A 288,358-nucleotide genomic window follows, 5' to 3' on the forward strand; every position below is an offset into this window, starting at 1 on the left:
AAAGAGCCTGGGGCCTGTTTTCCTGTCTGCTGCCGTCCGAGGCAGACTGGGCCCCACAGCACAAGCTGGCTTGTTTATCTTGGCCGGGGCCAGCAGCGAGCACAGAATGCATTTCCTGCAAACTGAAAAGAGCCAATTACACAGGCAATCGAGGCTCCTGCAAACATTTGACCGGATAATATCAGGAGCGTATATCTGGGCCTGGCTTGTTTTTAAAAAGAAAATGTTCCCCCGCCCCCGTCAGGAGAGCGAAGATGATTTTCGTTGGCCGCAGGCAACTATCGCCTGTAGCCGCCAACATCCCAGGAACAAATATTAAAACAATGACTCGGTAAACGGGCACAGGGCAGCACAGTGGATACGTTACTGGATGAGTTAATCCACAGGACTAATGATCCAGAGACAAGTTCAAAACCCACCACAGCAGCTGGGGGAATTTAAAGTAAGTTAATTAAATTCAAAAATCTGGAATAAAAAGCTAGTATCAGTCACGGTGACCATGAAACTATCGGATTGTCGTAAAAACCCATCTGGTTCACTAATGTCCCTTTAGGGAAGGAAATCTGCCGCCCTTAGCCGGTCTGGCCGATATGTGATTCCAGACCCACAGCAATGTGGTTGACTCTTAACTGCCCTCTGAAATGGCAGCTCACCACCAACTTCTCAAGGGAAGGGCAATTGGGGATGGGCAATAAATGCTGGCCTTGCCAGCAACGCCCACATCCCAGGAATTAATAATAATTTTAAAATGGGGACTTACATAAGAACATAAGAAATAGGAGCAGGAGTAGGCCATACGGCCCCTCGAGCCTGCTCCGCCATTCAATAAGATCATGGCTGATCTGATCATGGACTCAGCTCCACTTCCCCACCCGCTCCCCATAACCCCTTATCGATTAAAAAACCGTCTATTTCTGTCTTAAATTTATTCAATGTCCCAGCTTCCACAGCTCTCTGAGGCAACGATTTCCATAAATTCACAACCCTCTGAGAGAAGAAATTTCTCCTCATCTCTGTTTTAAATGGGCGGCCCCTTATTCTAAGATCATGCCCCCTAGTTCTAGTCTCTCCCATCAGTGGAAACATCCTCTCTGCATCCACCTTCTCAAGCCCCCTCACAATCTTATACGTCTCGATAAGATCACCTCTCATTCTTCTGAATTCCAATGAGCAGAGGCCCAACCTACTCAACCTTTCCTGATAAGTCAACCCCCTCATCCCCGGAATCAACCGAGTGAACCTTCTCTGAACTGCCTCCAAAGCAAGTATATCCTTTCGTAAATATGGAAACCAAAACTGCACGCAGTATTCCAGGTGTGGTCTCACCAATACCCTGTATAGCTGTAGCAAGACTTCCCTGCTTTTATACTCCATCCCCTTTGCAATAAAGGCCAAGATACCATTGGCCTTCCTGATCACTTGCTGTACCTGCATACTATCCTTAGTTGTTACCTATGACTGGATAAAAGGAACAAGGCATAAAGATCTGAGTAAAATATTTATATATAATGGGGCGCCTTTTATCCCAGTGTAATATCCTAAATCTTACAGCGCATTATTGGTGATGTCCGACATATTGGAAACGTTACGCTAAACAGCTTCTGGTTGGAGGGTTGCAAACTCTGGTTGGGCGTATTCCTGGAGGTTTTATCACATGACCTCCCACCTCCAAACGCCTCGCCTGGTCAAACAGCATTTTCTCCGCCCATCGGCAATATTTTTTAACTAATAAACAAAAATGTTCAAAGGAAATACAAAAAGTTTTAACATTTTAAAAACATATTCATTCATGGGAGTGGGCGTCGCTGGCAAGGCCTGCATTTATTGCCCATCCCTAATTGCCCCTTGAGTAGGTGGTGGTGAGCCACCTTCTTGGACCACTGCAGTCCATGTGGTGAAGGTACTCTCACAGTGCTGACTTTGTCATAGCGGCTTGGTACAACTGAGTGGCTCGCTGGGCCAGTCCAGAGGGGCAGTTAAGAGTCAACCACATTGCTGTGGGTCTGGAGCCACATATCGGCCAGACCGGGTAAGGGCAGCAGATTTCCTTCCCTGAAGGACATTAGTGAACCAGTTGGGTTTTTACAACAATCTGATAGTTTCATGGTCACCATTACTGATGCTAGCGTTATTTTTTAATTCCAGGTTTATTTAATTAGCTGAATTTAATTTCCACACTGCAGTGGTGGGATTTGAACTCACATCTCCGGATTATTAGTCCAGGCCTCTGGATTACTGGTCCAGTAACGTAACCACTACGCCACCGTACCCCAAATGTCACAATTCTTCTTAATACGTGTTGAGGATTGACCTCTACCTCTACCTAGAAGGACAAGGACAGCAGGTGCATGGGAACACCACCACCTCCACGTTCTCCTCCAAGTCACACACCATTCTTACTCGGCCGTTCCTTCATCGTCGCTGGGTCAAAATCCAGGAACTCCCTCCCTAACAGCACTGTGGGAGCACCTTCACCACACGGGACTGCAGCGGTTCAAGAAGGCGGCTCACCACCACCTTCTCAAGGGGCAATTAGGGATGGGCAATAAATGCCGGCCTTGCCAGCGATGCCCACCCCATTATTAAAGGAAGAGAAATAGGGTGTGGTTTTGGGGTGATCTACTACTGCCCATTTTGCGCAGCCTCCGAGGTTGAATTTTAGCCCCTTAGCATCATCGGGCAACTATTGGCTGTGTCACCAACAACCCAAGAACAAATATTAAAACTATGACTAGCTAAAGGGGACTTGTGACAAATGACTGGATAAAGGGAACTTTGCACATGTTTTCCTCAGTAACTAAGCTGAGCTTCTGATGGCCACATCCTCTCTGTCACCAATACCGTTTACTTCCACCTCCGTAACATCGCCCGTCTCCACCCTTGCCTCAGCTCATCCGCTGCTGAAACCCTCTTCCATGCCTTTGTTACCTCTAAACCCGACTGTTCCAATGCACTCCTGGCTGGCTGCCCATCATCCACGCTCCATGAACTTGAACATATCCAAAACTCGGCAGCCCGTGTCCTAACTCGCACCAAGTCCCGCTCACCCAACCCCCACCTGTTTTCGCTGACCTACATCGGCTCCCAATTAAGCAACACCTCGATTTTAAAATTCTCAACCTTATTTTCAAATCCTCCCCCCGCCCCTCTGTAATCTCCTCCAGCCCCACAACTCCCCGAGATGTCTGCGCTCCTCCAATTCTGGCCTCTTGAGCATCGCTCAACCATTGGCGGCCGTGCCTCCAGTTGGCTGGATCCTAAGTTCTGGAACTCCCTCCCTAAATCTCCCCGCCTCTCCATCTCCTTTAAGACGCTCCTTAAAACCTCCCTCTTTGACCATTTTTGATCAGCAGTCCTAATATCTCCTTAAATGGCTCGTTGTCAAATTTTGGTTGATAACGCCCTTGGGACGTTTTAATATGTTAAAGGCTCTATATAAATGCAAGTTGTTGTTGCTACAAAGTCACTTCAATTGCACTGCATTGTACAACAGCATAGCTTAAAGGGAACAGGAGTCATTTTATGGCAAAATGACATTAGAGGAAAAGTATTTCACTGGGTTTACATGTTCGTCAGTCACATCGTTCAACTTCAAAGACTAACAATTGCCACATGAAGGGAAAAGAGTTAGGGGAGGAGGGATGGCGGAGGGAGAGTATGAAAATAAATTAAAAACAGGCAGGACCGTGGGAGGGTTTTTTAAAAATTTCTGTAACAGCACTCCATGTTCTTGACCGAGAAATGTCACCTTGAGAGGTTTTGAGACGTGTACTGTGCGATTCCCACAGCGCACTAACCAAAGACTGCTCCTGCTGATGGGCTCGAAGGAAATGACCCCTTTTTTAAAGGGCGACAGACTCTCAGAGAGAGAGAGAGAGTGTGTCAAAATCATCAGGGGTCTGGACAGAGTGGATGGAGAGAAACTGCTCCCATTGGTGGAAGGGTGGAGAACCAGAGGACACAGATTTAAGGCAATTGGCAGAAGCACCAAAGGCGACATGAGGAAAAACCTTTTTTACGCAGCGAATGGTTAGGATCTGGAATGCGCTGCCTGAGAGGGTGGTGGAGGCAGATTCAATTGTGGCTTTCAAAAGGGAGTTGGATAAGTACCTGAAGGTTAAAAAAAAGTTTTCAGGGCCACGGAGAAAGGGCGGGGGAGTGGGACTAGGGCTGTTGATGCTGAGTCTCTGAATATATTCAAGGCTGAGATAGATAGATTTTTGGCATCTAGGGGAATCAAGGGATGTGGAGATCGGGCGGGAAAGTGGCATTAAGGTCGAAGATCAGCCATGGTCTTACTGAATGGCAGAGCAGGCTTTAGGGGCCGTATGGCCGACTTCTGCTCCTATTGCTTATGTTCTTATGACTAACTGAGAGTTGGCACGAGATCCATGTTGTAATCATTCTATGTGTCAGGTGTGGTTCAGTGGGTGGCAGTCCCTCTCGCCTCTGAGTCAGAAGGTTGTGGGTTCAAATCCCACTCCAGGGACTTGAGTACAATCAATCTAAGTTGACACCACACCACCTCCAGTGTGCCAGCACAGCCTTCGGCCACCTGAGGAACAGAGTGTTTGAAGATCAGACCCTCAAATTTGCCACGAAGCTCATGGTTTACAGGGCTGTAGTGATACCCGCCCTCCTATATGGCTCAGAGACATGGACCATATACAGTAGACACCTCAAATCTTTGGAGAAATACCACCAACGATGTCTCTGCAAGATCTTGCAAATCCCCTGGGAGGACAGACGCACCAACGTTAGCGTCTTCGACCAGGCCAACATCCCCAGCATCGTAGCACTGACCACACTCGACCAGCTCCGTTGGACGGGCCACATTGTTTGCATGCCTGACACAACACTCCAAAAGCAAGTGCTCTACTCAGAACTCCTACACGGCAAGCGAGTCCCAGGTGGGCAGTGGAAACGCTTCAAGGACACCCTCAAAGCCTCCTTGATAAAGTGCAACATCCCCATCGACACCTGGGAGTCCCTGGCCAAAGACCGCCCTAAATGGAGGAAGAGCATCCGGGAGGGCGCGGAAACATAGAAACATAGAAAATAGGAGCAGGAGTAGGCCATTCGGCCCTTCGAGCCTGCACCGCCATTCAATAATGAGCACCTCGAATCTCGTCGCCGAGAGCATGCAGAAATCAAGCGCAGGCAGCAGAAGGAACGTGCGACAAACCAGTCCCACCCACCCTTTCCTTCAACCACTGTCTGTCCCACCTGTGACAGAGACTGTAATTCCCGTATTGGACTGTACAGTCATCTGAGAACTCACCTTTAGAGTGGAAGCAAGTCTCCCCATGATGATGATGATGATGATGTACTGCCGGAGGTGCCGTCTTTCAGATTAGACGTTAAACCGATGCCCGGTCTGCCCTCACAAATGTATGTAAAATATCCCATGGCACTATTTCGAAGAAGGGCCGAATGGCCTACTCCTGCACCTATTTTTTATGTTTCTAAGAGCAGGGGAGTTATCTCCAATGTCCTGGCCAATATTTATCCCTCAATCAACATAACAAAAAAACAGATTATCCGGTCATTATCACATTGCTGTTTCTGGGAGCTTGCTGTGCGCATTGTGGATGCTGCGTTTCCCACATTACAACAGCGACTACACTCAAAAAGTACTTCATTGGCTGTAAAGCACTTTGAGACATCTGGTGGTCAGTGAAAGGTGCTTTTTAAATGCAAGTCTTTCTTTCTTTATGATTCTAAATTGGCCGGGGAAATTATGATATCGGACTCTAAGCCCATATTGTTTTCTTACAGTTGAAGATGCCATGACTTGGTACTGACCTGCATTTGTTGGGATGGGGGAATGGGGTGTGGGGAGCGGTTTGGGGAGTGGATAAAGAAGGGACACTTCAAACGGGAGCTTTGCTTCTACAATGGAAATGTTGTTTCTGAATCCACAGTGTGCACTGCTGTTCCTTCACTGGCATTCAGTGCCAGTTGGTGCAGCAACTAATCCGCTTCCCACTTTTATAACCTTTTCATGGTGAAATACTAATCCAACTTCCTGCGGCACTGTTTCTTAAAAATCTTAAAAGGGCAATTTCTCCACATGTGTTTTGGCAAACCAGTTGTCGTCTGTTTACACGTGCGATGGATGCCAAAATATGTCTTTGTTTGTCAACCTCAAATGTTTTTTTTAATTGCCCAATATCGCCCCCTCCCCATGAGTACAGCCAGCATAGGCACGATGGGCTGAATGGCCTCCTCCTGTGCTACATTCTATGATTAGTCCAGGTGACCAAAAGCTTGGTCGTAGGTTTTAACAACAACTTTCATTTCTATAGCGCCGTTAACGTCCCAAGGCGCTTCACAGGAGCGATTATCAAACAAAATTTGACACCGAGCCACATAGGGAGATATGCAGACAGGTGACAAAAAGCTTGGTCAAAGAGGGAGGTTTTAAGGAGCGTCTTCAGAGAGAGGTAGAGAGAGAGGTAGAGAGAGAGGTCGAGAAGCTTAGGGAGAGAATTGCAGAGGCTGCAGGCGAGACAGCAGAAGGCACGGCCATCAATCGTGGGGCGAAGGAAGTCAGGGTGCACAAGAGGCCAGAATTGGAGGAGCACAGATATCTCGGAGGCTTGTAGGACTGGAGGATGTTAGGGAGGAGGCGAGGCCATGAAGGCATTTGAACATGAGGAGGAGAATTTTAAAATTGAGGCGTTTCTGGTAACAGAGAGGGTTGATGAGGGCAATGCAGTTGACGTGTTGTACATGGATTTCCAAAATGCGTTCGACAAAGTGTCACATAATCGGCTTGCCAGCAAAGTTGAAGCCCATGGAATAAAAGGAACAATGGCAGCATGGATATGAAATTGGCGAAGTGACAGGAACCAGAAAGTAGTGGTTAGTGCCTGTTTTTCGGACCGGAGGAAGGTATACAGTGCTGTTCCCCGGGGGTCGGTACGAGTACCACTGCTTTTCTTGACATATATATTAATGACTTGGATGTCATAATGACTTGGATGACATAAAACTTTGAAATACAGTGAACAGTGAGGAGGATAGTAATAGACTTTAAGAAGACATAGACAGACTGGTAAAACTGGCGAACATGTGGCAGATGAAATTTAACAGAGAAAAGTGTGAAGTGATACATTTTGGTAGAAAGAATGAAGAGAGAAAATATAAACTAAAGGATACAATCCTAACAGGGGTGCATGAAGAGAGAGACCTGGGGATATATGTGCACAAATCATTGAAGGTGGCAAGGCAGGTTGAGAAAGTGGTTAAAAAAGTCACGGGATCCTGGGTTTCATGAACAGAGGCATAGAGTACAAAGTGTGAAAATTATAATGAACCTGTATAAAACACTGGTTCGGCCTCAACTGGAGTATTGTGTCCAATTCAGGGCACCGCACTTTAGGAAGGATGTGAAGACCTTAGAGAGGGTGCAGGAAAGATAAAGGAGACTGTTTCCAGGGATGAGAGACTTGCAGAAAGCTGGCATGGGCTCCACAGGCTGAATGGCCGTCTTCCATGCTGTAACCGTTCTATAATTCTACAGGGACGAAAAATTACCCCTTTTTTTGCACCCATTAGCGGCGGCGGGAGGAGCTAACGAGGCGCAATTGCCTTTACACCCGGGGGGGGGAGCAGGTGGTGGTTATGTCTGGGGCAAAATTGGCCCCGAGATTTTGGGGACGATTTTAAGTTAGCGCCGCGCCCCACAATTAGCGCCCGGGGCCGGCGATGACATCATCGCCCTGCGCCGACCACTTTGCGCCCTGGGGGGCTGGGGGGAGTGGGGGGAATTGTCCCACGAGACGCAATGCTGCCGCGGGGTTGTTGTCCGCACCCGCTTTGTAGGGCACTGACATCGCCCGGGGAGCCCCTTCAAGGGGAGGCCATGTGTGTCCCGGGCCGCCATTTTGTTTTGTCGGAGGACTCTTCCCTCAGCCCGACAGTGGCGGCCCTCGCCCTGACCATCGGGAAGCCCGGCGCTCCTCTTTGGATGCTGGGCCGTTGGCCGGGTCGAGATTGTCCCTGGTGGCCTAGTGGTGGCCACCGAAGGGCCTCCAGAGTCCACAGCGGCCCTCCCACTTAACGGAAGGGGAGGGGTGTTGTGGCGCATCAGCATTGCGCAGGGCTGGGCTCAGTGCGGCACTGTCGCCTCGGGAGCGCCCCTCCAACGAAGTGGAGCGCCTGAGACACCGCCCCTTCTCGTTCGAGTGGCGCCCGCCCCAATTCCATGCCGGGGGTGGGACTTCCAGCGTTTTTAATGATAACTGACCTGAGCCCGGAAGGTTACCGACCCCGGTCTGGCGCGCAGGCCAATTTCGGCCCCTATGACTCTAGCGTGGGAAGGTGGAGTTGAGGTCAAAGATCAGCCATGATCTCATTGAATGTCAAGAGCAGGCTCAAGGAGCCAAATGGCCTACTCCTGCTCCTATTTCATATGTTCTTACGTACTAAAGCAAAAGTAGATTGTATCTGCACAGAGGCAAGGTGACAGGCTCGGCAGGATGAAAATGCGCACAATGTTCCAAAGACTGTGAATAATTAATAAGAACACTGTACCTTGGCATCCTTTTAAACCTAATTAGTTATCTGCTGGCCTGCAAGGTCAGTAGCCTTGAGTTGTTTGAACACTTTTATCAGGGTTCCAACTTCTGGCAAAGTTCCCTGAAATTTATTTTGGGGAGATACTGCGGAAATTATGTTAACTCTCTGACCAAGTGGGGTCAACAGGCATTCTCTTTCTTTGATATTTTGCCACCTCCCCAGTTTCAGTTAGTCCTCCTCTGAAAAAGAATCATTTACTTGTTTATCAGGAGGGCTTACTTCTTGATCAGAAAATGACGGTTTCGTAAATAGCCGTGCATGAACTCCTGTAGATTCACTCGTACATTTGCAATTGCTGTCAGGGTTGCTAACAGTCGTAAAATTTTAACCCATCCGCCCCCGCCCCCATCCCCACCACCCCCCCCCCCCCGCCCCCCACAAATGCTCCAAGTCTTAGGGATAGAAATTCGGCTGTTTAGCGCCACCATTAGCGCCAGAGAGGGGTGCTAAGGTGCAGCTAAGCCCCTCCCACTCAAGCGCCGCGCTGTCGGCTCCTGCCTGAGAACTTCAGTGAAGGGTCGGCGGCGGCGTTGACAGATTGCGCTGCGCTCGCTAGCCCCGCCCATTCGGTGATGTCACTGAGCGTGTTTTGCTAAATTTACTTTTCTGCCTGCAGTAGCGCCTGGCGCTGAGACCGGCCAGGGAAAGCAGTTGGTCCAGCAACGATCCCGGGGCGATATTGTCATGAACTCATTGAATGGCGGTGCAGGCTCGAAGGGCCGAATGGCCTACTCCTGCATCTATTTTCTATGTTTCTATGGAATGCAAGGTAAGTGGTGAAATGTCACTTTTTTAACTTCTATTTACTTGTTGCAGCAGTGGGGAAGTGTAGGTGAGGTTCATTGAAATTTTCAGCGGGATTTTATCTTTCATCTTCAGACGATGGGATGCTGGCATCTTGGTGGCAAAAGATTGAGTCGGCCCCCTGCGCTATCGCTCCGTTAGCGCCTGAAGCACAGTGTGGAACGCTTCCCTTAGTTCTCCACTCTCCTCTTGCGGCGATACAACTGAATATCGCACTTTGAGGCGGTAGACATCGCCCGACGTTAAAGGTAGCGCCCCGACACCATCACCACCTCCAAGCGGGCGGTACCCAATTCCGGCCTCTTAATCAACCTGCTGTATCCTGATTTTCAGACTTACCTCCTCAGATTACTTTTCCATTTTCTTGCCCCTAAGTGCGCAAATGACGCACAGGAAAAGACCAACTGGTCCATCAAGCCTGCCCCACGCTCATCTTTACGACACTCTTCCTAACCCCCCTCCCTCAGGTAGGCAATCTCCTGGGAGAGGCAAAAAAAAGAAGCGGAAAAGCCCAGGGCCAATAAGGGGTGGAAGAGAAATGTGAGAAGTTCCTCTCTGACCCCCTCAGGTGATCAAACCTTCATCTGACACATTGTTCAGTGGGCGCCATCAGAAGCAGGGACATGAGTTGATTGCCCCACCCCTATCTTATCCCAGGGAGCTTAGATTTGTAGAAGATGATAATAATACCTGGAGGGCGAGAAATTCATCTCGGATAGTGGCTCAAACCAGGTGGTATCAGATTGGCGGCCCGTTATAGTGTCAGCTGTGGCTCAGTGAGCAGCATGCTCACCTCTGAGTCAGAAGGTTGTGGGTTCAAGTCCCACTCCAGCAACTTGAGCACGAATAAAATCTAGGCCTGCATTGCTGAGGGAGTGCTGCACCGTCGGAGGTGCAGTCTTTCAGATGAGATGTTAAATCGAGGCCCTGTCTGCTCTCTCGGGTGGAAGTAAAAGATCCCGTGGCACTATTTTGAAGAAGAGCAGGGGGAGTTATCCCCGGTGTCCTGGGGCTAATATTTATCCTTCAATCAACATAACAAAAACAGATTATCTGGTCATTATCACATTGCTGTTTGTGGGAGCTTGCTGTGCGCAAATTGGCTGCTGCGTTTTCCACATTACAACAGTGACTACACTCCAAAAGTATTTCATTGGCTGTAAAGCGCTTTGAGACATCCAGTGGTCGTGAAAGGCGCTATATAAATGCAAGTTTGTCTTTCTTATACGCAGCGCCTGATTATTTAGTTTCTTTGCAGTCTTGCTCATCCAAATAGGGCAATACATTTATCATATGATCCATTCGAAGAGTTGTCTTCACTATTTATAATATAACACAAGTCTCGGGTATAGGACACACTTCCTGTAAATGTCGCGTTTACTTCCTGTGACACTTTTCCCGCCGCGCACTTTTCTGACTCACCATGTGAAGCACCACAGGAAGTCTGTTCGTTTTTTAACTAAAAAATAAGATTCTACTTTCTTGTCCTTGTATGAAGAAGAAAGAAAGACTTGCATTTATATAGCGCCTTTCACAACCTCAGGACGTCCCAAAGCGCTTTACAACTAAAGTAGAACTTTCTGCGGCCAATTGCGCACAGCAAGCTCCCACAAACCGCAATGTGATAATGACCAGATAATCTGTTTTTGTTATGTTGATTGAGGGATAAATATTGGCCCCAGGACACCGGGGATAACTCCCCTGCTCGTTATTAGCCGAGGCATAGAATACAAGAGCAGGGAGGTTATGCTTGAACTGCATACAACACTAGTTAGGCCGCAGCTGGAGTACTGCGTGCAGTTCTGGTCACCACATTACAGGAAAGATGTGATTGCACAAGAAAGGGTGCACAGGAGATTTATGAGGATGTTGCCAGGACTGGAGAATTTTAGCAACGAGGAAAGATTGGATAGGCTGGGGTTGTTTTCTTTGGAACAGAGGAGGCTGAGAGGAGATTTATTTGAGGTGTATAAAATTATGAGAGGCCTCGATAGAATGGATAGGAAGGCGCTATATCCCTCAGCAGAGGGGGCATTGATTTAAAGTAGTTGGGAGAAGGATTAGAGGGGAGATGAGGAAACATTTCCTGGAGTCTGGAATTCACCACCTGAAAGGGTAGTAGAGGCAGAAATCCTCATCACATTTAAAAGGTACTTGGATGCGCACTTAAAGAGCCATAACCTATAGGGCTACGGACCTAGAGTTGAAGGTGGGATTAGGCTAGATAACTCTTTTCGACCTGCACAGACACGATGGCCTCCTTCTGTGTCGTAATTTTCTATGGTTCTTCTTCGAAATAGTGCCACAGGATATTTTACATCCACTTGAGAAAGCAGACGGAGCCTCAGTTGAATGTCTCATCCAAAAGACAGCACCTCCAACAGTGCAGCACTCCTTCAGCACTGCACTGGGAGTGTCAGCCTAGATTTATATGCTCCAGTCCCTGGAGCGGGACTTGAACCCACAGTCTTCAGACTCAGAGGCGACAGAGTGCTGCCCACTGAGCCACGGCTGACATCATGCTACTCGAACCATTCTATTCTATTCTATTTTAAAGTCTTTCTTTTCAGCCACAACTGAGTTTCCATTCGCTCATCAGTGATGCTTGTAGCCAAATAAACTCGCCTGTACAACTTGAAGGGTTGAAAGTGATTTCTTTCACCTCCGAGTCCTCGGTTCAACCTCAGCCCAGAGTGCACTTGACTTATATTTTCGGAAATCTGCTTTAGGTGTTTGCACAACAGAAGGGCCTCTGGCTAGTCAGAGGAATATGGTGATTTCCAACGTAAGGTTGAAAATATGTTCCACATGGTTCAGTGTTTTGTCAGGAAGTGGGTTCCCAGGAATGTCACTGCACTGACCACAGACTGAAAGGCTCTTTGTCAGACTTCAGATCCCAAAGTCAACAAGAAAACAACTGAAAATAAAAAGGTCCGGCAGACTCCTTCCAAATAAAAATAATTAACTTAGTGCCTGCAGCAAAATAGAAAGAAAGACTTGAATTTCTATAGCGCCTTTTACAACCACCAGATGTCTCAAAACACTTTACAGCCAATAGAAGTGCTTTTGAAATGTAGTCACTGTTGTAATGTGGGAAACACAGCAGCCAATTGGTGCACAGCAAGCTCCCACAAACAGCTAATCTGTGTTTAGTGATGTGAATTAAGGGATGAATATTGGCTCCTTGAAATATTGCTCTTCCTTGAAATAGTGCTGTGGGATCTTTTGCACCAACCCTGAGAGAACATCCACCTGAGAGAGCAGACAGAGGCTCAGTTTAATGTCTTACCTGAACAACACCACCTCCAACAGTTCAGCACTCCCTCAGCACAGCACTGAAGTGTCAGCCTAGATTTTGTGCTTAAGTCTCTGGAGTGGGGATTTGAACCCACAACCTTCTGACTTCAAGGCTACAGTGCTGCCCACTGAGCCACAGCTAACACTGCTGTCATCGGTGTTCTACATTATGTGTCTTAACTCTGAACCTAGATTTTTCAATTAAAAAAAAATCTACAGTAAATACAATGAGCATGACAAATCAACATTGCTTGCAGGAGATTTAGACACTTGTGAGGTTCCATAATGACCTTTTGCGTTTGATGTCAGACTCTATGTTGCCGGAGATGGGAGTGGAAGGCTTGCATGAATGTTACATGCTGTATAAAACATTAGTTAGGCCACAACTCGAGTACTGCGTGCAGTTCTGGTCACCACATTACAGGAAGGACGTGATTGCACTGGAGAGGGTACAGAGGAGATTTATGAGGATGTTGCCGGGAGTGGAGAATCTTAGCTATGAGAACAGATTGAATAGTCTGGATTTGTTTTCCTTGGAACCGAGGAGGCTGAGGGGAGACCCCATTGAGGTGTATAAAATTATGAGGGGCCTAGATATAGTGGATAGGAAGGGCCTATTTTCCTTAGCAGAGGGGTCAACAACCAGGGGCCACAAATTTAAAGTAATTGGTAGAAGGTTTAGAGGGGATTTGAGGAGAAATTTCTTCATGTAGAGGGTCGTGGGGGTCTGGAACTCACTGCTTGAAAGGGTGGTAGAGGCAGAAACCCTCATCACATTTAAAAGGAACTTGGATGTGCACCTGAAGTGCCATAAACTACAGGGCTACGGACCTAGAGTTGGAGGGTGGGATTAGGTAGGATAGCTCTTTGTCGGCCGGCACAGACACAATGGGCCGAAATAGCCTCCTTCCGTGCTGTAAATCTCTATGATTCTATGTTGCATTTGGAATTTTCATGGCAAGAAATGGTATTATTCTGTGACAAGGATTATCACTTTCTACTGTACAAATTTGCTGATTCTACATAACTGAGTGCCAAAAAAATGAGGGATTAAATGTATAAAATTGAACCAACTTTGGTTTGAAGTATGATATTCCATTTGCAGAACCCAATGAAAATGAGAGAGATTTAAAGAATCCTTGTGGTTTTTTGATGATGAGTGAGTCAGTAAAAAATGATTTGAAATTCATTCTCATGTTGTGGGCATCACTGGCAAGGCCGGCATTTATTGCCCATCCCTAGTTGCCCTTGACAAAGTGGTGGTGAGCCACCTTCTTGAAATGCTGATAGAACTGAGAATCTTGCTAGGCCACCTCAGACAGTAGCCTAAGAGTCAACTGCATTGGTATGGGACTGAAGCCACGTCGAGGCCCAGGGCAAGTAAGAATGGTATTAGTGAACCATTTGAGTTTTAAATGTTAATCTGACAGCTTGCCAGTCACTTTTACAGATGCGAGCTTTTTATTCAAACTGAATTCAAAATATCACAAACTGCTATTGGTAGGGCACGGTAACATAGTGGTTATGTTACAGGATTTAATGATCCAGAAACACGAGTTCCAATCCCACCACGGCAGCTGGGGAATTTAAATTCAGCTAATTAAATAAATCTGGAATAAAAAGTGAGTATCAATAATGAGGAAACTACTGAATTGTTGTAAAAACCCATGTGGTTCACTAATGTCCTTTATGGAAGGAAATCTGCTGCCCTTAACTGGTCTGGCCTATATATGACTTCAGACCTATGGCAATGTGGTTGACTCTTAACTTCCCTCTGTGGTTTAAGATGGGCAATAAATGCCAGTGATGCCCACATCCAATGGATATAAAAAAAATCTCTAGATTGCTAGTCAAGTCTCATAACCGCCATGTCCAATTTTGTTCCTGCGCTCTCGAATTCCACCCGTTAAGAACTAGATTGAGACTGCTCTCAACAGGCTTTACGTAAACGCCTTGCTAGGATGAGAGGGCCAAGGCTTGCGTTCCATCAGTCTGGGCTGCATTAGAGCCCAAATTCCAAAGGTGAAAGGTCAGTTTGCTGAACCATTCTCGAATGAATAATTCCAACTCCCCGCTGAACACTTTCAAAGTACTGGTTAGTCAATACGTAGCAGCTTCTTCTGATCTTGAATCATAGAAACATAGAAACATAGAAAATAGTTGCTGGAGTAGGCCATTCTGCCCTTCGAGCCTGCACTGCCATTCAATAAGATCATGGCTGATCATTCCCTCAGTACCACTCATTCTCTCAGTACCCCATTTTATCTGACCTGGGTTTATGACGATGGTAACGGATCAAACAATAACAGATGAAAGTTATGTTTGTGTCTGTGTAAGTGATGCTAATCTACTCAAACAGAAAAAGGCAGACGTTACTCATAGACTTTGGTCTCTATTAAACATGAGATACCATGATTGTGGTGCCGATCCCTGTATCCATTGACAGTCAGGAGATACCCTGGCTGCAGTGGGATGCCTTCAATCTGTTCATTTTGACAGTGTCAGCTGTGGCTTAGTGGGTCGCACTCTCGCTTCTCAGCCACTCCAAGAACTTGAGCGCAAAAAAAGTAATCTAGGCTGACACTCCTAGTGCAGTGCTGAGAGAGCGCTGCACTATCAGAGGTGCCATCTTTCAGATGAAACCTTAAACCGAGGCCCCAACTGCCCTTTCAAGTGAATGTAAAAGATCCCACGGCACTATTTCAAAGAAGAGCAGGGGAGTTCTCCCCGGTGTCCTCGCCAATATTTATGCCTCATTCAACATAACAAAAAAACAGATTTCTGGTCATTATAACTGTTGTGTATCTGTAAAGCATGCACTCCCATGTTCCGCCACCAGGGAGCTCATCCCCTGAAGTCCCAAGGGATCCCAGCATCCCTTGGGAGCACTGTATATAAGCCAGCCCCTAAGGCCTGTTCCTCACTCTGGAGTGTCTCTAAAAAGACTGAGGTCACTGTTACTTTAACCTCCCTGTGTGCAGCCTCATCTGTGTTAGGAATACAATAAATGGCAACAAGAATACGAATCCAACGCAAAGATGCAGCAAACTGTGGGCATCCTGGAGAAGTTCTCGGAGGGTGAGGACTGGGAAGCCTATGTCAAATGGCTAGACCAGTACTTTGTAGCCAATGAGCTGGACGGAGAAGGAAGCGCTGTAAAAAGGAGAGCGGTCCTCCTCACAGTCTGCGGGGCACCGACCTACAGCCTCATGAAGAATCTTCTGGCTCCAGTGAAACCCACAGATAAGTCGTATGAGGAGCTGTGTACACTGGTTCGGGAGCACCTTCACCCGAGGGAGAGCGTGCTGATGGCGGGGTATCGGTTCTACATGTGCCAGCAATCTGAAGGTCAGGAAGTGGCGAGCTACGTCGCCAAGCTAAGGCGACTTGCAGGACAATGTGAATTTGATGGCTACCTGGAGCAAATGCTCAAAGACTTTTTTCTACTAGGCATTGGTCACGAGACCATCCTATGAAAACTTTTGACTGTAGAGACAACGACCCTCAGTAAGGCCATTGCGATAACACAGGCGTTTATGTCCACCAGTGATAACACCAAACAAATCTCTCAGCACACAAGTGCTAGCAATGTTTATAAATTAACTGGAACTGTGTTTGCGAGCAGAAATGTACAGTGCAGAAACCACGAGTCTGCAACTGTCAGCAGGCTTCAAATGACCCAGATGACTCAGAGTCCCCAACAAAGGATGAATGCGAGGCAATTCACACCTTGTTGGCGTTGTGGAGGCTTCCATTCAGCCTATTCATGCCGCTTCAAAGTGTATGTTTGCAAGAGCTGTGGAAAAATGGGGCACCTCCAACGAGCTTGCAGATGAGCGGCAAGCTCTGCAAAACCTGCTAACCACCACATGGCAGAGAAAGATCGGTCCATGGTGGATCAAAGCAATTTCGAGCCTCAGAGAGAGGAGGCAGATGCTGAAGTACACGGGGTGCTCACATTTTTGACAAAATGTCCATCTATAATGCTAAACGTAAAATTGAATGGCTTACCCGTAGCCATGGAACTGGACACTGGCGCTAGCCAATCCATCATGAGTAAAAAGATGTTTGAGAGACTGTGGTGCAACAAGGCACTCAGACCAGCCCTGAGCCCCATCCACACGAAACTGAGAACATACAGCAAAGAGCTTATCACTGTCCTGGGCAGCGCCATGGTCAAGGTCACCTACAAGGGCACGGTGCATGAACTGCCACTCTGGACTGTCCCAGGCAATGGCCCCACACTGCTTGGAAGGAGCTGGCTGGGCAAAATCCGCTGGAACTGGGATGACATCCAAGCGCTATCACATGTCGATGAGGCCTCATGTACCCAGGTTATTAACAAATTTCCTTCCCTTTTTGAGCCAGGCATTGGAAATGTTTCCGGGGCGAAGGTGCGGATCCACTTGGTCCCAGAGGCACGACCCATTCGCCACAAGGCGCGAGCGGTACCTCACATGATGAGGGAGAGAGTGAAAATCGAGCTGGACAGGCTACAACGCAAGGGCATCATCTCCCCAGTGGAATTCAGCGAATGGGCCAGCCCAATTGTTCCAGTACTCAAAAGTGATGGCACGGTCAGGATTTGCGGCGATTATAAAGTAACTATTAATTGTTTCTCACTACAGGACCAATACCCGCTATCTAAGGCAGACGACCTATTTGCGATGCTGGTAGGAGGCAAGATGTTCACCAAGCTTGACCTGACTTCGGCTTACATGACGCAGGAGCGAGAGGAGTCTTCGAAGGGCCTCACCTGCATCAACACGCACAAGGGACTGTTCATCTACAACAGATATCCGTTTGGAATTCAGTCGGCTGCAGCGATCTTCCAGAGAAACATGGAGCGTCTACTCAAGTCGGTACCACACACGGTGGTCTTTCAGGACAACATATTGGTCATGGGTCGGGACACCGTCGAGCATCTACAAAACTTGGAGGAGGTCCTCCAGCGATTGGATCGCGTAGGGCTGCGGCTGAAGAGGTCGAAATGCATCTTCATGGCAACAGAAGTGGAGTTTTTGGGGAGAAAGATCGCGTCCACAGACGCCAAGACAGAGGCTATTAGGAACGCACCCAGGCCACAGAACATCACGGAGCTGCGGTCGTTCCTGGGACTCCTCAACTATTTTGGTAACTTCCTACCGGGGTTACGTACCCTTTTAGAGCCCCTACATGTGTTGTTGCACATAGGTGAGAACTGGGTATGGGGAAAAAAACAAGTAATTGCTTTTGAGAAAGCCAGAAACATTTTATACTCCAACAAGCTGCTTGTATTGTATAATCTGTGTAAAAGACTTGTGCTAGCATGTGATGCGTCGTCGTACGGAGTCGGGTGTGTATTACAACAAGCTAACATTGCGGGGAAGTTGAAACCTGTCGCCTATGCTTCCAGGAGCTTGTCTAAGGCCGAGAGGGCCTACAGCATGATTGAGAAAGAGGCATTAGCTTGTGTGTTCGGGGTAAAGAAAATGCATCAGTACATGTTTGGCTTCAAATTTGAGCTGGAAGCCGATCACACGCCCCTCACATCCCTGTTCACTGAAAACAAGGGGATAAATATTAATGCCTCAGCCCACATATAAACGTGGGCACTCGCGCAATCAGCGTATAACTATACCATCTGCACCGAGAACTGTGTGGATGCTCTCAGTCGGCTACATTTCCCACCATAGGGGTGGAAATGGCGCAGCCTGCAAACTTCTTGATGGTGGCGCAGGCCGCAGACTTGTTGATGGTCATAAAGCATTTGAAAATGATAAAACACCTGTCACAGCCTGCCAGATTAGGACTTGGACCAGCCAAGATCCTCTGCTGTCCCTAGTAAAAAACTGTGTACTGCATGGGAGCTGGGCCAGCATCCCCGTTGAAATGCAAGAGCCAATCGAGCTGTTCCAGCGGCGAAAGGACGAGCTGTCCATTCAGGCAGACTGCCTATTGTGGGGTAACCGCGTAGTGCTACCAAAGAAGGGCAGGGAGACGTTCATCTCGGATCTCCACAGCACACACCCGGGTATAGTAATGATGAAAGCGATAGCCAGATCCCACGTGTGGTGGCCCGGTATCTACTCTGACTTAGAGTCCTGTGTATGGCAATGCAGCGTATGTGCTCAGTTGAGCAACGCGCCCTGAGAGGCACCACTAAGTTTGTGGTCCTGGCCCTCCAGACCATGGTCGAGGATCCATGTCGACTATGCGGGCCCGTTTCTCGGTAAAATGTTCCTGGTGGTGGTGGATGCTTTTTTAAAATGGATTGAATGTGAAATAATGTCGGGAAGCACCACCACTGCCACCATTGGAAGCCTGAGGGCCATGTTTGCCACCCACGGCCTGCCTGACATACTGGTCAGTGACAACGGGCCATGTTTCACCAGTGCCGAATTTAAAGAATTCATGACCTGCAATGGGATCAAACATGTCACCTCGGCCCCGTTTAAACCAGACTCCAATGGGCAGGCAGAGCGGGCAGTACAAACCATCAGAGCCTTAAACGAGTCACAGAAGGCTCACTCCAAACCCGCCTGTCCTGGGTACTGCTCAGCTACCGCACAAGACCTCACTCGCTCACAGGAGTGCCCCCAGCTGAGCTACTCACGAAAAGGACACTTAAAACCAGACTCTCGCTGGTTCACCCCAACCTGCATGATCAGGTAAAGAGTGGGCGGCAGCAACGAAATGTAAACGATGGTCGCGCCATTGTGTCACGGGAAATTGATCTGAATGACCCTGTGTATGTGCTAAACTATGGACATGGTCCCAAGTGAATCGTGGGCACGGTGATAGCTAAAGAAAGGAATAGGGTGTTTGTAGTCAAACTAGACAATGGACAAATTTGCAGAAAGCACCTGGACCAAACGAGGCTGCGGTTCACAGACTGTCCTGAACAACCCACAGCAGACACCACCTTTTTCGAGCCCACAACACACACCCAAAGGATCAACGACACCACGCCAGACCAGGGAATCGAACCCATCACGCCCAACAGCCCAGCAAGGCCAGGCTCACCCAGCAGCCCTGCAGGGCCAACAACACGCCAGCCCAGCGAGGGCACAGCCAACACAGCAGAACAGACATTTGTACCGAGGCAGTCCACCAGGGAAAGAAAGGCTCCCGACCGCCTCACCTTGTAAATAGTTTTCACTTTTACTTTGGGGGGGTGGGGGGAGTGATGTTGTGTATCTGTAAAGCATGCACTCCCATGTTCCGCCACCAGGGAGCTCATCCCCTGAAGTCCCAAGGGATCCCAGCATCCCTTGGGAGCACTGTATATAAGCCAGCCCCTAAGGCCTGTTCCTCACTCTGGAGTTTCTCTGGAAAGACTGAGGTCACTGTTACTTTAACCTCCCTGTGTGCAGGCTCATCTGTGTTAGGAACACAATAATAACATTGTTGTTTGTAGGAGCTTTCTGTGCGATTGTCTGTCGTGCTTCCCACATTGCAGCAGTGACTACACTTCAAAAGTACTTCATTGGCTGTAAAGTGCTTTGGGACGTCTGGTGGTCGTGAAAGGTTCTATATAAATGCAAGTCTTTTTTTCTATTCTCCTGCTGTCCTCATCACAAACTAAGGCCTGCTCTTCATTTTATCCGCTTCGGAATGATGGAGGGCCGAGTGAACTGTGCTGAGATTTAAACCCGAGGCCTTCTCGATTAGGTCCAAGGTTCAATAAAGGAGCTATGGCCGAGAAATTCGCAGGTAATAAGTCAATATTCAATAATTACAGTCAGTGAAGTACTTTTGAAGTGTAGTCACTGTGGTAATGTAGGAGTCAGGCACTCGTATTATAGCCCGCCTGGTTTTACTCTCCATTGCCGCTGTGAGTTGGGTTAAATTAAGTTAGGTTAGCTCCAAAATCCAGCTTGGAGTGAGCTTCTAAGGCATTGCGCCTTAATATTTTGACCTCTCCCCGCATCTGTGTGACCAACAGCTACCGGGCGCAAAACCATTGTTGGTTGATCCTCCAAGTTTTGATGTCCTTTTTCCTCCTTCCCTGGTAGGTAGCTCGTTCCTGGTAGAAATCTCCCTTGAAGGCCTGGCCAAGAACCAGGAAGGATGCCCATTCCGCATTTGTCTGAATGGCAATAGAGGGCTTAAGAAGGGTTTTAATAGGGTCGACATAGAGAAGATGTTTCCATTTGTTGGGGCTACCAAAACTAGGGGCCATGAATATAAGATGGACGCGATTGCTGCCAACGACATAAAGTCATTGCACATGCGCAGTTCCAATGGTTGTTCTTGCCAGACTGTGTTGTCAGCAGCCATATACAGTAGACACCTCAAATCACTGGAGAAATACCACCAATGATGTCTCTGCAAGATCCTGCAAATCCCCTTGGAGGACTGATGCACCAATGTTAGCGTACTCGATCAGGCCAACATCCCCAGCATCGAAGCACTGACCACACTCAACCAGCTCCGTTGGTCAGGCCACATTGTCCGCATGCCTGACACAAGACTTCGAAAGCAAGCGCTCTACTCGGAACTCCTACACGGCAAGCGAACCCAAGATGGGCAGAGAAAATGTTTCAAGGACAACCTCAAAGCCTCCTTTATAAAATGCAACATCCCCACCGACACCTGGGAATCCCTAGCCAAAGACCGCCCTAAGTGGAGGAAGTGCATCCGGGAGGGCGCTGAGCACCTCGAGTCTTGTCGCCGAGAGCATGCAGAAATCAAGCGCAGGCAGCGGAAGGAGCGTGCGGCAAACCTGTCCCACCCACCCTTTCCCTCAACCACTGTCTGTCCCACCTGTGACAGGGACTGTGGTTCCCGTATTGGACTGTACAACCACCTAAGAACTTACTTTTAGAGTGGAAGGAAGTCTTCCTCGATTTCGAGGGACTGTCTATGATGATGATGATAGAATGGAGATTGTGCCGGTCACTAGATTGACTCAGCCCTGCTTCTCAAATGTATCCTAATGCGTGTAAAATGCCAAAGACCACGATTCGATGTCAATATTTGGGCGGGAAGACTTTTGCCGGTTTAACAGCGAGGTTGAGCGCGGGCCCTGCTTAGATGACAGGAAAGATCTTTGTAAAAAGAAAAGACAAACATATAAATCTTGAGATGAAGTTGAGCCTGGAGCTTTGGGCCGAGGAATCTCGGCTGTTTTCAATGTGGAACCATCTCTAATTCAAAAAGGCAGTCGGGCAGAAAAGGCTGTGGGCATTATCTTGTTAGTTACGTGTTTATAAATCGAATCGCTAATGAGAAAATGATGGGCGCTTTTAATTTTATTTGCATTTCTTTATAATGAGATTATTTCCAACAAGGGGAAAAAACCCGCGACTAGAGTTGGCATTTACACAGTCCTCCATCTGTTGTGGGGAACATTATTTTCTAAATGTGGGACCTGACAGCTAAGCGCAGAACGCTTCTGCACAGCTTCTGGTTCGTTGGCAGGAGTCACTCCGATATAAGAGCGGAGTAACTATTTGCACTAACCGCTTTCTGCACATGCGTTCTCCCGACTCCACCCACATCCTCCCCCACAGCCCCACCCCTAAACTGGAAGTGGGACCCCGAACACGTTCCTTCTGAACTGACCACGTAGTCCGACTGTACCACAAGCCGCCGAGCCCCAAGCCTCCGACTGGGCCACGAGCCTCCCGCTGAGATAGTCGCTGCAGAATGCTCAGCCACTGACCCGCTCCAATAGCCACGGCATTCATGTGGCTGGTCCAGTGGAGGTTTACACTGTAAATTGACAGTGTATGATTGCTCCTGCTTACTTTTCCATTTAGTGTTTAATAAATCAGGAAGCTTATAACCTAAGTCGGTCAATAGAATGTTTATTCTACCACCTTCCACAGTCTCCTCGGAGCCTGTAACATAACAAGTAGCCAAAATAAAGTAACAAGGGTTTTCTGTTCGATCCTTGGTCTCGCTATTAATTGCCCAGATTTAAGGCAGGCAAAAAGTAGACCTCAGGTTAAAGGGAGGAAGGATTAAGGTACGCACCGGCTCTAAGATGGCCAAACCTGAGAAAAGTATCTGCGGTAAAACCCTTAATAACGTAATGCAAGCACGTTAAGTGTTCAAAACAAAACCGGTTGGAAATATACCATATTATTTCAAATATCCATCCAGGTTTCGTTCCCGGTTGTATCCGCAGCATAACTAAGACCGCCTTTTTCCACTTCTGTAACATCGCCCATCTCTGCCCCTTGCCTCAGCTCATCCGTTGCTGAAGCCCTCATCCATGCCTTTGTTACCTCCAGACTTGACTATTCCAATGCACTCCTGGCTGGCCTTCCACATTCTACCCTACGTAAACTAGAGGTGATCCAAAACTCGACTGTCTGTGTCCTAACTCACACCAAATCCCGTTCACCCATCACCCCCTGTGCTCGCTCACCAACATTTGCTCCCGGTTAAGCAACACTTCGATTTCAAAATTCTCATCCTTATTTTCAAATCCCTCCATGGCCCTCGCCCCTCCCTATCTCTGTAATCTCCTCCAGCTCCACAAACCCCCCGAGATGTCTGCGCTCCTCTAATTCTGCCCTCTTGAGCATCCCTGATTATAATCGCTCCACCATCGGTGGCCGTGCCTTCTGTTACCTGGGCCCCAAGGTCTGGAGCTCCCTCCCTAAACCTCTCCGCCTCTCTACCTCTCTTTCCTCCTTCAAGACGCTCCTTAAAATCTACCTCTTTGACCAAGCTTTTGGTCACTTGCGCTAATTTCTACTTATGCAGCTCGATGTCAAATGTTTTTAATCTCATAATACTCCTATAAAATGCCTTGGGACATTTCACTACGTTAAAGGTGCTATATAAATACAAGTTGTTGTTGTTGTTGTGTTGGGGTAACTGATCGCAGCTGAGGTAACCAGTGAAGATGAGACAATTGGCCTCAGTGACACTGCATTTTTTCTTGTTATTCTCGTGATGTGGGCGTCGCTGGCAAGGCCGGCATTTATTGCCCATCCCTAATTGCCCTTGAGAAGGTGGTGATGAGCCGCCTTCTTGAACCGCTGCAGTCCCTGTGGTGAAGGTACTCCTAAGCAACTCCCCAAGGCTTCTTCAATAGCTCCTCCCAAACCTCTACCTCTACCACCTAGGACAGCAGGCACATGGCAACACCCTCAGCTCCACGTTACCCTCCAAGTCACACACCATCCTGACTTGGAAATTGATTGGCTATTCCTTCATCGTCGCATTGCTTTTGGGTAGGGACTTCCAGAAGTTTGACCCAGCGACGATAAATGAGAAAATTGGTCAGAGTCTCTTTTTCCCATTGCTGTCCCAATGCACGGGTGTGACCACCCCGGGAAATCAGCAGTGGGTTTGGCTGAGATGTACCCACGGTGTATTATTCTGAAAACTTATAAAGAACCCTGTCAGACCGCACTAGGAAGTACTGTGCACAGTATCTACGCTATATATAACAAAAAGACTTGCCTTCCACAACCACCAGATGTCTTAAAGCGCTTTACAGCCAATGAAATCGAGACGTTGCTTAACCGGAAGCCAATGTTGGTCAGCGAGCACAGGGGTGATGGGTGAACGGGATTTGGTGTGAGTTAAGACATGGACAGTCAAGTGTAGTCACTGTTGTAATGTGAGAAACGCGGCAACCAACTTACACACAGCAAGCTCCCACAAACAGCTGTGATAATGACCAGATAATCTGTATTTATTATGTTGATTGAGAGATAAATATCGGCCAGGACACCAAGGATAACTCTCCTGCTCTTCTTCAAAATAGTGGCCATGGGATCTTTTACATCCACTTGAGAGAGCAGGCCTCAGTTTAAAGTTTCATCTGAAAGACGGCACCTCCAACAGAGCAGCACTCCCTCAGCACTGCACTGGGAGTATCAGCTAAGATTTGTGTGCTCAAGTTGCCATAAAAAGAACACAGAAGCACTGGTGGAAGTGCATGGTACCAGAACTGAGAGATTACTGCTAGTGAGAAAGATTGAGCAGCTTAGGTCTAGAGGTGACCTGAGTGAAGTCTTTAACATGGTGAACGGGTTGGACAATGTAGATGGGGAGAGAATGTTTCCACTTGTGGGAGAATCTAAAGGTAGGGGCCATAGACACAAGATAGTTATTAATTATAATATATTCTGACGAAGAGTCATTGACCCAAAACGTTAACTCTGCTTCCTCTCCACAGATGCTGCCTGACCTGCTGAGATTTCCAGCATTTTCTGCTTTTATTCCAGATTCCAGCATCGGCAGTATTTTGCTTTTGTATTAGTTATTAATGAATTCAATAGGAAAATAAGGAAAAATGTCATTACTCAGAGAGTGGTTAGAATGTGGAACTCGCTGGCACAGGAAGTGGTTAAGGCAAATAGTTTAGATGCTTTTAAAAGAAAACTAGAGGAGTATATGAGAGAAAAGGGAATAGAGAGATATGCTGACATGAAACAGATGGAATGGGATGGGGATCGTGTGGAGTATAAACTCCAGCACAGACTCGTTGGGCCGAATGGCCTGTTTCTGTGCCATATATTCTATGTAATGCTATTTAATGGCCACTTGGGTCGGGAACCAGAGGATCCCGTGGAATCGTGGCCCCCGCATGAGTCACCCCATCAAGGGAGGAGGGAGGGCCAAAAAACATTTCTCACGAAATAAAGTTTTACTCTTTGGTATCAGCTGTGGCTCAGTGGGTTGCATCCTTGCCTCTGAGTCAGAAGGTTGTGAGCTTAAGTCCCAGCCAGGGACTTGAGCACATAAATCTAGACTGACACTCCCAGTGCAGTGCCGAGGGAGTGCTGCACTGTGGGAGGTGCCGTCTTTCGGATGAGACGTTAAACCGAGGCCCTGCCTGCTCTCTCGGGTGGACGTAAAAAAATCCCATGGCACTATTTCGAAGAAGAGCAGAGGAGTTAGCTCCGTTGCCCTGACCAATATTTATCCCTCAATCAGCATAGCAACAACAAATGATCTGGTCATTATCACATTGCTGTTTTTGGGAGCTTGCTGTGCACAAGTTGGCTGCCGCGTTTCCCACATTACAACAGTGACTACATTCCAAAAAGTACTTCATTGGCTATAAAGCGCTTTGAGACGTCCAGTGGTCGTGAAAGGCACTATATAAATCCAAGTCTTTCTTTTAAAAAAAAATTAATTCCCTCTCAGCAGCATTAGATTTAAAGAGCAACTATCCCTGGGAACGGAGTGAACTTTTGTCTGTATTTATATTAATAAAAAAAAGCCTGGCAGCTGATAGCAGTGGAAGAGACGTGAGCCGCAGGAATGCAAGTCATGACTGGAGTCCATCAGCATTGTTTTATTAATAAACACAGGGCAGGATTTAGTGGCCCAGTATTTATATGGGTCATCTACTGGGATCTTCCGCTAATCTTCTGGGACTTATCAGTAACAGTCAGGCTGGAGGAGAGGTTACGAGTTAAACATTCTTGAGGTCAGTCTGACCTTGGTTCTGTGGATGAAACCAAATTAAAGTTGACTCTCCCTATCTTCAGGAACCCTGGGCGGAAATAGGCATTTTATGGAAAATGCTGTTTGCAAATTAATTTGTATCCTTTCCCATTTATTTCCTCACCAGGCCTGAAGGTACTCAAGGGAGACCTTATTGAGGTGTATAAAATTATGAGGGGCTTAGATGGAGTGGATAGGAAGAACCTGTTTCCCTTTAGCAGAGGGGTCAACAACCAGGGGGCATAGATTTAAAGTAATTTGTAGGAGTTTTAGAGGAGATTTGAGGGGAGATTTCTTCACCCAGAGGGTGGTGGGGGGTCTGGAACTCACTACCTGAAAGGGTGGTAGAGGCAGAAAGCCTCAGCACATTTAAAAAGTACTTGGATGTGCACTTGAACTGCCGTAACCTACAGGGCTACGGACCAAGAGCTAGAAAGTGGGATTAGGCTGGGTAGCTCTTTGTCGGCCGGCGCGGACATGATGGGCCGAAATGGCCTCCTTCCGTGCTGTAAATTTCTATGATTCTATGATGTTGGACACCCTCTCTCGTACCTCATCCAAGTGGGCCCTTCATCAGGTGTGGGCCTAGACAGTGAGAGTGAACATGCTATTGACTTCGGGTTGCCAACTCTGATTGGACAGATTGCTGGAGGTTTCATCACATGACCCCCCCCCGCCTACAACCGCCCCGTCCTCACACTCCCGCCATTGGTCACCTGACACGTCCATACCTGTTATGTATGAATAAAGAATCTGACTGAATACTGTGAGTTCAAAGTGAAATGTGACCTTAGTCTTTTATTGCAGGTCTCCAGGGTGCCTCTCCAGCCTGTGAGGCCTCCTCAAGTACCTGTGTTCCCAAGGGATTATGGACTCTTCATCAGCCGACTGGATGATTCCTGACTGTCGGTCTTAACAACCTTTTATTCCCCCATCTCCAATATTGTTATAACCAGCAAACTAAACAGTTGACAGAAAATGAAAAATATATATTTTTTTATTGACATTGTAATATTTCCCCTGGGTTTGATCGCAGCAGTGTCCTGGTGCTTAATTTCTGGAGACTTCAGGGAAACCCGGGAGCCCCATCTGACATCCACACCAAGCATTTTTCAGTAGGGCTCTTTGGAGAGTGATCAAGAATAAGAAATAGGAGCAGGAGTAGGCCATTTGGCCCCTCGAGCCTGCTCTGCCATTCAGTGAGATCTTGGCTGTTCTTCTACCTCAACTCCACTTTCCTGCACTGTCCCCATAATCCCACGATTCCCTCAAAGACTGAGCCTCCACAGCCCTCTGTGGTAGAGAATTCCAAAGGTTCACCACCCTCTGAGTGAGGAAATTTCTCTTCATCTCGGTCCTAAATGGCCGATCCCTTATTCTGAGACTGTGACCCCTGGTTCAAGACTCCCCAGCCTCCCTACATCTACCCTGTCAAGCCCTGTAAGAATTTTGTACGTTTCAAAATGGGACCAGAATGGGAACTCTGGTTGACTTTTTCCACTTCTTGCCTGAGGAATTCTGCCACTAATTAATGCCGCTCTGTTGCCATCTTGAATTAACTCAGGTGGGACTGAGGACCGTAACTGGGACCCCTCTGGTCCTTTTGATTAGGGTGGACTTGGAGTTTGATGGGGGGGGAACGCGACTGATGCCAACGAAATTAATTGATTACGCATGTGCGGTCTCAGTGTTTGTTTTTGGTGGTTCCGATTGAACAAAAAAAACGCTTGGTTGAACACACTTAGGGGCCGAAATTCAGGGTCAGTATGATGCCTGTTTCCGCCGTTTTACGGGGTGGCCATGCGGTGGAATCGAGTGGCCGCCGCGTTGCAGTCCATTGGCCGCCCCGACCCAAATTCAGCTCGGGGATTTTTCGGCCTGTCCCCACTTCCTGCCCCGCTGCTGCCGACTGCCGCAAGCGCATCATCAAAGCGCGCACCACCGCTCTCCCGCACCTCCATCGCAATCCTCCCCAAATTTACCTCCAAAAATCTTTGCTCCGCCATGCGGCGCCCTCGACAGTTTCTGTCGGCGCACATTGTTTTGTGTGTGTGTGAGCCACAGCAGTGCGGCAGCCCTTCAAGGGGAGGGCGCACTGCCGCGGTTTTTTTTGCCAGCTGACTTCCCAATCTGCCAGCCAATTATGGCCCCGGGTTCAGCCGGGCCGCCGACATACAGCCTGGCACCCCTTCTTGGTCCAGTGGCCGAACCTAAAAAATCGCCGATTCTCTCTCTTTTCAATGAAGGGAGCGACGTGGTGACGCACATGCGCACTGAGGTCACCACCGCTCCGCCGCTGAGTGACAGTGGCGGAGACTCGGTCCCGCCCGAGCCTCCGCCCCTCAGCATGACTTACTGCCGCACTGCCGCCCTCATTATGACCGACTTCTGGTCCGATGTGAAAGAAAGTTCAAAGTGGAGAAAATCGTCCGGAAGCCCGCCTCATTGCATCGCCGGTAAAAACAGATTAAAAAAAATCATAGGTGTGCCAGCTTTCTGGCGGGCCTGTATTTCAGCCCCTTAGAGCGCTGCATACAGTTCTGGTCGCCATTTTATAAAATGGATATAGAGGTACAGGAGAGGCTGCAGAGAAGATTTACAAAGATGATACTACAAATGCGAGGGTGCACCTATCAGGAAAGGATGAACAGGCTGGGTCTCTTTCCTCTTGAAAAGAGTAGGCTGAGGGATGACCTAATAGAGGTCTTTAAAATTATGAAAGGTTTTGATAGAGTGGATACAGAGAGAATGTTTCCATTTGTTGCCAAGAGCATAACTAGGGGCCATCAATATAAGATAGTCACCAACAAATCCAATAGGGAATTCAATAACAACAACAACTTGTATTTATATAGCGCCTTTAACGTAGTGAAACGTCCCTAGGCACTTCACAGGAGTTGTATGAGAAAATAAATTTGACACCGAGCCGCGTATGTAGAAATTAGCGCAGGTGACCAAAAGCTTGGTCAAAGAGGTAAACAAAGATGAGAATTTTGAAATCGAGGCGTTGCTTAACCGGGAGCCAATGTAGGTCAGTGAGCACAGGGGGTGATGGGTGAGTGGGACGTGGTGCGAGTTAGGACACGGGGCAGCCGAGTTTTGGATCACCTCAAGTTTACCTGGGGTAGAATGTGGGAGGCCAGCCTGGAGTGCGTTGGAATAGTCAATAACAAAGGCATGGATGAGGGCTTCAGCAGTGGATGAGCTGAGGCAAAGGCGGAGGTGGAAATAGGCGGTCTTAGTTATGCTGGGGATATGTGGCCGAAAGCTCATTTCAGGGTCAAATATAACACCAAGGTTGGGAACAGTCTGGTTCAGCCCAAGACAGAAGTTGAGGAGAGAGTTGGAATCAGTGGCTAGGGAACAGAGTTTGTGGTGGGGACCAAAAACAATGGCTTTGGTCTTCCCAATATTCAATTGGAGAAAATGTCTGCTCATCCAGACGGACAAGCAGTCTGACAATTTAGAGACCGTGGAGGGTTCAAGAGAAGTGGTAGTGAGGTGGAGCTGGGTGTCATCAGTGTATATGTGGAAACTGACGCTGTGTTTTCGGAATTCAGAAGAACCTTCTTTACCCAAAGAATGGTGAGAATGGGGAACTCGCTGCCATAGTGGTTGAAGCGAATAGTTATAGATGCATTTAAGGGGAGGCTAGACAAGCATATGAGGGAGTAGGGAATAGAGGGTTATGCTGATAGGTTTAGATGAGGAAACACGGGAGGAGGCTCGAGTTAAGCATAAACGTTGGCATGGACTGGTTGGGCCGAATGGTCTGTTTCTGTGCTGTACATTCTATGTAATATTATTCTCTGTTCATTGTTTCAATGGAGACATTGCCCCATTTAAAATGAAGGGGTTACGGCTGGTGTTACAATAGCACAGAGAGGACTGTTGGGATGAACATGTTAAACATTTGTCTCCGTCAGTAATTTCTGGGCTTAGGGCTTTAGGAGCAAAGGCTAAACTCAATGAAAGGGATATTTAGCCCACGGCCAAGTGTACTTACAATTCATAAACGTTTTTATTCTGTTCCAGAGACTTTGCCATTAACCTTCAGCTGCTTAAATTAACTTAAGCATAGTTTATATGTGTGTGTACAGCGCCCATAATGACCCTGAAAGCGAAGACTGTAGTTTTTTAATAATACACTTTAACAAGATTTATCAGGGAGGCTGTTTAGGCTGCTCTGTTAATGGTGAGAAATTGCAACTCCCCAGGGCTGGAGCAGGCCTTAAATCACTTTAATTGTAAATAGTGTGACAAAATCCAGAGTCTGCTCTCCACGTAGTGGTCTGTTTATGGGGCCTGTTTCTCTCTCTCCGTGGGAACTGGGGATCTTTTGCCAGCCAAACACCAGGCCCGCAGCTCCCGCCCTGTTTACAACGCAGCTGCAAATTCGCAGCCGATTTGCGGTACATCTCCTGACTGGAGTTGCTGTGGGGCGACGCACTCCGATCATATTCCAGTGGTAGCCGCAAGAAGGACTTGCATTTATATACCGCCTTTCACGACTACCGGATGTCTCACGGCGCTTTACAGCCAATGAAGCACTTTTTGGAGTGTGGTCACTGTTGTAATGTGGGAAATGCGGCAGCCAATTTGCGCACAGCAAGCTCCCACAAACAGCATAGTGATAATGACCAGATAATCTGTTTTAGTGATATTGATTGAGAACATAAGAAATAGGAGCAGGAGTAGGCCATACGGCCCCTCGAGCCTGCTCCACCATTCAATGAGATCATGGCTGATCTTCGACCTCAACTCCACTTGCCCGCCCGATTTCCATATCCCTTGATTCCCCTAGACTCCAAAAATCTATCTATCTCAGCCTCGAATATATTCAGGTATTTATATCCACAGCCCTCTGGGGCAGAGAATTCCAAAGATTCACAACCCTTTGAGTGAAGAAATTCCTCCTCATCTTGGTCTTAAATGGCCGACCCCTTATCCTGAGACCGTGCTCCCTAGACACTCCAGCCAAGGGGAAATAACCTCTCAACATCCAGGCTGTCAATCCCCTTCAGAATTGAGGGATAAATATTGGCCAGGACACCGGGGGTAACTCCCCCTGCTCTTCTTCAAAATAGTGCCGTGGGATCTTTTACATCCACCCGAGAGAGCAGATGGGGCCTCGGTTTGACATCTCATTCGAAAAACAGCACCTCTGACAGTGCAGCACTCTCTGAGCACTGCACTGGAGTGTCAAGCCTAGATTTATGTGCTTAAGTCTCTGGAGTGGGACTTGAACCCACGATCTTCTGACGCAGAGGCGAGCATGCTACCCACTGAGCCACAGCTGACACAGAATCATCATCATCATCATCATAGGCAGTCCCTTGGAATCGAGGAAGACTTGTTTCCACTCTTAAAATGTGTTCTTAGGTAGCTGAACAGTTCAATACGAAAACCACAGTCACTGTCACAGGTGGGGCAGATAGTGGGTTGAAGGAAGAGGTGGGTGGGACTGATTTGCTGCACGCTACTTCCGCTGCCTGCGCTTGATTTCTGCATGCTCTCGGCGACGAGACTCGAGGTGCTCAGCGCCCTCCCGATGCACATCCTCCACTTAGGGCGGTCTTTGGCCACGGACTCCCAGGTGTCAGTGGGGATGCTGCACTTTATCAGGGAGGCTTTGAGAATCGTACAGCGCAGAAGGAAGCTATTCGGCCCGTCGTGTCTCTGCCGCCTCTTTGAAAGAGCCATCCTCCCTCCTGCTCCTTCCCCCTGGCCCTGTAAAAAATAAATCCCCTTCCAGTATTTACCCCTTTTGAAAATTACTGTTGAATCTGCCTCCACCGCCCTTTCACACAGCTCATCCCAGATCACAACAACTCACTGCATTTCCTCATGTCGCTTCTGGTTCTGGCACCAGTGATCTCGGAGAAGGACAATCACTGAGGCAAATGTACAGTTTTTGAAACATTCACAGCTCTGGAGGCTGAGTGTAAATTAGTCGCAGCCCACACATCTGAATAAATTATGCAGATGAGAGTCAGCAGAGTAACATAAATGTATTCAACTGTCTGCACCCCCGCATGATGTGCAAGAAACAAAGGCATTCATTTTAAGAAAGAACTTGCATTTATATAGCGCCTTTCACGACCTCAGGACGTCCCAAAGCGCTTTGTAGCCAATTAAGTACTTTTTGAATTGTAGTCACTGCTGTTTTTTTCTTTTACTAGTTCACAGGATGTGGGCATCGCTGCTAAGGTCGGCATTTATTGCCCATCCCTAATTGTCCTTGAGAAGGTGGTGGTGAGCCGCCTTCTTGAACTGCTGCATTCCCGTGTGGTGAAGGTGCTCACACAGTGCGACTTTGTCGTATAGGTTTTGGTACAACTGAGTGTCTCGCTGGGCCAGTTCAAGGGGGGCAGTTAAGAGTCAACCACATTGCAAATGGTCCTTTCGCCGGTCGGCAGTAACCGGATGCCCCCCGCTCCGCTGGCGATGATCACTGTGCACAGGGACCTGTTTTCGCCCCGGAGCTAAAATCCAGTAGTGCCCCCCCTGAAGCTGCCATGGGCGATGCCAGCGACAGCTTTGGGGAGCGCGTAACAGGCTGTAGGCCGCTCGTGGGGCGATAATTAAAGGGGAGGTGGGGAATGTAAAGAAAATGGCCGAAAATCGCAGCCTTCTTGCTCCTCGATCGCGGGGTCTGTGCCGCGATCTTACAGCCCCGGCGCTCCGCTTGTGGGGCCGGGCTGCTGCCACGACACCCCGCTCCCTGGTGGCCCAGCGATGGCCCCGTTTCCCGCCCACAGAGTCGGCAGCTTGACCCTGGCCTTTAATAAAGGGGAGGGCCCTGTCTGCACAGCAGCGCGATGCGTCCTACCGTGTAACACTGTGAACTTCGTGGAAACTTTCCGCCATGCTCCCGCCTCGCGCTCCACTCGCTCTTGGGGGCGGTAACCCGAATATAGGTCGCGGGGCGGGACTGTTGCGCCTGGCGCAGGAACTCCCGACTCATGGCGGTTACCATTGAATTGCTCCCCCTAATTCTCTGTTCCTGAGAACCTTTCACATAACTACAAGTACCAGTTTGGCTCAATTGGAAGCGCTGGGGAGTGGGACTAATTGTATCAACACGATAGTTTGAAACAATCCCTTGGGGACAGGCTGGGCGGGAAAGGTCAGGACTGGCAGGGAGAAGGTCATTAAATAGCTCCACCAAAGAGCCAGAACAGGCACGATGGACTGAATGGCCTCCTTCTGTACGGTATGATTCTATGGGTTGGATTTTCCATTGCTGGCCACCTCTGAAAGCGGGCGGTCTGAGCTGTAGCCCAATCCTTGCAGACAGGTAAACAATGCCCACCTCAGGTAAATGTGATTGTTTTTTCTTTAATGTGATTTATGTTGTTGTGGCATGGGTTATGGATTGGGAATATTTTTGGTGTTTTTTTTTTCCTCCATCAGAGCGCTCCCAGGCTGGCTGTTTAGCTCGGGATTTTTGCTTGTTCAGCCGTCCCTTGGAGAGGTGTGCAACGCCTGCCTTAGCGCTCTGCTCCACACTCAGGGCCCAGCTGCCCAATCTTGCTGACTGAGGTGCAAACTGTTCCCTGGGCGCAAACTTTACCGCCCCGTTGCCATTACTGCCCAAAATGAGCAGAACCGAAAATTCCGCCCAGACTTTATGATCTGTCTCTTATTGAGGATGGAAGATGGTGGGTGGAAGCCTATGTTGCAGGGCACCAACATGATTCAGAAAGTTGGAAGAGAAGGCAGAGTAAACCGTGTTGAGTTGGCAGCAAGCTTCGGTTCTGAAAGCTGATAGATGGCCAGAGGAAGGGGAGATTGAAGGAGGTGAGGAGCTTTACCGGTCCGGGTAAAGAAGGAATTAGAGTCAGACATGGTGCGTTGAGAGACCCCGTCTCAACACTGGATAAAGGGAGGTGGGAGAGTGCGGAGGATAGAATATTTGGATTTTAGAAGGAACAATAGAGATTATTTCTGAGGGCCAGAAATCATTACCGTATCAATAAGATAAGAAGGGTTAAGACTGAGAGTTACAAGCCTGAATAAATTACACAAATTTATTCAGTAATTAGCATTCCACACATTGGAGTAATTACATTTCTTAAATGAGTATTTCAGAAGTAGTGAGAGTGTATATGTCCCCATCAGCAAGAATAAAGGCAGTGTGCCAGCACTGATCACATTTGTTTGTGTTCTTGTAAATACTTAAGAGAGCTCAAAAAAAAGACGTGGAACAGGAACTTGAATTAGGCTCTGAAACGGTACTTAAAAATTTCTTGTATTTCATGTTTATGAGCTGTTGGTAGAATAGGATTATGATGGCTGCCATGGCTCAGTGGGTAGCACTCAAGCCTCCTGGGTCATGATGGTTGTGAGTTCAAGTCCCACTTCAGTGACCTGCGTGCAAAATCTAGACTGACACTTCCAGTGTGTTGCTGAGGGAGCACCGCGCTGTCTTTCAGATGAGATGTTAAACCGAGGCCTCAAGTGGATGTAAAAGATCCCATGTAATTATTTTGAAGAAGAGCAGGGAAATTATCCCCGGTGCCCTGGCCAATATTTATCCCTCAGTCAACATCACTAAAAACAGATTATTTGGTCATTATCACATTACTGTTTGGGAGCTTGCTGTGTGCAAATTGGCTGCTGCATTTCACACATTACAACAGTGACTACACTCCAAAAAAAAGTACTAAATTAGCTGTAGAGCACTTTGGGATGTCTTGAGTTCTCCCCGGTCCGCGGCATAACTAAGAAACACCTATTTTCACCTCTGTAACATCGCCCGTCTCGCCCCTGCCTCAGCTCATCCGCTGCTGAAGCCCTTATCCATGCCTTTGTTACCTTTAGACTTGACTATTCCAACGCACTCCTGACTGGCCTCCCACATTCTACCCTACGTAAACTTGAGGTCATCCAAAATTTGGCAGCTCGTGTCCTAACTCGCACCGAGTCCCTTCACCCTGCACCCCTGTGCTCGCTGAACGACATTGGCTCCCGGTTAAGCAACGCATTCGATTTCTAAATTCTCAACCTTGTTTTCAAATCCGTCCATGGCCTCGCCCCTCCCTATCTCTGTAATCTCCTCCAGCCCCACAACCCCCCCAGAGATATCTGCGCTCCAAAAATCTGCGTTCTTGAACATCCCTGATTATAATCGCTGAACCTTGGTGGCTGTGCCTTCAGCTGGCTGGGCCCCAACTCGAACTCCCTGCCGAAACCGCTCCACCTCTCTTTTCTCCTTTAAGACTCTCCTTAAAAAATACCTCTTTGATCCAGCTTTTGGTCATCTGCCCTCATTTCGTATGTGGCCCAGTGTCCTGTGAAGTGCCTTGGGACATTTCACTATGTTAAGGCGCTGTATAAATACAAGTTGTTGTTGCTTTCCGTCTGCTCTTCTCTACATACTTGACACAGGAACCTTTCCACCGTCCTGGCAGCATCATATTTGGATGGCTTTCAACTGTAGCATCTGTCAAAAAATGAGGACTCGTCTCCAGCTAACAACCTAAACTGTTTCGAGATTTCCTCGGTAAATATTATTAGTGCTGTAAGGTATACATCTCGTAAAACATTCAATATTAGTCACATAAAACGCAAAGGAAAACCACTGCTCATGTTTAGCGAGCACAGCACAGGAGAAGCTTCTGTAAGGCTCCGAGTCGTTGCCTCTTTTTGGACAGGTTTTCACTGGCTCTTTGGAGAGCGAATTTCACAGTTATCGGGTTACCACGGTAGCCAGAAGGCCCAATCCTTTCATCATTGTTGCCGAGGTTCAGTGTTACTGAAAGGGGCTGGAATCCCAAGGCAGGAAACATGCAGGAGGTTATAACTAGGTTCCAGGGTATTCCTGAACAAAGATCAAACTGACTGATAGCCTTTGGAGAGCATGACCTGCCCTGTGGAGTGAGAGGCATCTTCTAGCCGCTCCTTTGCAGGGACCAAGTGTCCAACCCTGTCTTTGTCCTACTTGAGTACCTGGAGGCAGCATCATAAACAAAGAAAGAATTGAAAGACTTGCATTTATATAGCGCCTTTCACGACCACTGGACGTCTCCAAGCGGTTTACGGCCAATGAAGTACTTTCTTTGAGTGGAGTCACTGTTGTAATGTGGGAAACGCGGCAGCCAATTTGTGCACAGCAAGCTCCCACAAACAGCAATGTGATAATGACCAGATAATCTGTTTTATTGTTCACTGTTTACTGCTCAGCCACCTAAGGACTCATCCTAAGAGTGGAAGCAAGTCTTTCTCAATTCCGAGGGACTGCCTATGATGAGATGATGTTTTATTGTTATTTTGATTGAGGGATAAATATTAGCCAGGACACCGGGGATAACTCCGCTGCTCTTCTTCTAAATAGTGCCATGGGATCTTTTACATCCAATTGAAAGAGCATATAGGGCCTTGGTTTAACGTCTTATCCAAAGGACAACATCTCCAACAGTGCAGCACTGGAGCATCAGCCTAGATTTTTTGGGGGCTTAAGTCCCTGTAGTGGGACTTGAAGTCACAACCTTCTGACTCAGAAGGTGAGCATGCTGCCCACTGAGCCACAGCTGACACAGAAGGAGAGAGTACAAAAGCAAGGAAGTTTTTCATGATTTGGACTTAGAGGTGTATAGGGCACTATTTCAAAATTTGCACATCACACAAAACTTGAAAGTACAGTGAACAGTGAGGAGGATAGTGATAGATTTCAAGAGGACATAGACAGACTGATGGAAAGGGCGGACACTTGACAGATGACATTTAACGCAGAAAAGTGCAAAGTGATACATTTTGGTAGAAAGATCAAGGAGACGCAACATAAACTAAAGGATTCAATTGTAAAGGGGGTGCATGAACAGAGAGACCTGGGGGTATATGTGCACAAATCGCTGAAGGTAGCAGGGCAGGTTAAGAAAGCGGTTAAAAGAGCATACGGGATCCTGGGCTTGATAAAGAGAGGCATAGAGAACAAAACTAAGAAAGTTATGATGAACCTGTATAAAACATTGGTCCGGCCTCAACTGGCGTATTGTGTCCAATTCTGGGCCCTGCACGTTAGGAAGGATGTGAAGGCCTTAGATGGGATGCAGAAAAGATTTACGAAAATGGTTCCAGGGATGATGGACTTCAGTTACGTGGAGAGGCTGGAGAAGCTGGGGTTGTTCTCCTTTAAGAAGGTTGAGAGGAGATTTTATTGGGGTTCAAAATCATGAGGGATCTGGACAGACTGGAGAGAGAGAAACTGATCCCATTGACGGCAGGGTGGAGAACCAGAGGATGCAGATTTAAAGTGATTGGCAGAAGAACCAAAGGCAACATGGGCAAAAACTTTTTGACGCAGCAAGTGGTTAGGATCAGTAATGTACCGCCTGATAGGCAGATTCAATCATGGCTTTCAAAAGGGAGTTGGCTAAGTGAAGGAAAATAAATTGCAGGGCTACGGGGAAAGGGCGGGTGAGTGGGACTGGCTGAAGTGCTCTTGCAGAGAGCCGGCACGGGCTCGATGGGCCGCATGGCCTCCTTTTGTGCTGTAACCGTTCTATGATTCTATCATCTCAGTTCTGCCTCTTCCCTGAACAGATAGCCCACATACCATAATAAAGGTTCTTGTCTGACGGCCCCATTGTTTATTCAGGGTGGATCTCTGACTAATTTCCCTCAATAGAGTTAATTAATTAATTACATTCAACGGAATTGCCATATAATGTTGATAATTCATAAAAGGAGAGAGACCTGTGCATTTACCGGTTTCTCAATCCTGCCCTGTTCCTTTATTCTTCACAACTATTGGTCAAAGATTGGGAGCAGACATTGGGTTTCTCTAAGTGGAAGCCAAAATTGGCACAAGAGCTAAGCCCATGATAGAAGAATTAGGCATGGCCTCTGGTTGGAGCGAGACTGATGAGACAAATAAGCAGTTACTTGCCCCGAATTTTCTGATGTTTAATGACATTATGAATGCCTTCCTGAGCATCCCTGATTATAAACGCTCAACCATTGGTGGCCGTGTCTTCTATTGCCTGGGCCCCAAGCTCTGGAACTCCCTCCCTAAACCTCTCCACTTCTCTACCTCTCTTTCCTCCTTCAAGACGCTCTTTGAGCAAGCTTTTGGTCACCTGCGCTAATTTCTAATTATGCGACTTGGTGTCAATTTTTAAAAACTCATAACACTGCTGTGAAGCATCTTGGGCGTTTCGCTATGTTAAAGGCGTTATATAATACAAGTTGTTGTCGTTGAGGGAATAAAAAGCCTCAGAATTGAATCCCTTTCCACCCCGGTATCATTCTGACGCCGCTGCGCTGCACTCCCTCCAAGACCAACAACATATCTTTCCTGACAACCGCGCATGATTTTGGGGAAACAAGGGGTGTAAATTGAGGAAAAGTTACCTCTTTTTTGAAGGCTTACCTTAAGTACAGAGAGCGTGACCTCGATCGGATTATGCGGGACTCGGGCGAGAATAAAGGTGAGGGTGTCATTGTTGAGTCAATGACATAGCAATCGGGGCATGTAATCTTTAGCAAACCACAGTGTTTTTCCAAACCACACTGCAGCACAGGCGTGAGGAGGCCAGCGGTCTCTACTGACGATAAATGACCTGCCTGCCTTCGACCGAGGCTGCTCTTTGACACGGGAACTCACTGTACAAACAAAGGGCCTCTGTGTATGTGCAGAAGAGAAATATTTCAAACCGATTTGTCACCCGACAGCAATGCAAATGTGTTTTTGACGTTTTTTTAACCCCCACCCTCTCTTGGGTGTTTACCCCGACACATCCAGTAGACCCAGGCTCATTCCAAGTCTACTGTGAATGTATAATAATAATAACATTTAGCTTAAAGGCTCTTTGCCTTTTTTAGAGACATAGTCTATGGATTTTTGGTTGGAGGCTTTTTAGGCGGTAATGGCGTCGAGGTGGTAAAGTTTGCGCCGGGAAATGATTTGCGTCTGCAGTCACAAAATTCATCAGCTGGGCCATGAGTGTGGGGCGGAGCGCTAAGGGGGGCGTTCCACACCTCCTTTAGGGCGTTAGGCCGGCTGAGCAAGAGAAAATCCGTTGCTAAAGAGCCGGCCTCAGAGCGCCCCAAGTGAGGCTTCCCTGCGGGAAAAAAATCAGGATGCAAAAACACAGAAAACATTCGCAATATATTACTGACCCCAAATAAAGATAAATCTCGAAAAGAAAACTAAAAAAAAAGCCAATTGCATTTACCTCATGCAGTCATTCCTTCCCACCCCGGCGCTGGATCAGCTCGGACCGCCTGCTTTCCCAGGCGGTCCCACTAGGGGGCGCTACGGGGTGCCGCACCAAACAAAAATCACAAATCTGTCGCAACCGGGGACGGTGCATACCGGCGTGATGGTCCCAGGTGGTACTGCTCAGCGTCTCCGCAAAACCGGTACCAAATGTCCCGGCGGGCGCTGGAAGCTGGCGGCACAGGTGGTAACCATTTCCAGAGCCTCTCTGGGGTACTAACATAGGCGCAATCACAACGAAAATCCAGTCCATAGACTCAAAGAGTCATCACTGCAAAGAAGGAGGCCAGTCAGCCCATCGAGTACATGCCGGCTCTCTGTAGAGCAATCCAGTCAGTCCCATTGCCCCACTCTATCCCCGTGGCCCTGCAAATTTATTTCCCTCAAGTGCCCATCCAATTTCCTTTCGAAATCATTGATCGTTTCCACTTCCACCACCCTCGTCAGCAGCGAGTTCCCGGTCATTACCGCTTGCTGCGTAAAAACAGTTCCTCCTCGCATCCTCTCCTGTGTCTCCTGCCCAAAACCTTAAGTCTGTGTCTCTTAGTCCTTGTACCATCAGTTCATGGGAACAGCCTTTCTCTGTCTATTTTATTGACATTCTTCTCAATCTTTCCTTCCCTCTCTCCTGATGGAACTGATTTATACTGCACAAGGTTCCCAACTCTAATTGGTTGTATTCCTGGAGATTTCATCACACGACAGCACCCCTGAATGGTTGAGCTCTAGTTTTAAGGTTAATGCCACCTTTGTCTTCACTGTTAACCGTGGGTCAGTGGGTAGTACCCTCGCCTCTGAGTCAGAAAGCTGTGGGTTCAAGCATAAATCTCGGCTGACACTCCCAGTGCAGTGCTGAGGGAGTGCCGCATTGTCGGAGGTGCCGTCTTTTGGATGAGATGCCCCGTCTGCCTTCTCAGGTGGACGTAAAAGATCCCACAGACACTATTTCGAAGAAGAGCAGGGGAATTATTCCCCAGTGTCCTGGGCCAATATTTATTCCTCAATCAATATCACTAAAACAGATTATCTGGTCATTATCACATCAATGTTTGTGGGAGCTTGTGTACAAATTGGCTGCCGCGTTTCCCACATTACAACAGTGACTACACTCCAAGGACATTGTAATGTATTTGCTTCATGGGTCTATGCTTAAGAATTCATAGCAATACATTGCTATTAAGAACTAGTTCATTTATTAGCAAAAGGTTTAACAATCACACTATTCATTACAAATTCATCCACCAGGCTCACAACCACCTGCCTTATCCTGGACCCCCTGAACCCAACTGGCTGGGGTTTTATTGAGTCTTGTGAACATCGCGTGACTGGCTAAGCCACTCCCAACTCAACAGCTCCACAAACCTGTGAGTATACTCACAGATGCATGTATTACAGCTGTAAAGCGCTTTGAGATGTCCGGGGTCGTGAAAGGCGCTCTATTAATGCAAGTCTTTCTTTCTATGACCTCCAATTGCCCCGCCCCTGCACTCCCGCCATTGGTTACCCATCATGTCCATCGTCACTGTGCCCCATCTTCCCCGGCCAATAGGAAAGCGAATAGACTCTTCGAGATCCGATTGGATGATTCTTAACTATCAGTCAATCAGGCATTTTCCCATATCCGATGTTGTTATTGTGAACAAACAAAACTGTTCAAACAGTTAAAAAAAAAAACAATTTATTGTATTGCCCCTATGATTTCTCTCCTGGGTGTTGTTCACAGCAGTGACCTGGAGATTAGTCTTTAATTCCTGGAGATTCCAGGGCAATCCTGGAGGGTTGGCAACCCTAGATGTTTAGGCAGGTCCTCCAGCACCTTGTCCAAGCACCCCATTGTCCCTGAGTGAGTCTAGACTGTTAACGTCAGCAACCTGATCGACCATCACAGTCATGCTCTGATCCCAACTTCACTGGATCGCCACACATACACGGCATGTGGCCAGAAGCAGAGTTGTAACTTCTCTAATCCATGAGTGCTGGAACCAATTATAGTTCCCGAATTGGGATGTATTAACCCAGCACATAAGAACATAAGAATTAGGAAGAGGAATAGGCCATTCAGCCCCTCTAGTCTGCTCCGCCATTCAACAAGGTCATGGATGATCGTCGACCTCAACTCCACTTTCCCGCCTGATCCTCACATCCCTTGGTCCCTTAATATTCAAAAATCTATCGATCTCAGTCTTGAATATACTCAACGACTGAGCCTCCACAGCCCTCTGGGGTAGAGAATTCCAAAGATTCACCACCCTCTGAGTGTAGAAGTTTCTCCTCATCTCAGTCCTAAATGGCCGATGCCTTATTCTGAGACTGTGACCCCTGGTTCTAGACTCCCCAGCCCAGGGGGAAGCATCCTTCCTGCATCTACCCTGTCGAGCCCTGTAAGAATTGTGTATGTTTCAATGAGATCACCTCTCATTCTTCTAAACGCTAGAGAATATCGGCCTAGTCTGCTCAATCTCTCCTCATTGCACAGACCAGGAGTTCAGGTCTGGGACCTTTCTGCTCTGTATCTGTCTCCATAGTCCATTGAAGGTGCCCCTACCCATCGGAGGAAGCTTATGATTTGCCTTACTCTGTGCCACCTCCAAGCTTTTGCTGATTGAACAGGGCTGTCTGACCCCCGACCTCCTCCATAGAGCTTTGAGTTCACCAAAGGCAACAACAACAACAACTTGCATTTATATAGTGCTATTAACGTAGTAAAATGTCCCAAGGCGCTTCACAGGAGTGTTGTCAAACATAATTTGACAATGAGCCACATAAGGAGATATTAGGAGATATAAAAGCTTCGTCAAAGAAGTGGGTTTTAAGCAGTGCCCCAAAGCGCTTTACGGCCAATGAAGTACTGTTTGAAGAGTCGTCACTGTTGTAATGTGGGAAAGACGGTAATCAATTGCAGCACAGCAAGATCCCAGAAACAGCAATTAAATAAATGATCAGGTCATCTGTTTTAGGTGCTGGTTGAGGGATAAATGTTGGCCAGGACACTGGGGAGAAAATTTATAGGGCTATGGGGAAAGAATGCAATTATATAAATCTACCAAAGAGCCGTGACAGGCACGATGGGCCATGGTCTCCTTCTGTGCTGCTTCATTGTATGAAATCCCCTGCTCTTCTTTGAGTAGTACTGTGGGATCTTTTACACCCACCTGAGAGGGCTTACGGGGCCTCGGTTTAATGCTTCACCCAAAAGGCGGCGCCCCCGACAATACGGCACTCCCTCAGCGCTGCACTGAAATGTCAGCCCAGATTACGTAGGCAGGTCTCTGGAGTGGGACTTGAAATCCCAACCTTGGTCAAGCTTGTTCAAAGAGGCAGGTTGTTAGGACTATCATAAAGGAGGCGACAGCGAGGTGGAGAGATTTAGGGAGGGAATTCCAGAGCTTAGGGCCTCACCAGCTGAAGGCACGGCCGCCGATGGTGGAGCAATGAAAATCAGGGATGCATAAGAGGTCAGAATTGGAGCAGCGCAGAGATCGCGGAGTGTTCTAGGGTTGGAGGAGATTGCAGAGATGGTGGGGGGGGGAGGGGGGGGGCGGAGGGCGAGGCCATGGAGGGATTTGAATGAGAGTTTTAACATCGAGGCGTTGCCGGACCGGGAGCCAATGTAGATCAGCAAGCACAGCGGGTGATGGGTGAGCGGGACTCGGTGTGAGTACCGTGAAGAATTTATGCCAAAGGAAAATTGAAAGGGGCCCCACCAGGAGATCCATCGCCCGATGACATCACATTACAAGCCAACATCCTTAAACCAACAGAGTCTTAGCTGAGAACTCGCACCAGCGAAACAGTTCTCTCAAACAACGGGGCCTTAATTGGCAGAAAGTATTTCAACTATTTTTCTCCAGCCGAGGCCTGGCCCCATGGGATCGCATGTAGATCTGTTTCTAATGATGCCAGGCTGGAAATGTCTCCAAAGAGTGATGGCCCTGGGCTGAGTGCATATTGTTGTGGCTGAGAACTCTGACTGTTCCCAGACTAAAGCAGTTTGCTTTCTTCATCCGAGGGGACTGGAGTCTGTTTTTTAACGTTCGAAAATGTTTCGCCTAACCTGTGTTATGTGGTTCGTTTCTGATTTGTCCGCTCTGTCTGCAACCTGTTTTTGCGACTATAAATTTGGGACTTGTGCTTCCACCAACAGGAAGGTCGGTAACCAGAGGACACAGATTTAAGATCGTTGGCCAAACGAACCGGGGTGACGATGAGGAGACTTTTATTTTATTAATGCAAAGAGTTGTTACAATCTGGAATGCACTGCCTGAAAGAGTGGCGGAAGCGGATTCAATAGTAACTTTCATTTATATAGCACCTTTCACGACCACCGGACGTCCCGAAGCTCTTTACAGCCAATGAAGTACTTTTGGAGTATGGTCACTGTTGTAATGTGCGAAACACGGCAGCCAATTTGAGCACAGCAAGCTCCCACAAACAGCAAGGTGATAACGACCAGATAATCTGCTTTAGTGATGCTGATTGAGGGACAAATATTGGCCCCAGGAGAAAACGCCCCTGCTCTTCTCCGCAATAGTGCCGTGGGATCTTTTATGTCCATCTGAGAGAGCAGACGGGGCCTCAGTTTATCATCTCATCTGAAAGACGGCACTTCCGACAGTGCAGCATGTTATGTATGTAAACATTACCAATGTATAAGACTTGCCACCAGGGAGCGCACCTGTGGGAGACCCACGGGTCACCTGCACACCCTGGGCAAGCAGGTATAAAAGGCAGTCTACCATGCTGCCTCCTCCCTCTGGAGTTACAATAAAGAGACCAAGGTCACAACAGTTTGAGTTTAAGATATACAGTCTTGTAGAGTTATTCTAAACGTAACAATTGGCGACGAGTAACAGATCACGAACTTTCATACAGTTATAGCTGCTGTTGGTATTCTTGAGAGATTTGTTGAGGGTGATGATTGGGAAGCCTTCATTGAGCGCCTTGACCAGTACTTCGTGGCCAACGAGCTGGAAAAGGCAGAAACCGCAATCAAGCACAGGGTGATTCTCCTCACCGTTTGCAGGTCCACGATATATGGCCTCATCAAAAATCTGATAGCACCAACGAAACCAACGGACAAGACATATGAAGAGTTGTGCACGCTGGTTTGGGAACACCTCAAGTCGAAGGAGAGCATCTTGATGGCCAGGTATCCCTTTTATACGCACCATCGCTCCGAGGGCCAGGACGTGGCGAGCTATGTCGCCGACCTAAGACGCCTTGTAGGATCGTGCGTATTTGCTGGATTTTGGGGGGAAGTGTTGCGGGACTTTTTTGTGCGTGAAATCGGCCACGAGATCATTCTTCGCAAACTGCTGTCTGCCGAATCCCTAGATCTGAGCAAGGCCATCACGATAGCCCAGGCTTTTATGTCCACGAACGATAACACTAAACAGATATCATTGCAGCATCAGAACTCACCGGCAAGTACTGTGCATAAAATAACGCCTTCAGCAGGCAGAACTGTACATGGCAGGGCCTACACGCTCGCAGAGACCAGGTGGCAGAGTCGGCAGAAGATGACCGATCTGGCGCGGATCATGCTGAACGAGTAAGAGAGGCAACTCAACCCGAGACTGAAGAGGAAGTGTATGGGGTACACACCTTCCCCACCAAAAGCCCTCCGATAATGTTAAAAGTCAAATTAAATGGCATTCCAGTTTCCATGGAATTGGACATGGGGGCGAGTCAGTCAATTATGAGCCAGAAGGCTTTTGAGAAACTGTGGGGCAGCAAGGCCCAAAGGCCAAAACTAAGTCCGATCCCAAGCTGCGCACTTACACCAAAGAGCTCATACCAGTCATTGGCAGTGCGGCAGTGAAGGTATCGTACGATGGGATTGTGCATTATTTACCACTATGGATTGTACCAGGCGATGGCCCAATGCTGTTCAGTAGAAGCTGCCTAGGAAAGATCCGATGACTTCGGAGGATGACGCCTCGTGCGCCCAAGTGCTAAACAAATTCCCGTCGTTATTCGAGCCAGGTATCGGCAACTTCACATGCGCCAAAGTGCAGATCCATCTAGTCGCTGATGCACGACCCGTTCACCACAAGGCCCGAGCGGTTCCATACATGATGCGAGAGAAAGTTGGGATTGAGCTGGACAGACTTCAACGAAAGGGGATCATATCGCCAGTCGAGTTCAACGACTGGGCCAGTCCAATTGTTCCGGTGTCGAAGAGCGATGGGACGGTCAGAATCTGCGGGGACTACAAGGTAACGATCAGCCGAGTTGCGTTACAGGAACAGTACCCACTCCCCAAAGCGGATGACCTGTTTGCAATGCTAGCAGAAGGGAAGTCGTTCACCAGGTTGGATCTAACCTCTGCTAACATGACACAGGAGCTGGTTGAACCTTCAAAATAATTGACGTGCATCAACACGCGCAGAGGACTGTTCATATACCACAGATGCCCCTTTGGGATTTGTTAGATGCAGAAAGAATGTTCCCGATGTTGGGTAAGTCCAGAACCAGGGGTCACAGTGTAAGGATAAGGGGTAAGCCATTTAGGACCGAGATGAGGAGAAACTTCTTCCCTCAGAGAGTGGTGAACCTGTGGAATTCTCTATCACAGAAAGTTGTTGAGGCCAGTTTGTTAGATATATTCAAAAGGGAGTTAGATGTGGCCCTTACGACTAAAGGGATCAAGGGATATGGAGAGAAAACAGGAATGGGGTACTAAAGTTGCATGATCAGCCATGATCATATTGAATGGTGGTGCAGGCTCGAAGGGCCGAATGGCCTACTCCTGCACCTATTTTCTATGTTTCTATGTTCGGCGGCGGCCATCTTCCAGAGGAACATGGAGAGTCTGCTGAAATCGGTTCCGCGCACCTTGGTGTTCCATGACAACATCTTGATCACTGGCCGCAACACCACCGAACACTTGCACAACATGGAAGAGGTTCTCAAGCGACTGGACAGAGTGGGACTCAGGCTGAAACGCTCCAAGTGTGTTTTCCTGGCGCCAAAGGTCGAATTTCTAGGGAGAAAGATTGTGGCGGACGGCATCAGACCCACGGACTCCAAGACGGAGGCCATCAAGAATGCACCCAGACCACAGAATGTGATGGAGCTGCATTTGTTCCTGGGACTCCTCAACTAGTTTGGTAACATTCTACCGGGGTTGAGCACTTTGCTGGAACCATTGCATTTATTGCTACGCAAAGGTGATGACTGAGTTTGGGGTAAAGCTCAAGATGCAGTCTTTAACAAGGCCAGAAACCTACTATGTTCCAACAAGTTACTTGTATTGCATGACCCATGTAAATGTTTAGTACTAGTTTGTGATGTATCTTCGTACGGGTCGGTTGTGTGTTACAGCAAGCCAATGGGTCAGGCAAACTGCAACCGGTTGCATATGCGTCCAGAGGCTTATCTAAGGCTGAAAGAGCCTACAGTATGGTTGAAAAAGAAGCATTAGCATGTGTATACGGGATTAAGAAAATGCACCAATATCTATTTGGGCTCTGGTTCGAGCGCGACTGACTACAAGCCGCTCATTTTGTTGTTCTCAGAAAGCAAAGGTATTAACACCAATGCTTCGTCACGCATCCAAAGATGGGCACTAACGTTACCTGCGTATGACTAGGTAATCCGCCACAGACCAGGCATGGAGAACTGTGCTGATGCCCTCAGTCGGCTACCATTGCCCACCACCAGGGTGAAAATGGCGCAACCAGCGGACTTGCTCCTTGTAATGGATGCTTTTGAGAGTGAGGGGTCACACATCACGCCTCGTCAGATCAGGACCTGGACTAGCCAGGACCCTTAAACTAGTAAAAAAACTGTGTTCTCAATGGGAGCTGGTCGGCGGTCTCTGGAGAAATGCAAGACGAAATTAAGTTGTTCCTCCGACGCAAGGATGAAATGTCCATCCATTCGGACTGCCTCCTATGGGGGAATCATGTAATTTTGCCAAAAAAAGGCAGGGAAACGTTTATACGAACCTTCAGAGTACCCACCCAGGCATAGTCATGATGAAGGCTATCGCCAAGTCGCACGTTTTGTAGCCCGCCATTGACTCAGAATTGGAGTCATGCATACATCAATGCAACACTTGCTTACAGTTGAGTAATGCACCAAGGGAGGCCCCACTGAGTCCATGGTCATGGCCCTCCAAATCGTGGTCAAGGGTCCACGTAGATTTCGCTGGCTCCTTTCTCTGAAAGGTGTTCCTAGTAGCAGTGGACACTTACTCTAAATGTATTGAATGTACAATAATATCAATATGTACATCCACTGCCACCATTGAATGCTTCCTGGTCATGTTCGCCACCCATGGTTTGCCCGACGTCCTTGTTAGTGACAATGGACTATGCTTCACCAGCTCGGAATTCAACGAGTTCATGACCCACAATGGCATCAAGCTTGTCAGGACTGCGCTGTTTAAGCCAGCATCCAATGGTCAAGCGGAACGCGCAGTCAAAACCATCAAACAGAGCTTAAAACGCATGACTGGCGGTTCTCTGCAAACCCAGCTATCTCGGATTCTGCTCAGCTACGTCACGCGACCCCACTCGCTTACCGGGGTTCCCCCTGCAGAATTGCTAATGAAGAGAGCACTCAAAACCAGGCCCTCCTTCGTCCACTCGGATCTCAATGATCATGTAGAAACCCGACGTCACCGGCATAATGTGTACCACGATCGCGCGGCTTATCGCATGACATTGAGGTTAATGACCCTGTGTTTGTTCTTAATTACAGTCATGGTCCCAAATGGGTTGCTGGCACTGTGTTAGCCAAGGAGAGGAATAGAGTGTTTGTCGTCAAACTTTTGAACGGACAAACATGCAGAAAGCACTTGGCTCAGACCAAACTGCGGTTCACTGACAACCAAGAACAGTTTGAAGACATTACCATCATTGATCCACCCACACACACCCAACCAGCAATCGACCTCGCGGTCAACCACTAGGATGAACCCACCATGCCCGACAGTCCAATCAGACCAGCCACACCGCAGTGCAGCAATGATCTGACCGACTCACCCATGCCAGGACTTCAACTCAGGCGATCAACCTGGCAAAGCAGAGCCCCGGATCGCCTCAACTGTAAATAACTTGTATGTAAGATTTTGGGGGGAATGATGCTATGTATGTAAACATTACCAATGTGTAAGACTTGCCACTAGGGGGCGCACCTGTGGGAGACCCAAGGGTCACCTGCACACCCTGGGCAAGCAGATATAAAAGGCAGTCTACCATTCTGCCTCCTCACTCTGGAGTTACAATAAAGAGACCAAGGTCACAACAGTTTGAGCTTCAGATATACAGTCTTGTAGAGTTATTCTAAACATAACACAGCACTCCCTCAGGAGTGTCAGCCTAGATTTTTTGTGCTCAAGTCTATGGAGTGGGGACTTGAACCCACAACCTTCTGACACAGAGACGAGTGGGCTCCCCATCAAGCCATGGCTGACACTGGGTGGGGGCCATTCGGTATTTGAAAGGGTTAAAAGCATAAGCAAAAGAATGACAGCCCGTGACATAGAGTGCCGGCACAGAGGATAAAATAAGCTGAAACAGGCCGTGACTGGGTCAGGGCCTGTCACAGGGTGACTGTTGAAAATAATTTAATACGTTCCGCAAGACTCCCAAGTATCTCCATAAAATTCCATCGGCATTCCCATAAAAGCTCGAGAGCTCCGTGGGATGAAGTGTTACTTCCTGCGACTTGCAATGAATAAGCGAGTGGTGCGAATCAGGACTGGTCTGGCACCACAATTCTCTGGATGCCTCTTACAGTGCATAATCAAAGAGGGGAGACATTTAAAAGCCCCAGTCCCCCCCATGCGTTCCTGCGTGCTGCTGGGCTATTATTGCAGTGGTGCTGTGCAGTAAAGGACCTCACAAGAATCGCCCGGGTGGTGAGACCCACGCTGATCCGATTGGCAATTTGTTGCTGTTGTTGCGCCACCTGTGATAGCTGCCCCTAAACGTTATCCTATCCGGAGATATTGACGTTGGAAAACTGAGGTAATAGTACGACCTGGCAGAGGTCAGTGGCTGGTCAGTCGACGTCTGAAAGGGGAACGATGTTTAATGCTTCAGCTGCATTCCGTTAAAGATTCCCATTGAAAGCTTAACTTTTAAATAATGGAGGTTCCTCCCTCACACCTCCTCCCTCTGAACTCCTCCGTCTTCCTTCACACCTCCTCCTTCTGACCTCCTCCTGCCGACCTCCTCTCTCTGAACTCCTCCCTCCTCCTTCTGACCTCCTCCCTCCGACCTCCTCCCTCTGAACTCCTCCCTCACACCTCCTCCCTCAGACCTCCTCGCTCGTGCCTCCTCCATCAGACCTCCACCCTGACCTCCAGCCTCACACCTCCTCCCTCATAACCCTCCCTCACTTCCTCCCTCAGAGCTCCCTCGCACACACATCCTCCCGCAGGCCGATTCCCTCACACCTCCTCCCTCACACCTCCTCCTTCATACCTCCTCGCTCACACCTACTCCCTCACATCTCCTCGCTCACACCTCCTCCCTCACGCTGCCTCCCTCCGACCTCCTCCTTCTGAGCGCCTCCCTCGGGTCTCCTCCCTCACACCTCCTCCACCATGCCTCCTCCCTCAGATATCCTCCATCAGACTTCCAATAACTTGCATTTATTTAGCACCTTTAATTTAGTAAAACATTCCAAGGGACTTCACAGGAATGTAATGAGACAAACATTGACACAGAACCAAAGAAGAACACATTAGGCCAGGTGACCAAAAGCTTGGTCAGAAGAAGGTTATAAGAAGTGTGTTAAAGGAGGAAAGAGAGGTTGAGAGGCAGAGAGGTTGAGGGAGCGAATTCCAGAGCTTAGGGCCAAGGCAGCTGAAGGCACGGCCACCAATGATGGGTCAAAGGAAGTCAGAGATGTGCAAGAGGGCAGAATTGGAGGGTTGTGGGGCTGCAGGGGGCTTCCTCCTCAGACCTCCTCACATCGAGGGGCTTTTAAAGCCCAAATGACACCTAACCACTACTTCTCAATTTTGTCTTCTGCTCTGCTTGAAATAAGATGATGTAGTCACTCCACCTTGTCTCTCCATCTGAGTTATTCAAGAGCGAATGGATTGTATGAGTTCTGCAGTCCAACATACCCGTTCCTGCCAGAGGCCCCCATGAGGACAGGGACCCGTTTCCCTATGGATGAGGACATCTCTTTGTGTGATTTTTTTCCCCCTCCCCTTCCCCTTTTATAGCCCACACTCTGTGCCATACAGTAAGCCCGGCCTATTGATCTTCTGTCTGTCTGCTTTTGACTCTTTTTATATAGTCTGTGTGACTGTGAGAAGGAAGAAAGAAAGACGTGTATTTATGTATGACATCAGAACATCCCAAAGCACTTTACAGTCAGTGAAGTACTTTTTTGAATTATAGTCAATATACTTAAGGCGGAGATAGACTGATTTTTGAACGATAAGGGAGTCAGGGTTATGGGGAGTGGGCGAGGGGAAGTGAAGTTGAGGCCAAGATCAAATCAGCCATGATCATATTGAATGGCGGAGCAGGCTCGAAGGGTCAAATGGCCTACTCCTGCTCTTATTTCTTATGTTACTGTTATACTGTAGGAAATGCAGCAGCCAATTTGCACACAGTAAGCTCCCACAAACAGCAAGGTGATAATGACCGGATAATCTTTTTTTTTCCTGATGATTGAGGGATAAATATTGGCCAGGACATTAGGGAAAACTTCCCTGCTCGTCTTCAAAATAGTGCCATGGAATCTTTTACATCCACTTGAGCAAGCAGACAGGGCATCAGTTTAATATCTCATCTGAAAGATAGCACCTCCAACAGTGCAGCGCTCCCTCAGCACTGCACTGGAGTGTCAGCCTAAATTTGTGTGCTCAAGTCTCTGGGTTGGGACATGAACTCACAACCTTCTGACTCAAAGGCAAGAGTGCTGCCCACTGAGCCATGGCTGACACTATGGGCTAGAAATTGCATAACATCCCCTTTGGGGCGATAACTTTTCAGGGAGCGCAAGAGCGGAAACGATTTGCTGTTCCCGGGAACTTCAGCTTTAGCACTCCAAGAGGGAAGTGGAGTGCTAAATCAAGCGCTAACCACTTCCCTTAGAGCACTAAAGTGTGTGAGTGGGGCGGTGTCGGCAAAGTGCTAAACAATGTTCTGTGCAGTGCTGCCGTCTGTGGAGGATTCTTACCTCGCTTAAAGGGAAGAGCCAATTTAGTTTGAATCTATCTGCATACTCTCTCTGTGGGGCCACGGGACCTGTGCGACTTGCATTAAAGCCCCAGGCACTCTAAGAGAGTGGAGGGCTGAGGAATCGCGCAGAGCTCATTGATCAAAATCAATCAGAAGGCACCAGACTGGTGCCAGTAATAATGTTTGCCCTACCTGACCACCTTTAAATATCGCTCCCCAAGCAGGAGGCCGAAGTGACCACGCCTCCTGCAATCTGCCGTTGTTGACGCCTGTGGGGGGGTGGGAGCGAATATCACATCCGGGGCGGTAACGGGGTGCTAAACACCGGATGACATCACGATCTACGGGGCGCAAGAGAGCAAGGCGGTGAGTGTTAGCACCGGCGCAAAACCGCCAAGGAAGTTCGTGGGCATCGATGAATTTGCCGAGCCCAGTCAGTGACCCCTCAGCGCCCCATTACCACCCCCCACAGGCGCTAACGGAAGGCGCAGGGCAGACCGATTTCTCCCCCTATGTGTGCCTGTATAGGTCTCCTGTAGTCTGAGCCTGGACTCTAACTTTTTCTGTTCCTTTCTGTCTTGAGCTTTCTGTGTCCCTTTTTCAATCTGTTTTTCTTTGTCTCTTTCCCTTTCTCATTGTTTCTCAGTCTCTCCCTCTGTATTTGTCTCTTTCTCTCTGTCTCTGTATCTATCTCTGTATCTACTTTCCTCATTGTCTACCTCTCCCTTTCTTTCTCCTTCGCTCCATTTTTGACGATCTGCAATAAGGCAGAGTTGTATTCTCAGCCATGGCTCAGTGGGTAGCACTCTCGGGCTGTCTCCGAAGGTTGTGGGTTCAAGCCTCACTCAAATTTATGAGCACATAAATCTAGGCTGACACTCTCAGTGCAGTACTGAGGGTGTGCTGCTCTGTCAGAGATGCTGCCTTTCGGATGAGACATTAAACCGAGGCCCTGTCTGCTTTCTCGGGTGTAAAAGATCCCATGGCACTATTTCAAAGAAGAGCAGGGGGAGTTATCCTTGCTGTCCTGTATCAATATTTATCCCTCAATCGACATAACTAAAACAGATTATCTGGTCATTATCACAGTGCTGTTTGTGGGAGCTTGCTATGTGCAAATTGGCTGCTGCATTAACTACATTACAACAGTGACTACACTTCAAAAAAAGTACTTCATAAAGCACTTTGAGATGTCTGGTGGTCATGAAAGACGTGATATAAATGCAAGTCTTTCTTTCTTTTGTTAAGGTCAGAGTAGGAGGGAAGTGTAATGTATGCTCGCAGCTCAATGTAGAATGTTAGCTGTGGCTCAGTGGGTAGCAAGCTTGCTTTTGAGTCAGAAGGTTGTGGGTTCAAGTCCTCATTCCAGGGACTTGAACACAAAAAATCTAGGCTGATGCCCCAGTGCTTCACTGTTGGATGTGCTGTTTATTGGATAAGCTGAGGCCCTATCTGCTCTTTTAATTGGATGTAAAAGATCCCATGGCACTATTTTGGGGTCGCTCAGTTGAAGAGATAACAATGGCAATGAAGATGGGATAATTGGGGAAAAAAAGCTGCAATTTTTGTTGGAGGAGGATTCAGCCAACCGACAGAGAGACTTTGAGAGCTTCTCTGTTTTGATTAACAGCTACAAATCCAAGATAAATTACAAGCACACCTGTCTGAACTGCCAGAGTCCAGATGGCCGTGCCTATGGGAATAATAGGGGGAGTTTCAATGTGACCGTGAAAGTTTCGGAGCGTATGTGGAGTGGCTAGAAATGTTTTTCACCGCAAATAATATCATCGAAGTCCCCAATGATGAAAACCATAACTGGATGGTTTTGGAATGACAAGGGGCTATTTTCTTAACTGAAGCAGGGCCCGAAGTATATGAAATCCTGAAAACTGTGCTTGTGCCTGTCAAGCCAAAGGACACAATTCTTAAGCAGAGTTAGAACACCACTACAGTCCTGAGCCCCTGGAAAATGCTGAAAGGTATCGTTTTGGAATATGAGATCAGTTAACTAAAGAAAATATCAGTGAGTACATTGTAGCATTAAAAAAGCTATCTATTCACTGTAATTTCGGAAACTTTCAGGACCAAGCATTGCATGACTGCTTTGTTTGTGGGATGAAAAATGATGAGATCAGAAGAAAGTTATTGACAATTCCTAACTTGACTTTTGATTTAGTGTGTCAGACAGCTATGTCAATGAACATGGCCGACCAATATTCCTGAGAATTTCATACTATTTCCAGTCGTCAAGACAACCGAGGTGAATCGTCTGCAGGTTAAAAGTAAAAGGTACTTGGGCCCCAAGGTCTCAGAAACTGGCAATGGTAACAGAGCATTGAAGTCCTGCTATCGGTGCCTGGGAGAACACATTGCTCAAAGTTTTCCGTATATGAAAGTAGAGTGTTTCACCTGCAGGAAAACTGGACATCTTGCGAAGGCATGCTGACGAAAGGGTAAACCAGCTTTCAAAGCTATAAGTAGAAATCCCTAGAAACTACATAGCATGGAAGAAAAACAACAGGACGAGGAGGTTTTAGAGCTACACATCATCGGGAACACGAGGTTAACTAATAACAATTCGAAAAGTATCATAATCCACATAGACTTTGCAGGAACCAAGATACAGATGGAAATTGATACTGGTGCATCTGTGAGTGTAGTACCGGAGTCACTATACCTCGACAAATTGTGTGACTTCCCATTGGAGAAATCCAAGATAGAGCTGCGAGGCTACTCGGGAGAGAACATTCCTGTGTTAGGTCGTATCACCGTACCGGTGAAATACAAGGATCAATTTCAGAGCTTGCCTCTATTAGTAGTGGCAGGAGACAAGCCTGCCTTACTAAGAAGAAATTGGTTGGGATCACTACTACTCGGGAGAGAACATTCCTATGGTAGGTAGTATCACCGTACCGGTGGGGTCTTGCAGCCCGACTGCCTGCCTTTCTTCCGCGGTTACATCTGAGCCTGCAGATGGAGCACGCGGTGTCCATCGGTTCACTCGTGGCCTTCCGTGAGAGGTTGGCGCCCCCAGCAACCAAATTTTAATTTAAACCAAGTTTATTGTTAAAAGATTGATTTGTTTAATTTGTCGGTTGTAGTGCCCCTCTTTAATCAGGGGGAATTTGATTATTGTTTGCAACAAAATAGTTGTAAAGGTGTAGAATTGGGAATGGCTTAGCCAGTCACGTGATGTTCACAAGACTCAATAAAACCCCAGCCAGTTGGGTTCGGGGGATCCACGATGAGGCAGGTGTGAACCTGGTGAATGAACTGGTAATGTGTAGTGTGATTGTTAAACCTTTTGCTAATAAATCAACTAGTTCTTAATAGCAATGTGTTGCTATGAATTCTTAAGCAAAGAACCCATGAAGCAAATACATTACAGGGAACAAATGATAATACTGCAGAGTCTGGTAAAACCGTATGAAGACGCCCGAATTAAGCAGGCAGCCAAATGTGACTAATTCACAAGGAAGCTACTGGCAACGAGAGGGGAATGGAATCTGACCACTGCTGTCCTCTGCCAGTGTATAACTAGCAGCGGTGTGGCCTCCGCAGTGGCAACACTCGGCTGTACGAACTGTGCCATTGACTCTACTTGTGCAACCCATGTCAGGGTTCCAGCTGATGTGAAAAGACATCTGTAACGCTAACTGTTTTAGTTGGCAGATTGAATTGAAACTTGCACCACAGTCTGAATATTAACTTGTGCTTTCAGCTGCCAGCCAACACGGGTTCAGAAGGGGCAGATGCTGCCTGGACCTACCTCCTTGATTTATAGCGATGTGACTTCCCAGAATTGGACATCCCAATGCAATGTATGTCCACATCCAGAGATATTTTGTTAAAGTTGCACAGGTTTAAGGCAGGGAGTATTTAAAATTCTCATCTCTGTGTTCCAATCCCTCCTTGGCCTCGCCCCCTCCCTATCTCTGTCACCCCCACCAGCCCTACAATCCCCCGAGATACCTGCAATCCTCCAATTCTGGCCTCTCGCACATGCACCATTGGCGGCCGTGCCTTCAGCCGCCGAGGCCCTAAGCTCTGGAATTCCCTCCCTAAACCTCTCCGCCTCTTTCTTATCCTTTATAACGCTCCTAACAACATGGCTCTTTCAACAAGCTTGACCAAGGTTGGGGTTTCGAGTCCCACTTGAGCATGGACTTGAGCACATAAGTCTAAGCTGACAAAACTCCCAGTGCAGCGCTGAGGGAGTGCCATATTGTCGGAGGTGCCGCCTTTCGGGTGAAGCGTTAAACCCTGTCTGCCCTCTCAGTTGGGTGTAAATGATCCCACAGTACTATTCAAAGAAGAGCAGGGGAGTTCACAGAATCATAGAATGAAGCAGCAGTGGAGGCCATTCGGCCCATTGTGCCTGTGGCCGGCTCTTTGGTAGAGCTATCCAATTAATCACACTCTTTCACCATAGCTCTGTAAATTTTCTCTCCAGTGACCTGGCCAACACTTATCCCTCAACCAACACCTAAAACAGATGCCCTGATTATTTATTTCATTGCTGTTTCTGGGATCTTGCTGTGCTGCAATTGATTTCTGTCTTTCCTACATTACAACAGTGACGACCTTTCAAATAGTACTTCATTGGCCGTATAGCACTTTGGGATGCCCTGAGGTCGCGAGAGGTGCTATAGAAATGCAAGCTTTTTTTTAATGTAGGCGAATAGGCTGGCCATTCTACACCACACGCAGTCAGTGAACAGCAATGAGATGATTGACCAGTTATTATTGGTGGTGTTGGTTGAGGGAGGAATACTGTCTGGTAGATCTGGAGAACAGCCTGCGTAGTGTCAGTCTAGAGAACAGTCAACTGCACTCCAAAACGCCTTCTTCTTTGCCACTCAGCCCCAAGCAATAATTCCAGACAAAATACTAGTTAGGCCACAGCAAGATTACTGTGTACAGTCTGGCCACCACTTTACAGGAAAGATGTGTCTGCACTGGAGAGGGTACAGAGGAGATTTATCAGGATTGTTTTTTTTATTCGTTCATGGGATGTGGTGTAGAATCTGTTCCTCCCCCCTAAAGATAAAAATTGGACTATTACAGCCCGCAAAAAAGAGCCGGGCAGGAAAGGGTTAATTCAAACATTGCAGCCAAACCATCAGACATCATGAGAGACAATGATACGGGATATCTGCCATTGATCTAAATCGCCAGACAATTCATCATCAGAATACCAGAAGAGCACCAACATCAATGTTCTCGCGCAGGCCATCAACCCCAGCGTCGAAGCACTGACCACACTCAACCAGCTCCGCTGGGCCGGCCACATCGTCCGCATGCCCGACACGAGACTCCCAAAGCAAACGCCCTACTCGGAACTCCTACACAGCAAGTGAGCCCCAGGTGGGCAGAGGAAACATTTCAAGGGCATTCTCAAAGCCTCCCTGATAAAGTGCAACATCCCCACCAACACCTGGGAATCCCTGGCCAAAGACCGTACATAAGTAGAGGAAGTGCATCCGGGAGGGCGCTGAGCACCTCGAGTCTCGTCGCCGAGAGCATGCAGAAACCAAGCGGAGGCAGCGGAAGGAGCGCGCGGCAAACCAGACTCCGCACCCACCCTTTCCTTCAACCACTGTCTGTCCCACCTGTGACAGAGACTGTAATTCCCGTATTGGACTGTTCAGTCACCTGAGAACTCGATTTTGAGGGACTGCCTATGATGATGATGATGATGATGATCACTGTCAAAGGAGGAAGAGGGACATTCACACCTTCAATGGTCACTGTAAAAGGAAGAACGAGGGACATTTGCACATGCCTCAACCATCGAAACCAAGGAAGGTCCTTCATTGTGCTGCCCAGCAGGAGAGCTGATATCAGAGGAGGGAACAGGAAATCTGTTTTGAGATCACAAGCTGGTTTTTGGAATAAAGAAGACTCATTTTCGAAGGCACAGGGAGCAGTACAGGAACAGAATCAAAACAGCAATAGAAGCCAGCGGTGTCACAAGCTGCATCCAAAAAAAGGGCCGACAGTCAACCTCAGAAGACAGCCAAGGAATTGGTGATTGTGTGTTTGTTCCAGCCAAATTACAGAAGAGTTTTGTGATTGGATGTGGGTAACCTTATGTGTAGCAGTCAAATCGCGGACGGGTATAACTGCGTCAAGTTGTACTGATGCAAATGACACTTTTGTAGGGGTTTGTATTTTGGGGTTCGTTAATTCAATATAAATCATAGTGATTTATATTGGGGAGGGAATTCTGTGTATGTTCAATAAACTAATGATTCTTGGTTGAGCCAAAACCCTGTGCCGTGTGTATTTTGTTCTTATAAATCCTGGCATCAAAGAACTGTGTGTGTATAACGGGGACTAGGTATTTAGAAACCGTTATAGTGGGCGTCGCTGGCAAGGCCAGCATTTATTGCCCATCCCTAATTGCCCTTTAGAAGGGGGGTGAGCCACCTTCTTGAACTGCTGCAGTCCGTGTGGTGAAATTGCTCCCACAGTGCTGTTGGGGAGGGAGTTCCAAGATTTTGACCCAGTGACAATGAATGAACAGCGGTATATTTCCAAGTAGGGATGGTGTGTGACTTGGAGGGGAATGTGGAGGTGGTGGTGTTCCCATGCGCCTGCTGCCCTTGTTTTTCTAGGGGGTAGAGGTCGTGGGTTTGGGAGGTGCTGCCGAAGAAGCCTTGACGAGTTGCTGCAGTGCATCTTGTAGATGGTGCACACTGCAGCCAGGGGGCGCCGGTGGTGGAGGGAGTGAATGTTTAAGGTGGTTGATGGGGTGCAGATCAAGCGGGCTGCTTTGTCCTGGGTGGTGTCGAGTTGGAGACTTTCAGTGCTGAGGGAGAGGGCGAGGGGAAGTTGCCAGGTAGTTATGAGGAAAGATTGAATAGGTTGGGGTTGTTTTCATTAGAACAGAGGAGGTTGAGGGGAGACTTGATTGAGGTGTATAAAATTATGAGGGGCCTCGATAGGAAGGACCTATTTCCCTTAGAAGAGGGGTCAACGACCATGGGGCATAGGTTTAAAGTCATTGGTATAAGGTTTAGAAGGGAGTTGAGGAGAACTTTTTTCACCCAGAGGGTGGTGGGGTTCTGGAACTCACTGTCTAAAAGGGAGATAGAGGCAGAAACCCTCATTGCAATTAAAAAGTACTTGGATGTGCACTTGCAGTGCCGTAACCTACAGAGTTACGAATCAAGAGCTGGAAAGTGAGATTAGGCTGGATAGCTCTTTGTCGGCCGGCGCGGACACGATAGGCTGAAATGGCCTCCTTCTGTGCTGTAAATTTCTACGATTCTATGATAACCTCTGCAAAATGAACTGCACTACCAATTTAATGAGATGCGCCATAGCTGGGAGGATTTTTTTTTTGCAGCGTTGCAGTGTTTCAGATAGCATCCTAAATCACCCGAGCTTTCCTCTTGCAGTTTATAATAAACCTGAGATTAGATTACAGCTTTCAACCCTCTCCCTGGTGGCTATTCTAAAGTAATAAATACTTTGCTCCGTCTCAAGGGTGAGAAAGTAAAACTGGTGTGGCTTAATAGTGAGGAGAGCTCTGGAGTTCTTCAGTGCTGAGGGAGGGGGCGAGGGGAAGTTGCATTGGACCCATGCCCAGTCAGATCTCTGAGCAAACAAACCCAGGTCTTCCAGGTATTGTAGTTCCTTTTTTATTGTTATATTTATTTTGCGAAGTCCTGACCCTGTGCAACTGTGAGCTTCTGACCCTGCGGAGAATAAGAATTTGCTGTGTTCTAACCTCCTCTTGATGTTTACAGAGAGCTATTCGATTCCATTGTGCCATCGACACTGTCATTTTGCCAGGAAGCCCTTTCCGGCTGATTGCAGGGATCTGTCGTCCTTGTGTTCAGATCACTCCAAGGCCTCACTCACGCCATCCCCACTTATCTCTGCAACCTGCACCAGCCCTACAACCCTCCGTGATCTCTGCGTTCCTCGAATTCTGGCCTCTCGTGAATCCCCGACTTCCTTTGCTCCACCACTGGCGGTGTGCCCTCAGCTGTCTAGCGCTCAAGCTCTGGAATTCCCTCCCTAAACCTCTCTCCCTCTCTACCTCACTCTCCTCCTTTAAGACGCTCCTTAAAACCTACCTTAGCGCAAAAAATCTAGGCTGACACTCCAGCGCAGTGCTGAGGGAGCGCTGCACTATTGGAGGTGCCGACTTTCGGATGAAATGTTAAACCATGGCCCCCTCTCAAGTGGACATAAAAGATCCCATGGCACTATTTCGAAGAAGAGCAGGGGAGTTATGCCCGGTGTCCTGGAGCCAATATTTATCCATCAATCAACATAACAAAAAAAACAGGTTATCTGGTCATTATCACATTGTTGTTTGAGGGAGCTTGCTGTGCGCAAATTGGCTGCATTACAACAGTGACTACTGGCAAGGCCGGCAGTCATTGCCCATCCCTAATTGCCCTTGAGAAGTTGGTGGTGAGCCGCCTTCTTAAACCGCTGCAGTCCCGTGTGATGAAGGTGCTCCCACAGAGCTGACTTTGTTGTAGCGATTTGGTATAACTGAGTGTCTCGCTGGGCCATTTCAGAGGGTAGCTAATAAGAGTCAACCACATTGTTGTGGGTCTGGAGTCACATGTAGGCCAGACCAGATAAGGACAGCAGATTTCCTTTCCTAAAGGACATCAGTGAATCAGATGGGTTTTTACAACAATCCGATAGTTTCATGGTCACCATTACTGATACTAACTTTTTTATTCCAGATTTATTTAATTAACTGAATTTAAGTTCCCCAGCTGCCATGGTGGGATTTGAACTCATGTCTCCGGATCATTAGTCCAGGTCTCTGAATCACAAGTCCAGTAACATAACCACTACGCTACCATTCTGAAGGAACAAGAAAGAAATTTGACCCTGATTTTAACACCAGACAGATTCCCTGCTCGGGCCTGAGTTAAAATTACAATCGGGTCTCGATTACGTCATCGGGCCACGACATGCACATGTAAAGAAGGACTCTGTTGGCTCCGGGCGTCTGTCCGTGCTGCCTGCTCAGGAGAGCAGATTAAAATTGCAGATGTTGCGGTCGTGGCGGCTTTCGGACAGGTCACAGCCCAGGGACGAGTTTAACTAAGCCACCCGCCATGTTTCTGCTGAGCGAGTAGGGTTAAAATCATCCCCTTGTGCAAGCAGAGCGAACAAAGAAACAAGCTGATAAGGAAATTGCTCAGAAAATGCATGTTATATAATCCGCAATGTTATGTATGTAAACCTGTAAATACCATGTCTAACCACTAGAGGGCTTATCCCCTGGAGTCCCAAGGAATCCCACAATCCTCTGGGAGCACCTGTATATAAGGAGGCCTCACAGGCTGGAGAGGCACTCTGAGATCTGTAATAAAGGAAGACGGTCACACTTTACTTTGAGCTTGCAGTATCTAGTCTGACTCTTTATTCAAGATATAACACTTAATACGTGCTTATTGTGGAATTTTCAAAGGACATCCATTACTCAGAGATGTAATTATCTTTTAAAGAAACACTGCCCCTCCCTTATTATGGATTGCTTCATCCTACACTGAACACTGCAGGAACAGCAGCACTTTCGCTGGTGTGGATCTTTTCATTTATAAAGCTGCAGTACCAGTAAGAGGTCGGACCACTAAATGGCAATTTTTAAATTCATTCACGGGATGTGGGCGTCGCTGGCAAGGTCGGCATTTATTTCCCATCCCTAAATGCCCGTGAGAAGGTGGTGGTGAGCCGTTTTCTTGAACCGCTGCAGTCCGTGTGGTGAAGGTGCTCCCACAGTGCTGTTAGGGAGGGAGTTCCAGGACTTTGACCCAGCGACGATGAAGGAACGGCCGATATATTTCCAAGTCGGGATGGTGTGTGACTTGGAGGAGAACTTGGAAGGGATGGTGTTCCCATGCGCCTGCTGCCCTTGTCCTTCTTGTGCTCAGCACACTCACTTCTGAGTCAGAAGGTTGCGGATTCAAGTCCCACTCCAGGAACTTGAGCACATAAATCTAGGCTGACATTCATGTGCAGTGCTGAGGGAGCGCTACACTGTCGGAGGTGCCGTCTTTCAGATGAAATGTTAAACCGAGGCCCCGTCTGCTCTCTCAGGTGGACGTTAAAGAGCCCAGCAGAAACCTGGTGGATGGGTTAGTTAAAATCGCCCCTGGCTTTGACCTGTCCAAAGAAGAGCAGGAGAGTTATCCTCGGTGTCCTGGGGCCAATATTTATCCCTCATTCAACATAACAAAAACAGATTATTTGGTCGTTATCACATTGTGGTTTGTGGCAGCTTGCTGTGCGTAAGTTGGCTGCCGCGTTAACCACATTACAACAGTGACTACCCTCAAAAAGTACTTCATTGGCTGTAAAGTGCCTTGAGCCGTCCGGTGGTCATGAAAAGCGCTGTATAAATGCAAGTCTTACTTTTTTTTCTTCTTGGTGGTAGAGGTCGCGGGTTTGGAAGGTGCTGCTGAAGAAGCCTCCCTTGTGGATGGTGCACACTGCAGCCAGGGAGCGCCGGTGGTGGAGGGAGTGAATATTGATGGAGGTAGATTGTTGGGTGCCATCCCAGGACCAAAGGAACGAGGGCAATTCTGTCGCTACATATCAGGACACCCACCCCCTTCCCCACTGGGAATCTTAGTTGGCAATGATGCCAAACTGCTCATGTAAGATGTCCCCTCAACCCCCAATTCAGAGGCTTCGGGTTACAACTCCTGCCTACACAGCTTGCTCCAACCTCCAGCATCCCATCTCTGCTACAACAGGAGTATATCAAGGGTAGTTTGACCTGTTTCATGTGCTGTCATTAATATCGTCCTCTGTGTGTGTTTCCAATCTAAACTCAATGAATATTGTATGCTGAGAAGGATCTTGCAGCGAAAAGCCACGAGGCTGATCCCTAAAGTCAAAGGCCTGATATATGAGCATAGCCTGGAGTAACCTCGGATTTTGAAGCCTAGAAATGAGGCAAGTGGAAAGTGCTACACATAAGGAGAGAAAATTGACAATGTATACTGAGATGTATGCACCTGTGAGTACGCTCACAGGTTTGTAGAGCTGCTGATGTTCCAATATTTGAAGGGGTTGCTCCTCAAATTCTGGTTGCATTTCAGTCCCACACTCCTGTTCTTTGGGCACCCTGTGCGGAGGGGAGCGGGCAGGTCAGAAGGCCTCCTTGTAGGACTGCTCCTGGCCATGTCCAGGCAGCAGGCGGTCGAGGGGGTCGTTCAGCCCGACTGCCTGCCTCTCTTCCGCGGTTAGATCTAAGCCAGGGTGTCCTTGGAGATGGAGCACGCGGTATCCACCGGTACGCCCGCGGCCTTCCGCGAGAGGTGGGCACCGGAGGGACTGGGGCATTATCACCCCCGGCAACCAAATTTTAATTTGATTCACTAATGTTAAAAGTTTAATTTATTTAATTTGCCTGTTTTAGTGCCCCCTGTTAATAAGGGGGCATGTGATTTACAGATCAACTAAAAATAGTAGTAGAGCTGTTGAGTTGGGGGTGGCTTAGCCAGTCACATGGTGTTCACAAGACTCAATAAAACCCCGGGCATATGGGTTCGGAGGATCTACAATGAGGCAGGTGGTTGTGAGCCTGTGGATGAACTGGTAATGTGTAGTGTGATTGTTAAACCTTTTGCTAATAAACCAACTAGTTCTTAATAGCAATGTGTTGCTATGATTTCTTAAGCAAAGAACCCATGAAGCAAATACATTACAATACACCTTCTACATTAAATAGAATTTACAGCACAGAAACAGGTCATTCGGTCCAACTGGTCTGTGCTGGTGCTTATGCTCCAAATGAGCCTCCTCCCACCCCTATCCATCGAACTCTATCAGCATAGCTCAACATAAGCTCGAGGAACAGCACCTCGTCTTTCAATTAGGCACTTTACTGAATTTACTTTTTTTTTTACTGAATTTACTGAATGGCCTGCTCCTGCACCTAATTTCTATGTTTCTATGTTTCTATGTTTCTGGACTCAACATCGAGTTCAACAATTTGCGATCATAATCTCTGCCTCCATTGTTTCAGGCAGCTGTTGATGATTCTGCCATTCCCGTTTACACTTCATCTAGACTCACCTTTTGTTTCTTAACTTGTCCCATTACCATCTCCTTTTGCCTCCCGATGTTGGGGAAGTCCAGAACCAGGGATCGCAGTCCAGAATAAGGGGTAAGCCATTTATGACCGAGTTGAGGAGAAACTTCTTCACTCAGAGAATTGTGAACCTGTGGAATTTTCTACCACAGAAAGTTGTTGAGGCCAGTTCGTTAGATATATTCAAAAGGGAGTTAGATGTGACTCTTACTGCTAAAGGGATCAGGAGATATGGAGAGAAAGCAGAAATTGGGTACTGAACTTGGATGATCAGCCATGATCATATTGAATGATGGTGCAGGCTCGAAGGGCTGAATGGCCTACTCCTGCACCTATTTTCTATGTTTCTATGTACCATCATCCTTTTTGTCATTTAATCTCTCCTGCCTTCCACCCTCTCACAGACCTTCCCTTTTGTTCTTTCCGCCCCTCCTGCCCCTGCATTTGCTTAAAACCTGGTACATCTCTAACTTTTTACAGTTCTGACTAAAGGCCATCGACCTGAAAAGCTAACTTTGTTTCCTCACTTCACCTGCTGAGTACTTTCAGTACTTTCTGTTTTTATTTCAACATATCTTTCTATTCCTTTCTCCCTTGTGTAATTATCTAGCTTCCGCTTAAAAGCATCTATGCTACTTGAAACAACCGCTCCCTGTGGTAGCAAGTTCCACATTCTCACCACTCTCTGGGGAAAGAAGAATCTCCTGAATTCCCTATTGGATTTCTTAGTGACTATCTTATATTGATGGCCTCTAGTTATGAACTCTCCCAGAAGTGGAAACGTCTTCTATACGTCTACCCTATCGAACCCTTTCATAATTTTAATAGTAGGTCACCCCCTCAGCCTTCACTTTTCGAGGGAAAAGAGGCCCAGCCTGTTCATACTTTCCCGATGGTTATAACCTCTTAGTTCTGCTCTCAGATGAAACAGCTAAGGATGAAGCTGAAGGAGACCTTGGAATCTTGGCAAACTCCCAAGGCTAAACATGTTCAAGCAATACAGAGCAGGAATCAACAAAGCTAATGGGCTGCCAAATTACATCGGCCAAAACGGTAGAAGACAAGTCAGAGGAGATGTTGATCGAACTTTATGGGGTGCTGATTAGACCACACCTTGATTACCACATCCAGCTCTGGCTGCCAAGAAACACAAGAGATGTTCAAGCGAGGGAGGTTGCGCAGGGAAGAGTCGTGAGGTTGATGCCCGGTGAGAGAATTGACCTGTTGAACTTGGAAAGGAGGCACCTCAGGTGATCGTGGAATCCTAGACTCTTAGAGCACAGAAGGAGGCCATTCAGCCCATCGAACACATGCCGACTCTTTGAGAGAGATCACAGAATCCTAGAATGGTTACAGCAGGAAAGAAGGCCAGTCGGTCCATCAAGCCTGTGCCACCGCTTTGAGAGAGATCAGAGAATCCTAGAATGGTTATAGCACAGAAGAAGGCCTTTCAGCCCGTCGAGCCCATGCCGACTCTCAGCTAGTTCCAAAACCCTCCCCTTTCCCTGTAGCCCTGCAATTTTTTTTCTTCAGATACTTATCCAACACCCTTTTGAAAGCCACGATTGAATCTGCCTCTGCCACCCTTTCACGCAGTGCATTCCAGATCCTAACCACTCACTGCAAAAAAAAAAAATTTCTGACATCGCCTTTGGTATTTTTGCCAAACACCTTAAATCTGTGTCCTCTGGTTCTTAACCCTTCCGCCAATGGGAACAGTTTCTCTCTATCTACTCTGTATAGACACTTCATGATTTTGAACACCTCGATCAAATCTCCTCTCCATTTTCTTGGCTCCAAGGAGAACAATCCCAGCTTCTCTCGTCTATCCACGTAACTGAAGTCGCTCATGTCCAATTTTGTCCTCACACCCCAGCTTTTTGATGTTGTAGAGGGATAGAAGGTTGGTCAGGGTATACGTAAAATTAACCCAGAGCAATACTTTAAGTTAAAATTCAAAAAAGAGAGGAAGATTCACATTTATATAGTGCCTTTCACAACCTCAGGACGTCCAAAAGCACTTTCCAGCCAATGAAGTACTTTTGAAGTGTAGTCGGTGTTGTCATGTAGGAAAGTTTGGAAACAGAGAAAGGGGACACAGGTTCAAATTAGTATTAAAGAAATTTTAGGACTGTTATCAGGAAATTCTGCACAAAGAGTGTAAAAAAAAAATTAAGACTTCATTTCTATAGCACCTTTCACGACCACCGGACGTCTCAAAGCGCTTTACAGCCAATGCAGTATTTTTTGGAGTGCTGTTGTAATGTAGGAAACACGGCAGCCTATTTGCATACTGCAAGCTCCCACAAACAGCAATGTGATAGTGACCAGATAATCTGTTTTAGTGATGTTGATTGAAGGATAAATATTGGCCCCAGGACACCCAGGATAACTCCCCTGCTCTTCTGCAAAATAGTGCCATGGGATCATTTATGTCCACCTGAGAGAGCAGGCGGGGCCTCGGTTTAATGTCTCATCCAAAAGATGGCACCTCCGACAGTACAGCACTCCCTCAGCATTGCACTGGGAGTGTCAGCCTTGATTTATGTGGAGTAAACCTCAAAGAAAAGTGATGGAGTAAAAAACCCCGCAGTCATTCAAGAAACATTTGAATACTAAAATGGTGAGGACGTTAGAATCTCTCAGAATGGATGGGCTGAATGGCCTTCACCAGTAATTACCTTGTGATTTACTAGAACAGGCACAGCAACTCATTATAAATCCCAAATACTTGGCTCCAGAAGATCATATCACAGTGCGGCAGAGTGTGTGTTTGTTTGATGTCTAGTGTTGGGAAACAACAATTCCTTTCCTTCGAACATTTCCTGTTTCCAGAGGTGGAGCCCACACATTTAAGGAATATTTGGCCGGTAAGTCAGGAAAGGGAGAACAAAAGGAGGTCGGGGCCAGAGGAAAGGCCAATTTTTTAACGGGTTCTCAGCGAGAACAATTGAGTTTTACTTCAGTCCGACCTTTAGCAGTGGGCTGCACGGCCACCATTAATCCTCTAACTGGCACGGCGCAGATGGTTTATAAACAGCTCGTGAGCAGGAATGCTCCTGTAAAGGTAATATTTTCTTTGGCAAAGATTATGTCTCTAAAATCACATGGAAAAGCTACTAATTTATGGTAATAGTTTAGACTGGGAATCCTTCATTACAGCTGCTATTCTTAGGCAGAGTGGAGTTGCTTTTCCTTCCTGCTATGTCTGGTGCTTGGGCTGCCAAAGTTGCATGCGATCTAATGGATGCCTGCTGTTTAATGGCTTTAGCCTTCAGGCACTTATCATGTAGGATTACATATGATATACGGCACATAAACCGGCTATTCGGCCCAACCAGTCCATGCCGGCGTTTATGCTCCACTCGAGTCTCCTCCTGTCTTTCCTCATCTAAATCTATCAGCATAACACTCTGTTCTCTTCTCCCTCATATGCTTGTCTAACCTCCCCTTAAATGCATCGATACTATTCGCTTCAATCTCTCCCTGTGGTAGCGAGTCCTACATTCTCGCCACTCTCTGGGTAAAGACGTTTCTTCTGAATTCCTTATTGGATTTCTTGGTGACTATCTTATATTGATGGCCTCTAGTTATGCTCTTCCCCACAAGTGGAAACACTCTCTGTATCCACGCTATCAAAACCTTTCATAATTTTAATGACCTCTATTAGATCACCCCCCTTTTTTCAAGAGAAAAGAGACCCAGCCTGTTCATCCTTTCCTGATATGCATACCCTCGCATTTCTGGTATCATCCTTGTAAATCTTCTCTGCACCCTCTCCAGTGCCTCCATATCCTTTTTATAATATGGCAAATTAAATTGATGCCCATCAAGGCAAGCTATCTCTAAGCTTTAGGATTAGATGTGTGTACTTTTCATTATCTATTTCAAAGCAGGTCTCCCGAGGTACAGCGTGGGTTTGGTGGGCAGGATGAAATTTGCTCTGCTCTCCCGTGACAGTAATCCGAACCTCGGGAGAATTCTTCCCCCCAGTACAGCAACTTAATGCTGCCATTTCCTACCTGGTACCAGCCATTCTTGTGCCATCTGTGCCCATCCTTCATCATCGCTGACTCACACCATTGTGTGAGTCAGCTTCACCGCACGGACTGCTGTGGTTCAAGAAGGTGGCTCACCACCACCTTCTCAAGGCCAACCAGGGATGGGCAATAAATACCGGCCTTGCCACGTCCCAAGAACAAGTTTAAAAGCAACATGACCAATTGGTGTCAAACTGTGAGCTGCTTTACGCTGTGAGCTAATTTCCCTTGAGATCCTTATAGAATAAGAAGACTTTCATCCCATCATTCTTGGCTGGGTTGTTTATACGTCCCTTAGGGGTAGAAAGGAAAGTATCCAAGTCCATGTCCTCAGCCCACTGGCACACTTAAATACTCATTCACGGGATGTGGGCGTCGCTGGCAAGGCCAGCATTTATTGCCCATCCATACTTGCCCTTGCACAAATGAGTGGCTCGCTAAACCATTTCAGAGGGGCAGTTAGGAGTCAACCACATTGCTGTGGGTTTGGAGTCAAATATAGACCAGACCGGGTAAGGACGGCAGATTTCCTTCCCTAAATCACATGGGTTTTTACGACAATCTGGAAGTTCCATGGGGCTCAATTTTCCGCAAAGCTGTTTTTCGGCGTACTTGAAGAGTTACGCCCCTTTTTTTGGGGGGCCCAACCGCAGCAAAAAAAAAAAATCATCCAACTTTCCCCATTTGAATTGTTCATAGTCCGCATGCCAGACACGAGACTCCCAAAGCAAGCGCTCTACTCGGAACTCCTTCATGGCAAACGAGCCAAAAGGTGGGCAACGGAAACACTACAAGGACAGCTTCAACGCCTCCCTGATAAAGTGCAACATCCCCACTGACACCTGGGAGTCCCTGGCCCAAGACCGCTCTAAGTGGAGGAAGTGCATCCGAGAGAGCACTGAGCACCTCGAGTCTCAACGGCGAGAGCGTGCAGAAATCAAGTGCAGGCAGCGGAAAGAGCGTGCGGCAAAACAGTCCCACCCACCCCTTCCCTCCTGTGACAGAGTCTGTGGCTCTCGTATTGGACCGTTCAGCCACCAAAGAACTCACTTCAGGAGTGGAAGCAAGTCTTCCTCGATTCCGAGGGACTGCCTATGATGATGATGTTCATTTTGGCGCCGCCTAGCCTGTCCTTTAGCTTTGGGGGTAGAGCCTAAAATCTGTGCCAAACAGATCAGGTTGCCACGGTAACCAGGGACACACTGCGTGCTGAGGCTGGAAAGTGAAACATACAACAGCCAGCTCACAGCAACCTGCACAAGCACATTACAGCAACTAACCACCATTAAATTATTAAAGTGTTTATGACAAAAGTCTATCACCCCCTCCTCCCAATGCCAGTGCCCGCTCCTAACTCTGGCCGAAATGCCTTCCCCCCTCTCTCTCTCTTCCCTCTCTGCTGCTGCTGTTCGGAACCTGAAAGTGCATCTGATGCGCTGATTTCCTTACCTGCGCCGATTTTATTAACTGCCCAGAAAGTTTTTCCACAGAAGTCACATACGCCGTCCTAAGAAAATTTGGGAGTAAATCGGAGCTGGCCAAACTTGTGTAAATTGCCAGAATTGGCACGGGTGGCAGGTTACACCCCCAATAAAGTAAAAAAAAACGAACCTAAAAAAATCGCAACTAACTGAGTTACACTGGCGCACAATCTCTGAGGAAACTTGGATTTTTAAATTTAGGCCAAAAAAAGCAGCACACGCCCATGGGCACTAGCTTTATATTCCAGGCTTATTTAACTAGCTGAATTTAAATTCCCAGCTGCCGTGGTGGGATTTGAACTTGTGTCTTCAGATCACGAGTGCAGGCCCCTAGATTACTAGTAGAGTAACATAAACACTATGTTATCATTTCCATAGTGAGGCATACCAATTGGAATGATGGGATGAAAATAATACTTTGCTTTATCTTTTGATAGAATGGCACCTGGGATGAGGGACTACATTTATGTGGAGAGACTGGAGAGCCTGGGGATGTTCTCCTTAGAGCAGAGAAGATTAAGAATGGATTTAATAGAGGTGTTCAATATCATAAATGGTTTTGATAGAGGGCTTGACAGGGTAGATGCAGGGAGGATGTTTCCCCTGGCTGGCTTCTCAGCCAGCAGGTTGTGAGTTCAAGTCTCACTCCCAAGACTTGTTCACAAAAATCTAAGCTGACACTCCAGTGCAGTACTGAAGGGATGCTGCACTGTCAGAGGTGTCGTTTTTCAGATGAAATATTAAAACGAGGCCCTGTCTGCCCTCTCAGGTGGACTTAAAAAATCCCATGGCACTATTTCAAAGAAGAGCAGGGGAGGTGTCCCGGACAATATTTATCCCGCAATCAACATAACAAAAACAGATTATCTGGTCATTGCTCTTTGAGGGAACTTGCTTGGCACAAATTGGCTGCCGCAGTTCCCACATTACAACAGTGACTCCATTCAAAAATACTTCATTGGCTGTAAAGTGCTTTGGCAAATCTGAGGATGTGAAAGGTGCTATATAAATGCAAGTCTTTCTTTTCTTTTTTTCTTTCCCTGGGGTTTGTTCTCTTTTTCTGTTTTGGGGCTCTTTGGCTTTGCTCCTGAAAACCCTCCTGTCAGATCCAAGTATAGAATTTCCTCTCTCTAAAGAGGTCCTATTAGCTGAAGGAGGCGGGCGATCCATCTGCCCAGTGGAAGGCCCTTTTCAAAAATGGTGGTGGCCGGAGTGTCAGCATTAACGGGACGGTACTCCAATCGCAAGCACCTTGTACCTGAAGTGCCCATTTTCCCTCCCATGAGGGCCATGGTCCTGGGCGAGGTCGGTGTAGGTGGGACTCCAGACACGTCAGGTCTCTGAGATCAGGATCCCCAACCTCCACTGGGCAGAGGTTGCCGGGGTTCCCAGGGGCAGAGCACAGCACCAGCTCTTCATGTGCACTAGGGCGCCCGATGAATAAAATGATTCAGAAACCTGAGAGCCTTAGAATTGCAACACCAATAATAATCACAGCGGTGGCAAGAGCACCAGGAGATTCCGGGAGAGAGCTGTGGGGGTGGAGCCCTGATGGGTGTGATATATTCTTATGACATCACTAACAAGCACACTCCCGACTCATGTGACCTTGCTACATGATCCTTTATTGTTTAATGCAGTAGTTGCAGTACATCAGTAGTGCACTAGGGGGAGCTATATTACAGTGGGACAGGTCGACTCCCACACCCTCCCTCTGCCCTGCGCCTGGAGAGAGTTGGAAGGTCTGGTTTTCATGGGAAGATAGAGTGACTCCTTTGTCTTGCTTTGATTATGGTCCACTCGTTGAATTGATAGGCCAATGAACAACCCAATGTTGGTTTTGGGTTGAGCCATGTTGTTGGAGCAAAGCAGAGAGAACTTTGTATTATATCTCATTCTATTCTACTTAACTTGGCAGCGCTCGGTACTGATATTAGCGGCCTCAACAATAACATCTCTCACTTTGCCTGGCAAACTCAACATTCACGAAAAAGAACCCAGTTTTTATTAGTTGCACTGGACATCTTCTGGCCAAGGAAGCTCTCTTCCAATAGTTGATCTCAGCTCCATCCGCCATTCCTGAAAGGACGGAACATCACACAAACAGCAATGTAATAATTACCAGATAATCTGTTTTTTTGTTATGTTGATTGAGGGATAAATTTTTGTCCAGGACATCGGGGATAACTCCCCCTGCTCTTTTTCAAAATGGTGGCCATGGGATCATTTACATCCACCTGAGAGAGCAGATGGGGCCTCGGTTTAACGTCTCATCCGAAAGACGGCACCTCCGACAGTGCAGCACTCCCTCTGCACTGCACTGGGAGTGTCAGCCTGGATTTAGCTGCTCAAGTCCCTGGAGTGGGATCTGAACTCCCAACCTTCTGACTCGGAGGCAAGTGTGCTGCCCACTGAGCCACGGCTGGCACTAAAGTCGTACACTCTTTCCTTATTTTTTAAAAATTCCTTCCGGGATGTGGGCGTCGCTGGCTAGGCCAACATTTATTGGCCATCCCTAATTGCCCTTAAGGAGGTGGTGGTGAGCTGCCTTCTTGAACCGCTGCAGTCCATGTGGTGAAGGTGCTCCCACAGTGCTATTAGGGAGTCCCAATTTTTATACATTAATTATAGTTATGTAGTCAAACTGAGGTCGCTTAATGAAGCAGAGGAATGGCATTGATTGAAGGTAGGAGTCTCTGTCATCTTGCCTGAGGAGGTGGGAAATGAAAAGCTGAGGTGCTAGCAGCGCCATCTTTGGCAGGAGGGTGTAAATGCAATACGTAGGATTTACACAGGCGACACCCATTTCAACGTGGATATTGGAGTATATCTTGGGAAAAGGTGGATAGAAAAAGTGCGGCAAAAACGTGACTGTACTGTATGCTCACAGGTTTGTAGAGTTGTTGAGTTGGGAGTGGCTTAGCCAGTCAAATGATGTTCACAAGATTCAATAAAACCCCAACCAGTTGGGTTCGGGGGATCCACGCTGAGGCAGGTGGTTGTGAGCCTGGTGGATGAACTGGTAATGTGTAGTGTGATTGTTAAATCTTTTGCTAATAAACTGAATTCTTAAGCAAAGAACCCATGAAGCAAATACATTACAGTGACAAATGACAGTAAGGTTTGGTCGACAAGAAAAACACAAGAGCAACCTAATTTGCCACTGTCCCCCTCACTCACTGAAGCAGATGGCCATGATGTTAGCGTGAGAGAGGCCCATATAAAATGATGGTTCCCAGGCAGCCTTTAACCATCAGTTTTAAAGTATAAATGTTCAAAGGGGACGACAGACAGCAGGTTTTTATTGCGGAACCGCATTTCCGTAATGCAGGCAGGCTCCCAGGGCTCAGCAATTCACCTTGATTACTCTGCTACCTTCCAACAGTGACTACGCTGCAAAAGTACATTGTTGGCTGTAAAGCACTTTGGGACGTCCGGTTGTCGTGAAAGACGTTATATAAATGCAAGTTTTTCTTTCTGCTGGACAGATTTCGCAGCACTTTAAGTGTCTCTGTGGCTCAGTGGGTTGCTCTTTCACCTCCGAGTCAGAAGGCCACGGGATCAAGCCCCATTCCAGACGTTCAACATGCTATCGAGGCTGACACTCCAGTACCGAGGGAGAGCTGCACTGCCGGAGGCGCCGCCATTTGGATGAGACGATAAACCGAGACCCTGCCTGCCTGTTCAGGCGGGACAGGGGAGTTCTCATGGCCAACAATTATCCCTCAACCAACACCACCAAACCCAAATTATTTGGTCATTTATCACATTGCTGATTGTGAGAGCTTGCTGTGCGTAAACTGGCTGCTGTGTTTCCTACATTACAACAGTGACTACACTTCAAAAGCGCTGTAATGCACTTTGGGACATCCTGAGGTCATTAAAGGCACTATATAAATACAAGTCTTTTTCTCTTCTTTTCATGCTTCAAATTCACATTAATTTGGGGAATCAAGGGATATTGTGATCGGGCGGGAAAGTGGAGTTGAGGTCGATGATCAGCCATTGAATGGCGGAGCAGGCTCGAGCGGCCGTATGGCCCACTCTTGCTCCTAATTCTTATTTTTATATTACAATGGCTTCTGACCAACGCAAAATGAGCAGTGTAGACGCAGCTTAACTCTAAGGACTCTGGGACAATTTCAGTCAATATAGCTGCCTTTAAAGTGAAGTGACAGCGTTCTCTCTTCCTTTTTTCCAATGTTAAATGGCTTCCATTCGCAGGACCAGTTTGCCAAAGTTATTTGTATGAATCCAATTCGACCCCTTTTAATTTCCACATATACCAGCTGGAGGTTCCAGAGGAAACGGGAAACAGTCTCTGCTCAAGGAACAATAGATCACTTAACTTAATGGAGGAGCCTCCAAACTGCAATCATAGAATCATAAAACAGTATACTCAGAAGGAGGCCACTTGGCCCATCGAGTCTGCGCCGGCTATTTCGAAGAAAGAAAGAAAGACTTAAAATGTATATAGCGTCTTTCACGACCACCGGACATCTCAAAGCGCTTTACAGCCAATGAAGTATTTTTGAAGTGTAGCCACTGTTGTAATGTAGGAAACGCAGCAGCCAATTTGCGCACAGCAAGCTCCCACAAACAGCAATGTGATAATGACCAGATAATGTTTTAGTTATGTCGATTGAGGGACAAATATTGGCCCAGGACATCGGGGATAACTCCCTTGCTCTTCTTCGTAATAGTGCTACTGGATCTTTTACGTCCACCTGAGAGGGCAGACGGGGCCTCGGTTTAAAGTCTCATCCGAAAGACGGCACCTCCGACAGTGCAGCACTCCCTCAGCACTGCACTGGAGTCTCAACAAGATCTATATGGTCAAGTCCCTGGTGTGAGACTTGAACACAGGTCGAGGCCGAGGCAGGTCAGGACCATAAAAGGAGTGGTGAGTGGTGGCCCGGGAGCAGCGTGGAGGTTCCGACCTGCGTGAGAACACCAGCGGCAGGTCGGGGCCATAAAAGGAACGGTGAGCGGCGGCCCAGGTGCAGTGTGGAGGCGCACCTCAGGGAGCAGCGCAAACTGGTGCAGGAGGGCGACGGCAGCGAAGAGTGACGTCATCAAGGTCCAGGTCGGTGATTGGAGCGTGGGCAGATATAGCAGGAGCGGCGAGTGTGTGGAGGGTTGTGATCGGGGCCCAGGAGAAGCGTGAGTTCAGGGCCCTGGGGCAGCACGGGCCCAGCCCACACTGCGATATGTGTGCGCACTAGGTCCGTGCAGCAGAGCAGGTCTCCAGTCGTCTTGGATAACCTTTGCCATTGGACCAACACCTGGCTTTGTCGAGCCCGTGTGGTGGCTGGTGTGCAACGGCCACCACATGTTAAAAAAATCCACGCACAGGCATCGTCCACCCTTCAGATTGTAGTTCGGGATCTGGAATATTAGGTCCTTCATTGAAACACCTGTGAACTCATCCCTTTTGGCGTGGAAGCGAGTCATCCTCGTTTCGAGGGACTGCCTATGATGATGAGATTTGAACGTACAACGCAGAGGCGAGAGTGCTACTGATCCATGGCTAACACAAAGAGAACGACATGTTGATAAGGTGAGATGAAGCCGTGTGGAAGAAGGGTCGTGTGGAGCGTAAACGCCGGGGTAGACCAGGAGGGGCCGAATGGGCTGTTTCTGTGCTTTCAATGCAATTCTACATTCACAATCTGTGCTGAGTCACAGAACCTTCCCCCCTCCCCCCCCCAACCTCAGGGAACAGGCTGAGAGTGGTTAGTTATAGGAAGCCCCCCAACCTCCACTCCCCACTTCTACATCACTGTTCCATCTGGTCACAGGCAGACATCTGGTATGTGTTTGATTTGACTGAACAGGGTCACAGATGCAGCCTTTCCTTCTGCAGAAAATGGAATTCAATTAACAAAGCCTGTTCACTATCAAATATCCACAGTGAACAAGGTACGAGCGTCTGCCTTAACACCCCACCCCCCCAGGAACCGTCTCTTGAACTGTTTGTCTTTCCAAAGATTGTCCAGTAGCTGAGGACAGATGTGAGCATCTCTAAGCCATCTGCACCTTGAGATTTCTTTCATATGTCAGAGAACGACTTCCAATGGAGATGTACTTTTTTCTTTCTCGGTGTGTTTCAGTGAGGCCCCTGAGAAGATTTCGGACTGAACTGTCCCATCTGCGCGAGTGTCAAATGACACGTATGCTTGAATGTTAAAAGCATACAGTGCTGTGAGGGGGAAGTGCCAACCATTTGTAATGGTTGTAAAATAAATATTTACTGCCCCAGTGGCTCAATGGGTACAGGCACCATGCTGTGTGCTACTTAAAAAAAAAATAATTCTTTGGATATGGGCGTTGCTGGTAAGGCTGGCATTTATTGCCCATCCCTAGATGCCTTTGAGAAAGTGGTACTGAGCCATCTTCTTGAACCGCCCTCTTGAGCCACTTGTCAGCCGTGGCTCAGTGGGTAGCACTCTTGCCTCCAAGTCAGAAGGTTGTGGGTTTAAGCCCTACTCCAGGGACTTGAGAACAAAATTCTACGCTGACACTCCCAATGCAGTACTGAGGGAATGCTGCACTGCCAGAGGTGCCGTCTTTCGGATGAGACGTTAAACCGAGGCCCCGCCTGCTTTCTCAGGTGGACGTAAAAGATCCCATGGCACTATTGCTTGGTTTATCATCTCATTCAAAAGACGGACCTCCGCACTGCATTCTAGCCTAGATTCTTGTGCTCAGGTCACTGTAATGGGAGTCAGAGACAAGAGTGCTACCCACTGAGCCACGGTTGACACATGTAACTGGCCTGAAATATTTTCCTGAGCAAAGTTTGGATGGGCAACCAATGCGGCAGAGTTAATTGCCAGCCGGGATGTAAGAAAGTCTGTCCAGGTCCACATCCAACCTGGCTGACTGAACTGTCTTGCTGAGATCTATTAGTGAGTTGTTTAAAGACAGCTCAGTCCATAAGTGGGAATATATTTCTGGGAGCAATTTGTGACATTTCCAAGAGTTTGCGATTCTGTAAACAGAAATTGTGCTTAAACAGCAATGTAAAATGAGCCCTGTCAAAAGCCTGTGTACTGTCCAAGTCTGATGAAACTCAGGCACTCCCTGGCAGGATACAAGGAAAAGCTCTCGCTCCTCTCTCAATCTCGCTGTGTTAAAACAGAGACTCGTCACTCTAACTCATTCTCCTTCAGAACCCCAAGAACACTTCCCTCGGTCTCCTGTTCCTCACGTAATCTACACACTTTTTTGAAAAACTTCATTTCACCATATACTCCTTGACAAAAAAGAATTCATGGTGGCTCAGTGGGCAGCACTCTTGCCTCTCACTTAAAAGATTGTGGGTTCAAGTCCCGCTCCAGAGACTTGAGCACATGATCTAGGCTGACACTCCCAGTGCAGTGCTGAGGGAGTGCTGCACTGTTGGAGGTGCTGTCTTTTGGATTAGACTTTAAACCGAGGCCCCATCTGGCCTCTCAAATGGATCTAGAAGATCCCATTATAGAAGACATTGTTGGGGAAGTTCTCCCTGGTATCCTGGCCAATATTTTTATAGGGAGCGGTAGCATTGTAGTTATGTTACTGGACTACTGTATTATATGCACCTGTGAGTATGCTCACAGATTGGTAGAGCTGTTGAGCGGTGAGTGGCTTAGCCAGTCACGTGATGTTCACAAGACTCAATAAAACCCCAGCCAGTTGGGTTTGGGGGATCCACAATGAGGCAGGTGGTTGTGAGCCTGGTTGATGAACTGGTAATGTGTTGCGTGATTGATAAACCTTTGTTAATAAACCAACTAGTTCTTAATAGCAAATTGTTGCTATGAATTCTTAAGCAAAGAACCCATGAAGCAAATACATTATAACTAATAATCCATAGGCCTGGAAAAGAAAGACTTGCATTTATATAGCGCCTTTCACGTCGACGCTGTCTCAAAGCGCTTTACAACCAATGAAGTACTTTTGGAGTGTAAGCACTGTTGTAATGTGGGAAACGCGGCAGCCAATTTGTGCACAGCAAGCTCCCACAAACAGTAATTTTATAATGACCCAGATAATCTGTATTTTTGCTATGTTGAGGGATAAATATTGGCCCAGGGCACCGGGGATAACTCCCCTGCTCTTCAAAATAATGCCACGGGATCTTCTGCATCCTCTTGAGAGAGCAGACGGGGCCTCGGTTTACTGTCTCATCCGAAAGACGGACATAGCAGTTCAAATCCCACTGTGGCAGCTGGGGAATTTAAATTCAGTTAAAAAATTATTCTCGAATGAAAAGCTAGGATCAGTAATGGTGACCATGTAACTACCGGATTGTTGTAAAAACCCAACTGGAAATCTGCTGACCTTACCCGGTCTGGCCTATATGTGACTCCAGACCCACAACAATGTGGTTGACTCTTAACTGCCCTTTGAAATGACATGCCACTCAGTTAAGGGCCAATTAGGATGGGCAATAAATGCTGGCCTTGCCCACATCTTGTAAATGAATTAAAGGAAACTGATCTCCTGCTCGTCCCAATCTTGGTGATGCAGTAAGAGAAAAAAGCTTGTAGTATTAAAAGCAATAAGGAAGGCCTTTATTGCCAGGGGGTTGGAATATATGATAACAATTGTATAGGGCCTTGGCGAGACCACACCTGGCGTACTGTGCATTGTTTTGGTCTCCTTATCTAACGAAGGATATACTTGCCTTGGAGGCAGTTCACTAGGTTGATTCCTGGGATAAGAGGGCTGTCTTATGATGAGAGATTGTGTAGAATACTCTCTGGCGTTTAGAAGAATGAGAGGTTATCTCATTGATACATACAAGATTCTGAGGGGGATTGACAGGGTAGATGCTGAGAGGTTGTTTCCCTCTGGCTGGAGTGTCTAGAACTAGGGGGCACTAGGGGTTGGCCGTTTAAGCCCAAACGAGGAGGAATTTCTTCACTCAGAAGGTTGTGAATCTTTGCAATTCTCTGCCCCAGAGGGCTGTGGATGCTGAGTCTCTGAGTATATTCAAGGCTGAGATAGATAGATTTTTGAGTGTCTAGGGGAATCAAGGGATATGGAGATTGGGTGGGAAAATGGAGTTGAGGTTGATGATCAGCCATGATCTTATTGAATCGAGGGCCGAATGGCCTACTCCTATTTCTTATATTGTTATGTATTAATCCTGCTTGGTTGCTGAGGGCCAGTAAAAATCCAGAGAGTGAGTATGGGTGGTGGCCGAGATCCAGAATTTCAGTCGTATGGTGCCTGCACCAACTGCCCATGTCAGTCAGTTAACTTGGCTTTTGACCTTCTCAGTAAAAGAAAAAGTGCAGAGTTTTGGGTGTCAGCACTATCTGGGAGAAAGCTCCACAGGCAAACACCAGGCATTGACGTCGGCATTCCATGTTGATCTCAGGACTGATATGGGCTGGTTTGAATCAGCGGACTCTGTTCATTTGACGTTAATGCTCCTTTAAATTCACACATTAGAACATAAGAACATAAGAAATAGGAACAGGAGAAGGCCATACGGCCCTTCGAGCCTGCTCCGCCATTCAATAAGATCATGGCTGATCCGATCATGGACTCAGCTCCACTTCCCCATATGCTCCCCATAACCCCTTATCTCCTTATCGTTTAAGAAACTGTCTATTTCTGTCTTAAATTTATTCAATGTCCCAACTTCCACGGCTCTCTGAGGCAGCGAATTCCACAGATTTACAATCCTCTGAGAGAAGAAATTTCTCCTCATCTCTGTTTTAAATGGGCGGCCCCTTATTCTAAGATCATGCCCACTAGTTCTAGTCTCCCCCATCAGTGGAAACATCCTCTCTGCATCCACCTTGTCAAGCCCCCTCATAATCTTATACGTTTCGATAAGATCACCTCTTATTCTTCTGAATTCCAATGTGTAGAGGCCCAATCTACTCAACCTTTCCTCATAAGTCAACCCCCTCATCCCCGGAATCAACTGAGTGAACCTTCTCTGAACTGCCTCCAAAGTAAGTATATCCTTTCGTAAATATGGAAACCAAAACTGCAGGCAGTATTCCAGGTGTGGCCTCACCAATAGCCAATATAGTTGTAGCAAGACTTCCTTGCTTTTATACTCCATCCCCTTTGCAATAAAGGCCAAGATACCATTGGCCTTCCTGATCACTTGCTGTACCTGCATACTATCCTTTTGCATTTCATGCACAAGTACCCCTAGGTCCCGCTATATTGCGGCACTTTGCAATCTTTCTCCATTTAAATAATAACTTGCTCTTTGATTTTTTTCTGCCAAAGTGCATGACTTCAACATTATACTTCATCTGCCAAATTTTTGCCCACTCACTTAGCCTGTCTATGTCATTTTGCAGATTTTTTGTGTCCTCCTCACACATTGCTTTTCCTCCCATCTTTAGATCATCAGCAAACTTGGCTACGTTACACTCAGTCCCTTCTTCCAAGTCGTCGGAGTCCTTATTTGGAGGAAGACTGTTGATTTCAACAGAGATAAACGTGTTGGATCATGCCGCTTTCAAAGAATGTACAACCCTGCTAATATTACAAAGCACCTTTAATGTTTCCCCCTGCTCGCCACCCCTTTGCCAGTTATTCTGACCTGCTTGTCTCCTTGCTTCACTCCAGTTGCACAGGCGCTGGGCAGCCGGACTGTCACTGGACTAGTAATCCAGAGTCCTGGACTAATTATCCTGAATCGTGAGACCAAATCCCATTACGGCAAGTGGGGCATTTAAAGTAAGTTCTTTAAATAAACCCTGAATAAAATAGCTAGTGTCAGTAATGGGGATCATGAAACTACTAGATTGTCGTAAAAACCCATCTGGTTCACTAATGTGCTTTAGGGAAGGAAATTTGTTGTCTTTACCCGGTCTGGCCTATATGTGTCTCCAGACCCCACAGCAACCTAGGTGACCTTTAACTGCCCCTCTGAAATGGCCTAGCGAGCCACTCAGTTGTATAAAGTGGCTCACCACCACCTTCTCATGGGCAATTAGGGATGGGCAACAAATGCTGGCTTTGCCGGCGACGCCCACATCCCATGCACGAATAAATAAAGATTTTTAAAAGTCCTCTGGCATCTGGCCCAAGTGGGCGTTATTTAATGGAAGACGAGGTAGTGAGTGCCAGAAGACTATTGAGCCACGGGGGATATCCTGGTCCAGCCTAACCTTGTCCAGTGTGAACTTGCAGCAGGCGTTGCACGCTAGAGATCAGAAAGAAAGCATTGTTGCCAAAGTTCAGTGTTACTGAAAGGAGCTGGACTCTCAAGGCAGGCAGAAAACATGCAGGAGGTTAGAACAAGGTTCCAGGGTATTCCTGAACAAATCAAACTGACTGATAGCCTTTGGAGAGCATGACCTCCCCTTTGGAGCGAGAGGCATCTTCTGGCCGCTGCTTTGCAGGGCCCAAAGTGCCCAATCCTGTCTTTGTCCTACTTGAGTACCTGGAGGCAGCATCATAAATATAGAAAAAATTAAAAGACTTGCATTTATATAGCGCCTTTCATGACCACCGGAAGCCTGAAAGCGTGTTACAGCCACTGAAGTACTTTTGGAGTGTAGTCGCAGTTGTGACGTGGGAAACGCGGCAGCCAATTTGCGCAGAGCAAGCTCCCACAAACAGCAATGTGATAATAACCAGATAATCTGGTTTTTTTTGTTATATTGATTGAGGGACAAATATTGGCCAAGACTCCGGAGACAACTCCCCTGCTCTTCTTTGAAATAGTGCCATGGGATTTTCTACTTCAACTTGAGAGAGCAGACGGGGCCTCAGTTTAATGTCTCATCCGAAAGACGGCACCTCCGCCTGTGCAGCGCTCTCTCAGTACTGCACTGGAGTGTCAGCCTAGATTTACGTGCTCAAGTTCCTGGAGTGGGTTTTGAGGCGAGGGTGCTACCTACTGAGCCACGGCTGACAGTAGTGGAGCCTTGATCAATCACTCTCCTTCTTGGCCGACTAACTTTCAGCCTAAATCAGGAGAGCCAGTGAGATTACACAACGCAAAATCTGACCAAAGATCTGCGCAAGCTGGTCACATTTCATTACAGTGACTTGAAACCATCCACTCTCACCTCCCCCACCAAATCCCAGTTTTATACAGATATAACCCTCGTGTGTATATGTTACACAGTTTTATACAGGTTTCTGTTACAGTGTTTGATAAGATTCTTGTGTATCCATTACATAGCTTTATACAAGGGTAATGCTAATATGTATCTTTTTACAGTTTTATATAGATTATAATAATTGTTAGTATCTGTTACTCAGTTTTATACTGATATAATATTTGTGTGTATCTATTACAGTTTTATGCAGTATAACCTAAGTATCTGTTACAATGTTTTATAAAACTCTTATGTAACCGTTACATAGATTTATATAACTCTCCTATGCAGCTGCTAAACTGTTTTATAAAGTCTTGTGTAACTGAAACACTGTTTTATAACACTCCTGTGTATCTGTTACAATGTTTTCGACAGGCATAACACATGCTGCATTGCATCTCTGTTTAAATTTCGAAAAGAAGTGTAAAATCACTGGAGTACACTGAAGGCTTCGTTCTGTGGTACTGAACCTTTGGAACACACAAGTTTTGGTCGAGCCTTGGAAAGGGACAATTTAAACAAAAAGCAGAAACACTCAACAGGTCAGACGATATCAGTGCAGAGAGAAAAACATATAGTACTGACGGTTCAGGTCAATGACCTTTCATCAAAACATAGGAGACAATTTAACTCTGTTGGCTTTTCCAATCGGAATCACTCGACACCAGTCACAAACTGAAACCCGCTGGTATGTCTTTCTCCTCTGCCTGGCCAGTTGTGGTTCCCCTGTCGCCACCTTGCCCAAATCTCAGAGATCTACTCTGGTAAACATTGACACAGTGATAGCACTCAGTACCATGATTGTAATGTATTTGCTTCATGGGTTCTTTGCTTAAGAATTCATAGCAACACATTGCTATTAAGAACTAGTTGGTTTATTAACAAAGGTTTAACAATCACACTACTCATTAGCATCGCGGCATTGATCACGCTTGATCAGCTCCGATGGACGGGCCACATCATCTGCATGCCTGATACCAGACTCCCAAAGCAAGCGCCCTACTCCGAGCTCCGACATGGCAGGCGAGCCCCAGGAGGGCAGAGAAAATGCTTCAAGGTCACCCTCAAAACCTCCTTGAAAAAATGTAACATCCCCACCGACTCTTGGGAATCCCTGTGGAGGAGAAGCATCCGAGAAGGCGCCAAACACTTCCAGTCTCTTCGCCGGGAGCACACTGAAGCCAAACGCAAACAGCGGAAGGAGCGTACGACAACCCAAGCACTCCCACCCACCCGTCCCTCCAACCACTGTCTGCCCCACCTGTGACAGAGACTGTAGGTCCCGCATTGGACTCCTCAGTCACCTTAGAACCATTTTAGTGTTGAAGCAAGTCATCCTCGACTCCGGGGCACTGCCTAAGAAGAAGAAGGAGAAGAGAAGAGCCTTTCTTGTTAGCTTCCATTTCGGGAGGAATAGAATTGAAAATTAAAGAGATTATTTTAAACGTATAGAACCTTGGTTAGAGCACACTGGGAGTGCTGTGAACAGTTGTAGTCTCCACATTAAGAAAAGGATACAGAATTATTGAAGAAGGTACAAAACATATTTAAATGGATGATACCAGAATTGAGAAGTTATACCCATCAGAAACGACTGAACAGATAGGAGCTCTTTTCTCGAGAAAAGAGAAGGCTGAGGTGTAACCTGCTGGAGGTCTTCAAGAGTATGAAAGAGATTCATAGGGTAGGTGTAGAGAAGATGTTTCCACTTGCGGGGCAGACCACACTCAGGGCCATATATATACAATAGTCATTAATAAATCCAATAAGGATTTCAGGAGAAACTTCTTTACCCAGAAAGTGGCTAGCAAGTAGAACTCGCAATCACAAGGAGTGGTTGAGGTGAATAGCAGAGATGCATTTAAGGCGACGTGAGATAAACACATAAGGGAGAAAGGGATAGAAGGTTATATTGATGAGGTGAGATGAAGAGGAGTGGGAGGAGGTTCGTGTGGAGCATAAGCTGGAATAGGGTCAGATGGGCCGAATGGCCTATTTTTGTGCTGTACATTCTATGTAAGAAAGAAAGACTTGGAGTTATATAGCGCCTTTCACGACCACTAGACATCTTAAAGCACTATACAGCCAATGATGTACTGTTGGAGTGTGGTCACTGTTGTAATGTGGGAAATGCGGCAGTCAATTTGCGCACAGCAAGCTCCCAGAAACAGCAATGTGATAATGACCAGATAATCTGTTTTAGTGATGTTGATTGAAGGATAAATATTGGCCAGGACATATGGGATAACTCCCTTGCTCTTCTTCAAAATAGTGCCACGGTATCTTTTACATCCACTTGAGAGCAGACGGGGTCTCGGTTAAACACCTCATCTGAAAGATGGCAACTCCGACAGTGTAGCACTTATTCATCACTGCACTGGGAGTGTCAGCCTAGATTTTTGTGCTCAAGTTCCTGGAGTGGGACTTGAACCCACAACCTTCTGACTCAGAGGCGAGAGTGCTACCTGTCATGTATGTAACCAAATGTAACACCACTGTATTACTGTATATACTCAACCTAGATGCACACCTTGACCACAAGGGGTGAACTTGTGGGAGACACTCCCTACCTGATCACCCAGGTATAAAAAGGGAGGTCCCATGTGGGGTCATCGTCTTTGGAGTCCTGTGAATAAAGAGTTAAGGTCACAGAGTGACCTTGTCTCCAGAATGTGCCTTGTGTGGTTTCATACTGTAGAGTAAGGACTTTACATTGGCGACGAGAAACGAGAATAGCCACCGGTAGCACAGAGGAATGGTACTGTGTTGGGGAAGACTGGGACGATTTTGTCGAGAGGCTTCAGCAAAGCTTTGTTATGAAAGAATGGCTGGGGAATGCAGCGGCCGACAAGCGAAGGGCTCATCTTTTGACCAGCTGCGGACCAAAGACTTACGCGCTCATGAAGAACTTACTAGCACCCGAAAATCCGGCAGACAAAACCTTTGAAGAACTTAGCAAATTGATCGGGGAGCACCACAAACCGGCGAGTAGCATACATATGGCCCAACACAGATTCTACACTTCGTGAAGGACAGAGCATACCGGACTTCGTAGTGGACCTCCAGCGTTTGGCCAGCCTCTGTAAGTTCACAGACGCCTTCAGCGGGGAAATGCTAAGGGACTTCTTTATCGAGGGCATCGGTCATGCGGTAATCTTCCGCAAATTAATTGAGACCACGGATTTGACCTTGGAAGCGGTGGCATTGTTAGCTCAAACTTTCATGGCGGGGGACGAAGAGACGAAAATAATATACACGCGCAATTCTGCCTCTAACGCAGCGATGGATCAGAGAGTCAACATCATCAATGCAACTCAGAGCCCCACAGGCAGGCAGTCCGACACTCCCCAGGCAGCAATAGACCCCAGAGTAGGACTTCAACAGAGACAATGGCAGGCTGAACAGACATTCACGCCACCACAGTGGACAATGCGGCCCGGGATGGGGCCATTGACACCCACTAATAGGGTACTTAAGAGCAGTCAAAGGGACAGTCAGCGCGGAATGCCTGGCCATAGTCCCTTTGTTCCCAACAATGGAAACTTTAACTCATGCTGGAGGTATGGAGGAAAACACTCAGCTAGGTCTTGCAGATTTCAACAGTTTGTCTGCACTCTCAGTGGCCACTTAGCTCGAATGTGCAGGAAGTCTGCAACCAGACTAATCTATGAGGCGGATGGACCAGAAGAGGGTTCTTTGACGCAGGATGACTTTTGGGGCAAATCGATGAACGCCGAGGTTCAGCGGGTCCATGTGGCGAATATTCACAGTTCATACACCAAAACGCCACCAATGATGATGAGGGTTTTACTAAACGGTATCCCAGTACTCTGGGGCCAGCCAGTCACTCATGGGCGTTCAGCAATTTGAGAAGCTATGGCCAGGTAAAGCTAGTAGACCCAAATTAGCATGTATTGAGACACAATTACGGACTTACACTAAAGAAATAATTTCGGTGCTAGGCAGTGTAATGTTGGCTGCCACACACAATGGGGTAGTGAATCGGCTGCCGCTCTGGATTGTCCCGGGCAATGGTCCCGCAATGTTGGGGAGGAGCTGGTTAGCCGCGATGAACTGGAAATGGGGGGATGTTCACGCAATGTCATCTGTGGCGCGAAGTTCGTGCTCACAAGTCCTACAACAATTCGATTCACTATTTCAACCTGGCATCAGGACTTTCAAAGGCACTAAAGTAGCGATACACATCACCCCGGACGCCAGGCCAGTGCACCGCAAAGCCAGAGTGGTGCTGTATGTGATGCGGGAAAAAATCGAGAGCGAATTGGACCGGCTGTTGAGAGAGGGCATCATCTCGCCTGTTGAATTCAGCAACTGGGCGAGCCCCATCGTTCCCGTCCTAAAAGCAGATGGCTCTGTCAGGATCTGTGGCGACTACAAGGCCACCATCAATCAGGTGTCCCTACAAGATCAATACCCACTCCCGAGAGCGGAGGACCTTTTCGCCACGCTAGCTGGCGGCAAGCTGTTCACCAAGTGGACCTCACTTCAGCCTATATGACCCAGGAACTGGCCGACGAATCTAAACTACTGACCACCATCACCACGTATAAGGGACTGTTCGCTTATAACAGGTGCCCGTTTGGCATTCGATCAGCGGCCGCGATTTTTCAACGAAACACGGAAAGCCTGCTTAAATCCATTTCTGGAACGATCGTATTCCAGGACGACATCCTCATCACGGGTCGAGACACCGAGGAACACCTCCACAACCTGGAGGAGGTGCTATGCCGACTGGACCGGGTAGGCCTGCGACTCAAGAAGTCTAAATGTGTGTTCCGAGCTCCTGAAGTTGAGTTTCTGAGCAGGAGGGTTGCTGCAGATGGGATTCGGCCCACTGAGTCAAAAACAGAGGTGATTCGACGAGCACCCAGTTCCTGCAACACATCGGAGTTGCGTTCATTCCTACGACTGCTGAACTATTTCGGGAACTTTCTGCCGAACTTGATTACGTTGTTGGAGCCGCTACACGTGCTCCTGCGTAAGGGTTGCGATTGGTTTTGGGGGGACTGTCGGAACGGGCTTTTGATCAGGCGCGAAACCTACTTTGTTCAAACAAGTTGTTGACACTGTATGACCCCTGTAAAAAATTGGTTCTGAATGTGATACATCATCCTATGGGGTTGGGTGTGTGTTGCAGCAGGGCAATGCTGAGGGTCAACTACAACCTGTGGCTTATGCCTCTCTCAAGCAGAATGGGGATATGGGATGGTCGAGAAGGAAGCACTCGCATGTGTTTATGGTGTAAAAAAAATGCATCAGTACCTCTTTGGTTGGAAGTTTGAATTAGAGACGGGCCACAAGCCATTAGCATCCCTGTTGTCAGACAGCAAGGCTGTCAATGCCAACGCATCAGCTCGCATACAGCGATAAGCTCTCATGCTGGTTGCTTATGACTACTCCATCTGGCACCGGCCCGGCACTGAAAATTGCGCTGATGCGCTCAGCAGGCTTCCACTGGCCACCACTGAGGGGTTAGCGGAGCAAAGCGCTGAGATGGTCATGGCTGTTGATGCCTTTGACAGTGCAGGCTCCCCCATCACAGCCAGCCAGATCAAACTCTGGACAAACAGAGATCCCCTCCTATCCCTGATTAAGAAATGTGTCCTGACTGGGGATTGGGCGCCCGCACACGGAGCATGTCCTGAGGAGGTCAGACCGTTCCACAGACGGATGGATTGGATGAGCTCTCCATCCAAGCTGACGGCCAGGGCAGCCAGGTAGTTATGCTCCAGAAGGGCAGGGAGGCATTCATCAGGGAACTCCACAGCGAGCACCCAGGCATTGTGCTGATGAACGCCATTGCCTGGTCACACGTTTGGTGACCTGGAATTGATTCAGATCTGGAACACTGTGTTCGCAGGTGCATGACGTGTGCCCAGCTGGGTAATGCCCCGCTCAGCCCGTGGCCCTGGCCCACCAGACCATGGTCACGCATTCATGTTGACTACGTGGGCCGATTCATGGAAAAGATGTTCCTTATTGTGGTAGATACGTACTCGAAATGGATCGAGTGCATCATTCTGAATTCATGCACGTCATCCACCACCGTGAAAAGCCTACGTGCGATCTTTGCAACCCATGGCTTGCCGGTTATCCTGGTTAGTGATAATGGCCCGTGTTTCACAGGCTACGAATTCCGGGAGTTTATGTCGGGCAATGGCATCAACCACGTCAAGACTGCACCGTTCAAGCCGGCCTCCAATGACCAGGCGGAACGTGCGGTCCAAATCATTAAGCAAGGTATGCTCAGGATTCAAGGACCCTCCCTACAATGCCGCCTATCACGTCTCCTGCTGGACTATAGATCCCGACCGCACTCGCTCACGGGGGTCCTGCCCGCAGAGCTACTAATGAAATGGACACTCAAAACTCAGTTGTCCCTCATCCACCCAGTCCTGACTGACATAGTTGAGGGCAAGCGCAAGTCACAAAACGAGTACCATGACCGTAATTCGAGGGGGAGATGTATAGAAATAAATGATCCTATATTCGTCCTCAATCACACCATGGGGCCCAAATGGCTTGAGGGTACTGTAATTAACAAAGAGGGGAATAGGGTCATCGTGGTAAAACTCAACAATGGCCAGATATGCCGTAAGCATCTGGACCAAGTCAAATAAAGGTTCAGCATTGACACGGGAGTACCTGAAGAAGACCATGAGATGTAGCTCACACCACCACCAGTGAACGAGCAACAAGAGCAATCAGAAGAACGCACAGTCCCTGCGGTCAGCCCGGACAGGCCGGAATCACCACAGGTGACAGACACTCACGTCAGTGTCAAACAACCAGAGCCCCAACTGCGGCGCTCCACGAGAGAGCGTAGACCACCTGAAAGACTAAACCTATGATCCCAATAAGACTTTGGGGGGGAAGGTGATGTCATGTATGTAACCACAATGTAACACCACTGTATTACTGTATATACTCAACCTAGATGGACACCTTGACCACAAGGGGTGAACTTGTGGGAGACACTCCTTACCTGATCATCCAGATATAAAAAGGGATGTCCCACGCAGGGTCATCGTCTTTGGAGTCCTGTGAATAAAGAGTTAAGGTCACAGAGTGACCTTGTCTCCAGATTGTGCCTCTTGTGTTTCATACTGTAGAGTCAGGATTTTACACCATCCAATGAGCTACTGGCTGACACACAACAAGTTGTTGTTGTATTGTTGTTGTGACTCTTGCGAGGAGGATACAGAGATGGGGGGTGGGAGGTGCGAGGCTGTGGAGGGATTTCAAAACAAGGATGAGAATTTTAAAATCGAGGCGTTGCTTAACTGGGAGCACAAGATAATCACACATCCCATTACATGAGAACTGTCAATCACTAACCATCTTCGCATCTCACATTGCAACACTTCTGAAGTGGGAAACGAGAAATTAATAACTACAAGGCCTGCCGCATGTTTATTTTACGGTGCCAGCATGCTGAGGTGGTTTGGCGATGTGTCTGAGCTGGTCTGTTATTTTCAGTGGGTGGGTGGGTTCGGTTACTGGAAGGGAAGAAGAGAGAGACAGACAGTGTCTCGCCTGACCTGACACCACCTGTGAAATCCAGTAACACTTGCATAATACTTGAGTATTGTGTGCAGTGTTGCTCTCCTAATCTGAGGAAGGACATTCTTGCTATTGAGGGAGTGCAGCGAAGGTTCACCAGACTGATTCCCGGATGGCAGGACTGACATATGAAGAAAGACTGGATTGACTAGGCTTATATTCACTGGAATTTAGAAGAATGAGAGGGGATCTCATATAAAATTCTGACGGGATTGGACAGGTTAGATGCAGGAAGAATGTTCCCGATGTTGGGGAAGTCCAGAAGCAGGGGTCACAGTCTAAGGATAAGGGGTAAGCCATTTAGGACCAAGATGAGGAGAAACTTCTTCACTCAGAGAATTGTGAACCTGTGGAATTCTCTACCACAGAAAGTTGTTGAGGCCAGTTCGTTACATATATTCAAAAGGGAGTTAGATGTGGCCCTTACGGCTAAAGGGATCAAGGGGTATGGAGAGAAAGCAGGAATGGGATACTGAAGTTGCATGATCAGCCATGATCATATTGAATGGTGGTGCAGGCTCGAAGGGCCGAATGGCCTACTCCTGCACCTACTTTCTATGTTTCTATGTTTCCAGATATGGAACGGGGATCTCCTGATAGGGGTAGCAGTTTTGTAGCATTTCTTCCCGCTAATGTCCCAGCCTCTCCTGAAAGCAGTGTCACCTGCTGGGGTGTGGTTTTTCAGATGTGCAGTTGTGCATTATCCCCTCAGGGGCCAACTTTCTTGCATTAGGCTAACCCGTGTGCACCAACAAGCAATGTGACACGTACTGGCATGACACCGAAGCCAGGTACTATTCTTGCTTAATATCTCCACGCAAGGACTGTGCTAGAAAGGATCACTGGAGAGCACTCAGCGGGGGACAACGATGGTTGATTTAAGATCAAAAGAACCTAAGATTGAGGAGCAGGAGTACACTATACAGCCCCTCGAGCCTGCTCTGCCATTCAATAAGGTCATGGCTGATCTTCTACCTCAAGTCCACTTTCCTGCACGATCCCCATCTCCCTTGATTCCCTTAGAGTCCAAAAATCTATTGATTTCAGCATGACACAGTCAGCTGTGGCTCAGTGGATTGCACCCTCAACTCTAAGTCAAAAGGTTGTGGGTTCAAATCCCACTCCAGGAACTTGAGCACATAAATCTAGGCTGACACTCACAGTGCAGTGCTGAGGCAGTGGTGCCATCTTTCGGAAGAGACGTTAAACCAAGGCCCCGTCTGCTTTCTCAAGTGGATGTAAAAGATCTCATGTCACTATTTTGAAGAATAGCAGGGGAGTTATCCCCAGTATCCTGGCCAATATTTATCCCTCAATCAACATCACTAAATAGACTATCTGGTCATCACATTGCTGTTTGTGGGAGCTTGCTGTGCACAAGTTGGCTGCCGCAGGTGGACATCAGAAAGCGTTTACAGTCAGTTAAGTCATTTTAAGGTGCAGTTACTGTTATAATTTAGGAAAAGTGGCAAAATAGTGCCGTGGGATATTTTACGTCCACTGAGAGGGCCTCGGTATAACGTCTCATCCAAAAGACGGCACCTCCAACAGTGCAGCATTCCCTCAGTACTGCATTGGAGTGTCAGCCTAGATTCTTGTGCTCAAGTCCGTCAGTCCCTCGGAGTAGAGGATGACTTGCTTCCACACTAAAAGTGAGTATTCGGGTGACTGATGAACTCATTTTAAATGGTGGAAAATGCCTATGCACACTAGCCACCACACGGGCAAGGTCTTGGTCCAGTGGCAAGGGGATCCAAGACGACTGGAGATCAGGCTCCGTCGCATGTGCCCATACACACAAACTCAAACATACTCCTACTGTCCTCCTTCCTTCCTTCCTCCTTCCCACAGGACCTCTCACTACGTGGAATTCATAGTATGTAATGTGAGCCTCACGATCTCACAGCTTCGCTCTTGGCCCGTGCTGTGCCTTCCCTTAGTCTTGTCCACGCTACTCCATCTCTGGGCTCCGACCTCTCTGCTCCACCATGCCTCTTCCGTCCTCTCTGCTTCCGATCTCCGGACCTCGCCTGTCCCGACCTCCGGACCTCGCCCATCCTGACCCTCCGCTCCCCTCCACTTCCGACCTCCGCTCCTCGCTGGTCCCGACCTACTCTCCTCACCGCTTCCGACCTCCACTCCTCGCCGCTTCCAGCCTCCGCTCCTCGCAGGTCCGATCTCCGCTCCTTGAACCCACAACCTTCTGACTCAGAGGCGAGAGTGCTACTCACTGAGCCATGGCTGACACCAATAGCAACTTACTAGAATGTGAAATAAATATAATTATTAAGAATGTTGTAGGTGATCCCAGTAGAGATTCAAGAATTTCAGATGAGACCGTTGAATCGAGGCCCCGTCTGCTCTGTCAGGTCGACGTAAAAGATCCCATGGCACTATTTCAAAGAAGAGCAGGGGAGTTATTCACGGTGTCCTGGCCAATATTAATTACCTCAATCAACATCACTAAAAAAGCAGATGATCTGGTCATTATTGCATCGCTGTTTGTGGGAGCTTGCTGGGCGCAAATTGGCTGCTGCATTTCCCACATTGCAACAGTGACTACACCTCAAATGTACCATTGGCTGTAAAGCGCTTTGGGACGTCCAGTGGTTGTGAAAGGCGCTATTTAAATGTAAGTCTTTCTCTTTACTTTATTACAACAGTTACCATGCTTGGTTGTAAAGCGCATTGGGAAATCTGAGGTTGTGAAGGTGCTATATAAAAGCAAGTTTTTCTTTTTGACAGACCTTCAATGACAAGCACCGCCCTGCTGACCAATACTACCCTCTGATTCGCTGGTATTGATATCCATCAAGTGTTGCTTCTTTGCCCCTCCCTCCTGTCCCGACGAGTGCTGCAACGCCGAGCCACTGCTGGAAGAGGCTGGCAATAAAGTGGAGAAAAGTTTAGGCAGAAACTCGGGAGAATTTCAGCGGGGGCGGGGGGGGGGTTGGAAATAAGGATCGCGACTCACAAGGAGGCAGAGGACAGCTTCATGCACATCAGATACAGGTACTTTTAACCTCTGGCAAAAGTTGTTGCAGTTTAAAGCAGACTTTTAGGTGAGAAATGACTTATTTTTGATATAAGTAAGAGTTTTATAGTGGGATTGTCAGCAGTGCCAGGAGTCTGGATTCTGACAGTGAAGGGGGAAACATATTCAACAAAGCAGCTATTTAAAAAAAAATGCTTGAAATATAATCATTTTAAAAATGTACTCGTTTTCCCTCTCTGTTTTCAAAACGATTTTTAAATTCCTGGAGTGAGACTGGGATGTTGCAATGCATTTAAAACTTGTTTTTAATCTCACTGTGGGATTTCAGATCACTGCACATCCCATGCAATGGGAACAAATTCCTGCTGTTGGGAAAATCCAGTCCTTCAATCACTCATCAGATGCTGATGCCCGCAGATAAAGCAGACCTGTTCCAACATCTCAGGGTTTTTTTTAAAACGGCATTTCAACCCAAACTGTTTTACTAAAATTATTTATTTTTTTTAAGTTCTAAAGTCAAAAGTTTAGATGATTTGACGTTATATTTGGGAGCCCTGAGCGGGATGGATGAGATCTGAGATACAGAGACGAATAATACTTTGAACAAGGTCAAAAAATCCTCTCGTCACTATCTTTAAAAGGAGGGGAAAATAAATCCTCCCTTCCTCCTGGCGATAATAAACAGAACTTCCGAAAGAACCATTTATTGATTTCGGATTGTCTTTATAAAATAGTTTTACATGTTCCACCCGCATTGCCACATTCACTTGCAGCAGTATCAGAACCACATTTAAATGTTATTTTTAAAAGTTGAAATTATTCTGACTGCTTTGTGAAGTGAGGCAAGGTAGAAGTAGAATAGTAAATTCTCCCCCCGCCCCTCCCGACAGCAGGTATTTTTGAGTTGTGGTTAACTGTCATTTGAGCAAGAATAGATGTTTCCTTTGTTCAAAATGAAGTTTGTTAAGAGAGAGACTCGTGGGTACCTGCTGGCGATGGGGAAACTTTAGTTTAATCACCACTGCCAAACCTCTATAGTTGTATTCAAGCCCCAAAGACAGCCTCAATTATCTGTCCTAGGACATAATATATAAAAAGAAAGATTTGCATTTGTATAGCGCGTTCACGACCACCAGATGTCTCCAGGTGCTTTTTACAGCCAATGAAGTACTTTTTGAATATAGTCCTGTTGTATTGTAGGAAATGCAGCAGCTAATTTGCGCACAGCAAGCTCCCATAAACAGCAATGTGATAATGACCAGATAATCTTTTTTGTTATGTTGATTGAGGGATAAATATTGACCCAGGACACCGGGGATAACTCCCCTGCTCTTCCTTGAAATAGTAGCCAGGGGATCTTTTACGTCCACCTGAGAGGGCAGACGGGGCCTCGGTTTAACGTCTCGTTCGAAAGACGGTACCTCCGACAGTGCAGCACTCCCTCAGCACTGCACTGGGAGTGTCAGCCTGGATTTTTGTGCTCAAGTCTCAGGAGTGGGACTTGAATCCACAACCATTCTGACTCAGAGGCAAGCCCTTAACAGTGTGGTGGGAGAATTGCATGCATTTTTCTGGGACAGGCAAATGGTAACGTTAGTGAGCTTGCCTGCCTATGGATGTACCACGATTGTGAAGCCGTTAACTGTAGATTTATAAATAGCAATCAGCAGTTAATTTGAAGTGGATGGCTCTTCCCCAGAAGTTAATTATATACAAATGTCATGTACAATGCAGCCCTGTGAGATTGCTAGCTCGGTCCAGACAGAAAACTGGCACTTAAGAGTCTGACAGTGAGGAACCAGTACAATCGGAAAACGTGAATCAAATAGGGATTTCCAGTCTGTGCAGTTGCATGCAAGTGAGACTTGCCACCTTAGGTAGTGGAGGATTAGTTTTCTCCATTACAACGCTGGCCGCCTGGCATCACAGCCTCGGCTCGTATTTGCACAGTGCCTTCCCCTGGAGTTCGTGTAACGGCAATATTTTTCTGGCCAGGTTGTCTGAGGGAGGGGCAGAGAGGAAACTGACTGTGCACGTTTGGGATTAAAGGATTGGGAGGTGGACTCTGCCAATACTGCCCAATTTTGCCTCCTGGTGGAGTAACAGTGGAACAGCACTGGTGACACCTGCAGGTTAAACCCCCTGACCATCCTCCATGGTGCGAATACTGGCGTGTTAACAAAGAGACAGGAAGGGATAGAATTGTAGGAAGAAGTAATATTTGAAATTTCCAATTATGATTTTACTGACATTTTCCATTGATTTTATATGCTGAAATATTACACTGTCGATTGAAAATGTTAAAACTGAGATTTTTGTTAGGCAAGGGTTAGGAACCAAGGTGGGTAAATGGATTTAAGATACAGATCAGTCATGATCTTATTAAATAGCGGAACAGGCTCGAGGGGCTGAATGGCCTGCTCCTATCCCATGTTCTCTCTACACCTCTCTCCTCTTTTAATCGCTGCTTAAAACCTACATCTTTGAGCAAGCTTTTGGTCACCTGTCATAATATTTCCTTATGTGGCTCGATGTCAAACTTTGTCTGATAATGCTCTTGTGATGTTTTACCACGTTAAAGGCGCTATAGAAATACAAGTTGCTGTTACTCCTCCAGCCCCACAACCCCCCCCCCCCCCCGAGATGTCTGCACTCCTCTAATTCTGTCCTCCTGAGCATCCCTGATTATAATCGCTCCACCATCGGTGGCCGTGCCTTCTGGTGCCTGGGCCCCAAGCTCTGGAACTACCTGCCTGAACCTCGCTGCCTCTCTACCTCTCTTCCTTTAAGGTGCTCCTTAAAACCTACCTCTTTAAGCAAGCTTTTGGTCACCTGTCATAATATTTCCTTATGTGGCTCGGTGTCAAACTTTGTCTGATAATGCTCTTGTGATGTTTTACCACGTTAAAGGCGCTATAGAAATACAAGTTGTTGTTATTCCTATCGTCCTATCTGCCGAACAGGAATTATGTTTTGTTTTAATCTATCTACAGGCAACTCTCGATTATCTGCACACGGATGCAACGGGAAACAGTTGTAATGGCATTTAAAATTCCGTGTGTGTGCGCGCTGCCTACGTCACTTTGAAACTCTGATGTTCCTTTCGAATGTTGCCTGTTGAGCCTTGCTTTTAAGCGCTCTGCCTTGTCTCGGCTCCCGCTGCTGCTCACACACAGGTCCACTGCCTCTGTCGAGCCTGCACTTGCCACGCTGCTTTTAAATGCTCCACCCTGCCTCAGCTCCCGCTGCTGCTCCCACGCTGTTCCACTGCCTCTCATAATTCATTAAAATGCCACGAACAGTTCCAGGAAGTAATCAACAAGCCTAATGGTCTTTAGATCTAGAGGACTAAAATTCAAAGATTAGAAAATACGCTACAGCTATTGGTTAGAGCACACCTGCAGTACTGTAAGCATTAACTGTAATGTCAACTCGCTCTAACGGAGAAATCGTTTACCCGGCATAGCCCAATCGCCGAGGGACCCGGATAATCGAGAGTTGCCTGTATATTATATTTAAAGTGTGGCATATGGCGCACCCTGTCCATATTACCCTTACTTCCTGCATCACAATTTTATGTCAATATTTCTAATGTAAAAAATTCAGTGTCAACATTTGCCAGTCATGTTGCAATGACAGACATCCGGCCACTAGGTGGTGCTGTTGCACCTCCTTCATCAGTTTCCCACATCAGTGAAAACCACACATTCTCCGGCCACTCATCAGGGTCTGGAAGTTTCATGTGATGTGTCTGACTCCAGAATAAACTGGTACTTGCCACAGCTCCAAGGGCTCACTCTCCTTCTTGCGACTGAACTGTAAAACCCGTTTGCTGAGCTTGCCGCCCCCGTGCCTCACTTCGTGTCCCTTACAGGCAGCTGAGACACTGCTTTTCCCAGGGGCCTATCACAGAATCTTACAGCACTGAAGGAGACCATTCTGCCCATCTTGCTTGTGTCGGCTCTTTTAATGAGCTAACTAATTCATCCCACTCCCCTTTCCTCGTAGCCCTGTAAGTATCTATCCAATTCCCTTTTGAAAGTTTCAATTGAATCTGCTTCCACCGCCCTTTCAGGCAGTGCGTAACTAGTCTCTGCTTGAAAATACTTTCTCCTCATCTCCCCTCTGGTTCATTTGACAATTATCTTAAATCTGTATCCCTCTGGTTACCAACCCTCCTGCCACTGAAAACAGTTTCTCCTTATTTACTCTATCAAAACCCCTCATAAGTTTGAACACCTCTATCAAATCTCCTCTTAACCTTCTCTGCTCCAAGAGAACAACCCCAGCTTTTCCAGTCTCGCCACATAACTGAAGTCCCTCATCCCTGGTACCATTCTAGTAAATCTCTCCTGCACCCTCTCCGAGGCTTTGGCATCCTGCCTAAAGCGCAGTGCCCAAACTGAACACAATACTCCAGCTGAGGCCTAACCAGTGTTTTATAAAGGTTTAGCATAACTTCCTTGCTTTTGTACTCTGTGCCTCTATTAATAAAGGCAAGGATCCCATATGCTTTTTTAACTTCTCCTGCAGCCTTCAAGGATTAATGTATGCCAATCCCCAGGACTCTCTATTCCTACAACGCCTTTAAAATGGTACCATTTAGTTTATATTGGCCTTCCTCATTCTTCCTCCCAAAATGCACCACTTTTACAATTATTAACGCATGTAGCACTTTGAAAACAACTTTTTGATTTATCCGCCAAAGATCTGCCAGACCACCAGGCCCGTAAAATTCAAACATGCCAAATAAGTGAGTACGGAAAAAAAACTGAAAAACCTAGTGGGCTGGATTGCAAATGCTTCTCGGTCCATTTCTTAAAAGATTCATTCGCAGGATGTGGGCGTCGCTGGCAAAGCCAGCATTATATTACCCATCCCTAATTGCTCTTGATCCATAAACCCTCATCCATGCCTTTGTTACCTCCAGACTTGACTATTCCAACGCACTCCTGGCTGGCCTCCCACATTCTACCCTACCTAAACTTGAGGTCATCCAAAACTCGGCTGCCCCGTGTCCTAACTCGCACCAAGACCCGCTCACCCATCACCCCATGTGCTAGCCGACCTACATTGGCTCCCGGTAATGCAACGCCTCGATTTCAAAATTCTCATCCTCGTTTACAAATCCCTCCATGGCCTCGCCCCTCCCTATCTCTGTAATCTCCTCCAGCCCCCTCCCCACCGGCCCTGAGATGTCTGCGCACCTCAAATTCTGCCCTCTTGAGCATCCCTGTTTTTATAATCACTCAATCATCGGTGGCCGTACCTTCTGTTGTCTAGGCTCTAAGCTCTGGAACTCCCTGCCTAAACCTCTCTACCTCTTTTTCCTCCTTTTAAGATGCTCCTTAAAACCTACCTCTTACCAAGCTTTTGGTCCTCTGCCGTAATTTCTTCTTATGTGGCTCGGTGTCAAAATGTTGTCTTATAATACTCATGTGAAGTGCCTTGGGACATTTTTCTACTTTAAGGTTGTTATATAAATACAAGTTGTTGGTGGTGGCTCGCTGGACCAGTTAAGAGTCAACCACAGTGCTGTGGGTCTGGAGTCACATATAGGCCAGACTAGCAGATTTCCTTCCCTACAGGATGTTAGTGAACCAGATGGGTTTTTATGACATTCCAGTAGTTACATGGTCACCATTACTGGTATTAGCTTTTTATTCTAGATTCTGAATTTAAATTCCTCAGCTGCATGGTGAGATTTGAACTTGCGTCTGCAGATCATTAGTTCAGGCTTCTTGATTACTAGTCCAGTAACATAACCACTATGCTATGGTTCCCATGATAGTTTGCATGTCCCTGCCCCACAATATGCAATATTCGCATTGCGTGTATTACTGTTGGTCCCTGGGCATGAGCAATCTCTCTGTCACTTGTACTGCCCAACTTCCCCATTCCCTCATCCCTTTACTTCAGCAACAACTTGCGTTTATAGAATCATAGAATATTACAGCACAGAAGGGGCCATTCGGCCTATTGAGTCTGCGCCGGCTCTTTTGAAGAGCAATCCAGTCAGTCCCCCACCCCACACCTCTCTTTCCCCATATCCCTACAATTTTTCTCCTTCAAGTATTTATCCAGTTCCCTTTGAAAGCTACTATTGCATCTGTATCCACTGCCCTATCAGGCAGTGCATTCCAAATCCACTTGTTGCATAAAAAATATTTTTCCTCATGTCGCCTCTGGTTCTTTTACCAAGCACCTTAAATCTCTGCCCTCTGGTTATCGATCCATCGGCCATTGGGAACAGTTGCTCTTTATTTACTCTATCTAAATCATGATTTTAAATGCTATCAAATCTCCTCTTAACCTTCTCTGCTCTAAGGAAAATAACCCCTGCTACTCCAGTCTATCTACGTAACTGTAATCCCTCATCCCTGGAACAGTTGAGGTAAATATATAGCGCCTATAATGTCCCAAGGCATTTCACAGGAGCGTTATCCCACCACAACCAGCTCTCTTTCTCTCCCCCGCAACCAGATCTCTTCCCCCCGCAAAACAGCTCTCTTCGCCCCCTACCCCACAACCAGCTCTCTTCCCCCCACTTCCCCAACCAGTTCTCTCACCCCCACAACCAGCTCTCTCTCTTCCCACGCACCCCACTACCAGCACTCTTCCCCCACCACCCCCCCAACCAGCTCTCTCTCTCCCCTCCCCCCACCAGCTCTCTTCCCCCCCTCCCCCAACCAGCTCTCTCCCCCCGCCCCAACCAGCTCTCTTTCCCCTCCCCCCTGCCCCGCAACCAGCTCGCTCTCTCCCCCCACCCCCCACCAGCTCTCTCTCTACCCACCCACAAAAGCTCTTACCTCTTCCCCACCCCCAATCAGCTCTATCTCCCCCCAACACCGCAACCAGCTCTCTCCCTCTGCCCCCCCCAACCAGCTCCCTCTCTCCCCTGCACCCCCCAACCAGCTCTCTTGCCCCCCCAACCAGATCTCTTTCTCCCCCCGCAACCAAATCTCTTTCTCCCCCCACCCACCCCCCCCCCCACTGCTACCAGCTCTCTCTCCTCTTCCCAATCCCAAACCAGCTTTCCCCCCTCCCCACCCCCAACCAGCTCTCTCTCTCCCCCTGCCCCCCAAACAGCTCTCTCCCTCCCGCCCCCCCAACCAGCTCTCTCTCTCCCCTGCATACCCCAACCAGCTCTCTTCCCCCCGCAACCAGATCTCTTTCCCCCCAACCAAACCTCTTTCTCCCCCCGCAACCAGCTCTCTCCCCCGCCCCCCCAACCAGCTCTCTCTCTCCCCTGCGCCCCCCAACCAGCTCTCTCCCATTGCCCCCCCCCCCCCCGCTGCTACCAGCTCTCTCTTCTCCCCCCCCCCCGCAACCAGGCTCTCCTTCTCAGCTCCCCCCCCAAACAGGCTTTACCCCCCGCCCCCTCCTCTCTTGCTCCCCCCACCCCCAAACCAGGCTCTCCCGCTCCCCCCCCCACCCCCAAATCAGACTCTCTCTCTCTCTCCCCTCACCCCCCGAACCGGGCTCTCTCTCTGCCCTCACCCCCCCCCCCCAACCAGGCTCTCTTTCTCCCCCCAGCCCCCTCCCCCCCCCCCCCCACAAACAAGCTCTCTCCCCCCCCCACCCCTCCCCCAGACAGGCTCTTCCCCCTCTCTCGCTCCCCCCACCCCCCAAACCAGGCTCTCTCAGTCCCCCCTCACCCCCAAACTAGGCTCTCTCTCCCCACAATCGCCTGCCTGCGAGTTAGGACAAATAGTCACTCCGGATATATATATATGTCGGTCTATGACCCTGTGGTTTATTTTTAATCCATGGACTGCTCGCAGATCCAGAGAAATGGCAATTCTTCTGGTCCTGACAGTTTTATAGGCTTTCAGCTCACACACCCTAACACTCAGCTAAACACTAAAATTGCTGCAATATTACTCCTGCATGCAGTGCCCTGGTACATTTTTCTATATTAAAGACACGATATAACTGCAAGTTGCTGCTGTCAAATATCAGGAGCCGATGAATTATTAACGAACGGCCTCAAAAGTAAACATTTGAAATGCAGCCTGAATTCAAAACAGAACTTGGGCCACGGTGAAGGCTTCGAGATAAAGATACTAAGTCTGGGGTCCATGGATTAATGCTCTGGCCAGTTTAATATTGAACTACATATAATCAGCGACAGCCCACGGCTACAATCACTATTCAGCAACCCCGCTGACAGCCTTCCAACAATGTTCCTTCTAATTTTTGTTCCCACGCACGGTCCCTGTAAATTTGCCGTGCGGTATCCCTCCCAGCCTGTGAGCGGCCTGCGGGGGACCTCTGGATTGATGCACAGCCGCGTGGCTTAGGGGGAACATTGCTGCCGACACATCCTAGCCGAGCACAAGAAAGAACAAACTTATTTATAAAATGACAGAAAGAACTTGCATTTATATAACCCCTTTCATGATCATCGGATATCCCAAACCGCTTTACAACAACATCTTTTATTTATATAACGCTTTTAACATAGAAAAACGTCCTAAGGCGCTTCACAGGAGTGTTATGAGACAAAACAGATATATTTGACACCAAGCCACAGAAGAAGAAATTACCAAGAGGTGACCAAAAGCTTGGTTAATGAGGTAGGTTTTAAGAAGCGTCTTAAAGGAGGAAAGAGAGTAAGAGAGGTTTAGAGAGTAAGAGAGGTTTAGAGAGGGAGTTTCAGATCTTAGGGACCAGGCAACTGAAGGCACGGCCACCGATGGTTGAACGATTATAATCAGGGATGCTCAAGAGGGCAGAATTAGAGGAGCGCAGACATCTCAGGGGGGAGAGATTGTGGGGCTGGAGGAGATTACAGAAATAGGGAGGGGCGAGGTCATGGAGGAAACAAAGATGAGAATTTTGAAATCGAGGCGTTGCTTAACCGGGAGCCAATGTAGGTCGCTGAGCACAAGGGTAATGGGTGAGCGGGACTTGGTGCAAGTTAGGACACGGGCAGTCTCGTTTCGGAGCACCCCTAGTTTATGGAGGGTAGAACATGGGAGGCCAGCCAGGAGTGGTTTGGAATAGTCAAGTCTAGAGGTAACGCAGGCATGGATGAGGGTTTCAGCATTGGATGAGCTGAGGCAAGGGCGGAGATGGGTGATGTTACGGAGGTGAAAATAGCCGGTCTTAGTTATGCTCTGATATGTGGTTGGAATTTCAGGATCAAATATGACACCAAGGTTGCGAACAGTTTGGTTCAGCCTCATACAGGAGTTCGGGAGAGGGATGGAGTCAGTGGCTAGGGAACGGAGTTTGTGGTGGGGACCAAAAACAATGGCATAATTCTTCCCAATATTCAATTGGAGAAAACCTCTGCTCATCCTGTAGTGTATGGAGAAAGAGTCAGACTGAACACTGTGAGCTCAAAGTAATGTGTGACCTTAGTCTTTTATTGCAGGTCTCCAGAGTGTCTCTCCAACCTGTGAAGCACTCTTAAATACCTGTGCTCCCTTGGGACTCCGGGGAATGAGCCCTCTGGTGGCTGTACAAGAGTATATACAAGTCCAGATACATAACAACATTCCCCCCCAAGTCAATAGTGTAACTATTTACAATGTGAGTTGATCTGGGGCCCTTCTTGCCCTGGTTGATCGTCTTGGTGTGAAGGTTGGTGTTGTTGAGTCATTTGTTGGGCCCTTGCTGGGCTGCTGTGCAGCTGGCCTTGCTGGGCTGCCTGGTGTGTTGGGCCCTGCAGGGCTGCTGTGGATGATGGGTTCTGCTTCGTGATCAACCGTGGTGTCGGTTGCCACTGGTGTGTGTGTTAGGGGATCAAAAAAGGTAGGGTCCAAGGTGGGTTGCTCAGGGTAGTCCGTGAATCTCAGTGTTTCCGGTGAATGAGTTCATTTGAAAGTTTGACCCTAAACACCCTGCTCCCCTCTTTGGCCACGACAGTGCCGGGAAGCCACTTGGGATCTTGCCCATGATTTAGTACAAATGACTTCAATCTCGCATGACACATTTGTGTTATCATGGTATGCACTTTGTTGAAGCCGCCTGATCTCTACCTGTTCATGTCGATCAGGGTGAACTAACGAGAGCCTTGTCTTAAGTGCTCTTTTCATGAGCAGTTCAGCAGGTGAGATCCCAGTGAGTGAGTGTGGTCTCGAGCGGTAGCTAAGATGGACTCGGGATAGGCGAGTCTGCAGTGAGCCTTCAGTTACCCTCCTCAAGCCTTGCTTGATGGTTTACACTGCTCTCTCTGCCTGACCATTGGACGCTGCTTTAAATGGGGCAGATGTGACATGTTTGATTCCGTTACAGGTCATAAATTCTTTGAACTCAGCACTGGTAAAACATGGCCCGTTGTCGCTCACCAGGACATCGGGTAAGCCATGTGTGGCAAACATGGCCCTCAGGCTTTCAGTGATGGCAGTGGATGTGCTAGCCGACATTATCTCACATTTAATCCACTTGGAGTACGCACCTACAACCACAAGGAACATTTTTCCCAAGAACGGGCCTGCATAGTCGATGAGTACCTTCGACCACGTTTTGGAGGGCCAAGACCATAAACTTAGCAGCGCCTCTCTGGGTACATTGCTTAACTGCGAGCATGTATTACATCTGTGAACGCAGGACTCTTAAGTCCGCATCGATGCCGGGCCACGACACATGGGATCTGGCTATAGCTTTCATCATTATGATGCCTAGGTGGGTACTGTGGAAGTCATTGATGAAGGTGTCTCTGCCCTTCTTGGAGACCACTATTCGATTGTCCCACAGAAGGCAGTCTGCCTGTATAGATATTTCATCTTTGCGCCGCTGGAACGGCTTTATCTCTTCCTGCATTTCCACTGGGAAACTGCACCAGCTTCCGTGAAGCACACAGCTTTTGACTAGAGATAATAAGGGGACCTGGCTTGTCCAGGTTTTGATCTGCCGGGCAGTGACGGTGATTGCTCACTCTCAAATGCTTCCATAACCATGGCTCGATCTGCGGGCTGCGCCATTTCCACCCCCGTATTGATACATTTTCTTTACCCCATAGACACACCCTAACGCTTCTTTTTCAATCATGCTGTAGGCTCTCTCGGCCTTAGACAGACTCCTGGATGCATAAGCAACCGGTTGCAGTTTCCCAAAATCATTGGCTTGTTGTAATACATATCCGATGCCATATAACGACGCATCACATGCTAGTACCAAACGATTACATGGATCATACAACACAAGCAATTTGTTTGAGCATAACAATTTTCTCGCTTTTTCAAAGGCATTTTCTTGGCTTTTGCCCCAAACCCATTCGCCCCCTTTTTGTAGTAAGAGGTGTAATGGTTCTAGCAGGGTGTTGATACCCGGTAAGAAGTTAACAAAGTAGTTCAAGAGTCCTAGGAATGACCGTCACATTCTGTGGCCTCGGTGCGTTCTCGATTGCCTTCCTCTTCGCGTTGGTGGGCCTGATACCGTCCGCCACAATCCTCCTTCCCAAGAACTCCACTTCAGGCGCCAGGAAAACGCGCTTCGAGTGTTTTAACCGGAGACCCACGCGGTTGAGCCGACTAAGATGCTCAACTGTGTTCTGAACTGTGACCAAGATGCCGTCCTGGAAGACCACAGTGTGCGGGACCGACTTCAGTAAACTTTCTATGTTTCTCTGGAATATCGCCGCTGCTGATCGGATTCCAAAAGGGCATCTGTTATAAACAAAAAGACCTTTGTGCGTGTTGATGCAGGTGAGGGCCTTCAATGATTCCTCCAGTTCCAGCGTCATGTAGGCTGAGGTCAGATCCAGTTTCGTGGACGTCTTTCTCCCGCCAGCGTTGGAAAGAGCTCGTCGACTTTTGGAAGTGGGTATTGGTCCTGCAGGAAGAAACTTTGTAATCGCCACAGATTCTGACGGTGCCGTATCCCTTGAGGACTGGGACTACAGGACTGGCCCACTCGCTGAACTTGATTGGTGAGATGATGCCCTCTCTTTGTAGTCAGTCAAGCTCAATTTCTACCCTTTCTCTCATCATGCTCTCTTATTGTGATGGATGGGTCGCGCCCCCGTAATTAGGTGGATCTGCACTTTTGCTCTTTGAAATTTCCCGATGCCTGGTCCGAACAGCGAAGGAAATTTGTTTAAGACCTGTGCACATGAAGTGTACGAAAAAGTCTCTGAGCATGTGCTCCAAATGTCCTTCAAATTCGCAATGTCCTGCAAGGCGTCTTAGCTCGACGACATAACTCGCCACTTCCTGGCCTTCAGATCTTTTGTAGGTGTAGAACCGGTACCTCGCCATCAGAACGCTTTCCTTCGGGTTCAAATGCTCTCGGACCAGTGTACACAAATCGTCGTATGATTTCTCCATGGGTTTCGCTGGAGTGAGCAGGTTCTTCATGAGGCCATACGTTGGTGCCCTACAGACGGTGAGGAGGATCGCTCTACGTTTGGCAGTGCTCTCTTCCCCATCTAGCGCGTTGGCCACGAAGTATTGTCGAGTCGCTCCACAAAAGTTTCCCAATCATCTCCTTCTGAGAATTTCTCCAGGGTGCCCACTGTTCTCTGCATCTTTGGGTTCGCTATCTGTATCTCGTCGCCAGTTGTAGTGTATGGAGAAAGAGTCAGACTGAACATTGTGAGCTCAAAGTAACGTGTGACCTTAGTCTTTTATTGCAGGTCTCCAGAGCGCCTCTACAACCTGTGAAGCCTCCTTAAATACCTGTGCTCCCAAGGGATTATGAGATCCCTTGGGACTCCGGGGAATGAGCCTTCTGGTGGCTGTACAGAGTATATACAAGTCCAGATACATAACACATCCGTAACTGGGTGTCGGCCAAGCAGTCTGACAATTTAGAGTCTGTGGTCTGAGGTCTGTGGATTAATGCTCTGGCCAGTTTTATATTGAACTACATATAATCAGCGACAGCCCAAGGTCACGATCACTATTCAGCATCCCTGCTGAAAGTCTTCCACAGTTGAATAGACTGCTGACCAATGCTCCCTTGAATTTTTGTTCCCGCACGCAGTCCCTGTAAATTTGCCGCGCGGTGTCTCTCGCAGCCTGTGAGCGGCCTGCGTGGGACCTCTGAATTGCTGCACAACCGCGCGGCTTAGGGGGAACATTGCTGCCGACACGTCCTAGCCAAGCACAAGAATGAACAAACTTATATTAACCTATTTCTAAAACGACAGAAATAACTTGCATTTCTGTAGCCCATGCTCACAGGCTTGTGGAGCTGTTGCACTGTGAGTGGTTTAGCCAGTCATGTGATGTTCACAACTCAATAAAATCCCGGTTAATTGAGTTCAGGTTCTCCACGATGAGGCGTGCAGCTGTGGACCTGGTGGATGAACTGGTCGTGTTTAGTGTGATTGTTAAACCTTTGCTAAAAAAAACCAGCTAGTTCTTGACAGCCAATATGTGGCTATGAATTCTTAAGCAAAGAACCCATGAAGCAAATACGCGACAACGACCATTGGATGTCCCAAAGCGCTTTACAGCCAATGAAGTACTTTTTGAAGTGTAGTCATTGTTGGGAAACGCGGCAGCCAATTTGCGCACAGTAAGATCATTGTTCATAGGTTTATATATAACCTTCAGGGCTGCTGACCGAGGGCCGTGCGGCTCTTTGTCGGCCGACACAGACACGATGAGCTGAAATGGCCTCCTTCTGATCTGTAAATTTCTATGTTTCTATGCAACAAACAGCAATGTGAACAATGACCAGATAATCTGTTTTAGTGATGTTGATTGAGGGATAAATATTGGCACCAGGACACCGGGGGGGATAACTCTCCTGCTCTTCTTTGAAATAGTGCCATGGGATTGATACGTCCTTACTACACAGTATAAATGCACACGAGGCCCATGCTTGAGAGAAGGTCAGTCTGTGACCTGTCCTTTATTCCTTAGCACTCAAGTGATGAAGGTGGGTGGACCTACCCTTTTATACCTGAAGGTCCAGGTTAGGAGTGTCTCCCACCTAGTGGTCAGTGTTCTCACGGTGTACAACTTAGGTCAGATTATACATGGGTTACAATGCTGGTTGAAAACATGACATCACCGCCCCCCCCAAAGTCTTATTGGGATCACAGGTTGAGTCTCTCTGGTGGTTTACGCTTCCTTGTAGAGCGCCTGAGTTGGGGCTCTGGTTGTTGGGCACTGGCCTGAGTGTCTGCTGTTTGCAGTGCCTCAGGCCTGTCCAGACTGCCCACAGTGACTGGGCTCTCCTCCCTTTGTTTCCGGTGTTTGGTCACCTGTGGTGGAGTGAACTCTATATCGTGTTCTTCCTCTGCTTCTTCTATGGGGTTGCTGAACCTCCTTTTTGTTTGATCCACATGTTTGCGGCAGATTTGTCCATTGGTAAGTTTAACTACCAGAATCCTATTTCCCTCTTTGGCAACCACAGTGCCTGCGAGCCATTTGGGCCCTGCAGCGTAGTTGAGGACAAAAACTGGATCATTTACATCAATACATCGCGCCCTCGCATTTCTGTCATGGTAGTGATTTTGTGACTGGCGCCTGCTCTCGACAATTTCTTTCATGGGGTGTATAAGGGATAACCGGGTTTTGAGCGTCCTTTTCATTCGTAGCTCTGCGGGTGGAACCCCTGTGAGTGAGTGTGGTCGGGATCTATAGGCCAACAGGAGGCGTGATAAGCGGGTTTGTAGGGAACCCCCTTGGAATCTGAGCATCCCCTGTTTGATTATCTGCACTGCTCGTTCTGCCTGGCCGTTTGAGGCCGGCTTGAACGGTGCCGTTCTAACATGGTTAGACCACATTCCATTGCCTGCCATGAAGTCCTGGAATTCAGTGCTTGTGAAGCACGGGCCATTGTCGCTGACCAAGATGTCCGGTAGACCGTGGACGGCGAACATTGCCCGTAGGCTTTCTACCGTGGCAGAGGATGTGCTTGAATTTAAAATGTCACACTCGATCCATTTGGAGTAGGCGTCTACTACAACCAAAAACATTTTCCCCATGAAAGGACCTGCGTAGTCCACATGGATGCGTGACCAAGGCTTGGCGGGCCATGGCCAGGGGCTAAGGGGGGCTTCCCTGGGCGCATGGCCCAGCTGGGCACACGTGTTACACCTGCGAACACAAAGTTCCAGATTTGCGTCTATCCTTGGCCACCAAACGTGTGACCTGGCAATTGCCTTCATCGTGACAATGCCCGGGTGCCCATTGTGGAGTTCTCTGATGAACACCTCTCTGCCCATCTGGGGCATGACTACGCGGTTTCCCCACAGTAGGCAATCGGCCTGAATTGAGAGTTCATCCTTGCGCCTGTGAAATGGTTTAAATTTCTCAGGGCATGCCCTGTACGTGGCTGCCCAGTCCCCATTCAGGACACATTTCTTGACTAGAGACAATAGCGGGTCTCTATTTGTCCAGACTTTAATCTGACGGGCTGTCACGGGTGAGCCTTCGCTTCCGAAAGCTTCAACAGCCATGACCATCTCAGCACCATGCTCGGTAGCCCCCTCAGTGGTGGCTAGTGGGAGCCTGCTGAGTGCATCGGCGCAGTTTTCCATGCCCGGTCTGTGCCGAATTGTGTAGTCATAGGCAGCTAACGTGAGTGCCCACCTCTGTATGCAGGCCAATGTGTTTGCATTTATGGCCTTGTTGTCGGCCAAAAGGGACGTTAGGGGTTTGTGATCTGTCTCCAGCTCAAATTTCCTGCCAAACAGGTACTGGTGCATTTTCTTTACCGCATATACACATGCGAGCGCCTCCTTTTCTACCATCCCGTAGCCCCTTTCTGCCTGGGACAGACTCCTGGAGGCATAAGCTACCGGCTGTAACTGACCCTTGGCATTGACATGCTGCAACACACACCCGACACCATAGGACGACGCATCGCACGTTAACACAAGTTTCTTACATGGGTCATATAGCGTTAACAGATTGTTGGAACATAACAAATTGCATGCTCTATTAAAAGCCCTTTCCTGGCTGTCCCCCCAGACCCATTCGCGACCTTTGCGTAGGAGCACGTGTAGCGGCTCTAGCAGCGTGCTCAATTTGGGAAGAAAGTTACCAAAATAGTTCAGGAGCCCCAGGAACGAACGCAGCTCCGTCGTGTTATGGGGTCTAGGTGCTCTCTGGATCGCTTCCATCTTGGACGCAGTAGGGCTGATCCCGTCTGCTGCTACCCTCATCCCCAGGAATTCTACCTCTGGAGCTAGGAAGACGCACTTCGCCTTTTTCAGTCGCAGACCTACCCGGTCCAGTCTGCGTAGCACCTCCTCCAGGTTGTGGAGGTGTTCTTCAGTATCGTAACCCGTAATGAGGATGTCGTCCTGAAAAACCACCGTCCCTGGAATCGACTTGAGGAGGCTTTCCATATTTCGTTGGAAGATCGCGGCAGCCGAGCGAACCCCGAACGGACATCTGTTGTACTCAAACAACCCCTTGTGTGTCGTGATGGTGGTCAGCTTCTTCGACTCACTCGCCAGCTCCCGGGTCATGTAAGCTGAGGTCAGGTCCAATTTTGAAAAAAGTTTGCCACCGGATAGCGTCGCAAAGAGGTCCTCCGCTCTCAGTAGCGGGAACTGGTCTTGGAGTGACACCCGATTGATGGTGGCCTTGTAATCGCCACATATCCTGACCGACCCATCTGCCTTGAGCACCGGCACAATCGGGCTCGCCCAGTCACTGAATTCGACTGGCGAGATGATGCCTTCCCTCAACAGGCGGTCCAATTCACCTTCTATCTTTTCCCGCATCACATACGGCACCGCTCTGGCCTTGTGGTGTACTGGTCTGGCGTCCGGGTTTATGTGAATCACTACCTTGGCCCCCATGAAAGTGCCAATGCCGGGTTGAAATAATGAGTCAAATTTGTCCAGGACCTGTGAGCATGATACTCGCTCCACAGAGGAAATTGCATTGACATCGCCCCATTTCCAGTTCATGACAGCAAGCCTACTCCTCCCCAGTAGTGTGGGACCATCCCCTGGGACAATCCAGAGTGGCAACCTGTTCTCTGAATCTTTGTGGGTCACGACTACCGTGGCACTGCCTAGCACCGGAATGATCTGCTTTGTGTAAGTCCGTAGCTGTGCGTCAATAGGCGATAATTTTGGCCTCCTGGCCTTGGATGCCCACAACTTTTTGAACTGTTTGATACCCATCAGGGACTGGCTGGCACCCATGTCTAACTCCGTTGATACTGGGATGCCATTGAGGAGCACTTTCATCATTATCGGTGGCGTCCTGGTGTATGAACTGTATACGTGCTCCACATGAACTCGCTGAACTTCAGCTTCCAGCGATTTCCCCCAGTGTCCATTTCTGCAATTTCTGCAGGTATTTTGCTCATCTCTGCAAACTCCGGCTGAATGTATGCCTCCACGCCTCCAGCATGAGTTGCGGTTTGAAACAAAAGGTCCCTTGCCAGTCGATCATCCCTGACTGCCTCTGTTATTGTCCTTGAGTGCACCATTAACAGGTGTTGATGGCCCCATTACTGGCCGCATTGTCCCTTGCAATGGCGTGAATCGTTGTTCAGCTTGCCATTGTCTCTGTCGAACTCCCCCTCTGGGTTCGACTACATGTTGGGGCATGCCTGACTGCCCTTGTCTGCCTGGAGGACCGTGTGCTGCTTTAACAATGTTGAATCTCTGTCCCAACCATTCCTTAACACAGTACCTCTCGTCTGTTCTGCTAGTGGCCATGCTCGCGTGGTTTAAATCCCAGTTTCTTGTCGCCATTGATACGTCCTTACTACACAGTATAAATGCACATGAGGCCCATGCTTGAGAGAAGGTCAGTCTGTGACCTGTCCTTTATTCCTTAGCACTCAAGTGATGAAGGTGGGTGGAGCTTCCCCTTTCATACCTGAAGGTCCAGGTTAGGAGTGTCTCCCACCTAGTGGTCAGTGTTCTCACGGTGTACAACTTAGGTCAGATTATACATGGGTTACAATGCTGGTTGAAAACTTGACAGGGATCTTTTACGTCTACCTGAGAGAGCAGGTTTAACGTCTCATCCGAAAGCTGTCTATATAGTCTATATGTCTCATCTGAAAGATACATCCGTGTGCTTCAACTGATGAATTACTTTTGGAGTGCTGTTGTTAGGCGTATGTGGCTGGCCAAATGCAGACAGTGAGATCCCACAGACAGCAAATAAGATGTATGATACAATATTGGTAGCCAGGACACCAAGAGACCACCTTGCTCATTATCCAATAGTGCCGTGGGGCTATCAATACCCACCTACAAAAGGAACTTGGTTAAACTTTTAATTATGAAGACTGGCACCTCCAACAGTGCCCCACTCCCTCAGCACTGTACTGGATTGTCGGCCTAGATTGTGTGCTCAAGTCCTGGAGTGGGACTCTGAACCCATGACTCGAAGGCAAGCATGCTGCCAATTGAATGAACTGGCACTTTGAGGGGTTGGCAGGATCGGATCAGCCGATGAAAAGTTAAATCGGGTGGCTAGGAGACTTGGGTTGCAGACGAGGCCTTAATTTAATGTCTCACCTGAAAAACGGCTCCTCTGACAGAGCAGCACTCCCTCAGTACTGCACTGGGAGTGTCAGCCTAAATTTATGTGCTCAAGTTCCTGGCGTGGGACTTGAATCCACAACCATTTGATTCAGAGGCAAGTGTGCTGCCCACTGAGCCACAGCTGACACTTAAACCAAATATCAGTGAGACCCCATATGAGTGAGATTTGCGACATCTGCATATGGCACTGCATGAAGGTTCATATGCTGCATGTAAGAACATAAGAAATTCGAGCATGAGTAAGCCATTAGGCCCTTCGAGCCAGCTCCACCATTCAATAATGGCTGATCTGCTATCTCATCTCCACTTTCCTGCACTGTCCCCATAATCCCTTGATTCCCTTAATATCCAATAATCTATTGATCTCTTCTTGAATAAAGTCAACGACTGAGCCTCCACTGCCCTCTGGGGGACAGAATACCAAAGATGCACAGCCCATTGCGTGAAGAAATTTCTCCTCATCTCATTCCTAAATAGCCAACCCCTTATTCTGAGTCTGTGTCAAAAGTCAACAGCCAGATTGCATGATCTCATTCCTTAAGCCCTCCAGGCATGAACATTCTGACTGACTTTTATTCCCCCGCTCTGCCACCTCCCTGGGAAATTCAATGTGAGAACATGCTCTCGCCTGGAAAGCTCTATCATGTCTGATGTATTGTATGAGACAGTAAAACTAAGCAGGAGTTCAGACGAGGCTGTGCCACAACAGAGTGCATTCTCATGATCTCATAAACCATCAGAGCTTGGCTTATGGGATAATTACTTTTTGTGGTTTTATCAAATTTATTTTGGGCCAAGGCACATTTCACGCTCTGTGACCAGCTCCCGTATAATCCGTGCTCCCAACTGCTCTCTTCACTAGACTAATTCCTGGGATGAGGGGGTTGTCCTACGAGGAGAGATTCAGCAGATTGGGCCTATAGTGTCCAGTGCAGTGCTGAGGGAGTGCTGCACTGTCGCTTCCTACATTACAACAGTGACTACACTCCAAAAGTACTTCATTGGCTGTAAAGCGCTTTGAGATGTCTGGTGCTTATTAAGGATGAAATAGCAGTGCATTTGGAAAGCAGTGACAGGATCGGTCCAAGTCAGCATGGATTTATGAAGGGGAAATCATGCTTGACAAATCTTCTGGAATGTTTTGAGGATATAACCAGTAGAGTGGACATGAGATGTGGTGTATTTGGACTTTCAAAAGGCTTTTGACAAGGTCCCACACAAGAGATTGGTGTGCAAAATCAAAGCACATTGTATTGGGGGTATTATACTAACGTGGATAGAGAACTAGTTGGCAGACAGGAAGCAGAGAGTCGGAATAAACGGGTCCTTTTCAGAATGGCAGGCAGTGACCAGTGGCATGCCACAGGGTTCAGTGCTGGGACCCCAGCTCTTTACAATATACATCAATGATTTGGATGAAGGAATTGAGTGTAATATCTCCAAGTTTGCAGATGACACTAAACTGGGTGGCAGTGTGAGCTGTGAGGGGGACGCTAAGAGGCTGCTGGGTGAATTAGACAGATTAGGTGAGTGGGCAGATGCATGGCAGATGCAGTATAATGTGGATAAATGTGAAGTTATCCACTTTGGGGGCAAAAACACGAAGGCAAACTATTATCTGAATGGCGGCAGATTAGGAAAAGGGGAGGTGCAATGAGACCTGGGTGTCATGGTACACCAGTCATTGAAAGTTGGCATGCAGGTACAGCAGGCGGTGAAGAAGGCAAATGGTATGTTGGCCTTCATAGCTAGGGGATTTGAGTATAGGAGCAGGGAGGTCTTACTGCAGTTGTTCAGGGCCTTGGTGAGGCCTCACCTGGAATATTGTGTTCAATGTTAGTCTCCTAATCTGAGGAAGGACGTTCTTGCTATTGAGGGAGTGCAGCGAAGGTTTACCAGACTGATTCCCGGGATGGCCGGACTGAAATATGAGGAGAGACTGGATCAACTGGGCCTTTATACATTGGAGTTTAGAATTATGAGAGGGGATCTCATAGAAACATACAAGATTCTGACGGGACGGGACAGGTTAGATGCGGGTAGATTGTTCCTGATGTTGGGGAAGTCCAGAACCAGGGGACACAATCTTAGGATAAGGGGTAGACTATATAAATCCAAGTCTTTCTTTTCTTTTTATACTCTCTAGAGTTTAGAAGAATCAGAGCTGATCTCCTTGAAACATGTAACATTCTTAAGAGTACTTGATAGGATAGAGGTACAGTTGCGTCGTGGTTATGAATTACTGGACTAGCAATCCAGAGGCCTGCTCTAATGATCTGGAGACAGGAACTGGGGAATTTAAATTCAATTAATTAAATAAATCTGGAATAAAAAGCTAGTATCAGTAATGGTGACCATTAAACTATCGGATTGTCGTAAAAAAAAACATCTTCTTCACTAATGTCCTTTAGGGAATGAAATCTGGCGACCTTACCCGGTCTGGCCTATATGTGACTCTTAACTGCTATCTACAGTTCAAGACGGCGGCTCACCACCACCTTCAAGGGCAATTAGGGATGAGCAATAAATGCCGGCCTTGTCAGCAATGCCCACATCTCAAGAACATTTTTTTTTAAGGCCTGTTCCCTCTGGCCGGAAAGTCTAGAACTAGGGGTCATAGGATAAGGGGTTGACCATTTAGGACTGAGATGAGGAGAAATTTTGTCACTCAGAGGTGGTGAATCTTTAGAATTACCCACCCCAGAGGGCTGTGGATGCTAAGTGGTTGAGTATATTCAAGACAGAGATCGATTATTTTTGGATATTAAGGGAATTAAGGGATTATAGACATCAGGCGGGAAAGTTGAGGTCGAAGATCAGCCATGATCTTATTGAATGGCGGAGCAGGCTCAAAGGGTCGTATGGCTGACTCCTGCTCCTAATTCTTCTGACCTTGTGCTCTTCACAGGGAGTGTTGGATTCCCTGCCCTGCAAATCTTGCACTTCCTGATCTTCTCCTGTCACCATTTCCTTTTCTGGCAACTGTTAATGGGCCAGTTACTGTATCAGTCAGCGCCTGTCAGTTAATCTGCATGTTGTGAGGTTGTGGATGTGGGTGCCAATATGCAAATTAGGACTAGTGAGAACATCAGAGCATGTTACAGTAATGCAAGAGTGTATGACAGCAACTCGGCTATTCAATACCACATGTGCGGTTTATACAACGTGTGTTTTATACATGTTTGTTTTACACCACGTTGCCCATTTCTGCCCCTGCTCATTTGCTGCTGAAACCCTCACCGTGCCTTTGTTACCTCTAGACTTGACTATTCTAATGCACTCCTGGCTGGCCTCCCACATTCTACCCTACGTAAACTAGGTGATCCAAAACTCGGCTGCCCATGTCCTAACTCGTACCAAGTCCCGCTCACCCATCACCCGTTAAGCAATGCCTCAATTTCAAACTTCTCATCCTTGTTTTCAAATCCCTCCATGGCCTCGCCCCTCCCTATCTCTAATCTCCTCCAGCCCCACAAACCCCCGCCCCCCCCTGAGATATCTGCGCTTCTCTAATTCTGCGCTCTTCAGATTTTAATCGCTCCACCATCGGTGGCCATGCCTTCAACTGCCAAGGCCCTAAGCTCTGGAATTCCCTCCCTAAATCTCTGCACCTCTCTTCCTCTTTCCGCCTTTAAGACGCTCCTTAAAACCTACCTCATTGACCAAGCTTTTGGTCATCTGCCATAATTCCTTATGTGGCTCGGTGTCAAATTTTTGCCTTACAACACTTTTGTGATGCGCTTTGGGACGTTTTACTACATTAACAGCGCATATAAATACAAGTTGTTGTTCTTCATATATGTGTTTATATGATCGATGTGTGTGATAGCAGATCACGGGCCGTAGTTCAATCAATCAGTTCTAACTGATCTACCGTAGAATGTTTTATGACTTTCAGACGAACAGGGTTGAACTAAAGTATTCCCCCTGTAATCCCTCTGACATTTCAGAAAAGATTCACAATAATTCCAGGGATGAGGAAATTCAGTTACATGGATAGACTGGAGAATCTGAGGTTGTTCTCCTTAGAGCAGAGAAGGTTGAGGAGATTTAATAGAGGTGTTCACAATCATGAGGGTCTAGACAGCCGCTGCCAAGGCCCTAAAGCTCTGGAATTCTCTCCCTATACTTCTCCGCCTCACCTCTCTTTAAGATGCTCCCTTACCACTTTGACCAAGCCTTTGGTCACCTGCCCTAATATCTCATGTGGCTCTGTATAAAACTTTGTTTGCTAACATTCAGATAGAGAAACTGTTCCCATTGGCAGAAGGGTCGAGAACCAGAGGACACAGATTTAAGTTGATTGGCAAAAGAAGCAAAGGCGATATGAGGAAAAACCTTTTTACACGGCGAGTGGTTCGGATCTGGAATGCATTGCGTGAAAGGGTGGAGGCAGACTCAATCACGGCTTTCAAAAGGGAGTTGGAAAAGTACCTGAAGGAAAATGTTTTTGTGGTGAACGGGCGGGGGAGTCGGACTAGCTGAGGTGCTCTTTCAGAGAGCCGGCACGGGCCAAATGGCCTCCTTCTGTGCTGTAATCATTCTATGATATTTGTGTAGGATTTAATTAAACAAGATATTGATTGTATTCTGCTTTTCCTATGATTCTGAGGGCAGCGGAGGAAGTCTGGCATAGATGAATAAAGATGACGATAATATAGGACGACAAAGTGTATTGCCTTATCTGTAGTGCAGTGCCAATCACTCTACAGCCTCACTGGCTGAATGGGTGTCTTCATGGCCTGGTGTGTAAGTGAGCCGTGCAATTGCAAGAAGGTCCTGGGTTTGATCCATCTCTGTTGTGTTAACTCATCTTAGCTGGGACGCCAGTAGGGACAATGCACGTGGCTTCTCCGTGACCACGTGGCCCCAGGCCAAAACCCTCATCGCTATCCAGAAGGTATGAATGCACAGTCATTAAGCAGAGGCAGGATCGAGGCTTGACTATAACGCTCCGTGCCGGCGCTCACCGTCAGCCGAGGTTCAGTGAGTAGCACTCTCACCTGAGTCAGATGGGGTCTCAGTTTAATGTCTCATCCGAAAGACGACACCTCTGACAGTGCAGCACTGGAGTGACAGCCTGGATTTTTGTGCTACAAGTCCCTGGAGTGTGACTTGAACCCACAACCTTCTGACTCAGGCGAGAGTGCTATCCACTGAACCACGGCTGACGCCACCGTTCATGGAATATATTCACACATGAAAGCGTTTGGAGTTTTTTATTTACATATAAACACATCCTTCAGTTTATAAATGGGCATCATAACATTTATTTAAGCTGAGAGATAAATCAGCCTTGAGAAAATCATTGATTTAATGCACCAGAGTGTTTGATTTTCTATCTTTGCTTCTATTTATAGCGAGTTCATGTTTGCTTTTCTTGATTCCAGATCAGGTCCTCTGAAGTAGGAATCTGGAGTTGTCCACAGACTTGACTCTTTAATCGAGGCGTGATCCTTGCAGCCAAGGAGAGCCCTTTGTTGTACCGAGAGTTTACATTGGCTGCGCCATGGAGCCAATCGTCCTTCTACTCCAGGAGCTCCTGAGACCCGAGGAATGAAATGCGACCATTTGCGGTCCCTCCACAGCCCCACAACCAGAAAATTGGGCTCTGCAGAGCAACTGTAGACCGGAATTCCTTGGAAAACCAAAGCCGATCTTTTGTTGTTGTCTTGTTGAAGTTACGGGAGGGCGTGCTAATACTTCACACCTTGAACAGAAAGGCACGCGGTTCAGCAGATGGATCTAAATTAGGACGCGTCACCACAGAAACACTAGGCCCAGTCCCACGTTCAAAAGCAGAAACTGCATTCAGATCGGATTAAACGATCTCTCTTACTATTCCTGACAATCACAAGCTTTTATTTTTATATTGAAAGGAAAATACTACCTGTGAAATAATTCACCAGACACTTATAGAAAATGGGTTCCCTCAAATTGATCATCTGTTTTGTCTCTGCTCGCAGAATAGCAACCTCCGAATCCTGAATTGGTTAAATCAATTCCTACTTTTTAAAGACTGTAACTCTTGGGTCACCAAGGTATTTGAGATTTTGTCATTTTCACGAGACGAATTTTGCACGGAAAATACTGAGGGGAAATTGGTTTACATTCCAGATTAATTTGCCACTCCAGGAGAAGGTTCCTGGTGATCAGGTTCGAGCTGTATAGATGTATTTGGCTTCATACGAGTCTGTTCGTTGTGTGGCAAACTCAAGTTGGCCTTTTACCTCCAGTCGGTAAAAGATCGGGAGCGACAGGGGAAAGAAAATGAGTTTTGGAAAGTTGCCTGTCTTCAAGAACCTGGTCTCCAACTCCCATGGCAAGCGCCGGTTCAAGTCGGAGCTGACCCCCGACATGATCAGCTCGCCACTGGGCGATTTCCGCCACACCATGCACGTGGGCCGGGGCGGTGACGTGTTTGGCGACACCTCTTTCCTCAGCGACCACGGTGGGGAGAAGGCGCGGGAGAGCGCCAAGTCCAACCTGTTGGTCCGGGCGCTGAGGAATGTCAGAAAGTCGCCGATGAGGAGCCGCAACAGCAGCCGGGAGATGTCCCCGCCGCCGGCCGTCTCGCCCATCATCAAGAACGCCGTCTCTTTGCCGCATCTGTTGGAGGCAAAGAATGGGTCGGTGGAACGACTCAATTTCAAAACCGTGGTGTCTAGTCCAGGCGTGATGGATGGATCATATGGTAAGTTCAATTCAAAACTTATTCACCCTCAGTCTCCTCCGCTTCTCTCTCTCCTCTCTCCCCCTGAACAGTCCCCTCTCCTCTACCTCTCTCTTAGCCTATTCCCTACACTCACCTCTCATCTCTCCACTCATTTTGTCCACTCCCTTCTCTCCCTCTCTTGCCCTCTACCCTGCACTCTCCACTACTCTCCCCTCGTTCTTTTCACCCCCCTTCTCCTATCCCTTTCTCTTCCCCCTTCACGCCGCACTTCCGTCTCCTCTCCCCCCCGTTCTTCTCACCTCATCCCTCCGCCCACTCCTCCTATCCCTCTCTCTTGCTCTCTCCTCTCCACACTTCCTTCCCCTCTGTTCTGCTCTCCCTTCGCCCTTCTCCTCACCTCTCTCTGTTCTGGATGAGCAGAAATTTTCTCCAATTTAATGAGTAGGCCATTTGGCCCTTCGAGCCTTCTCCGCCATTCAACAAGATCATGGCCTGCAAAACCAGCAGCATGCGGCGGTTCGGAAATCGGCGCAGTCCCGGCCTGCAAGACATCAGCAGGCCGGGGCCATTGGAGGGAGCAGCGTGCGGCGGCATACCACTGCAGGGAGCAGCGCTTGTTGCTGCAGGAGGGGATGGCTAAGAATCCAGGTCGCTGATTGGAGTGCGGGCAGGTACAGAAGGAGGGACAAATGAGCGGCAAGAGTCCGTAGAGGGAAGTGACCGGGGCCCAAGACAGGCGTGAATCCGGGGCCCAGAAAAGGTGAAGGCCCAGGGGCAGCACAGGCCAGCCCACACTGCGATATGTGTGTGTGCTCAGTCTGTGTAGCAGAGCTGGTCTCTAGTTTGTCCTGGGTAACCCTTGCCACTGGACCAAGACCTAACTCTGTCAAGCCCGTGTGGTGGCTGGTGTGCAACGGCCACCCCACGTTAAAAAAATCCAAGCATAGACATCTTCCACCCTTCACGATGTAGTTCTGGATCTGGAATATTAGGTCCTTCATTGAAACACCTGTGAACTCATCCCTTTTTGGCGTGGAAGCAAGTAATCTCGCTTCGAGGGACTGCCTATGATGATGGTGGCTGATCTTCTGTCTCAAACTCCACCTTCCCGCACTATCCCCATATGCCTTAATTCCCTTTGTTCACAAAAATCTATCTATCTCAGCCTTGAATATACTCAACGATTCAGCATCCACAGCCTTCTAGGGTAGAGAATTCAAAAGATTCACAACCCTTTGAGTGAAGAAATTTCTCCTCATCTCAGTCCTAAATGGCTGACCCCTTATTCAGCAAGTATTACCCCTGGTTCTAGACTCCCCAGCCAGAGGAAACATCCTCCCTGCATCCACCCTGTCAAGCTCTAAGAATTTTATATGTTACAATTAGATCATTTCTCATTCTTCTAATCTCGGGAATATATGCCTCGTCTACCCTGTCAGACTTATTCTGTGACCCACAGTTCCATCTATCTCAGTTCATTGTTGTTAGCTGCTTTTGCTGTCTGTCAATATCTCCTTGCCCATCTTCTCCAGCATAACCTTCTGGTCCTCATGTGTTTATCTAGCTTCCCCTTGAATGCATTTTTGCTCTACAACTCAGCTACTCCATAAAGGGAACGGGATCATTGTGGTTATGTTACTGGACTAGTAATCCAGAGACCTGGACTAGATCTGGGGACATGAGTTCAAATCCCACTCACGGCAGCTGGGGAAGTTAAATTCAGTTAATTAAATTTTTAAAAATCCTAAATAAAGAGCTAGTATCAGTAATGTTGACCATGAAACTGCCGGATTGACATGAAAACCATCTGGTTCACTAATCTGCCGTTCTTACCCGGTCTGGCCTATATGTGACTCCAGACCCACAGCAATGTGGTTGATTCTCAACTGCCCCTGAAATGACCTAGCAAGCCACTCAAGTTGTCGAGGCCCTTGAGAAGGGCTATGAGGGATGGTCAATAAATGCTGGCCTTGCCAGCAAGGCCCACATTGTGTGAATGAATACAAAAATGCAATAGTGAGTTCCACACTCTGGGAAAATAAGTTTCTCCTGAATTCCTATTGGATTTATTAGTGACTATCTTCTAATGATGACCCCTAGTTTTGGACTCCCCCCCACCAGCGGAGACATCTTCATTATGCCTACCCTATCAACAACTTAAAACATCTCTCTCAGGTCACTCCTCTGCCTGCTCATGTCTAGAGAAAAGAGCCTCAGCCTTTTCAGATCGTTATAACCTCTCAGCTCTGCTATCATCGTTGTAAAATCGGGCAGCAAGGAGGGCATGTCCTTCAAGGGAACCCACAGGTCACCACGGGGTCAGCCAGTGGCTCAGTGAGGAGAACTTTCATCTCGGAGTCAGATAGGTCGTGGGTTCAAATCCCACTCCAGAGACTGGAGCACAAAATCTAGGCTGACACTCCCATCATCATCCTTGATTTCGAGGGACTGTTTATGAAGACTTGTTTCCATTCCAAAAGTGAGTTCTCAGGTGACTGAACAGTCCAATACGGGAATTACAGTCTCTGTCACAGGTGGGACAGACAGTGGTTGAAGGAAAGGGTGGGTGGGGAGTCTGGTTTGCCGCACGCTCCTTCCGCTGCCTGCGCTTGATTTCTCCATGCCCTCAGTGACGAGACTCGAGGTGCTCAGCGCCCTCTCGGAGGCTCATCCTCCACTTAGGGCAGTCTTGGATCAGGGACTCCCAGTTACCGGTGGGGATGTTGCACTATATCAGGGAGGCTTTGAGAGTGTCCTTGAAACGTTTCCTCTGCCCACCTGGGGCTCGCTTGCCGTGTAGGAGTTCAGAGTAGAGCGCTTGCTTTGGGAATCTTGTCAGGCACGCTGACAACGTGGCCCTCCCAACGGAGCTGGTCGAGTACCAACACCGTTGCCAGCGCAGCCTTCGGTCGCCTGAGGAAGAGAGAGTGCGGACACTCCAGTGGCGGTGCTGAGGGAGCGCCGTACTGTCGGAGATGTCGTTTCTTGGACGAGACGTTAAACCGAGGCCCCGCCTGTCCTCTCAGGTGGATGTAAAAGATCCCACGGCACTACTTCGAAACAGAGCAGGGGAGCTTTCCCCAGGTGTCGTGGGGTCAATATTAACAGAACAAACACACATTATCTGGTCATGATCACATTGCTCTTTGTGGGAGCTTGCTGTGCTTCCCACATTACAACAGCGACGACACTCCAAAAGTACTTCATTGGCTGTAAAACGCTGTGAGACATACGGCGGTCATGAAAGGCGCTATATAAATTATTGGATTGGTGACTATGTTCTATTGATGACCCCTAGACACAAGTGGAAACATCATTATACCTACCCTATCTTTCTTTACCTGACGAATCGTCCCTTTTTTAAGTTTGATGAAAGGCAAATATGTATGCTCTCGGGAAAAGTTACTGCTGACTAAACTCTGCCTTGTGTGTGTGTGTGTGTGTGTTCAGGACTGGAGTCGGGATTCTGCACCCTGCCCAGGTGGTCGCGGTTGGACAGGCCCAGGGACAATCCGGCGGCGCTGGCGGACTCGGAGAAGCCGGTGGTGGAGCGTGTGGAGGTGACGGACTTCGAGCTGCCCCGCACGGACTCGCTGCTGTCCTTCAGCCTGGACTTGGGGCCGTCGTTAATGAGCGAGGTGCTGGCGGTGATGAGCGGTGGCGGCGGCGGCGGCAGCCCGGGCGCAGGCCCGTTGCCAGGGGAGACCGCGCCAAACGGCGCGCGCCCGGTCAGGTTCGATCTGGAAGGTTCCTTCGAGCGGGGAGCGGGCTCGAGCGGCGGACCGCGACACAATGGCGGCGGCGGCGGCGCTGGTGCTGCTGCTGGTGCTCACCTCAACCTCAACCACCGGGAAGGTGTGGCAGAGGCGAGCCTCGCCCAAGCTCGGCATTTTAGCGGCGAGCCGTCGTGCGTCGAGTGGAAGAAGAGCGCGAGCGCGAGCGCGAGCCCGGGCGGAGCCGGAGCCGGAGCCGGTGTGAGGGAGACGCGGGCGGAGAGACATGTTCTGAGGCACCATGGCGGCTCGATCAGCTACCCGGACTCGAGCGTCCACGTCCAGCGAGGGGACGGTGAGTGTCGGAGCGGATCCACTCAGCAGCCGCTCCGAGAGACGACGACCGGCGGGTTGCCGGCGGCGGCGGCGGCAAACGCTTCTCTGGTCCAGCGCATCCTCAGCCGCCATTTTGTCGCCGCCGCCTCCTCCTCGCAGCAGCCGCCGCGCCAAATGGCGGGAACCACTGGCGGCGAGGAGCAGGAGGACGACGACGACGACGACGACGACAATGGAGGGCCCCGGGGAAGCTGGAGAACGCAGTTGCTGCCGTCCGGCCAACGCGCCCCGGCCGACGGGGAGGACGGTGAGGAGGCGGGGGGCTGCAGGGAGGGGCGGCTGTTTGCGATGGACGAGGAGGAGGAGGATACGGGCTTCAACCCGCTCAAGACCGAATCCTTCGCCTTTGCGGACGAAGATGAAGAAATACGGGTTTAATCCCTCGCTTCTCCCCTCCCCGAGGCTTCCAGTCACCCACTAATTATTAATGGGACCTCTTCTTTAAAGGGACGTCACACAGACATGTCTTGTTGTTGCCACTCTACATAATCCAGTGAAGCTAACGCTGTAAGATCAATTCTCAAAAATGCAAGGAGAGAAACAGGTGGCCCGACCAAATGGGGAGATTCCTGCTTTGATTCCTGGCCCATGCTGAGTGAGGAGACCACACAGCTCAGATTGGTGTCAAAGGTTGGCCTCAGCGCCTCGGGGCGAGGGTATGGGGTGGGAGGCAGAACAAGCCAGCAGTTGCACTTGGTTGGCACCCTGCCCGACGTAAATCTGTGGCATTCCCTGCCCCCAGAGAGCCGTTGTGGCTGGGTCACTGAATATATTTAAGGCGGAGATAGACAGAGTTAGATATGGCCCTTACGGCGAAAGTGATCAAGGGGTATGGAGAGAAAGCCGGAAAGGGGTACTGAGGTTGAATGATCAGCCATGATATTGAATGGTGGTGCAGGCTCGAAGGGCCAAATGGCCTACTGCTGTATCTATTTTCTATGTTTCTATTTCTGAACGATAGGGGTCCAATTCGAGGGTTATGGGGAACTCGGTGGTGGGGGGGGGGGGAGGAAACTGGAGCTGAGCCCAAGAACAGGTCAGCCGTGATCTTATTGAATGGTGGAGCAGGCTCGAGAGGGGGTGGCCAATTGGCCTATTCCTGCTCCTATTTCTTATGTTCTTATGATGCAGCCGTGTTGCTGGCGAGGGAGGCTGGGCGGGGTTGATGGTGATGTTCTACGCACACCCACGGTTGCACAGCCCGCAATCTCTCCACATCTAGACTCGCGCGGCCACTTGTCCAGGTTGCCAGAGGGCGGCTAGCAGAAGTGCGGCACGTCCAGTGTCCCGAGGAGAGAAAATAAAATTTGTATCATCGAACTGACCCGTCAGCCGAATAGAAAAGAGCAGTGTGTCTCCTGTGCCTTGAACACACAGCCCCCTTGTGCAAGGCTCGTCCTTTGTGTAGTCTGCACAGTGGGCATGTGCTGGACTGTCGCCATCAGTCCGTTCCAACCAGCCACATTCCATCGCTCCATTGCGCTGGGCCCAGCTTAACTGGCCAATGTGCTAATGTTACCTGAGGTTGGAACATATCAAAATGACGGTAAGAAAAAAACCCAGCTGGTCTCTTAAAATCCTGACCCACGCTTGTGCTTACATAGGCTATACGGCACAGAAACAGGCCATTCGGCCCAACCAGTCCATGCCGGCATTTATGCGCCACTCGAGCCTCCTCCTGTCTTCATCTAAATTCTCAGTATAATCCTCTATTACCTTCTCCCTCAAGCTTGTGTAGCCTCCCCTTAAATCCACCTATACTATTCGCTTCAACCACTCCCTGTGGTAGCGAGTTCCACATTCTCACCACTCTCTGGGTACATAAGTTTCTTCTGAATTCCTTATTGGACTTCTTGGTGACTATTGATGGCCTCTAGTTATGCTCTTCCCCACCAGTGGAAACACTCTCTCTGTATCTACTCTTATCAAAATCTTTCATAATTTTAAAGGCCTTTATTAGGTCGCCCCCTCAGCCTTTTTTTTTTAAAGAGAAAAGAGACCCAGCCTGTTCATCCGTTCCTGATAGGTATACCCTCGCATTTCTGGTATGATGGCTGGAGCTTCATGACTAGATACTAGATTTCCTGCCCTCCACACAGCCATGTGATCTCCTGGGCCAAAACCAAGGTGGGTGTAGCGGGGGTAGAAACATAGGTAAGTCGAAGAGTGAGATCTCTGGGGAGGTGCGGGTGATGTCTATGGAAAGTAAATTCTAATTTAGAATTCCCATCCACTATCCTTTGTGTGAAGAAGGACTTCCTGACATTAACCTTGAATGGCCTGGCTCTAATCTAAGCCCCCTTGTTCTAGACTTTTCCGCATCAGAGGAAACGAGATCATCCCTTAATCTTCTATACTCTGGGGAATACACGCCCAATCCAAACAATCTGCCCTGATAATTTAACCCTTCTCGCCCCGGTATCATTCTGGTGAATGTTCTCTGTCACCATGAAAGAGGGCTGCAATTTTGGTGCCCATACTGTGCTTTGCAATGTCAGCGCTGATTCCACTGTTTGTCTTATGGCTGTGTACAATTACCTGTAGCATTGCTCACGGTAAGTTGATGATGTAACTTTTATACAAAATGAAGTTTGAACAGAGACTTCTAAAACTTACTCCATAGAGCCATCCAGTGGCCAAAGCCGGCAACTACAGCGTGACAGTTGACATAGCAAAATTGAACGGGAAATGTTGGCAGCAAAGTGTGACCAAAAATTCAGGACGGTAGGAAGCAAGGTTTGTGGACAGAAAGTTTTTTTTTTAGTTTGAATGTCATTCTCAAATGATTGTGATTGAAAGGAAGGTTCTGGTAACTATCCGCAGGGCTCCTCCTAACAGCTACATAGCAAATTGTCTCCTCTGGGTCTTGTAACTTTTTATGTCAATGATCCATGTAGCCTGATAACCCCAGACCGTGTGTGCTGTACACCAGCACTGATAGTCTGCCAGTTCAAGTTTCCATCTCCCATCTACAAAACAAGATCCCTATCACCACTATATCTGTATCTGGAATTCTCTGCGACTCTGTATTCCTATATCTGTGTGCAATTTTTGGACGGCATGTCTGACCTTGTCTGTGAATGCTTTTCTCTTTGTCTTTCCCTGTCTCTCCCCTCCCCACTCCTATCTCACCTCTTTCCCCCTCTCTGCCCTCTCCACCCATTCTCTGACCCCCATCTCTTTCGTCAACTCCCACTGTCCTTCTTTCCTTGTTGCACTCTCTCTCCCTCTCTGCCCCTCCCTCCCTCTCCCTACGTTCTCTCTCTCTTTTTCTATCCTCTCTCTTTTTCCCCTCTGTCCATCTCTCTTCTCTGAGTGTTGTGAATCTCTAGAAATTTCTTCTCTCGGCGGGTTGTAAATCTATGGAATTCTCTGCCCCAGAGGGCTGTGGAGGCGAAGTCATTTAAGGCGGAGATAGACAGATTTTTGAGCAATAAGAGAGTAAAGGGTTATAGGGAGCGGGCAGGGAAGTGGAGCTGAGTCCATGATCTTATTGAATGGTGGAGCAGGCTCGAGTGGCCAAATGGCCTACTCCTGCTCCTACTTCTTATGTTCTTCCCCCTCTTCGCTCTCTCCCCCTGTGTGTGTGTCTCTCTCTCCCCCTGTAACTGTGTGTCTCTCTCCCCCTGTGTCTGGGTGCCCAGTGGCTCTGCTCTGCCTCAGTTGACCTCTCTCAGTCCATGCTGTGCAGGCAGGTGTCTCCCACATGTTGACTGTCGGCCTCTCGCCCGCATGCTTTCCAGAGTCGCCTGCATTTAGCAAGAATTCCCATTTACCTGCTCTCCTTAATCGCTGCCAAGAACATTTTTTACTGCGGCCATGGTGTGATGTTATCACCAAGTCTAGATCTACACTTGAAAGAGAAGCTCCCTCTCAGACAGAGCAAAGTGGATCCAGACACTTATCTCACATCACTCCGTCCTTCAGGAATATTTTCTTTTAAAATGCATTAAAACAAAAAAAAAGCAGCTGAATGACGGAAAAGAAAAAACAATCCCTGAATCCTGGAAATCTGAAGTAAAAACAGAAAATACTTCAAAAAGAAAAAACGGGTCCATCAGCGTCCGAAAGGAAGGAGGGAAAAGTTTTCAGATGATACAAAAATTGGCCGTGTGGTTGATAATGAAGAAGAAAGCTGTAGACTGTGGGAAGATAACAATGAACTGGTCAGGTGGGCAGAACAGTGGCAAATGGAATTAAATCTGGAGAAGTGTGAGGTAATGCATTTGGGGAGGGCTACAAGACAAGGGAATACACAATAAATGGTAGAACACTTGAGAAGTGCAGAGAGGAAGTGCATGTCCACAGATCCCTGAAGGGTGCAGGCCAGGCAGATTAGGTGGTTAAGAAGGCATACGGAATGCTTGCCTTTATTAGCCAAAGCATAGAATACAAGAGCAGGGAGGTTATGCTTGAACTGTATAAAACACTAGTTAGGCCACAGCTAGAGTACTGTATGCAGTTCTGGTCACCACATTACAGGAAACATGTGATTGCACTGGAGAGGGTACAGAGGAGATTTACGAGGATGTTGCCTGGACTGGAGAATTTTAGCTATGAGGAAAGATTGGATAGGCTGGGTTTTATTTTCTTTGGAACATAGGAGGCTGAGGGGAAATCTTATTGTGGTGTATAATATTATGCGGGGCTGACATAGAGTTGATAGGAAGGACTGATTTCCCTCAGCAGAGAGGTCAATAACCAGGTTGCATCGATTTAAAGTAATTTGTGGGAGGTTTAAAGGGGATTTGAGGGGCAATTCCTTCACCCAGAGGGTGGTGGGGGTCTGAAACTCACTGCCTGAAAGGGTGGTAGAGGCAGAAACCCTCACCACATTTAAAAAGTACTTGGATGTGCACCTGAAGTACCGTAACCTACAGGGTGACGGACCAAGAGCGGGAAAGTGGGATCAGGCTGGATAGCTCTTTTGTCACGGACACGATGGGCCGAAATGGCTTTCTTCTGTGCTGTAAATGTCTATGATATGCAGGGTGGTTCTGGCCTACTGATGCAGACGGGCCTGCTCTGTAATTCCAGAACTTTCCCTTTACGTGGGATTGTAGGGCTGCTCTGCGCAAGAATTTGTGAATGGCGAGCTATTCATTGTCAGATCCCCGCATCTCAAATGCTTTAAAAAACCTTTCATGTATCACATTTAAAAAAGTGTCTGTGACACAAAGAAAATTCACCCTCTTCATATCGAGACCCAACTGGCTGGGGTTTTCTTGAGTCTTGTGAACATCACGTGACTGGCTAAGCCACTCCCAACTCAACAGCTCTACAACTATTTTAAGTTGTATCTGTAAAAACATAAATCATTAATCCAAGTGCCCCCTGGCTAAAAGGGAAGGTGGAGGGGGCGGGAGCACTAAAACTGACACAATAAACAAATTACATTTTGGACATTAAATCAAATCAAAATTTGGTTACCGGGGGTGATGGTGCACTCCAGTCCACATTACAATTACTAACTGAGGGAGCACTCCACTGTCTGAGGTGCCATTTTTCGGATGAGATGTTAAAGTGAGGCTCCGTCTGCTCTCTCAGGTGGACGTAAAAGATCCTACTGCACTATTTTGTGCCGGGGCGTTCTCCCAATATGTATCCCTTCAATCAACACCTTAAAAAAAACATTATCTGGTCGTTATCACATTGCTGTTTGTGAGAGCTTGCTGTGCACAAATTGGCTGCCGCATTTCCCACATTACAACAGTGACTACACTCCAAAAGCACTCTGGGACGACTTGAAGTCGTGAAAGGTTCGCTTTAAACGCAAGTCTTTTTTTTAACTGGTTAAAAAAGCGACCGTAGATATTAAAACTGGTGGGGTGTCTTCATTTAATCTTTGAAAAGTATCTGTTTCTACTGCCGTCCCATTAATCCCGTTTGGGGCGTTTTATCCTTCTGAACCTTCCGAAAAGTCCACTCGAGATTACATTACATGTAAATCGCAGTGTCAGAATTTAGTGGAGGGGGAGGGAGGCGACTGTTTGTAAATTGGGGGAAGGGGTTGCCTTGGGATATTAACGGCCCGCTGTGTGCTGTTTTAACAGCGACTTGCATTTATATAGCACCTTTAATGTAGTTTAAACATCCCAAGGTGCTTCACGGGAGCGTTATCAGACAAAATTTGATAGCGAGATGCTACGACAGATTTGTCAAAAAGATTGTGTTTAAGGAAGGTCTTAAAGTGTCAGCTGTGGCTCAGTGGGTAGCACACTTGTCTGAGTCAGCAGATTGTGGCTTCAAGTCCCACTCCAGAGACTTGAGCACACAAATCTAGGCTGACACTCCAGGGCAGTGCTGAGGAAGTGCTGCACTGTCGGAGGTGCCATCTTTCGGATGAGAGGCCCTGTCTGCCCCCTCGGATGGATTTAAAAGATCCCATGGCCACTATTTTGAAGAATAGCAGGGGAGTTATCCCCGATGTCCTGGCCAATATTTATCCCTCAGTCAACATCACTAAAACAGATTATCTGGTCGTTAACACATTGCTGTTTGTGGGAGCTTGCTGTGCACAAATTGGCTGCCGCGTTTCCCACATTACAACAGTGACTACACTCCAAAAGTACTTCATTATCTGTAAAGTACTTTGGGACATTGGTGGTCATGAAAAGTGCTATATAAATGCAAGTCCTTTTCTTAAAAGGAGGAAAGAGGCGGAGAGATTTAAGGAGGGATAGCCAGAGCTTGGGGCCTAGGTAGCTGAAGGCACGGCCACCAATGGTGGGGCAATTGGCTGGTTTATTTAAAAAAGGTTATCACCTCTGTTAAAATAGCTCACGGAGTGATGTCATGTGAATGAGTGAACTGGAATTAAACCGTAAAGTGTTGGTTGATGCACAGTCCCTTGGTTTGATCATTTAAGGTTGTAGTGCCAGCGCCATCTGGAGTTTCAATGATGTAACTGCAGGAGTGGAATCCCTGGCAAACGTTGCTAATTATTATTTCACTGAACTTCACTCTCGTGACAGATAAGCTCTTTTTCCTATCCTCATTTTTTTTTTGACATTCCACCATGGTACTCTAACCCTGCCGCTTCCTAAAATGGGTCAAATCTGTTCCCCATGAACTCCATGTCTCAAATAGGTTATAATGATGGTGAGCAGCGTCTAAACAATCATAGAATCATAAGAAAAACATAAGAATTAGTTGCGGGAGTAGACCATTCGGCCCCTCGAGTCTGCTCCGCCATTCAACAAGATCACGGCTGATCATCGATCTCAACTTCACTTTCCCGCCCAATCCCTACATCCCTTGATTCCCCTAGAGTCCAAAAATCTATCGATCTCAACTTCAACGATTTAGCATCCACAGCTCTCTGGGGTAGAGAACTCGCAAGATTCACAACCCTCTGAGTGAAGAAATTCCTCCTCATCTCAGTCTTAAATGGCCGACCCCTTATCCTGAGACTGTGATCCCTGGTTCTAGACTCTCCAGCCAGGGGGAAACAACCTCTCTGCATCTACCCCGTCAATCCCCCTCAGAATCTTGTATAATTTCAATGAGATTGCCTCTCATCCTTCTAAACTCCAGAGAGTATATGCCCAGCCTACATCTCTCCTCATAGGGCAACCCTCTCTTTCCAGGAATCAATCTAGTGAACCTTCGTTGCACCGCTTCTAAGGCAAGTATATGCTTCCTTCAAATCAAAGGCAACAGAAGGAGGCCATTCGGTCCATCATGCCTGTGCTGGCTCTTTGAAAGATCTATCCAATTAGTCCCACTCCCCCGAATCTCCCGTAGCCCTGCAAGTTTTTCCATTTCAAGTATTTATTCAATTCCCTTTTGAAAGTTACGATTGAATCTGCTTCCACCACCCTTTCAGGCAGCACATTCCACTCTGTGCCCGAGCCTACATATTCTCCCTAAAATTAAATTTTTTGCATTAGTTCTACGTCCACCACATAGTTTGTTGCCATAATTGAAGTAAACCCATTTTCTTTATGAAATCAACTCATTTAAATAAAACACACAAAGTGTTGTCTAATTTCAGCATTTTATCCACAGACTGCAGATCCCCCTGTGTGTGTGTGTGAAGTTCCAATGTTTAATTCAGCTCCCAGGTCTCTGCGCTCCTCTAATTCTGCCCTCTGCGCATCCCCGATTTCAATCACTCTGCCACTGCCTGCCGTGCCTTCAACTGCCAATTTAAGCACAGCAAGCTTCCACAAACAGCAATCTGATAATGGCCAGATAATCAGTTTCAGTTATGTTGATTGAGGGATAAATATTGGCCCCAGGACACCGGGGAGAACTTTCCTGTTCTTCTTCGAAATAGCGGCCATGGGATCTTTGACGTCCACCCGAGAGAGATAACGGACCATGGTTTAGCATCTCATCCGGAAGACGGCACCTCTGACAGTGCAGCATTCGCTCAGCACTGCACTGGAAGTGTCAGCCTAGATATATATGCTCAAGTCCCTGGTTGTGACGCCATTAGAAAAGAAAAAAAGACTTGGCTTTTTATAGTGCCTCTCCTGACCACCGGACGTCTCAAAGCTTTTTTTTTTTTACAGCCAACGAAGTACTTTTGGAATGTAGTCACTGTTGCAATGTGGGAACCCGCTTATCTCCACATTCCAGTTGTTTTCTTTGTAAAATCCAGGTCGAGTGGTTGTTAGCACTTCAAAGTTCTCAAATGCTGCATCCACATCAATAAGAGGGACAGTATACCATTTCAAGTCAAACAACTTAAACACGAGGCAAGGGCCTGACTGCTGCTGTGTGCTGACACCTTCTGGCAGCGAGGCAGAATTGCCAAATATTTTGAATGAATGAATGCTTGGCTTGTAAAACGGCAGACAGACCGTGACCGATCGCTATTTTAAGACAAGGCGTGACCCTGAGAATTCTCGTGGAATCCCATCAGTGCGAAACAGGGAATGTTGATTTAACTGCATGTTGCAGAAGATGCCATAGTTGGTATGCAATTCATCCCCTTTATGTTTGGCAGTTCCTCGACTCTAATAATACCCTGCTTGGGAGTTGTGAGTCAGGTTCGTATCTATCCGTGTAAGAAGGAACTTTGTTACAGAAACACTGTCCGTTGGCTGTAAAAGCAGTGAAGAAATAGGTTGTCTCAGTCGCCATGAGGCATGGAAGAGAGAGGAGAGAGACTATTTAATTTGCATGTAAAAACTTCACAAAAGGAAAGGTCCCTGTGTTATATTTTTCATTCCCCCCCTTTAAAAAGGAATTAAATATATGTCCATATGGCCCACTCCAGAGACTTCAGCACATAACTCTAACTGACACTCCAGTGCAGCGCTGAAGGAGTACTGCATTGTCGGAGGTGCTGTCTTTCAGATGTGACATTAAATCGAGGCCCGCTCAGTTAGATGAAAAAAATCCCATGGAGATATTTGCTGGAATAGCTGGACGAGTGCATAAAGGAAGGAGGAATAGAGGTATCTACTGAAAGGCTGATGAGGCAGATGGAATGAGAGGTGTGCAGTATAAATACCAGCACAGATTGGTTGGACCAAATGGCCTGTTTTTGTGCTGTATATTCTATGTAATTCGCTGTCCTGGCCAATATTTATCTCGCAGCCCATATCACTAAAACAGAATATCTGATCATTTCCCGCTGTGCGCAAATTGGCTGCCGCGTTTCCCACATTACAACAGCGACCACACTTCAAAAGTACTTCATTGGCTGTAAGGCACTTTGGGATGTCCTGAGGTTGTGAAAGGCACTATATAAATACAAGTTTGTTCTTTCTTATATACCACATGGCAGCTCTGGGTTAGAAGCATGTGGGTTCAAGTTTATTCCCGAACTTGATCACATAATCTAGGCTGAGACTTCAGTGCAGTAGTGGGAGAGTGCTACACTGTCGGAGCTGCTGTCTTTCAGATGAGCTAGCCGTAACCTCATGTTGGCAGCTTAGGTGGACATTTCAGATTTCACCACAGCGAGTTCTCCGAGGCCTGGGCATTCATTTCATTGTTGGATCATGCTGTGTGCAAAATGTCCGCCACATATTCCTGAGATAAAGGGGTTATCTTATGAGGAAAGGTTGAACCTGTATTCATTAGATTTTAGAAGAATAAGAGGTGATCTTACTGAAACGTATAAGATTCTGAGGAAGCTTGCTCACGTAGATGCAGAGAGGATGTTTCCCCTCGTGGGGGAATCTAGAAATGAGGGCACAGTTTTAGAATAAGGGGTCGCCCATTCAAGACTGAGATGAGGAAGAATTTCTTCTCCGAGGGTCGTGAATCTTTGGAATTCTCCACCCCCAGAGAGAGAGCTGTGAAGGCTGGGTCATTGAAAATGTTCACGGTGGAGATAGACAGATTTTTGAATAATAAGGGAGTCAAGGGTTATGGGGAGCGGGCAGGGAAGTGGAGTTGAGGCCAAGATCGGATCATCCATGATTTTATTGAATGGCGGAGCAGGCTCGGGGGGCCAAATGGTCGACTCCTCCTATTTCTTAGGTTCTTATATCTGAAACACGTTGAGATGTTCCCGAGCTATAATAAGGTGCTATGCAGATGTGCTTTTAATATTTAATGTGCAAAGTTAAAGCACATGGGATTGGGGGTAGTGTGCTGATATGGATTGAGAACTGGTTGTCAGACAGGAAGCAAAGAGTAGGAGTAAATGGGGACTTTTCAGAATGGCAGGCAGTGACTAGTGGGGTACCGCAAGGTTCTGTGCTGGGGCCCCAGCTGTTTACACTGTACGTTAATGATTTAGACGAGGGGATTAAATGTAGTATCTCCAAATTTGCGGATGACACTAAGTTGGGTGGCAGTGTGAGCTGCGAGGGGATTTGAGTACAGGAGCAGGGAGGTGTTGCTACAGTTGTACAGGGCCTTGGTGAGGCCACACCTGGAGTATTGTGTACAGTTTTGGTCTCCTAACCTGAGGAAGGACATTCTTGCTATTGAGGGAGTGCAGCGAAGGTTCACCAGACTGATTCCCGGGATGGCGGGACTGACCTATCAAGAAAGACTGGATCAACTGGGCTTGTATTCACTGGAGTTCAGAAGAATGAGAGGGGACCTCATAGAAACGTTTAAAATTCTGATGGGGTTAGACAGGTTAGATGCAGGAAGAATGTTCCCAATATTGGGGAAGTCCAGAACCAGGGGATACAGTCTAAGGATAAGGGGTAAGCCATTTAGGACCGAGATGAGGAGAAATTTCTTCACCCAGAGAGTGGTGAACCTGTGGAATTCTCTACCACAGAAAGTTGTTGAGGCCAGTTCACTGAATATATTCAAAAAGGAGTTAGATGAAGTCCTTACTACTAGGGGAATCAAGGGGCATGGTGAGAAAGCAGGAATGGGGTACTGAAGTTGCATGTTCAGCCATGAACTCATTGAATGGTGGTGCAGGCTAGAAGGGCCGAATGGCCTACTCCTGAACCTATTTTCTATGTTTCTATTTACAGGAATCTCTGACGTTTACAGGATAGTAACTCTGTACAGACCCAGGAGAGGGGAGACAGAAACAGAGCAGGCAGGGTTTATGCATCCTTCACGAGGTTGTAATCAGGCAGCAGAAACTTTCAATGAATAGGACACATTAACTCGGGCACAGCAGTCTCATCCAGGCTCAGCTATTGTATCTGTTAATCAGCACAGAAGCAGAGTAGTTTTATGACTTTACTTTTCTTAGTCTTCTTTCACTCTTTTGAACAAAGTCCATGAGAAAACAATACAAGAGAAAATATGGGGTTGCTAACATGAAGCATTCACAGGACAATAGGAGAGATTGCTGATTTGTCAGGGACTGAAGGGTAGCAGAGACAACTTAAAATGGTCAGTGGGAAACTAACTGGGTGGATGCGTGGGATTCGATATTGGCCATTCACCTCTGGGACCTTGGCTTCAAATCCAGCCCAGATTGGCACGATGAATATCTCCCCTGTCTCCAGTTTCTAGTGGGCATGGACCTACCATCCCTAGTTTGGCATTCATTGGCAATGCCACTCATATAGAGCTAAGGAAAGTTAGTGCAGTCAGTGGTGTTCTGAGGTTGGGGGTGAGGCAAATTGCTGGGGCAGAGTAGAGGGAGCTTTACTCTCCACCTGGCTTGGTTAGATGTGTTTGATGTTGACACTGGCTTCCTGGTTCCACCCCCTCCCCAAGCACTCATCATCATATCATAGGCGGCCCCTCGTATCGAGGATGACTTGCTTCCACACCAAAAAGGGATGAGTTTACAGGTATTTCAATGAAGGACCCAATATTCCAGGTCCCGAACTACATCCTGAAGGGTGGAAGATGCCTGTGCGTGGATTTTTTTAACGTGTGGTGGCCGTTGCACACCAGCCACCACATGAGCTTGACAGAGCTAGGCCTTGTTCCAGTGGCAAGGGTTAACCAAGATGATTGGAGACCTGCTCTGCTGTACGGGCCTAGTGTGCACACCCAAGCACTAACATCTTGATGAACACACAAAAAAGATGACTGCTGGTGCTAAAGATTGATGGAGCAGGAGGCTTGAGTTGAAGAACCATTTCCCAATCCTATTACGTTCTTGAGCTACTTTCTTGGGGTGGGGAGACAAATCCACTGCCAATTGATGAAACATCTGCAAAGTATTTGTAATTGATACCAAGGTAAGACATGGCATGGATTCCTGTGGGACATGGGGACTTGGATGTTGGACCCAACTCAAGATCTAGACATCCAGCACATTCATACTGTCTTATGAAGAAAGGTTAAGCAGGTTGGGCCTGTACTCATAGGAGTTTAGAAGAATGAGAGGTGATCTTATTAAAACGTATAAGATTCTGAGAGGGCTTGACAGGGTAGATGCAGAGAGGATGTTTCCTCTCGTGGGGGAACTTAGAGCTAGGGTGCATAGTTTCAGAATAAAGGCTTGCCTGTCTCTCAATGGATGGTGAATCTGTGGAATTCTCTACCCCAGAGAGCTGTGGAGGCTGGGTCATTAACTATATTTAAGGTGCGAGAGACAGATTTTTGAACAATAAAGGAGTCGAGGGTTATGGGGAGTGGGCAGGGAAGTGGAGCTGAGTCCATGATCAGATCAGCCATGATCTTATTGAATGGCAAAGCAGGCTCGAGGGATCGAATGGCCTACTCCTGTTCCTATTTCTTCTGTAAATGCAAAGAGAGGTTGTGGGCTTAAACCGGATGGTCTTATGATACTAAAATGCGTTTGTTCGCCCTTAGAACAATGTGAGAGATTGAGTGGTCAAAGAATTTCCCAACGCAAGCATGTTTGTTTGCATTGTATTTTATTGTCCTTTTAAGGCCCCTCCTTGCTGCTGTCTTCCACTGCCATGATTCCTCCATCAGACAAGGGTAAAGAGTTTAACTCCCAACCTCACCTGAAGTGGCTTGAGCCATGGATGGGTCCATAACTGACTTCCTCCCACCCCATTCCTGATCCAGGGTTATCTGACAGAAATACGTAAACTCCATCCTTCTCTCAGGATTCAGAATTGCCCCAGTGCAGAGCTAGTTCAATGTGTTTTCGTTTGGATCAATTTGGGCTTCAACAGGATTGCAATCATAACAAACGCTCTTTGGCTAGAAGGCATCTCAAGGACTCCAGGGCGAGGGGAATTAGAAATAGGTGAAAGTGATGGGCACTAGGCCATAGGGCAGAGATTAGGCGGGGTATCCAAAAGCTTGCTTGAAAGCTGGGTGTTGAGAAAGAATGGGACTCATTGGTTAGTTCTTGAATAAATAAATGAAATGTATTTAAGGTGGAGATACAGATTTTTGAACGATGGGGGAGTTGAGGGTTATGGGGAGCGGGCAGCGAAGTGGAGTTGAGGCCAAGATCAGATCAGCCATGATCTTATTGAATGGCAGAGAAGGATTGAGGGACCAAATGGTCTACTCCTGCTCCAAATTCTTATGTCCTGCTGTGCGTGGTTTTCGGAGAAACATGTTGCACCTTAAAGAGCGTTTTCATTCAGACTGAATTCATGAGCCAAGAGTGACCAACTTGAACTTCAGCAAAAAAAAAGGGTGCCCATTTTGGTTCCATGCTGTGGTAAATCAAACCTCTTCGGTCAATTTTTTAACATTTTGCCAATTGGCAATAGAATTCGCAACATGTCTAAACAGGAGCTATACTGCTGTGGGCCTCGCTGCACTCTCAACAGAAATGAAAAGTCCCACCACCATTCAGGCCTCTATTTACTGTTCCACATGAGCGCGAACCAAACCCAACTCATCGGTGTGGCTGGGATTGAACTCTTGATCCTCTGATTGAAAGGCGAGTCAAATATTCTACGTTAGAGGGCACCGGTGAGGGAGGGGCAGCTCGCATTCCCTGCAAGTTCTTTTGATAACTCGATTTAGATGCCGTTTCATTCTTGCCTTATATGAGAATCTGAGAAACACTACAAATTGCCATTCACAGTATTCCATCTTGCAGCCTTGTTTGTTCCTTAATTGTGTATATTATATTTCTTACTGTGTGTGTGATATAAATATATATATTAATGACTGGTCTGATTGGTGTAATGTTGGCCATTGGATTATTGTCATGTGGTTACTAGCCAATATTCTGTAAAAGAATCAATCAATTTAAAATGCAAATCTATATTTAAATCTTTTACCTTCTGCACTTACTACTCATGACCAATAATAAAGCTTTTATTCTTTTCTGCGTGTTAGTTGTTTTTCATTTTTGGGGCATGAAAGGTTTCAACTCTGACAACGTTATAGCAACTTGTTGGGCAGAAAAGTGAAAAATGGAATTCAATCCGCAGAAGTGGAGGTTAATGTATTTGGGGAGGGGCAACAAGGCAAAGGGACACAATATGTGGGAGGACACTGAGAGGTGTGGAGGAACAGAGAGACCTTGGAGTGCATGTCCACAGATCCTTAAAGGTAGTAGGACAGATCAATAAGGTAGTTCAAAAGACACACGGGATGCTTTCATTTATTCGGCGAGGCATAGAATAGCAGGGCGGTTATACTAGAAACCCCAACACTGCACAAGGTAGAAAAAGCCATAAGGCAGCTTAAAAATAACAAGGCTACGGGAACAGATGGAATCTGTGCTGAGGCACTGAAGTATGGCGGAGAGGTACTGTTGGTGCAAATTACTGACCTCATCTCTCTCTGGAGGGAGGAGAGCATGTCCGGGAGATCTCAGAGAAGCAGTGATCGTGACCATCTTTAAAAAAAGGGAACAAGTCCGACTGCGGCAAGTACAGAGGAATCTCCCTGTTACCAGCCACTGGGAAAGTCGTCGCTAGAGTCGTCCTCAACCGTCTTCTCCCTGTGGCTGAGGAGCTCCCAGATTCGCAGTGCAGATTTCGTCCCCTATGGGGCACAACTGACATAATTTTTGCAGTGCGACAGCTGCAGGTAAAATGCAGGGAACAGTGCCAGACATTATACATAGCCTCCTTCGACCTTACAAAACCTTTGACACTCCTCCGTTTTGGATGCCCCCAAAAGTTTGTCACCATCCTCCGCCTGCTCCACGACAACATGCAGGCCGTGATCCTTACCAACGGATCCATTACAGACCCAATCCACGTCTGAACCGGGTCGAACGGGGCTGCGTCATTGCACCAATCCTCTTCTCAATCTTCCTCGCTGCCATGCTCCACCTCACAGTCAACAAGCTCCCCGCTGGAGTGGAACTAAACTACAGAACCAGTGGGAACCTGGTCAACCTTCGCCGTCTTCAGGCCAGGTCCAAGACCACCCCAACCTCTCTCGTCGAGCTACAGTACGCGGATGACATCTGCATCTGCGCACATACCGAGGCTGAACTCCAGGACATAGTCAATGTATTTACTGAGCTTTACGAAAGCATAGACTGTACGCTAAACATCTGTAAGACAACTCCACCAGCCTGTCCTTGCCGCAAAGCACTGTTCCCGAGTCATGCAGCCCTGGATAAAGTGGATCATTTCCCATACCTCGGGAGCCTCTTATCAACAAGAGCAGACATTGATGATGAGATTCAACACCGCTTCCAGTGCAGCCTTCGGCCACCTGAGGAAAAGAGTGAAGACCAGGCCCTCAAAACTGCCACCAAGCTCTACATGGTCTACGGGGCTGTAGTAATACCCCCCCCCCAGGTATGGCACAGAGACATGTACAGTAGACACCAAGTCGCTAGAGAAATACCATCAACGATGTCTCCGCAAGATCCTACAAATCCCCTGGGAGGACAGACACGCTAACATTAACATCCCCAGCATTGAAGCACTGACCACATTTGATCAGCTCCGCTGGGCAGGCCACATTATTCGCATGCCAGACACGAGACTCCCAAAGCAAGCGCTCTACTCTGAACTCCTTCACGGCAAACACGCCAAAGGTGGGCAGAGGAAACGTTACAAGGACACCCTCAAAGCCTCCCTGATGAAGTACGACATCCCCACTGACACCTGGGAGTCCCTGGCCAAAGACCGCCCTAAGTGGTGGAAGTGCATCCAGGAGGGCGCTGAGCACCTTGAGTCTCATCGCCGAGAGCATGCAGAAATCAAGTGCAGGCAGCGGAAATAGCATGCGGAAAACCAGTCCCACCCACCCCTTCCCTCTACGACTATCTGTCCCACCTGTGACAGAGACTGTGGTTCTCGTATTGGACTGTTAAACCACCTAAGAACTCGTTTTAAGAGTGGAAGCAAGTCTTCCTAGATTCCGAGGGACTGCCTATGATGATGATGATGGGTTATACTAGAATTATATACAACACAAGTTAGGCCACAGCTTGAGTACTGCTTACAGTTCTGGTCACCACATTACAGCAAAGATGTGATTGCACTAGAGTGGATACAGAGGAGATTTACAAGGATATTGCCTGTACTGGAGAATTTTAGCTATGAGGAAAGATTGGATAGGCTGGAGTTGTTTTCTTTGGAAGAGAGGAGGCTGAGGGGAGATCTAATTGAGGTGTATAAAATTATGAGGGGCCGAGATAGAGTGGATAGGGAGGACCAATTTTCCTTCTCAGATGGGTCAATAACCAGGGTGCATAGATTTAAATTAGTGGTTGGAAAGATTAGAGGGGAGATGAGCAAATAAATTTTCACCGAGAGGGTGGAGGGGGTCTGGAACTCACTGCCTGAAAGGGTGATAGTGGCAGAAGTCATCATCACATCTAAAAAGTACTTGGATGTGCACTTAAAGAGTCGTAATCTATAGGGCTACGGACCTAGTGCTGGAAGGTGGGATTAGTCTGGATAACACTTTTTCGACTGGCATGGGTACAATGGGCTGAATGGCATCCTGTGTTATAATTTTTCTATAATTCCATGATAATTATATTAACCCTTATTTCCTGATTATTAGGTTTCCTGATGAGCTATGTATTTGCTATAGCTTTCTCTGATATACCATAACACTACATCCTAATAAAAACATGCACTTGTATAACACTTCGCTATTATCTGTACCCTAGTCTCTGAGTCAGTAGGTTGTGGGTTCAAGTCCCACTCCAGGGACTTGTAGCACAAAATCTATGATGATACTCCAGTGCCATACTGAGGGAGTGCTGCACTGGCGGGAGTGCCATCTTTCGGATAACAAGTTAAACTGAAGCTCCGTTTTCCAACTCAAGTGGACTTAAAAGATCTCGCAGCACTATTTCGAAGGAGAGCCGGTTAATGTGTATCCCTCAAATCAATATCACTAAAACAGATTATCTGGTTATTATCATGTTGCTGTTTGTGGGAGCTTGCTGTGCACAAATTTGGGGCCACGTTGCCTACATTACAACAGTGATTGCACTTCAAAAGTACTTCATTGGCTGTATCATCTCTCATATCTGGTGGTCGTGAAAGGAGCTATATAGTGCAGATCTTTAAATGTAGAGAGGTGGCTCACAGAGGAATGAACACTGAGCCCAAAGGCCTTTGACTAAGAGAGGTTTTGAGATTTTCGGAGGCGGAGAATTTTGAGGGGAGGAGCTTCGGAGAGTGGCTAAAATGGCTGAAGACTGTCACCAATAGTGGAGGGAACTGGAAGTCGGCAGGAGGAGGTTGCTAAGGTAGAGTGGGGGGAATGATTTGAAGATGGTGATTTTAAATGCAGTATGCTGGAGGACAGCCAGTATAGGTCAGCGCGAAGATGGATGATAGGTGAAAGGAATTTGATGTGGGACAGGATGAATTTTGGACAAGTTGGATTTTGAGGAGGGTGGAGTTCAATGAGGAGAGTAATAGAGAATTTGAGTTCCAAGGTGATGGAAGTGTTGGGAAGAGTTTTGACGGTGTGTGAATGAGCTAAAGGCCGAGGCAGGCGTGCTGAGGAGGCAGTGATGGATACAGAAGGCTTTGAAGCTGAGTTCTTGATTGGACAGGATACTGTAGGTGCACACAGTCTGGTTCAGCCTGAGTGAGCAGCAGGGAGGTGGATTGACTTGGGAGGGCAAGAGACCAAATTTGATGGTGCGGCCTGAAAACAATGGCAAAGGTCTCCATGTTGTGGTTTTATCTTGCCCTCCAGGACGATCTTGGAGTAGTAGATGAATTTGGCTCTGGAGAAGGAGGTATGGAAATTCCAGACATGGTTGAGCCACTTCTGAGAGTGATGACAAGATCCTGTTGTGCACCTGATATACCTCAGCCCTACCTATACCTCTATGATATACTACACCCCTGTAACTCTCTGAATTACCCCACACCCCTAACTGTAACACTATGATCTACCCACACCCCTCACTGTAACACTATGATATATTGCACCATTTGTCGAGCAGTTTTTGAAATACCACATTCAATGCTTTCCAATCACATTCAATGATAAACCGCACCCCATATTATTTGATATACCACACCCTATATTATCTGATATAGCGCACCTTATATTCTCTCATGTACCACACCCTATATTCTATGATATACCACACCCCATTTTATCTGATATACCACACTCTATATTATCTGATATGCCACACCCCATATTATCTGATATGCCACACCCCATATTACTTGATATATCGCACCCCATATTATCTGATATACCGCACCCTATATTCTCTGATATACTACACTCCTCTCTACAACATTCCTTGACAGATTGGGAAAATGAGTGACCAACTGCAAATCTGTTAATTTACAATAATGCAAGAATCATCAGTAAACTGATCAGAGTCACAGAAAGGGCTTTATTTATGAATGATTCACATGAGCTGCTGTTTCTATGAATACGGAAAATACAGGAAACGCACAGGTCAGTCAGAAGAGAGAGGCAGGTTGTGTCAAACCCTTTGATCAGAACAGACGCAGCCAGGTTGGTAAAACTTCCTCAAGGGACCTCTGCAGCCTGAATCCACAGGTACTGGTACCTGTGCTGGATAATAACGTTTTCCATTTCAGGCACCGCATCCCAGTCCCTGGTCAGGTATACCACAGCTAGATGTTAAATAAAGCTCCCCGTACTCAGCCTGAACCTCAGAATGGTGCTTCAAGCGGCAGTAATGTGGCACTTTTTACTATTCCCCACACTGACCATCCTTAGGCCTGTCCAAGGGACAGTAACAATTGGTGCGTCAGGAATAATTTTATTCTTACAGGCCCAAGCTGACTAATCTGGGCGCTCAGATTAATGTCACGTGGAAGCCTGCCAGTCCGCATTAAGGGCAGACTTTCACCCAATTAATCTAGAAGGGATTTGAATCCAAAACCCCAGAGATGAAGGATCAGCATTTAAACCATTGCACCGCCCAATTGCAACCCGTCAGGTTCCACTTGAACCGATCTTTCTTCCTTCAGACAGCTGACCGACCTGCTGCAAGTCTCCGGCATTTTTCTGCTTCTTCAGATTTCCAGCACCCATGGATTTTTTTTTAATGTCTCAAGCATTTCAACTGCACTCGAAGGAGATAATTTTGAAGTTTTCGCCCATACACAGGTAGGTGATTTTGTCCAGCACCAGTCTGTTGGGGAAAACTATCATGTGATTGTTCGGGAGTTTGATCTCAAAGTTTTCTCCCATGAAAGTGATTTGTATCTGGAAATAAAGAAGCAAAAAATACAGAAAGGAGAGAATACAGAGGGTTAGCATGCAGGCACAGCAAGCAATTAGGAAGGCAAATGGCACGTTGGCCTTTATTGCAAGGATGTTGGAGTACCAGGGTAAGGAAGTCTTGCTGCGATTGTACAGGGCTTTGGTGAGACCACTCCTGGAGTACTGTGCACAGTTTTGGTCTCTGTATCTAAGGAAGGATATACTTACTTTAGAGGTGGTGTAACGAAGGTTTACTAGATTGATTCCTGGGATGACAGGGTTGTCCTATGAGGAGAGATTGAGCAGATTGGCCTATATTCTTTGGAGTTTAGAAGAATGAGAGGTGACGCAATTGAAACATACAAGATTCTGAGGGGGATTGACAGGCTAGATGCTGAGAGGTTGATTCTCTTGGCTGGAGAGTCTAGAACTAGGGGGCATAGTCTCTGGATAAGGGGGCCAGCCATTTAAGAATGAGATGAGGAATTTCTTCACTCAGAGGGTTGTGAATCTTCGGAATTCTCTACCCCAGAGGGCTGTGAATGCTCAGTCGTTGAGTATATTCAAACCTGAGAGAGATAGATTTTTGGACTCTAGAGGAATCAAGGGATTTGGAAATCAGGCGGGAAAGTGTAATTGAGGTTGATGTTATTGAATGGTGGAGCAGGCTCGAGGGGCAGCCTGCCGCTAATTCTTATGTTCTTATACATCGAGGCTGAGAAATCAGACTGGGCTTACTGCCTGCTTCTGTGAAAGCACCAAACAGCCATATCCTTCGGCCTACGGTGAGTCAATTGGGTGAATTCACATTGCAGCATGGGCAACAATTCTGTCAAACCAGCTGATTTTGCCAACTTGGGGGCCTTGTGTTGACTCTCTCGGCAGCCCAGTGCAATTGGGTTGCCAACATCTGGTTGGCCGTATTCCTGGAGGTTTCATCATATGACCCTCCTGCCTCCCATGGCCCCATCCCCACACTCCCGCCATTGGTTGCCCGAAATGTCTAACCTCGTGGCTCTCTGCCTTCCTAACCAATCGGAAAGTGAATGGACTTTTCATTACCCAATTGGATGAATCTTAACTGGCAGATCCATTATGTTTTACAACATCAACAAAATAAAATTAAAATAAACATTTTTTCCTTAACAACCTGATGATCTTTCTCCCTGGTGTTGCTCACAGAAGTGTCCTGGAGATTAATCTTTAATTCCTGGAGACTCCAGGACAATCCTAGAGGATTGGCAACCTGTAATGTATTTGCTTCTTGGGTTCTTTGCTTAAGAATTCATAGCAACACATTGCTATTAAGAACTAGTTGGTTTATTAACAAAGGCTTAACAATCACTCTACACATTACAAGTTCATCCACTCGGCTCACAACTGCATGCCTCATCATGGACGACCTAGACCCAACTGACTGGGGATTTATTGAGTCTTGTGAGCAACAGGTCTACAACACTTTTTGTTGAGAACAAAAACTAAACATTAACTCAAGTGCCCCCTGATTAAAGGAAGGGGACGCTCCAAACACTTATCAGGTGCCCTTTTTTTTTTAGGGCACCGAGAGGCAAGAGATTTGAACTCGGATCACTGGATTCAAAGCCCAGAGTGCTCACCATTACACCATGGAACCAACCATGCAACAGGGCTACAACGCTTTTGAAGAAAACCATAATAAATTAAATCAAGTGCCCCCCGATCTGGGGGACACTCCAAACACTTTTCAACTGCCCTTTTTTTGTTGTTTTTTTTTTGGGGGGGGGGGGGTTTTGGGGTTTTTAAAAAAAATTTTTTTTGGGCATTAAAATCATAATTTTTTGTACAAGTGCCCTCTATAAAAGGGGAGGGGACACTAAAACCGGCAATTAAAACAAATTAAACTTTAAAACATAAAATCAAATTAAAATTTGGTTGCCGGGTAACAGGTCTACAACTCTTTTGGGGCAAACATAAACATTAAATCAAGTGCCCCCCGATCTGGGGGACACTCCAAACACTTTTCAACTGCCCTTTTTTTGTTGTTTTTTTTTGGGGGGGGGGGGGGTTTTGGGGGGTTTTTTTGATTTTTTTTGGGGGCATTAAAATCATAATTTTTTGTACAAGTGCCCTCTATAAAAGGGGAGGGGACACTAAAACCGGCAATTAAAACAAATTAAACTTTAAAACATAAAATCAAATTAAAATTTGGTTGCCGGGGGACAGGTCTACAACTCTTTTGGGGGAGGAGACAAAATAAACATTAAATCATGTGCCCCCCCCCCCCCCGATCTGGGGGACACTCCAGACTCTTTTTACCTGCCCTCTTTTTTTTGTGGTTTTTTTTTGGATTTTTTTGGGGCATTAAAATCATATAATTTACAAGTGCCCCCTATAAAAGGGGAGGGGGACACTAAAACCCGGCAATTAAAACAAATTAAACTTTAAAACATAAAATCAAATTAAAATTTGGTTGCCGGGTAACAGGTCTACAACTCTTTTGGGGCAAACATAAACATTAAATCACGTGCCCCCCGATCTGGGGGACACTCCAAACATTTCCCAAGGCCCTTTTTTTTTGTATTTTTGTAGGTTTTTTTTGTTGTTTTTTTTGGGCTCTAAAACCATAATTTATAAGTGCCCCCTATAAAAAGGGGAGGGGGACATTAAAAATCTGGCAATTAAACCAAATTAAACTTTAAAACATATAAAATCAAATTAAAATTTGGTTCAACAGGTCTACAACTCTTTTGGTGGGGGGGGGGGGAACAAAATAAACATTAGATCAAGTGCCCCTCCCCCCCCCCCCCCCCCCGATCTGGGGGACATTCCAGACACTTTTAACTGTCCTCTTTTTTCATATTTTTGGGGGGTTTTTTTGTGGGTTTTTTTGGGGATTTTTTTTTAGGGGCATTAAAATTATATATTTTACAAGTGCCCCCTATAAAAGGGGAGGGGGACACTAAAACCCGGCAATTAAAATAAATTAAACTTTAAAACATATAAAATCAAATTAAAATTTGGTTCAACAGGTCTACAACTCTTTTGGGGTGGGGGGAACAAAATAAACATTACACAACCCTACCTGTGTAATGTGTGGATGCTCTGATTATAATGCAACAGTTAAGAGGGTTTTAAACTACAGCCTATCCATTCGTGACCACCCTGCCTAATTTGTGCTGCCTAGCTCCCAAGTGGTGAAGCGTGTAATGTGATACCTTGGGCGCATAGGTTGAATAATTACCTATATATATATATGTATGAATATATAGCACCAGTCACTCTGAGAGAGTTAGGAGCAGTGAATGAGCCAACAAACATGGCTGCATATGACACCGCTATTCCTGGCCAGAATGGATATGATTGGGTAATTTTCCCTGTCAATCACACTTAGAGACCACAGTGCTGTAGGTGACTGGTGTAATGTATGCACCTGCGAGCGTGCTCATAGGTTTGTGGAGCCGTTGTGCCTGCGTCTCTTCCGCGCATACATCCGCGCTAGGGTGCCCTTGAAGATGGAGCACGCGGTGTCCACCGGTACGCTCGCGGCCTTCCGCGAGAGGTGGGCGCCGGAAGGACTGGAGTGCATCGTTACCCCCGGCAACCAAATTTTAATTTGATTTTATTTATTTTACAGTTTGATTTGTTTTAATTGCCGATTTTAGTGTCCCCCTCCCCTTTTATAGGGGGCACTTGTAGAATTTATGATTTTATGGCCCAAAAAAATCAAAAAAAAGTCAAAGAAAAAACAAGTAAAAAAAAACAAAAAAAGGGCAGTTTGAAAAATGTTTGGAGTGTCCCCCAGATAGGGGGGCATTTGATCTAATGTTTATTTTGTTGTACAACCAAAAAGAGTTGTAGAGCCGTTGTGCCTGCCTCTCTTCCGCACTTACATCCGGGCCAGGGTGTTCTTAGAGATGGAGCACGCGGTGTCCACCAGTACGCTCGCGGCCTTCCGCGAGAGGTGGGTGCCGGAGGGACTGGAGTGCATTGTCACCCCCGGCAACCAAATTTTAATTTTACTTTATATGTTTTAGGGTTTAATTTGTTTTAATTGCCGGGTTTTTAGTGTCCCCCTCCCCTTTTATAGGGGGCACTTGTAAATATATCTCTGGTTTTACTGCCCAAAAAAAACCCCCCCAAAAAACAAAAAAATCACAAAAAAAAACAAAGGGCATGTGAAAAGTGTTTAGAGTGTCCCCCAGATCGTGGGGCACTTGACTTAAATGTTTAATTTTATCCTATCAAAAGAGTTGTGGAGCCGTTGTGCCTGCCTCTCTTCCGTGCTTACATCCGGGCCAGGGTGTTCTTAGAGATGAAGCACGCGGTGTCCACCGGTACGCTCGCGGCCTTCCGCGAGAGGTGGGCACCGGAGGGACTGGAGTGCATCATCACCCCCGGCAACCAAATTTTAATTTGATTTTATTTGTTTTAAAGTCTAATTTATTTTAAATGCCGGTTTTAGTGTCCCCCTCCCCTTTTATAGGGGGCACTTGGAAAAAAACTATGATTTTAGTGCCCAAAAAAACCCCTCAAAAATCACTTTAAAAAAAAAGGGCACGTGAAAAGTGTTTGGCGTGTCCCGCAGATCGGGGGGCACTTGATTTAATTTATTATGTTTATTCAAAAAGAGTTGTGGAGCCATTGCCATGTGAGTGGCTTAGCCAGTCACGTGATGTTCACAGGACTCAATAAAACTCCAGTCAATTGTGTTCAGGTTCTCCATGATGCGGCGAGCAGCTGTGAACCTGGTGGATGAAATGGTCATTTTCAGTTTGATTGTTAAACCTTTGCTAATAAACCAGCTAGTTCTTTACAGTAAATATGTAGCTGTGAATTCTTAAGCAAAGAACCCATAAAGCAAATACACTACAACTGGGATTGATTTTAAGTACAGAATTCACTCACTGCATAGTGCTGGAGAAATCACCCTGCTTTTATCAGGAGACATTGCTGTAGTTTGGGCCATGAGTTCTGTTTGCTGTAGTTCATGAAGACTCTGTTTAAATAGACTCTGTAGGCTGTTTGCTGTAGTGTGCTGTTTAGATAGACTCTTTTTGCTATAAAATACACTATTTGCTGCGAGTCCCACCCCGCCTCCAACACATTGCTCACACAGCGGTGTCAACAGACACTCTGAACATTGATATTAGAATCAAAAGCCTTCTTGTTTTGAAATACAGACAAATAACTGTGCCTCTTCAGCGATTTAAAGAACCAGGGAGATAGAATACCAGAGATGGAAAATGAGTGTTTTAACACAGTACAGTACACTACCCTCCAATTAGCTGTAATATATTTTTTGATGTATGCCTGGCGCTACTTCTTCAAACTGTGAGGTCAGATTTGGAGGGGTTGGGGGTGTTAGAAATCAGGGGTTCAAATTATCTCAAACTAACACGAAGGATACTGTATTTAAGTCGTTTTGAACTGGAGCCAAAATGTCTCCTCAGAATGGTATTAGATGCTTAGAAATGCAAAAATTTTGGTACCCTGCTGAGATTCTGCACTATGACAGCTGTTATCTGTTGTTTTCAAGTTAAGACTTCAACTTTGTTTATGTATCTTTAAGACAATGTGATAAACATTTGCTACGTCATAAAGGAGGTAACACTGAAGCGAGCAGTTTTCTGGTTTGGCCTCATGGCATCAAAGGCAGGATACGGACGAAAGCGCAAACAGAAAAAACCTGAAAAGTATAAACAAGACGAGGCCAAAATCGTAAGACATCTTCAGTGCGGGTTCTTGAAACAAGAATCTAGACAAAGAACGAGAAGCCTTATTAGATAGCAAGTTTTTAGGGGAACCTCTATAGGTCAAAAGATCTTGTCAATATCCCAGGTCAGGCCCAACTCTGAAAAGAGAATAAAAATAACACTTGGAGAGGGGAGAGTGAAACAGAGGTTGAGCTGGTCGAACACTCTTCGAATGACCTCATGCTTTACCGAAGGAAGCTCTGGACAAAGGGAAAGAGACTGCAAGCCAGAGAACTGCTCACGTGTGCCAGCTGTTTGTCCGATCGGATCGGTATTAACTACGTGCTACGGTTGTATATTTTTGTTGAATAATTAATGTATTATATTAAACTCTGATTAAACACAATATATCCACCAGATTGGTTTACAGTCGATTCTGATTATTAAGGTGACCAACCAGAGATAGCCTTAAACTTGGCTATTTCATGAGGTGGGAGATGTTAAATGTGTTACGGTTTGCTCCTTTCATTATCTGCAAAGGGTGGCGAGGTTACCTCACAGAGCGATGTGCAGCCCAGCCGCCCCCCACCCCAGCCCGCCTTACCGTGACCTCCGTCCCATAGCTGAAGGGGAAGTTGAAGTCTCTCTGCTCGCCCTCCCAGCTGCCATTGCGCATGGAGTTGCAGACGATCACGGCTCCGTCGCGCTCATCTTGGAAACGGGGGCTGAAGTGCATGGCGATGTGGTCCGCGCAGCTCCCCAGGTTCACTACAAAGCTGTGCCCAGAAAAAAAGCAGAGAATCAGTTGTCCGCGCCACTAGTTGCAGTCAACCTGGAAATAGACATAGAAACAGAAAATAGGTGCAGGAGTAGGCCATTCGGCCCTTCGAACCTGCACCACCATTCAATAAGATCATGGCTGACCATTCACCTTAGTACCCCTTTCCTGCTTTCTCTCCATACCCCTTGATCCCTTTAGCCGTAAGGGCTGTATCTAACTCCCTCTTGAATATATCCAATGAACTGGCATCAACAACTCTCTGCGGTAGGGAATTCCACAGGTTAACAACTCTCTGAGTGAAGAAGTTTCTCCTCATCTCATTCTAAATGGCTTACCCCTTATCCTTAGACTGTGTCCCCTGGTTCTGGACTTCCCCAACATGGGGAACATTCTTCCTGCATCTAACCTGCCCAGTCCCGTCAGAATTTTATATGTTTCTATGAGATCCCCTCTCATCCTTCTAAACTTCAGTGAATAAAGGCTGAGTCGATCCAGTCTCTCCTTATATGTCAGTCCAGCCATCCCGGGAATGGGATGAACTTTCGCTGCACTCCTTCAATAGCAAGAACGTCTTTCCTCAGATTAGGAGACCAAAACTGAACACAATAGTCCAGGTGAGGCCTCATCAAAGCCCTGTACAACTGCAGTAAGACCTCCCTGCTCCTATACTCAAAACCCCTAGCTATGAAGGTCAGCATACAATTTGCCTTCTTCACCGCCTGCTGTTCCTGAATGCCAACTTTCAATGACTGATGTACCATGACACCCAGGTCTCGTTGCACCTCCCCTTTTCCTAATCTGCCGCCATTCAGATAATATTCTGCCTTCGTGTTTTTTCCCCCAAAGTGGATAGCCTCACATTTATAAACATTATACTGCATCTGCCATGCATTTGCCCTCTCACCTAACCTGTCCAAGTCACCCTGCAGCCTCTTAGCGTCCTCCTCACAGCTCACACCGCCATCCAGTTTAGTGTCATCTGCAAACTTGGAGATATTACACTCAATTCCTTCATCCAAATCATTAATGTATATTGTAAATATCTGGGGTCGCAGCACTGAGCCCTGCGGCACTCCACTAGTCACTGCCTACCATTCTGAAAAGAACCCGTTTATCCCGACTCTCTGCTTCCTGTCTGCCAACCAGTTCTCTATCCATGTCAGTACATTACCCCCAATACCAGGTGCTTTAATTTTGCACACCAATCTCTTGTGTGGGACTTTGTCAAAAGCCTTTTGAAAGTCCAAATACCCCACATCCACTGGTTCTCCCTTGTCCACTCTACTAGTTATATCCTCAAAAAATTCCAGAAGATTTGTCAAGCATGATTTCCCTTTCAGAAATCCATGTTGACTTGGACCGATCCTGTCACTGCTTTCCAAATGCGCTGTTATTTCATCTTTAATAATTGATTCCAAAATTTTCCCCACTACTGATGTCAGGCTAACCGGTCTATAATTACCCGTTTTCTCCTTTTTAAAAAACTGGTGTTACATTAGCTACCCTCCAGTCCATAGGAACTGAACCAGAGTCGATAGACTGTTGGAAAATTATCACTAATGCATCCACTATTTCCAGGGCCACTTCCTTAAGTACTCTGGAATGCAGACTATCAGGCCCCGGGGATTTATCGACCTTCAATCCCATCAATTTCCCAAACACAATTTCCCGCTTAATAAGGATATCCTTCAGTTGCTCCTTCTCACTGGACCCTTGTGAAGACAGAACCAAAGTATTTGTTCAACTGATCTGTCATTTGTTTGTTCCCCATTATAAATTTCACCTGAATCTGACAGCAAGGGATCTACGTTTGTCTTCACTAATTTTTTTCTCTTCACATATCTATAGAAGCTTTTGCAATCAGTTTTAATCTTCCCGGCAAGCTTCCTCTCATACTCTATTTTCCCCCTCCTAATTAAACCCTTTGTCCTCCTCTGCTGAATTCTAAATTTCTCGCAGTCCTCAGGTTTGCTGCTTTTTCTGGCCAATTTATATGCATCTTCCTTGGATTTAACACTATCCTCAATTTCCCTTGTTAGCCATGGTTGAGCCACCTTCCCCATTTTATTTTTACTCCAGATAGGGAGTACAATTGTAGAAGTTCATCCATGTGATCTTTAACTGTTTACCATTGCCTATCCACCATCAACCCTTTAAGTATCATTTGCCAGTCTATTCTAGTCAATTCACGTCTCATACCATCGAAGTTACCTTTCCTTAAGTTCAGGACCCTAGTCTCTGAATTAACTGTGTCACTCTCCATCTTAATAAAGAATTCTACCGTATTATGGTCACTCTTCCCCAAGGAGCCTCGCACAACAAGATTGCTAATTAGTCCTTTCTCATTACACATCACCCAGTCTAGGATGGCCTGCTCTCTAGTTGGTTCCTCGACATATTGGTCCAGAAAACCATCCCGAATACACTCCAGGAAACCCTCCTCCACCGTATTGCTACCAGTTTGGTTAGCCCAATCTATATGTAGATTAAAGTCGTCCATGATGACTGCTGTACCTTTATTGCACGTATCTCTAATTTCTTGTTTGATGCTGTCCCCAACCTCACTACCACTGTTTGGTGATCTGTACACAATTCCCACGAGCGTTTTCTACCCTTTGATATTTCGCAACTCCACCCATACAGATTCCGCATCATCCAAGCTAATGTCCTTCCTTACTATTGCGTTAATTTCCTCTTTAACCAGCAACGCTATCCCACCTCCTCTTCCTTTCTGTCTATCCTTCCTGAATGTTGAATACCCCTGGATGATGAGTTCCCAGCCTTGGTCACCCTGGAGCCTTGTCTCCGTGATGCCAATTATATCATATTCATTAATAGCTCCCTGTGCAGTTAATTCGTCCACCTTATTCTGAATACTCCTCGCATTGAGGCACAGAGCCTTCAGGCTTGTCTTTTTAACACACTTTACCCTTTTAGAATTTTGCTGCAATGTGACCCTTTTTGCTTTTTGCCTTGGGTTTCTCTGCCCTCCACTTTTACTTTTCTTCTTTCTATCTTTTGCTTCTGCCCCCATTCTACTTCCCTCTGCCCCCCTGCATAGGTTCCCATCCCCCTGCCATATTAGTTTAACTTCTCCCCAACAGCACTTGCAAACATTCCCCCGAGGTCCTGCCGAGGTGCAGACCATCCGGTTTGTACTGGTCCCACCTCCCCCAGAACTGGATCCAATGTCCCAGGAATTTGAATCCCTCCCTTCTGCACCACTCCTCAAGCTACGTATTCATCTGAGCTATCCTGCGAAATGTGCCGTGTCTTTCTGCGCCGGTGTGTGTCTGTGGCTCATTGACAGAAGTATAGTAAGCAAGGTTGGTTACTGTGAGTACAGTGACAGACTCCATTTGTACGTCCCAGAATCATAGCATAGAATTGTAGAATCATAGAAATTTACGGGATAGAAGGAGGCCATTCGGCCCATTGTGTCTGCGCCGGCCGAAAAAGAGCCACCCAGCCCAATCCCACTTTCCAGCTCTTGGTCTGTAGCACTGTAGGTTATGCCGCTTGAAGTGCATATCCAAGTACTTTTTAAATGTGGTGAGGGTTTCTGCCTCTACCACTCTTTCAAGCAGTGAGTTCCACGCATCAACCATCCTCTGGGTGAATAAAATTCTCCTCGACTCCCCTCTAACCTCCTACCAATTGCTTTAAATCTATGCCCCTAGTTATTGACCTCTACTGTGGAAAATAAGCCCTTCTTATCTAAGCCCCTAATGATTTTCTACACCTCAATCAAGTCTCCCCTGAGCCTCCTCTGGTCAAAGAAAACAACCTCAGCCTATCCCAGCTTTCCTCATAGTTAAAATTCTCCAGTCCTGGCAACATCCATTTTTATTCTCAAGGTAAATGAAACAGTCCCTGTAATTATCATTAGTTCCTACGTACTGTATTATGAGGTACTCCCCACTAAAATGGTGGATTGACCTTGGAGGAAGTGCAGCGTAGGTTAACCAGAATGATGCCCGGACTTCCAGGGTTAAGTTATGAGGAAAAACTGTACAAATAAGGGTTGTATTCCCGAGAAGTTGTAAGGATAAGGGGCTATCTGATCAAAGTTTTCATAGTATTACGAGGAACAGATGGGGTAGATAGAGAGAAACTATTTCGGCTGGTTGGGGATTTTAGGACTAGTGGGTATAGTGTAAAAATTAGAGCCAGACCTTTCAGGAGTGAAATTAGGAAACACTTCTACACACAAAGGGTGGTAGAAGTCTGGGAATCTCTTCCGCAAACGGCAATTGATGCTAAATCAATTGTTAATTTTAAATCGGAGCTTGATAGCTTTTTGTTAATTAAAGGTATTAAGGGATGTAGGGCAAAGGTGGGTATATGGATTTAGATCGCAGATCAGCCATGATCTCATTGAATGGCGGAACAGGCTTGAGAGGCTGAATATCCTGCTCCTGTTCCTATGTTCCGTTGATTCCAATATGACGAAAATCAGGTGGGATCTACAACGGGCAAACGATCTGATCCGTCAGGTTACCACCCAAGTGACTAAGTAGAAAATGAACCCCGTTGAGCCTTAATACTGAAACGGCTATTTTCTTTGTTTACTCTTTGAGTGAAGAAATTTCTCCTCATCCGGCATTCGGTTAAGAAACGGAGGTGGGGGGAAAGTAAACGTTAATCTTACCTGGAACCATTATCTGCAATCTTCCCTTTAATCTTCAGAGTGTCTCCGCGCATCATATCCATGTTATACACTTCCAACTGTTTTTTGATGTTGGAAGGAAAACAATATTAATATAATACAATATTTTCTCTCTTTAAAAGGAACCTGTTGTGAGTATTGTAAAGTCCTGCCCCCTCAGTACAGATTCACACAAGGCATGTAGTGAAGTCAAGGTCACTCTGGACCTGCACCTTTATTTCACAGCTCTGGAATGTTGCACTTGCCTGAGACCTGTCCTTATATACCTGTCTCTTGCAAGTGCACCCCTGGTGGTAAGGTATGCTGGTGGTTACAGGTCATGTCTTATTACAGTCATGTATAGTATGTTAGGATACAGTTATATATAATAATGTAAGATACATGACAAGTATGCTCACAGAGTTTGTAGAGCTGCTGCATGGTGAGTGGCTTAGCCAGTCACATGATGTTCACAAAACTCAATAAAACCCCAATCAGTTGGGTCCAGGTCATCCACGATGAGGTATGTAGTTTTGAACCTAGTGGATGAACTGGCAATGTGTCGTTTGATTATTAAACCTCTGTTAATAAATCAACTAGTTCTTAATAGCAATGTGTTGCTATGAATTCTTAAGCAAAGAACCCATGAAGCAAATACATTACAAAATCCTGAATGATATAAAACCCTACAGAATTTCACTTGTGAATAGGGATGGATTTGCACAACCATTTCCCCAAGTACATGGACGAGCACACACACATATCCTCGTAGATGCACGTATGCACACTCACGAGTGTATACATGTAAAACCACAATCACGATCATTACGAGCTCAAGAAGCTTGACACCATCCAGGAGAAAGCAGACCACTTGATCGGCACCCCATCCACCACCTTGAACATTTATTCCCTCCACCACCGGTGTACCATGTCTAAAGCATGTACCATCTACAAGATGCACTGCAGCAACTCGCCAAGGTTTCTTCGGCAGCACCTCCCAAACCCACGACCTCTACCGCCTAGAAGGACAAGGGCAGCAGGCGCATGGGAATATCACCACCTGCAAGTTCCCTTCCAGGTTACACTCCATCCTGACTTGGAAATATATCGCTATTCCTTCATCATCGCTGGGTCAAAGTCATGGAACTCTTTCCCTAACAGCACTGTGGGAACTCCTTTAGCACACGGACTGCAGCGGTTCAAGAAGGTGGCTCACCACCACCTTCCCAAGGGCAATTAGGAATGGGCAATAAATGTTGGCCTCGCCAGTGATGCCCACATCCCAGGAAGGAATAAAGTCACGAACGTCCAAACGAAGTTAACAAAAAGGGTCATGAACATTTGATTCTTCACACTCGATATTTAAGAGGGCTGATGGTGACATCCCTTCTTCCAATATCTGACGGCTTTTAAGTGGTAGCAATCTTTCCTCTGTGTCATGGGAGACGAATTGAACTTTAATTTCTGATACTAATAAATGGTAACGGAATGAGTGTATAGTATAATAGAATAATAACAATGTTATTAATGTCTTTAATGATGACTTTAACTTCTGCCACTAAAGACTGATAAAGGAGTGATTGCATGGTATGAAGGAATGATCACAATGTTGTAAATGTGTTTAAAACTGAATAAATCCAATAAAAATAAGATATTAATAACAATCTAGCCTCTCAGCCTCGACTTCTGCCCTCTCGAGCAGCTCTTATTCTACTCGTTCCACCTTCAGCTGCCTACGCCCCAAGCTCTGGAATACCCTGCCTCAACCTCTTTGTCTCTCTACCGTTCTCGCTTCCTTGAAGACGCTCCTTAAAACCTACCTCTTTGACATAGCTTTTGGTCACCTGTCCTAATATCTCATGTAGCTTGGTGTCAAATTTTCGCTCTTGTGAAGCGCCTTGGGACGTTTTACTACGTTAAAGGCGCTATATAAATGCAAATGGTTGTTGTCGGAAAGTTGTGGGTTGGAGTCCCACTCCAGAGCTAGGGCACAAAATCTAGCAATATGGTGGCGTTTGTAGTGAGGGAAGTCATCCAGCCAAGTACTCCGGTTGTGGGGTTACACAGACGTATGAAGCTAAAAAAGAGCTGGAGACCCTGTGGAATCAGGACCCGACCTAAATTTAATTCCATAACTTTCAGTCACTGCGAGTCTCATTCAATTCCCAGCACTTCTCCCGCCAGGTGGCGCTGTCACTCACAAGTTAGCTGTCCCTGAACTAACTGGTGCCTCTATATTGCAAGCTCTAAGTGTTCATTCTTCAGTCTGGTGTCCCTCTGTCTGTATGTCTGACAGACTTGAGAGAGTGAGATCCCTCTGTGTCTCACTGCCTCAGACTGCCACACAAAGGGAGAGAGAAGAAAAGCCATAGTGTGCCCTGACCCCTCCCTCACTCTGGGTGTTACTCATTGGTTTGCTGAAGCACCAGACGGAGTTACGATCTTAAATGAAAAAGTGTGAAGCTGTGTGTTGTCTGTTCAGCTCCGCCCCTTGCTGGGCACACAGAATGTAAATCATTCTAGCATTAGAGTGCAAACAGCTATGGTATGAACGCAACTTCCCATTATCCGTAATTAACATTCTAAGGCCCCGAACTTGGTGAAAGCTAAGTTCCGCCCAAGTGCTGCCCAAAGGATGGCTGAGATCATGACGGTAGTTTGGGCAGAAGTTTCATGAAAAAGTCCTGGCGGCAAAAAAGGGACTTAAGCCCCGAATCTGGGCGGCAGTGGGCGGGAAGACACTTACGCGTGTTGCACGTCAGCGGGCGGCCCCCGGCGGTTTTCCGTTCCCGCCGTCGGGAGACCTCCACTAAACTCGCTCGGAGGGGAGACCACCCAGAAAACTGCGGCAGCGGGTGGTAATTCCACCAATTTCGGCCGAATCCCACCTTCCAGCATTAGATCCATAGCCCTGTAGGTCACGGCTCTTTAAGCGCATATCCAAGTACTTTTTAGATGCGATGAGGGTTTCTACCTCTACCACCCTTTCAGGCAGTGAGTTCCAGACTCCCACCACCCTATGGGTGAAATTTTTTTTTCCTCAGCTCCCCTCTAAACCTTCTGCCACTTACTTTAAATCTATGCCACCTCGTTATTGACCCCTCTGGCAAGGGAAATAGGTCCTTCCTCTCCACTCGATCTAGGCCTCTCATAATATTATACACCTCAATAAGGTCTCCCCTCAGCCTGCTCTATTCAAACAAAAACAACCCAAAAACAGCCAATCCAATCTTTCCTCATTGCTAAAATTCTCCAGTCCAGGCAACATCCTCGTAAATCTCCTCTGTACCCTTTACATAAGATAAGAAATAGGAGCAGGAGTCGGCCATACAGCCCCTCGAGCCTGCTCTGCCATTTAATATGATCATGGCTGATCCGATCATGGACTCAGGTCCACTCTCCTGCTCGCTCCCCATAACCCCTTGTTAAAAAACTGTCCATCTCCGTTTACAATTTATTCAATGACCCAGCTTCCACAGCTCTCTAAGACAGTGAATTTCACAAATTTACAACCCTCTGAGAGAAGAAATTCTTCCTCATCTCAGTTTTAAATGGGCGGCCCCTTATTCTAAAATAATGCCCCCTAGTTCTAGTCTTCCCTATCAGTGGAAACATCCTCTCTGCATCCACCTTGTCAAGCCCCCTCATAATTTTATATGTTTCGATCAGATCACCTCTCATTCTTCTGAATTCCAATGAGTAGAGGCCCAACCTACTCAACCTTTCCTTATAAGTCAATCACCTCATCTCCGGAATCAACCTGGTGAACCTTCTCTGAACTGCCTCCAAAGCAAGTATATCCTTTAATAAATATGGAAACCAAAACTGTACGCAGTATTCCAGGTGTGGCCTCACCAATACCCGGTATAACTGAAGCAAGACTGCCCTGTTTTTATACTTCATCCTCTTTGCAATAAAGGCCAAGATTCCATTGGCCTTCCTAATCACTTGCTGTACCTGCATACTATCCTTTTGTGTTTCATGCACAAGTACCCCCAGGTCCCGCTGTACTGCAGTACTTTGCAATCTTTCTCCATTTAAATACCAACTTGCTCCTCGATTTTTTTCTACCAAAGTGCATAACCATACACTTTCCAACATTACACTCTATCTGCCAAATTTTTGCCCACTCACTTAGCCGATCTATGTCTTTTTGTAGGTTTTTTGTGTCCTCCTGTCGCATTGCTTTTCCTCCCATCATCAGCAAACTTGGCCACATTATACTTGGTCCCTTCAGCCAAGTCATTAATATAGATTGTAAATAGTTGGGGTCCTAACACTGATCCCTGCGGCACCCCACTTATTACTGATTGCTAACCCGAGAATGAACCATTTATTTCGACTCGCTATTTTCTGTTAGTTAGCCAATCCTCTATCCATGCTACTATATTACCCCCAACCATGTGAACTTTAATCTTGTGTAGTAACCTTTTATGTGGCACCTTGTCAAATGCCTTCTGGAAGTCCAAATACACCACATCCACTGCTTCCCCTTTATCCACCCTGTTCTTTACATCCTCAAAGAATTCCAGCAGATTTGTCAGACATGACTTCCCCTTCATAAATCCATGCTGACTCTGCCTGACTGAATTATCCAAATGTCCTGCTACTGCTTCTTTAATAATGGACTCCAACATTTTCCCAACCATAAATGTTAGGCTAACTGGTTTATAGTTTCTTGCTTTTTGTCTGCCTCCTTTTTTAAATAGAGGCATTGCATTTGCAGTTTTCCCATCTGCTGGGACCGCTCCAGAATCCAGGGAATTTTGGTAAATCCCTGCCGCTACTTCTCTTAAGACCCTAGGATGCAAGCCATCAGGTCCAGGGGATTTAGTCACCTTTAGTCCCATTATCTTACTGAGTACCACCTCCTTAGTGATTGTGATTGTGTTAAGTTCCTCCCCCTCTATAGTCCCTTGACTATCCACTGTTGGGATATTGTTAGTGTCCTCTACCATAAAGACTGATACAAAATATTTGTTCAGAGTTTCTGCCATCTCCATGTTCCCCATCACTAATTCCCCAATTCCTTTCTGTCTGTCCTTCCGAATTCTCAAGTACTCCTGAACGTTTAGTTCCCAGTCTTGGTCACTTTGCAACCACGTCTCTGTTATGACTATCAGATCATACCCATTAGTAACTGTGCCGACAGCTCATCTAATTTGTTACGAATGCTGTGTGAATTCAGAGCTTTTAAATTTGTTTTCTTACCATTTTCTCCTGCTATGGCCCCAGTTTCTGATACACTCGTATGTTTATAGATTCTGTCCCTTCCTGTCACCCCTGGTTTTCGTTTCCCCCAATGCTACCCTACTCTATTACCTTCACCTTGTTCTTTAAGCTTTTAGGTTTCTGTTCACCTGAACCCTCCCACTCCCACTAATTAGTTTAAAGCTCTCTCTACAGCCCTAGTTATTTGGTACTAGTCCCAGCACGGTTCAAGTGGAGTCTGTCCCGACAGAACAGCTCCCTCTTACCCCAGTACTGGTGCCAGTGCCCCAGAAACCAAAACCCATTTCTCCCACACCAGTCTTTGAGCCATGAGTTTAACTCTCTGATCTTATGTAACCTATGCAAATTTGCTCGTGGCTCAGGTAGTAATCCAGAAATTATTACATTTGTGGTTCTGCTTTTTAATTTGGCCCCTAGCTGCTCATAATTCCTTAGCAGAACTTTCTTGTCTGTCCTATCTATTTCATTGGTACCCACGTGGACCACGACAACTGGATCTACTTCCTCCCTGTCCAAGTTCCTCTCCAGCCCAGAGGAGATATCCTTAACCCTGGCACCAGGCAGGCAACACAGCCTTCGGGACTCACGCTCATGGCTGCAGAGAATTGTATCTATCCCCCTAATGACACTGTCCCCTACCACTACAACATTTCTTTTTACTCCCCCCACTTGAATGGCACCCTGTACCACGGTGCTGTGGTCAGTTTGCTCATCCTCCCTGCAGTCCCTACTCTCGTCCACACAGGGAGTAAGAGTCTCAAACCTATTGGACAAGAGCAAGGGCCGAGGCTGCTCCATCACTGCCTCCTCAATCCCCTTACCTTCCTCACTCGTAGTCACACCCTCCTGTCTTGACCGCTAGCCAAATCTGAGCTAGTTAACCGAAGGGGTGTGACTATCCCCTGAAACAGAGTGTCCAGGTAACTCTCCCCCTCAGTGATGTGTCACAGTGTCTGCAGCTCGGACTCCAGCTCATCAATGCGGAGCCGAATTTCCTCGAGCTGCAGACACTTATCACAGACGTGGCCACCGTGGCCCTCAATGGGGTCCAGCAGCTCCCACATGTTGCAGCACTGATACATCACCCATCCTGCCATCATAATGTATTTAATTAATCAATTAAGTTTTATTTTTAGTCCTACCAATGCCACATAATTCTAACCCTTAGGGCTAGACTTTCCCTCAAGGTCCTCAATGCTCGATTGCCCGCTGAGAAGCATCGCTTTTGACGAAAAAAGCTGGCGAGAATTTCCATTTTAAAGGTTAAAGTAAGTAAAACTAATCGCTCGGCCAGAAAATAGGCGATGCACACTCATTGTCGGCGGTTTTCTCGGCGGGTAAGTGGAACGTTAGCAACATGGGCGGTTGTTTTCGGAATGGACGCTAAGTAGTGAAATTTAATCTGAGGCTGTGGTTGGGCCTAGGGAGGGGGGAAAACTTAAAAAAAAAATTTCATTAAAAAAACATAAACACGTACAAAGCATTCTCAAGACAGTTTTAACGCTAATTGCCGTGTTAAAATTAAAAAAAAATAATTAAAGAACCTTTAACTTACCTTTCCTTGCAGGGTTCCCCCCCTTACCGCCCTGTTTAAGCAGCTTTTACAGGGCGGGTCTCTCGGCGATCTGGACGTCGGCAGTTGAGCCCAAACTTATGCCCTTGCGGTTGTTCTCGACGTTGCACGCGGGCGGTTTGGTCCCGGCGGGCGACTTCGGATGTGAGCGATAACGTTCAAAATCTTACGTGAAAGCTCTCGCCGGGCGGAAAAGCAGCTGTAACGCCGAGAAAACCACTGACAATGAAGCCGAAAGTCTGGCCCATAACACACACTACTGCTATTTAGTAAACAGTTGATTAATTAATTAAGCAAGAGAAGCAAGAAAGGAGAGAGAACTCACCGACCGATCACTTCCCTGCTTTCCTGTGACGTCGAATGTAGTCGCCTAATTCCACTTCGTCGCAGTCACCCACCTGTTCGCTCTGCCCGCTGGAGTATCTAGACACGGCCTCTGCCTTTAAGCTGCCTATTGCGGGGACGTGCTTACCTGAGGTCGCGGAGATCTGGGGCCTCGCTGCCGGCACTGCTGCTGCCTTTAAGCTGGCTGTGGCGGGGGAGGTGCTTACCTGAGGTCGCGGAGATCTGGGGCCTCGCTGCCGACACTGCCGCTGCCTTTAAGCTGGCTGTGGCGGGGGAGGTGCTTACCTGAGGTCGCGGAGATCTGGGGCCTCGCTGCCGGCACTGCCGCTGCCTTTAAGCTGGCTGTGGCGGGGGAGGTGCTTACCTGAGGTCGCGGAGATCTGGGGCCTCGCTGCCGACACTGCCGCTGCCTTTAAGCTGGCTGTGGCGGGGGAGGTGCTTACCTGAGGTCGCGGAGATCTGGGGCCTCGCTGCCGGCACTGCCGCTGCCTTTAAGCAGGCTGTGGCGGGGGAGGTGCTTACCTGAGTTCGCGGTGATCTGTGGTCTCGCTGCCGCCTCAGCCGCTACGTTTAACCTACAATCACATCTTTCCTGTAATGTGGTGACCAGAACTGCACGCAGTACTCAAGCTGTGGCCTAACTAGTGTTCAAGCATGACCTCCCTGCTGATGTATTCTTTGCCTCGGCTAATAAAGGAAAAAATTCCAAATGCCTTGTTAACGACCTCATCGACCTGCCCTGCTACCTTTAAGGATCTGTGGACATACACTCCGAGGTTCCTCTGTTCCTCCACACCTCTCATAATTACAAAGACAAAATGCCAACCTCCCTGAAACTTGCACCGTATTTTACTCACCGCCATCTTTGCATCTCTTTTGGGGATTCGAGTCGGTGAGAAGTGTAGGGGAAATCCAAGGAAGAGACAGAACGTAACGGAGGGGAGAGCTTATATATCAGCTGAAGGAGGTCACTGCTGTTAATCATTGATCAGGATTTTGCAGCAGTTTTAAATCCAGTTGCAAATGGCAGGTCTAATAGGGCATGCAGTGGGCACGCGCTCAGTCCGTGCCAGAAGTGCGCCGTTCTGGTCAGTTGCCTTATAGTCGTACAGGGCGCCCACCTGAAACGGGCGGTAGGCCCATTGCCCAAGCAAATCGGGAGCGCCTAAGGTCTGTTTCAGCCTACTTTGCCAATTTGGCCCGTGCTTGGGTGCCTCATGCACCGTGCGTGCCACGGTCAGTTTTCCTGGCGCGCAGCAATGTGATAATGACCAGATAATCTGTTTTAATAATGTTGATTGAGGGATAAATACTGGTCAGGACACGAGGGATAACTCCCCTACTCTTCTTCAAAATCATGTTATAGGATCTTTTATGGCCACATAAGAGGGCAGTCTGGGCCATGGTTTAACGTCTCATCCAAAAGACAGGATCTCTGACGGTGCAGCTCTCCTTCAGCACTGCACTAGAGTGGGACTTGAACCCACAACCCTCTGACTGGAGAGGCAAGAGTGTTACTCACTGAGCCACAGCTGACACTTAATAGCACGCTTTTATACCTGGTAACTCTTAATGGGGAATGAATGGTATAAAGGAGACAATGGTGCTGAAAGTCATGTCCCCGAGGTGATGGCAACCGTGGGGTTTGGGTGGGCGACCAATAAAATCGATGGGCCGCCGCGGTTGGATGATTTTCCCTCCCCGAGCCATATTCAGCTCGGGGGGGAGGGGGGGACATGATTTGAGCGGTGTGCACTTCCTCCGGAAACGGCGCGGTGAAGCCGCTGTAAAGGAGACTTTCCAGCGGAGAGCTCTGCAGCGTGCAGGCCGCTGAAAAGCCACCAGGACTGAGATTTTGAGCTGCAAAAAGGGAAGACTTTTCCCAGCAGCACCCCCGCGAGGTATTCTAGTTGGTGCTCGAACGGGACACCGCTGGAGTGTTGCCACGATCGGGACCCTTTGGTAGGGAAATCATTTTATTAATTTTTGTATTTTTATTTAAGATTACAGAATCCACTGAATTTATCTTTTAATAGTTTTATTAATAATTAGTGATTTTATTTCATCATCTTTATTTAAGATTACAGTATCCACTGTATTTATCTTTTAATAGTTTTATTAATTGTTTTGGCTCCATTCAACCTGCTGAGTGCCACCAGGTACATCATCAAGTAGTGCATAGGCATCCTTAAGCAAAGATTCCGGTGCCTGGACCACTCTGGTGGCACCCTGCAGTACTCTCCATTGTCGTCATGGTCTACTGCATGCTGCACAACCTGGCTAGCATGAGAGGACAGCCGCTGGAGGTCGAGCCAGCAGTACCACCTGAGGAGGAGGAGGTGCAAGAGGAGGAGGAGGTGCAGGAGGAGGTGGCGCAGGAGGAGGTGGAGGAGGAGGATCCTCGTCGCTCCAGAGCTAGGAGGCGTCGACCCATCGCCACCCTGGAAAGGCCTGATGCAGACTGGCCAGCACCCTCCTGGGTGGGTGCATCCTCACATATATGCAGGTATCCGACACCTCCCCTGCAATCTCCCTCCATGCATTATATACTGCCTGTCTGCCAGGTCTCCCCACGTCAGGAAACAGTATTCTTCTCCTGTCCTCCACACTGTCCATCAGTGTCTCCAGCTCCATATCAGTGAACCTGTTGGCTCTCCTTGCACCTCTTACACCAGCCATCCTTCCAAGCTCCTCAGGGCCTTGCTGTAAACCCTGGCCTTTAAAAAGGGCGGGGATGCAGCTGACTCACTCGAAACCCTTACCAGCACGCTGAATTTCTTCAATTGTTTTCATTATCTCAGTACAGATTAACCGAAGTTTGCAGAACTTGTTCCACCTGCCACTGGCTGACAGCTGGTACCAAAGTCCTTTCTGTTTGCGCCAGTGAGGATGGGAGATATTTGCATGTGGCTTCCGATCAATGACACCACCTATGTTGGTGCAAGCCTGTGATTGCACATACAAAGGTTATCATGATACACAACAAAGGGAGCTCTATCCTGTCTGGAGTTGACAGTCAGAATGGCTCAAATTATACTTTGAAAAGTCACTGAGAACTTGGGCTGGGCGGTTCTAATTATACATTCCAGGGAAACTGCTGGGTGTGTCTTTTCCTCCAAGGGGACCAATCAGCAATCAGGTCATGTGATCACGGAGAGCTAATCAAAGCATTTTGCTAGTGCAAATAAGCGTATCCTTTTCTTTAAAACATTTTTATGGGTGTTGAGCAATAGCTGTACCTTTATCAATGCCCTGACTAGGGTCGGGTAACTCAGCACAAACCAGAGATTGAACCTAGGTCCTTTCTGGTCTATGAGAGAGAGTAACTTTACCTCTGAATCATCTGAGTGGCTCATTCAAATGTGAATCTTAAGCATATTTGACATGAGGGTGAAACTCGATCCCCGTTGTCACGTGTATCCTAATTCGCACCAAGTCCCGCTCACCCATTGCCCCCTATTCTCGCCGATCTACATTAGCTCCTGGTCCGGTAACTCCTCGATTTAAAAATTCTCCTCCTTCTGTTCAAATCCCTCCAGGGCGTCGCCGCCTCTCTATCGCTGTAATCTCCTCCAGCCCCACAACCCCTCAAGATCTCTGCACTCCACCAATTTTGGCTATTGAGCACCCCTGATTTTAATGGCTCAACTATTGGTGGCCGTGTCTTCAGCTGCCTAGGCCCTAAGCTCTGGAATTCCCTCCATAAACCTCTCCGACTCTCTACCTTTATCTCTTTTATCAAGCTTTTGGCCAGCTGTTCTAATATCTCCTTATGTGGATCGGCTTGTGTGAAGCGCCTTTTTCTACTACATTAAAAGCTCGATTAAGGACCAAAATGATAACCTATGTGTGAAGGCGGAGGCTGTGGGTAATGCACTTAATAAATACTTTGCGGCTTTTTTCACAAAAGATGGCAATGATGCCGATGTTGAAGTTAAAGAGGAAGAGAATGAAATATTGGATGGGATAAACATAGTAAGAGGGGCAGTATTAAGGGGTTTAGCATCTTTGAAAGTAGATAAGTCATCAGGACCAGATGAAATATATCCTAGGCTATTAAAAGAAGCAAGGGAGGAAATTGCGGAGGCTCTAACCATCATTTTCCAAACCTCCCTGTCTAAGGAGTGGTGCCAGAGGATTGGAGAACTGCTAATGTTATACCATTGTTTAAAAAGGGAGGAAGGGATAAACCGAGTAACTACAGCCCAGTTACTTTAACCTAGGTCATGGGCAAATTATTGGAATCAATTCTGAGGGACAGTATAAACCTTCATTTAGAAAGACACAGATTAATCAAGGACAGTCAGCATGGATTTATTAAGGGAAGGTCGTGTCTGACTAACTTGATTGAATTTTTGAGGAGGGAACAAGGAGGGTCAATGAGGCAGTGCATATGATGTAGTTTATGTTATGTTCAGAATAACTCCACAAGACTGTATATTGTAAGCTCAAACTTTTGTGACCTTGGTCTCTTTAATGTAACTCCAGAGTGAGGAAGCAGCATGCTAGACTGCCTTTTATGCTTGCCCAGGGTGTGCAGGTGACCCTTGGGTCTCCCACAGGTGCGCCCCCTGGTGGCAAGTCTTACACATTTGTAATGTTTACATGCATAACATCATTCCCCCCCCAAATCTTAGCTACAAGTTATTTACAAGTTGAGGCGATCCGGGGCTCTGCGTTCTGGGGTTGATCGCCTGAGTTGAAGTCCTGGCATGGGTGAGTCGGTCGGATCATTGCTGCACTGCGGTGTGGCTGGTCTGATTGGACTGTCGGGCATGGTGGGTTCATCCTCATGGTTGACCGCAAGGTTGATTGCTGGTTGGGTGTGTGTGGGTGGATCATTGATGGTAATGTCCTCTTCAAACTGTTTTTGGTTGTCAGTGAACTGCAGTTTGGTCTGAACCAAGTGCTTTCTGCACGTTTGTCCATCAAAAGTTTGACAACAAACACTCTATTCCTCTCCTTGGCTAACACAGTGCCAGCAACCCATTTGGGACCATGACCGTAATTAAGAACAAACACAGGGTCATTAATCTCAATGTCACGCGTTACAGCCGCCCGATCGTGGTACACGTTATGCCGGTGACGCCGGGTTTCTTCATGATCATTGAGATCCGGGTGGACTAAGGAGAGCCTGGTTTTGAGTGCTCTCTTCATGAGCAATTCTGCAGGGGGAACCCCAGTGAGTGAGTGGGGTTGCGTGTGGTAGCTGAGCAGGATCTGAGATCTGGGTCTGCAGGGAACCGACCGTCATGCATTTCAAGCTCTGCTTGATGGTTTGGACTGCCCGTTCTGCTTGACCATTGGATGCGTGCTTAACTGGCGCAGACCTGACATGCTTGATACCATTGCGGGTCATGAACTCGTTGAATTCTGAGCTGGTGAAACATGGTCCATTGTCACTAACAAGGACATCGGGCAAACCATTGGTGGCGAACATGGCCCGGAGGCTTTCAATGGTGGCAGTGGACGTACATGATGATATTATTATACACTCAATCCATTTAGAGTAAGCATCCACTGCTATTAGGAACATCTTTCCTAGAAAGGGACCAGCGAAATCTACATGGATCCTGGGCCACGATTTGGAGGTCCATGACCACAGACTCAGTGGGGCCTCCCTTGGTGCATTGCTCAACTGTGAGCAATTGTTGCATTGGTGTACGCATGACTTAAATTCCGAGTGTCGGGCCACCAAACGTGCGACCTGGCAATAGCCTTCATCATGACTATGCCTGGGTGGGTACTAGGATGGAGAATGAAACAGTTAATTCAGAGACCATGGTCCAGAACTTAAAGAAGGGTAACTTTGAAGGTATGAGGCATGAATTGGCTTGGATAGATTGGCGAATGATACTTAAGGGGTTGACAGTGGATGGGCAATGGCAAACATTTAGAGACCGCATGGATGAACTACAACAATTGTACATCCCTGTCTGGCGTAAAAATAAAAAAGGGAAGGTGGCTCAACCGTGGCGTTCAAGGGAAATCAGGGATAGTATTAAAGCCAAAAAAGTGGCATACAAATTGGCCAGAAATAGCAACAAACTCAGGGACTGGGAGAAATTTAGAAATCAGCAGAGGAGGACAAAGGGTTTGACTAGGGCAAGGAAAATAGAGTACGAGAGGAAGCTTGCAGGGAACATTAAAACGCACTGCAAAAGCTTCTATAGATATGTAAAGAGAAAAAGGTTAGTAAAGACAAACGTAGGTCCTCTGCAGTCAGAATCAGGGGAAGTCATAACGGGGAACAAAGAAATGACAAACCAATTGAACAAGTACTTTGGTTCTGTATTCACTAAGGAGGACACAAACAACCTTCCGGATATAAAAGGGGTCAGATGATCTAGTAAGAAGGAGGAACTGAGGGAAATCCTTATTAGTCGGGAAATTGTGTTGGGGAAATTGATGGGATTGAAGGCCGATAAATCCCCAGGGCCTGATGGACTGCAACCTAGAGTACTTAAGGAGGTGGCCTTGGAAATAGCGGATGCATTGACAGTCATTTTCCAACATTCCATAGACTCTGGATCAGATCCTATGGAGTGGAGGGTAGCCAATGTAACCCCACTTTTTAAAAATGGAGGGAGAGAGAAAACAGGGAATTATAGACCGGTCAGCCTGACATCGGTAGTGGGTAAAATGATGGAATCAATTATTAAGGATGTCATATCAGCGCATTTGGAAAGAGGTGACATGATAGGTCCAAGTCAGCATGGATTTGTGAAAGGGAAATCATGCTTGACAAATCTTCTGGAATTTTTTGAGTATGTTTCCAGTAGAGTGGACAAGGGAGAACCAGTTGATGTGGTGTATTTGGACTTTCAGAAGGCTTTCGACCACAGGAGATTAATGTGCAAAGTTAAAGCACATGGGATTGGGGGTAGTGTGCTGATGTGGATTGAGAACTGGTTGTCAGACAGGAAGCAAAGAGTAGGAGTAAATGGGTACTTTTCAGAATGGCAGACAGTGACTAGTGGGGTACTGCAAGGTTCTGTGCTGGGGCCCCAGCTGTTTACATTGTACATTAATGATTTAGACGAGGGGATTAAATGTAGTATCTCCAAACTTGCAGATGACACTAAGTTGGGTGACAGTGTGAGCTGCGAGGAGGATGCTATGAGGCTGCAGAGTGACTTGGATAGGTTAGGTTAGTGGGCAAATGCATGACAGATGAAGTATAATGTGGATAAAGGTGAAATTATCCACTTTGGTGGTAAAACAAAGAGACAGACTATTATCTGAATGGCGACAGATTAGGAAAAGGGGAGGTGCAACGAGACCTGGGTGTCATGGTACATCAGTCATTAAAGGTTGGCATGCAGGTACAGCAGGCGGTTAAGAAAGCAAATGGCATGTTGGCCTTCATAACGAGGGGATTTGAGTACAGGGGCAGGGAGGTGTTACTACTCCCCTCCCTGCCTTGGTGAGGCCACACCTGGGGTATTGTGTACAGTTTTGGTCTCCTAACTTGAGGAAGGACATTCTTGCTATTGAGGGAGTGCAACGAAGATTCACCAGACTGATTCCCGGGATGGCGGGACTGACATATCAAGAAAGACTGGATCAACTGGGCTTGTATTCACTGGAGTTCAGAAGAATGAGAGGGGATCTCATAGAAACGTTTAAAATTCTGACGGGTTTAGACAGGTTAGATGCAGGAAGAATGTTCCCAATGTTCTGAAGTCCAGAACCAATCTAAGGATAAGGGGTAAGCCATTTAGGACCGAGATGAGGAGAAACTTCTTCACCCAGAGAGTGGTGAACCTGTGGAATTCTCTACCACAGAAAGTTGTTGAGGCCAATTCACTAAATATATTCAAAAAGGAGTTAGATGTAGTCCTTACTACTGGGGGGATCAAGGGGTATGGTGAGAAAGCAGGAATGGGGTACTGAAGTTGCATGTTCAGCCATGAACTCATTGAATGGCGGTGCAGGCTCGAAGGGCTGAATGGCCTACTCCTGCACCTATTTTCTATGTTTCTATGTGAAGGTCGCGTATAAAAATTTCCCTGCCTTTTTTTGGCAAAACTATGATTCCCCCATAGGAGACAGTCCGAATGGATGGACATTTCATCCTTGCGTCGGTGGAATGGTTTAATTTCATCTTACATTTCCCCGGGAACCGCCGACCAGCTCCCATTGAGGACACAGGTTTTTACCAGTGATAGCACAGGGTCCTGGCTAGTCCAGGTCCTGATCTAGCAAGCTGTGACGTGTGACCCCTCACTCTCAAAAGCATCCAAGAAGCAAGTTTGCGGGTTGGGCTATTTCCACCCCGGTGGTTGGCAATGGTAGCCGACTGAGGGCATCAGCACAGTTCTCAGTGCCTGGTCTGTGGCGGATTACATAGTCATGCGCAGATAACGTTAGTGCCCATCTTTGGATGCGGGACGAAGCATTGGTGTTAATATCTTTGCATTCTGAGAACAGCGAAATGGGCGGCTAGTAGCCGGTTTCGAGCTCGAACCGGAGTCCAAATAGGTATTGGTGCATTTTGTTAACCCCCTATTCGCATGCTAATGCTTCTTTCTCAACCATACTGTAGCCTCTTTCAGCCTTAGATAAGCTTCTGGATGTATATGCAACCGGTTGCAGTTTGCCTGACAAATTGGCTTGCTGTAACATACAACCGACCCCGTACGAAGATGCATCACAAATTAGTACTAAATGTTTACATGGGTCATACAATACAAGTAACTTGTTAGAATACAGCAGGTTTCTGGCCTTGTTAAAGGCTGTTTCTTGAGATTTACCCCAAACCCAGATGTCACCCTTGCGTAGCAATAAATGCAAAGGCTCCAGCAAAGTGCCCGACCCTGGTTTAAAGTTACCAAAATAGTTAAGGATTCCCAGGAATGAATGCAGCACCATCACATTCTGTGGTCTGGGTACATTCTTAATGGCCTCCGTCTTGCCGTCTGTGGTTCTGATGCCGTCCACCGTAATCTTTCTCCCCAGAAATTCGACCTCTGGCGCCAAGAAAACACACTTGGAGCATTTCAGCCTGAGTCCCACTTTGTCCAGTCGCTTTAGAACCTCTTTCAGGATGTGCAAGTGTTTGGTGGTGTTGCAGCCAGTGATCAAGATGTCATCCTGAAACAACACAGTGCGCGGAACCGATTTCAGCCATGTTCCTCTGGAAGATGGCTGCAGCTGAGCGAATCCCAAAGGGGCATCTGTGGTATATGAACAGTCCTCTTTGAGTGTTGATGCAAGTCAGTTTTTTCGAAGGATCAGCCAGCTCCTGTGTCATGTTAGCAGAGGTTAGATCTAGCTTGATGAGCGACTTCCCCCCTGCTAACGTTGCAAGCAGGTCATCCGCTTTGGGTATTGGGTACTGGTCCTGTAACGAGACTCGGTTAATCGTTACCTTGTAGTCCCCGCAGATTCTGACCATCCCATTGCTTTTCAACACTGGAACAATTGGACTGACCCACTCGTTGAACTCGACTGGCGATATGATCCCCTCTCGTTGAAATCTGTCCAGCTCGATCTCGACTTTCTCTCACATCATGTATGGAACCACTCAGGCCTTGTGATGAATGGTTCGTGCATCAGGGACTGAATGGATCTAAACTTTGGCGCCTGTGAAGTTGCCGATGCCTGGCTCGATTAATGGCGGGAATTTGTTTAGCACTTGGGCGCACGAGGCATCATCCACTGAAGACAGTGTTTTGATGTCGTCTCAGTTCCATTGGATCTTTCCTAGCCAGCTTCTGCCGAACAGCGTTGGGCCATCGCATGGTACAATCCATAGTGGTAAATCGTGCACAGTTCCATCATATGATACCTTCACTGCCACACTGCCAATGACTAGTATGAGCTCTTTGGTGTAAGTGCCCAGCTTGGTGTGGATCGGGCTTAGTTTTGGCCTTTGTGCCTTGTTGCTCTACAGTTTCTCAAAAGCCTTCTGGCTCATAATTGACTGACTCGCCCCTGTGTCCAATTCCATGGAAACTGGAATGCCGTTTAATTTGACTTTTAACATTATCGGAGGGCTTTTGGTGGTGAAGGTGTGTACCCCATACACTTCCTCTTCAGCCTCAGGTTGAGTTGCTTCTGCCGACTCTGTCACGTGGTGAGTTGCAGCACATCTGCACATTCGTTGGAGGTGCCCCACTGTTCCATAGCCCTTGCACACGTAGTGCTTGAATCGACATTGATGGGCTCGATGATTACCCCCGCAGCGCCAACATGGTGTTAATGGATTTGCATTCATGCCCCACGGCAGACTCTGAGTTATCCTAGGTCTGGCCTCTGCAGGCGTGTAGGCCCTGCCATGTACAGTTCTGCCTGCTGAAGGCGTTATTTTATGCACAGTACTTGCCGGTGAGTTTCGATGCTCCAATGATATCTGTTTAGTGTTATCGTTCGTGGACATGAAAGCATGGGCTATCGTGATGGCCTTGCTCAGATCTAGGGATTCGGCAGACAGCAGTGACTGATTCCAAGCACGAAAAAGTCCCGCAACACTTTCCCCAAAAATCCAGCAAATATGCACGGTCCCGCAAGGCGTCTTAGGTCGGCGACATAGCTCGCCATGTCCTTGCCCTCGGAGCAATGGTGCGTATAAAATCGATACCTGGCCATCAAGATGCTCTCATTAGGCTTGAGGTGTTCCTGAACCAGCATGCACAACTTTTAATATGTCTTCTCCGTTGGTTTCGTCAGTGTTAGCAGATTTTTGTTGAGGCCATATATCGTGGATCCGCAAACGGTGAGGAGAATCGCTCTGCCCTTGACCGAGGTTTCTTCCTTATCCAGATCATTGGCCACGAAGTACTGGTCAAGGCGCTCAACGAAGGCTTCCCAATCATCACCCACAACAAATCTCTCAAGAATACCAACGGCAGCCATAACCGCATGATAGTTCATGATCTGATACTCGTCGCCAATTGTTATGTTTAGAATAACTCCACAAGACTGTATATTATAAGCTCAAACTGTTGTGATCTTGGTCTCTGTAATGTAACTCCAGAGTGAGGAAGCAGCATGGTAGACTGCCTTTTGTACCTGCTTGCCCGGGGTGTGCAGGTGACCCTTGGATCACCCACAGGTGCGCCCCCTGGTGGCAAGTATTTTACACATTCGTAATGTTTATTACATACTAAACAGTTTACATGGATTTTAACAGGGATTTTGACAAGGTCCCACATAGCAAGCTGATCAAAAAAATAAAACCCTATGGGATCCAAGGGAGAGTGGCAAATTGGATCCAAAATTGGCTCAGTGGCAGGAGGCAAATGGTAATGGTTGACGAGTGTTTTTGCGACTGGAAGGCTATTTCCAGTGCGGTTCCACAGGTCTCAGTACTTGGTCCCTTGCTTTTGTAGCATATATTAATGATTTAGGGCTAGATTTTGCACTTTTGTGCAGATTGTCCAAAAATGGACATTGTTTCTGGCGTGGGCAGTAAAAATGGGGTTTCAGATCGCCGGCTTGTTGCCCATTTTCAAAGTCCCTCGTCTCCATTTTAAAAATTGGACGTTACCGTATGCGATCTGAAATGGGCATTAGCGTTAAATCTCTCTGACCTTCTGCCGTAAAGTGTCGCCGTTCTTAGCAACGGCATGGCAATGCTCATTTCCCGCGATTCAGGAGCTCAGTGGTCTTCATTACATGCGCAGAAGAGGAGACAGAGAGGGAGGGACCTGAGAGGGACTGAAAACATGTGTGCTGTGGTGTGGGCTTGTTTGGCTTTTGTGGGAAGCACGAGGGAGATTCACCAGCAGCAAAAAGCCTACTAAGCACCAAGAACATAGTTGGCACCAAGTTTTTGTCCAACAAATAATAGATAACATAGAAGGGATGGAGGAGGCCCTGGAGCTGTTAGCCAGGAACAGAGGGCTCCCAGTGGTCCCGGACCCCGGCATTGCACCGCAAGGTGCCGCACCCCTATTGCCAACGACACATGAGAGCCAGGAGGAACATCTTGCTTCTGGCTCAGAGCACGTTTCCACCTCGGGACCGTCCTCTCCCGTATCCATCCAAGCAGTGGTTCTGCCATCATCCCCCCGCAATGAAGCATCGCCTGAGGAGCTCCCGGCCAGGTGGCTTGGAATCAGGAGGGGAAGGGGTAGAGGTGGGGGGAGAAGCAGGGGGTGGGGGGAGAAGGAAAGTGAGGTGCATGGCCGTAGGTGTTGTCTGGGGCATATTTTTAGGTTGCTGCCGCTATTTTGGTGGGAGGGTCGGGGCACGAGGCGAGGGGGCTACCTTGTTGGTTTGCATTTGTGTTCTGTTTTGCGGGAAATGGGGACCATTGTAATGATGTAAATGTGATAAATTTGTTGTGGGCTGGGGCGGGAGTGGGGTGGGGTGTTTTTTACAGATATACTTATGATTTCAGACAAATGGTCAGATTAAATGTTTTTTTATTTAACACAACCTTGTTGCGCATTGGCTCAGATAGCTGCACCGTTACACACTGGTGATTCCTTAACATGAAAGGGTATAATTACACTTAACTTGAATCAACTTAAACTTTAACTGTCACCAAGGTGATGCACACCATTGATGTATGACCTGCACACCCAGCAGTGTTGCAGCTTTGTAAAAACCACCAACGTTCTTTCAAGCAAAGCGCTCATTTATGAGCTGCTGACATAAAAGTCTTGCAGCTATGATGCCACCACGGGCCCTTTCCTACGGTACAGAGGGGGGCGGGGCATGGTTTCAGCATCAGCCTGATTGTCTGGCTCGATGTCAGCTTCCACCTCCTCGCCCTCTTCTTCCTCTCTCTCCTGAGGTGGACCGTCAGACCCTTCTGGCAATTCTTGTCCCCTCCTGATAGCCAAGTTGTGCAGCATGGAGCACACTACCACGAATTGAGCTACCTGCTCAGGGTGGTATTGGAGCTCGCCTCCTGAGTGGTCCAGGCATCTAAAGCGCTGCTTAAGCACTCCAATGGTTTTCACGACGATATTGCGAGTGGATCTGTGGCTCTCGTTGTATTACATCTCAGCTTTGGTGTGGGTGTCATGCAGGGGGGTCATCAGCCAGGTGGCGAGGCCATATCCTTTGTCACCAAGCATCCAGCATTGACCTTATGGCTGATTGGTAAACATGACAGATACAGTGCTCTCACGCAGGATGTGAGCATCTTGGATGCTGCCCAGAAATTTAGCATTCACTGCAATAATAATTTGCTGGTGGTCGACAATGAGTTGCACATTTAGAGAGTGGAATCCCTTGCAGTTCCTGAAAACCTCTACATCCTGAAAAGGTGCCCGTATTGCAGTCTATTGCTCCTTGCACCTTGGGGAAGTTAACAATTCGGTAGAATCCTAAAGCCTTCTGTCTGAGCCTCCCTGGTCATAGGGCAGCTGATAAAGTCCACCCTGAAGCGTACAGGGCTTCAGTGACCTGTCTAATACAGCATTGTGTGGCAAGCTGAGATATAGCACAAATGTCGCCAGCTGAGGCCTGAAAGGAACCCGACGCGTAGAACTGCAGTGCCGCGGTGACCTTGACCTTGACGGAGAGTGCAGCCCTAATGGTGCTGGCAGGCTGCAGATCTCCCCTGATGAGCTGGGATACCTCAATGATAACCTCTTTGTGGAAGCGCAGTCTCTGAAGGCAGTTGGTGTCACACAAGTTGAGGTAAGACCGCTTTTCCCTGTAATTGCTGGGGATGCAACGTCTGGTCTTCCTCATCAATCTGGCACGTCTTACATTGGGCAAATGATGCTGTCGAATGTACCTTCTGCCATCTCTAGTCTGCAGCATGTGCGTGGTCATCAAGAGAGGGTGAGAAATGACAGGCCCCATTCCAATAGCTATCTGTTTTATACTGATTGTTCACAAAGAATGAATGTCCCCACTAAGGCACCTAGTAAATTCCAATCGTCCACAGTATGATAAGATGTTTGTTCAGATGTTCACATCACCTCAAAACACCCCCAGAGTACATCCGAACTCTCCCGAGGTTGAAGCAGAGCAGCCTTTTAAATGATGTGATCTGCGATTTAGATCATGGGGTCCATATCACTTTGAGTAGTTCCAGTCAGTTCAACTTTTTCACGGCGGTTTTTTCGGTGAGTGATATTGTCGGCGAGATGTGTGTGAGGTGCCGAAAGTAAGGATGGGCGATATACTAGGTGTTGGTTTCGCCTATTCTGATGATTCCGCCCCAAAAAGTGGGCAGGCAGTATTATTTTTTCTCGGCGTTACGCACATGCTGAAAGTAACGCTCGCCGATAAGTGACCAAGAAATGGCTGTCAGTTTCCATTTTGTGCCTAAATGGGTGATATATGGGCGTTGCAGTGTTAAAATGGACGTTAAGTGGGCGGTATACATGCAAAAATAATGGCAAATCTAACCCTTAGACTTTAATGTAGGGAGCACAATAAAGAAATTAGCAGATGAGACAAAAATTGGCCGTGTGATTGACAGTGCGGAGGAAAGTGGCAAATGGAATTCAGTCCGGAAAAGTGTGAGGTAACGCATTTGGGGAGGGGCAACAAGGCAAGAGAATACACAATAAATGGGAGGATACTAAGAGGTGTGGAGGAACAGATCCTTAAAAGTAGCAGGACAGGTTGGTATGGTCGTTAAAAAGGCATACGGAATGATTTCCTTGATGAGCAGAGGCATAGAATATAAGAGCAGAGAACTGTATACTATGCTAGAACTGTATTCAACACTAGTTAGGCCACAGCTTGAGTACTGTATGCAGTTATGGTCACCACATTACACAAAAGGTGTGATTGCACCAGAGACAGTGCAGAGAAGATTTATGAGGATGTTGCCAGGACTGGAAAATTTTAGCCATGAGGAAAGATTGGATAGGCTGGGTTTGTTCTCCTTGGAACAGAGGAGGCTGAGGGGACATATAATTGAGGTGTATAAAATTATGAGGGGCCTAGCTGGAGTGGATAGGAAGGACTTATTTCCCATAGTAGAGAAGTCAATAACCAGTAGAGAGGGCATAGATTTAAAGTATTTAAGGTTGGAAGGATTAGAAGGGAGATGAGGAAAAATAATTTCAGCCAGAGAAGGGGTGGGGGTCTGGAACACACTGCCTGAGAGGGTGGTAGTGGCAGAAATCATCATCACATTTAAAAAGTACTTGGATGTGCACTTAAAGAGTCGTAATCGACAGAGCGACGGACCTAGTGCTGGAAGGTGGGATTAGGCTGGGTAAAGCTTTTTTGACTGGCATGGGCACGATGGGCTGAATGGCCATCTGTGTTGTAATTTTTCTATAATTCGATGATAACTATATTAACTCTTGATTTCTAATTATTAGGTTTCCTGATGAGCTATGTATTTGCTATAGCTCTCTCTGATATACCATAACACTACATCCTAATAAAAACTTGCACTTGTATAACATGTTAGCAGTGGCTCGGTGGGTCGCATCCTGGCCTCTGAGTCAGTAGGTTGTGGATTCAAGTCCCACTCCAGAGACTTGTAACACAAAATCTAGGCTGATACTCCAGTGCCATACTGAGGGAGTGTTGCACTGTCAGTCGTGCCATCTTTCGGATGACACATGAAACTGAAGGCCCGTCTTCCAACTCAAGTGGACTTAAAAGATCCCGCAGCACTATTTTGAAGCGCTGGGCTAATGTTTATCCCTCAATCAATATCATTAAAACAGTGTCATTATCACGTTGCTGTTTGTGGGAGCTTGCTGTGCACAAATTGGCTGCCATGTTCCCTACAACAGTGACTGCATTTCAAAAGTACTTCATTGGCTGTACCATCTCTCATATCTGTTGGTCGTGAAAGGAGCTTTATAATGCAGGTCTTTCTTTAAATGTAGAGAGGTGGCTCACAGAGAATGGACACTGAGCCCAAAGGCTTGGTCTAAGAGATAGGATTTTATATTTTCGGAGGTGGAGAATTTTGAGGGGAGGAACTTCAGAGAGTGGGACTAAAATGGCTGAAGACTTTGTCACCAATAGTGGAGTGGAGGGAAGGGGATGTCGGCAGGAGGAGGTTGCAAAGGTAGAGTGGGGGGAAAGATTTGAAGATGGTGATTTTAAATGCAATACCCTGGAGGACAGAGAGCCGGTATAGGTCAGCGCGAAGATGGATGATAGGTGAAAGGAACTTGATGTGGGACAGGATGAATTTTGAACAAGTTGGATTTTAGAGAGGGTGGAGTTCAATGAGGAGAGTAATAGAGAAATTGAGTTCCAAGGTGATGGAAGTGTTGGGAAGGGTTTTGACGGTGTTGTGAATGAGCTAAAGGCTGAGGCAGGTGATGCTGAGGAGGCGGTGATGGATACAGAGGGCTTGAAGCCGAGTTCTTGATTGGACAGGACACTGTGGGTGCACACAGTCTGGTTAAGCCTGAGTGAGCAGCAAGGAGGTGGATTGACTCGGGAGGGCAAGGGACCAAATTTTATGGTGCAGCCTGAAACAATGGCAAAGGTCTCCATGTTGTGGTTTTATCTTACCCTCCAGGATGATCTTGGAGTAGTAGATGAATTTGGCTCTGGAGAAGGAGATATGGAAATTCCAGACATGGTTGAGCCACTTCTGACAGTGATGACAAGACCCTGTTGTGCGCCTGATATACCTCAGCACTAATTATAACTCTCTGATATACCACACCCCTGTAACTCTCTTGATATACCCCACACTGTAACACTATGATATATTGCACCATTTGTCTAGCAGTTTCTGAAATACCACATTCACTGCCTTTCAATCACATTCTCTGATATACCACATCCCATATTATCTGAAATACCACACCCCATATTCTCTGATATACCACATCCCTTTCTACAACATTCCTCGACAGTTTGGGAAAATGAGTGACCAAATGCAATTCTGTTAATTTATAATAATGCAAGAATCATCAGTAAACTGATCAAAGTTACAGAAAAGGCTTTATTTATGAATGATTCACATGAGCTGTTGTTTCTATGAATACAGAAAATACAGGAAACGCACAGGTTAGTCAGAAGAGAAAGGCAGGTTGGGTCAAACCCTTTGATCAGAACAGATGCAGCCAGGTTGGTAAAGCTTCCTCAAGGGACCTCTGCAGCCTGAATCCACAGATACTGATCCCTGTGCTGGATAATAGTAATGTTTTCCATTTCAGGCGCAGCATCCCAATCCCAGGTCAGGTATACCACAGCTAGATGTTAAATAAAGCTCCCTGTACTCAGCCCCAACCTCAGAATAGTGCTTCATGCTGCAGTAATGTGATACTTTTTACTATTCCCCACACTGACCGTCCTTAGGCCTGCCCAATAGACAGTAATAATTGGTGCATCAGGGATAATTATATGCTTGCAGGCCCAAACTGTCTAAGAACTGAATTCATGTCACTGGAAGTCTGCTGCATTAAGGGCAGACCTTCACCCAATTAATCTAGAGCGGATTTGAATCCAGAACCCCAGAGGTGAAAGGTCAGTCTTTAGATCATTGCACTACCTAATTCCAACCCGCCAGGTTCAATTGCAGATTCCACTTGAACCAATCTTTCTTCCTTCAGACAGCTGACAGACCTGCTGCAAGTCTCCGGCATTTTTCTGCTTTTTTCTTCAGATTTCCAGCACCCATGGAATTTTTATTTAATGTTGTCTCAAGCATTTCAACTGCACTTGAAGGAGATCATTTTGAAGTTTCCGTGCACAGCCAGGTAGGTGATTTTGTCCAGCGACAGTCTGTTGGGGAACTCTATCACGTGATCGTTTGGGAGTTTGATCTCAAAGTTGTCTCCCTTGAAAGTGATGTGTATCTGTGGAAATAAAGAAGCAAACAAAACAGAAAGGAGGGAGAATACAGAGAGTTAGTGTCATGTATTCAACTATCATTGTAACCCATGTATAAACTGACTTAAGTTGTACACCTTGAGAACATTGACCACAAGGGACTGAACTTGTGGGAGACAAGGTATAACAGGGGAAGCTCCACCCACCTTCATCACTTGAGGTCTTTATACTGTACAGTAAGGGCATATCATTGGTGACGAGAAACTGGGATTTAAACCATGCGAGCATGGCCACTAGCAGCACAGAAGAGAGGTACTGCGTTGGTGATGATTGGGACGACTTTATTGAGAGACTACAGCAAAGTTTTGTCACTAAGGAATGGTTGGGACAGGATTCGGCGACAAACGCAGGGCTCATCTCCTGATGGTTTGTGGATCCAGGCCGTACTCCCTGATGAAGGACCTTCTAGCGCCAGAGAAGCCGGCGGACAAGACGTTCGAAGAGCTCAATAGATTGATCGGGGAACACCTTAAACCGGCGAGCGACATGCACATGGCGAGACACCGGTTTTACACGCACCGGCGGCGAGAAGGGCAAAGCGTTCCTGACTTCGTGGCAGATCTCCGCCGACTGGCGAGCCTATGTAAGTTCACAGATGCATGCAGAGCGGAGATGCTGCGAGACTTTTTTATTGAGGGCATCGGGCATGCTGGGATTTTCTGGAAACTGATTGAGACCAAAGACTTGACCTTGGAAGCGGCAGCTCTGATAGCCCAGACATTTATCTCAGGGGAGGAAGAGACCAGAATGATGTATGACAAAAATCTTGGCTCAAATGCGGCAAACGACCAGGGAGTCAACATTGTTAACAGGGCACACAGTTCTCTAGGCAGACAAGGGCAATCGGACATACCCCAGCATGTAGTCGAACCCAAAGGGGGAATTCAACAGAGACAATGGCTAGCTGAACTGCGATTCATGCCATCGCAATGGACAATGCGATCAGTAATGGGGTCATCAACACCTGTTAATGGTGCGCTTAAGGACAGTTACAGAGACAGTCAGAGACGATCGACTGGTAATGGACCTTTTGTTTCCAACAATGGGGCCACCAGCTCATGCTGGAGGTGTGGAGGCAAACACCCAGCCAGAGCTTGCAGGTATCAGCAATATACCTGCAGAAACTGCAACGTCAGCGGTCACTTGGCACGTATGTGCAGGAAGCCTGCAGCCAGGTTGATGTGCGAGGAGGACGGGTCCGATGTAAGCCCTACGAGGCCAAATGAATACTGGGGAAAATCGCTGGAAGCTGACGTTCAGCGAGTTCATGTGGAGCACATATACAGTTCATACACCAGGACGCCACCGATAATGATGAAAGTGCTCCTCAATGGCATCCCAGTATTAATGGAGCTAAACACGGGGGCCAGCCAGTCCCTGATGAGTATCAAACAGTTCGAAAGGTCGTGGGTGTCCAAGGCCAGGAGGCCAAGATTATTGCCGATTGACGCACAGCTATGGACATATACAAAGGAGATCATTCCGGTGCTCGGCAGCGCCACGGTAGTCGTGACCCACAAAGATTCGGAGAACAGGTTGCCACTCTGGATTGTCCCGGGGGACAATCTCACACTACTGGGGAGGAGTTGGCTTGCTTTCATGAACTGGAAATTGTGCGATGTCAATGCAATTTCTTCTGTGGAGCGAGTATCATGCTCACAGGTCCTGGACAAATTTGACTGATTATTTCATCCCGGCATCAGCACTTTCATGGGGGTCAAGGTAGTGATTCACATAAACCCGGACGCCAGGCCAGTACACCACAAGGCCAGAGCGGTGCCGTACGTGATGCGGGAAAAGATAGAATGCGAATTGGACCGCTTGCTGAGGGAATGCGTCATCTTGCCAGTCGAATTCAGTGACTGGGCGAGCCCGATTGTGCCGGTGCTCAAGGCGGATGGGTCAGTCGGGATATGTGGCGATTACAAGGTCACCATCAATCCATCTACCGAGAGCGGAGGACCTCTTTGCGACGCTATCCGGTGGCAAACTTTTTAAAAAATTGGACTTGACCTCAGCTTACATGACCCAGGAGCTTGCGAGTGAGTCGAAAAAGCTGACCACCATCATGACACATAAGAAGTTGTTTGAGTATAACAGATGTCTATTCGGGATTCGTTCGGCCGCCGCGATCTTTCAGCGAAATATGGAAAGCATCCTCAAGTTGATTCCAAGGACAGTGGTTTTTCAAGGTGACATCCTCATCACAGGTCGCGATACTGAAGAACAACTCCACAATCTAGAGGAGGTGCTACACAGACTGGACCGGGTAGGGCTGCGACTGAAAAAGGCGAAGTGCGTCTTCTAAGCTCCAGAGGTAGAGTTCCTGGGGAGGAGGGTAGCAGCAGATGGGATCAGACCCACTGCATCCAAAACGGAAGCGATCCAGAGAGCACCCAGACCCCGTAAGACGACGGAGCTGCGTTCGTTCCTGGGCCTCCTGAACTATTTTGGTAACTTTCTTCCCAAATTGAGCACGCTGTTAGAGCCGCTACATGTGCTCCTACGCAAAGATTGTGATTGGGTCTGGGGGGGACAGCCAGGAAAGGGCTTTTGATAGAGCACGCAACTTGTTATGCTCCAACAAACTGTTAGCGTTATATGACCCGTGTAAGAAATTTGTTCTAACGTGCGATGTGTCGTCCTATGGGGTCGGGTGTGTGTTGTAGCATGTGAATACCAATGGTCAGTTACAGCCGGTAGCTTATGCTTCCAGAAGCCTGTCCCAGGCAGAAAGGGGCTACGGGATGGTAGAAAAGGAAGCGCTAGCATGTGTATACGCAGTAAAAAAAAATGCACTAGTACCTGTTTGGCAGGAAATTTGAGCTGGAGACAGATCACAAACCCCTAACGTCCCTTTTGGCCGACAACAAGGCCATAAATGCGAATGCATCAGCCTGCTTACAGAGGTAGGAACTTACGTTAGCCGCCTATGACTACACAATTTGGCACAGACCGGGCACTAAAAACTGCGCCGATGCACTCAGCGGGCTCCCACTAGCCACCACTGAGCAGACAACTGAGCATGATGCTGAGATGGTCATGGCTGTTGAAGCTTTCGAAAGCGAAGGCTCACCTGTGACAGCCCGTCAGATTAAAGTCTGGACAAATAAAGACCCGCTACTGTCTTTAGTTAAGAAATGTGTCTTGAATGGGGACTGGGCAGCCACGTACGGGGCATGCCCTGAGGAATTTAAACCGTTTCATAGGCGCAAGGATGAACTCTCGATTCAGGCCGATTGCCTACTGTGGGGAAACTGAGTAGTCATGTCCCAGAGGGGCAGAGAGGTGTTTATCAGAGAACTTCACAATGAGCACCCGGGCATTGTCATGATGAAGGCAATTGCCAGGTTACACGTTTGGTGGCCAGGGATAGATGCAGACCTGGAACTTTGTGTTCACAGGTGTAACACGCGTGCTCAGCTGGGCAACGCACTCAGGGAAGCCCCCCTTAGCCCCTGGTCCTGGCCCGCCAAGCCATGGTCACGCATCCATATGGACTACGCAGGTCCTTTCATGGGAAAAATGTTTTTGATTGTAGTCGACGCCTACTCCAAATGGATTGAGTGTGCCATTTTAAATTCAAGCACATCCTCTGCCACGGTAGAAAGTCTACGGGCAAAGTTCGCCGCCCATGGTCTACTGGATGTCTTGGTCAGCGACAATGGCCCGTGCTTCACAAGCACTGAATTCCCAAACTTCATGGCAGGCAATGGAATCAACCATGTCAGAACTGCACCGTTCAAGTCGTCCTCAAATGGCCAGGCGGAACGAGCATTGCAGATAATCAAACAGGGGATGCTCAGAATCCAAGGGGGTTCCCTACAAAGCTGCTTATCACGCCTCCTGTTGGCCAATAGATCCCGATCACACTCGCTCACACTCGCTCACATCATCCGCAGAGCTGCTAATGAAAAGGATGCCCAAAACCAGGTTATCCCTTATACACCCTACTATGAAAGAAATTGTTGAGAGCAGGCGTCAATGACAGGAATGCGAGGGTGTGATGTATTGATGTCAATGACCCTGTTTTTATCCTTAATTACGCTGCAGGGCCCAAATGGCTTGCAGGTATTAGGGGAAGAGGGTTTTGATCGTTAAACTTACCAATGGACAAATCTGCCGCAAACACGTGGATCAAACTAAAAGGAGGTTCAGCAACCCCATAGAAGAAGCAGAGGAAGAATACGATGTAGAGTTTACTCCACCACAGGTGACCGAACACCGGAACCAAGTAGAGGAGAGCCCAGTCACTGTGGGCTGTCCGGACAGGCCTGAGGCACCGCAAATAGCAGACACTCAGGCCAGCGCCCAACAACTGGAGCCCCAACTGAGGCGCTCTACAAGGGAGCGTAAACCACCAGAGAGCGTAAACCACCCGTGATCCCAATAAGACTTTGGGGGGGAGGTGATGTCATGTATTCAACTAACATTGTAACCCATGTATAAGCTGACCTAAGTTGTACACCTTGAGAACATTGACCACAAGGGGGTGAACTTGTGGGAGACACTCCTAACCTGGACTTTCAGGTATAAAAGGAGAAGCTCCACCCAATTTCATCACTTGAGGTCTTGGTAATAAAGGTAACTGGTCACAGAGTGACCTTCTCTCAAGTATGGGCCTCGTGTGCATTTATACTGTATAGTAAGGGCATATCAGTTAGCATGAAGGTATAGCAAGCAATTAGGAGGGCAAATGGCACGTTGGACTTTATTGCAAGGGGGTTGGAGTACAAGAGTAAGGAAGTCTTGCTACAATTGTACAGGGCTTTGGTGAGACCATTTCTGGAGTAATGTGCACAGTTTTGGTCTCAGTACCTAAGGAAGGATATACTTGCTTTAGAGGTGGTGCAGCAAAGGTTTACTAGATTGATTCCTGGGATGACAGGGTTGTCGATGAGGAGAGATCGAGTAGATTGGGCCTAGACTCTTTAGAGTTTAGAAGAATGAAAGGTGATCCAATTGAAACATACAAGATTCTGAGGGGGATTGACAGGGTAGATGCTGAGATGTTGTTTCCCCCTGGCTGGAGTGTCTAGAACCAGGGGTCACAGTCTCTGGATAAGGGATCGGCTATTTATGACTGAGGAGGAATTTCTTCACTCAGAGGGTTGTGAATCTTTGGAATTGTCTACCCCAGAGGGCTCTGAATGCTCAGTTGTTGAGTATATTCAAAGCTGAGATAGATAGATTTTTGGAATCAAGGAATATGGAAAGTGTGGTTGAGGTTGAAGATCAGCTATGATCTTATTGAATGGTGGAGCAGGCTCAAGGGGCAGTATTGCCTACTCCTGCCGCTAATTCTTATGTTCTTATACATCGAGGCTGAGAAATCAGACTGGGCTTACTGCCTGCTTCTGTGAATGCACCAAAGACCCATATCCTTCGGCCTGCGGTAAGTCGATAGGGTGAATTCACATTGCAGCATGGCCAACAATTCTGTCAAACCAGCTGATTTTACCAACTTGGGAGCCTTGTATTGTCTCTCTCGACAGCCCAGTGTAATTGGGTTGCCAACATCTGGTTGGCTGTATTCCTGGAGGTTTCATCACATGACCCTCCTGCCTCCCATGTCCCCGCCCCCACACTTCCGCCATTGGTTGCCCGACATGTCTAACCTCGTGGCTCTCCGCCATGGACTTTTCATTACCCAATTGGATGAATCTTGACTGGCAGATCCATTATGTTTTGCAACATAAAATGAAAATAAAACATTTTTTTCTTAACGCCCCAATGATATTTCTCCCAGGTAGCTCGCTGAAGTATCCTGAAGATTCATCTTTAATTCCTGGAGAGCCCAGGGCAATCCTACAGGATTGACAACCTGCAATATATTTGCTTCATGGGTTCTTTGCTGAAGAATTCATAAGCACCACATTGCTATTAAGAACTAGTTGGTTTATTAACAAAGTTCTATCAATCATACTACATATTACAAGTTCATCCACTAGGCTCACAACTGCATACCTCATCGTGGACGATCTAGACCCAACCGACTTGGGTTTTGTTGAGTCTTGTGAACGTCACGTGACTGACTGAACCACTCACAATGCAACAGCTCCACAAACCTGTGAGCATACTCACAGGTGCATACATTACACAACCCTACCTGTGTAATGTGTGGACGCTCTGATTATAACGCAACAGTTAAGAGGGTTTTAAACTACAGCTTATCCATTCGTGACCACCCTGCCTAATTTGTGCTGTCTAGCTCCCAAATGGTGAAGTATGTAATGTGATACACAACCAGCTAGGGAATAGAAGACCAGCAGGAAGAGTAGTACAAAGAAGGTAGTGCAGGGGTCCCATCTGGTCATCCCCCTGCAAAACAGATACACTGCTTTGAGTGCTGTTGAGGGAGATGACTCATCAGGGGAGAGCAGCAGCAGCCAAGTTCATGGCACCGTGGCTGGCTCTGTTGTACAGGAGGGCATGAAAAAGAGTGGGAGAGCGATAGTGATAGGGGATTCAATCATAAGGGGAATAGATAGGCGTTTCTGCGGCCGTAATCGAGACTCCAGGATGGTATGTTGCCTCCCTGGTGCAAGGGTCAAGGATGTCTCCGAGCGAGTGCAGGACATTCTAAAAAGGGAGGGAGAACAGCCAGTTGTCGTGGTGCACATTGGTACCAACGACATAGGTAAAAAAAGGGATGAGGTCCTACGAGACGAATTTAAGGAGCTAGGAGCTAAATTAAAAAGTAGGACCTCAAAAGTAGTAATCTCGGGATTGCTACCAGTGCCACGTGCTAGTCAGAGTAGAAATCGCAGGATAGCACAGATGAATACGTGGCTTGAGCAGTGGTGCAGCAGGGAGGGATTCAAATTCGTGGGGCATTGGAACAGGTTCTGGGGGAGGTGGGACCAGTACAAACTGGACGGTCTGCACTTGGGCAGGACCGGAACCAATGTCCTAGGGGGAGTGTTTGCAAGTGCTGTTGGTGAGGAGTTAAACTAATATGGCAGGAGGATGGGAACCAATACAGGGAAACAGAGGGAAATAAAAAGGAGACAAAAACAAAAGACAGAAAAGAGATGAGTAAAAGTAGAGGGCAGAGAAACCAAAGGCAAGAAACAAAAAGGGCCACTGAATATAAAAGGGCTGCAGGAGGGGTCAAAACTAAAAATCATGGTTTAAAATGAGGATGAAAACACTCTACCTAAATGCATGCAGCATTCGAAATAAAGTAAATGAGTTGACGGCACAAATCATTACAAATGGGTATGATTTGGTGGCCATTACAGAAACATGGTTGCAAGGTGGCCAAGACTGGGAATTAAACATACAGGAGTATCTGACGATTCAGAAAGATAGGCAAGAAGGGAAAGGAGGTGGGGTAGCTCTGTTAATAAAAGATGATATCAGGGCAGTTGTGAGGAATGATATTGGCTCCAATGAACAAAATGTTGAATCATTGTGGGTGGAGATTAGAGATAGTAAGAGGAAAAAGTCACTGGTCGGCGTAGTTTATAGGCCCCCAAATAATAACTTCATGGTGGGGCGGGCAATAATCAAGGGAATAATGGAGGCATGTGAAAAAGGAACGGCAGTAGTCATGGGAGATTTTAACCTACATATCGATTGGTCAAATCAAATCGCACGGGATAGCCTGGAGGAGGAATTCATAGAATGCATACGGGATTGTTTCTTAGAACAGTATGTAACAGAACCTACAAGGGAGCAAGCCATCTTAGATCTGGTCCTGTGTAATGAGACAGGAAAAATAAACAATCTCCTCGTAAAAGATCCTCTCGGAATGAGTGATCACAATATGGTTGAATTTGTAATACAGATTGAGGATGAGGAAGTTGTGTCAGAAACGAGCGTACTATGCTTAAACAAAGGGGACTACAGTGGGATGAGGGCAGAGTTGGCTAAAGTAGACTGGAAACAAGGACTAAACGGTGGCACAATTGAGGAACAGTGGAGGACTTTTAAGGAGCTCTTTCATAGTGCGCAACAAAAATATATTCCAGTGAAAAAGAAGGGCGGCAAGAGAAAGGATAACCAGCCGTGGATAACCAAGGAAATAAAGGAAAGTATCAAATCAAAGACCAATGCGTATAAGGTGACCAAGGTTAGTGGGAAACTAGAGGATTGGGAAAATTTTAAACAACAGCAAAGAATGACTAAAAAAGCAATAAAGAAAGGGAAAATAGATTACGAAGGTAAACTTGCGCAAAACATAAAAACAGATAGTAAAAGCTTTTACAGATATATAAAACGGAAAAGAGTGACTAAAGTAAATGTTAGTCCCTTAGAAGATGAAAAGGGGGATTTAATAATGGGAAATATGGAAATGGCTGAGACCTTAAACAATTATTTTGCTTCCGTCTTCACAGTGGAAGACACAAAAACCATGCCAAAATTTGCGGGCCACGGAAATGTGGGAAGGGAGGACCTTGAGACGATCACTATCACTAGGGGGGTAGTGCTGGACAGGCTAATGGGACTGAAGGTAGACAAATCCCCTGGTCCTGATGAAATGCATCCCAGGGTATTAAAAGAGATGGCGGAAGTTATAGCAGATGCATTCGTTATAATCTACCAAAATTCTCTGGACTCTGGGGAGGTACCAGCGGATTGGAAAGCAGCTAATGTAACGCCTCTGTTTAAAAAAGGGGGCAGGCAAAAGGCAGGTAACTATAGGCCGGTTAGTTTAACATCTGTAGTGGGGAAAATGCTTGAAACTATCATTAAGGAAGAAATAGCGGGACATCTAGATAGGAATAGTGCAATCAAGCAGACGCAGCATGGATTCATGAAAGGGAAATCATGTTTAACTAATTTACTGGAATTCTTTGAGGATATAACGAGCATGGTGGATAGAGGTGTACCGATGGATGTGGTGTATTTAGATTTCCAAAAGGCATTCGATAAGGTGCCACACAAAAGGTTACTGCAGAAGATAAAGGTGCGCGGAGTCAGAGGAAATGTATTAGCATGGATAGAGAATTGGCTGGCGAACAGAAAGCAGAGAGTCGGGATAAATGGGTCCTTTTCCGGTTGGAAATCAGTGGTTAGTGGTGTGCCATAGGGATCAGTGCTGGGACCACAACTGTTTACAATATACATAGATGACCTAGAAGAGGGGACAGAGTGTAGTGCAATAAAATTTGCAGATGACACGAAGATTAATGGGAAAGCGGGTTGTGTAGAGGACTCAGAGAGGCTGCAAGGAGATTTGGATAGGTTAAGCGAATGGGCTAAGGTTTGACAGATGGAATACAATGTCGGAAAGTGTGAGGTCATCCACCTTGGGGAAAAAAAACAGTAAAAGGGAATATTATTTGAATGGGGAGAAATTACAACATGCTGTGGTGCAGAGGGACCTGGGGGTCCTTGTGCATGAATCCCAAAAGGTTAGTTTGCAGGTGCAGCAGATAATCAGGAAGACGAATGGAATGTTGGCCTTCATTGCGAGAGGGATGGAGTACAAAAGCAGGGAGGTCTTGTTGCAACTGTACAGGGTATTGGTGAGGTCGCACCTGGACTACTGCATGCAGTTTTGGTCACCTTACTTAAGGAAGGATGTGCTTGCTTTGGAAGGGGTACAGAGACGATTCACTAGGCTGATTCCAGAAATGAGGGGGTTACCTTATGATGATAGATTGAGTAGACTGGGTCTTTACTTCTTGGAGTTCAGAAGGATGAGGGATGATCTTATAGAAACATTTAAAATCATGAAAGGGATAGACAAGATAGAGGCAGAGAGGTTGTTTCCATTGGTAGGGGAGACTAGAACTAGGGGGCACAGCCTCAAAATACGGAGGAGCCAATTTAAAACCGAGTTGAGAAAGAATTTCTTCTCCCAGAGGGTTGTGAATCTGTGGAATTCTCTGCCCAAGGAAGCAGTTGAGGCTAGCTCATTGAATGTTTTCAAGTCAAAGATAGATAGATTTTTAACCAATAAGGGAATTAAGGGTTACGGGGAGAGGGCGGGTAAGTGGAGCTGAGTCCACGACCAGATCAGTCATGATCTTATTGAATGGCGGAGCAGGCTCGAGGGGCTAGATGGCCTACTCCTGTTCCTAATTCTTATGTTCTTATGTTCTTATGATACCTTGGGCCTGTAGGTTGAATAATTGCCAGTACCTATATATATATATATATATATATGTGTGAATATATAGCACCGGTCACTGTCAGAGAGTTAGGAGCAGTGAATCAGCCAACAAACATGGCTGCATATGACACCTCTATTCCTGGCCAGAATGGATATGATTGGGTAATTTCCCCTGTAAATCACACCTAGTTTCAGCCATGAGTTCTGTTTGCTGTAGTTCACTGAGACTCTGTTTAAATAGACTCTGTAGACTGTTTGCTGTAGTTCACGGAGACTCTGTTTAAATAGACTCTGTAGACTGTTTGCTGTAGTGTGCTGTTTCGATAGACTCTTTTTGCTATAAAATAGACTGTTGCGAGTCTCGCCCCGCCTCCAACTCATTGCTCACACAGCGGTGTCAGCAGACACTCTGAACATTGATATTAGAATTAACCTTCTTGTTTTGAAATACAGACCAATAACTGTGCCTCTTCAGCGATGTAAAGAACCAGGGAGATGGAAAATGAGTGTTTTAACACAGTACAGTACACTGCCCTCCTATTAGCTGTAATATATACCGACAATTTTTTGATGTATGCCTGGCCCTACATCTGTAAACTGTGAGATCAGACTTGGAGGGGTTGGAGGTGTTCGAAATCAGGGGTTCAAATTGTCTAAAACTAATACGAAGGATATTGTATTTAAAGCGTTGTTTTGAACTGGAGCCAAAATGTCTCCTCAGAAAGGTATTAGATGCTTAGAAATGCTAATGTTTTGGTACCCTGCTGAGATTCTGCACTATGACAGCTGTTATCTGTTGTTTTCAAGTTAAGACTTCAACTTTGTTTATGTATCTTTAAGACAATGTGATAAACATTTGTTATGTCATAAAGGAGGTAACACTCTGAAGCGAGCAGTTTTCTGGTTTGGCCTCATGGCATCAAAGGCAGGATATGGACGAAAGAGATAAGATACGAATTTGAAACCAAAGAAACCTTGGGAAGAATAAACAAGACATGTGGCCAAAATTGTAAGACATCTTTAGTTCAAGAATCGAGACAAAGAGCTAGATGCCTTATTGGATAGCAAGTTTTTAGGGAACCTCAATGGGTCAAAAGGTGTCATCAATATCCCAGGTCAGGCCCACCCGTAAAAAGAGAATAAAAGTAACACTTAGAGATCTGTTCAACACAAATGGTGTGAGCGGAGAGTGAAACAGAGGTTGAGCTGGTCGAACACTCTTCGAGTGGTCTCATGCTTTACCAAAGGAAACTCTGGACAAAGGGAAAGAGACTGCAAGCCAGAGAACTGCTCACGTGTGCCAGCTGTTTGTTCGATCGGATCGGTATTAACTACGTGCTACGGTCATATGTTTTTGCTGTATAACTAATGTATTATATTCCGTCTTAAACTCTGGTTAAACACATCCACCAAATATATCCACCAGATTGGTTTACAGTTGATCCTGATTATTAAAGTGACCATCCAGAGATAGTCTTAAATTTGGCTATTTCAAACAGGTGTTATAGTTTGATCCTTTCACTATCTTCAAAGGGCGGCGAGGTTACCTCACAGAGTGATGTGCAGCCCAGCCGCCCCGTCCCGTCCCTCCCCCACCCCCCACCCCGCTTTACCTTGACCTCCACCCCCTTGCTGAAGGGGAAGTTGGAGTCTCTCTGCTCGCTCTCCCAGCTACCATTGCACATGGAGTTGCAGACGATCGTGACGTCGTCGAAACGAGGGTTGAAGTGCAGGGCGATGTGGTCCGCGCAGCTCCCCAGATTCACTGCAAATCTGTAGCCAGAAAGAAAGCAGAGAATCAGCTGTCTGCACCACGGGTTTCAGTCAACCTGGAAATATGCCGTGCCTTTCTGCGCCGGTGCGTGTCTGTGGCTTATTCACAGAAGAACAGTAAGCAAGGTTGGTAACTGTGAGTACAGTGACAGACTCCATGCTGTACGTCCCAGAATCATAGCATAGAATCGTAGAGTCATAGAAATTTACAGCACAGAAGGAGGCCATTCGGCCCATTGTGTCTGCGCCGGCTGAAAAAGAGCCTTCCAGCCTAATCCCACTTTCCAGCTCTTGGTCCATAGCCCTGTAGGTCACATCCAAGGATTTTTTAAATGTGGTGAGGTTTTCTGCCTCTACCACCCTTTTAGGCAGTGAGTTCCAGACCCCCACCATCCTCTGGTGAACAAAATTCTCCTCGATTCCCTTCAAAACCTCCTAAATATTCCATTAAATCTATGATTATTGACCTCTCTATCATGGAAAATATGTCCTTTCTATCCACTCTATCTAGGCCCCTGTTAATTTTATACATCTTAATCAAGTCTCCCCTTAGCCTCCTCTGGTCCAAAGAAAACAACCTCAGCCTATCTCATCTTTCCTCCTGGTTAAAATTCTCCAGTCCTGGCAACATCCATTTTTTCTCTCAAGGTAAATGAAACAGTCCCTTTAATTATCATTAGTTCCTACATACTGTATTGTGAGGTACTCACGACTAAAATGATGGGTTGGCTTTGGAGGGAGTGCAGAGTAGGTTTATCAGAATGATACCCGGACTTCCAGAGTTAAGTAACGAGGAGAGACTATCCAAATTAGGGTTGTATTCCCTAGAAGTTGGAAGGATAATGGGCAGATGATCTGATCCGTCAGGTTACCACCCAAGTGGTTAAGTGGAAAACGAACCCCGATGAGCCTTAATACTGAAACGCACGCTTTTTTTGTTTACCCTCTGAGTGAAGAAATTTCTCCTCATCCTGCATTCGGTTAAGAAATGGAAGTGGTGGGGGCGGCGGGGGGTGGGAGCGGGGGGGGGCGGGGGTGGGGGGGTGGGGGGGGCGGAAGAAAACTTTAATCTTACCTGTCACCATCATCTGTAACCTTCCCTTTAATCTTCAGAGTGTCTCCTTGCTTCATATCCATGTTATGCATTTCAAACTGTTTTTTGATGTTGCAAAGAAAACAATATTAATATAATACAATATTTTCTCTCTTATTTAAAAGTAACCTGTTGTGACTATGCTCACAGGTTTGGAGAGCTACTGTATTGTGAGTGGCTTAGCCAGTCACATGATGTTCACAGAACACAATAAAACCCAAGTCAGTCGGGTTTTGGTCATCCACGATGAGGCATGCAGCTGTGAGCCTAGTGGATGAACTTGTAATGTGTAGTTTGATTGTTAAATCTTTGTTAATAAACCAACTAGTTCTTAATAGCTATGAATTCTTAAGCAAAGAACCCATGAAGCAAATACATTACAAAATCCTGAATGATATAAAACCCCATAGAATTTCACTTTTGAATAGGGATGGAGTTGCACAACCATTTCCCCGAGTACACGGATGCGCACACACACATATCCTCGTAGTGCATACTTCCGAGTGTTTTCATACAAAACCACAGTCACGATCATTACGAGCTCAAGAAGCTTGACACCAACCAGGAGAAAGCAGCCCACTTGATCGGCACCCCATCCACTACCTTAAATATTAACTCCCTCCACCACCAGCGCATTGTGTCTGAAGCATGTACCATCTCATCATCATCACAGGCATCGAGGAAGACTTGCTTCCACTCTTAATATGAGTCCTTAGGTGGATGAACAGTCCAATACGAGAACCACATTCCCTGTCACAGGTGGGACAGATAGTCGTTGAGGGAAAGGGTAGGTGGGATTGGTTTGCCGCATGCTCCTTCTGCTGCTGCGCATGATTTCTGCATGCCCTCGCCGATCAGACTCGAGGTGCTCAGCGTCCTCGCGGATGCACTTCCTCCACTTAGGGGCGGTCTTTGGCCAGGTACTGTCAGGTGTCAGTGGGGATGTTGCACTTTATCAGGGAGGCTTTGAATGTGTCCTTGTAACATTTCCTCTGCCCACCTTTGGCTCGTTTGCCATGAAGAAGCTCCGAGTAGAGCGCTTGCTTTGGGAGTCTCGTGTCTGGCATGCGGACAATGTGGCCCTGCCCAGAGGAGCTGATTTTTGTGTTCCTAACACAGATGAGACTGCACACAGGGAGCTTAAAGTAACAGTGACCTCATGGTTTATTAAGACACTCCAGAGTGAGGGAACAGGCCTTAGGGGCCGGCTTATATACAGTGCTCATAAGGGATGCTGGGATCCCTTGGGACTTCAGGGGATGCGCTCCCTGGTGGCGGAACATGGGAGTGCATGCTTTACAGATACATAACATCACTCCCCCCGCAAAGTCAAAGTGAAAACTATTTACAAGGTGAGGCGGTCGGGAGCCTTTCTTTCCCTGGTGGACCGCCTCGGTACAAATGTCTGTTCTGGTGTGTTGGCTGTGCCCTCGCTGGGCTGGCGTGTTGTTGGCCCTGCAGGACTGCTGGGTGAGCCTGGCCTTGCTGGGCTGTTGGGCGTGATGGGTTTGATTTCCTGGTCCAGGGTGGTGTCGTTGATCCTTTGGGTGTGTGTTGTGCGCTCGAAAAAGGTGGTGTCTGCTGTGGGTTATTCAGGACAGTCTGTGAACCGCAGCCTCGTTTGGTCCAGGTGCTTTCTGCAAATTTGTCCATTGTCTAGTTTGACTACAAACACCCTTCTCCCTTCTTTAGCTATCACCGTGCCCACGATCCACTTGGGAACATGTCCATAGTTTAGCACATACACAGGGTCATTCAGATCAATTTCCCGTTACACAGTGGCGCGACCATCGTTTACATTTTGTTGCTGCCGCCTGCTCTCTACCTGATCATGCAGGTTGGGGTGAACTAGCGAGAGTCTGGTTTTAAGTGTCCTTTTCATGAGTAGCTCAGCCAAGGGCACCCCTGTGAGCGAGTGGGGTCTCGTGCGGCAGCTGAGCAGTACTCGGGACAGTCGGGTATGGAGTGAGCCTTCTGTGACTCGTTTAAGGCTCTGTTTGATGGTTTGTACTGCCCGCTCTGCCTGCCCATTGGAGGCTGGTTAAAACGGGGCCGAGGTAACATGTTTGATCCCATTGCGGGTCATGAATTCTTTAAATTCGGCACTGGTGAGCCAGGACCACAAACTTAGTGGTGCCTCTCTGGGCGCGTTGCTCAACTGAGCACGCACGCTGCATTGCCGTACACAGGACTCTAAGTCAGAGTCGATACCGGGCCACCACACATGGGATCTGGCTATCGCTTTCATCATTACTATACCCGGGTGTGTGCTGTGGAGATCCGAGATGAACATCTCCCTGCCCTTTTTGGATAGCACTACGCGGTTACCCCACAACATGCAGTCTGCCTGAATGGACAGCTCGTCCTTTCGCCGCTGGAACGGCTTGATTAGCTCTTGCATTTCAACGGGGATGCTGGCCCAGCTCCCATGCAGTACACAGTTTTTTACTAGGGACAGCAGAGGATCTTGGTTGGTCCAAGGCCTAATCTGGCGGGCCGTGACAGATGATTTATCATTTTCAAATGCTTCCATGACCATCAACAAGTCTGCGGGCTGCGCCACCATCAACAAGTTTGCAGGCTGCGCCATTTCCACCCCTGTGGTGGGCAATGGTAGCTGACTGAGAGCATCCGCACAGTTCTCGGTGCCTGGCCTGTGGCGGATGGTATAGTCATACGCTGATAGCGTGAGTGCCCATCTTTGTATGCGGGCTGAGGCATTAGTATTTATCCCCTTGTTTTCTGCAAACAGGGCTTGTGATCGGTTTCCAGCTCAAATTTGAGGCCAAACAGTTACTGATGCATTTTCTTTACCCCGAACACACACGCTAATGCCTCTTTCTCAATCATGCTGTAGGCCCTCTCGGCCTTAAACAAGCTCCTGGAGGCATAGGCGACAGGTTGCAACTTCTCCGCAATGTTAGCTTGTTGTAATACACACCTGACTCCGTACGACGACACATCACATGCTAGCACAAGTCTTTTACACGGGTTATACAATACAGCAGCTTGTTGGAACATAAAATGTTTCTGGCTTTCTCAAAAGCAATTACTTGTTTTTTTCCCCATACCCAGTTCTCACCTTTATGCAATACACATGTAGAGGCTCTAAGAGGGTGCTTAACCCCGGTAGGAAGTTACCAAAATAGTTGAGGAGTCCCAGGTACGACCTCAGCTCCGTGACGTTATGTGGCCTGGGCGTGTTCCTCTGTCTTGGCGTCTGTGGGCTGAATGCCGTCCGCCGCGGTCTTTCTCCCCATAAACTCCACTTCTGTTGCCATGAAGACGCATTTCGACCTCTTCAGCCGCAGCCCGACGCAATCCAATCGAAGGAGGACCTCCTCCAGGTTTTGTAGGTGCTCGACAGTGTCCCGACCCGTGACCAATATGTCGTCCGGAAAAACCACCGTGCGTGGTACCGACTTGAGTACGCTCTCCATGTTTCCCTGGAAGATCGCTGCAGCCGACCGACTTCCAAACGGGCATCTTTTGTAGATGAACAGTCCCTTGTGCGTGTTGATGCAGGTGAGGCACTTCGAAGACTCCTCCAGCTCCTGCGTCCTGTAGGCCGAAGTCAGGTTGAGCTTGGTGAATGTCTTGCCTCCTGCCAGCGTCGCAAATAGGTCGTCTGCCTTAGGTAGCGGGTATTGGTCCTGTAGCGAGAAATGATTAATAGTTACTTTATAACCGCCACAAATCCTGACCGTGCCATCACTTTTGAGTACTGGAACAATCGGGCTGGCCCATTCACTGAATTCCATTGGAGAGATGATGCCCTCGCGTTGCAGCCTGTCCAGCTCGATTTCCACTCTCTCCCTCATTATGTGAGGTACCGCTCGCGCCTTGTGGTGAATAGGTTGTGCCTCTGGGACCAAGTGGATCCGTACTTCGCCCCGGAAAAGTTTCCAATGCCTGGCTCAAAAAGGGAAGGAAATTTGTTCAGAACCTGGGTACATGAGGCCTCATCGACATGTGATAGCACTCGGATGTCATCCCAGTTCCAGTGGATTTTGCTCAGCCAGCTCCTTCCAAGCAGTGTGGGGCCATCGCCCGGGACAATCCAGAGTGGCAGTTCGTGCACCGTGCCCTCGTAGGTGACCTTGACCATGGCGCTGCCCAAGACAGTGATGAGCTCTTTGGTGTATGTTCTCAGTTTCATGTGGATGGGGCTCAGGGCTGGTCTGAGTGCCTTGTTGCACCACAGTCTCTCAAACATCTTTTTACTCATGATGGATTGGCTAGCACTAGTGTCCAGTTCCATGGCTGCGGGTCAACCATTCAATTTTACATTTAGCATTATAGGTGGACATTACGTCGAAAATGTGTGCACCCCGTGTACTTCAGCATCTGCCTCCTCTTTCTGAGGCTCGAAATTGCTTTGATCCAACATGGACCGATCTTCCTCTGCCACGTGGTGCTGTGCAGGTTTTGCAGAGCTTGCAGCTTGTTGGAGGTGTCCCATTGTTCCACAGCTCTTGCAAACATACCCATTGAAGCGGCATGAATAGGCACAATGGAAGCCTCCGTAATGCCAACAAGGTGTGAATTGCCTTGTATTCATCCTTTGTTGGGGACTCTGAGTCATCTGGGTCACCTGAGGCCTGCTGGCAGTTGCAGACTCGTGGTTTCTGCACTGTACATTTCTGCTCGCAAACACAGTTCCCGTTAATTTATGAACATTGCTAGTACTTGTGTGCTGAAAGATTTGTTTGGTGTTATCACTGGTGGACATAAATGCCTGTGCTATCGCAATGGCCTTACTGAGGGTCGGTGTCTCTATAGTCAAAAGTTTTCGTAGGATGGTCTCGTGGCCAATGCGCAGTACAAAAAAGTCTCTGAGCATCTGCTCCAGGTAGCCATCAAACTCACATTGTCCTGCAAGTCGCCTTAGCTCGACGAAGTAGCTCGCCACTTCCTGACCTTCAGATCGCTGGCACCTGTAGAACCGATACCTCACCATCAGCACGCTCTCCCTCGGGTTAAGATGCTCCCGAACCAATGTACACAGCTCCTCATACGATTTATCTGTGGGTTTCACCGGAGCCAGAAGATTCTTCATGAGGCTGTAGGTCGGTGCCCCGCAGACCATGAGGAGGACCACTCTCCTTTTTGCAGCACTTCCTTTTCCGTCCAGCTTGTTGGCTACAAAGTACTGGTCTAGCCATTCGACATAGACTTCCCAGTCCTCATCCTCCGAGAACTTCTCCAGGATGCCCACAGTTTGCTGCATCTTTGCGTTAGATTCATATACTCGTCGCCAGTTATTGTGTTCCTAACACAGATGAGACTGTGCACAGGGAGGTTAAAGTAACAGTGACCTCAGTCTTTATTAAGACACTCCAGAGTGAGGAACAGGCCTTAGGGGCCGGCTTATATACAGTGCTCCCAAGGGATGCTGGGATCCCTTGGGACTTCAGGGGATGCATTCCCTGGTGGTGGAACATGGGAGTGCATGCTTTACAGATACACAACATTGATCAAGTGTGGTCAGTGCTTCAATGCTGGGGATATTGGCCTGGTCGAGGACGCTATTATTGGTGCGTCTGTCCTCCCAGGGGATTTGTAGGATCTTGCGGAGACATCATTGGTGGTATTTCTCCAGTGACTTGAGGTGTCTACTGTGCATGGTCTATGTCTCTGAGCCATACAGGAGGGCAGGTATTACTACAGCCCTGTAGACCATGAGCTTGGTGGCAGTTTTGAGGTCATGATCGTAAAACACTCTTTTCCTCAGGCGGCCGAGGGCTGCACTGGCACACTGGAGGCGGTGTTGAAGTTTGTCATCAATGTCTGCTCTTGTTGATAAAAGGCTCCCGAGGTATGGGAAATGGTCCACGTTGTCCAGGGCCGCGCCGTGAATCTTGTTGACTGGGGTGTAGTGCTGTGAGGCGAGGACTGGCTGGTGGAGGATTTTTGGCTTACAGATGTTTAGCGTAAGGCCCATGCTTTCGTACGCCTCAGTAAACACGTTGACTATGTCCTGGAGTTCAGCCTCTGTATGTGCGCAGACGCAGGTGTCGTCCACGTACTGTAGCTCGACGACAGAGGTTGGGGTGGTCTTGGACCTGGCCTGGAGATGACGAAGGTTGAATAGGTTCCCACATGGCAGCGAGGAAGATTGAGAAGAGGGTTGGGGTGATAACGCAGCCCTGTTCGACCCAGGTCCGGATGTGGATTGGGTCTCTATTGGATCCTTTGGTAAGGATCACGGCCTGCATGTCGTCGTGGAGTAGGCGGAGGATGGTGACGAGCTTTTGGGAGCATCCGAAACGGAGGAGGAGACCCTTGCGGTTGACAGTGTCAAAGGCGTTTGTAAGGTCGAAGAAGGCCATGTATAAGGGCTGGCGCTGTTTCCTGCATTTTTCCTGCAGCTGTCGTGCTGTAAAAATCATGTCCATTGTGCCCCATAGGGGACAAAATCTGCACTGTAACTCCGGGAAGAACTCCTTGGCCACAGGGAGAAGAGGGTGGAGGAGGACTCGAGCGAAGACTTTCCCAGTGGCTGATAGCAGGGAGATTCCTCTGTAGTTGCCGCAGTCGGACTTGTCCCCTTTTTTAAAGATGGTCACGATCACTGCATCTCTGAGATCTCCCAGCATGCTCTCCTCCCTCCAGATGAGAGAAATGAGGTCATATATCTACAAGATGCACTGCAGCAACTTGCCAAACTCTTCGGTAGCATCTTCCAAACCCCCGACCTCTACCAACTAGAAGGACAAGGGCAGCAGATGCATGGAAGCACCATCACCTGCAAGTTCCCCTTCAGGTTACACCCCATCCTGACTTGGAAATATATTGCCGATCCTTCATCATTGCTGGGTCAAAATCCAGGAACTCCCTCCCTAACAGCACTGTGGGAGAACCTTCAGCACACTGCAGCGGTTCAAGAAGGCGGCTCACCATCACCTTCTCAAGGGCAATTAGGGATGGGCAATAAATTACCAGCGACACCCATACCCCAGGCAGGAATTTTAAAAAAGTTACGAACATAACGAAGTTAACAAAAAGGGACATGAAAGTTTGATTCTTAACACTCGATATTTAAAGGGCTGATGGTGACATCCCTTCTTCCAATATCCGAAGTGTTATGCTATGACGCAGTGGTAGCAATCTCGCCTTTGTCATGGGAGACGAATTGAACTTTAATTTCTGATACTAATTAATGGTAACGGAATGATTGTAAAGTATAATAGAATAATAACAATGTTGTTAATGTCTTTAATGATGACTTTAACTTCAGCCACTAAAGGCCGATAAAGGAATGATTACATGGTATGAAGGAATGATCACAATGTTGTAAATGTGGTTAACACTGAATAAATCCAATAAGAATAAAATATTAATAACAATCTAGCCTCTCAGCCTCTAATTTTGCCCTCTTGAGCATCCCCTATTGCACTCTACCTTTCTCTCCTCCTTGAAGATGCTCCTTAAAACCTATCTCTTTGACATAGCTTTTGGTCACCTGTCCTAATATCTCCTTATGTGGCTAGGTGTCAAATTTTCGCTCTTGTGAAGCACCTGGGGACGTTTTACTACATTAAAGGCACTATATAAATGCAAATAGTTGTTGTCGGAAAGTTTTAGGTTGAAATCCCATTCCAGAGGTAGGGCACAAAATCTAGCAATATGGTGGCGTTTGTAGTGAGGGAAGTCATCCAGCCAAGTACTCCGGGTATGAGGTTACGGACGTATGAAGCTAAAAAAAGGGCTGGAGACCCAGTGGAATCAGGACCCAACCTAAATTTCATTCCATAAATTTCACTCAAAACCATTTTCCCAGTGGGTCTCATTCAACTCCCAGCACTTCTCCCGCCATGTGGCGCTGTCACTCACAAGTTAGCTGTCCCTGAACTAACTGGTGCCTGTATATTGCAAGCTCTATGTGTTCATTCTTCAGTCTGGTGTCCCTCTGTCCGTATGTCTGACAGACTTGAGAGAGAGAGATGCCTCTGTGTCTTACTGCCTCAGACTGCCACACAAAGGGAGAGAGAAGAAAAGCCATAGTGTGCCCTGACCCCTCCCTCACTATGGGTTGTCATGTATCCTACATGGCTACTCTCACAAGGTGTGCCATCAGAGGGCACAGCAGTGGGAGATTTGTAGATTACCTGTACAGTTGTGCCTGGCCTAGTATAAAAGGCAGGCCACCAGGTGTGATCCTCTCTCTGGAGTTAACAAATAAAGGACTACGGTCACTACAGTTCAAGTACAACACATCGCCTCGTGGAGTAATTATTAGAACATCCAAAGACACAACAATTGGCAACGAGATTACGAACGTTCATGCGAAAATGGCTACCCTTGGTACGTTGCAGCAGTTCGCCGATGGTGATGATTGGGACGCCTTTGTGGAGAGGCTCGACCATTTCTTCACAGCAAATGACCTGGCAGGAGACAACCCGGCCACACTGGCTGATAAGCGCAGAGCTATCTTGCTAACCAGTTGTGGGCCTTATCAGGGACTTGCTGGCACCAACGAAGACAACGACCAAGACGTACGAGGAGCTTGTAACTCTGATCCATGAGCAACTCAAGCCCAAGGAGAGCATCCTCACAGCCAGACACCGGTTCTACACCCACTGACGGCCCGAAGGCCAGGAAATCGCGAAATACACCGCAGACCTCAGGAGGCTGGCAGCACCGTGTGAGTTCGACAACCACCTCAACAAAGCGCTGCGGGACATTTTTGTCATTGGAATCGGCCATGAGGGCCTTCTTCATAAGCTACTGTCGGTGGATACCACAGTCACACTGCAGAAGGCCATCTCCGTGAGCCAGGCATTCATGACCTCGACCAGCAGATGACTCACCCTCAGGACTCAAACCCGGCAGGTACTGTGCACGGAATGGCATCGTTTAGATGCTGGACTGTAGAACGTGAATCCTCTCAGGGGAAGAGAGAACAGACCTCCGAGTCCCGTCACTCAGAGTCGGCCGAGGGGGGCTAATCGAGTAGCTCCATGCTGGCATTGTGGAGGGAATCACAGGGCTCACCAGTGCCGCTTTAAAGACTATGTGTGCAAGGGTTGCAGCACAAAGGGCCACCTCCAGCGAATGTGTAAGAGAAATATGACTCACTGTGTTGATGAAGAGTCTGCAGATGGCTATGAATCCAGCTCGGATTATGAAACAATAGACAGAGGTAGCTCAGCCACACGATGAGGTATATAGCATGTTTACCTGCACCACCGAGTGTTCCCCGTTGAGGATGGAAGTCAAGGTAGATGGCATTCCAGTCTTCATGGAAGTGGACACGGAGGAGAGCCAGTTACTAATGAATCAAAAAGCCTTTGAGAGGCTATGGGATAATCAAGCTGAATGACCCAAGTTGGTCCCGGTTCAGACAAAGCTGCGCACCTACACGGATGAACTTATCCCAGTTGTTGGTAGTGCGAATGTAAAGCTACTACATGATGGCGCGGTGCACAAGTTACCTCTGTGGATTGTTGCAGGTGATGGACCAACGCTACTTGGCAGAAGGTGGATGGAGAAGATCCATTGGAAGTGGGAGGCACAGCAAGCCCTCACTTGAGGGTGGACCCGGCACCAGGGAGCAGACCAGCTCAGCACCCGAGGCACAGACCGCTCAGCATGACTGCGCGGAGATGATCCAGCTGAGACGACCAAAACGCACTTTCCAGGTCCAGTGGCAGGACTCCAGAGAAGAAAATCGGATCCAAAGGTGACTTCTCAGCTTTGGTGGTAGAGCCCGGGGAAAAGAAGATCACCGCAATCGGCATCATGGATGGAGGAAAGATGGCGCCCAAACCACAAGGTGAGTCGCTGAAGAAAAAGATGACCACGGCCAGACCATGAGTTGCAGCGCTGAAGGAACAACACGTGGCACCAAACGGAGAAGAGGATTGGGGTAAAGAAAGCAAGGCCTGCAACCTACTACAATTAAAGGGACAGTTCCACACACTCAAGCAATGTAATAACAACTGTAAGTTAGAGACAAAATGTGTAACTGACGATCAGAGTTGTGTACATGCAATAAGCAAGGAAAATTCGCGCGATCATGAAAATGTGTAATTGATGATCAGAATTGTGTACATTGGTGCCTGAGAGGTGGAGCGATCAGGGGTGGAGTATCGATACTGGTGCTGTTACCCTGCTGAGATCGCTTGCTCTGAAGCTCGTGTGTATTGGCTGCTTGTGGCCACACTCCATGGTGCATAATTCTGGTCCCCGGGATGCACTGGTCCCCGGGACACAGGCTACAGCATTGGGTAGCTCGCTAGACCGGTGTGCTCCCGATTGGTGTCTGCCCGCTGCATTGGCTGTGAGGAAAAGTCGCGCGATCACGATCGGAGCTACAGAATATCCACAATAAGGAATGAAAAGTTGTGCGATGTAGGATTTCAACTGCAAAGTCAATGCAGCGGGCGGACACCAATCGGGAGCACACAGATCCAGCGAGCTACCCAATGCTGTAGCCTGCGTCCCGGGGATCAGTGCGTCCTGGGGACCAGAATTATGCACCATGGAGTGTGGCCACAAGCAGCCAATACACACGAGCTGCAGAGCAAGCGATCTTAGCAGGGTAACGGCACCGGTATCGAAACCCTGTCCCTGATCGGCTCCACCTCTCAGGCACCCAATGGCACCAACCGCCAAGAGCCTGAAAGAGCAAACTGTGCTAAGGCGCAGCCCCCAGATCCCATCTCCATCAAGGCCATACCCGGAAACGAAGGGCCACCCGCCATAGTTCCCCCAAAGGGGACCGGGACCAGACAGGATACCAAACCAAACAACGCCCAGGCTATAAGTTAGCAGTTCCCTGTGCACTACTAGACAACAGCTCCTGAGGGAGCAGCAGTGACTCAGGGCGCAAAGAAAGGACAGGGAGGTCACAGGCATCTGTGAACCTGCCCGACGCTAGGAACCACAGCAACAGCCCCAAGAGCAGGCAACTTGAGCTAACTGCGTTCCCACTGCCAGCACTGGGCACCGCGCTGCCACCAGACTGCAGGGACACCATCCAGCAATTCTGGAACTAGTTTGTCCTTACGCACCGGTCACTGCATCAATAATGTACATCACCAGTCGAACGTACTTGTCTCACAACAGAACTACAAATGTAATGCAAACTTGTTTTTCTGAACTTGAATGTACATGAATGCAATGAGCCTCCGGCATAATCTATATGTGGGGGGTGGGGAGAATGGAGTGTTCAGGAACACACACAAACAGCAACCACCAGCACTCTACTGCACCAACCACTCACCCAAGATTGAAACGACCTTGCAAGGGTCAACCAGATAGAGCCCAAATAGAACTAAGCCCAGAGCACAATCAATGCAGAGGCGATTTGCATTAAAGGCTTAGGGGAGAGTGATGTCATGTATCATACATGGCTCCTATTGGTACTATCACAAGGTGTGCCACCAGAGGCACAGCAGTGGGAGACTTGTAGGTTACCTATACAGGTGTGCCTGGCCTAGTATAAAAGGCAGGCCACCAGGTGTGATCCTCACTCTGGAGTTAACAAATAAAGGACGATGGTCAAGTACAACACATTGCCTCATGGAGTCATTATTAGAGTATGCAAGAACACAACATGGGTGTTACTCATTGGTTTGCTGAAGCACCAGACGGAGTTACGATCTTAAATGAAAAAGTGAAGCTCTTAGGACCTGTGTATTGTCTGTTCAGCTCGGCCCCTTGTTGGGCACACAGAATGTAAATTGTTCCAGCATCAGAGTGCCAACAGCTATGGTATGGAAAGCAACTTCCCATTATCCGTAATTAACATTCTAAGGCCCCGAACTTGGCGAAAGCTAAGTTCCGCCCAAGTGCCGCCCAAGTGGCACTCCACCAAACAGCGCGAGAGTGAGAGCCCAAACACCGACTCACCTGAAGACAAAAAGTAGAAAGAACCAAAATCAAAGTTTGATGTCACAGGAAAGAAAGGAAGTGATTTGTTGGTCGTTTTTCTCTCTTTTCTGGGGCATTGGTTTGAATTAAGAGCTGGGATTAAAAACAAAACATGAAAACTTAATTAACAAAATACATTAAAGATGTCAGGACAGGCGGTGTGTTTCTGCTGTTGCATGTGGGAGCTAGTTGACTCCATTGAAGTCCACGGCGACCACATCTGCAGCAAGTGTCTGCAGCTCGAGGAACATCGGCTCCGCGTTGATGAGCTGGTGTCCGAGCTGCGGGCACCACGACATATAAGGGAGTGGGAGAGTTACCTGGATGCTGTGTTCCAGGAGGCAGTCACATGCCTTAGATTAATTAATTCAAATTTGGTCCATGCTCAGGGACAGGAGGGTGTGACTACAAGCGAGGCAGGTAAGGGGACCCAGGATGTAGTGATGGAGGAACCTCAGCCCTTGCTCTTGTCCAACAGATTCGAGGCTCTTACTCCCTGTGTGGACGAGAGCAGGGACTGCTGGGAGGATGAGCAAACTGACCACAGCACTATGGTACAGGGGGCCATTCAAGTGGGGGGAGTAAAAAGAAACGTTGTAGTGGTAGGAGACAGTATTGTTAGATGGATAGATGCTGTTCTCTGCAGCTGAGAGCGTGAGTCCCGAAGGCTGTGTTGCTGACCCGGTGCCAGGGTTAAGGAAATCTCCTCTGGGCTGGATAGGAACTTGGAGTGGGAGGGAGAAGATCCAATTGCCATGGGTAACGTGGGTACCAATGACAGATAGGTTAAAGAAAGAGTTCTGCTGTGGGAGTATGAGCAGCTAGGGGCCAAATTAAAAAGCAGAACCACAAAGGTAATAATCTCTAGATTACTACCTGAGCCATGAGCAAATTTGCATAGGGTAAATAAGATCAGAGAGTTAAACACGTGGCTCAAAGACTGGTGTGGAAAAAATGGGTTGTGGTTTTTGGGGTACTCGCACCAGTACTGAGGTAAGAGGGAGCTGTTCTGTTGGGATGGGCTCCACTTAGACCGTGCTGGGACTCGGGTCCTGACAAATCAAATAACTAGGGCTGTAGAGAGGGCTTTAAACTAATTCGTGGGGGGGGAGGATTCAGATGGGCGAAAGTGTAAAAAGTCAAAGAATAAGAAGAAGGTAATGGAGTAGGGCAGCACTGGGGGAAATGAAACCAGAGCATGCCAGGAAGGGACAGAATATATAAACATAACGGCGAATCAGAAAGTGGGGGTCAAAGCAGGGGAAAATGGTAAAAAAACAAATTTAAAAGCTCTTTATCTGAATGCACGTCACATTCGTAACAAAATAGATGAATTAACGGCAGTAATAGATACAAATGGGTATGATCTGTTGGTCATTACAGAGACGTGGTTGGAAGGTGATCTGGACTGGGATCTAAATATTCAGGGGTATTTGACAATTCGGAAGGACAGACAGAAAGGAAAAGGAGGTGGGGTAGCACTGTTAATAAAGGATGAGATCAGTGCATTAGCGAGAAATTATATTGGCTCAGAAGATCAAGATGTTGAATCGGTTTGGGTGGAGATAAGGAATAATGAGGGGGAAACGTCGTTCGTGAGTGTAGTCTATAGGCCCCCTAGCAGTAGCTACACCGTTGGACGGAGTATAAATCAAGAAATAATGGAGGCTTGTAAAAAATGAATGGCAATAATCATGGACGATTTCAACCTTCATATTGATTGGACAAAGCAAATTGTCCAGGGTAGCCTTGATGAAGAGTTCATAGAGTGAATCTGGCAGAGTTTCCTTCAACAGTACGTTGCGGAACCAACCAGGAAGCAGGCTATCCTAGATCTGGTATTGTGTAATGAGGCAGGATTAATAAATGATCTTGTAGTAAAGGATCCTTTAGGACCTGCCCGCTTCCCTCCGCACAGGATGTCCAAAGATCAGGAGCGTGGGACTGAAGCACAACCAGAATTTGAGGAGCAGCCCCTTCAAATATTGGAACAGGGACTCGCAGATTCAACATAAATATGGAACACGTTCTCTTCCAGACCGCAGAAATTACAGGCGGCCTGGGATTCCATGAACCAACTTAAAAAACGATTGCACAGGACTGCCCCTTGCAACACCCTTCAGGCCAAGTCCCCAATAGCAACAGCTCTACAAACCTGTGAGCATACTCAAGGTTATGCTCATTACACTATCTTTAAATAAAAGGTTTATCATTTAACAATACTTTTCATTGCCAGTTCTTGGTGACTGTTGCTCATTGCAATACAATACCATTTAGTTAATGATTTTATTGGTACCATTACCTGCCACATCAGCAAGTCAAACTCCTGTGACTCCCTCAAGATAGATGGTGTAATCCAGGACAGCAGGAAACTGACTCAGTCATTACCAGATAAGGGAAGTGTTTCATCTTATTGGCATCTACTTGCAAAATGTTGGCTCCCCTTGGGAACATGGGAATGTAGAGGAACATCCTTCTCATCCTTGTTTACAAATACCTCCATGGCCTTGCTCCTCCCTATCTCTGTAATCTCCTTCAGCCTCACAACCCCCCGAGAAATCTGCGCTCCTCAAATTCTACCCACTTGAGCATCTCTGATTATAACTGCTCAACCATTGGTGGCCGTGCCTTCAGCTGCCTGGGCCCTATGCTCTGGAACTCATTCCTGTAATGAATGCACATGTGAGTATGCTCACAGGTTTAGAGCTGGTGACAACAAAATAGTTGTAGAGCTGGTGAGTTGGGAGTGGCTTAGCCAGTCACGTAATGTTCACAAGACTCAATAAAACCCCAGCCAGTTGGGTTCAGGGGATCCACGATGAGGCGGGTGGTTGTGAGCCTGGTGGATGAACTGATAATGTGTAGTGTGGTTGTTAAACCTCTGCTAATAAACCAACTAGTTCTTAATAGCAGTGTGTTGCTATGAATTCTTAAGCAAAGAACCCATGAAGCAAATACATTACAACTCCCTAAACCTCTCCGCATCTCTACTTCTCTTTCCTCTTTTAAGACGCACCTTAAAACGTACCTTTTTGACAAAGCTTTTGGTCATCTGCCGTAATTTCTTCTTCTGTGGCTCAGTGTCAAATTTATTTGTTTTGTCTTATAACACTCCTGTGAAGCGCCTTGGGATGTTTTGCTATGTTAAAGGTGCTATATAAATACAAGTTGTTGTTGTTGAGCAGAGAAGCAGTTGTGATGGATCTGATCACTCCCATCTTGTTAATTGGAAAGTGGCTTGGATCAAAAATGATTGACAAACCTGGGCGAAGGGTCACGCCCACAGTGTAGGACAGCAGCCAGCTTGGAGAGAGGAGGAGAGAAGCTCAAGGAGCAGCAGTTAGGTGATACCAAGCTTGGCTTTTAAAAGTTTCTGGCCAACAAATTAATGGGCTCTGCGCCCGTTTTACAGGCGTAAAATGGGTGCCTAAGTGTCCACTATGGCAGACAAATTCCACGCCATAATGCGCTGCCCACCATATTGGTAAAGGCTGATATATAGACATCCAGGATTAGCCCCTGAAATGGCCGTTAGGCCCTTGGTGTATGCAAATAGGGGGCTTAATACCTGTTGATACCACCCTTGCCTGAGTCAGAAGGTTGTGGATTTAATTCCCACTCCAGAGACTTGCGCGCATAAAATCTAGGCTGACTCTCCCAGTTCACTGCTGAGGGAGCGCTGCACTGTCGAAGGTGCCGTCTTTCGGATAAGATATTAAACCGAGACCCCATCTGCTCTCTCATGTGGACCTAACAGATCCCATTGCACTATTTTGAGCAAGAGCAGCAGAGTTATCCTGGATGTCCTGCGTTAATATTTAACCCTCAATCAACATCACTAAAACAGATTATCTGGTCATTATCACACTGCCGTTTGCAGGAGCTTGCTGTGTGCAAGTTGGCTGCTGTATTTCCTACAGTGACTACACTTCAAAAAAGTACTTCATTAGCTGCAATGCAATGTCTGGTGGACGTGTAAGACACTATATAAATTCAAGTCTTTCGTTGGGGAGGATATTCCAGAGCATGGGCCCAGAAAATACTTTAATTTTTACACCAATGATGAACAAGCAAACAGGAACTAGGTGCATTATATAGGGGACTACTACAAAATGTACCACACCGCCTTTAACAAGTATTGTAGCAGACTGAGGATACCAACCAGCTTGACAATGTAACGTCTATTTCCCCAATGTACTGTGACCAGAATGCCACCATTTTCACTCCCCAGTGTGTGCTGAGCTAGCTGAAGGCTTGAGCATTACAACTGGCTTCAACGTTTCTGGGCTAGAGAAGGAGGAAAACACAGCCAGGGTTTCCACGAATGGCCGTAGTCCAGTAACCCATTGTAATGTATTTGCTTCATGGGTTCTTTGCTTAAGAATTCATAGCAACACATTGCTATTAATAACCAGTTGGCTTATTAACAAACGTTTAACAAGCACAGTTACCAGTTCATCCACTAGGCTCACAATTACATACCTCATCATGGATGACCGCGACCCAACTGACTGGGGTTTTATTGAGTCTTGTAAACATTCCATGACTGGCTAAGCCACTCACAATGCAACAGCTCTACAAACCTGTGCGCATACTCACAGGTGCATACATTACACCCATAGTAGTCTCCAGATAACATGTCAGCCATTTAAGACTGAGATGGAATTTCTTCACACAGGGAGTTGTGAATCTACCCCAGAGAGCTGTGCATGCTCAGTCGTTGAGTATAATCAAGGCTGAGGTTGATACATTTTGGGCACTAAGGGAATCAAGGGATCGTGCAGGAATGTGGAGTCAAGGTGGAAGATCAGCCATGATCCTATTGAATGGCGGAGCAGGCTTGAGGGGCCGTATGGCCTACTTCTGCTCCTAATTTTTATGTTCTAACCCCTATTGGAAGGTTTCACATGTGAACGTGAAAGACAGACATGATTCGGCTCTGGAACGTAGGAACAGGAGTAGGCCATTCAGCCCCTCATGCCTGTTCAGGAGTAATAACTCTCAGCAGTTGATTAACCTGCCCACACACAGATGTATGGACACTTGAATGAGCTACTGTTGAGATATTGATGTTAATGGACCCATTTCCCAGTGTGAGTCAACGCCTTCAGGAGGGATGGGGGAGAAATGTTTTCTTCCCCCCAAAATCCTAACAGCAAGAATGAAATTAATTTTACATTAATGCCACCTACCTGGGACTACCGTGTGCACTGACTCTCGGCTGATCTATACCTCAACTCCATTTACCTACCATAGCTCCATAATCCTTGATGCCCTTACCTAACAAAAGTGCAGCGATCTCAGTCTTGAAAGCTCCAATTGTCCCAGGCCGCCGCAAAACTGGACCCAGGGATGCCTGCAGGGCTCTGGAGGCTGATCACTCGCCCAAAACACCTCACCGCCGACATTGTCGCCGCTCGGAGCAAAAAAAGGAGCGCAGAATACCCGAAAATCCAGCCCCTTTGTGTGATTTCACTTCTGAATCACCTGGCACTCATTTTAAGATTATGTCTCCTTGCTCTTGATTCCCCCACCAGAAGAATTTGTTTCTCCATATCTACCCGATTGAATTATAGAATCATAGAACAGTACAGCACAGAAAGAGGCCGTTCGGCTCATCGAGTCTGCACCGGCCCTTTCGAAGAGCAATCCAGTCAGTCCCACTCCCGCTCTTTCCCATATCTCTGCAATTTTTTCTCCTTTGAGTATTTATTCAATTCCCTTATGAAGGCTACTGTTCAATCTGTTTCCACCGCCCTCTCAGGCCGTGCATTCCAAATCCTAACCACTCGCTGCGTAAAGAGGTTTTTCTTCTCTGGTTTCGCCTCTGGTTCTTTTGCCAATCACCTTAAATCTGTGTCCACTGGTTATTGACCCTTCAGCCATTGGGAACAGTTTCTCTTTATTTACTCTTATCTAAACCCATTTTAAACAGTCAAATCTTCTCTTAGCCTTCTCTGATCCAAAGAGAACAACCCCAGCGTCTCCAGTCTATCCGTGTAACTGTAATCCCCATCTCTGGAACCCTTCTCGTACATCTCTACTGTACCCTCTTCAAAGCCTTCACGCTCTTCCTGAGGAGTGGTGCCCAGAATTGGACACAATACTCCAGCTGGAACCGAATCCCTTTAACATTTTAAACACCTCGATCAAATTGCCCTTCAACCCTCGATGCCTTTGCCTAAATCAATCCTCCCCACACTGCACTTTCATTCCTATAAAATATTACGGCATAGATTTTATGAAGTGTTGTGCCTGGCATAATTATCCTGAGTGTGCCATAAAATCTACTCCCATATTTTTCAGACAAGCGGGAGATTAACTTTTTGTCCTTCAATGCAGTTTTGTTTTGCAAGCAAAAGAAAATGTCAAACTTGCTGCACCTCTGTTTTAACTTGTCCTTAACTTTTCAACCTTGGCAGTGCCCTGTAAAAGTGCCTTGGCCTTTCACCTTAGAATCATCGTCGAATTATTAAAATATTCCAACACAAAAGGAGGCCATTCAGCTCATTGTGTCAGTGCTGATCGAAAATGAGCTATCTAGCCTAATCCCACCTTTCAGCACTAGGTCGATAACCATGTAGGTCACGGCTCTTTAAGTGCATATCTTTAAGTACTTTTTAGCTGCAATGAAGGTTTCTACCTAGACCACTCTTTCAGGCAGTGAGTTCCAGACTCCCAACCCCTCTGGGCGACATTTTTTTCCTCGTCTCCCTCTAATTCTTCTACCACTTACTTTAAATCTATGCCACCTGGTTATTGACCCCTCTGTGAATGGAAATACATTCTTCCTAACCACTCTATCTAGGTCCATCATAATATTATACACCACAATTAGGTCTCCCCTCAGCCTCTTTTGTTCCAAAGAAAACAACCCCAGCCTATCCGATCTTTCCTCGTTGCTAAAATTCTCCAGTCCAGGGAACATCCTCCTACCGTGTCAGTGCAATCGCATCTTTCCTGTAATGTGGTGACCAGAACTCTATGCAGTACTCAAGCTGTGACCTAACTAATGCTGTGTACAGTTCAAGCATAACTTCCCTGCTGTTGTATTCCATGCCTCGGCTAATAAAGGAAAGCATTCCGAATGCCTTGTTAGCTACCTTATCGACCTGCCCTGCTACCTTTAAGGATCTGTGGACATACACTCCGCGGTCCCTCTGTTACTCCACACCTCTCATAATTACAAAGACAAAATGCCATCCTCCCCGAAATTTGCACTGTATTCTACTCACTGCCATCTTTCCGACTCTTTTGGGGACTCGAGTAGGTGAGAAGTGCAGGGGAACTCCAGGGAAGAGATGGAACGTAACAAAGGGGAGAGCATATATACCAGCTGAAGGAAGTTATTGTTGTTAATCATTGATCAGGATTTGTAACTGTCATGTATTTAACCCTTGGCAACCTGTATCACACCACCAGCAGAGGGCCTACCTATTGGAGTCCCAAGGAATCCCAGCATCCCTTGGGAGCACTGTATAGAAGCAGGACACCCACGCGGTACCTGCACTCTGGAGTCTTATTAAAGGAGTTAAGGTCACACTTACTCATTGCTCACAGTACTCAGTTTCATCCTTTATTATGAGCGTATCAATTGGCGACGAAATAACGAATAACCGTGCGAAAATGCAAAGAACAGTTGGTATCCTGGAGAAGTTCTCAGAAGGGGACGATTGAGAGGCCTTCGTGGAGAGACTCGACCAATACTTCGTGGGCAACGAGCTGGAAGGGGACGAAAACGCTTCCAAACGAAGGGTGATCCTCCTAACTGTCTGTGGGGCAACAACCTACAGCCTCATGAAGAATCTTCTAGCTCCGGTAAAACCAACAACTAAATCCTATGAAGAATTGTGTACGCTGGTCCGGGAGCACTTAAATCCTAAAGAAAGTGCTTTGATGGCGAGGTATTGGTTCTACACGTGTCAATGGTCGGAGGGCCAGGAAGTGGCGAGCTACATCGCCGAACTAATGCGCCTCGCAGGACATTGCGAATTTGATGGATTCCTAGAACAAATGCTGAGAGACGTTTTTGTGCTTGGCATTGGCCATGAGGTAATCCTTCTCAAACTATTGACTGTTGAAACTCCGAATCTGAGCAAAGCCATAACGATAGCCCAGGCAGTTATGTCCACCAGCGATAACACCGAACAAATTTCGCAGCATAAGGAGGTTTCGGCCAGTACTGTGCACAAAGTAATGTTGTTTCCGAGCAGGGATATACATGGCAGAACGTACACGCCGGCTGCTGCACGAGCTCAGATGACCCAGAGTCTGCCATCAATCGTTAATGCGAGGCAGTTAACACCCTGTTGGCATTGTGGAGGTGATCATCGGGCCCATCAATGCCGCTTCAAGCACTATGCGTACAATGGCTGCAGAACAATGGGACACCTCCAGCAAATCTGCAGGCGAGCTGCAAACCACCACGTTGCAGAGGAAGATCGATCCACTGTGGATCAGGCTGAATTGGAGACTCGAACCGAGGAGGCAGAAATAAACGGGGTACATACCTTCACCACGAAATGTCCACCAATAATGTTAAAAGTTGAACTGAATGGTATTCTGGTATCCATGGACCTGGACACAGGTGCGAGCCAGTCCATAATGAGCAAAAAGGCCTTCAACAGGCTGTGGTGCAACAAGGCACACAGGCCCAAGCTGAGTACCATTCACACCAAACTAAGAACTTACACCAAGGAACTGATCCCTGTAATTGGCAGTGCAGAAGTCAAAGTCTCCTATGATGGAGCAGTGCACGAACTCCCCCTGTGGATTGTGCCAAGGGGTGTTTGGCACAAGCTGGCTGGGAAAAGTCCGCTGGAACTGGGACGACATCCGAGCGCTTTTGTCCGCCGCCGACGCCTCATGTGCCCAGGTTCTGAGCAGATTTCCATCGTTGTTCGAGCCAGGCATTGGAAGCTTCTCAGGGGCGAAAGTGCAGATCCATTTGGTTCCCGGTACGCGACCCATCCACCACAAGGCACGGGCGATACCGTATATGATGCAAAAGAAAGTAAAAATTGAGCTGGACAGGCTGCAGCGAGAATGCATCATCGCGCTGGTGGAATTCAATGAGTGGGCTAGTCCGACTGTCCCGGTACTTAAAGGTGATGGCACAGTCAGAATTTGTGGGGACTATAAAGTAACAATTAACTGTTTTTCGCTGCAGGACCACTACCCATTACCCAAGGCAGACGACCTATTTACGACCCTGGCTGGAGGAAAGATGTTCATCAAGTTGGACCTGACCTCAGCCTACATGACGCAGGAGTTGGAGGAATCTTCGAAAGACCTCACCTGCATCAACACGCACAAAGTTCTGTTCATCTATAACAGATGCCCGTTCGGGATTCGGTCGTCCGCGGCAATCTTCCAACGGAACACGGAGAGCCTGCTAAAGTCGGTCCCTCGCATCGTGGTTTTTCAGGACGACATAATGGTTACAGGTCAGGACACCATTGAGCACTTGAAGAATCTGGAAGAGGTTCTTAGTCGGTTGGATCGCGTGGGACTCAGGTTGAAACGCTTGAAGTGTGTTTTCCTGGCGCCGGAGGTCAAGTTCTTGGGAAGAAGAATCGCAGCAGACGGCATCAGACCCACCGACGCCAAGACGGAGGCCATCAAGAATGTGCCGAGGCCACAGAACGTGACGGAGCTGCGGTCGTCCCTGGGACTCCTCAACTATTTTGGTCATTTTATACACGGGTTAAGCACCTTGCTAGAACCCCTACATGTGCTACTGCGCAAGGGAGCTGACTGGGTGTGGGGGAATTCACAAGAGGCTGCCTTTGAGAAAGCCAAAAATCTGTTGTGTCCTGTATGACCCATGTAAACTACTAGTGCTAGCTCGCGATGCGTCGACATACGGGGTCGGGTATGTGTTACAACAGGCTAACGAATCGAGGATTTTGCAAACGGTTGCTTATGCGCCCAGGAATCTGTCCGAAAGGGCCTACAGTATGATTGAAAAGGAGGCTCTGGCATGCGTTTACGGGGTAAAAAAAATGCACCAGTACTTGTTTGGTCTCAAGTTTGAGCTTGAAACTGATCACAAGCCGCTCATATTGCTATTCTCTGAGAGCAAAGGGATTAACACCAATGCCTCTGCCCACATCCAAAGATGGGCGCTCACGCTGTCAGCATACAACTATGTAATCCGCCACAGACCGGGCACAGAGAACTGTGCTGATGCTCTCAGTCAGCTACCATTGCCCACCACCGGGGTGAAAATGGCACAGCCTGCAGACTTGCTCAAGGTAATGGATGCATTCGAAAACGAAAAGTCACCCATTACGGCCTGCCAGATCCTTTACTGTCCTTGGTAAAAAAAACTGTGTCCTCCATGGGAGCTGCTCCAGCGTCCCAGCGGACAAAATGTCCTTGCAGGCGGACTGTCTGTTGTGGGGTAATCGCGTGGTCTTGCCCAAGAAAGGCAGAGAAATGTTCATTCGTGACCTACACAGCACCCACCCAGGCACTGTAATGATAGCCAGATCCCATGTGTGGTGGCCCGGCATCGACTCAGATTTAGAGTCATGCGTGCGCCAGTGCAACACTTGCTCTCAACTGAGCAATGCACCCAGAGAGGGACCGCTAAGTTTGTGGTCGTGGCCCTCCAAACTGTGGTCGAGGATCCACGTTGACTATGCGGCCCATTTCTAGGCAAAATGTTCTTGGTTGTCGTGGATGCATATTCAAAATGGATTGAATGTGTAATAATGTCTGTAAACACGTCCACGGCCACCATTGAAAGCCTAAGAGCCATGTTTACCACACACGGCCTGCCTGATGTCCTAGTCAGCGACAATGGGTCGTGTTTCACCAGTGCTGAATTCAAAGAATTCATGACCCGCAATGGAATCAAGCACGTCACATCTGCCCCGTTAAAGCGCGCATCCAACGGCCAGGCAGAACGGGCAGTTCAGACCATCAAGTAAAGCTTGAAACGCGTGTCGGAAAGCTCCCTGCAGCCGGCTGTCCCGAGTGCTGCTCAGCTACTGCACCAGACCCCACTCACTCACCGGGATTCCCCCAGCCGAGCTGCTCATGAAAAGGGCGCTCAAAACAAGGCTCTCTCTTATCCACCTGATCTCCATGATCACATGGAGGACAGGCAGCATCAACGAAGTATGTACCATGACCGCGCAAATTTGTCACGCGATATTGAGGTCAATGATCCTGTGTTTGTACTCAATTATGGACATGGTCCCACATGACTTGCTGGCACGATCATAGCCGAAGAAGGGAGTAGGGTGTTTCAGGTCAAATTGGCCAATGGACTAACGTGCAGAAAACATTTGGACCAAATCAAATTGCGGTTCACCAACAGCTACGAACAATTCGAAGAAGACACCACCAACTTTGACCCTCCAACACACACACAAGTGGCAACCGACATCATGGTTGACCACGAAGCCGAACTCACTATCCCCAGCAGCCTGGCAAGGCCGGCTGCCCAGCAGCCCAGCGAAGAACTAACCAACTCGCCCACATCCGCATTTGTACCGAGACTATCGACAAGGGAGCGAAAAGCCCCAGATCGTCTCACCTTGTAAATAAGTGTACTATTGACTTTATGAGGGAGTGATGTTATGTATTTAACCCTTGGCAACCTGTATCACACCACCACCAGAGGGCCTACCTGTTGGGGTCCCAAGGGAGCACTGTATATAAGCAGGTCACCCATGCGGTACCTGCAGTCTTATTAAAGGAGATAATGTCACACTTACTCATTGCACACAATACTCAGTTTCATCCTTTATTATGAGCTTATCAGTAACAGTTTTAAATCCACTTGCAAATGACAGGTCTAATAGGGCGTGCAGCGGGCATGCGCTCAGTCCATGCCGTAAGTGCGCCGTACGCCATATTGGTCAGTTTGCCTTGTCGTCGTCCAGGACGCCCACCTCAAACGGGCATTCGGTCCATTGCCCAAGCAAACCGGGAGCGCCCAACATCTGTTTCAGGCCACTTCGCCAAATTGGCCTGCGCCTGAGCGCGTCATGAACTGTGCGTGCCACGGTCAGTTTTCCCGGCGCACAGCAGCGAAACCAGCGATCCTTAAAGGAACTGCCATCCCTGAAAAAAAGAGGAAGACTTGGATTTATATATCATCTTTCTCGGCCTCAGGACCTCACAAAAGGCTTTACAGCCAATGAAGTACTTTCTGAAGTGCAGTCACTGTTGTAATGTAATAAATGCTGTAGCCAATTTGTGCAAAGCAAGCTCCCACAAGCAGCAACGTGATAATGACCAGATAATTTGTTTTGGTTATGTTGATTGAGGGATAAATAATAGTCAGAACACAAGGGATAACTCCCCTGCTCTTCTTCGAAATTGTGTTATGGGATCTTCTACATCCACCTGAGAGAGCAGACTGGGCCTCAGTTTCACGTCTCTTCCAAAAGACAGCACCTCTGACATTGCAACACAACTTCAGCACTGCATTGGTATGTCAGCCTAGATTTTTGTGGTGCAAGTCTCTGGAGTGGAAGTTGTACCCACAACCTTCTGACTGACAGGCAAGAGTGCTACCCACTGAGCCATGGCTGACACTCAATGGCACACTTTTATTCCTGCTTACTCTTAATGGGGAATAAATAGTGTAAAGGAGACAATGAGTGCTGAGATTTCAGAGCACTGTTATCGCTGAACATCACATCAACCCTTTCTTAACTAAGCTGCACCTAGCTCTGGAGTTCAGCATGAAACTAGCGAACCTTGGATCTTGAATGACTTCGGAAGAATTGATAGTCTGTTCCTCAATCGTTTTTATTATCTCAGTACAGGTAAAGATTAACCAAAGTTTGCAGAACTTGTTCCAGTTGGCTGTGGCTGGCAGCTGGTGTGAAAGTTCTTTCTGTTTGCACCAGTGAGGATAGGAGATATATGCATGTGACTTCTGACCAATGGCATCACCTATGTTGGTACAAGCCTGTGACTGCACATCATCATCATCATAGGCAGGCCCTCGGAATCGAGGAAGACTTGCTTCCTCTCTTAACATGAGTTCTTTGGTGGCTGTACAGTCCAATACGAGATCCACAGTCTCTGTAACAGATGGGACAGATAGTCGTTGAGGGAAGGGGTGGGTGGGACTGGTTTGCCGCACGCTCTTTCCGCTGCCTGTGCTTGATTTCTGCATGCTCTCAGCGACAAGACTCGAGGTGCTCAGCGCCCTCCCGGATGCACTTCCTCCACTTAGGGCGATCTTGGGCCAGGGACTCCCAGGTGTCAGTGGCGTTGTTGCATTTTATCAGGGAGGCTTTGAGGGTGTCCTTGTAACCTCTCTGCTGCCCATCTTTGGCTTGTTTGTTGTGAAGCAGTTCCGAGTAGAGCGCTTGCTTTGAGAGTCTCGTGTCTGGCATGCGAACTATGTGGCCTGCCCAGCGGAGCTGATCAAGTATGGTCAGTGCTTCAATGATGGGGATGTTGTCCCAGATGAGGACGCTAACGGTGCGTCTGTCCTCAAAGGGGATTTGTAGGATCTTGCGGAGACATCGTTGGTGGTATTTCTCCAGCGACTTGAGGTGTCTACTGTACATGGTCCATTGAGGCGTACGAAAGCATGGGCCTTACGCTAAACATCAGTCAGAGAAAAGGTCCTCCACTAGCCTGTCTTCGCCGCACAGCACTGCCTCCCAGTCATCAAGATCCACGGCACAACCCTGGTCAACGTGGACCACTTCCCTTATCTCGGGAACCTCCTATCAACAAGAGCAAGCATTGACGACGAGATCCAACGGTGCCTCCAGTGCGCCAGTGCAGTCTTCGGCTGCCTGAGGAAAAGAGTGTTCGAAGACCAGGCCTCAAACCTGCCACCATGGTCTACAGGGCTGTAGTAATACCCGCCATCCTGTGTGGCTCAGAGACATGGACCATGTGTCTGCACATACAAAGTTTATTATGATACACAACAAAGGGCGGACGCGAGCAAAAGCTCTGCATGCACAGAATTAGAAAAAGAGAGGGAAATGCACTTGCGTGGTGGGAAAGGGTATAATTTTTATTGAGCGCAATTTGCCCATCACCCCCTGTGCTCATTGACCTGCATTGGCTTCCGGTTAAGCAACGCCTCGATTTCAAATCCCTCCATGGCTTCGCCCGTCGCTATCTCTGTAATCTCCTCCAGCCCCATCACCACCACCCCCGGCCGAGATATCTGCGCTCCTCTAATTCTGTGCTCTTGAGAATCACTGATTATAATCGCTCAACCATCGTTGCCTGGGCCCCAAGCTCTGGACCCCACTGCCTAAACCTCTCTGCCTCTCTACCTCTCTTTCCTCCTGAAAGACGCTCCTTAAAACATACCTTGTTGACCAAATTTTTGGTCACCTGCGCTAATTTCTACTTATGCGGCTCAGTGTCAAATTGCTTTATCCCATAATACTCTTGTGAAGCGCCTTGGGACATTTCACTATGTTAAAGGCGCTATATGAATACAAGTCGCTGGTGTTATTGTGGCACGTTGTCTACATTACAACAGTGACGACAATCAAAAAGTGCTTCATTGGCTGTTAAAGCTTTGGGGTGCCCTGAGGTCATGAGAAGCTTTTTTTTTTCAGAGTGATTATTTGCACTCGTGTTTTGAACATCCCTCTGCGCCTGCCCGCCCTGGACTCCGCCCCTACGCCTATGCATTCGCACCACTGCCCCCTGAGGTGAGGATGGGGCAGGAATTGGGCTGGGGCGGTCAGGAACATCCTGGATGTGTCAGGAACTTGGGCTGGGTTATGGGGCAGGAACTTGGGCGGGGTGGAGGGAGCGCTATCCTGTCTGGAGTCGACAGTCAGAATGGCTCGAATTACACTTTGCAAAGTCACTGAGAACGTAAGCTGGGCAGTTCTAATTATACACTCCCGGGTGTGTCTTTTCCTCCAAGGAGACCAATCAGCAATCAGGTCATGTGATCACGGAGAGCCAATCAGAGCATTTTGCTAGTGCAAATAAGCGTGTCCTTTTCTTTAAAACAATTTTATGGGTGCTGAGCAATAGATGTACCTTTATCGATGCTCTGGCTGGCGTCAGGTAACTCAGCACACACCAGAGATTGAACCTAGGTTCTTTCTGATCTATGAGAGAGTGACTTTACCTCTGAATCATCTGAGTGGCTCATTCAGATGTGAGTCTTCCGCCTGTTTGACAATAGGGTAAATCTTGTTCCCTGTTGTCGTGTGTATCCTAACTCGCACCAAGTCCCGCTCATTGCCCCCTGTTCTTGGTGACTTACATTGGCTCCTGGTCAGGCAACACCTCGATTTTAAAATTCTCCACCTTGTGTTCAAATCCCTCCAGGGCCTCGCCCCCTCTCTATCGCTGTAGTCACCTCCAGCCCCACAACCCCCTGAGTTCTCCGTATTCCACTAATTTTGGCTTCTTGAACATCCCTGATTTTAATGGCTCAACCATTGGTGCTCATGCCTTCAGCTGCCTAGGTCCTAAGCTCTGGAATTCCCTCTCTTAACCTCTTCACCTCTCTACTTTTATCTCTTTTATTAAACTTTCGGCCAGCTGTTCTAATATCTCCTTATGTTTATATACAGGTGAGCAAGCACACATGCCACATGTGTGCAGCCCGATGACCTCCGACCTTGGTGCCCTCTGGTGTCTGGTGACCCCCCAAGCATTAATACATAACAACATCCCCTTTTAAAATCTTAATAACAGTCTTTTTACAAATTAAGATGGTCTGCGGCTTTCCTCTCACGAGTTGATCGTCTCAGTTCAACTTTGGCTCTGGGCAAGCATTCTGAGTCCGTTGAGACTGAGGGCTGAGTAGCCGATCTGATGGGAGTGGTCATGACCACATCAGAGACTGAAGGTTCAGAGTCAGTAATGTCAGCAGAGTCCTCTGATGCGTGAACAATGTTTGGTTGGTCATTGACTGCATCTTCCTCACTTGGTTCCAATTCATCCATGTGCCGCAGTTTAACCTGGTCAAAGTGTTTCCTGCATGTTTGCCCATTCTTGAGCATGACAATAAACACTCTGTTACCCTCCTTGGCTGTAACAGTGCCGGCGATCCACTTTGGACCTTGACCATAGTTCAGTATATAAACCGGATCATTGACCGAGATGTCACGGGACATGGCAACACGATCATGACACCATTGCTGACTTTGACGTCTGTTTTCAACACGATCATTCAGATCTGGATGAACAAGAGAAAGCTTGGTCTTGAGATTTCCCTTCATCAGTAGTTCAGCAGGAGCAACCCCAGTAAGCGTATGATGTCTTGACCTGTAACTGAGCAATATACATGACAACCTTCTCTGCAGTGAACCCTGAGTTACACATTTCATACTTTGCTTGATCGTTTGAACGGCATACTCTGCTTGACCTTTAAATGCAGGCTTGAATAGAACTGATCTCACATGTCTGATGCCATTGAGTTTCATGAACATCCGTGGCATTGTCTAAATCGACACTGTTGAGGCCCATGATTTCCCCCACAACGGCAACAGGGTGAAATCTGGTTCGAACCAGTTGCCGGGCTCTGAGCAATGGCAGCTCTGCCAGAAGACAACGCCATCTTGTTGACAGTACTTATATCTGCCTCAAATTATCATCAGTCGTCATGCATGCCTGGGCAGTCGCGATGGCCTTTTTCAAATCCAGTGTCTCTGCAGCCAATAGTTTCCTGAGGATCGCATCATGGTTGATGCCTATCATGACGACATCACGCAGCATGTCTTCCAGCATGTTCCCGAACTTACACGGCTCAGCAAGACGTCGCAGATCAACGACAAATCCCGACACGTCCTGGCCCATAGCACGAACATGCGTGTAGAAACGGTAGCATGATATGATGATCCCCGCTTTTGGCTTCAGATGGTTACCCACAAACGTACACAATTCCGCCGGACGTATAAGCGAGAGAAGATTCTTCATGAGGCCGTAAATTTTCGGACCACAAACGGTGAGGAGAACTGCCCTGAGCTTAACTACGTAGGCCTCTGCCTCCATGCCATTGGCCACAAAATACTGATCCTGGCAGTCCACAAAATCCGCCAAATCCTCGCCCTCCACGAATCTCTCCAGGATTCCAACGGTGCCCATTGTGCATGCGAAGGTTCTTAAATTACCTCGTCGTCAATTGTAATGACTCAAGAGTCTGGTTACTGTAAACTCACTCAGGTGCAACCTGATCCCTCTTTATTGCAGCCCAAGAGTGCCAGCTTGACAAAGACACACAGCTTACATACAGTGAGCAAGCACATATGCCACATGCGTACAGCCCGCTGACCTCCGACTGCAGCTCCCTCTGGTGTTTGGTGACCCCCAAGCATTAATACATAACAGAGGGAAGGGGATGTAGGCAGGCAGAGGTGCTAAGGTAGAGTGGGGGATACATTGAAGATGGTGATTTTAAATGCGATGCGCTAGAGGACAGAGAGCCAGTGTAGGTCAGCGCGAAGATGGATGATAGGTGAAAAGAACTTGATGTGAGACAGGATGAATTTTAGACAAGTGGATTTTGGGGAGGGTGGAGTTCAATGAGGAGAGTAATCGAGAAATTGAGTTCCAAGGTGATGGATGTGTTGGGAAGGGTTTTGACGGTGTTGTGAATGAACTAAAGGCTGAGGCAGGTGATGCTGCGGAGGTGGTGATGGATACAGAGGGCTTTGAAGCCGAACTCTTGATTGGACAGATACTGTGGGTGCGCACAGTCCGGTTCAGCCTGAGTAAGCAGCAAGGAGGTGGATTGACTCGAGACGGCAAGGGTGCAAATTTGATGGTGCAGCCTGAAAACAATGGCAAGGGTCTCCGTGTTGTGGCTTTATCTTACCCTCCAAGACTATCTTGGAGTAATAGATGAATTTGGCTCTGGAGAAGGAGGTATGGGAATTCCAGACAAGGTTGAGCCACTTCTGACAGTAATGACAAGACCCTGTTGTGCACCTGATATACCCCAGCCTAATTATAACTCTTTGATATACCTCACCCCTGTATATCTCTTGATATACCCCACACCCCTAACTGTAACACTCTGATATACCCCACACCCCTCACTGCAACACTATGATATACCCCACACCCCTCACTGTAACACTCTGATATACCCCACACTCCACACTGTAACACTCTTATATACCCCATACCCCACACTGTAACACTCTGATATACCCCACACCCCTCACTGTAACACGATGATATATTGCACCATTTGTCCAGCAGTTTCTGAAATACCATATTCACTGCTTTCAAATCGCATTCAATGATATACCGCGCCCCATATTATCTGATATACCACACTCCATATTATCTGATATACCACACCCCATATTATCTGATGACCGCACCCTATGTTATCTGATATACCACATCCTTTATTTTCAGATGTACCGCACCCCATATTACCTGATATACTACACCTTATATTCTGATATACCACACCCCATATTATCTGATATACCACACCCCATATTATCTGATATACCGCACCCCATATTATCTGATATACCACATCCCATATTATCTGATATACCGCACCCCATATTATCTGATATACCGCATCCTACAATATCTGATATACCATAACCCACATTATATGATATACCGCACCATATATTATCTGATATACCACACCCCATATTATCTGATATACCGCACCATATATTATCTGATATACCACACCCAATATTCTCTGATACACCGCACCCCATATTATCTGACATACCGCACCCCATATAATCTGATATTCCGCACCCTATATTTTCTGATACACCACCCGCTTTCGACAACATTCCTCGACAGATTGGGAAAACGAGTGACCAACTGCAATTCTGTTAATTTACAATAATGCAAGAATCATCAGTGAACTGATCAGTCACAGAAAAGGCTTTATTTATGAATGATTCACATGAGCTGCTGTTTCAATGAATAAAGAAAATACAGGAAACGCACAGGTCAGTCAGAAGAGAAAGGCAGGTTGTGTCAAACTCCTTGATCAGAACAGATGCAGCCAGGTTGGTAAAGCTTCCTCAAGGGACCTCTGCAGCCTAAATCCACAGGTACTGGTCCCTGTGCTGGATAATCGGACCGCTTTCCATTTCAGGCCCCGCATCCCAGTCCCAGGTCAGGTATACCACAGCTAGATGTTAAAGCTCCCTGTACTCAGCCCCAACCTCAGAATGGTGCTTCATGCTGCTGTAATGTGGCACTTTTTACTATTCCCCACACTGACCGTCCTTAGGCCTGTTCAAGGGAAAGTAACAATTGGTGCATCAGCGATAATTATATGCTTACAGGCCCAAATGTCTAAGAACGGAATTAAGAGCTCTCAGACCTTTGTCACGTGGAAGTCTGCCAGTCCGCATTAAGGGCAGACCTTCACCCAATTAGTCGAGAGCAGATTTGAATCCAGAGCCCAGAGATGAAAGGTCAGCCTTTAAACCATTGCACCACCCAATTCCAACCCGCCAGGTTCAATTGCAGGTTCCACTTGAACGATCTTTGTTCCTCCAGACAGCTGACAGACCTGCGTCAAATTTCCGGCATTTTTCTGCTTTCTTCAGATTTACAGCATCCATGAGTGTTTTTTAATGTTGTCTCAAGCACTGAACTTCAAGGAGATCATTTTGAAGTTTTCGCCCACACCCAGGTAGGTGATTTTGCCCAGTGCCAGTCTGTTGGGGAAAACTATCACGTGACCGTTTGGGAGTTTGATCTCAAAGTTTTCTCCCTTGAAAGTAATTTGTATCTGGAAATAAAGAAACCAAAAACAGAAATGAGAGAATACAGAGAGTTAGCATGCAGGTACAGCAAGCAATTAGGAAGGCAAACGGTACGTTGTCCTTTATTGCAAGGACATTGGAGTACAAGAGTAAGGAATATATTCAAAGCTGAGATAGATAGATTTCTGGACTCTAGAGGAATTAAGGGATATGGAAATCGGGCGGGTATGTTTAGTTGAGGTTTAAGATCAGCCATGATCTTATTTAATGGTGGAGCAGACTCGAGGGGTGGTATAGCTTACACCTGCTCCTAATTCTTAGGTTCTTATACATCAAGGCTGAGAAATCAGACTGGGCTTACTACCTACTTCTGTGACTGCACCAAAGAACCATATCCTTCAGCCTGCGGTAAGTCGATAGGGTGAATTCACATTGCAGCATGGCCAACAATTCTGTCAAACCAGCTGATTTTACCAGCTTGGAGGGCTTGTGTTGTTTCTCTCTATAGCCCAATGTAATTGGGTTGCCAACTTCTGGTTAGTTGTATTCCTGGAGGTTTAATCACATGATCCTTCTGCCCCCGCCCCCACACGCCTGCCATTGGTTGCCCGGCATGTCTAACCTCGCATCTCGTGTGACCAGATAGCAGCAGTCACTGTGACAGAGTTAGGAGCAGTGAATGAGCTAACAAACATGGCTGCATATGACACCGCTATTCCTGGCCACAATTGATATGATTGGGTAATTTCCCTGTCAATCACGGCAAGAGACCGCAGTGCTGTAAGTAACTGGTGTAATGTATGTACCTGCGAATGTGCTCACAGGTTCACTGTGAGTGACTTAGCCAGTCACGTGATGTTCGCAGGACTCAATAAAACCCCAGTCAATTGAGTTCAGGTTCTCTACGATGAGGCATGCATTTGTGAACCTGGTGGATGAACTAGTCGTGTTCAGTTTGATTTTTAAACCTTTGCTAATAAACCAGCTAGTACTTTACAGCAAATATGTAGCAGTGAATTCTTAAGCAAAGAAACCATGAAGCAAATACACTACAACTGGGGTTGATTTTAAGCACAGAATTCACTCACTGCACAGTGCTGGAGAAATCACCCTGCTTTTATCAGGAGACATTGCTGTAGTTTCGATCATAAGTTCTGCTTGCTGTAGTAAACAGAGACTCTGTTTAAATAGACTGTAGGCTGTTTGCTGTCGTGTGCTATTTAGATAGACTCCTATGCTATAAAATAGACTGTTTGCTGCGAGTCCCGCCCCGCCTCCAACTCATTGGCTGACACAGTGACAACAGATACTCTGAACATTGATATTAGAATCAACAGCCTTCTTGTTTTGAAATACAGACAAATAACTGTGCCTCTTCAGCGATTTAAAGAACCAGGGAGATAGAATACCAGAGATGGAAAATGAGTGTTTTAACACAGTACAGTACACTACCCTCCTATTAGCTGTAATATATACTGACAATTTTTTGATGTATGCCTGGCGCTACACCTTCAAACTGTGAGGTCAGAGTTGGTGGCGGGTAGGCGGGGGGTGGGAGGGGTGGTGGGGTGGTGGCGGGGATGTGTGGGGATGTTAGAAATCAGGGGTTCAAATTGTCTAAAACTAACACAAAGGATATTGTATTTAAATCGTTGTTTTGAACTGGAGCCAAAATGTCTCCTCAGAATCGTATTAGATGCTTAGAAATGCTAAACTTTTGGTACCCTGCTGAGATTCTGCACTATGACAGCTGTAATCTGTTGTTTTCAAGTTAAGACTTCAACTTTGTTTATGTATCTTCAAGACAATGTGTTAAACATTTGTTATGTCATAAAGGAGGTAACACTCTGAAGCGAGCAGTTTTCTGGTTTGGCCTCATGGCATCAAAGGCAGGATACGGACGAAAGAGATAAGATACGAATTTCAAACTGAAGAAACCCTGGGAAGTATAAACAAGACATGTTGCCAAAATCGGAAGCCATCTTTAGGGCGGGTTCTTGAAACAAGAATCGAGACAAAGAATGAGAAGCCTTATTGAATAGCAAGTTTTTAGGAGAGCCTCTATAGGTCAAAAGATCTTGTCAATATCCCAGGTCAGGCCCACCCCATAAAAGAGAATAAAAATAACACTTGGAGAGGGGAGAGTGAAACAGAAGTTGAGCTGGTCGAACACTCTTCGAATGATCTCATGCTTTACCGAAAGAAGCTCTGGTCAAAGGGAAAGAGACTGCAAGCCAGAGAACTGCTCACATGTGTCAGCTGTTTGTCCGAACGAATCGGTATTAACTATGTGCTACGGTCGTATGTTTTTGCTGTATAACTAATGTGTTAAATTCCATTTTAAACTCTGATTAAACACAATATATCCACCAGATTGGTTTACAGTCGATCCTGATTATTAAAGTGACCAACCAGAGATAGCCTGAAACTTGGCTATTTCCATTAGGTGGGAGATGATAAATGTGTTACAGTTTGCTCCTTTCATTATCAGCAAAGGGCAGCAAGGTTACCTCACTGAGCGATTTTCAGCCCAGCCCTGCCTTACCTTGACCTCCGCCCCGTGGCTGAAGGGAAAGTTGGAGTCTCTCTGCTCGCACTCCCAGCTGCCATGGCGCATGGAGTTGCAGACGATCACGGCTCCGTCACGCTCATCGTGGAAACGGGGGCTGAAGTGCATGGCGATGTGGTCCGCGCAGCTCCCAAGGTTCACCACAAAGCTGGGCCCGGAAAGAAAGCAGAGAATCAGTGTCTGCACCACGGATTTCAGTCAACCTGGAAATGTGCCATGCCTTTCTGCCGGTGCGTGTCTGTGGCTCATTCACAGAAGAATAGTAAGCAAGGTTGGTACAGTGACAGACCCCATGCTATACGTCCCAGAATTATAGCAGAGAGTCGTAGAATCATAGAAATTTACGACACGGAAGGAGGCCATTTCAGCTCATCGTGTCCGCGCCGGCTGATAAACCCAGCCTCAACCCACTTTCCAGCTCTTGGTCCGTGGCCCTGTACGTTAATGCCGTTTCAAGTGCACATCCAAGTATTTTTTAAATGTGGTGAGGGTTTCTGCCTCTACCACCCTTTCAGGCAGTGAGATCCAGACCCCCACCACACTCTGGGTGAACGAAATTCTCCTCGATTCCCCTCTAAACCTCCTACCAATTACTTTAAATCTATGCCCCTAGTTATTGACCTCTCTACTGTGGAAAATAAGTCCTTCCTATCCACTCTATCTAAGCCCCTCATAATTTTATACACCTCAATCATGTCTCCCCTCAGCCTCCTCTGGTCCCAAGAAAACAACCATCCTCATAGTTAAAATTCTCCAGTCCTGGCAACATCCATTTTTATTCTCAAGGTAAATGAAACAGTCCCTGTAATTATCATTAGTTCCTACATACTGTATTGTGAGGTACTCCTCACTAAAATGGTGGATTGGCCTTGGAGGGAGTGCAATGTAGGTTTACCAGAATGATGCCCGGACTTCCAGGGTTAAGTAACGAGGAAAGACTGCACAAATTAGGGTTGTATTCCCGAGAAGTTGGAAGGATAAGGGGCGATCTGGTCAAACTTTTCATAGTATTATGAGGAACAGATGGGGAGAAACTATTTCAGCTGGTTGGGGATTTTAGGATAAGGGGGCATAGCGTAAAAATTAGAGCCAGACTTTTCAGGAGTGAAATTAGGAAAAACTTCCACACACAAAGGGTGGTATGAGTTTGGGAATTTCTTCCGCAAACGGCAATTGATGCTAGATCAATTGTTAATTTTAAATCGGAGCTTGATAGCTTTTTGTTAACTAAAGGTATTAAGGGATGTAGGGCAAAGGTGGGTATATGTAGTTAGATCGCAGATCAGCCATGATCTCATTGAATGGCGGAACAGGCTTGAGAGGATGAATATCCTCCTCCTGTTCTTATGTTCCGTTGATTCCAATATGAGGAAACTCAGGCGGGATCTACAACGGGCGAACGATCTGATCCGTCAGGTTACCACCCATTGGCTAAGTGGAAAATGAACCCCGTTGAGCCTTAATACTGAAACGACTATTATCTTTGTTTACCCTCTCAGTGAAGAAACTTCTCCTCATCCGGCATTCGGTTAAGAAACGGAGGTGGGGGGAAAGAAAACGTTAATCTTACCTGGAACAATTATCTGCAATCCTCCCTTTAATCTTCAGAGTGTCTCCGCGTGTCATATCCATGTTATGCACTTCAAACTGTTGTTTGATGTTGAAAAGAAAACAATATTAATATAATGCAATATTTTCTCTCTTATTTAAAAGAAACCTGTTGTGAGTATGCTCACAGCTTTGTCGAGCTGCTGCATTGTGAGTGGCTTAGCCAGTCACATGATGTTCACAAGACACCATAAAACCCCAGTCAGTTGGGTCTAGGTCATCTGCGATGAGGTATGCAGTTGTGAGCCTAGTGGATGAACTGGTAAGGTGTAGTTTGATTGTTAAACCTGTGTTAATAAACCAACTAGTTCTTAATAGCAATGTGTTGCTATGAATTCTTAAGCAAAGAACCCATGAAGCAAATACATTACAAAATCCTGAATGATATAAAACCCCACAGAATTTCACTTGTGAATAGGGATGCATTTGCACAACTATTTCCCCGAGTACACGGACGCGTATACACACACACATATCCTCGCAGGTGCACGTATGCACACTCACGAGTGTATACAGACAAAACAACTGTCAAGATCATTACAAGCTCAAGAAGCTTGATCCCATCCTGGAGAAAGCAGCCCACTTGATCGGCACCCATCCCTCCTTCAAGATTCACTCCCTCCCCCACCAGTGCACCATGTCTGAAACATGTACCATCCACAAGATGCATTGCAGCAACTTGCCAAGGCTTCTTCGACAGCACCTCCCAAACCCTTGACCTCTGCCGCCTAGAAGGACAGGGGCAGCAGACGCATGGGAACACCACTACCTGCAAGTTTCCCTTCAGATTATACCCCATCCTGACTTGAAAATATATCGCCGTTCCTGCATCGTCGCTGGGTCAAAATCCAGGAACCCCCTCCCTAACAGCACTGTGGGAGCACCTTCACCACACGGACTGCAGCGGTTCAAGTAGATGGCTCACCACCTCCTTCTCAAGGGTAATTAGGGTTGGGCAATAAATGATGGCCTTGCCAGCGACGCCCACACCCCAGGAAGGAATTTTAAAAAGTCACGAATATCCAAACGAAGTTCACAAAAAGGGACATAAAAGTTTGATTCTTCACACTCGATATTTAAGAGGGCTGATGGTGACAGCCCTTCTTCCAGTATCTGAAGGCTTTTAAGTGGTAGCAATCTTTCCTCTGTGTCATGGGAGACGAATTGAACTTTAATTTCTGATACTAATAAATGGTAACGGAATGATGTATAGTATAATGGAATAATAACAATGTTATTAATGTCTTTAATGATGACTTTAACTTCTGCCACTAAAGGCTGATAAATGAATGATTGCATGGTATGAAGGAATAATCACGATGTTTTAAATGTGTTTTACGCTGAATAAATCCAATAAAAATAAAATATTAATCACAATCTAGCCTCCAAACTTCTAATTTTGCCCTCTTGAGCATCCCTATTGCCTTCTACCTTTTTCTCCTCATTGAAGGCGCTCCTTAAAACCTACATCTTTGACATAGCTTTTGGTCACCTGCCCTAATATCGCCTTATGTAGCTTGTTGTCAAATTTTCGCTCTTGTGAAGCATCTTGGGATGTTTTACTACATTAAAGGCGCTGTATAAATGCAAATGGTTGTTGTGGGAAGGTTGTGGGTTGAAGTGCCACTCCAGAGGTAGGGCACAAAATCTAGCAATATGGTGGCGTTTGTAGTGAGGGAAGTTATCCAGCCCAGTACTCCGGGTGTGGGGTCACGGACGTATGAAGACAAAAAGGGCTGGAGACCCAGTGGATTCAGGACCCAACCTAAATTTCATTCCATAAATTTCACTCAATATCATTTTCCCAGCGAGGCTCATTCAATTCCCAGTGCTTCACACTAGGTGACGCTGTCACTCACAAGTTAGCTGTCCCTGAACTAACTGGTGCCTATATATTGCAAGCTCTATCTCTTAAATGAAAAGGTGTGAAGCTCTTGGGAATCGTATGTTGTCTGTTCAGCTCGGCCCCTTGCTGGGCACACAGAATGTAAATCATTCGAGCATCAGAGTGTAACCATCGGCTCCCCAAGGATTCATTGATGGGCATTATCTGGACATTGTGTTTTAATATTTCCCACTGCAGAAAAAGCTGGCAGCCTGTTGCGGGAGGGGCCCAGGTATTTTTCCATGTTGTACACGAAATTTACATCTGATCAGTGTAAAGTGGTCAGTGATAAAGCCATTACCTGGATGAGATAACTCCGAGAGGCGAGAAACCAGAACAAAAGAAAACCATTAAGCCCAGTCCGGTTGGAAGCGAAAACCCATCCCCAGCCATCACTGGAATACACATGGGCCACTCAGACAGAAGCTTCGACACAAGGAAAAACTTTATTTGGCCAGAAGAAGCAAACAGACTTTAGATATAAAAGTTGGCCGTGAGGCCATCTCTCCGTCTCTTTTGCTCTCGCTTGCTTCACCTCTACAAGGACCGAGCACGCCATCTGGGACAGAGAGAAGAAACCATCAACAAGCAACTAGAGTCTTACTATTCAACTGTGAAACATAGAAACATAGAAAATAGGTGCAGGAGTAGGCCAGCTAATCTTGAGACTGGGACTTGGATACCATAGACAGTACGGAACCAGAAGAGACACGTTTTCACCAGGAGAAGCAGCAAGTAAGCCAACGAATCGGTGAACATCATCCCTGCCCACGCATCTTTAAGATCACAGTCACTGTGTGAGGAGGTGTCGTGTGATCTCCCAACCAAGCCGTAAGAAGGGTTTTAGTGGGGAGGTTTTGCTACAAGGACCATAGGGGTGTGCCCAGCCGGTCGGTACAGATTCGGCGGTACACTGTGGATCCGCGCAGAGAGTTTAGATGTTGGGTACTTCGCGATAGGAGCATTTAGACATGCCAGGGTATTGGACCGAACTGCATCGTCACTGTATTTACTTGTAGTTTTGCTGTGTTGAGGTAGCTTTAATAAAGCATTGACGGTTGAGACCGAGGTATTTGTCCGTGACTCATTTATCTGTTCAGTATAGCAATCACTCCCAGGTCTAGAACTAGTGTAACGTGGGGGTGCGTCGAACACCTAAGGGAAACTACTTTCAAGAGTGCAAACAACTATGGTATGAAAGCAACTTCCCATTATCCGTAATTAACATTCTAACGCCCCGAATTTGGTGAAAGCTAAGTTCTGCCCAAAGGACAGCTGAGATCCTGATGGTACTTTGGACAGAAGTTTCATGAAAGTTCTGGAAAGACTGCCCGGCGGCAGAAAAAGAGACTTGCCCCCTGAATCTGGGCAGCAGCGGGCGGGAGCTCCCATTCTCGGCGGCAAATGCAATCCTCGGCAAAGTACCGCCGAGGATTGAGTTGGGCCCAAGGAGGGGGGAACAGATAAAATTAAAGATTTCAAAACATTAAACGTTAGAAAACCTTCAGGGGACTCCATCCACCTGAATCGCTGCAAAAAAAAATAAAGTAAAGAAGTATATTAACCTTTTTTTGCAGGTCTTCTTCCGTACCGTTGAGGTTAGACCTGCCTCCACACGGTTGTCTTTTCCCCTGCTGGAGCGAAGGACCGCCCGGACCAAACTGGCAGCTCGGTGGGCGGGAGGACACTTACGTGCACTACATGCCAGCAGAAGTCAGCGGGCAGTCCCCAGTGGCCTTCCCTTCCCGTCAGCGGGAGGCCTCCACCAAACTCGCTCAGACGGGAGACCGCCCAGAAAACGCGGCAGCAACGGATTGTAAGTCCACCAATTTCAGCCTAATCCCACCTTCCAGCACTAGGTGCGTAACCCTGCAGGTCATGGCTTTAAGTGCATATCCAAGTACTTTTTAGATGTGGACCCCAACCTCTGTCGTTGAGTACGCAGATGATGCCTCTGTCTGCACACATTCTGAGGCTGAACTCCAGGATATAGTCGACGTATTTACTGAAGCATACGAAAGCATGGGCCTTACGCTAAACATCCGTCAGACAAAGTTACTCCACCAGCCTGTCCTCGCCGCACAGCACTGCCTCCAAATCATCAAGACCCACGGCGCGGCCCTCGACAACGTGGACCATTTCCCATACCTCAGGAGCCTCTTATCAACAAAAGCAAACATTGATGCGATGATGCAACACCGCCTCCAGTGCAGTCTTCGGCCGCCTGAGGGAAAGAGTATTCGAAGACCAGGCACTGAAATCTACCACCAAGCTCATGGTCTACAGGGCTGTAGTAATACCCGCCCTCCTCTATGGCTCAGAGTAATGGACGATGTACAGAAGACACCTCACCAACGATGTCTCCGCAAGATCCTACAAATCCCCTGGGAGGACAGGTGCACCAACATCAGTGGTCTCGTCCAGGCTACCATTGAAGCATTGACAACACTCGATCAGCTTCGCTGGCAGGCCACATAATTCACATGCCAGGCATGAGACTTCCAAAGCAAGTGCTCTATGCGGAGCTCTTTCACGGCAAACGAGCCAAAGATGGGCAGCAAAAACGTTACAAGGACACCCTCAAAACCTCCCTGATCAAGTGCAACATCCCCACTGACACCCTGGAGTCCCTGGCCAAAGACCGCCCTAAGTAGAGAAAGTGGATCCGGGAGGGTGCTGAGCACTTCGAGTCTCAACGCCGAGAGCGTGCAGAAATCAAGCGCAGGCAGCGGAAAGAGCGCACGGCAAACCAGTCCCACCTGCCCCTTCCCTCAACGACTATCTGTCCCACCTGTGACAGAGTCTGTGGCTCTTGTATTGGACTGTTCAGCCACCAAAGAACTCAATTCAGGAGTGGAAGCACATCTTCCTCGATTCCGAGGGACTGCCTATGATGATAATGATGAGTTGTGATGAGAGTTTCTACCTCTACCAACCTTTCAGGCAGTGAGTACCAGACTCCCACGAATCTCTGGGTGAAAATTTTTTTCCTCCTCTCCCTCTAATCCTTCTACCACTTACTTTAAATCTATGTCACCTGGTTATTGACCCCTCTGCAAAGGGAAATAAGTCCTTCCTATCCACTCTATCTACGTCCATCATAATATTATGCAGCTCAATAAGATCTCCCCTCAGCCTCCTCTGTTTCAGCAAAAACAACCCCAGCCAATCCAATCTTTCCTCATTGCGAAAATTCTACAGTCCAGGAAACATCCTTGTAAATCTCTGTACCCTCTCTAGTGCAATCATATCTTTCCTGCAGTGTGGTCAGCAGAACTGCATGCAGTACTCAAGCTGTGGACTAACTATTGTTGTATACAGTTCAAGCATAACCTCCCTGCTGTTGTATTCTATGCCTCGGCTAATAAAGGAAAGCATCCCGAATGCCTTGTTAACTACCTTATCGACCTGCCCTGCTACCTTTAAGGATCTGTGAACATACACTCCGAGGTCCCTCTGTTCCTCACACCTCTCATAATTACAAAGACAAAATGCCAACCTCCCCGAAAGTTTCACTGTATTTTACTCGCCGTCATCTTTGCGTCTCTCTCGGGCACTCGAGTAGGTGACAAGTGTCGGGGAACTCCAGGAAAGTGACGGACTGTAACGGAGGGAAGAGCATACATACCAGCTAAAGGAGGTCACTGCTGTTAATCAGTGATCAGGATTTTGTAACAGTTTAAGTCCACTTGCAAATAACAGGTCAAATAGGATGTGCAGCAGGCACGCGCTCAGTCCGTGCCGGAAGTGCGCCATACTCCATATTGGCAAGTTTGCCTCGTAGTCGTCCAGGGCGCCCACCTCAAAAGGGTGTTCGGCCCACTGCTGAAGCAAATCGGGAGGGCCTAAGGTCTGTTTCAGGCAACTTTGCCAAATTGGCCTGTGCCTTAGCACGTCATGCACCGTGTGTGCCACAGTCAGCTTTCCTGGCGCACAGCAGCCAAACCAGCGCTCCTTAAAGGAACTGCCATCCCAGAAAAAAAGGGAACGACTTGGATTTATATATCATCTTTCACGGCCTCAGGACCTCCCAAAAGGCTTTACAGTCAATGAAGTACTTTTTGAAGTGTAGTCACTGTTGTAATATAGGAAATGCTGTTGCCAATTTGCGCACCGCAAGCTCCCACAAGCAGCAACGTGATAATGACCAGCTAATCTGTTTTAATTATGTTGATTGGGGATAAATACTGGTCAGGACAGGAGAGATAACTCCCCTGCTCTTCTTCGAAATCATGTTATGGGATCTTTTACGTCCACATGAGAGGGCAGAATGTGCCATGGTTTAACATCTTATCCAAAAGACAGCACCTCTGACAGTGCAGCACTCCTTCAGCAATGCACTGGAGTGAGTTTTGAACCCACAACCTTCTGACTGAAAGGCAAGAGTGCTACTCACATAGCTGTGGCGGACACTCAATGGCTCGCTTTTATCCCTCCTTACTCTTAATGCGGAATGAATGGTGTAAAGGAGACAATGAATCTGCTGAGATTTCAGAGCACTGGTATCACTGAACTTCCATCAACCCTTTCTTAACTAAGCTGCAACTAGCCTAGGATTTCAGCATGACACGAGCGAACCTTGGCCCTTGAATGACGTAGGAAGAATTGATAGTCTGTTCTCCAATCGTTTTCATCATCTCAGTACAGATAAGATTAACCGAAGTTTGCAGAACTAGTTCCACCTGGCACTGGCTGACAGCTGGTGCCAAAGTCCTTTCTGTTTGCCCCAGTGAGGATGGGAGATATTTGCATGTGGTTTCCGATCAATGACAACACCTATGTTGGTACAAGCCTGTGATTGCACATACAAAGGATATCAAAGGGTGGATGCAAGCAAAAGCTCTGCATGCACAGAATTAGAAAAGGAGAAGGAAATACACTCGTGTGGTGGAAAAGGTATATTTTTATTGAGCGCAATTTACCCATCACCCCCTGTGCTCACTGACCTGCATTGGCTTCCGGTTACGCAACGCCTCGATTTTAAATGCCTCCATGGCCACGCCCCTCCCTATCTCTGTAATCTCCTCCAGCCCCACCACCACCCGCCCCCCCCGAGACATCTGTGCTCCTCTAATTCTGTGCTCTTGAGAATCCCTGATTATAATCACTCAACCATTGGCGGTCGTATATTCTGTTGCCTAGGCCCCAAGCTCTGGAACTCCCTGCCTAAGCCTCTCCGCCTCTCTACCTCTTTCCTCCTTCAAGACTCTCTTTAAAACATACTTTGTTGACCAGGTTTTTGGTCACCTGCGCTAATTTCTACTTATGCAGTTCAGTGTCAAATTGTTTCATCTCATAATAGTCCTGTGAAGCGCCATGGGACGTTTCACTATGTCAAAGGCGCTATATAAAAACAAATAGTGGTGTTATTGTGGCGTGCTGTTTACATTACAACAGTGACATCACTTCAAAAAGTGCTTCATTGGCTGTTAAAGCCTTGGGGTGCCCTGAGGTCATGAGTAGCCTTTTTTTTTGCACTCGCGTTTTGAATGTCTCTCTGCACCTGCCCGCCCTGGACTCCGCCCATACGCCTACGCATTCGCACCACCGCCCCCTGAGGTGGATATGGGGCAGTAATTGGACTGGGGCGGTCAGGAACATCCTGGGTGTGTCAGGAACTTGGTCTGGGGGATGGGGCAGGAACTTGGGCGGGGAGGAGGGAGCTCTATCCTGTCTGGAGTCGACAGTCAGAATGGCTCGAATTACACTTTGCAAAGTCACTGAGAACTTAGGCTGGGCAGTTCTAATTATACATTCCAGGGAAACTGCTGGGTGTGTCTTATCCTCCAAGGGGATTAATCAGCAACAGGTCATGCGATCACGGAAAGCCAATCAGACAGAGCATTTTGCTCGTGCACATAAGTGTATCCTTTTCTTTAAAACATTTTTATGGGTACTGAGCAATAGCTGTACCTTTATCAATGCCCTGACTAGGGTCAGGTAATTCAGCACACACCAGAGATTGAACCTAGGTCCTTTTTGGTCGATGAGAGAGTGACTTTACCTCTGAATCATCTGAGTGGCTCATTCAGATGTGAGTCATTCGCATATTTGACATTAGGCTGAAACTCGATCCCCGTTGTCACGTGTATTCTAACTCACAGCAAGTCCTGCTCATCCATTGCCCCTGCGCTCACCGACCTACATTGGCTCCCGGTCAGGCAACACCTCAATTTTAAAATTCTCCTCCTTGTGTTCAAATCCCTCCAGGGCCTCGCCCCCTCTCTCCTCCAGCCCACAACCCCCCGAGATCTCTGCGCTCCACCAATTTTAGCCTCTTGAACATCCCTGATTATAATGGCTCAACCATTGGTGGCTATGCCTTCAGCTAGCTAGGCCCTAAGCTCTGGAATTCCCTCCGTAAACCTCTTCACCTCTCGACCTTTATCTTTTTTATTCAGCATTTTGCCAGCTCCATATGTGGATCGGCTCGTCTGAAGCACCGTCTTCTACTACTCGATTAAGGACCAAAATGGTAACCTATGTGTGAAGGTGGAGGATGTGGGTCATGTACTTAATGAATACTTTGCTGCTAACTTCACAAAAGATGGGGATGATGCCAACGTTGAAATTAAGGAGGAAGAGAATGAAATATTGGATGGGATAAACATAGTAAGAGGGGCAGTATTAAGGGGTTTAGCATCTTTGAAAGTAGACAAATCACCAGGACCAGAGAAAATATATCCTAGGCTATTAAAAGCTGCAAGGGAGGACATTGCGGAGGCTCTGACCATCATTTTCCAAACCTCCCTGACAACAGGAATGGTGCCAGAGGATTGGAGAACTGCGAACATTGTACAATTGTTTAAAAAGTAAGGAAGGGATAAACTGAGTAATTGCAGGTGAGTTAGTTCAACCTCGGTGTTGGGCAAATTATTGGAATCAATTCTGAGGGACAGTATAAACCTTCATTTAGAAAGACACAGATTAATCAAGGACAGTCAGCCTGGATTTGTTAAGGGAAGGTCGTGTCTGACTAACTTGATTAAATATTTTGAGGAGGTAACAAGGAGGGTCGATGAGGGCAGTGCGTTTGATATAGTCTACATGGATTTTATCAAGGCTTTTGACAAGGTCCCACATGGCAGGCCGATCAAAAAAGTAAAAGCCCATGGGATCCAGGGGAGAGTGGCAAATTGGATCCAAAATTGGCTCAGTGGCAGGAAGCAAAGGGTAATGGTTGACCGGTGTTTTTGCAACTGAAAGGCTATTTCCAGTGGGGTTCCACAGGTCTCAGTACAAGGTCCCTTACTTTTTGTAGCATATTAATTATTTAGACTTCACTGTAGGGAGCATGATAAAGAAATTTGTAGATGATACAAAAATTGTTCGTGTGGAGGAAAGTGGCAAATGGAATTCAGTCCGGAAAAGTGTGAGGTAACGCATTTGGGGAGGGGCAACAAGGCAAGAGAATACACAATAAATGGGAGGATACTAAAAGGTGTGGAGGAACGGAGGGACCTTGAAATGTATTCTACAGATCCTTAAATGTAGCAGGACAGGTCAACAAGATAGTTAAAAAGGCATACGGAATGATTTCCTTGATGAGCAGAGGCATAGAATATAAGAGCAGAGAAGTTATGCTAGAACTATATACAACACGAGTTAGGCCACAGTTTGAGTACTGCATGCAGTTGTGGTCACCACATTATATGAAAGATGTGATTACACCAGAGACGGTGCAGACAAGATTTACGTGGATGTTGCCAGGACTGGAAAATTTTAGCTATGAGGAAAGCTTGGATAGGCTGGGGTTGTTTTCCTTGGAACAGCGGAGGCTGAGGGGAGATATAATTGAGGTGTATAAAATTATGAGGGGCCCAGCTGGAGTGGATAGGAAGGTCTTATTTCCCTTAACAAAGAAGTCAATAACCAGAGGGCATAGATTTAAAGTAGCGGTTGGAAGGATTAGAAGGGAGATGAGGAAAAATAATTTCGCCCAGAGGGTGGTGGGGGTATGGAACTCACTGCCTGAGAGGGTGGTAGTGGCAGAAAACATCATCACATTTAAAAAGTACTTGGCTGTGCACTTAAAGAGCTGTAATCTACAGGGCTACGGATCTAGTGCTGAAAGGATTAGGCTGGGTAATGCTTTTTTGACTGGCATGGGCACAATGGCTTCCTTCTGTGTTGTAATTTTTCTATAATTCTATGATAACTATATTAACCCTTGATTCCTGATTATTAGGTTTCCTGATGAGCTATGTATTTGCTATAGCTCTCTCTGATATACCATATCAGAGAGAGCTATAGTCAGGCAGACACCAATCGGGAGCACACAGATCCAGCGAGCTACCCAATGCTTTAGCATGTGTCCCGGGGACGAGGGCGTCCTGGGGACCAGAATTATGCACCATGGGGTGTGGCCACAAGCAGCTAATACACACGAGCTGCAGAGCAAGCGATCTCAGCAGGGTAACGGCACCAGTATCGAAACCCTGCCCCCGATCGGCTCCACCTCTCAGGCACCCAATGGCACCAACCGCCAAGAGCCTGAAAGAGCAAACTGTGCTAAGGCCCCATCTCCACCAAGGCCATACCCGGAAATGAAGGGCCACCCGCCATAGTTCCCCCAAAGGGGACCGGGACCAGACAGGATACCAAACCAAACAACGCCCAGGCTATAATTCAGCAGTTCCCTGTGCACTACTAGACAACAGCTCCTGAGGGAGCAGCAGTGACTCAGGGCGCAAAGAAAGAACAGGGAGGTCACAGGCATCTGTGAACCTGCCCGACGCTAGGAACCACAGCAACAGCCCCAAGAGCAGGCAACTTGAGCTAACTGCGTTCCCACTGCCAGCACTGGGCACCGCGCTGCCACCAGACTGCAGGGACACCATCCAGCAATTCTGGAACTAGTTTGTCCTTACGCACCGGTCACTGCATCAGTAATGTACATCACCAGTCGAACGTACTTGTCTCACAACAGAACTACAAATGTAATGCAAACTTGTTTTTCTGAACTTGAATGTACATGAATGCAATGAGCCTCCAGCATAATCTATATGTGGGGGGTGGGGAGAATGGAGTGTTCAGGAACACACACAAACAGCAACCACCAACCACTCACCCAAGATTGAAACGACCTTGCAAGGGTCAACCAGATAGACCCCAAATAGAACTAAGCCCAGAGCACAATCAATGCAGAGGCGATTTGCATTAAAGGCTTAGGGGAGAGTGATGTCATGTATCATACATGGCTCCTATTGGTACTATCACAAGGTGTGCCACCAGAGGGCACAGCAGTGGGAGACTTGTAGGTTACCTGTACAGGTGTGCCTGGCCTAGTATAAAAGGCAGGCCACCAGGTGTGATCCTCACTCTGGAGTTAACAAATAAAGGATGATGGTCAAGTACAACACATTGCCACATGGAGTCATTATTAGAGTATGCAAGAACACAACATGGGTGTTACTCATTGGTTTGCTGAAGCACCAGACGGAGTTACGATCTTAAATGAAAAAGTGAAGCTCTTGGGACCTGTGTGTTGTCTGTTCAGCTCGGCCCCTTGCTGGGCACACAGAATGTAAATTGTTCCAGCATCAGAGTGCCAACAGCTATGGTATGGAAAGCAACTTCCCATTATTCATAATTAACATTCTAAGGCCCCGAACTTGGCGAAAGCAAGTTCTGCCCAAGTGCTGCCCAAGTGGCACTCCACCAAACAACGCGAGAGGGAGAGCCCAAATACCGACTCACCTGAAGACAAAAAGTAGAAAGAACCAAAATCAAAGTTTGATGTCACAGGAAAGAAAGGAAGTGATTTGTTGGTGCGTTTTTCTCTCATTTCTGTGGCATTGGTTTGAATTAAGAGCTGGGATTAAAAACAAAACATGAAAACTTAATTAACAAAATACATTAAAGATGTCAGGATAGGCGGTGTGTTTCTGCTGTTGCATGTGGGAACTGGTTGACCCCATTGAAGTCCACGGCGACCACATCTGCAGTAAGTGTCTGCAGCTCGAGGAACTTCGGCTCCTTGTTGATGAGCTGGTGTCCGAGCTGCGGGCACCACGACATATAAGGGAGTGGGAGAGTTACCTGGATGCTGTGTTCCAGGAGGCAGTCACATGCCTTAGATTAATTAATTCAAATTTGGTCCATGCTCAGGGACAGGAGGGTGTGACTACAAGCGAGGCAGGTAAGGGGACCCAGGATGTAGTGATGGAGGAACCTCAGCCCTTGCTCTTGTCCAACAGATTCGAGGCTCTTACTCCCTGTGTAGACGAGAGCAGGGACTGCAGGGAGGATGAGTAAACTGACCACAGCACCATGGTACAGGGGGCCATTCAAGTGGGGGGAGTAATAAGAAACGTTGTAGTGGTAGGAGACAGTATTGTTAGAGGGATAGATGCTGTTCTCTGCAGCTGAGAGCGTGAGTCCCGAAAGCTGTGTTGCTGACCCGGTGCCAGGGTTAAGGAAATCTTCTTTGGGCTGGATAGGAACTTGGAGTGAGAGGGAGAAGATCCAGTTGCCATGGGTAACGTGGGTACCAAGACAGATAGGACAAAGAAAGAGGTTCTGCTGCGAAAGTATGAGCAGCTCGGGGCCAAATTAAAAAGCAGAACCACAAAGGTAATAATCTCTAAATTACTACCTGAGCCATGAGCAAATTTGCATAGGGTAAATAAGATCAGAGAGTTAAACACGTGGCTCAAAGACTGGTGTGGGAAAAATGGGTTTTGGTTTTTGGGGCACTGGCACCAGTACTGAGGTAAGAGGGAGCTGTTCTGTTGGGACGGGCTCCACTTAGACCGTGCTGGGACTAGGGTCCTGACAAATCAAATAACTAGGGCTGTAGAGAGGGCTTTAAACTAATTCGTGGGGGGGGAGGATTCAGGTGGGCGAAAATGTAAAAAGTCAAAGAATAAGGCGAAGGTAATGGAGTAGGGCAGCACTGGGGAAAATGAAACCAGAGCATGCCAGGAAGGGACAGAATGTATAAACATAACGGCGAATCAGAAAGTGGGGGTCAAAGCAGGGGAAAATGGTAAAAAAACAAATTTAAAAGCTCTTTATCTGAATGCACGTCGCATTCGTAACAAAATAGATGAATTGACGGCAGTAATAGATACAAATGGGTATGATCTGTCGGTCATTACAGAGACGTGGTTGGAAGGTGATCTGGACTGGGAACTAAATATTCAGGGGTATTTGACAATTCGGAAGGACAGACAGAAAGGAAAAGGAGGTGGGGTAGCACTGTTAATAAAGGATGAGATCAGTGCATTAGCGAGAAATTATATTGGCTCAGAAGATCAAGATGTTGAATCGGTTTGGGTGGAGATAAGGAATAATGAGGGGGAAAAGTCGCTCGTGAGTGTAGTCTATAGGCCCCCTAGCAGTAGCTACACCGTTGGACGGAGTATAAATCAAGAAATAATGGAGGCTTGTAAAAAATGAATGGCAATAATCATGGATGATTTCAACCTTCATATTGATTGGACAAAGCAAATTGTCCAGGGTAGCCTTGATGAAGAGTTCATAGAGTGTATCCGGGATAGTTTCCTTGAACAGTACGTTGTGGAACCAACCAGGAAGCAGGCTATCCTAGATCTGCTATTGTGTAATGAGGCAGGATTAATAAATGATCTTGTAGTAAAGGATCCTTTAGGACCTGCCCGCTTCCCTCCGCACAGGATGTCCCAAGATCAGGAGCGTGGGACTGAAGCACAATCAGAATTTGAGGAGCAGCCCCTTCAAATATTGGAACAGGGACTGCAACCTCTCACATTCAACATAAATATGGAACACGGACTCTTCCAGACAGCAGAAATTACAGGCGGCCTGGGATTCCATGAACCGACTTAAAAAACGATTGCACAGGACTGCCCCTTGCAACACTCTTCAGGCCAAGTCCCCAATAGCAACAGCTCTACAAACCTGTGAGCATACTCAAGGTTATGCTCATTACACTATCTTTCAATAAAAAGTTTATCATTTAACAATACTTTTCATTGCCAGTTTTTGGTGACTGTTGCTCATTGCAATACAATACCATTTAGTTAATGATTTTATTGGTACCATTACCTGCCACATCAGCAAGTCAAACTCCTGTGACTACCTCAAGATAGATGGTGTAAACCAGGACAGCAGGAAACTGACTCAGTCATTACCAGATAAGGGAAGTGCTTCATCTTATTGGCATCTACTTGCAAAATGTTAGCTCCCCTTGGGAACATGGGAATGTAGAGGAACATCCTTCTCATCCTTGTTTACAAATACCTCCATGGCCTTGCTCCTCCCTATCTCTGTAATCTCCTTCAGCCTCACAACCCCCCGAGATATCTGCGCTCCTCAAATTCTACCCACTTGAGCATCTCTGATTATAACTGCTCAACCATTGGTGGCCGTGCCTTCAGCTGCCTGGGCCCTATGCTCTGGAACTCATTCCTGTAATGAATGCACATGTGAGTATGCTCACAGGTTTAGAGCTGGTGACAACAAAATAGTTGTAGAGCTGGTGAGTTGGGAGTGGCTTAGCCAGTCACGTAATGTTCACAAGACTCAATAAAACCCCAGCCAGTTGGGTTCAGGGGATCCACGATGAGGCGGGTGGTTGTGAGCCTGGTGGATGAACTGATAATGTGTAGTGTGGTTGTTAAACCTCTGCTAATAAACCAACTAGTTCTTAATAGCAGTGTGTTGCTATGAATTCTTAAGCAAAGAACCCATGAAGCAAATACATTACAACTCCCTAAACCTCTCCGCATCTCTACTTCTCTTTCCTCCTTTAAGACGCATCTTAAAATATACCTTTTTGACAAAGCTTTTGGTCATCTGCCGTAATTTCTTCTTCTGTGGCTCGGTGTCAAATTTATTTGTTTTGTCTTATAACACTCCTGTGAAGCGCCTTGGGATGTTTTACTATGTTAAAGGTGCTATATAAATATAAGTTGTTGTTGTTGAGCAGAGAGGCAGTTGTGATGGATCTGACCACTCCCATCTTGTCAATTGGAAAGTGGCTTGGATCAAAAATGATTGACAAGCCTGGGCGAAGGGTCAGGCCCACAGTGTAGGACAGCAGCCAGCTTGGAGAGAGGAGGAGAGAAGCTCAAGGAGCAGCAGTTAGGTGATACCAAGCTTGGCTTTTAAAAGTTTCTGGCCTACAAATTAATGGGCTCCGCGCCCATTTTACAGGCGTAAAATGGGTGCCTAAGTGTCCACTATGGCAGACAAATTCCATGCCAGAATGTGCCGCCCACCATATTGGTAAAGGCTGATATATAGGCATCCAGGATTAGCCCCTGAAATGGGCGTTAGGCCCTTGGTGTATGCAAATAGGGGGCCTAATACCTGTTGATACCACCCTTGCCTGAGTCAGCAGATTGTGGATTTAATTCCCACTCCAGAGACTTGCGCACATAAAATCTAGGCTGACTCTCCCAGTTCACTGCTGAGGGAACGCTGCACTGTCGGAGGTGCCGTCTTTCGGATGAGACATTAAACCGAGGCCTCGTCTGCTCTCTCACGTGGACCAAAAAGATCCCATTGCATTATTTTGAGCAAGAGCAGCGGAGTTATCCTGGATGTCCTGCGTTAATATTTAAGCCTCATTCAACATCACTAAAACAGATTATCTGGTCATTATCACACTGCTGTTTGCAGGATCTTGCTGTGTGCAAGTTGGCTGCTGTATTTCCTACAGTGACTACACTTCAAAAAAAGTATTTCATTAGCTGCAATGCAATGTCTGGTGGACGTGTAAGACACTATATAAATGCAAGTCTTTCGTTGGGGAGGATATTCCAGAGCATGGACCCAAGGAATCCCAGCATCCCTTGGGAACACTGTAAATCTGCAGGCGAGCTGCAAACCATGACGTTGCAGAGGAAGATCGATCCACTGTGGATCAGGCTGAATTGGAGACTCGAACCGAGGAGGCAGAAGTGTACAGGGTACACATGTTCACCATGAAATGTCCACCAATAATGTTAAAAGTTGAACTGAACGGTATTCTGGTATCCATGGACCTGGACACGGGTACGAGCCAGTCCACGATGAGCAAAAAGGCCTTCAACAGGCTGTGGTGCAACAAGGCACACAGGCCCAAGCTGAGTACCATTCACACCAAGCTAAGAACTTACACCAAGGAACTGATCCCTGTAATTGGCAGTGCAGAAGTCAAAGTCTCCTATGATGCACGAACTCCCCCTGTGGATTGTGTCAGGGTATGTTTGGCACAAGCTGGCTGGGAAAAATCCGCTGGAACTGGGATGACATCCGAGCGCTTTCGTCCGCCGCCGACGCCTCATGTGCCCAGGTTCTGAGCAGATTTCCATCGTTGTTCGAGCCAGGCATTGGAAGCTTCTCAGGGGCGAAAGTGCAGATCCATTTGGTTCCCGGTACGCGACCCATCCACCACAAGGCACGGGCGGTACCGTATATGATGCAAGAGAAAGTAAAAATTGAGCTGGACAGGCTGCAGTGAGAATGCATCATCACGCTGGCGGAATTCAATGAGTGGGCCAGTCCGACTGTCCTGGTACTTAAAGGTGATGGCACAGTCAGAATTTGTGGGGACTATAAAGTAACAATTAACTGTTTTTCGCTGCAGGACCATTACCCGTTACCCAAGGCAGATGACCTATTTACGACCCTGGCTGGAGGAAAGACGTTCATCAAGTTGGACCTGACCTCAGCCTACATGACGCAGGAGTTGGAGGAATCTTCGAAAGACCTCACCTGCATCAACACGCACAAAGTTCTGTTCATCTATAACAGATGCCTGTTCGGGATTCGGTCGTCCGCGGCAATCTTACAACGGAACACGGAGAGCCTGCTAAAGTCGGTCCCTCGCATCGTGGTTTTTCAGGACGACATAATGGTTACAGGTCAGGACACCATTGAGCACTTGAAGAATCTGGAAGAGGTTCTTAGTCGGTTGGATCGCGTGGGACTCAGGTTGAAACGCTTGAAGTGTGTTTTCCTGCTGCCGGAGGTCAAGTTTTTGGGAAGAAGAATCGCAGCAGACGGCATCAGACCCACCGACGCCAAGACGGAGGCCATCAAGAATGTGCCGAGGCCACAGAACGTGACGGAGCTGCGGTCGTCCCTGGGACTCCTCAACAATTTTGATCATTTCATACACGGGTTAAGCACCTTGCTAGAACCCCTACATGTGCTACTGCGCAAGGGAGCTGACTGGGTGTGGGGGAATTCACAAGAGGCTGCTTTGAGAAAGCCAAAAATCTGTTGTGTCCTGTATGACCCATGTAAACTACTAGTGCTAGCTCGCGACGCGTCGACATACGGGGTTGGGTGTGTGTTACAACAGGCTAACGAATCGAGGATTTTGCAAACGGTTGCTTATGCGCCCAGGAATCTGTCCGAAAGGGCCTACAGCATGATTGAAAAGGAGGCTCTGGCGTGCGTTTACGGGGTAAAATAAATGCACCAGTACTCGTTTGGCCTCAAGTTTGAGCTTGAAACTGATCACAAGCCGCTCATGTTGCTATTCTCTGAGAGCAAAGGGATTAACACCAATGCCTCAGCCCACATCCAAAGATGGGTGCTCACGCTGTCGGCATACAACTATGTAATCCGCCAAGACCGGGCACAGAGAACTGTGCTGATGCTCTCAGTCAGCTACCATTGCCCACAACCGGGGTGGAAATGGCACAGCCTGCAGACTTGCTCAAGGTAATGGATGCATTCGAAAACGAAAAGTCACCCATTACGGCCTGCCAGATCAGGACCTGGACCAGCCAGGATCCTTTACTGTCCTTGGTAAAAAAAACTATGTCCTCCATGGGAGCTGCTCCAGCGTCCCAGCGGACAAAATGTCCTTGCAGGCGGACTGTCTGTTGTGGGGTAATCGCGTGGTCTTGCCCAAGAAAGGCAGAGAAACGTTCATTCGTGACCTACACAGCACCCACCCAGGCATTGTAATGATAGCCAGATCCCATGTGTGGTGGCCCGGCATCGACTCAGATTTAGAGTCATGCGTGCGCCCATGCAACACTTGCTCTCAACTGAGCAATGCACCCAGAGAGGGACCACTAAGTTTGTGGTCGTGGCCCTCCAAACTGTGGTCGAGGATCCACGTTGACTATGCGGCCCATTTCTAGGCAAAATGTTCTTGGTTGTCGTGGATGCTTATTCAAAATGGATTGAATGTGGAATAATGTCTGTAAACACGTCCACGGCCACCATTGAAAGCCTAAGAGCCATGTTTGCCAAACACGACCTGCCTGATGTCCTAGTCAGCGACAATGGGCCATGTTTCACCAGTGCTGAATTCAAAGAATTCATGACCCGCAATGGAATCAAGCACGTCACATCTGCCCCGTTCAAGCCCGCATCCAATGGCCAGGCAGAACGGGCAGTTCAGACCATCAAGCAAAGCTTGAAATGCGTGTCGGAAAGCTCCCTGCAACCAGCTGTCCCGAGTGCTGCTCAGCTACTGCACCAGACCCCACTCACTCACCGGGATTCCCCCAGCTGAGCTGCTCATGAAAAGGGCGCTCAAAACAAGGCTCTCTCTTATCCATCTGATCTCCATGATCACATGGAGGGCAGGCAGCATCAACGAAGTATGTACCATGACCGCGCAAATTTGTCACGCGATATTGAGGTCAATGATCCTGTGTTTGTACTCAATTATGGACATGGTCCCACATGACTTGCTGGCACGATCATAGCCAAAGAAGGGAGTAGGGTGTTTCAGGTCAAATTGGCCAATGGACTAACGTGCAGAAAACATTTGGACCAAATCAAATTGCGGTTCACCAACAGCTACGAACAATTCGAAGAAGACACCACCAACTTTGACCTTCCAACACACACACACAAGTGGCAACCGACATCATGGTTGACCACAAAGCCAAACTCACCATCCCCAGAAGCCTGGCAAGGCCGACTGCCCAGCAGCCCAGCGAAGAACTAACCAAATCACCCACATCCGCATTTGTACCGAGACGATCGACAAGGAAGCGAAAAGCCCCAGATCGTCTCACCTTGTAAAAAAGTGTACTATTGACTTTACGAGGGAGTGATGTTATGTATTTAACCCTTGGCAACCTGTATCACACCACAACCAGAGGGCCTACCTGTTGGAGTCCCAAGGGAGCACTGTATATAAGCAGGTCACCCATGCGGTACCTGCAGTCTTATTAAAGGAGCTAATGTCACACTTACTCATTGCTCACAGTACTCAGTTTCATTCTTTATTATGAGCTTATCAGTAACAGTTTTAAATCCACTTGCAAATGACAGGTCTAATAGGGCGTGCAGTGGGCATGCGCTCAGTCCATGCTGTAAGTGCGCCGTACGCCATATTGGTCAGTTTGCCTTGTAGTAGTCCAGGATGCCCACCTCAAACGGGCATTCGGTCCATTGCCCAAGCAAATCGGGAGCGCCTAACATCTGTTTCAGGCCACTTCGCCAAATTAGCCTGAGCCTGTGCGCGTCATGAACTGTGCGTGCCACGGTCAATTTTCCTGGCGCACAGCAGCGAAACCAGCGATCCTTAAAGAAACTGCCATCTCTGAAAAGAAGATGAAGACTTGGATTTACATATCATCTTTCATGGCCTGAAGTACTTTACAGCCAATGAAGTACTTTCTGAAGTGCAGTCATTGTTGTAATGTAAGAAATGCTGTAGCCAATTTGTGCACAGCAAGCTCCCATAAGCAGCAACGTGATAATGACCAGATAATTTGTTTTGGTTATGTTGATTGAGGGATAAATAATAGTCAGGACACAAGGGATAACTCCCCTGCTCTTCTTTGAAATTGTGTTATGGGATCTTCTACATCCACCTGAGAGAGCAGACTGGGCCTCAGTTTAATGTCTCATCCAAACGACAGCACCTCTGACATTGCAGCACAACTTCAGCACTGCACTGGTGTGTCAGGCTAGATTTTTGTGGTGCAAGTCTCTGGAGTGGGATTTGTACCACAACCTTCTGACTGACAGGCAAGAGTGCTACCCACTGAGCCACGGCTGACACTCAGTGGCACACTTTTATTCCTGCTTACTCTTAATGGGGAATAAATAGTGTAAAGGAGACAATGAGTCTGCTGAGATTTCAGAGCACTGTTATCGCTGAACTTCACATCAACCCTTTCTTAACTAAGCTGCACCTAGCCCTGGAGTTCAGCATGACACTAGCGAACCTTGGCCCTTGAATGACTTCGGAAGAATTGATAGTCTGTTCCTCAATCATTTTCATTATCTCAGTACAGGTAAAGATTAACCAAAGTTTGCAGAACTTGTTCCAGTTGGCTGTGGCTGGCAGCTGGTGTCAAAGTCCTTTCTGTTTGCGCCAGTGAGGATAGGAGATATATGCATGTGACTTCTGACCAATGACATCACCTATGTTGGTACAAGCCTGTGACTGCACATCATCATCATCATAGGCAGGCCCTCGGATTCGAGGAAGACTTGCTTCCTCTCTTAACATGAGTTCTTTGTACAGTCCAATATGAGAACCACAGTCTCTGTCACAGATGGGACAGATAGTCGTAGAGGGAAGGGGTGGGTGGGACTGGTTTGCCGCACGCTCTTTCCGCTGCCTGTGCTTGATTTCTGCATGCTCTCGGCGACAAGACATAGAAACATAGAAACATAGAAAATAGGTGCAGGAGTAGGCCATTCGGCCCTTCTAGCCTGCACCGCCATTCAATGAGTTCATGGCTGAACATGCAACTTCAGTACCCATTCCTGCTTTCTCACCATATCCCTTGATTCCCCTAGTAGTAAGGTCTTCATCTAACTCCTTTTTGAATATATTTAGTGAATTGGCCTCAACAACTTTCTGTGGTAGAGAATTCCACAGGTTCACCACTCTCTGGGTGAAGAAATTCCTCCTCATCTTGGTCCTAAATGGCTTCCCCCTTATCCTTAGACTATGTCCCCTGGTTCTGGACTTCCCCAACATTGGGAACATTCTTCCTGCATCTAACCTGTCTAACCCCATCAGAATTTTCTATGAGGTCCCCTCTCATTCTTCTGAACTCCAGTGAATACAAGCCCAGTTGATCCAGTCTTTCTTGATAGGTCAGTCCCGCCATCCCGGGAATCAGTCTGGTGAACCTTTGCTGCACTCCCTCAATAGCAAGAATGTCCTTCCTCAGGTTAGGAGACCAACCCCATATGATGAAGCATCACAGGCCAATACAAGATGCTAACATGGATCATAATGAACAAGCAACTTGTTTGAACATAGCAGATTCTTGGCTTTCTTAAAGACGCACCCAGACCCAGTTCTCACCTTTTCTAAGTAACACATGCAGTGGCTCTAGTAAAGTGCTCAATCTGGGTAAGAAATTACCAAAGTAGTTGAGTAGCCCAAGGAACGAACGCAGCTCCATTACATTCTGAGGTCTGGGTGCATTTTTGATGGCCTCAGTTTTCGAATCAGTGGGCCTGATGCCATCAGCAGCAATCTTCCTCCCGAAGAATTTGACTTCAGGTGCCATGAATACCCACTTAGAGCGTTTCAGCCTGAGTCCCACTTTGTCCAGACGCTGTAGGACTTCTTCAAGATTGTTCAGATGTTCAGCAGTGTCGCGACCTGTGACCAGAATGTCATCTTGAAACATGACAGTTCTAGGAACAGACTTCAGTAAACTCTCTATATTCCTCTGAAATATGGCTGCAGCCGAACGAATCCCAAAAGGACACCTGTTGTCGATGAACAGTCCTTTATGGGTGTTGATGCAGGTGAGTTTCTTCAAAGTGTCGACAAGCTCCTGTGTCATATGGCCGACATCAGATCAAGTTTCGTGAACGACTTTCCACCAGCTAGCATGGCGAACAGGTCATCAGCCCTCGGTAACGGAAACTGATCCTGTTTCAAAAATCGGTTAATCGTAGCATTGTAGTCTCCACAAATCCTGACAGTGCCATCACTCTTCAACACAGGAACATTGGGACCATCCCACTCGTTAAACTCGACCGCTGATATGATCTCTTCACGCTGGAGTCTGTCAAGCTCAATTTCAACCGTCTCCCTCATCATGTACGGAAGAGCTTTGTGATCGACAGGCCTTGCATTGGAGTCCAGGTGAATCTGCACCTTGGCTCCTGTAAAATTGCCAATGCCCGGTTCAAACAAAGAAGGAAATCTTTTCAATACTTGAGCACACGAAGTATTATCCACCAAGGACAACATCTTGACATCATTCCAGTTCAGCTTTATTTTCTTGAGCCAATTCCTACCGAACAGCATTGGACCATTACCGGAACGATTCATATTGGTAGCTCGTAAATCACACCGTCATATGACACGTGGATTACTGCATTGCCGAGCACCGGTATGAGTTCTTTAGTGTAAGTACGCAATCTGGCATTGACGGGACTCAGCTTCGGTATCGCAGCCTTTGTGTCCCACAGTTTGTCGAATGCCCTTTGGCTCATTATCGATTGGCTCGCGCCTGTGTCCAGCTCCATTGAAACAGGCACGCCATGAACGACTATTGGCTGGCTCTTGCTCAGGAATGAATACAGTCCATTCACTTCCTCCTCGGGTTGCGTATCCGGGCCATCACTGAACTGGTTCTCATCAACCACGTGATGAGCCTCACCAAGCTTGCTCCGTTGTGGAAACATCCTGTGAAGATGCCCCACTTTCGAACATCCGTGGCATGAGTATCGTCTAAATCGACACTGTTGAGCCCATGATTTCCCCCACAACGGCAACAGGGTGAAATCTGGTTCGAACCAGTTGGCAGGCTCTGAGCAGTGGCAGCTCTGCCAGAAGACAACGCCATCTTGTTGATAGTACTTATATCTGCCTCAAATTATCATCAGTCATCATGCATGCCTGGGCAGTCGCGATGGCCTTTTTCAAATCCAGTGTCTCTGCAGCCAATAGTTTCCTGAGGATCGCATCATGGTTGATGCCTATCATGAAGACATCACGCAGCATGTTTTCCAGCATGTTCCCGAACTTACACGGCTCAGCAAGATGTCGCAGATCAGCGACAAATCCCGACACGTCCTGGCCCATAGCACGAACATGCGTGTAGAAACGGTAGCATGATATGATGATCCCTGCTTTTGGCTTCAGATGGTTACCCACCAACGTACACAATTCCGCCGGACGTATAAGCGAGAGAAGATTCTTCATGAGGCCGTAAATTTTCGGACCACAAATGGTGAGGAGAACTGCCCTGAGCTTAACTGCGTAGGCCTCTGCCTCCATGCCATTGGCCACAAAATACTGATCCTGGCAGTCCACAAAATCTGCCAAATCCTCGCCCTCCACGAATCTCTCCAGGATTCCAACGGTGCCCATTGTGCATGCGAAGGTTCTTAAATTACCTCGTCGTCAATTGTAATGACTCAAGAGTCTGGTTACTGTAAACTCACTCAGGTGCAACCTGATCCCTCTTTATTGCAGCCCAAGAGTGCCAGCTTGACAAAGACACACAGCTTACATACAGTGAGCAAGCACATATGCCACATGCGTACAGCCCGCTGACCTCCGACTGCAGCTCCCTCTGGTGTTTGGTGACCCCCAAGCATTAATACATAACAGAGGGAAGGGGATGTAGGCAGGCAGAGGTGCTAAGGTAGAGTGGGGGATACATTGAAGATGGTGATTTTAAATGCGATGCGCTAGAGGACAGAGAGCCAGTGTAGGTCAGCGCGAAGATGGATGATAGGTGAAAAGAACTTGATGTGTGACAGGATGAATTTTGGACAAGTTGTATTTTGGGGAGGGTGGAGTTCAATGAGGAGAGTAATCGCGAAATTGAGTTCCAAGGTGATGGATGTGTTGGGAAGGGTTTTGACGGTGTTGTGAATGAACTAAAGGCTGAGGCAGGTGATGCTGCGGAGGCGGTGATGGATACAGAGGGCTTTGAAGCCGAACTGTTGATTGGACAGGACACTGTGGGTGCGCATAGTCCGGTTCAGCCTGAGTAAGCAGCAAGGAAGTGGATTGACTCGGGACGGCAAGGGTACAAATTTGTTGGTGCGGCCTGAAAACAATGGCAAAGGTCTCCGTGTTGTGGCTTTATCTTACCCTCCAAGACTATCTTGGAGTAGTAGATGAATTTGGCTCTGGAGAAGGAGGTATGGAAATTCCAGACAAGGTTGAGCCACTTCTGACAGTAATGACAAGTCCCTGTTGTGCACCTGATATACCCCAGCCTAATTATAACTCTTTGATATACCACACCCCTGTATCTCTCTTGATATACCCCACACCCCTAACTGTAACACTATGATATACCCCACACCCCTCACTGCAACACTATGATATACCCCACACTCCACACTGTAACACTCTGATATACCCCACACCCTTCATTGTAACACTCTGATATACCCCACACCCCTCACTGTAACACTATGATATATTGCACCATTTGTCTCGCAGTTTCTGAAATACCATATTCACTGCTTTCAAATCACATTTAATGATATACCGCGCCCCATATTATCTGATATACCACACCCCATATTATCTATTATACCACACCCCATATTATCTGATTACTGCACCCTATGTTATCTGATATACCACATCCTTTAATTTCAGATATACCGCACCCCATATTACCTGATATACTACACCTTATATTCTGATATACCGCACCCCATATTATCTGATATACTACATCCCATATTATCTGATATACCGCACCCCATATTATCTGATATACCGCATCCTACATTATCTGATATACCATACCCCATATTATATGATATACTGCACCATTTATTATCTGATATACCACACCCCATATTATCTGATATACCGCACCATATATTATCTGATATACCACACCCCATATTATCTGATATACCACATCCCATATTATCTGATATACCGCACCCCATATTATCTGATATACCGCATCCTACATTATCTGATATACCATACCCCATATTATATGATATACCCGCACCATATATTATCTGATATACCACACCCCATATTATCTGATATACCGCACCATATATGATGTGATATACCACACGCTATATTCTCTGATATACCATACCCTATATTATCTGATATACCACACCCTATATTATTTGATACACCGCACCCCATATTATCTGACATACCGCACCCCATATAATCTGACATCCCGCACCCTATATTTTCCGATACACCACCCCCTTTCTACAACATTCCTCGACAGATTGGGAAAACGAGTGACCAACTGCAATTCTATTAATTTACAATAATGCAAGAATCATCAGTGAACTGATCAGAGTCACAGAAAAGGCTTTATTTATGAATGATTCACATGAGCTGCTGTTTCAATGAATACAGAAAATACAGGAGTTGTGTCAAACTCCTTGATCAGAACAGACACAGCCAGGTTGGTAAAGCTTCCTCAAGGGACCTCTGCAGCCTGAATCCACAGGTACTGGTCCCTGTGCTGGATAACAGGAACCCTTTCCATTTCAGGCATCGCATCCCAGTCCCAGGTCAGGTATACCACAGCTAGATGTTAAATAAAGCTCCTTGTACTCAGCCCCAACCTCAGAATGGTGCTTCATGCTGCAGTAATGTGGCACTTTTTACGATTCCCCACACTGACCATCCTTAGGCCTGTTCAAAGGACAGTAACAATTGGTGCATCAGCGATAATTAAATGCTTACAGGCCGAAATGTCTAAGAACTGAATTAAGAGCTCTCAGACCATTGTCACGTGGAAGTCTGCCAGTCCGCATTAAGGGCAGACCTTCACCCAATTAGTCTAGAGCAGATTTGAATCCAGAGCCCAGAGATGAAAGGTCAGCCTTTAAACCATTGCACCATCCAATTCCAACCTGCCAGGTTCAATTGCAGGTTCCACTTGAACGATCTTTGTTCCTCCAGACAGCTGACAGACCTGCGTCAAATTTCCGGCATTTTTCTGCTTTCTTCAGATTTACAGCATCCATGAGTGTTTTTTAATGTTGTCTCAAGCATTGAACTTCAAGGAGATCGTTTTGAAGTTTTTGCCCACACCCAGGTAGGTGATTTTGCCCAGTGCCAGTCTGTTGGGAAAAACTATCACGTGACCGTTTGGGAGTGTGATCTCAAAGTTTTCTTCCTTGAAAGTAATTTGTATCTGGAAATAAAGAAACCAATAAACAGAAATGAGAGAATACAGAGAGTTAGCATGCAGGTACAGCAAGCAATTAGGAAGGCAAATGGTACGTTGTCCTTTATTGCAAGGACATTGGAGTACAAGAGTAAGGAATATATTCAAAGCTGAGATAGATAGATTTCTGGACTCTAGAGGAATTAAGGGATATGGAATTTGGGCGGGTATGTTTAGTTGAGGTTTAAGATCAGCCATGATCTTATTTAATGGTGGAGCAGACTCGAGTGGTGGTATGGCTTACTCCTGCTCCTAATTCTTAAGTTCTTATACATCAAGGCTGAGAAATCAGACTGGGCTTACTAGCTACTTCTGTGACTGCACCAAAGAACCATATCCTTCAGCCTGCGGTAAGTCGATAGGGTGAATTCACATTGCAGCATGGCCAACAATTCTGTCAAACCAGCTGATTTTACCAACTTGGGGGGCTTGTGTTGTTTCTCTTTATAGCCCAATGTAATTGGGTTGCCAACTTCTGGTTAGTTGTATTCCTGGAGGTTTAATCACATGATCCTTCTGCCCCCGCCCCCACACGCCTGCCATTGGTTGCCCGGCATGTCTAACCTCGCGGCTCGTGTGACTATATAGCAGTAGTCACTGTGACAGTTAGGAGCAGTGAGTGAGCTAACAAACATGGCTGCATATGACACCGCTATTCCTGGCCACAATGGATATGATTGGGTAATTTCCCTGTCAATCACGGCTAGAGACCGCAGTGCTGTAAGTGATTGGTGTAATGTATGTACCTGCGAATGTGCTCACAGGTTCACTGTGAGTGACTTAGCCAGTCACGTGATGTTCGCAGGACTCAATAAAACCCCAGTCAATTGAGTTCAGGTTCTCTACGATGAGGCGTACAGTTGTGAACCTGGTGGATGAACTAGTCGTGTTCAGTTTGATTTTTAAACCTTCGCTAATAAACCAGCTAGTACTTTACAGCAAATATGTAGCAGTGAATTCTTAAGCAAAGAAACCATGAAGCAAATACACTACAACTGGGATTGATTTTAAGCACAGAATTCACTCACTGCATAGTGCTGGAGAAATCACCCTGCTTTTATCAGGAGACATTGCTGTAGTTTCGACCATGAGTTCTGCTTGCTGTAGTAAACAGAGACTCTGTTTAAATAGACTGTAGGCTGTTTGCTGTAGTGTGCTGTTTAGATAGACTCCTATGCTATAAAATAGACTGTTTGCTGCGAGTCCCGCCCCGCCTCCAACTCATTGGCTGACACAGTGACAACAGATACTCTGAACATTGATATTAGAATCAACAGTCTTCTTGTTTTGAAATACAGACAAATAACTGTGACTCTTCAGCAAGTTAAAGAACCAGGGAGATAGAATACCAGAGATGGAAAATGAGTGTTTTAACACAGTACAGTACACTACCCTCCTATTAGCTGTAATATATTTTTTGATGTATGCCTGGCGCTACTTCTTCAAACTGTGAGGTCAGACTTGGAGGGGTTGGGGGTGTTAGAAATCAGGGGTTCAAATTGTCTAAAACTAACACAAAGGATATTGTATTTAAATCGTTGTTTTGAACTGGAGCCAAAATGTCTCCTCAGAATGGTATTAGATGCTTAGAAATGCTAAAGTTTTGGTACCCTGCTGAGATTCTGCACTATGACAGCTGTAATCTGTTGTTTTCAAGCTAAGACTTCAACTTTATTTCTGTATCTTTAAGACAATGTGTTAAACATTTGTTATGTCATAAAGGAGGTAACACTCTGAAGCGAGCAGTTTTCTGGTTTGGCCTCATGGCATCAAAGGCAGGATACGGACGAAAGAGATAAGATACGAATTTCAAACTGAAGAAACCCTGGGAAGTATAAACAAGACATGTGGCCAAAATCGTAAGACATCTTTAGGGCGGGTTCTTGAAACAAGAATCGAGACAAAGAATTGGAAGCTTTATTGGATAGCAAGTTTTAAGGGGAGCCTCTATAGGTCAAAAGATCTTATCAATATCCCAGGTCAGGTCCACCCCATAAAAGAGAATAAAAATAACACTTGGAGAGGGGAGAGTGAAACAGAAGTTGAGCTGGTCGAACACTCTTCGAGTGATCTCATGCTTTACCAAAGGAAGCTCTGGACAAAGGGAAAGAGACTGCAAGCCAAGAACTGCTCACGTGTGTCAGCTGTTTGTCCGATCGAATCGGTATTAACTATGTGCTACGGTCGTATGTTTTTGCTGTATAACTAATGTGTTAAATTCCGTTTTAAACTCTGATTAAACACAATATATCCACCAGATTGGTTTACAGTCGATCCTGATTATGAAAGTGACCAACCAGAGATAGCCTGAAACTTGGCTATTTCCATTAGGTGGGAGATGATAAATGTGTTACAGTTTGCTCCTTTCATTATCAGCAAAGGGCAGCGAGGTTACCTCACTGAGCGATTTGCAGCCCAGCCCCGCCTTACCTTGACCTCCGCCCCGTGGCTGAAGGGGAAGTTGGAGTCTCTCTGCTCGCACTCCCAGCTGCCATGGCGCTTGGAGTTGCAGACGATCACGGCTCCGTCACGCTCATCGTGGAAACGGGGGCTGAAGTGCATGGCGATGTGGTCCGCGGAACTCCCCAGGTTCACCACAAAGCTGGGCCCAGAAAGAAAGCAGAGAATCAGTGTCTGCACCACGGGTTTCAGTCAACCTGGAAATGTGCCATGCCTTTCTGCACTGGTGCGTGTCTGTGGCTCATTCACAGAAGAACAAGAAGCAAGGTTGGTATCTGTGAGTACAGTGACAGACCCCATGCTGTACCTCCCAGAATCATAGCATAGAGTCGTAGAATCATAGAAATTTATGACACAGCAGGAGGCCATTTCAGTTCATCGTGTCCGCGCCGGCTGATAAAAGAGCCACCCAGCCTAAACCCACTTTCCAGCTCTTGGTCCGTGGCCCTGTACGTTATACCGCTTCAAATGCACATCCAAGTATTTTTTAAATGTGGTGAGAGTTTCTGCCTCTACCACCCTTTCAGGCAGTGAGTTCCAGACCCCCACCACCCTCTGGGTGAACGAAATTCTCCTCGATTCCCCTCTAAACCTCCTACAAATTACTTTAAATCTATGCCCCTAGTTATTGACCTCTCTACTGTGGAAAATAAGTCCTTCCTATCCACTCTATCTAAGCCCCTCATAATTTTATACATCTCAATCATGTCTCCCCTCAGCCTCCTCTGCTCCCAAGAAAACAACCTCAGTCCATCCTCATAGTTATAATTCTCCAGTCCTGGCAACATCCATTTTTATTCTCAAGGTAAATGAAACAGTCCCTGTAATTATCATTAGTTCCTACATACTGTATTGTGAGGTACTCCTCACTAAAATGGTGGATTGGCCTTGGAGGGAGTGCAGCGTAGGTTAACCAAAATGATGCCCGGACTTCCAGGGTTAAGTAACGAGGAAAGACTGCACAAATTAGGGTTGTATTCCCGAGAAGTTGGAAGGATAAGGGGCGATCTGATCAAAGTTTTCATAGTATTATGAGGAAAAGATGGGGTAGATAGAGAGAAATTATTTCAGCAGGTTGAGGATTTTAAGACTAGGGGGCATAATGTAACAATTAGAGCCAGACCTTTCAGGAGTGAAATTAGGAAAAACTTCTACACACAAAGGGTGGTATGAGTTTGGGAATCTCTTCCGCAAACGGCAATTGATGCGAGATCAATTGTTAATTTTAAATCGGAGCTTGATAGCTTTTTGTTAACTAAAGGTATTAAGGGATGTCGGGCAAAGGTGGGTATATGGAGTTAGATCGCAGATCAGCCATGATCTCATTGAATGGCGGAACAGGCTTGAGAGGCTGAATATCCTCCTCCTGTTCCTATGTTCCGTTGATTCCAATATGAGGAAACTCAGGCGGGATCTACAACGGGCAAACGATCTGATCCGTCAGGTTACCACCCATTGGCTAAGTGGAAAATGAACCCCATTGAGCCTTAATACTGAAATGACTATTTTCTTTGTTTACCCTCTCAGTGAAGAAATTTCTCCTCATCCGGCATTCGGTTAAGAAATGGAGGTGGGGGGAAAGAAAACGTTAATCTTACCTGGAACAATTATCTGCTATCCTCCCTTTAATCTTCAGTGTGTCTCCGCGCTTCATATCCATGTTATGCACTTCAAACTGTTGTTTGATGTTGAAAAGAAAACAATATTAATATAATGCAATATTTTCTCTCTTATTTAAAAGAAACCTGTTGTGAGTATGCTCACAGCTTTGTCGAGCTGCTGCATTGTGAGTGGCTTAGCCAGTCACATGATGTTCACAGGACACCATAAAACCCCAGTCAGTTGGGTCTAGGTCATCCGCGATGAGGTATGCAGCTGTGAGCCTAGTGGATGAACTGGTAAGGTGTAGTTTGATTGTTAAACCTGTGTTAATAAACCAACTAGTTCTTAATAGCAATGTGTTGCTATGAATTCTTAAGCAAAGAACTCATGAAGCAAATACATTACAAAATCCTGAATGAAATAAAACCCCACAGAATTTCACTTGTGAATAGGGATGGATTTGCACAACTATTTCCCCGGGTACACGGACACGTATACACACACATATCCTTGTAGGTGCACGTATGCACACTCATTGTAGGTGCACGTATACATACAAAACAACTGTCAAGATCATTACAAGCTCAAGAAGCTTGATACCATCCTGGAGAAAGCAGCCCACTTGATCGGCACCCATCCCACCTTCAAGATTCACTCCCCCCACCAGTGCACCATGTCTGAAGCATGTACCATCTACAAGATGCAATGCAGCAACTTGCCAAGGCTTCTTCGACAGCACCTCCCAAACCCCCGACCTCTACCGCCTAGAAGGACAGGGGCAGCAGACGCATGGGAACACCACTACCTGCAAGTTTCCCTTCAGATTATACCCCATCCTGACTTGAAAATATATCGCCGTTCCTTCATCGTCGCTGGGTCAAAATCCAGGAACTCCCTCCCTAACAGCACTGTGGGAGCACCTTCACCACACGGACTACAGCGGTTCAAGTAGGTGGCTCACCATCTCCTTCTCAAGGGTAATTAGGGTTGGGCAATAAATGCTGGCCTTGTCAGCGACGCCCACACCCCAGGAAGGAATTTTAAAAAGTCACGAATATCCAAACGAAGTTCACAAAAAGGGATATGAAAGTTTGATTCTTCACACTCGATATTTAAGAGGGCTGATGGTGACAGCCCTTCTTCCAGTATCTGAAGGCTTTTAAGTGGTAGCAATCTTTCCTCTGTGTCATGGGAGACGAATTGAACTTTAATTTCTGATACTAATAAATGGTAACGGAATGATGTATAGTATAATGGAATAATAACAATGTTATTAATGTCTTTAATGATGATGTTTTAAATGTGTTTTACGCTGAATAAATCCAATAAAAATAAAATATTAATCACAATCTAGCCTCCCAACTTCTAATTTTACCCTCTTGAGCATCCCTATTGCCCTCTAACTTTTTCTCCCATTGAAGACGCTCCTTACAACTTACCTCTTTGACATAGCTTTTGGTCACCTGCCCTAATATCTCCTTATGTGGCTCGTTGTCAAATTTTCGCTCTTGTGAAGCACCTTGGGATGTTTTACTACATTAAAGGCGCTGTATAAATGCAAATGGTTGTTGTGGGACGGTTGTGGGTTGAAGTCCCACTCCAGAGGTAGGGCACAAAATCTAGCAATATGGTGGCATTTGTAGTGAGGGAAGTTATCCAGCCCAGTACTCCGGATGTGGGGCCACGGACATATGAAGACAAAAAGGGCTGGAGACCCCGTGGATTCAGGACCCAACCTAAATTTAATTCCATAAATTTCACTCAATATCATTTTCCCAGCGAGGCTCATTCAATTCCCAGCGCTTCACACTAGGTGACACTGTCACTCACAAGTTAGCTGTCCCTGAACTTGCCTATATATTGCAAGCTCTATCTCTTAAATGAAGCTCTTGGGAATCGTATGTTGTCTGTTCAGCTCGGCCCCTTGCTGGGCACACAGAATGTAAATGATTCGAGCATCAGAGTGTAACCATCAGCTCCCCAAGGATTCATTGATGGGCATTATCTGGACATTGTGTTTTAATATTTCCCATTGGAGAAAAAGCTGGCAGCCTGTTGCGGGAGGGGCCCAGGTATTTTGCCATGTTGTACACGAAATTTACATCTGATGGGCGGGGTTGCCTGGGACAAGTTACAATGGCCAGGAGAAGGAATAATGGGCAAAGCTGGAGGGTCCATTGTTCAGCAATGTGAACTTGTCAGAGATGTAAAGTGGTCAGTGATCAAGCCATTACCTGGATGAGATAACTCCGAGAGGTGAGAAACCAGAACAAAAGAAAACTATTAAGCCCAGTCCGGTTGGAAGCGAAAACCCATCCCCAGCCATCACTGGAATACACATGGGCCACTCAGACAGAAGCTTCGAAACAAGGAAAAACTTTATTTGGCCAGAAGAAGCAAACAGACTTTAGATATAAAAAGTGGCCGTGAGGCCATCTCTCCCTCTCTTTTGCTCTCGCTTGCTTCACCTCTACAAGGACCGAGCACGCCATCTGGGACAGAGAGAAGAAACCATCAACAAGCAACTAGAGTCTTACTATTCAACTGTGAAACATAGAAACATAGAAAATAGGTGCAGGAGTAGGCCAGCTAATCTTGAGACTGGGACTTGGATACCATAGACAGTACGGAACCAGAAGAGACACGTTTTCACCAGGAGAAGCAGCAAGTAAGCCAACGAATCGGTGAACATCATCCCTGCCCACGCATCTTTAAGATCGCAGTCACTGTGTGAGGAGGTGTCGTGTGATCTCCCAACCAAGCCGTAAGAAGGGTTTTAGTGGGGAGGTTTTGCTACAAGGACCATAGGGGTACGCCCAGCCGGTCGGTACAGATTCGGCGGTACACTGTGGATCCGCGCAGAGAGTTTAGATGTTGGGTACTTCGCGATAGGAGCAGTTTAGACATGCCAGGGTATTGGACCGAACTGCATCGTCACTGTATTTACTTGTAGTTTTGCTGTGTTGAGGTAGCTTTAATAAAGCATTGACGGTTGAGACCGAGATATTTGTCCGTGACTCATTCATCTGTTCAGTATAGCAATCACTCCCAGGTCTAGAACTAGTGTAACGTGGGGGTGCGTAGAACACCTAAGGGAAACCACTTTCAAGAGTGCAAACAACTATGGTATGAAAGCAACTTCCCATTATCCGTAATTAACATTCTAACGCCCCGAATTTGGTGAAAGCTAAGTTCTGCCCAAGTGCCGCCCAAAGAACAGCTGAGATCCTGATGGTACTTTGCACAGAAGTTTCATGAAAAAGTTCTGGAAAGACTGCCCGGCGGCAGAAAAAGAGACTTGTCCCCTGAATGTGGGCGGCAGCGGGCGGGAGCTCCCATTTTCGGCAGCAAATGCAATCCTCGGCAAAGTACCGCCGAGGATTGAGTCGGGCCCAAGGAGGGAGGATCAGATAAAATTAAAGATTTCAAAAAATTAAATGTTAGAAAACCTTCAAGGGACTCCATCCACCTGAATCGCTGCAAGAAAAAAATAAAGTAAGAAGTGTATTAACCTTTTTTTGCAGGTCTTCTTGCGTACCGTTGAGGTTAGACCTGCCTCCACGTAGTTGTCTTTTCCCCTACTGGAACGGAGGACCGCCCGGACCAAACTGGCAGCTCGGTGGGCGGGAGGACACTTACGTGCACTGCACACCAGCAGAAGTCAGCGGGCAGTCCCCAGTGATCTTCCCTTCCCGTCGGCGGGAGGCCTCCACCAAACTCGCTCAGAGGGGAGACCGCCCAGAAAACTCGGCAGCAACGGATGGTAAGTCCACCAATTTCAGCCTAATCCCACCTTCCAGCACTAGGTGCGTAGCCCTGCAGGTCATGGCTTTAAGTACATATCCAAGTACTTTTTAGATGTGGACCCCAACTTCTGTCGTTGAGCTACAGTACACAGACAACGCCTGTGTCTGCACACATTCTGAGGCTGAAATCCAGGATATAGTCGACGTATTTACTGAGCATGGGCCTTACGCTAAACATCCGTCAGACAAAGTTCTTCCACCAGCCTGTCCTCGCCTCACAGCACTGCCTCCAAGTCATCAAGTTCTACGGTGCGGCCCTCAACAACGTGGACCATTTCCCATACCTCAGGAGCCTCTTATCAACAAAAGCAAACATTGATGCGGTGATTCAACACCGCCTCCAGTGCAGTCTTCAGCCGCCTGAGAAAAAGAGTGTTCGAAGACCAGGCCCTGAAACTTACCACCAAGCTCATGGTCTACAGGGCTGTAGTAATATCCGCCCTCCTGTATGGCTCAGAGTCATGGACGATGTACAGAAGACACCTCAAGTCGTTGGAGATAAATCACCAACGATGTCTCCGCAAGATCCTACAAATCCCCTGGGAGGACAGGCGCACCAACATCAGTGTCCTCGTCCAGGCTAACATCCCCAGCATTGAAGTATTGGCCACACTCGATCAGCTTCGCTGGGCAGGCCACATAGTTCACATGCCAGGCACGAGACTCCCAAAGCAAGTGCTCTTATGCGGAGCTCTTTCACGGCAAACGAGCCAAAGATGGGCAGCAGAAACGTTACAAGGACACCCTCAAGGCCTCTCTGATCAAGTGCAACATCCCCAACATCGGTCCCTGGCCAAAGATCGCCCTAAGTAGAGAAAGTGCATCCGAGAGGGAGCTGAGCACTTCGAGTCTCAACGCCAAGAGCATGCAGAAATCAAGAACAGGCAGCAGAAAGAGCGCACTGCAAACCAGTCCCACCTGCCCCTTCCCTCAACAACTATCTGTCCCACCTGTGACAGAGTCTGTGGCTCTTGTATTGGACTGTTCAGCCACCAAAGAACTCACTTCAGGAGTGGAAGCAAGTCTTCCTCGATTCCGAGGGACTGCCTATGATGATAATGATGAGTTGTGATGAGAGTTTCTACCTCTACCAACCTTTCAGGCAGTGAGTACCAGACTCCCACGAATCTTTAGGTGAAAATTTTTTTCCTCTTCTCCCTCTAATCCTTCTACCACTTACTTTAAATCTATGCCACCTGATTATTGACCCCTCTGCGAAGGGAAATAAGTCCTTCCTATCCACTCTATCTACGTCCATCATAATATTATGCAGCTCAATAAGATTTCCCCTCAGCCTCCTCTGTTCCAACAAAAACAACCCCAGCCAATCCAATCTTTCCTCATTGCTAAAATTCTCCAGTCCAGGAAACATCCTCATAAATCTCTGTACACTCTCTAGTGCAATCATCTTTCCTGCAATGTGGTGAGCAGAACTGCACGCAGTACTCAAGCTGTGACCTAACTAATGTTGTTTTCAGTTCAAGCATAACCTCCCTGCTGTTGTATTCTATGCCTCGGCTAATAAAGGAAAGCATCCCGAATGCCTTGTTGATTAACTTATCGGCCTGCCCTGCTACCTTTAAGGATCTGTGGACATACACTCCGAGGTCCCTGTGTTCCTCACACCTCTCATAATTACAAAGACAAAATGCCAACCTCCCCGAAAGTTTCACTGTATTTTACTCACCATCATCTTTGCGTCTCTCTCGGGGACTCGAGTAGGTGACAAGTGTCAGGGAACTCCAGGAAAGTGACGGACTGTAACGGAAGGGAGAGCATACATACCGGCTGAAGGAGGTCACTGCTGTTAATCAGTGATCAGGATTTTGTAACAGTTTAAGTCCACTTGCAAATAACAGGTCAAATAGGATGTGCGGCGGGCACGCGCTCAGTCCGTGCCGGAAGTGTGCCGTACTCCATATTGGTCAGTTTGCCTTGTAGTCGTCCAGGGCGCCCACCTCAAATGGGCGTTCGGCCCACTGCCGAAGCAAATCGGGAGGGCCTAAGGTCTGTTTCAGGCCACTTTGCAAAATTGGCCTGTGCCTTAGCACGTCATGCACCGTGTGTGCCACAGTCAGCTTTCCTGGCGCACAGCAGCCAAACCAGCGCTCCTTAAAGGAACTGCCATCCCAGAAAAAAGAGAAAGACTTGGATTTATGTAACATCTTTCACGGCCTCAGGACCTCTCAAAAGACTTTACAGCCAATGAAGTACTGTCACTGTTGTAATGTAGGAAAGGTTGTAGCCAATTTGCGCACAGCAAGCTCCCACAAGCAGCAACGTGATAATGACCAGCTAATCTGTTTTAATGCTGTTGATTGGGGATGAATACTGGTCAGGACAGGAGAGATAACTCCCTTGCTCTTCTTCGAAATCATGTTATGGGATCTTTTACGTCCACATGAGAGGGCAGAATATGCCATGGTTTAACATCTCATCCAAAAGACAGCAATGCACTGGAGTGGGACTTGAACCCACAACCTTCTGACTGAGAGGCAAGAGTGCTACTCACTGATCCGTGGCGGACACTCAATGGCTCGCTTTTATCCCTGCTTACTCTTAATGGTGAATGATTGGTGTAAAGGAGACAATGAATCTGCTGAGATTTCAGAGCACTGGTATCATTGAACTTCACATCAACCCTTTCTTAACTTAGCTGCACCTAGCCCTGGAGATCAGCATGACACTAGCGAACCTTGGCCCTTGAATGACATAGGAAGAATTGATAGTCTGTTCTCCAATCGTTTTCATCATCTCAGTACAGATAAAGATTAACCAAAGTTTGCAGAACTAGTTCCACCTGGCACTGGCTGACAGCTGGTGCCAAAGTCCTTTCTGTTTGCCCCAGTGAGGATGGGAGATATTTGCATGTGGCTTCCGATCAATGACACCACCTATGTTGGTACAAGCCTGTGATTGCACATAAAAAGGTTATCATGATACACAACAAAGGGTGGATGCAAGCAAAAGCTCTGCATGCACAGAATTAGAAAAGGAGAGGGAAATGCACTCGTGTGGTGGAAAAGGTATATTTTTATTGAGCGCAATTTACCCATCACCCCCTGTGCTCACTGACCTGCATTGGCTTCCGGTTATGCAACGCCTCGATTTTAAATCCATCCATGGCCACGCCCCTCCCTATCTCTGTAATCTCCTCCAACACCAACACCACCCGCCCCCCGAGACATCTGCGCTCCTCTAATTCTGCGCTCTTGAGAATCCCTGATTATAATTACTCAACCATTGGTGATCGTACCTTCTATAGCCTAGGCCAGGCCCCAAGCTCTGGAACTCCCTGCCTAAGCCTCTCCGCCTCTCTACCTCTTTCCTCCTTCACGACTCTCTTTAAAACATACTTTGTTGACCAAGTTTTTGCGGCTCAGTGTTAAATTGTTTTATCTCATAATACTCCTGTGAAGCGCCATGGGACGTTTCACTATGTTAAAGGCGCTATATAAATACAAATAGTTGGTGTTATTGTGGCGCGTTGTCTACATTACAACATTGACATCACTTCAAAAAGTGCTTCATTGGCTGTTAAAGCCTCGGGGTGCCCTGAGGTCATGAGTAGCCTTTTTTTTTGCACTCGTGTTTTGAACGTCCCTCTGCGCCTGCCCACCCTGGAATCTGCCCCTACGCCTATGCATTCGCACCACTGCCCCCTGAGGTGGGTATGGGGCAGGAATTGGGCTGGGGCGGTCAGGAACATCCTGGGTGTGTCAGGAACTTGGTCTGGGGGATGGGGCAGGAACTTGGGCGGGGAGGAGGGAGCTCTATCCTGTCTGGAGTCGACAGTCAGAATGGCTCGAATTACACATTCCAGGGAAACTGCTGGGTGTGTCTTATCCTCCAATGGGACCAATCAGCAATCAGGTCATGTGATCACGGAGAGCCAATCAGAGCATTTTGCTAGTGCAAATAAGCGTATCCTTTTCTTTAAAACATTTTTATGGGTGCTGAGCAATAGCTGTACCTTTATCAATGCCCTGACTAGGGTCAGGTAACTCAGCACAAACCAGAGATTGAACCTCGGTCCTTTTTGGTCGATGAGAGAGTGACTTTACCTCTGAATCATCTGAGTGGCTCATTCAGATGTGAGTCATTCGCATATTTGACATTAGGCTGAAACTCGATCCCCGTTGTCACGTGTATTCTAACTCACAGCAAGTCCTGCTCATCCATTGCCCCTGCGCTCACCGACCTACATTGGCTCCCGGTCAGGCAACACCTCAATTTTAAAATTCTCCTCCTTGTGTTCAAATCCCTCCAGGGCCTCGCCCCCTCTCTCCTCCAGCCCCACAACCCCCCGAGATCTCTGCGCTCCACCAATTTTAGCCTCTTGAACATCCCTGATTATAATGGCTCAATCATTGGTGGCTATGCCTTCAGCTAGCTAGGCCCTAAGCTCTGGAATTCCCTCCGTAAACCTCTTCGCTTCTCGACCTTTATCTTTTTTATTAAGCATTTTGCCAGCTCCATATGTGGATCGGCTCGTTTGAAGCGCCGTCTTCCACTACTCGATTAAGGACCAAAATGGTAACCTATGTGTGAAGGTGGAGGATGTGGGTCATGTACTTAATGAATACTTTGCTGCTAACTTCACAAAAGAGGGGGATGATGCCGACGTTGAAGTTAAGGAGGAAGAGAATGAAATATTGGATGGGATAAACATAGTAAGAGGGGCAGTATTAAGGGGTTTAGCATCTTTGAAAGTCGACAAATCACCAGGACCAGATGAAATATATCCTAGGCTATTAAAAGCAGCAAGGGAGGACATTGCGGAGGCTCTGACCATCATTTTCCAAACCTCCCTGACAACAGGAGTGGTTCCAGAGGATTGGAGAACTGCTAACGTTGTACCATTGTTTAAAAAGGGAGGAAGGGATAAACTGAATAATTGCAGGCGAGTTAGTTTAACCTCGATTGAACTAATTATTGGAATGAATTCTGAGGAACAGTGTAAACCTTCATTTAGAAAGACACAGATTAATCAAGGACAGTCAGCCTGGATTTGTTAAGGGAAGGTCGTGCCTGACTAACTTGATTTAATAATTTGAGGAGGTAACAAGGAGGGTCGATGAGGGCAGTGCGTTTGATGTAGTCTACATGGATTTTATCAAGGCTTTTGACAAGGTCCCACATTGCAGGCTGATCAAAACAGTAAAAGCCAACGGGATCCAGGGGAGAGTGGCAAATTGGATCCAAAATTGGCTCAGTGGCAAGGAAGCAAAGGGTAATGGTTGACGGGTGTTTTTGCGACTGAAAGGCTATTTCCAATGGGGTTGCACAGGTCTCAGTACTAGGTCCCTTGCTTTTTGTAGCATATATTAATGATTTAGACTTCACTGCAGGGAGCATGATAAAGAAATTTGCAGATGATACAAAAATTGGCCTTGTAGTTGACAGTGTGGAGGAAAGTGGCAAATAGAATTCAGTCCGGATAAGTGTGAAGTAATGCATTTGGGGAGGGGCAACAAGGCAAGGCAATACACAATAAATGGGAGGATACTAAAAGGTGTGGAGGAACAGAGGGACCTTGAAGTGTATGTCTACAGATCCTTAAATGTAGCTGGACAGGTCAACAAGGTAGTTAAAAAGGAATACGGAATGATTTCCTTGATGAGCAGAGGCATAGAATATAAGAGCAGAGAAGTTATGCTAGAACTATATACAACGCGAGTTAGGCCACAGCTTGAGTACTGCATGCAGTTGTGGTCACCACATTATACGAAAGATGTGATTACACCAGAGACGGTGCAGACGAGATTTACGAGGATGTTGCCAGGACTGGAAAATTTTAGCTATGAGGAAAGCTTGGATAGGCTGGGGTTATTTTCCTTGGAACAGCGGAGGCTGAGGGGTGATATAATTGAGGTGTATAAAATTATGAGGGGCCCAGCTGGAGTGGATAGGAAGGACTTATTTCCCTTAACAAAGAAGTCAATAACCAGAGGGCATAGATTTAAAGTAGCGGTTGGAAGGATTAGAAGGGAGATGAGGAAAAATAATTTCACCCAGAGGGTGGTGGGGGTATGGAACTCACTGCCTGAGAGGGTGGTAGTGGCAGAAAACATCATCACATTTAAAAAGTACTTGGCTGTGCACTTAAAGAGCTGTAATCTACAGGGCTACGGATCTAGTGCTGAAAGGTGGGATTAGGCTGGGTAACACTTTTTTGACTAGCATGGGCACAATGGGTTGAATGGCTTGCTTCTGTGTTGTAATTTTTCTATAATTCTATGATAACTACATTAACCCTTGATTCCTGATTATTAGGTTTCCTGATGAGCTATATATTTGCTATAGCTCTCTCTGATATACCATAACATTACATCCTAATAAAAACTTGCACTTGTATAATACCTTCGCTGTTAGCTGTAGGTCACACCCTCGCCTCTGAGTCAGAAGGTTGTGGGTTCAAGTCCCACTCCGGAGACTTGTAGCACAACATCTAGGCTGATACTCAAGTGTCGTACTGAGGGAGTGCTGCACTGTCGGAGGTGACACCTTTCGGATGAGACGTTAAACTGAAGCCACGTCTGCTCTCTCAGGTGGACGTAAAAGATCCCACGGCACTATTTCGAAGAAGAGCAGGTGAGTTCTCCCCGGAATCCTGGGCCAATATTTAGCCCTCAACCAATATCACTAAAACAGATTATCTGGTCATTATCACGTTGCTGTTTGTGGGAGCTTGCTGTGCGCAAATTGGCTGCCACGTTTCCTACATTACAACAGTGACTGCACTTCAAAGGTACTTCATTGGCTGTACCATCTCTCACATCTTTGATGGTCGTGAAAGGTGCGAGATAATGCAGGTCTTTTTTTAAATGTAGAGAGGTGGCTCACAGAGGAATGGATACTAAGAGTTAGGTTTTTATATTTTCGGAGGCGGAGGATTTTAAGGGGCAGAGCTTCGGAGAGTGTGGCTAAAATGGCTGAAGACTTTGTCACCAATAGTGGAGTGAAGGGAAGGGGATGTAGGCAGGAGGAGGTTGCTAAGGTAGAATGGGGGGAATGATTTGAAGATGGTGATTTTAAATGTGATGCACTGGAGGACAGAGAGCCAGTATAGGTCAGCGCGAAGATGAATGATAGGTGAAAGGAACTTGATGTGGGACAGGATGAATTTTGGTGAGGGTGGAGTTCAATGAGGAGAGTAATAGAGAAATTGAGTTCCAAGGTAATGGAAGTGTTGGGAAGGGTTTTGACGGTGTTGTGAATGAGCTAAAGGCTGAGGCAGGCGATGCTGAGGAGGCAGTGATGGATACAGCAGGCTTTGATGCCGAATTCTTGATTGGACAGGACACTGTGGGTGCACACAGTTTGGTTCAGCCTGAGTGAGCAGCAGGGAGGTGGATTGACTCGGGAGGGCAAGGGAGAAAATTTGATGGCAAGGGTCTCTGTGTTGTGGCTTTATCTTACCCTCCAAGACTAACTTGGAATAGTAGATAAATGTGGCTCTGGAGAAGGAGCAATGGAAATTCCAGACATGGTTGAGCCACTTCTGACAGTGATGACAAGCCCTTGTTGTGCGCCTGATATACCTCAGTCATAATTATAATTCTCTGATATACCACACCCCTGTAACTTACTGAATTACCCCACAGCCCTCACTGTAACTCTCTGATATACCCCACACCACACACTGTAACACTGATATATTGCACCATTTGTCTAGCAGTTTCTGAAATACCACATTCAATGCTTTCCAATCACATTGAATAATTTACTGCACCCCATATTATCTGATATACCGCACCCTATATTATCTGATATACACATCCTATATTAGATATACCGCACCCCATATTATCTGATATACTACACCTTATATTCTGATATACCACACCGTATATTAGCTGATATACCACACCCCATATTATCTGATGTATTGCACCCTATATTATCTGATATACCACACCCCATATTATCTGACATACCACACCCCATATTATCTGATATACCACACTCCATAATATCTGATATACCACACTCCATATTATCTGATATATCACTCCCCTCTCTTGACAGATTGGGAAAACGAGTGACCAATTGCAATTCTGTTAATTTATAATAATGCAAGAATCATCAGTAAACTGGTCAGAGTCACAGAAAAGGCTTTATTTATGAATGATTCACATGAGCTGTTGTTTCTTTGAATACAGAAAATACAGGAAATGCACAGGTCAGTCAGAAGAGAAAGGCAGGTTGGGTCAAACTCCTTGATCAGAACAGACACAGCCAGGTTGGTAAAGCTTCCTCAAGGGACCTCTGTAGCATGAATCCACAGGTACTGGTCCCTGTGCTGGATAATAGGAACCCTTTCCATTTCAGGCAGTGCATCCCAGTCCCAGGTCAGGTATACCACAGCTAGATGTTAAATAAAGCTCCCTGTACTCAGCCCCAACCTCAGAATGATGCTTCTGGCTGCAGTAATGTGGCACTTTTTATATTGTCCACACTGACCGTCCTTAGGCCTGTCCAAGGGACAGTAACAATTGGTGCATCAGAGATAATTTTATGCTTACAGGCCCAAGCTGACTAAGAACTGAATTAAGAGCACCCAGATTATTGTCACATGGAAGTCTGCCAGTCTGCATTAAGGGCAGACCTTCACCCAATTAACCTAGAGTGGATTTGAATCCAGAACGCCAGAGGTGAAAGATCAGCCTTTAAACAATTGCACCACCCAATTCCAACCCGCCAGGTTCAATTGCAGGTTCCACTTGAACCGATTTTTCTTCCTTCAGACAGCTGACAGACCTGCTGCAAGTCTCCGGCATTTTTCTGCTTTCCTCAGATTTCGAGCACCCGTGGATTTTTTTTTATGTTGGCTCAAGCATTTCAACCGAACTTGAAGGAGACCATTTTGAAGTTTTCGTCCACACCCAGGTAGGTGATTTTGCCCAGTGCCAGTCTGTTGGGGAAAACTATCACGTGACCGTTTGGGAGTTTGATCTCAAAGTTTTCTCCCTTGAAAGTGATCTGTATCTGTGGAAATAAAGAAGCAAAAAAAAACAGAAAGGAGAGAAAACATAGAGAGTTAGCATGCAGGTACAGCAAGCAATTAGGAAGGCAAATGACGCGTTGACCTTTATTGCAAAGGGATTGGAATACAAGAGTAAGGAAGTCTTGCTACAATTGTACAGAGTTTTGGTGAGACCACTCCTGGAGTACTGTGCACAGTTTTGGTCTCCGTACCTAAGGAAGGATATACTTGCTTTAGAGGTGGTACAACGAAGGTTTACTCGATTGATTCCTGGGATGACAGGGATGGCCTATGAGGAGAGATTGAATAGATTGGCCTGTACTCTTTGGAGTTTAGAAGAATGAGAGGTGATGCAATTGAAACATACAGATTCTGTGGGGGATTGACAGGGTAGATGCTGAGAGGTTGATTTCCCTGGCTGAAGAGTCTAGAACTAGGGGGCATAGTCTCATGATAACGGCTCGGCCTTTTAAGACTGAGATGAGGAGGAATTTCTTCACTCAGAGGGTTGTGAATCATTGTGAATTCTCTACCCTAGCGGGCTGTGAATGCTCAGTCGTTGAGTATATTCAAAGCTGAGATTGATGGATTTTTGGACTCCAGGGGAACCAAGGAATATGGAAATCGGGTGGGAAAGTGTTGAAGATCAGCCATGATCTTATTGAATGGTGGAGCAGGCTCGAGGGGCAGTATAGCCTACTCCTGCTCCTAATTCTTATGTTCTTATACATCGAGACTGAGAAATCAGACTGGGCTTACTGCCTGCTTCTGTGAATGCACCAAAGAGCCATATCCTTCGGCCTGCGGTAAGTCGATAGAGTGAATTCACATTGCAGCATGGGCAACAATTCTGTCAAACCAGCTGATTTTACCAACTTGGGGGCCTTGTGTTGTCTCTCTTGGCAGCCCAATGTAATTGGGTTGCCAACATCTGGTTGGCAGTATTCCTGGAGGTTTCATCACATGACCATCCTGCCTCCCATGGCCCCGCCCCCACACTCCCGCCATTGGTTGCCTGAAATGTCTAACCTTGTGGCTCTCCGCGTTCCCAACCAATTGGAAAGTGAATGGACTTTTCATTACCCAATTGGATGAATCTTGACAAGCAGATCCATTATGCTTTACAACATCAACAAAATTAAAATTTAAATAAAACATTTTTTTCTTAACGCCCCGATGATTTTTCTCCCCGGTGTTGCTCGCAGAAGTGTTCTGGAGATTAATCTTTAATTCCTGGAGACCCCCGGGGCAATCCTACAGGATTGGCAACCTGCAATATATTTGCTTCACGGGTTCTTTGCTCAAGAATTCATAGCTACATATTTGCTGTAAAGTACTAGCTGGTTTATTAGCAAAGGTTCAACAATCAAACTGAACACGACCAATTCATCCACCAGGTTCACAACCGCACGCCTCATCGTGGAGAACCTGAACTCAATTGACGTTTTTTTTTGAGTCCTGCGAACATCACGTGACTGGCTAAGCCACTCACAATGCAACAGCTCCACAGATTTAGTGCAGTATTGGCTTATTGATCATTATGAAACATAAGGGATTAAAAACCAGCTTCATTCAATTTAAACTGTGCCCTAGTAATTTTAATCTAAGTCAGACAGATTTTAGTTGTTTCTAAGCCAAGTCCGTAAAGCCATTCAGTTGAAGTACAAAAATCTTGTAAGAAGTGTTTGTCAGCTCTTTTTGAATTTAGCAGACTGTTATTTAAATTTAAGGACCTGGTTGTTTTCTGGAAAGTATTTCTTAGCCTGGCTGGCTCAAATCAAGAGTTTGCCGTTTGTCTCTCCCTCCCTTCATGTAGATCTTGCCAAGGTTGAAAATAGAAGTAGCCATAATTCCACCGTCCCACTGCCAGTTCCTCAGGTCTAGTAGTCATGAATACTGGTGTACCTGTGAGCATACTCACAGGTGCATACATTACACAACCCTACCTGTGTAACGTGTGGATGCTCTGAATATAATGTAACAGTTAAGAGGGGTTTAAACTTCAGCCTATCCATTCGTGACCACCCTGCCTAATTTATGCTGTCTAGCTCCCAAATGGTGAAGTGTGTAATGTGATACTTTGGGCCCGTAGGTTGAATTGCCAGTACCTATATATATATGTGAATATATAGCATATAGCATGTTGGCTCATTCACTGTGACAGAGTTGGGGGCAGTGAATGAGCCAACAAACATGGCTGCATATGACACCTCTATTCCTGGCCAGAATGGATATGATTGGGTAATTTCCCCTGTCAATCACACCTAGTTTCAGCCATGAGTTCTGTTTGCTATAGTTCACTGAGACTCTGTTTAAATAGACTCTGTAAACTGTTTGCTGTAGTTCACGTAGACTCTGTTTAAATAGACTCTGTAGACTGTTTGCTGTAGTGTGCAGTTTAGATACACTCTTTTTGCTATAAAATAGACTGCTGCGAGCCTCGCCCCGCCTCCAACTCATTGCTCACACAGCGGTGTCAGCAGACACTCTGAACATTGATATTAGAATTAACCTTCTTGTTTTGAAATACAGACCAATAACAGCGATGTAAAGAACCAGGGAGATAGAAAACCAGACATGGAAAATGAGTGTTTTAACACAGTACAGTACACTATCCTCCTATTAGCTGTAATATATACTGACAATTTTTTGATGTATGCCTGGCCCTACATCTGCAAACTGTGAGATCAGACTTGGAGGGATTGGAGGTGTTAGAAATCAGGGGTTCAAATTGTCTAAAACTAATACGAAGGATATTGTATTTAAATCGTTGTTTTGAACTGGAGCCAAAATGTCTCCTCAGAAAGGTATTAGATGCTTAGAAATGCTTATGTTTTGGTACCCTGCTGAGATTCTGCACTATGACAGCTGTAATCTGTTGTTTTCACGTTAAGACTTCAACTTTGTTTATGTATCTTTAAGACAATGTGATAAACATTTGCAACGTCATAAAGGAGGTAACACTCTGAAGCGAGCAGTTTTCTGGTTTGGCCTCATGGCATCAAAGGCAGGATACGGACGAAAGATGTAAGATACGAATTTGAAATCAAAGAAACCTTGGGAAGAATAAACAAGACATGTGGCCAAAATCGTAAGACATCTTTAGTGCGGGTTCTTGAAACAAGAATCGAGACAAAGGGCTAGAAGCCTTATTGGATAGCAAGTTTTTAGGGAACCTCAATGGGTCAAAAGGTGTCATCAATATCCCAGGTCAGGCCCACCCGTAAAAAGAGAATAAAAGTAACACTTAGAGATCTGTTCAACACAAATAGTGTGAGAGGAAAGTGAAACAGAGGTTGAGCTGGTCTAACACTCTTCGGGTGATCTTATGCTTTACCGAAGGATGCTCTGGACAAAGGGAAAGAGACTGCAAGCCAGAGAACTGCTGACGTGTGCCAGCTGTTTGTCCGATCGGATCGGTATTAACTACGTGCTACGGTCGTATGTTTTTGCTGTAAAACTAATGTATTATATTCCGTCTTAAACTCTGATTAAACACATCCACCAGATATATCCACGAGATTGGTTTACAGTTGATCCTGATTATTAAAGTGACCAACCAGAGATAGTCTTAAATTTGGCTATTTCCAACAGGTGTTACAGTTTGATCCTTTCACTATCTTCAAAGGGCGGCGAGGTTACCTCACAGAGTGATGTGCAGCCCAGCCGCCCCGTCCCGTCCCTCCCCCACCCTGCCTTACCTTGACCTCCACCCCCTTGCTGAAGGGGAAGTTGGAGTCTCTCTGCTCGCTCTCCCAGCTACCATTGCACATGGAGTTGCAGACGATCGTGACGTCGTCGAAACGAGGGTTGAAGTGCAGGGCGATGTGGTCCGCGCAGCTCCCCAGATTCACTGCAAATCTGTAGCCAGAAAGAAAGCAGAGAATCAGCTGTCTGCACCACGGGTTTCAGTCAACCTGGAAATATGCCGTGCCTTTCTGTGACGGGTGCGTGTCTGTGGCTCATTCACAGAAGAACAGTAAGCAAGGTTGGTATCTGTGAGTACAGTGATAGACTCCATGCTGTACCTCCCAGAATCATAGCATAGAATCGTAGAGTCATAGAAATTTATGGCACAGAAGGAGGCCATTCGGCCCATCATGTCTGCACCGGCCGATAAAGAACCACCCAGCCTAAACCGACTTTCCAGCTCTTAGTCCGCAGCTCTGCAGGATACGCCGCTTCAAGTGCACATCCAAGTACTTTTTAAATGCGGTGAGGGTTTCTGCCTCTACCACCCTTTCAGGCAGTGAGTTCCACACATCAACCACCCTCTGGATGAACTAAATTCTACTCGACTCCCCTCTAAACCTCCTAACAATTACTTTAAATCTTTGCCTCCAGTTATTGACCTCTCTACTGTGGAAACTAAGTCCTTCCTATCCACTCTATCTATGTCCCTCATAGTTTTATACTCCTCAATCAAGTTTCCCCTCAGCCTCCTCTGGTCTAAAGAAAACAACCTCAGCCTATCCCATCTTTCCTCATAGTTAAAATTCTCCAGTTCTGGCAACATCCATTTTTATTCTCAAGGTAAATGAAACAGTCCCTTTAATTATCATTAGTTCCTACATACTGTATTGTGAGTTACTCCCCACTAAAATGGTGGATTGGCCTTGGAGGGAGTGCAGCGTAGGTTTACCAGAATGATGCCTGGACTTCCAGGGTTAAGTAACGAGGAAAGACTGCACAAATTAGGGTGTATTCCCTAGAAGTTGGAAGGATAAGGGGCAATCTGATCAAAATTGTCATAGGAACAGATAGAGAGAAACTATTTCAACTTTTGGGAATTTTAGGACTAGGGGGCATAGTGTGAAATTAGAGCCAGAGGAGTGAAATTAGGACAAACTTCTACATACAAAGGGTGGTAGGAGTTTGGGAATCTCTTCCGCAAACGGCAATTGATGCTAGATCAATTGTTAATTTTAAATCGGAGCTTGATAGCTTTTTGTTTACTAAAGGTATTAAGAGATGTAGGGCAAAGGTGGGTATATGGAGTTAGATCGCAGATCAGCCATGATCTCATTGAATGGCGGAACAGGCTTGAGAGGCTGAATATCCAACTCCTATTCCTATGTTCCGTTGATTCAAATATGAGGAATCTCAGGCGGGATCCAGAACGAGCAAACGATCTGATCCGTCAGGTTACATCTCAAGTGACTAAGTGGAAAATGAACCCCGTTGAGCCTTAATACTGAAACGGCAATTTTCTTTGTTTACCCTCTCAGTGAAGAAATTTCTCCTTATCCGGCATTCGGTTAAGAAACGGAGGTGGGGGGAAAGTAAACGTTAATCTTACCTGGAACAATTATCTGCAATCCTCCCTTTAATCTTCAGAGTGTCTCCGTGCGTCATATCCATGTTATGCACTTCAAACTGTTTTTTGATATTGGAAAGAAAATAATATTAATACAATACAATATTTTCTCTCTTTTAAAAGAAACCTGTTGTGAGTATGCTCACAAGTTTGTAGAGCTGCTGCGTTGTGAGTGGCTTAGCCAGTCACATGATGTTCACAAGACTCAATAAAACCCCAGTCAGTTGGATCTAGGTCATCCACGATGAGGTATGCAGTTGTGAGCCTAGTGGATGAACTGGTAAGGTATAGTTTGATTGTTAAACGGTTGTTAATAAACCAACTAGTTCTTAATAGCAATGTGTTGCTATGAATTCTTAAGCAAAGAACTCATGAAGCAAACACATTACAAAATCCTGAATGATATAAAACCACACAGAATTTTACTTGTGAATAGGGATGGATTTGCACAACTATTTCCCCGAGTACACGGACGCGCACATACACACATATCCTCGTAGGTGCATGTATGCACACTCACGAGTGTATACATGTAAAACCACAGTCACGATCATTACGAGCTCAAGAAGCTTGACACCATCCAGGAGAGAACAGCCCACTTGATCGGCACCCCATCCCACCTTCAACATTCACTCCCTCCCCCACCAGCGCACCATGTCTAAAGCATGTACCATCTACAAGATGCACTGCAGCAACTAGCCAAGGCTTCTTCGGCAGCACCTCCCAAACCCGCGACCTCTACCACCTAGAAGGACAAGGGCAGCAGTCATATGGGAACGCCACCACCCGCAAGTTCCCCTTCAGGTTACACCCCATCCTGCCTTGGAAATATATCGCTGTTCCTTCATCGTCGCTGGGTGAAAACCCTGGAACTCCATCCCTAACAGCACTGTGGGAATACCTTCACCCATGGACTGCAGCGGTTCAAGTAGGTGGCTCACCATCTCCTTTTCAAGGACAATTAAGGATGGGCAATAAATGCTGGCTTTGCCCGCGACGCCCACACCGAAGGAAGGAATTTTAAAAAGTCACGAACATCTAAACGAAGTTCACAAAAAGGGACATGAAAGTTTGATTCTTCACCCTCGATATTTAAGAGGGCTGATGGTGACAGCTCTTCTTTCAGTAGCCGAAGGCTTTTAAGGGGTAGCAATCTTTCCTCTGTGTCATGGGAGACGAATTGAACTTTAATTTCTGATACTAATAAATGGTAACGGAATGAGTGTATAGTATAATAGAATATAATGAGTGTTATTAACGTCTTTACTGATTATTTTAACTTCTGCCACTAAAGGCTGATAAAGGAGTGATTGCATGGTATGAAGGAATGATCACGATGTTTTAAATGTGTTTAACGCTGAATAAATCCAATAAAAATAAAATATTAACAATAATCTAGTCTCTCAGCCTCTAATTTTGCCCTCTTGAGTATCCCCTATTGTACCCTACCTTTCCTCCTTGAAGACGCTCCTTAAAACCTACCTCTTTGACATAGCTTTTGGTCACCTAACATCTCTTTATGTAGCTCGGTGTCAAATTTTCTCTCTTGTGAAGCGCCTTGGGACATTTTACTACATTAAAGATGCTATATAAATGCAAATGGCTGTTGTCGGAAGTTTTTAGGTTGAAGTCTCACTCCAGAGCTAGGGCACAAAATCTAGCAATATGGTGGCATTTGTAGTGAGGGAAGTTATCCAGCCAAGTACTCCGGGTGTGGGGTCACAGATGTATGAAGCTAAAAAAGGGCTGGAGACCCAGTGGATTCAGGACCCGACAAGCGCCTTGGGACATTTTACTACATTAAAGGTGCTATATAAATGCAAATGGTTGTTGTCGGAAGGTTTTAGGTTGAAGTCTCACTCCAGAGCTAGGGCACAAAATCTAGCAATATGGTGGCATTTGTAGTGAGGGAAGTTATCCAGCCAAGTACTCCGGGTGTGGGGCCACAGACGTATGAAGCTAAAAAAGGGCTGGAGACCCCGTGGATTCAGGACCCTACCTAAATTTCATTCCATAAATTTCACTCAAAACCATTTTCCCAGCGAGTCTCAGTCTATTGTGTATCTGTAAAGCATGCACTCCCATGTTCCACCACCAGGGAGCTCATTCCCTGAAGTCCCAAGGGATCCCAGCATCCCTTGGGAGCACTGTATATAAGCCGGCCCCTAAGGCCTCTTCCTCGCTCTGGAGTGTCTTATTAAAGACTGAGGTCACTGTTACTTTCACCTCCCTGTGTGCAGCCTCATCTATGTTAGGAACACAATAACTGGCGACGAGAATATGAATCCAACGTAAAGATGCAGCAAACTGGGCATCCTGGAGAAGTTCTCGGAGGGTGAGGACTGGGAAGTCTATGTCGAACGGCTAGACCAGTACTTTGTAGCCAATGAGCTGGATGGAGAAGGAAGTGCTGCAAAAAGGAGAGCGGTCCTCCTCACAGTTTGCGGGACACCGACCTACAGCCTCATGAAGAATCTACTGGCTCCAGTGAAACTCACAGATAAGTCGTATGAGGAGCTGTGTACCCTGGTTCGGGAGCATCTTAACCCGAGGGAGAGCGTGCTGATGGCGAGGTATCGGTTCTACAAGTGCCAACGATCTGAAGGTCAGGAAGTGGTGAGCTACGTCGCCGAGCTAAGGCGACTTGCAGGACAATGTGAGTTTGATGGCTACCCGGAGAAAATGCTCAGAGACTTTTTTGTACTGGGCATTGGCCACGAGACCATCTTACGAAAACTTTTGACTGTAGAGACACCGACCCTCAGTAAGACCATTTCGATAGCTCAGGCGTTTATGTCCACCAGTGATAACACCAAACAAATCTCTCAGCACACAAGTGCTAGCAATGTTTATAAATTAACTGGAACTGTGTTTGCGAGCAGAAATGTACAGGGCAGAACCCATGAGTTTGCAACTGTCAGCAGACCTCAGGTGACCCAGATGACTCAGAGTCCCCAACAAAGGAAGAATGCAAAGCAATTCACACCTTGTTGGCGTTGCGGAGGCTTCCATTCAGCCTATTCATGCCGCTTCAAAGGGTATGTTGCTGTGGAACAATGGGGCAGATGCTGAAGTACACGGGGTGCACACATTTTTGATGAAATGTCCACCTATAATGCTTGCAAACGAGCTGCAAGCTCTGCAAAACCTGCTAACCACCACGTGGCAGAGGAAGATCGGTCCATGGTGGATCAAAGCAATTTCGAGCCTCAGAGAGAGGAGGCAGATGCTGAAGTACACGGGGTGCACACATTTTCGATGAAATGTCCACCTATAATGCTAAACGTAAAATTGAATGGCTTACCCGTAGCCATGGAACTGGACACTGGCGCTAGCCAATCCATCATGAGTAAAAAGATGTTTGAGAGACTATGGTGCAACAAGGCATTCAGACCAGCCCTGAGCCTCATCCACACGAAACTGAGAACGTACACCAAAGAGCCTATCACTCTCCTGGGCAGCGCCATGGTCAAGGTCACCTACGAAGGCACGGTGCATGAACTGCCACTCTGGATTGTCCCGGGCGATGGCCCCACACTGCTTGGAAGGAGCTGGCTGGGCAAAATCCGCTGGAACTGGGATGACATCCGAGCGCTATCACATGTCGATGAGGCCTCATGTACCCAGGTTCTGAACAAATTTCCTTCCCTTTTTGAGCCAGGCATTGGAAACTTTTCCGGGGCAAAGGTGCAGATCCACTTGGTCCCAGAGGCACAACCTATTCACCACAAGGCGCGAGCGGTACCTCACATGATGAGGGAGAGAGTGGAAATCGAGCTGGACAGGCTGCAACTGGAGGGCATCATCTCCCCAGTGGAATTCAGCGAGTGGGCCAGCCCGATTGTTCCAGTATTCAAAAGTGATGGCACGGTCAGGATTTGCGATGATTATAAAGTAACTATTAATCGTTTCCCGCTACAGGACCAATACCTGCTACCTAAGGCAGATGACCTATTTGCGACGCTGGCACCAAGCTCGACCTGACTTCGGCCTACATGACGCAGGAGCTGGAGGAGTCTTCGAAGGGCCTCATCTGCATCAACACGCACAAGGGACTGTTTATCTACAACAGATGCCCGTTTGGAATTCGGTCGGCTGCAGCGATCTTCCAGAGAAACATGGAGAGCCTCCTCAAGTTGATACCACGATACATTCAACTCCCAGCACTTCTCACCCTAGGTGGCGCTGTCACTCACAAGTTAGCTGTCCCTGAACTAACTGGTGCCTCTATATTGCAAGCTCTATGTGTTCATTCTTCAGTCTGGTGTCCCTCTGTCTGTATGTCTGACAGACTTGAGAGAGTGAGATCCATCTGTGTCTCACTGCCTCAGACTGCCACACAAAGGGAGAGGGAAGAAAAGCCATAGTGTGCCCTGACCCCTCCCTCACTCTGGGTGTTACTCATTGGTTTGCTGAAGCACCAGATGGAGTTACGATCTTAAATGAAAAAGTGTGAAGCTGAGTGTTGTCTGTTCAGCTCCACCCCTTGCTGGGCACACAGAATGTAAATCATTCTACCATTAGAGTGCAAACAGCTACGGTATGAACACAACTTCTCATTATTCGTTATTAACATTCTAAGGCCCCGAACTTGGTGAAAGCTAAGTTCCGCCCAAGTGCCGCCGAAAGGATGGCAGAGATCCTGACGGTACTTTGGGCAGAAGTTTCATGAAAAAGTCCTGGAAAGACCGCAATGCAGCAAAAAAGGGTCTTACGCCCTGAATTTTGGCGGCAGCGGTCGGAGGCTCCCATTCTTGGCGGCAAATGCAATTCTCGGCAAAGTACCACCGAGGATTGAGTCGGGCCCAGAAAGGGGGGAACTGATGAAATTAAAGATTTCCAAAAAATTTTAAAAAATAAACACGAGAAAACCTTCAGAGTACCCCATGCACCTGAATAACTGCAAAAAAAATAAAGAAAAGAAGTGTATTAACCTTTTTTTGCAGGTCTTCTTATTTACTGTTGAGCTTAGACCTGCCTCTATGCAGTGGTCTATTCCCCTGCTGGAGCGGAGGACCGCCCGGACCAGACTGGCAGCTCGCCGGGCAGAAGGATACATACGCGCATTGCAAGTCAGCGGGCGGTTCCCAGCGGTCTTCCCTCCCCGTCGGCGGGAGGCATCCACCAAACTCGCTCAGAGGGGAGACCGCCCAGAAAACTCGGCGGCAACAGACAATAATTCTTCCAATTTCAGCTAAATCCCATCTTTCAGCACTTGGTCCATAGCCCTGTAGCTCACGGCTCTTTAAGTGCATATCCGAGTACCTTTTAGATGCGATGAGGGTTTCTACCTCTACCACCCTTTCAGGCAGTGCGTTCCAGACCCCCACCGCCCTCTGGGTAAATTTTTTTTCATCATCTCCCCTCTAAGCTTTCTACCACTTATTTTAAATCTATGCCACATGGTTATTGACCTCTCTGGTAAGGGAAATAGGTCCTTCCTATCCACTCGATCTAGGTGCATCATAATATTATACACCTCAATATGGTCTCCCCTCAGCCTGCTCTCCTGACCCAACCAGGGATTGGAGTGTAGTCACTGTTGTAATGTGGGAAACGCGGCTGCAGCAAGCTCCCACAAATAGCAACATGATAATGACCAGGTAATCTGTTTTTTTTTGTTATGTTGATTGAGGGATAAATATTGGCCAGGACACCGGGGATAACTCCCCTGCTGTTCTTCGAAATAGTGCCGTGGGATCTTTTTTGACCACTTGAGAGAAGACGGGACCTTGGTTTAACATCTCATCTGAAAGACGGCACCTCCAACAGTGCAGCACTCCCTCAGCACTGCACTGGGAGTGTCAGCCTAGATTTTTCTCTCCTTTTCACTGTAAATTTTGCAGTGTATAATGCACTGATAGCAGAATGCTCCCCAAGTGCCTTGCCCCAATGGAAAGTCTTCCCGAGCGAGGATAGGTGGAGTATTAACAGAATCTTGCCCAACCAAGGTTTTTCAATCAAACCTGTTCCTATTGTCACCTGCCTTCCCCGTGTGCACTTCTCCTCTTCCCCGCCGCCCCCGCCCACCCCCCCCCACCCCCCACCCCGGCGATCACTGGATACTATTCAGGAATAGGCTCCTGGAAACATAGAAACATAGAAAATAGGTGTAGGAGTAGGCCATTCGGCCCTTCTAGCCTGCACCGCCATTCAATGAGGCTGAACATGCAACTTCAGTACCCCATTCCTGCTTTCTCACCATACACCTTGATCCCCTTAGTAGTAAGGACTACATCTAACTCCTTTTTGAATATATTTAGTGAATTGGCCTCAACAACTTTCTGTGGTAGAGAATTCCACAGGTTCACCACTCTCTGGGTGAAGAAGTTCTTCCTCATCTCGGTCTTAAATGGCTTACCCCTTATCCTCAGACTGTGACCCCTGGTTCTGGACTTCCCCAACATTGGGAACATTCTTCCTGCATCTAACCTGTCTAAACCCATCAGAATTTTAAACGTTTCTATGAGGTCCCCTCTCATTCTTCTGAACTCCAGTGAATACAAGCCCAGTTGATCCAGTCTTTCTTGATAGGTCAGTCCCGCCATCCCGGGAATCAGTCTGGTGAACGTTCGCTGCACTCCCTCAATAGCAAGTTAGGAGACCAAAACTGTACACAATACTCTAGGTGTGGCCTCACCAATGCCCTGTACAACTGTAGCAATACCTCCCTGCCTCTGTACTCAAATCCCCTCGCTATGAAGGCCAACATGCCATTTGCTTTCTTAACCGCCTGCTGTACTTGCTTGCCAACCTTCAATGACTGATGTACCATGACACCCAGGTCTCGTTGCACCTCCCCTTTTCCTAATCTGTCACCATTCAGATAATAGTCTGTCTCTCTGTTTTTACCACCAAAGTGGATAACCTCACATTTATCCACATTATACTTCATCTGCCATGCATTTGCCCACTCACCTAACCTATCCAAGTCGCTCTGCAGCTTCATAGCATCCTCCTCGCAGCTCACACTGCCACCTAACTTAGTGTCATCCGCAAATTTGGAGATACTACATTTAATCCCCTCGTCTAAATCATTAATGTACAGTGTAAACAGCTGGGGCCCCAGCACAGAACCTTGCGGTACCTCACTAGTCACTGCCTGCCATTCTGAAAAGTACCCATTTACTCCTACTCTTTGCTTCCTGTCTGACAACCAGTTCTCAATCCATGTCAGCACACTACCCCCAATCCCATGTGCTTTAACTTTGCACATTAATCTCTTGTGTACGACCTTGTCGAAAGCCTTCTGAAAGTCCAAATATACCACATCAACTGGTTCTCCCTTGTCCACTCTACTGGAAACATCCTCAAAAAATTCTAGAAGATTTGTCAAGCATGATTTCCCTTTCACAAATCCATGCTGACTTGGACCTATCATGTCACCTCTTTCCAAATGCGCTGCTATGACATCCTTAATAATTGATTCCATCATCTTACCCTCTATCGATGTCAGGCTGACCGGTCTATAATTCCCTGTTTTCTCTCTCCCTCCTTTTTTAAAAAGTGGGGTTACATTGGCTACCCTCCACTCGATAGGAACTGATCCAGAGTCAATGGAATGTTGGAAAATGACTGTCAATGCATCCGCTATTTCCAAGGCCACCTCCTTAAGTACTCTGGGATGCAGTCCATCAGGCCCTGGGGATTTATCGGCCTTCAATCCCATTAATTTCCCCAACACAATTTCCCGACTAATAAGGATTTCCCTCAGTTCCTCCTCCTTACTAGACCCTCTGACCCCTCTTATATCCTGAAGGTTGTTAGTGTCCTCCTTAGTGAATACCGAACCAAAGTACTTGTTCAATTTGTCCACCATTTCTTTGTTCCCCGTTATCACTTCCCCTGATTCTGACTGCAGGGGACCTACGTTTGTCTTTACTAACCTTTTTCTCTTTACATATCTATAGAAACTTTTGCAATCCGTCTTAATGTTCCCTGCAAGCTTCTTCTCGTACTCCATTTTCCCTGCCCTAATCAAACCCTTTATCCTCCTCTGCTGAGTTCTAAATTTCTCCCAGTCTCTGGGTTCACTGCTATTTCTGGCCAATTTGTATGCCACTTCCTTGGCTTTAATACTATCCCTGATTTCCCTTGATAGCCACGGTTGAGCCACCTTCTCTTTTTTATTTTTACGACAGACAGGAATGCACAATTATTGTAGTTCATCCATGCGGTCTCTAAATGTCTGCCATTGCCCATCCACAGTCAACCCCTTAAGTATCATTCGCCAATCAATCCTAGCCAATTCACGCCTCATACCTTCAAAGTTACCCTTCTTTAAGTTCTGGACCATGGTCTCTGAATTAACTGTTTCATTCTCCATCCTAATGCAGAATTCCACCATATTATGGGCACTCTTCCCCAAGGGGCCTTGCACAACGGGATTGCTAATTATTCCTCTCTCATTACACAATACCCAGTCTAAGATGGCCTCCCCCCTGGTTGGTTCATCGACATATTGGTCTAGAAAACCATCCCTTATGCACTCCATGAAATCCTCCTCCACCGTATTGCTTCCAGTTTCGTTTGCCCAATCCATGTGCATATTAAAGTCACCCATTATAACTGCTGCACCCTTATTGCATGCACCCCTAATTTCCTGTTTGATGCCCTCCCCAACATCACTACTACTATTTGGAGGTCTGTACACAACTCCCACTAACGTTTTTTGCCCTTTTGTGTTCTGCAGCTCCACCCATATAGATTCCACATCATCCAAGCTAATGTCCATTCTAATGATTGCATTAATCTCCTCTTTTACCAGCAATGCTACCCCACCTCCTTTTCCTTTTATTCTATCCTTCCTGAATGTTGAATACCCCTGGATGTTGAGTTCCCAGCCCTGATCATCCTGGAGCCACGTCTCCGTAATCCCAATCACATCATATTTGTTAACATCTATTTGCACAGATAATTCATCCACCTTATTACGGATACTCCTTGCATTAAGACACAAAGCCTTCAGGCTTGTTTTTTTTAACACCCTTTGTCCTTTTAGAATTTTGCTGTGCAGTGGCCCTTTTTTTTTGTCTTGGGTTTCTCTGCCCTCCACTTTTCCTCATCTCCTTTCTGTCTTTTGCTTTTGTCTCCTTTTTGTTTCCCTCTGTCTCCCTGCATTGGTTCCCATCCCCCTGCCATATTAGTTTAACTCCTCCCCAACAGCACTAGCAAACATTCCCCCTAGGACATTCGTTCCGGTCCTGCCCAGGTGCAGACCGTCCGCTTTGTACTGGTCCCACCTCCCCCAGAACCGGTTCCAATGCCCCAAGAATTTGAATCCTTCCCTGTTGCACCACGTATTCATCTGTGCTATCCTGCGATTCCTACTCTGACTAGCACGTGGCACTGGTAGCCTCATCCATACTCTTGTTATGGGAGCCCTGCCCAGGGGGCGGGGGGGAGGGGGAGCCCGAGCCCTGAGCCCTGCACTGGGGCTCCCCCTGGGCCGGGCTGTGAGGGGACAAGGCCACGGGCTCAGGCCCCAATGTAAAAGGACAGCAGCTTTTGATTCCCCAGTGGCTCAATCAAGGAGCGGCAAGTGTTTGTAGAGGGACGTGATCAGCCCCAGGAGAGGCGTGAGTTTGGGGCCCAGAAGAGGTGAGGGCCCAGGGGCAGCACGGGCCAGCCCACACTGCGATATGTGTGTGCGCAGTAGGCCCATGCAGCAGAGCAGGTCTCCAGTTAGTCTTGGTTAACCCTTGCCACTGGACCAAGACCTAGCTCTGTCACGCCCGTGTGGTGGCTGGTGTTCAACGGCCACCAGACATTAAAAAAATCCACGCACAGGCATCTTCCACCCTTCAGGATTTAGTTCAGCACCTGGAATATTAGGTACTTCATTGAAACAGCTGTGAACAGAATCGCAGAAAGTGACTAGTGGGGTGCCGCAGGGCTCAGTAGTGGGACCCCAGCTATTTACAATATATATTAATGATTTAGATGAAGGAATTGAGTGTAATATCTCCAAGTTTGCAGATGACACTAAGCTGGGTGGTGGTGTGAGCTGTGAGGAGGATGCTAAGAGGCTGCAGGGTGACTTGGACAGGTTAGGTGAGTGGGCAAATGCATGGCAGATGCAGCATAATGTGGATAAATGTGAGGTTATCCACTTTGGTGGCAAAAACACCAAGGTAGAATATTATCTGAATGGCAGCAGATTAGGAAAAGGGGAGGTGCAACGAGTCATGGTCCATCAGTCATTGAAAGTTGGCATGCAGGTACAGCAGGCGGTGAAGAAGGCAAATGGTATGTTGGCCTTCATAGCTAGCGGTTTTGAGTATAGGAAGGTCTTACTGCAGTTGTACAGGGCCTTGGTGAGACCTCACCTGGAATAATGTGTTCAGTTCAGTTCCTAATCTGAGGAAGGACGTTCTTGCTATTGAGGGAGTGCAGCGAAGGTTCACCAGATTGATTCCCGGGATGGCAGGACTGATATATGAGGAGTGACTGGATCGACTGGCCATGTATTCACTGGAGTTTAGAAGGATGAGAGGGGATCTTATAGAAACATATAAAATGCTGACGGGAGTGGACAGGTTAGATGCAGGAAGAATGTTCCCGATGTTGGGGGTGTCCAGAACCAGGGTATATAGTCTAAGGATAAGGGGTAAGCCATTTAGGACTGAGATGAGGAGAAACTTCTTCACTCTTCACAGAGAGTTGTTAACCTGTGGAATTCCCTGTCGCAGAGAGTTGTTGCTGCCAGTTCATTGGATATATTCAAGAGAGAGTTAGATATGGCCCTTACGGCTAAAGGGATCAAGGAGTACGGAGAGAAAGCAGGAAAGGGGTACTTAGGCGAACGATCAGCCATGATCTTATTGAATGGTGGTGCAGGCTCGAAGGGCCAAATGGCCTACTCCTGCACCTATTTTCTATGTTTCTATGTAACTCATCCCTTTTTGGTGTGGAAGCAAGTCATCCTCACTTCGAGCGACCGCCAATGATGAGTCTGCTCTGTTCCAACAAAAACAACCCCAGCCAATCCAATCTTTCCTCATTGCTAAAATTCTCCAGTCTAGGCAACATGCTCGTAAATCTCCTCTGTACCCTCTCTAGTGCAATCACATCTTTCCTGTAATGTGGTGACCAGAACTGCATGCTGTGCTCAAGCTGTGGCCTAACTAGTATTGCATACAGTTCAAGCATAACCTCCCTGCAGTTGTATTCTATGACTCGGTTAATAAAGGAAAGTATTCCAAATGCCTTGTTAACTACCTCATCGACCTGCCCTGCTACCTTTAAGGATCTGTGAACATACACTCCAAGGTCCCTCCATTCCTCCACACCTCTCATAATTACAAAGACAAAATGCCAACCTCCCTGAAAGTTGCACTGTATTCTACTCACCGTCATCTTTGTTACTCTTTCGGGGACTCGAGTAGCTGAGCAGTGTCGGGGAACTCCAGGGAAGAGATGGACCATAACGGAGAGGAGAACATATATACCAGCTGAAGGAGATTACTGCTATTAATCATTGATCAAGATTTTGTTGTAGTTTTAAGTCCAGTTGCAAATGAAAGATTCAATAGGGCATGCAACGGGCACATGCTCAGTCTATGCCGGAAGTGCACTGTATACCATATTGGTCAGTTTGCCTTGTAGTCGTCCAGGGCGCCCACTTGAAACAGGCGTTAGACCCATTGCCCAAGCAAATCGGGAGGGCCTAAGGCCTGTTTCAGGCCAGTTTGCCAAATTGGCCTGTGCCTGAACGCGTCATGGCTCAGGACCTCCCAAAAGGCTTTACAGCCAATGAAGTACGTTTTGAAGTGCAGTCACTTTTGTAATGTAGGAAATGCTGTAACCAATTTGCGCACAGCCAGCTCCCACAAGCAGCAAGGTGATAATGACCAGATCATCTGTTTTAATGATGTTGATTGAGAGATAAATACTAGTCAGGATAACTCCTCTGCTCTTCTTCAAAGTCGTCTTATGGTATCTTTTACATCCACATGAAAGGGCAGAATGTGCCATGGTTTAACATCTCATCCGAAAGACAGCACCTCTGACAGTGCAGCACTCCTTCAGCAATGCACTGGAGTGGGACTTGAATCCACAACCTTCTGACTGAGAGGCAGGAATGCTGCCCACTGAGCTGACACGCAATTGCTCGCTTTTATCCTTGGTGACTCTTAATGGGGAATGAATGGTGTAAAGGAGACAATGAGTCTGCTGACATTTCAGAGCACTGGTATCACTGAACTTCACATCATCCCTTTCTTAACTAAGCTGCACCTAGCTCTGGAGTTCAGCATGACACGAGCGAACCTTGGCCCTTGAATGACTTAGAAAAAATTGTTAGTCTGTTCTCCAATCATTTTCATTATCTCACTATAAGTAAAGATTAACCAAAGTTTGTAGAACTAGTTCCAGTTGGCTGTAGCTAGCAGCTAGTGCCAAAGTCGCTTCTATTTGCGTCAGTGAGGCTGGGAGATATTTGCATGTGGTTTCCGATCAATGACACCACCCATGTTGGTACAAGCCTGTGTCTGCACATACAAAGGTTATCATGATACACAACAAAGGGCGGACGCAAGCAAAAGCTCTGCATGCACAGAATTAGAAAAGGAGAGGGAAATGCACTCGTGTGGTGGGAAAGGGTATATTTTAATGTGCGCAATTTATCCATCAAACCCTGTGCTCGCTGACCTGCATTGGCTTCCAGTTACGCAACACCTCAATTTCAAAATTCTCATCCTTCTTTTCAAATCCCTCCATGGCCTCACCCCTCCCTATCTCTGTAATCTTCTCCGGCCCCACAGCCTCCCCGAGATGTCTGCGCTCCTCTAATTCTGCCCTCTTGTGCATCCCTGATTATAATCGCTCAACCATCGGCGACGGTGCCTTCTGTTGTCTAGGCCCCAAGCTCTAGAACTCTCTCCCTAAACCTCTCCGCCTCTCTATCTGTCTTTCCTCCTTCAAGACGTTCCTCAAAACATAACTTGTTGACCAAGTATTTGGTCACTTGCGCTAATTTCTACTTCTGCGGCTCAGTGTCAAATTGCTTTATCTCATAATACTCCTGTGAAGCGCCTTGGGATGTTACTGCACAAGATAAAAGTTCACAGGGTTGCACCACAGCCTCTCGAAGGCCTTTTTGCTCATGATAGACTGACTCGCACTCGTGTCCAATTCCATGGATACTGGAATTCCGTTCAGTTCAACTGTTAACATAATTGGTGGACATTTTGTGGTGAAGGTGTGTACCCTGTACACTTCTGCCTCCTCGGTTCGAGTCTCTAGTTCAGTTTGATCCGCCATGGTTCGGTCTTCCTCTGCAACGTGGTGGTTTGCAGGGTATGCAGCTCATCTGCACATTCGCTGGAGGTGTCACATTGTTCCACAGCCTTTGCACGCATAGTGTTTGAATCGGCATTGATGGGCTCGATGATCACCTCCGCAGCGCTAACAAGGTGTTAATTGCCTCGCATTCACACTTGATGGCGGACTCTGAGTTTTCTGAGGACGTGCAGCTGCAGGCGTGTATGTTCTGCCATAAGCATTCCTGCCTGAATTTGACGTTACTTTGTGTACAATACTTGCCGATGCATCTTTATGCTGCGAAATTTGTTTGGTGTTATCACTGGTGGACATAAATGCCTGGGCTATCGTTATGGCTTTGCTCAGGTTTGGTGTTTCAACAATCAATAGTTTGCAAAGGATAACCTCATGGCCAATGCCAAGCACAAAAATGTCTCTTAGCATTTACTCCAGGAATCCATCGAATTCGCAATGTCCTGCAAGGTGTCTTCATTTGGCTACGTGGCTCTCCACTTTCTGGCTTTCAGACCGTTGACATGTATAAAATCAATACCTTGCCATCAGAATGCTCACCTTCGGCTTTAGGTGCTCCCAGACCAGCTTACACAGTTCTTCATACGATTTGGTTGTTGGTTTCACCAGAGTAAGAAGATTCTTCATGAGCCCATAGGTTGTTGCCCCGCAGACGGTGAGGAGGATCGCCCTTCGTTTGGCAGTGTTCTCATTCCCTTCCAGCTCGTTGGCAACGAAGTATTGGTCGAGTCGCTCGACGAAGGCTTCTGAGAATTTCTCCAGGATACCAGCAATTCTCTGCATTTTCGTGTGATGGTTCGTTATATCTTACTCGTCACCAGTTGTTATGTCTCAAATAAAGCAATGTGACTGAGTACTGTAGACTTGAGTAAGTGTGACCTTAGTCTCTTTATTCTGACTCCAGAGTGATCGCACAGCATGGGAGGCCTGCTTATATGCAGTGCTTCCCAAGATCCCTTGGGACTCCAACAGATGCGCCCTCTGGTGGCGGTAGAATGCTGGTTACAAGGTGTTGCATACATAACAGATAGTATTCAGGTACAGCCAGTGATCAGGAAGGCCAATGGTATCTTGGCCTTTATTGCAAAGGGGATGGAGTATAAAAGCAGGGAAGTCTTGATACAGTTGTACAGGGTATTGGTGAGGCCACACCTTGAATACTGCGTGCAGTTTTGGTTTCCATATTTATGAAAGGATATACTTGCTTTGGAGACAGTTCAGAGAAGGTTCACTAGGTTGATTTCGGGAACGAGGGCATTGACTTATGAGGAAAGTTTGAGTAGGTTGGGTCTCTACTCATTAGAATTCAGAAGATGAGAGGTGATCTTATCGAAATATATAAGATTATGAGGAGGCTTGACAGGGTGGATGCAGAGAGGATGTTTCCACTGATGGGGGAGACTAGAACTAGAGGGCATGAT

General features: G+C 47.0%; 5 protein-coding genes across 5 annotated transcripts; 1 reads left to right on the top strand and 4 right to left on the bottom strand.

Annotated features, from left to right (window-relative positions):
- The first annotated feature begins 116,333 nt into the window (after window positions 1-116,333).
- LOC139230008 (cdc42 effector protein 1-like) lies at window positions 116,334-225,709 on the top strand. The gene is made up of 4 exons (XM_070861724.1): window positions 116,334-116,860; window positions 120,293-121,198; window positions 123,575-123,687; window positions 225,629-225,709. The coding sequence occupies exons 1-3, from the start codon at window positions 116,437-116,439 to the stop codon at window positions 123,616-123,618; spliced, it is 1,374 nt and encodes a 457-aa protein (XP_070717825.1). The 5' UTR covers window positions 116,334-116,436; the 3' UTR covers window positions 123,619-123,687; window positions 225,629-225,709.
- On the bottom strand, window positions 175,971-208,932 carry LOC139230010 (galectin-2-like). The gene is made up of 4 exons (XM_070861725.1): window positions 208,906-208,932; window positions 189,773-189,849; window positions 188,538-188,697; window positions 175,971-176,824 (listed from the first exon to the last, which is right to left on the bottom strand). The coding sequence occupies exons 1-4, from the start codon at window positions 208,909-208,911 to the stop codon at window positions 176,678-176,680; spliced, it is 390 nt and encodes a 129-aa protein (XP_070717826.1). The 5' UTR covers window positions 208,912-208,932; the 3' UTR covers window positions 175,971-176,677.
- LOC139230279 (galectin-2-like) lies at window positions 221,111-237,428 on the bottom strand. The gene is made up of 6 exons (XM_070862107.1): window positions 237,324-237,428; window positions 237,108-237,222; window positions 229,815-229,870; window positions 225,486-225,562; window positions 223,892-224,063; window positions 221,111-221,372 (listed from the first exon to the last, which is right to left on the bottom strand). The coding sequence occupies exons 1-6, from the start codon at window positions 237,426-237,428 to the stop codon at window positions 221,223-221,225; spliced, it is 675 nt and encodes a 224-aa protein (XP_070718208.1). The 3' UTR covers window positions 221,111-221,222.
- A 13,856-nt stretch (window positions 237,429-251,284) lies between these two features.
- Window positions 251,285-255,620, bottom strand: LOC139230280 (galectin-2-like; the record flags this gene model as incomplete). The annotated part of the gene is made up of 3 exons (XM_070862108.1): window positions 251,285-251,434; window positions 253,898-254,069; window positions 255,526-255,620. Coding segments are annotated over 3 exons (417 nt in total), but the record flags the coding sequence as incomplete, so codon positions are not given.
- A 12,559-nt stretch (window positions 255,621-268,179) lies between these two features.
- LOC139230281 (galectin-2-like) lies at window positions 268,180-285,041 on the bottom strand. Its single transcript, XM_070862109.1, has 4 exons — window positions 284,994-285,041; window positions 273,624-273,700; window positions 272,026-272,185; window positions 268,180-268,326 (listed from the first exon to the last, which is right to left on the bottom strand). The coding sequence occupies exons 1-4, from the start codon at window positions 284,997-284,999 to the stop codon at window positions 268,180-268,182; spliced, it is 390 nt and encodes a 129-aa protein (XP_070718210.1). The 5' UTR covers window positions 285,000-285,041.
- Between the last annotated feature and the right edge of the window lie 3,317 nt (window positions 285,042-288,358).

The sequence above is a fragment of the Pristiophorus japonicus genome, chromosome 19, assembly GCF_044704955.1.
Source record: "Pristiophorus japonicus isolate sPriJap1 chromosome 19, sPriJap1.hap1, whole genome shotgun sequence".
Taxonomy (NCBI): Eukaryota; Metazoa; Chordata; class Chondrichthyes; family Pristiophoridae; genus Pristiophorus; species Pristiophorus japonicus.

Bases quoted from the DNA above. Each gene is read 5' to 3' on its own strand.
- LOC139230008 (XM_070861724.1), top strand. From the start codon at position 116,437: ATGAGTTTTGGAAAGTTGCCTGTCTTCAAGAACCTGGTCTCCAACTCC. The intron at 116,861-120,292 runs GTAAGTTCAATT...GTGTGTGTTCAG, and splicing joins CGTGATGGATGGATCATATG to GACTGGAGTCGGGATTCTGC. The intron at 121,199-123,574 runs GTGAGGAGGCGG...CTTACTCCATAG, and splicing joins CCCGGCCGACGGGGAGGACG to AGCCATCCAGTGGCCAAAGC.
- LOC139230010 (XM_070861725.1), bottom strand. The intron at 188,698-189,772 runs GTAAGATTAAAG...TTCTGGCTACAG, and splicing joins GTTACAGATGATGGTGACAG to ATTTGCAGTGAATCTGGGGA. The intron at 176,825-188,537 runs GTAAAGCGGGGT...TTATTTCCACAG, and splicing joins GCAAGGGGGTGGAGGTCAAG to ATACACATCACTTTCAAGGG.
- LOC139230279 (XM_070862107.1), bottom strand. From the start codon at position 237,428: ATGTCGTGGTGCCCGCAGCTCGGACACCAGCTCATCAACAAGGAGCCG. The intron at 237,223-237,323 runs GTCAACCAGTTC...TTTTAATCCCAG, and splicing joins TCGCCGTGGACTTCAATGGG to CTCTTAATTCAAACCAATGC. The intron at 221,373-223,891 runs GTAAGGCAGGGC...CTTTATTTCCAG, and splicing joins GCCACGGGGCGGAGGTCAAG to ATACAAATTACTTTCAAGGG.
- LOC139230281 (XM_070862109.1), bottom strand. The intron at 272,186-273,623 runs GTAAGATTAACG...TTCTGGCTACAG, and splicing joins ATTGCAGATAATTGTTCCAG to ATTTGCAGTGAATCTGGGGA. The intron at 268,327-272,025 runs GTAAGGCAGGGT...TTATTTCCACAG, and splicing joins GCAAGGGGGTGGAGGTCAAG to ATACAGATCACTTTCAAGGG.